General features: G+C 41.3%; 4 protein-coding genes across 6 annotated transcripts; 2 read left to right on the forward strand and 2 right to left on the reverse strand.

The window, feature by feature from the left end:
• Window positions 1–6,090: 6,090 nt before the first annotated feature.
• Efcab5 (EF-hand calcium binding domain 5) lies at window positions 6,091–99,476 on the forward strand. Its single transcript, XM_070027390.1, has 23 exons — window positions 6,091–6,287; window positions 6,708–6,767; window positions 8,416–8,500; window positions 12,006–12,555; window positions 26,134–26,290; window positions 26,953–27,001; window positions 31,436–31,506; window positions 45,264–45,419; window positions 51,826–51,925; window positions 56,100–57,095; window positions 58,293–58,370; window positions 58,484–58,576; window positions 59,364–59,578; window positions 60,486–60,642; window positions 64,082–64,371; window positions 65,961–66,130; window positions 67,089–67,317; window positions 69,219–69,371; window positions 80,643–80,746; window positions 82,793–83,046; window positions 85,485–85,768; window positions 86,699–86,795; window positions 98,892–99,476. Exons 1-23 carry the CDS (start codon window positions 6,246–6,248, stop codon window positions 99,065–99,067), a joined length of 4,566 nt encoding a protein of 1,521 aa, XP_069883491.1. The 5' UTR covers window positions 6,091–6,245; the 3' UTR covers window positions 99,068–99,476.
• A 7,457-nt stretch (window positions 99,477–106,933) lies between these two features.
• Nsrp1 (nuclear speckle splicing regulatory protein 1) lies at window positions 106,934–149,286 on the forward strand. The gene is made up of 7 exons (XM_070027395.1): window positions 106,934–107,024; window positions 108,213–108,306; window positions 138,159–138,215; window positions 140,723–140,851; window positions 142,731–142,938; window positions 145,343–145,451; window positions 147,956–149,286. Exons 1-7 carry the CDS (start codon window positions 107,005–107,007, stop codon window positions 148,992–148,994), a joined length of 1,656 nt encoding a protein of 551 aa, XP_069883496.1. The 5' UTR covers window positions 106,934–107,004; the 3' UTR covers window positions 148,995–149,286.
• Window positions 149,287–154,889: 5,603 nt separating this feature from the next.
• Slc6a4 (solute carrier family 6 member 4) lies at window positions 154,890–200,517 on the reverse strand. Of its 3 annotated transcripts, XM_070027399.1 has the most exons (16): window positions 200,398–200,517; window positions 193,570–193,649; window positions 184,342–184,520; window positions 184,087–184,263; window positions 181,016–181,150; window positions 178,935–179,154; window positions 176,057–176,195; window positions 175,289–175,423; window positions 174,120–174,223; window positions 170,959–171,086; window positions 169,020–169,132; window positions 168,315–168,446; window positions 166,789–166,888; window positions 165,210–165,310; window positions 160,038–160,205; window positions 154,890–155,479 (listed from the first exon to the last, which is right to left on the reverse strand). In XM_070027399.1, exons 3-16 carry the CDS (start codon window positions 184,427–184,429, stop codon window positions 155,405–155,407), a joined length of 1,815 nt encoding a protein of 604 aa, XP_069883500.1. In that variant the 5' UTR covers window positions 184,430–184,520; window positions 193,570–193,649; window positions 200,398–200,517; the 3' UTR covers window positions 154,890–155,404. The 3 variants fall into 3 exon arrangements, with proteins under 3 accessions (XP_069883500.1, XP_069883497.1, XP_069883499.1); XM_070027396.1 differs by having other exon boundaries at window positions 184,087–184,520; XM_070027398.1 differs by lacking the exon at window positions 200,398–200,517 and adding an exon at window positions 199,489–199,507 and having other exon boundaries at window positions 184,087–184,520.
• A 10,045-nt stretch (window positions 200,518–210,562) lies between these two features.
• On the reverse strand, window positions 210,563–259,573 carry Blmh (bleomycin hydrolase). Its single transcript, XM_070027400.1, has 12 exons — window positions 259,356–259,573; window positions 258,864–259,061; window positions 256,204–256,313; window positions 254,687–254,828; window positions 253,944–254,032; window positions 252,353–252,445; window positions 238,011–238,166; window positions 236,516–236,674; window positions 236,311–236,378; window positions 234,192–234,309; window positions 232,049–232,118; window positions 210,563–210,926 (listed from the first exon to the last, which is right to left on the reverse strand). Exons 1-12 carry the CDS (start codon window positions 259,366–259,368, stop codon window positions 210,775–210,777), a joined length of 1,368 nt encoding a protein of 455 aa, XP_069883501.1. The 5' UTR covers window positions 259,369–259,573; the 3' UTR covers window positions 210,563–210,774.
• Window positions 259,574–282,905: the final 23,332 nt, after the last annotated feature.

Raw genomic sequence — 282,905 nt, forward strand, 5'->3', positions numbered from 1 at the left:
ATTAAATGACTGAATGTGATTCAAATTAGAGTAAAGGTTCTATCTTTTACCTGGCAGCAACAAGCAATTGATGGATATGGACATTGAGAAAGAAAAAAATTAGCAGATTTGGTGGTATTCTCACAAATTTAGAACTAGTTTTTAATGGCAAAAGTAGTGGCATAGTATCAGTGAGTGAGTTCCTTAAAGGGATCCATCCTTCCCTGCAGTTGAAAAGTAACAGGTTGAAATAATGTAGAAACTTGTCTTTTGGCATATATTTGTATATGTACACAGACATACACAGACATATACATGATATAGGTGCTCCTATTCATTAATGTAGTTTTTGTCAAGTCCTTAGTAAAGAGGTGTCACCTGAGTCCTCTTGGAAGACATACAGAATTGGGGAAAGTAGATGGCCTGGTCATATGTGATAAATCTATTCCAACATGCCTATCTCCCTCAGCCTTTGGACTTCCTTCATATTTATTCCAGGCAAGTTCTGGTATCTCACCTTAATTTAGCATTGGCCACTGTGGAGTCCAAGTTTCAGTGAACTTACTGAGTAAATGGTTTGTATCAACTCTAGCTTTATATGAACACATTAAATCTGTTATCTATTATAACTGATAAATGTACCCATATCAATGAATTCTGCTCAATCCAGTATTATACTCTATCCTTGCTTCGTTATATTTCCACACATATTCCCTGGGTTTCTGCCAACACATAAGCAAATAGTGAAATTCTTTTGCTATAAAGGTTTTTTCTTCCTGGTCAGACTTTGCATTTGTCTGCTGGAGGAGCATAAAATCCAATATTAGTTATGAATCTTCTAGTAGTAATAGATGCTGGAGGTAGGTCTTGAGGAAAATAAGTTTCCCCTTGCAAGGTACCTTCCCCAGATGGCATTGTTACAATGTCTTTAATTACAGGATGCCTAGTTTCCTCAAAACCAGGGCAAACTATAATCACTGGCAGAAAGAAAGAAAGAGAAAGAAAGAAAGAAAGAAAGAGAGAGAGAGAGAGAGAGAGAGAGAGAAAGAAAGAAAGAAAGAAAGAAAGAAAGAAAGAAAGAAAGAAAGAAAGAAAGAAAGAAAGGAAGGAAGGAAGGAAGGAAGGAAAAGAAAGGAAGGAAGAAAGGGAGGAAGGAAGAAAGAAAGGAAGAAAAGAAGAAAGGAAGGAAGGAAGGAAGGAGAGAAAGGAGAGAAAGAAAGAGAAAGAAAAATAAAAAAGAAAGGAGAGAAAGTGAGAAGAGAGAGAAAATAAGAAAGAGAGAAAAAGAAAAGAAGAAAGACAGAAATGGAGAAAGGGAATCTCAAAGCGATTCAGGATTTGGAGATTATCAGTCTTCTATTCAGCTGCATGCCCCCCCCCACCTTTGAAATGTAGGGTGTCTCCTTAGTCCTTGCCTTTATTTTCATGAGTTAATTTCTGTCAGTTCATCGAGCACTACAATTCTGCAACCCACATCAATCTGTTGTTAAAGTTTATCACTACTACTATTGTTATGACTAGAAGAAAGAATATTTTTTTGATTGCCACAAAACCCTCTGGTAATATTCCGTATTCCCTTTCTAGGCATGCCACCCTCCAGTATGTCTATGAATTCAGCAACCCAGAGGCTCTCCAAAAACCTGTCCTTTTGATTTTCATAGAAGCCCCATTATGAAAGTTATGATGGAGTCCATCATTGGCTATTGGTAATCAACTTGATATTTAGCTCTGTTCCTCTCCCTGACATTGGGAGAAATATACCTAAAAGGTCCAACTCTGTAAAAAAAAAAAAAAAGTCCAATTTTCTAATGACATGGCTGGTTCTCTTAGCAACCATCATCTCCCATCCTGAGCCAATCCAAGATCCCACCAAGAGTCATCTCATTAGAGTAAAAGGTGCTCCCATCACCCAAGAAATTATAAGGGATTAGGATTTCTGTGTCAAATGTTCCCATCAGTCAGAAAATTATGAAACCATTGTTAAAGACTGGATATTAGAACAAAAGATTTTCCTAAAGCTTATATGGGTAAGAGTTTTAAGTGGTCTAAATCGGGAATACATATACATAAATAGAATACATACCAAAATTGCATCACAGGCTTCAAGCCAGCTTAGAATTTTGCATACATGTGATTTTCTTCATACTCAATACTCTTAACTAGATCCAAAGAAGCTCTGTCTTGTATGTAAAAACCTAGGTGAAATGATTCAAGGATATCATAGCTTACTAAGAATGAAATGTGCAAAATGCTATGTACTTTAAAAAATTAAAATGCAAGATATTTTAATGCTGTTCTGAGTGGACAGTGTCTCCATCATTTTCCAATAGACTTTAGTCTGCATAATTCTCTGCCAATCATAATGTATAAATGGCCTTCACACTCCTATGGAAACTTAATATTGGGAAATTCAGCAGATATAACACCTTCAAACAAGAACTCATTGCATCATCCTCTAAACCTGTTCTCTCTTTTCCTTATTTCATTTAATGTCATGACTATCTATCTATTCTATAACTGAACAAGAAAAGAAGAGCATTCAATAGGCCCTTAATTATTCATTTTTCATTTATTAGGTTCAACTATTCCCTCAATCTTAATGTTTTTTTCACTTGGAATTTTACTCCCAGAAAAAGACTTTGAGCCAAGAATTTGAGTGCTAATTCATCTAAGAAGTGGTTCTGAACAGGAAGCAATGGTAAGGAATTAGGAAGTAATAGAAGGAAGTGAAGGAAGCTAAACAAATGTTTTGTTGGGCTGGTAGGCTGTGGGGAAGACATCTCAGACTCAGTAAGTACCTCTGGAGAACATCAGGAAACAATATAGAGCATAAATAAAAAATTCTTACTATCAATTAAACTATTCACAACCTTCTACTCATCAATGGCTGAGGATATTTCCCATGGATGTTACTTCTCATGAACTTCTTCTCATCTGTATTTAACTTGCAGAAAGCCCTTAGGAAGAATTGCAGGTGCTGCAATCAGAAGCCATCTCCACATACTAAAAGGTGAGCATAAGGGGATATGTTTTGGACACTGGCAAAGCTAAGTGGACAAGAGCAAGGAATAGTGAGGATTGATTCACTTTGGATGAAATAATGTTTGATATGCAAAATTTTACCTTCATTCTGTCTTTTCCAAGTCTTTCACACTTTCAGTCCATCCTTGATGTAGCTAGGGAAAGTTAATTTTATTGACTGATTGATTGATTATCCTGGGGCTTGAACTCAGGGCCTGGGCACTGTCCCTGAGCTTTTGTGCTAATGCCTAATGTTCTATCACTTTGAGCCACAGCGCTATTTCTGGATTTGTTTGCTAGTTAATTGGAGATAAGAGTCTCATGGACTTTTCTGCTCAGGCTATCTTTGAACTTCCGTCCTCAGATCTCAGGCATCTTCATAGCTAACATTATAAGCATAAGCCACCAACACCCAGCAAAAGTTAACTTTTTAAAAACATCAATTTGATCCTATCTGCCCTTTCCTTAGAAAGCACAGAATAAAGTCCAAACTGTTTGATTTAGCATGATTTTTAAAAATATTAATGTTAGTTTTGAATTAACATGTATTTGTAGTATGAAGGGGTTTTATTGTGATTGCCTAGAATTAGCTTTTTAGTCTCATCTTCTGCCAGTATCTTTTACATAATTAGGCTCTGTTTCCCAAACACTTCACTTTTTAAACTTTGTTCCATTGAGTGTATTGTTCCTTGTGTTTCAAATGCCCTTCCCCCATCCATTACACAGAATTTCTTTTACTAGTCCCTACAAACCAGCTTGAAAATCTATTTCTGTGAAAACCTTCTGCCTTCCCTGAGAAAATAGCTTATTCCTTTCTTCTCCTTAAGTTTTATGTACCTCTACTCTCAGACTTTGCAGGTTGAACTGGGAATTGGGAACTCTTCAAAGACAGGCTTTAATTATCTTTTTTTAACTCTGGCATCTGCCTACATATAGAAGGCACTCGATGTCAGTTACTGAATTGTATTTATCTGGATACATTCAAGCAAAATTTGGATTTTTAAAAAAAATTTTAAGTTTTTAAAAATGGAAAAAGACATTAGCAATTTCAGGAGATAGCTAAATTCTAAGCAATTATAGTTGGAGACTATAGTATTTGTTTACTTAAGAGCTGCTTTAAAAGGCTATGAGCTACGCACTAGTGGCTTGCACCTGTAACCCTAGCTACTCAGGAGGCTGGGAACTAGGATTGAGGTTCAAAGCTAATCCAGGCAGAAAAGTCTGTGAAACTCTTATTTCCAATTAACCACCAGAAAGCTGGAAGTGAAGATATGGCTCAAACTGGTAGAACCCTAGCCTTGAGCAAAAAATCTCAGGGACAGCACCCAGGCCCTGAGTTCAAGTCCCACCACCAAAAAAAAAGACTTTGAGACATCCATTTTGTGGATCTTTTGCCTCTAAAGTAATTTTAGTTTATTTCACTATTCCATAAGAATATATGGAATAAATAGAATTGATAAAGAAAAACATTTCAGAGTGACATATGTGTGTATTCTTTCAAACTAAAAAGTGCTTATAAAAATGTGCTTAGAAATTGTGATGGTAACTGTCTGTATAATGCCTTAATAATAACAAAAAATGCTTAGATTGTAACTGTCATGAAGGCAGAGACCACATGGTATATGTATATAATTTACTCTGACCTTCCACCTTTTTCTTTTGGAGACAAGACCTCAAGATGTAGCCTAGAATAGCCTCAAACCAGTGATCCTCTTGCCTCTACCTCCTGAGTGTTGGGATGTATCATAGTTCAGGGTTATAATTTACTTCTGTGAGTGTGTTCGAGCATGTGCATGTGCACAAACTGGTACTAAGGCTCTAACTCAGGGTCAGGGCACTTTTCCTTAGCTTTTACAATTAAAGCTGGCAGTCTTCCACTTGAGCCACACCCCCACTTCTGGCTTTTTGCTGGTTAGTTGGAGAAAAGAGCTTCACAGATTTGTTTGCCCGCACCCACTTTGAACTGAGATTAAGTAATGTTTAACCTCCTAAGTAGCTAGGATAACAGGTGTGAGCCACTGGTGCCCAGCTACATATACTCTTTTTATTTTTAATATGTTTTTATTGTAAAAATACTGTACAGAGTGGTACTCTTTACATGACATATAGCCCATGTATACTCAGACTATTAAATAATTTTTGCACAGCAATGATTTCATAAATTGTGATTGGAACTACAGTCATTTGCAGTAAAATGAGGATCGGATATTCATTTTAATTCCTTAATATAAACAAACCAGATAAATAATATTTCTGCCTCCAGAACTCTCTGGAGAAAAAAATTTGCTTTATCATCTATCTGCCTTATTCACATTAATTATGTAGCTACCAAAATTTCACTTTGCAACACATGATTAGTGTTTCAAAAATTAATGAGAGTAGGGGCTGGGAAGGTGGCTCAGTGGTAGAGTGCTTGCCTTGCATGCATGAGGCCCTGGGTTCGATTCCTCAGCACCACATAAGCAAAAAGAAAAAAAAGCCAAAAGTGGCGCTGTGGCTCAAGTGGTAGAGTGCTAGCCTTGAGCTTAAGAGCTGAGGGACAGTGCCCAGGCCCAGAGTTCAGGCCCCACGACCGGACCCCCCCCCCAAAAAAAAAATTAATGAGAGTACTCTAGTTGCAGTGGCCCACACTTACAATCCCAGTTTCTTAGAGAAAACAAGCCAAAATGTTATCAAGATCCTATCTTAAACAATTAAGTGGGGTGTGGTGGTATGTGCCTGTAATCCTGACTATGAAGGGGTCATGGATAGATTTAAGTATGGTCTGAAGCTGACCAGTACAAAAACAGGAGACCCTACCTGAAAAATAACTAAAGCAAAAAGGACTGGGCATGTGGTTCAAGTGATAAAGTGCTGGCAAAACAAGCATGAGGCCTTGAATTCAAACTCCATTACCATAAAAAATCTAATAAAGATAATGATAAAATGTTCAAAATGCAGTTGCTAGCTTTAAAAATGATAATGGTGGTGATTGCAATGGCTTTCCTCATTTCCCTGAGCAGTAGTCTAGTACTGACCTAGCTCTGGTCAGTAACAGTCATAACAGTTGTACAGTTTCAAAAGTTCAGCAGTTGAGAATTTATAGCCATTCCATAGACTGATGAAATGGATAGGGCAAGGGAGATTTTTATCTTTCAGAGTACTTTTTCTTGTTTAGCAATATTTCTTCCTTTTTTGGGGGGTTATTAACATTGGCTTCGTATTACTTTTCATTATCATTTGGTAATATTTATTTAGTGATCAAGATGAGTGAGTCGACACATCAACAGAGACATACATCTACTCAGGTTCTTAGCCTACTTTGGTTTTTAATCTTTTATGAAAGGATTTTTAATTTAACATTCTATCACTTCTCACTTTTGGCTAAGATCAAGTGAAATTTAACAATTGAGATCTAATATCATATTCTATCACTTATTTTTCTTTTTAGTTGAAATATTCTGAATCAGGTGTTGATAGAAATGTTTCAGAGGGGGGTCTAAAGTTGGATTCTGTTATTTTGTTGCCATCCTTTAATTCTAAACAAAAGGTTTTTAACTGTTTGAATTTGTTGATACAACTACTTTGTGTAATTTTATTTGAAATGAGATATATTCATTATGTGCAAACTTTTAATAGAAAACTTACTGTAGTAGAGTATGAAATGTTCCCTTAATCTCTAGCTCCTTTTGGATGCATACCCTTTACTAATACTGTTCCTGTTTCAGGAAAATGAAAAATATCAAGAACATAATCAAAACTCCCTGGAAGTGGAAAAGCATTCTAAGGTAGAATTGAAATAAGTAAATTGATATTAATGTTGATAATTTCTTTATGAAAAAAGGGAAAGAAAAATGTAACAAAGTAAATTCATGTTGATAATTAAATCAATGTAATTCAATCAGTATTACAGGAAACTCCCAGAGACAGGTAAGTTATTTGTGAAGAGCCATTACAAATCACAGATAAAAATTGCTTTATGAAAACAGAACCTCTGTATGGTAACCATCACCTTTTATGGTAACTTTACTGCCATATTAAAAATGTAATTTCCATCTTAGTTACTCAAGTGACCATGTTTAAATAAGCTATTATCTTGAAGAATATTTTATAGAAAAGAGGTAATTAAAAATAGTTGTATGGATTCATACTAAGTTGACTTAAGCTGACGATATGAGTTTTAAAATATTCTAATTACTTGGGCAATAATGGGGTTTGAACTGAGGGTCTCAAACTTGCTAAACAGGCATTTCTACTACCTCAACAATTCTACCAGTCTCTTTTCATGTTGGTTATTTTTGAGACAGGGTTTCCCTTTATAGTTTGCCAGCCTGAACTCCAGTCCTCCTATTTGTGCTTCCCTTGGTCATTGGAATAACAGATATATGCCATTTTCTCCAGCCATTGTACTTGTTCTGTAGGTTGAGATGACAGGCACAGACCATCATGCCCAGTCATTGCTAGAGATTGATTATTTGAGCCAAAGTCTCGAACTTTGTCCCCAGGCTGGCCTCAAACCATTATAATTCTGATCTTTACTTTCAGAGTTATTAGGATGATAGGCATGAGCCACCAATGCTCAACTTTAATAGATTTGTGTGTGTGTGTGTGTGTGTGTGTGTGTGTGTGTGTGTGTGTGTGTGTGCCAGTGTTGGGGCTTGAACTCAGGACCTGTGTGTTGTCCCTGATCTTTTTTTTTTTTTTTTTTTGTCGGTCTTGGGGCCTGAACTTTGGGCCTGAGCACTGTCCCTCAGCTCTTCAGCTCAAGGCTAGCACTCTACCACTTGAGCCAAAGCGCCACTTCCAGCTTTTTCTGCTTATGTGGTGCTGAGGAATCGAACCCAGGGCTTCATGCATGCAAGGCAAGCACTCTACCACTGAGCCACCTTCCCAGCCCCTGATCTTTTTACTCAAGGCTAGTGCTCTTGAGCCACAGCTCCACTTTTGGTTTTTTTTGCTGGTTAATTGGAGATAATCTTATGGACTTTTCTGCCCTGGCTGGCTTTGAACCACAATCTTCAAATCTCAGCCTCCTGAGTAATTAGGATTACATACATGCACCACCTGGCTAATTATTTTTTAAGTTTTTTTTTTAAGTAACATTTTCAGAAGTCTGATTTCATTATGACATGGTTTCAAATGTTTGTGGATTATACTATAAAATTAAATGACTAATGGAAAACTGGAATAGTGTTTCTAGCATATTACTTTGTAAGAAGTCACAGAATAAGATTACATATTGAGCCAATATGTTTTGCCAGTGCAGTAGACTGATAACTACTTTGATTCTAATATACAATATTAGATGCTAGAAAAAAGAAGGAAGAATTTAGTATTTCCCCAAAGCAATGAACCCTCCTTTGGTGGGGAAAGTTGATGCAAGTTTGAGGAAAAGCAATTAGTTTTGAAATTGGTATTTCTTTTCTCCTTTCAAAGAGTTCCCTGAAGGAAGCACGTATTTCTACATCAGAAACCAGCCACCAGTCGGACAAAGAAACAGTAACTGAAATAAAATCCCAAGGTAAGGAATGAGATTTTCCTGATGTCCAATAGAAACTAAAAACAATATTAAATTTTTATCACATATGCATTTTCCAAACTTTGCAATTTAAAAATATACTTACAGGAAGTATTTTAACTGTGATTACAGAGATAATTTAAAGTGAATTCCCTTCATCCTCTATTAACACTTCTGAAACAACTTTATGATTACTCATTCCATTCTGTAGTATTTAATTAAAGGGAAATTTTAGCTAAGAGAGTTAATACCTAGCAGCAAACCTTCTAATATGAAAATAAAGTGAACATTTCTAGTGAGTTGGGATGTTCATCCCATTTATTCTTTTTACTACTATTTTTTGGGGGATGGGACAGCACTGATACTTGAACTTGGGGTCTTGCAGTCTGGCTTAGTTTTTCTACTTAAGGGTAGTGGTCTACCATTTAAAACACATCTCTACTTCCAGCTTTTTGCTGGTTAATTGAAGGTAACACTCAGATTTGTCTGACTGAGCTAGCTAAAAAACCTCTATCCTCAGCTCTCAGCCTTCTGAGTAGTTAGGATTACAGGCAGGCATGAACCTTTTTACTAATAGTCCTGACCACACATTTATTCTGTTCGATTCAAAACTTGACCCCTTGTTCTATCTTCTAACCAGGATCAAAAAGCAACAAGTGGAAATGATATTCATTTCCTTCACAATGACCACTTTAATTTCAAGTATTTAGTGAAATCTATCAAAAAAGATTCTTTGAATATTAAAGCTTTAACAAGCCAGGTGCTGGTGGCTCATGCCTGTAATCCTTAGCTACTCAGGAGACTGAGGTATGAGGATTGAGGTTCAAAGCCAGCCTAGGCAGGGAAGTCCATTAGACTTTTATCACCAGTTAACCACCAGAAAGTTGGAAGTGGCACTGTGGCTCTTAAGTGGTAGAATGCTAGCTTTGAACAAAACTGCTCAGGGACAGCAACCAGGTTCCAAGTTGAAGCCCCATGACTGACCAAAAACACCAGCATCACCACTCCCCCCAAAAAAAGAACCTTTGACAATTTCCCATACTTTGTTTCAATTTAATTTATAAATATTGGATGTGTAGTATGTATGTAGTAGGTTGGACTTGACTAAGTTAAAGTATTTTCTAGATTATAAAATTTTTCTCGAGGCTGGGGATGTAAGTCAACAGTAGAGCACTTGCTTAGCATATGCAAGGTCCTGGGTTCAATTCTCAATGTAACACACACACACACACACACACACACACACACACACACACACACACACACACACACACACACACACACACACACACACACACACACACACACACACACATTCTTCCTGGGAAGCCCTTGCCTATGATCTTCCACATGATCCCATTCCTGAATTTGCTGATTTTTACTGCCTCCTCACCCCTCTTTACTACTACCAGTACCCCATGCATATATTTGGCCTTTTTCTTAATGACGTGTGCATCATTCTTAAATTAAGTTTCATTTAATATCTATCAAACAAACCAGGCACCAGTGGCTCACACCTGTAATCCTAGCTACTCAGGAGGCTGAGATCTAAGGATAGAGGTTCAAAGTCAGCTTGGGCAGGAGGTCCTGAGAGTCTTATCTCCAACAAACAACCAGAAAACCAGAAGTGACACTGTGGCTCAAGTGGTAGAGCACTAGCCTTGAGCTGAAGAGCTCAGGGACAGCGCCATAACAAAAACAAAAACAAAATAAAACAATATCAAATGTGATGTTGTGTTCTTATTGATCATTCACAATTACATTTTATATTCTGAATTCCTCCATTCTCATTATATATACACATGAACATACATATATATGCAAGTATATTCATATAATGTATACTTTTAAGTCTTTTTTTTTTGTGGGTCATGGGGCTTGAACTCTGGGCCTGAGTGCTGTCCCTCAGCTCTTCAGCTCAAGGCTAGTGCTCTGCCACTTGAGCTACAGCACCACTTCCATAACATATATTTTTTTTAATGAGAAGAGGAACTGTTATTGAAATTTCAGCATGTCAAAGGAAATGTCAAAACCCTTACCGTATACTTGTCAAAATTATAATGTAGTTACCTTGCAAAACAGCTCCCAAATTGCACTCAAACACTTGTGTTGGCCTAGAAAATATTGTTGCTTAAGTAACATGCCAATGATATATACTGTTCTGATTTTCATATATGAGCTTAACTTGTATTTTGAGAATTTTTTTTTAAACTATGAGTTTACCCGACTCATTACAGAAGCCCTAAGACAGTTTTGTAGGAAACTGTCTATACTAAATGGAGTTTCGGTTCCAATAATATTTAGTAATGTTTCTTTTCCTTCTTCTTTTGTAGTGGTCATTTACATTATGTACAAATGTTGAGAAATCCTGATAAGGACAAGGCAGCTAAGCTGGAGTCAGAGCCTATGTTTAATGAATATCATACAATTTGTTGAATAACTCTGCTGGCTCAATTTTCCTCAGTTCAATCAGCAGCTGGTCCCACTAACCTTATATAACATTAGAATGAGACTGCTATGGCTTATTATAATGTGGATTATATTATCCCTATTTATATCCTTAAACAGATTTTGTACTGAAGCTATGTCAGCAGTGGGGCATGCACTAAAAGCAAAAAATGATTTTTAAATCACTGGTAAAGCTAGACCTTTCAAATTATAAACAAGGAATTCTTTGTGTACCTTCTTATTTAGTTGAAAGCATTCATGCCTGTAATGCCTGAATAGGTTTTTTTTATATTAAAAGATTGACTAATACAGTGGTGAAGATATGTTAGAGGAGAACTTAAAAGGCTCTTCTTTTTTTGGGGGGGTCCGGTTGTGGGGCCTGAACTCTGGGCCTGGGCGCTGTCCCTCAGCTCTTCAGCTCAAGGCTAGCACTCTACCACTTGAGCCACAGCGCCACTTTCAGCTTTTTTCTTTTTGCTTATGTGGTGCTGAGAAATCGAACCCAGGGCTTCATGCATGCAAGGCAAGTGCTCTACCAAATAAAGTCACACTTATCTCACTTTGAAAGAGAAATTCTTCCCCACAAAAAAGAAAGAGGGAAGGAGTGGGGGTAGGCAGGGAAAGGAATGAAAAAAAGAAGGGAGGGAAGAAGGAAGGGACAAAGAAAGGAAAAGAAGGAGAAATAAAAACAAAGAGAAGCAGAGCTGCTGAATGTCGTAATAGCAAATGCCTTTATGATATCTATATAGAGAATGGATATCATAGATATAGATATAGACATAGATATAGATGGGTTTTTTTGCTAGTTTATTGGACATATATGTCTCTCAGATTTATCTTCCTAGGCTGGTTTGGAGTTTTGATCCTCAGATTTCAGCTTCTTATATAGCTAGGATTATAGGCATAGCAACCAGTGCCCAGCTGTTGTCAGACTTTGTCACTTTCAGCCAGTAGATATGTAAATAACGTAAGAAACTTTTTATGATAATATTCTATAGTTACAAGAATTAAAATCTGTTTCTAATATTTCTTACATTTTATTTTCCCCCCTTTTTCTCAGAATCAATCTTGGAAGAAGAGCCAAGTTCAGCAGGGGGCCCAGGGAATGTTGCAATTCGAAAACTTGCAAAAGTAATTTTTGATGGAGATGAAACTAAACTAGAATCAAAGCTACAGCAGCCATGGAGGGACAATCTTTTCGAAAGGGTGGAAGCAAGAGCCCGTGAAATGCAGCAGAAAATAATAGATAAGGATAATCTGAAGAAGGAATTACAAAAAAAGACTGAAAAAAAACTACCTAAGGATAATTTGGCTAAAGAGTGGCTTAATACTGATAACATGACACTGGCTACCCGTGCATATTTGCTTGACAAACTCCTACCTACCTTGGTTCCTGGAATGGAAAAAATGTTAATGCAATTAGAAAAGAAGAATATTTTGTCAGCAGCTGATATTCCATCCAAGTTTGATCCAATTAATTATTTGGGAGAATATTTAATGAGAAACAATCCTTCTTATATTAAAGAATCAGGAATGTCTGGTTACCAGAGAGTAATGAAAGATGTCACAGAAGACCTGAAGATACATGTTCCTGATACTGTGTATAACAGGTACAATTTGTTGTGCTTTCAATTGATGATCTATCTCCTTATGTTGAAAAGATAGAACAAGAATGTGAACACAAACAGGAATGAAAAGAAGTGATGTTAAACCATGTGCCAGTGGCTCATGCCTGTAATCCTACTTATGCAGGAGACTGAGATTTTAGGATCACGGTTCAAAGCCAGATTGTGCGGACAAATCTGAGCGACTCTTACTCTAATTATCCACCAAAAAGCTGGAACTAGAGGTGTGGCTGAAGTGGTAGAGGACCAGCCTTGAGCAAAATAGGTTAAGAGTGCCCTGGCCCTGAGCCCAAGTCCCAGTACTAGCAACACACCCATATACCCACACACACCCCCATCTCCACACACAATGCACACATTTACAGAGTAATTTTATAGTTATTAAAATAAGCATATAATAACCATATAGCTATGTAAATAACTATAACCATAAATAACTATATAACTATCCTTGAGCTTTATTTTTTTGAGCTTTAGTTTTTTTTGAGGGATTGTGAAAACTAAAGAAGTCTTACAAGGACTCCAAAATGTATTTATGTCTATATGAATTGCTGGAGTGAAACTTTGAGCGGTGTGTTGGTGGCTCATACCTGTAATTGTAGCTATTCAGGAGGCTAAGAATCTGTTCAAAGAAAGACTTTTATCTCCAATTCATCACCAAAAAGCTGGAAGTAGTGTGGTGGTTCAAGAGTTAGAGCACTAGCCTTGAGCAAAAAGAGCTCAGAAATAGTGCCCAGGCCCTGAGTTCCAGGACCAGGAAAAAACCAAAAATAGGGTGGGGGGACTTTCTAGAAGTTCAGCTTTCCAAATAGGCAGTATATTCACAGATTTTCCTGCCTGGTCTGGCTGTCATTAGATGGCAATCCTCAGATCTCAGCCTTCTGAGTAGCTAGATTACAAGCATGAGGCACAATAAAGTATTATAATTTTAATTTTAAATATTGATCCACTACAATCTGTAAGGCAGGGATCCTACACTTTCAAGTGATTACTTGGTGGTCTTTATAAAAATTGTTGACATTGAGTATGGTAACTCACTCCTATAATAATGAGGGGAAAGTTTTTGAGACCTCTCTCAACTAGTAAAAACCAGGGCATGGTGGTATGTACCTGCATCCAGCTATATAGGAAGCATAAATGTAAGGATCATAGTCCAAGCCTGCCCACACATAAATGAGACTATATTTGGAAAGTAATTAAAGCAAAAAGGGCTGAGATACATTGCTCAAGTGGTAGAATGCTTGCCTAGCAAATTCAAGGCTCTGAGTTCAAACTCTAGTACTGCTAGAGAGAAAGAGAGAGAGACAGAGAGACAGACAGAGACAGAGACAGAGAAAGAATTGTTGAATAGTTTAATTTTGCCTCATTAGTTTTGGTTTTCTTTCTAAGATCTATATATTTTGGAGTATCTTTCTGAATTAACAAAAATATTCCATTGCCTATTTGCCCATTGTCTATGTCATGTACTAGTGTCACATTGCATTAGTTATTGAGGTCTTTAAATATATTTTAATTAATCTGATCGTAATGGTGGCCACTATTTACTCTTCATTTTTTCTTCTGTCTTATAGGAATTTAATATTTATTTATTTATTTATTTATTTTGGTCCAGTCGTGGGGCTCCTGAGTAGCTAGGATTACAGGCATGAGCCACCAACACCAGGCTGTGGAGTGATTTTTAAACATTAGAATTATTAATTTTGCCAAATACTTTCCATGCCTATAAAGGTGATCATTTGATTTTTCACTTTAGATTCACTAATGAGGAATGTTATTAATAGAGTTCCTAATGTCCAACTATCTTAGAATTCCTGAAACCAATGTCACTTGGCTGCTCTGTGTTTGGTTATGCTTCCTCCTAGCAAGACAGAGTAAATATTCCTGTTTTCTAGCTAAAGATATGTCTATATCTATATAACTATTTATCACTAGCCAATGCTGATGACAGCAAAAAAAACAATTAATTTTTTTCTCCTTTTGAAAAAAGGTTCATTTTGAATATCATTATGAATGCAAGAATCTTCATATATATAGTCATGTATTTCAGTCATAGTCATTTATTCTTTTGTGATGCTTACTTTGCACCACTACTACAGAACATACCTGTAAAGGAAAAGAATTCACATCTAGTTTACTTTTTATTTATTTTTTGCTGTGCAGAGGATCTAACCCAGAAGCCTTTAACATGTTAAGTAAATGCTCTTCCATTGAGCCACACCTGGAGCCCTCACAACTAGTTTGGACATAGACATTCTAGAAGATACAGATTAGATAATGTAAGAATTAAAAAATTCAGTTTCAGTACATCAGCAGGCCAAAGAATTCTCTTTAACATCTACAAGAGTATCCAAAATGGGGACCTAACACTTTAAACATCTCTACATTGACAGCTCAGGAAATCAATGAAAAATGTCTGCTTTCTTCATTGAAATATTAGATTATGTGAAATATATTAAAATATTGTGTTTATATTAATATGTTTCTGGGTTTTAACATTACTTTATTGATTTTTATATTTGTGTTTCTCTTTTCCTCACACTAATTTTTTTTTTGTCAGTCATGGGGCTTGAACTCAGGGCTGGGCTCAGTCCCTGAGATCTTTTGCTCATGGCTAGGATGCTACCACTTTGAGCCATAGTACCACTTCCAGTTTTCTGGTGGGTAATTGGAGATGAGTCTCAAGGACTTTCTTGTTCAGGCTGGCTTTGAGCTTCTATCCTCAAATCTCAGCCTCTTGAGTAGCTAGGATTACAGGAGTGATCCATTGGTGCTGATGTAATGATTTACTTTGTTGTGTCCTTTATATTAAATAGCTTCTGCTGGTGCCAGTGGCTCACACCTGTAATCCTAGCTACTTAGGAGGCTGAGATCTGAGAATCAGTTCAAAGCCAGCCTGGGCAGGAAAGTCCATGAGACTCTTATCTCCAATTAACCATAAGAAAACCAGAAGTGGTGCCGTGGTTTAAGAGGTAGAGCACTAGCCTTGAGCTGAAGAGCTGAGGGACAGTGCCCAGGCCCAGAGTTCAAGCCCCACCACTGACCAAAAAAAAAAAAAGCTTCAAAATAATAATGCTGATAAGTCTATTTATAGTAAAAACATAAATGAAATTTTCATGTTTATCTAAAGCTTTCTGGCCCATAAAATATATCCTACTAAGTATATACATGTGAAAAAATGAAGCCTTACCAAAACTGAAGATACTAGGGATTAAATTCTTTTATACCAGATAAAATGTTTTTAAACTGTGATTCAAAATCATGAAAATATTGATAAGTTTGATTACATAAAAGCTAAAAAGCCTTTTTGCCTGGCAAATTGACTAACTACTAATCAATTCTACTGCAAAAAGAGCACATAGTCAAAATGTAAATGAATAAGCTGGCCGTTAGCCAATGAAAGTTTACGTATGGATATTGAAATTTGATTGCATATAATCTTTACATGTTACAAAATATTGTCATTATTCTTCTGATTTAGAAAATTGATTTATAATGTAATAGCCACTTTTAGGTTTCAAGCTGCACAAAATAAGGCAGTAGGTCAGATGTGGTTTGCTGACCCCTGGTCTAAATGATACCTATTAGATTTTTTTCAGAGCTAAAAACAACAGCAAACAAAATATGATTTACTGCCTGAATTTCTCCCCAAATCTCTATATCTTCCTTTGAATATTTTCTGGCATGGAAATCTATAATGAAATTGAGAAAGATGTTGAGCACTGTGGTGGTTATGCTAGCTACTCATGAGGTTGAGATTTTAGGATTGAGGTTCAAAGCTAGTCCAGGAAAACAAATCTGAGAGACTCTTATCTCCAATTAACCAGCAAAAGGTTGGAACTGAAGGTATGGCTCAAGTGATAGAATACCAGATATAAATCAGAAAAGCCTCTAGAGATAGTGAGGCTCAGAATTCAAGCCCCAGTACTGCCTAAATAAATAAATAACAATAATAAAATAAATCCTAAATCCTTTGACTTGTTTTAGTTTTTCCTATAAAGTAAAACTATCAATTACAAGCTTTTAGAACAATGTTTGTTTGTTTGTTCATTGTTCTGGGGATGGAACACAGCACCTTGTACAAACTAGGCAAGGCCTCTATCACTGAGATACACATCCAAACTCCTAAGGGTTCTTCTGGAATAAAGTTCATAGACAGCTCTGGAATAAAGTAAAACTAAAAAAAAGATATATGTACAAAGCTCTTAGATGTTATATAGCAACATGAAATTCTCATTTTCAATTGAAACAGCATTTTTAGAAGTGTGGTTATCTACCAATGAATAAGAATTAGCTGAGGTATTTGATTAAATGTGCAAATTCCATGTAACAGGCCTTGGGGTCCACCCCCTTACTATATCTTCCCTCTACTCTCAAAGTTCAGTTTCCTGGATTATTTCTCTGGTTCTCTGAATCAAAACTCTAGGAATACATTTAAAACAAGTTCTATGGACGCTTACTAGGTGCACTAAAGTTTCACCACAAAATTCAAGAGAACCATCAAACTAAGTACAAGTGAAAAGATCCATCAGTATGTAAGGAGAAGTGTCATTGATCTTAGAAAACAGATTAAACGATAATTCTGCTTACCATCTGTTTTTACAGAGAAGTATATTAGGTTGAATTTTTATCTATTTCCATAAAAATTACTTACAATTTTGAAACTGATGTCAAGGCTATAAATCAGTATCTCAATAAACTTTTCTTCCTGTAGAGACATCAGGAAAACTCAAGAAGTACATAAAAGTCAAGGGGTTTATCACCATCTATAGTGAGAATAACAATGGACATAGTATGACTCTGGTTTAGGTTCCATTGCCAACCAATGGCATAACACTTGAGCATTACGTTCTTTCACTGTTTCTGGTACCAGGAGTTAAAATCTTTAGGGTCATTTGAGGCTTGACAAGAGCTGTAGTTTCCACAGGTGCAACACTTTTGTAGACATTTTATGAAACTGTTAAAATAATCAAAGACTGTTCTTCTAAGATTGTTAGGATTAGAGCTTCATTTCCTCATGGCAAAAATCCAAGATCTGTAAGTCAACAGATGACAATGTCAAGCATTTGTAGAATACTCAGAGACCTTAAGGATTTTTTTATGATATAGTAGGTTCTACGCCCAATATCTATAGACTTAAAGCTTGTATGCCCAGCAATCTTAGTAAAAATGGTCTTGCTTTAAAATTCTTTGAGCTATGTCAGTTTGTTCCATCTCAGTTCATAACAGACATTTGGAGAAGTCTATTTGCTTTAGGAATGAGTATTTCCCTTATTTATCAATGAAAGAAGACATAATTGTGTGTATTTGTGTTGGTACTGGAGCTTGAACCCAAGCCTCTGTGCTGTCACGTAGCTGGCACTCTACTACTTGAGCCGGACGTTCCCTTCTGGCTTTTTGCAGGTTAATTGGAGATAAGCATCTTGAGGATTTGTCTGCCCAGGCTAGGTCTGAATCAAGATTCTCAAATCTCAACCTCCTGAATAGTTAGGCTTATAGTGTTTCAACTTGATCCAAAAAAGTTTATCTCTGTACTTCCTGGGGTTAAAAGGGATTCATGTATCCCTGTGTAGTGACTTACAAAAATAGGTGGAGCAGATTCTCTTTACTTATTTGGAACAATGTTTGTAGTTGTAGCCATTTACTTGAAAAATACATGATCATTGCTGTCTATAAGTTTTACATATACAATATACTTTACTGCTTTTCATCAGGGTTTCTGGTAGACAGGTTTAGAAATGAAGTGGAATTGAATCTTTTCATGCAACTTTTCAAAACTAGAAAGTAGATTAGGTTCATATCACTTGTATCTGACTGATTCTTCCAGTACTTTGGAATACATACATGAAAGGTTTTTACTATCTTATTATTGTACACTGATAATGAAAAATATTTGCACTTAAAGATTACAGACTTTCAGTAGTTAGAATTTATAAAACTGGGCTAGCCTAGAGTTTTACTGTGCAGTATTTTTAAGAGATTTTTTAAATATTAAAAGGGGAACAAAAAACAAAAAAAATAAAAGGGGAAGATTATTAATATTACAATTTTAGACAATTCTAGGGAAACAGTGGTTATTGTGCTATATAACATTATTTTCTTATGTCAGGACTCTTACACATAAGATGTTAGAATGAGAGTTCAAATGAGCCAGGAAGCAGATCTAAGATACCTAAAATAAAATCTTGGATCTTTTCTTGTGTGATACATACCAAATTTTGGTTTGGTAATTATCTCTAATCTCATATGTTACTTATTTCATAGTCACATAAGGAATCTGTGTCGTACTTTGAGATATCTTTGGGGCATTTTTCCAGTGACTTGCTTCTATCCACCTTATATATTAATAATGAAACATTTAATCCATGAAAGAAAGCATCATAGAGATATTTCAAATAATTACTTTCTCTACCACAGCTATGTAAGAGAAAAGAACAAGTCAGTGTACTCAAGCAATAAAGATAAGCAAAGCAAGTAAAATTTAAAAGGGGGACAGATACAGACCATTATTTTACTTGTTATAACTTCATGTGAATTAACTTGTATACAATGTTCAAGGAATTTATGTAGATTATGTGTCAAAATCTATTGTGTATGTTTCTGTTGCAGTATGGTATCTGCAAAGATTTATTTCAAAGTACTTACATTTTGAAAAAAAAAGCCTTAAAATATCTAACTCATCCTTACAAGTTGGCAGCACTAGGACTTGGCAAAACAGAGAGTATACTTCATCTCTGATATGGGCTTTTCTCAGTTGCCAGGAGATAGTGGCTTCCTAGACAGCTGTCTTCTCATATTCTATACCAGCTGCCACCATTTTACTGAGCCAAACCCTTGTACTTACATTATGCTGGGAAATCCTGCTTCCCCACAGGTAATATTAGTAACAATAGTCACCTTGTCAATTTGCATTGCATATCAGATTTTTTTGAAGCCAACAAAGCAGATTATCACAATAGTGAGTGGGTTAGGGGAATACTTTATCTTGAATTTGAATGACTATTATAACTTAGAGGTATGTGGTAGGACTTTATCCAAACCAGTTCTAATTTTGTTCAATTCAAAACATAATAATCTACATATCCTAGTATAGTTTATATCTAGTTTAGTATTCATCTTGAAGTGACACGTGTGTGTGTGTGTGTGTGTGTGTGTGTGTGTGTGTGTGTGTGTGTGTGTGTGTGTGTGTATTGTTACTTGGAAAGTCAACTACTGAGAAATCATAGTCTCCTTGGATGGCATCTTAATAGTATACACCTTACTCTGCAACTTGATGTTGAATGAGTCTCTGGTCTGCTTCAGTGGCATAGAGAATTCCTAATGTTAAAGCGACTGAAGCCTAGTTTAGAGTCAAGTTCTCTCCAGCTAAAGATGGATATCTGAAATAATGTCTGATTCTAAGGGTGGTGATCCTGGAGTAGAAACACCTGACTATCCAATATTTCCAGAATTCCCAGGATTTTCTATATGAGTCCATGGGTTCATTTTTAAACTAACCAGTAATTGTTATCCTCAAATGAAGATAGAATGAATATACTGGGGATTTTTTTTTTTGGGTCCGGTTGTGGGGCCTGAACTCTGGGCCTGGGTGCTGTCCCTCAGCTCTTCAGCTCAAGGCTAGTGCTCTACCACTTGAGCCACAGCGCCACTTCCGGCTTTTTTTCTTTTTGCTTATGTGGTGCTGAGGAATCGAACCCAGGGCCTCAGGCATGCAAGACAAACACTCTACCACTGAGCCACCTTCCCAGCCCCGGGATTTTGTTTTTGTTGTTGCTGCTGTTGCTGCTATTGCAGTAATAGGGATCAAACCCAGGGCTTTGCACTCTACCACTTGGGCCACACACACAGCCCTTTTGTTTCTGAGATAGAATTTCCCTAACTCTGCCTATGCTGGGCTGAAACTTGCAATTCTCTCTCTGTCTCTGTCTTTGCCTGTCTGTCCGTCTGTCTGTCTATCTGTCTGTCTGTCTGTCTGTCTGTCTGTCTGTCTGTCTGTCTGTATGTCTCTCTCTCTCTCTCTCTCTCTCTCTCTCTCTCTCACACACACACACACACACACACACACACACACACACACACACACACACACACACAACTGGAATTGCAAGCATGTGCTACCACACCCAGCTAGAATTTGCTTGTTTATAGAAGAGACTCTGATCTTTGAATGTAACTTACCTTACATGTAACTGCTCTGATTTTTACATCTTCTGTCTGTGTACAGTACTATACAATCCAACTGGGTGCTTCCTTTTCTCCACCCTGCCTCCACCAGAATATCTTCATTCTGGTGAATATCTTCATTCTGGTTGCTTCTGCTCCACTCTTACTTCTTCAGGAAGGTGGATTAAATAGAACAATAACCACCTTGTTTTGATATAGGAAATAACCATCAAAGCAAGCTTCAAAGCTTGAAGACATTATATCTAAGGTGCCCAGCATGTAGCAATAGAGAATTCTCACCCTCAAACCCTGACTTATTCAACCTCAGCTAGAGAGGCAACATTCTTTATGCATATATTTACTTTTTCACGTGTATCAGCTAATCAAAACCACCAGCCAGGTGTTCTTTTCTGGAATCCAGAGTGCTAGCTTTCTTTGTCTAAAACATCTTTTTTCTTTAAGAATCAGCTTGTATACTATTTCCTCTAGGATACCTTCTGTCCTATCTGCTCTGGGTCAGGTACTAGCTCTATTTATTTTAGAAGTACCATTGAAGAAAAGGGGTATTTTCTGTCCTACCAAGATTTGAAATTGAGCATGTGTTTGATTAATTGGGGCTCAATTTTTTGATGAATTAGTAAGTTGAACTTTCTGAGGAGTATTCAATTTATTGCTTAACTATTGAGTGTTCAATGCTAAGCCATACCTTATGACAAAAAATATGAATTTGGTTCTTATCATAAATAACATATACAGTGTAGTAGAAGAAATACAACTGATAAGCCAAAATAATTAAAACATTCATCCACATAAATTCTACCTACTACCTACATATTTCTCAACCTTTTCTTGCTGGCTTTGTGCCAGGCTATCTCGAATAAATGACACAAGTTTTGCTCATGTTGCTGTGTTTCTTTCTACCTCAGTACCTTCATATATGTTGTTCTTTCTACACATATCACTCTTATCATACCAGTCCTTTAGAATTCAGCTTCAGTATCACTCTATTGTGAAACCAGGTCAGTAGTTATTGTTAGCAAGGGAGTTTCATGGTAGTTATATTGATGAGTAGAAAACTCTTGCAGTGTAGGAGAATGCGTCCATAGGTCTGTACAGGACAGATTAAAACAAATTCACCTGTTTAATGGTCAAGGAAGACTTCAGTTAGAAACAGTAATAGTCTGTCATACTGGGGTCACTCAAAGTTCATGGCAAGTTACCCACTTAAGCTGGTTAGAACTAGTTTTGATACAATCTAAGAAATGTTGCTATAAGTGGAAGATTTTCCTTGTGCAGCTTGAATGGATGACTGGAATTTGTCACAAGTAGGGTAGGCAAGCATATGTTCTTCTACTCAAATCAGATTAATACTGTGATTTTCTTTTTAAAAAATCTCAAAACACATATTAATTGAAGGAAACTTTAATTAGTTGACTTTTGCTACATAACAACATATCCCCAAATGTAGTGGCTGAAACCAGTAACATTTATTTGCTCATAATTTTGTAACTTTGGACTGAGTTCATGTTTCTTTTCTGCTTCATATGGTATCACTTTAGACTCACTTGTAGTAATGATAGTTAAGGATCTTAATTGCTTTTCTAGTGGCTAGCTGATTCTTTGCAAGAGCACTGGATGTAACTGTATCATCCAACAGTCTAGCCTAGGCTCATTTCCAAGTATAGGAGAAGTCCCAAGTTCAATGAAAGAAGGCAAGCCCCAATGGTCACTTACCACTTTTCAGCTTTCTTTGCATCCTGCTATCTTTCTTTTCTTTCCTTTTCCTTTCTTTTCTTTTCTTTCTTTCCTTTTTTTGTGACAATCCTAGGGATTGAACTCAGAGCCTGGGTGCTTGCATCCTACCACTTGACCCACAGCTCTACTTCCAGCTTTTTGGTGGTTAATTGGAGGTCAGAGTCTCAGGGACTTACCTTCCAGGACTGGCTTCAAACTATGATTCTTAGATTTCAGCCTCCTGAGTAGATTATTAGGGTTATAGGTGTGAACCACCGGTGTCTGGCTAACATTCTGTTTTCTAATAGCTCCTTTGAAGTCACATGACCACTGACATATATTAGGGATATGCAAAAATCAACTACCTCTTTATGGGAAGAGCTGAAAAGTTACATTGCTTATAAAATTCATGCTTATGCATGTATGCAGACAGGAATATGAAGAATCTGTGACCATTTCTGTTACTGTCCATGCTGTTAATTTTCCTCTCTTCCATTCCCTTTAAATGGACTTTACATTTAGAGTCTGCCTGTAGGGTTTTTTTGTTTGTTTGTTTGTTTGTTTTTGTCAGTCATGGGGCCTCTGGGCCTGGGTGTTGCTGTCCTTCAGCTCTTCAGCTCAAGGTGAGCGCTCTACCACTTGAGCCACAGCACCCCTTCCAGATTTTTCTGCTTATGTAGTGCTGAGAAATTGAACCCAGGGCCTCATGCATGCAAGGCAAACACTCTACCACTGAGCCACCTTCCCAGCCTCTGCCTGAAGGTTATATCTACTTTATACTGCCCAAAAGTCAGAGTACTGGATGCTATAGAATTCTGTTGGTTGATATAAAGATCATCATGAAATAATACAGTCTACTGAAGTGAAATGTTATTAATTCCCTGAATGAGTGACATGATCAATTTAAAATCCATTTGGATTATATTTGCATGTATTATGGTTCTAGCTAGATTTTGTTTCTAAATATGGGCATCAGGAAGAAATGATGCCTAAGCTGAGGTCTAAGGCACTTGGAAGATCTAGTTAGGCAAAGAGAGAGAGGAGAAGAAAACATTTTAAGCAGATGAAAGTGTGACAGAAAAACCATTTTGTGAATCTATTTTTATAGATGAGAATGATTTTCTATAAGAATCTGAAGGCAATCACCCTCCAGATTATCCGTACCATACCATTTACTTATCTGTTCTGCCATTGGACTCTAAGCTTTATTATGGCAGGACACATAGTAAATGCCCAATAATTGTGTGAGTGGATGACTGACTTAGTGAATGTATAATAAGGAAAGCATGGTATAGAATAGGACACTATATAAGAATGAAGATGGAAATTGGAGAGAATGCTGTGTAGATAGAGGAAAAGAACAAGAGCTACAGAGGAGAAGCAATGGTGGGGGAAGAGCAGAATGAGAGACAGGCAGAAGGGACTGGGAGGTCTGGCTGCTTAGCAGGTGCATTGGAAGAACTTAGCACTTCCTTTAAAGTACTAATTAATCTTTCAGCAGTTCAGGCACAGGCTCTTCTACACTGTTAAACTGCCTGCCTGCTTTTATTTTCAAATATCAAGGCTTATTTTTGAAAGTTTATTTTTGTAGAGAATTCTGAAGGCCTTATATGGGCATAAAAATAATGACTTAAGTTTAGTCATTTCCTCTGGATTATTAGAGGTACCTGACTTATTAGTTCTTACTGAAGAGTCCATTTGCATTTCAAAATCTATCAAATTGTCTCAGTCTTTCTTCTTTGAAAGATGAAGATATTGTTGGACAAAAAATAATTGTACATGAAACTAACAGGTGTTATGGTTGTGATTTTTCTGAGTCATGCAACTTTTATTTCAATCAAAGCCAGTTTGACTTTTTTTTTTTGTCAGTCGTGAGGCTTGAACTCTGGGCCTGGGCGCTGTCCCTCAGCTCTTCAGCTCAAGACCATTGCTCTACCACTTAAGCCACAGTGCCACTTGTGGTTTTCTAGTGGTTGATTGGAGATAAGAGTCTCACGGATTTTCCTGCCCAGGCTGGCTTTGAATCATGATCCTTAGACCCCAGCTTCTTGAGTAGCTAGGATTACAGGTATGAATAGAAGAAGAACAATTACAATCACAGTTTTTTACTACTTTACAACCTGGGTTCATGCATCTCTGGCTGAATACAAGGGCAAATATTATGCTTAGGACTTCAGCAAGACCAGCCAAAGCTTTTGACTCTGGTTAACTAGTAACAATAGGCCAAGATATATTTCTAGGCAAATTTCTCTACAGTTTAGCCCAAGGCATTAGAATTTCCTGAGATGCTTGTTATAAACGCATCTTCTAGGCTTTTACCCTAGTCCTGGGACCAGTATTCCTCCAGATGATTTTCATGATCTTAAGGTGTGTGACCAGCTTTACCTTTTAGAGTAAGTAGGGCAGCTTCTTAGGCTATTCTTATTACTTTTTAAAATTATAAAATGTCAAGTTATAATTGTACATATTTATAGGGTATGATGTAATGTTATGATTTATAATTAAATGAAGCTAGTATATCCATTATTTCAAATAGTTATAGTTTTATGGTAGAAATATTAGAAATGTATACTTGTTAGCAATTTTGAAATATGCAATTATTAGCTACATTTTTATGTAATAGAGGTTTTTTTGGGGGGGGGAGAGCAGTATGAAGACCTTGAGCTTGCTTGGCTTGCTTACTCGTGGCTGGCACTCTACACCTTGAGCCATACCTCTAGTCTGACGCTTTTGCTGGTTAATCGGAAATAGTCTCATGGACTGTTCTGCCCCGGCTGGCTTCAAACCACAATCCTCCAGATCTCAGTCTCTTGAGTAGCTAGTATTAAGCCTAAGTAGCTAGGCATGAGCTACCAGCACCCTGACAAACTTGACTTATCCTTTGACCATCATCTCCTTATTCTTCCAACCCCGAGCTTCTGTAACCACTATTCTACTCTGCTTCTATGAGTTTGATTGTTTTATATTTCACATAAGGTGAGAATATGTGCTGGATGTGGTTGCTCATGCCTGTAATCCTAGCTACTAAGGAGGCCGAGTTCTGAGGAACATGGTTTGAAACATGTCAAGGCAAGAGTGTCCCTAAAATTCTTATCTCCAATTAACCACCAAAAAGAGACAGAAATAGAGCTGTGACTCAAGTGGTAGAGCACTACTAGCTTTGAACACAAAAGTTCAGGGGCAGCTCCTAGGTCCTGTGTTCAAACCCCAGGACTGGCACCAAACAAAAAAAGAAAAAGAAATCTTTGATAGAGACAACCAAGAGTTGTTAGCCCACGATCCTAGCTGATTGAGAAGCTGAGAACAGGGGGATCAGACCAGACCAGACCAGACTTGGTAGAGAAGTCCTCAAGACTCCATGGAAGGAAGCTGTCATCCCAGCATTTATGGGAATCCTAAAATTAGGTGCATTCAGCTCAAGTGTATGCCTGAGTAGGAGTGACCTTATCCTAAAAATATCCAGAGAAAAACAAGTCTAGAGTTTTGGCTCAGTCATTTCATGCTAGCCTAGCAAGCTGGAGGCCTTGAGTTCAAACCCCAGAGGCTCAGTCAATCAATCAATAAGATCATTGGGACCAGGTACAAAGTTTAATGAAACTCTAAACATTTATATTTTGCCAGAATCAAACCCAAGAATCTTAATATGTTCTCTATCCCTATATCCTTCAGAGTATCCAGAATGAGGGAGAATGCTAAAAAGAATAGAGAACAAAGAGAACAAGTACATGCAGTGAAAGCCAAGGTGGTCAACATGCGGAAACAGGCTTTGGAGGAACAGTTCAAAGAATGGATTCTAGACCCCAAAGGAAATATTCCTATGACAGTGGTAAGGAAGTGGGACACTGGAGAGTAGTGGGGTGGATGATAAGAGGGCATTTGCTAAAATATGAAGTGCCTCCCTTGGAAGATCCAGCTCTGTTAAGGTAAGTCAGCTCATGTCCTGTGTGGCCCAAAAGAGTTGACTACTTCAATTTTCTCTTGAACACAACAAAAAATACTTAATTTTTAGATTTTAAAACCCATTTCTGACCAAACTAATCATTACAAATAGAGACAGATTTCATTTATTTGTTTGGGGTGATGTGTGTGTGTGTGTGTGTGTGTGTGTGTGTGTGTGTGTGTGTGTGTGTGTGTGTGTGTTTCTGAAAGACCTTATACAAAAAGACTGGGGAATTAGTGAGGACATATATGTAAAATCAATTTATACCTTGAAGTATTCTCTACACTGAACAGAAACTCTATGTTTGCCCTCCAGTTAGAAAGACTACCAATACTTTAATAGAAATACTGTAGATGCCTCTTATCTAAAATACTAAATATATAGTAATTGAAGAATGATACATGGCTTCTTTTTCTTTCCTCCCCCTTCTTTCCTTTCTCTTCCACTCTCTCTCCTTCCCCATCCCTCTCTTCCTCTCCTTTCCTGCCTTCCTTCCTCCTACTTTTTTCCTTTTTTGTCCATTCCTTCTTTCCTCTTTTGATTTGCAGATACAGAATGCTCTTAATGATTTTTTTCAGAAGGGAGAGTCTGACCTTGGTAAGTATGCCTATTACCACAGTATTTTTCTTTTTTGTGGTTCAGGCACTGAATTCATATGAGGAATCAATATTGAGGTCTATATTATGGAACGCTCTTACAAGTGAAACTAGGTTCTTGTGTTCTTTTCATACAGAGAATGTAGAAAAGTAGAGAAGTGATCAGTCATTCTCAATGCTTTTAGTCCAGGGCTCCCATTGTATTATATATTCTATAATACCTTTTTATTATCCTGTGACACCCCTAGAAGATACTAGAATTTTAAAAGCAAGCTATAATGTCTTAACTGTGATATGAAGGAGAAACACAAAGGCATTGAAATTATATATACTATACATCAATATAGGAGGAGGTAATAAGATGTAATAGAAGAGGTGAATTTAATCAAAGTACATCAGATATATGTATGGAAATACTATAATATATGCTATTAAAAAGAAACTAAATATTTGGTTACATCTCTACTAGAAGATATGAGAAATTAGACATTTCTACATAATTATCATAAACATTTAGTTATAAGAAAAGCAAAACATGTCTAGTCAATCCTTTTATTGTATTTGCCATTTTGAAATAAGTGAATTAATATGTATGTATGTTGATATATATTATGTATTATATACGTATGTATATGTATACCTACGTAATCCCCAGGACTTGGAAAGCTACAAATAGACAATTATATGGGTGCATTGCATTAGAGTTTGAATGTTACCTCTTATAACACAATTATCTGTTTTTGTGAAAGCCTCCTGCTTAAGTTCCAGGGTGAATTTTTGTATTCACTTTTCCCTCAAATTGTCATAGTAGTTACATTTTGGAAAATTCAACAGCAAAATTTAGGGATGGGTAAGTAACTCAGTGATAGTATATCTGCAAGGACCTGGGTTCAATCTCCAGTACAAAGAAAAGAAAAGAAAAGAGAAAAGAACAGCAAAAGCATAATCTGTATTTATATATAAAATAGAGTTCTTTTTTTTTTCTCGGTTGTTGGGCCTGAACTCTGGGCCTGGGTGCTGTCCCTCAGCTCTTTAGCTCAAGGCTAGCGCTCTACCACTGGAGCCACAGCACTACTTCTGGCTTTTTTTCTTTTTGCTTATATGGTGGTGAGGAATCGAACCCAGGGCCTCAGGCATTCAAAGCAAGTGCTCTACCACCTTCCCAGCCCTCTAGAGTTAAGTTCTAAATGCAGAATTATTATTTTCTTTTATCTGTGTGTATGCTGGATCTGGGACTTAAACTCAGGGCCTGAGTGCTGTCCCTGAGGTTTTGTATTCAAAACAAGTACTCTATCACTTGAGCTACAGTTCCACTTATGGCTTTTGGATGGTTAGTTAACCTTCAAAAGAGTCTCTCAGACTTGTCTGCCAGGCTGGATTTGAACTGTGATCCTCAGATCTCAGCCTTCTGAGTAGCTAGTATTACAAATGTGAGCCAGCATAAGTACAAAATTATTATAATCAGATTTTTTACCTACTCAAGTGTCAAGAATAGTCTTCATTGTGCAAAAATTGCAGGAGTGTTGCTGCCATGCCTACTCATCACTGTAGTAACAAAAACCCTCCTACAGATTTCCATCACGCTCACTGGGGTAGGGGTGGAAAAGAGGTCAGTAACATCCATATGGAGGACCGTAGATTGTCATGCACTTTTTTTCAGAAAGGTTTCCCTAGATAAGATTTGTGTTGGGGGGGGGGGGGATCTTGAGATTTCCATAATTTATAACCAATTAATTTTTTCAATTGATTTCTTGACCGTATGTGTTACATTGATAACAAAAGATTGTGAGAATATTTGAAGTCTGATTCTTTAAAGTAAAACATGCAAGCTGGGCACAAATGACACATAACTGGAGCCCTAACTACTCAGGAGTTTGAGATCTGGGGACCAAGCTTCAAAGCCAATTCTGACAGACAAATCTGTGAATCTCTTATTTTCAATTACCTAGCAAAAAAACCAGAAGTAGAGGTGTGGTAGAGCACCAGCTTTGACTGAAAAAGCCAAGCATTCCTGGTACATGCACACACACACACACACATACACACACGCACACACACGCGCGCACACACACACACACAGAGTAAAATATACTTCTCATTCTCAACCATTGGTTCCCAAACATGATTTGGGGCCTTGCTAGAAAACTTTTCTACTCCCTATTCTCAGTCTATCCAAAAACTGTCCGGGCTGAAAATGTGACTTAGTGGTAGAGTGCTTGCCTAGCATGCATAAAACCCTGGATTTGAATCCTCAGCACCACATTATCAGAAAAAGCCAGAAATGGCACTATGGTTCAAGTGGTAGAGTGCTAGCCTTGAGCTGAAGGGTCAGAGACAGCACCCAGGCCCAGAGTTCAAGCCCCATGACCTACACTCAGAAAGAAGAGGAGGAGGGGGGGGGGAGGAGGAAGAGAATGAGGAGGAGGAGGAGGTGGAGATGGAGGTGGTAGTAGCAGCTCAGGGACAGTGCCTAGGCACTAAGTTCAAGCCCCAGGACTGGCAAAAACAAAACAAAAACTGTCCAGGCATCTTAATCTTTACTTTTATTTCAGAAAATAACTTCACTTATTCATTTATTTTTGATTGGGGACACTCTGTTGGGTTTCTGATGAAAATTAGAGAAATTCCAGATCATTCCAAATGGTCTGGTATTGTTTCTTCTTTCTCTTCTTATACTATAGTAATTACATTCTGTACCACTCATTTGTGTTTGTGTTTTGCTAAGATCAGTAAAAATTACATGATTTTCATATTAAATGGAAGCTTAAAGATCTCTATTTGAACTTGGATGTCACCATTATTAATCACTTTTATTCATAAAAATCTTTTGCTTGGCTTTTGTGATACCATTTTCTCTCTTTTATTTTTATTTTTTTATTGTGAAAATACTGTACAGAGGTGTTACAATTACATGAGCAAGGTAATGAGTACATTTCTTATCAAGCATTTGTTGCCTCCTCCTTTGTTTCCCCTTACTATCCCTTCCCATCTCCCCTACCTCTTATTTTTATTTTTTATCTTTGCTCATCTCTTAGCATTTTTATTTCTTAGTTTTTCTTTTGCTTACATCTTAAATATTGTTTTCCTGGGTTTTGGCTCTCATATCATTTGACACTGAATTCACACTTCCTAACTTTTCTTCTTCAAATCCATACTGTAGGTGGTCTTGTCATTCCCAAACTTCCCTCTGAGTTCCAGATTCTATTTGTAAAGGGAAAAAAATGAGGGAAGAAAACAAGCTGCAGATCAAAATGATGATCATCTTTGTATCTGGAGAAACTAAAGATCTGGGGGGTCTGTAGACAAACACCTGGAAATGCATAGAAAGATTCATTTTTTTTTTTTTTTTTTTGTCGGTCGTGGGGCTTGAACTCTGGGCCTGGGCGCTGTCCTTCAGCTCTTCAGCTCAAGGCCAGCGCTCTACCACTTGAGCTACAGCGCCACTTCCGGTTTTCTGGTGGTTTATTGGAGATAGGAGTCTCACGGTCTCTCCTGCCCGGGCTGGCTTTGAACCGCGATCCTCAGATCTCAGCCTCCTGAGTAGCTAGGATTACAGGCGTGAGCCACCAGCGCCCGGCTAGAAAGATTCATTTTTAAAATAAAAGGCATAAGCTGGGTGCTGGTGACTCACAGCTGTCATCCTTGCTAGTTAGGAGGCTGAGATCTGGGGATAACAGCTTGCAAGCAGCCCGGGGAAGGAAAGTCTGTGAGACTTATCTCCAATTAAGCACCAATAACCAGAAGTGGATTTTTGGCTCAGGCAGTAGAACACTAACCTTGAGCAAATGAAGCTCAAAGATAGCACCTAGATGCTAAGTTGAAGCTCCAGCCGCAGCACAAAAGAAGATATTGACATATGATTAGTTAATTTTTTGGCAGTCCAGCTCATTTGGCTGGTTCTACCACTTGAGCTATGTCTTTTTGCTACTTATTTGGAGATGGAATCTCAAGGAGTTTTTTTTTCCCCCCAGGTTGGTTTTCAATTGTGATCCTTAGCAGAAGGTTCCTTTTAGATAGGATTTTAAGTGCCTGGCTTATATCATTAATTTTTAAAATTACTGAAGACCAAAGAAAGTTTTTAAAATGTAAGTTTGAGAGGGGTTTTGATTTAGGATCTGCTTGCATAAATACTACAATAAAACCTATGCAGATGTTTATCTTAATATTTCATATTATTGTGTTTGTTCCTTCTTTATCCCAACGTAGATATTAAAATTTTAGGTTCATTTTTTAGTATTTTGAATTTCTTGGTTAAATAAAAGCTAGAAAAAATCCTTTCCAGTTATTGGAATATTACCCAACTATATTTCATTTACTATAAGATGATAGACATTAGTTAAGGAGTAATTTTGTGTTTAAGTACTATAATATAAATATGAAATATGAATGTATTAGAACCAAACTAACTAGCAAATAACTTTTGTTCCAAAATTAGAATCACAATGCAAAGAACTGACTATTAGCAACTCAATGGAACAAGGATTGAGCAAGTTGGAATTTATAGAAGTAAGAAATTACATTATTTAATATTTTAATCAAATTATTTTGCTAATTTCATCTCTCTTCTGGTGGATGTCCCACATATATCAACTTAGAATTAAAGTAAATGAAAGCATAAAATGTATTTTATCAGTTCTAAGATAAACACTTAAAATTTAACCCTTCTGAAATTAGGTTACATGTTATAACCAAAGGTGTAAGTTTTTTCTTAGTAACACTCACAATATGAAAATGTGAAAATCTTCCACTGACACCTTCTGGTAAGATGAAGAAAAAGCAGCATTTTATAGTCAATGAAATCTGTTTGTACAAATAATAGTGAGATGTAAAATTACTAAGTATTTCCTATGGGTGAGGCACTGTTCTAAGCTATCCCTATATGAACTTTAGCAGCCCTCTCAGCAATCTTTATCCTTTACTTTTCTTTCTTAAACTTCCTCTGTGTGTGTGTGTGTGTGTGTGTGTGTGTGTGTGTGTGTGTGTGTGTAGTAATGGGGTTTGAATTCAGGGCCTATGCATGAGTCCTCTACCTCCAGCCCTTTTTACTTTTAAGTTATTTTTCAGTTAGAGACTCACATTTTTTCCCCCCTGAAACTACCCTTGAACAGAAATCTCCCAATCTCTGACTCCTAAGAAACTGGAATTATTGGTGTGAGCTATTACACTTGGCTAATGCTTTTCTTTAAACTTTGGGGCGTTCTGCTTGCTATGCAAGCTCTGCCACTTGAGCTATGTCTCCAGCCCTTTTTACTTTAGGTCTCCACAATTCTGCTCAGGGAAGACCTAGGTAGGGGGTCCTTCTACCTATAGCCTTCCTGAATAGCTGGGATGATAGGAACTTACCACCAGCCTTTTGGTTGAACTGAGTTCTTGACCAGGCTAGCCTTGAACTATAATCCCAATCTCAGCCTTACAAGTAGTACAATCCTCCTCTGAGGTTCAGAAAGGCTGAACATCCTGCTCAGGGTCTCATAATTAGGAGAACTAGAGAATTTATATCAGGTAGCTTTGTTCTAAACTTTATATAACATTACATCTCAGACAGCATGAATCTACTATAATGGAATATGTAAGTGAAAGCAGCAATTTATTATTTATTCTTTTATTTTTTTATTTTGCCAATCCTAGGGCTTGAACTCAGGGCCTGGGCTCTGTCTTTGAGCCTCTCTATGCTCAAGGCTAGAGCTCTAGCACTTGAGTCATGGTGCTACTTCCAGCTTTTTCTACTTATGTGGTACTGAGGAATTGAATCCAGGGCTTCATGCATGCTAGGCAAGTACTCTGCCACTAAGTCACATTCCCAGACCCAAAGCAGCAACTTAATGATACCAGAATTCTAATTCTTCTGTTTCCTGGTTTTGTATTTTTTATGTTTCTTCCTATTTCCTCAGGTTTTTCTCTAATGAGTCATAGAGTCAAGACAACCTTCTCTTTCTCCTCTCACATTTTTGCTCTGCTGAAGGTGAAGACTGTGTGCTATATACACGACTTTCCAAGTTCTATGTGAAGAATTTCTGGAACCCTTTATTGGAATGATTTTGGTATAGATAAGAATTTGGCAAAGTCTACCTCAGTTATGTTCTAACATGTTTTCTTAGATTCTGCCTTTGTCTGTTTCACATCCATTAGTCACAGGGCCAAACTTGTTTATTCCTTCCCTGTGTCCTAGAACCATTTCATGATCCACCTCCTTGCTGATTCTCACACAGCTAGCCAAAGTTTCTTCTGACTTACATAAACCCAGGGCCTCGGACTAAACATCCAGGGATAGCTGCTGGGCCTCTAAAGTCTGCCAGAATGATTCAAGCTAGCCATTCCTAAGTTCCATTTACCCTACCTTGCTTTGACTTTCCCTTCATTCCTTCCTCCTAACCCAAACCTGATGCTTTCTTCCCCTTTGGCTCTGAATGACATGGTATGCTCCTTTCTCTTAGAAATGATGAGTAATTCTATCTTTGATAGAATTAGCCTCTCCATGTCATCATTCAGTCACCTCCATCACTTAAAATCCCACAAATAAAACAAGATAAACTACACAAAGAAAAACATGCAGAGGAACAAATATTGCAGTTCAGCAAAAGTCAAGGCTTTGTCACTTTAATATGGTTGTAGACATAACTTACATTTCTTTGTCAAACACTGATTCTTGCATCTTGGGGCTATATGTCTTATACTAATTTTCAACAGAGGGCAATGTAGAAATTTTTCCTTTTTCTTTTTTCTTTTTGTGGTACCAGGTTTTGAACTCAGAGACTCTGTCTTGCCTAGCAGGCAATCTTACTGCTGAGCTATGCTTCCATCTGTGAATTTTGCTCATTACTTTTTTTTTTTTTTTGTCAGTCATGGGGCTTGAACTCCGGGCCTGGGCACTGTCCCTCAGCTCTTCAGCTCAAAGCTAGTGCCCTATCACTTGAGCCACAGTGTCACTTCTGGTTTCCTGGTGGTTTATTGGAGATAAAGAGTCTCACAGGCTTTCCTGCCCAGGCTGGCTATGAACCATGATCCTCAGATCTGAGTAGCTAGGATTACAGGCATGAGCAACCGGTGCCCGGCTTTTTGCTCATTACTTTTGAGATAAGGTTGCCTTTCCTGCCCTTGCCTATGTCTGGGTTTGATCTACCTATGTTAGGCTTCCTGGTAACTAGGATATACAGATACATGCTAGGGGGTCCAGCTCTTTGTTGAACAAAGTCTCATTTTTTTTTTCTGCCTAGGCTGGCCTTAAACCTCAGTCCCAACATTCTTCGCCTCCCATGTAGCTAGAATGAGCCACTAACACCCAGCTCTTTGTTTACTTATAAAAGAAATACATGAATTTTCCAATAGTGGATTATATCTCAATAAGAAAATAACATAGGCTCTCTACAGAAAATTAAAGATACAAAGTATAAAGAAGAAAAAATTTTAGTCCATAATTCTACCACCAATTTATAATATTGTTCAAATTGTTATACTTTTCTTCTATAATGAGGATAACTCACATTTTAAACGACTTTTTCATGTTCCATAAGCTGTATTGAGAATGTTGCATGTGTTTTCTTGTTTACTCCTCACTACAATTCAGTTATTATTATCCTCATCTTGCAAATGAGACCGAGGAAGATGGAAGAATTTCCTCAAGGTCATGAAACTATAAAGTTACAGATCTACCTGGGAACCCAGATTAGCCGAGTGGCAGTTTTCCTTTCATTCTGTGGCATAAATAGCTTTGAGTTCTAATGTTATAGTGAATGTGTGTTTCTACTAAATTGTCTTATAGCTTAAAATAACTACAAGAAACTTTGTTTTCTTTGAATTGTCTTCTAGATTGACTTGCTTTTATTTTATTCTTATTTTTTGCAGGTACTAGGCCTTGAACATGCTAGACTGGTACTCTACCATTTGAGCCCATCTTCAGAGCTAAAATGCAGGTCTGAGCCACCAGTGCTGGACTTTTATCATTTGCTCTTTATTTTTCTTCTTGCATATGTTATGGACAGTGATCATAATCCTATGTTATTTCTTTTCTCTTCTTTTCTTTTCTTTTGTCGGTTGTGGGACTTGAACTCTGGGCCAGAGTGCTGTCCCTCATCAATTCAGCTCAAGGCTAGCATTCTACCATTTGAGCCACAGAACCACTTCTGGTTTTCTGGTGGTTAATTGCAGATAAGAGTCTCACAGTCTTTCATGCATGGGCTGGCTTTGAACCGCACTCTTCAGATCTCAGCCGCCTGAGTAGCTAGGATTACAGGCATAAGCCACCAGAGCCTGGCTAATCCTATATTATTTCTTTTCTTATTCTTTGTGTTTGGATAGTTCTGCCCTAATTTCTATTTATTCAAATGTAGTTTGGATGTTCTCTTGACTTTGTTCCTAAGCCATCTGAGACCATCCTGTTTTCACTTTGAACATGCAGTTTAAAGGCTTTACATTGCCTTTTCTAATCACTCTTCTGACTCCTGATACTAGAATAAGAGCAGAGGAATTGGAAAGTGTCTCTGGAACAAATAGTCTGAAGTCTGTACTTTCTTCTATTCCATACATTTATTTGGTCATTTATACAATAAGTATTTGATTAGCTGTTGTTTTATGATGAAGATTAAGTTTCCCTCTGTTTCCATTTTTAAGCCAAAAATTGATTTCTAATATTTTCAAATGCCGTGTTTTATCTCTAAGATAACAATGATTATATAACAGGTTATATAAAAAATTCCTAATATTAAGCCATCCCTATTTTTCTAGAATAATCCTGACTCATGGCAAGAAATTCTAAATAGAGAAATTCTAAAATCAGTCTTTTTTATTTTCAGTAGTAGGTCTGAACTTAGACAGTCAAGTATCACTTGAGCCATATCCACAGCAACTTTTTTTTGGTGGTAGTAGGGCTTGAACTCGGGGTTTGGGCAGTGTCATTGAGCTCTTTTGCTCAGGGCTAGCATTCTACCACTTTGAGCCATAGTTCCACTTCTGGTTTTCTGGTGGTTAGTTGAAGAAAAGAGTCTCACAGACTTTCCTGCCTAGGCTGGTTTTGAACCTTGATCCTCAGATCTCAGCCTCCTAAATAGCTAGGATTAAAGGCATGAGCCACCAGCACCCAGATGTTTTTGCTATTGTTTTTTGTCGGTCATGGGCCTTGAATTCTGTGCCTGGGCACCATCCCTCGGCTCTTTAGAACAAGGCTAATGCTCTACCACTTGAGCCATAGCACCACTTCCGTCTTTTTCTGTTTATGTGGTGCTGAGGAATTGAACCTAGAGCCTCATGCATGCAAGGCAAGCACTCCACCACTGAGCCACCTTCCCAGCCTGTTTTTGCTATTTTTTGAAGTGTCTCCCTTTTTCCTAAGCTGACCTCAAGACACAATTCTTATCTCTGCCTCCCAAGTAGCTAGAGATTATAAGTGTGAGCCATTGTGTCTGTTTTAAAATCAGTCTTTAATTCCTTGTTTTCACTTTTGCTCTTCTATGGTTTAGCTACTTTATTTAGCTTATCTACTACTCCTGTCATATTATTATTATTATTACAATTCTTCTTCTTCTTCTTCTTATTATTATTATTCGCAGTATTCAGGTTTGAACTCAAGGCCTTGAACTTGCTAGCAAAGCATTCTAACTCTTGAGCCACTTTTTTGCTTATAGCCCTTTTTGCTTATAGTTATATTTCAAATAGTGTCTCTTGCTTTTTGTCCAGGGATGACCTCAAAGCATAATTGTCCTACCTATGCCTCCTATAACTAGGATGACAGGTGTGAACCACTATACTCAGCCTACTGATTAAGAGAAGATCTCAATAACTGGCTTGGTATCAAGGTCTTCCTGATCTCTGCTTCTCAAATAGCTAGGATTACTGGTGTGTGCAAAATATTATTTTTAATTGATGAATCATATTTGCATTATTTATGGAGTCCAATGTGATATTTTGATATGAATAAATGTAGAAATATTAAATCAAACCAATTAGCAGATCTGTCACCTCACTTATTTTTTGTGGCGAGACATTTGCAATATATTTTTAGCAAGTTTGAAATATATAATGCATTATTAATTATAGTCACTCTAATGTGCAATAGATCTCAAAACTTATTTCCCCTGTCCTCTGAGACTTTGTTGCCTTTGTCCAACATCTCCTAATGCTATTCATACTCATAACCCCACCCCAGCCCTTGGTAACCACCATTTTACTCTCTATTTCCATGAGTTCTACTTTTTTAAGATTCCACAGATGAGCAAGATTGTGTGGTATTTGTCTTTCTGTGCCTGGCTCATTTTACTTAGCCTAACACTTCACAAGATCATCTGTGTTGTTGCAAATGACAGAATTTCCTTCCTAAGATTAATTAGCAGTATTCCACGGTGTATATACATCCCATTTCCTTTCTCTGTTCATCAGTAGATGGATACCTAGGTTGATTCCACATCACTATTATGACTAGTGCTGTTACAATAAATGTGCGAGCACAAATTTCTCTTTGTTTATTTTCCTTTGCACAGAAAAACTCCATAAGACTCTTATTTCCTATTACCATACATGCAAAAAAGCCCAAAGTGCCAAAGTGGGGCTGTAGCTCAAGTGGTAGAGTGCTATCCTTGAGCAAAAGAGCTGAGGGACAATGCCTAGGCCCAAGTACAAGCCCCAGTACCAGTCCACACACACACAAAAAGTAAAATCTGGTGTATTATAATTATTTTGTTTTGTTGGTCATGGAGCTTGAACTCAGGGCCTGGGGCACTGTCTCTGAGCTCTTTTGCTCAAAGTGCTCTACCACTTTGAGCCACAGCACCACTTCTGGTTTTTGAGTCGTTTATTGGAGATAAGAGTCTCATAAGGCTGGGAATGTTGCTTAGTGGTAGAGTGCTTGCCTAGCATGCATGAAACCCTGGGTTGGATTCCTCAGTTATCACATAAACAGAAAAAGCTAGAAGTACCTCTATAGCTCAAGTGGTAGTGCACTAGCCTTGAGCACAAAGAGGTTCAGGGACAGTGCCTAGGCCCTGAGTTCAAGCCCCACAACCGACAAAAAAAAAAAAAAGAGTCATAGACTTTCCTGCCTGGGCTGGCTTTAACCCATGATACTCAGATCTCAGCCTTCTGAGTAGCTAGGATTACAGGCATGAGCCACCAATGTCTGGCTCTAATTGTTAATCTTAAAATGTTTTTGTTCTTTCATCTTAAAGTTGTGTGTTACGTATGTACTATTCTTAGGTATCTGAAGTAGATTAGGCTTCTACTTGCTTCAACATAAATATGTAGTGTGGTCCTATGAGGAGACATCTCCAGATAATGGAAGTTCATGGCTAGGGATGTAGCTCATGGCAGATCACTTGCCTAGAACTTGACCTGGGTTCAGTTCTTAGTACCAGAAAAAAAAAAAAAAGATAATGTTACTTCATCTTTCATGTGATAGATATTGTACTGACTCTCATCCTCCAGAGCAGGCCTAAGGCTGACTTTGTAACCATAGGACTTGGAATGAATGCAAATTGAACTTTGTTGGACTCCAAGTTGGCTGGATATAACATTTTTTTAAAGGCATGTGACAAGCATTGGGTGTACAGGGGTGAGGTGACAAACAAGCATATAACCACATGTGTTTGTAGAGAAGGTTAAACTAGAAGATACCAGCTTGTCCAAAGAATATCAATAGAGTAAGTGAGCCCATGATGTGTCAAATACCATAGCGTTGAATCTCAAGCAGCTGGACAGATGTAGACAAGGGAGATGGACCTTCCAGAAATCCAGAGGAACAGCATATTAAAATGCATGTAATTTTGAAAGACTAAAAGAATATGTCTGCATGATAGGGGATATCAGAGTTTAAACTCAAGGCCTCAGGTTTGCTTGGCTTGCTTACTCAACTGGCACTATAACATTTGAGCCATACCTTTATTTGCCTTCATTCTCTTCTTTGTGACCCATTTTATTCTTGCTCACTGGTGGGCCATTTTGAGGTGATCAGTTCCTTATGGGACTTTTTTTTATTAATTAATTTATTTTTGTATCAGTATTTGGGCTTGAACTTTCTCTACCACTTGACCACACCTCTACTTCTAGCTTTTTGATGATTAATTGGAGACAAGGGTCTCTCAGATTTTTCTGCTTTAGCCTGGCTTTGAACCACAACCCTCAAATCTCAACTTCTGAGTAGCTAGGCTTCTAGATGTAAAACACCAGCACCTGGTTTATGAGATTTATATCAGTCATTCAATATAAGGCCTTCAAATTGACATGGCTCCAAGTTTAAGTTTTAAAGAAAAATGCTTTACAAACTGTACTTAAACATTAGTATCTTTAATATGTTCTACTAAATCCAGGCTGAATAGCGTTGTTGGTTTTTTTTTGTTTGTTTGTTATATGTTTGTTTTTTGTTTTTGTCGGTTGTAGGGCCTGAATCTGGGCCTGGGTGCTGTCCCTCAGCTCTTCAGGTCAAGGCCAGCTCTCTACCACTTGAGCCACAGCACCACTTCCAGCTTTTTCTGCTTTGTGGTACTAAGGAGTCGAACCCAGAGCCTCATACATGCAAAGCAAGCACTCTACCACTGAGCCACCTTCCCAGCCCCTTGAATAGCTTTTTACTCGGTGTCTAGTTCCTCTGTGTCTTGTATTTTTTTAATTTGTTTGGTTGAGTTCATTTTTTTCCCTGTGCTTGAAACTGTGGCAGGAAAAAACAGAAAAGAGGAGACTTTATAGCTTTGGGGTTGGTCAGAGGTAACAATATTATGAAAATATATGGAGACTTTGGGGAGAAGAGAGAGAATTCTGTATTAGAGACATGGTAAGGAAAGGGTGCACTATTCTCCAAACTGATAAACCTCTTCCTAGGTGGTCTTCAACTGTAAGAAACATATATATCAAGGCATTGACTTACTAGTAACTCCTCATTCCTGTATTACTTTGCTAGGATTGACATAACAAAATAGCACCGATTGGGTGTCTTAAATAACAGAAATATATTTTCCATGGTTCTGTGGTTAGAAGTCTTAGGCAAGGTGTCACATACTAAGGATCTTTCCTCTTAGTTTGTAGATGTCTGTCTTCTCCCTGTGTCTCCACATAGTCTTCCTGTATATGTGTTCACATTTCATCTTCATATAAGCACATTGACCATGTTGGATTAAGACTTACCCTTAGAGACCTTATTCTAATTTAATGGCCTCTTTAAAGACCCTATCTCCAAATATAGTCACATTGTAATGTTAGGCCTCCAATATATACCTTTTGGGGAAGTACAATTTAGCCCCTAACACCACCAAAATTATGCTTCACTAATAGATGCAAAATTATGGTTTAGTCTGCCAGTTTTATTGGTACTAGGTGTTAAAGGAGGTTTTGATTTGATTCATTTCTAAAGGATATAACTGCTTGGTTAAGTACATTATTACTGTTGTTGTATTGTTTATGTTAGTGTTAGGGATCAAATTCAGACATTCAGGATAAGTATTCTACAACCAAAATTCACCCAAGCTTCCCTCTCTGAAACTGGAAAATTAATTTTCTGCCCAAAGGTGATACGAAAACTCCATTCCTCAATGCTAAATAATAAACACAATCTGGTACTTCAATTATTCTGTTTTCCTTGCTTGCCAACTCCTTGTAACCTACTAACACTAACAAATACAGTTTGGAAGTTAATGTAATACACAAGATAGTTTCTAATCATAGTTTTCTATCTATATCACCCACTTCCTCCTCTGCAGTGTATCTACAATTAAATAAGTGTAAATCTCAATGGCTCAGAGCTGTGGAGACATAGCAGCAGCTACTAATCAATGTGACATTTACCACATTCTCAACATTAAATCAGAAAAGAAAAACCTAGAATTCACTTCACTGTGACTTAGCACATAGACATAACTTGACCAAGTACAATTTGGATGCTCAACAGCTCTCAGAACTATTAAGTTAAAAGATATTAGCATCAGTAGTTATATCTTTAAATTAATCTCATGTTATCTTGATTCATTCCTTGGAAGGGTATGAAAACACATGTGTTTTTTACTTTTCTTCTATTTTTTTCTGAGACTGGTAAACTTCAGCAATGGTTTTATTTGGAATTTAATTTATAATTGTTGTTGGTAGCCTTTATGCCACAATAATCCACACCTAGAGAGCAATTACAACATATTCATTCAGAAAACCCATTAAGTTATAAATCCATAAAGAAGACCCTCAGGAAATGGTTTTAACCAAATTTGATTCATTTTCACACCAGAAAATTCCTATAGTTTTGGTATTGGTATGAATCATTTTCTCTTTAAGCATTGAGCCAAAGATTTCCAGAAAATGCTAATTAATAATTCTCCTATGTGAGTAAATTAGAAAAAAAAAAAACCACTACTCAAGCAAACCATCTTTAAGATCAAAAGGAATCTTGAGATACTAGACTAGGACCAGGAACCTCATATCATCATTCAATGGTTCTAGAACTTCAGCAAATACTTAAAAGGCTAATTGAAAAACAAATTCTTGGCACCTAACCCCATAGTTTTGGATTCCTTAAGTTGGAAAAGGGCTCAAAAATTTGCATTTCTAACAAGTTCTCAAATGATGCTTATACTGCTAGTCCAAGGAATCACTGACGGTCACTGATCTCATTTTTTTTTTTTTTGTCTAAAGATATATGTCAGCTTAGGACTATTTTTTTGTTGTTTTCAGTACTGAAGATTGAATCCAGGGCCTTGTGTGCACATGCTCTATCATTTGAGCCTGTCCTGCCAAGTTGTGTTACTTTTTGAAATCTGGGCTTGCTAAATTTACCTGTTCTGGCCTTGAACCCATAATCCTCCCACTTCTGCCTCTGAAGTAGATGGGATTATAGGTGTGAACCACCAAGCTAGGACTGTATTCTGCAATGAAAACTTTTCTGGCCAATTTGTTAACTACTTCAATAGTAGACAAGAACTTATCATATGAAATATCCAGGCTCTGTACATACACAGAATCATAATTGTAACACTTCTTAACCACTTCCACCACACTGGTTCTGCAATTAATAGATAAGAATGTATTTGTGCTCATTGATCCATCAAGAACAAGGACAAGGCTGAGGCATGTGGCTCACATGATAGAACACCTGCCTAGCAATCATGGGGCCCTGAGTTCAAACCCCAGTGAAATAAATAAATAGCAACTCGGTGATTTAGGTGGCCAAGGGAATCAAATATATAGAAAAACTCTTTTGCTATGCAGTAAATTTTGTTCTTTTGATCTGGAAACCAATTCAATAATGGTGAATGACTCATTTACATGGCTGTAAGCCTAACCTATCTGTTTAAATAATCCATTCTCAATGTGCCTAGATGACATTAATGAGGACATGAACTATCAATCTCAAGAATCATATGTCAATAAAATATACCCCAAATATGCTTCATTTAAAATAAATTATTAGTCAGGTATGGTAGTACACATTTATAATCTTAGCACCTGGGAGGCTGAAGTAGATGGGGTACAAATTCAAAGATCAGCCTGGGCAACATAGCAAGATCCCACCTTAAAAAAACAGAAAGATAAAAGAAAGAGAGAAAAGGAAAGGAGGGAGGAGAGAAGGAAGAGCATAGAACAGGAATTTGGAAAACATCAACTCTGTCTCTCTCTCTCTCTCTTTTCTCTCTCTCCCTTTCTCTCTTCCTTTCTCTCTCTCTCTTTCTCTTCTTTCTCCTCTCCCTTCTCCCCTGACAGATTCCTCTGCATTCTGGAGGAACCTGACCACCCAACAACTGTTAAATTTGTATTTGAAGGGTGACAGAATATGCCATCCCAAACTACACTATTCTTGGCATTAGGATTACTTGAAAAACAGAAGATACAAGAGGTATATCCTAATTCTTCTTCAAAATAGAAAACAGAAACTCCCATCTGAGAGATGCTTGCCCTACATAGGAAAAGGGAAAAGCATTCATCAATGAGGAATTCTGAGCTGAGAGAATTCTGTGCAAAGACACGTTGTTAAAATCATTTCTAGCTGGGCACCTGTGGCTCACGCCTGTAATCCTAGTTACTCAGGAGGCTGAGATCTGAAGATCACGGTTCAAAGCCTGGGCAGGAAAGTCCTTGAGACTCTTATCTCCAGTTAGTCACTAGAAAACCCAAGGTAGCGCTGTGGCTCAAGTGGTAGACTGCTCACCTTGAGCTGAAGAGCTGAGTGAGGGACAGCACCCAGGCTCAGAGTTAAAGCCCCATGACCAACAAAAGAAAAAAAATCTGTCTTCCTTTTAGCCTCCCCACATAGTAACTTTTCCATAATAGCCTCATCTTGTTCAACTGAATATAAAAGCATATACAATTTTCTACTTCTTAAGGTCTTCATTACCTTCATTACCATGTTACATAAAAGATACATTAGAGTTTTATGCTTTTCTCCTGTTAGTCTATCTTATACCAATTTAATTTGCAGGCCAAATTGAAGATACAGTTGTACTTCTTACCCTTGACATTCACAAGCCCAGCTCCATTCAGAGCTCAACTTGCCATTGCTGAATCCTACTTCTGGATTTCTTTTTTTTTTGTTGTTGTTGTTTTTTCTTTTTTTAAATTTTATTTTATGTTATTTGTGAACATACTGTACAGAGGGGTTACAATTACATGGGCAGGATAATGCATACATTTCTTACCAAGCATTGCAGCCTCCTCCTTTGTTTACCCTTCACCTCCCTTCCTAGCCTCCCCCCTCCCCCCCACCCAATCCTTCCCCCCATCTACTCCCACTGACATTGTTACTTCTGGATTTCTGATGAAGAAAATTTGAATGTTCTTGCTTGAGTTAGGTATAATCATATACGGCTATGGAAATGAGGGCATGCCGTATCCATCGGCCAGCTCTGTGCTAGCATTATGTATTCCATCTCCCAAAATGAGTAGCAGATCAAGAATGCAATGTGCCCAACTTTTCAAACTGGTAAAATTGGCACCAGTGGCTAATGCCTGTATAGCTAATGCTTGTGGCTAATGCCACTTACGAGACTAAGATTTGAGGATTCTGATTTGAAGCCAGCTCATGTTTTCCACGAGACTCTTACCTCCAACTAACCATGAAAAAGTTAGAAGTGGAGCTGTGGCTCAAGTGGTAGAATACTAGCCTTGAGTGAAAAATTTAAGGGACAACACCACAGCCCTGAGTTCAAGCCCCAGTTCTCATTCTCTCTGTCTCTTTCTCTCTCTCTTGTCTCTCTCTCTGTCTCTCTTGTCTCTCTGTCTCTGTCTCTGTCTCTGTCTCTGTCTCTCTCTCTCTCTCTCTCTCTCTCACACACACACACACACACACACACACAAACACACATACACACATACATATACATACCATTCAGAAATATACATGGATGATGAGGCAGAGGGAAAATAGCTACTACACATTAGTGGTGAGAGTGAAAAAGAGCATAAGCCCCACATCAACACTACCAAACCAATGGATATATTTGCTTTCTAGTCTGAGGATCCCCCTGCAAGGAGACTGAAAGCCAAAAGAGATGGAGAGTAATGGCTTGAAAGCACAGGCATCTTCAGTCTTTATACTTTAACACACACATACACACACACACACACACACACACACACACACACACACACACACACACACAGGATATTTTAAATATCAAAAGACCAACAAACACCCAGGATCTTCATTCTTCATACTTCAATAATTAAACATGGTCGATCTTGGAACATACCTACTTTTTACATGTTATATACTATAGGAAAACTTGATTCAATTTTTAGAATTACTGATTTACAGGCAACAATTCACTTTAGGACCACTGCTAATTCATATTGTGAAAGAAAGTCTGCCCTATCTAGTGCTGATGTTAACCCAGCAGGAGATTGCTTCAAAAATATCTAGTCCCACTGGTGTCACATCTTTCTCTCTCTCTGTACCATAGCCTTTAAGTAGTAACCAAATGGCATTGAAACATTTTGCTGCCAGTATCATTCATGTACATGGACTGAATCCCTGGGAGGAAAAAAAACAAATGAATAACATGGTTTAAAATCATCATTTGAGCTGGGTACTGATGGCTCATGCCTATAGTCCTAACTACTCAGGAGGCTGAGATCAGAGGATTATGATCTGAAGCCAGTCTGGGCAGAAATGTCCATGAGACTCTTATCTACAATAAACTACTCAGAAAAAGCCAGAAGTGGCACTGTGGCTCACATGGTAGAGCACTAGCCTTGAGCACTGAGCCTTGAGGCTCAGTGACAGTGCCCAGGCCATAAGTTCAAGCCCCAGGACTGACAGAAATAAATAATCATTTGTTCTTTTTTTGTTGTTTTTGCTATTATTTCTGCAGTTCATTTCTCCACACACTGCAGACTTGAAAAGTGAAGCATTTGAGGAACTCCTTAAGCACCTTTGCCACTATGCAGATGAATTTCGAGAGGTCATAAAAACTGACATGAGGAGACAGATGTTTGTTGAACTCTTCTTGTTTTGTGACCATGGGAAGGTGGGTTTAAATCCTTAAAGTACTGCTTCTAACAGTTTGTGGCCAAGAACCAGTTTTTAGATGATTGTTGTTCATGATAGTATTTTAAATTTCCAGTATATCATAGATTGATAGTAAGTGAAAATGGATTAGTAGTGGTGGGAAGATATACAAATTATATTTTAAAATTATCAGATGCAAATTTGGTTTCTTATCAGTTAATTTCTCCAATTTCTATAAAATTTTCTAGATGCTATCCTCAGCATTTGGATCTCTCTCCTTACATACTGGCAGATTCTACCTTGATTGATTGTTTCTCAACATATGTCTTCCCAATTGTTAAGACTGTCTTTGTCTTTTTCTCTTTTGCTAGTGGCTGCCTGCAGAAAAAAGCATCTAGGAATTAAAGGTCTATCATTTTTATTATGTTGAAAACTTATGTAAAAAAGTCTTTCTAAGAATGAGGTTGAGGAGGACACATGGACCAGGACATCAAACAGACTTGCAAAAATAGATACAGATTTTACTGAAATATATTTGTTATATTTATTTGTACCCTCATGTTCTGGGAAAGATTTCAGAATAGGTAAAGTGCAGGAGAAAATACAAGATACTAAATGGAGCTGGAGTTTAGTCATAATGATTGAAATATTTGTTGTGGGTCATCTACAAGTTTGAAACTGAGCTTCTTGACACTGAATGTGAAAAAAGAAACATAAACGCATAGTCAACATCATATGTATGTATATGTATATACATGGTTATATATATGTGTGAATACGAGTGTATATACTTTTTGCAGTTGATTTTCAACAAAAAATACTTCAATGAGGAAAGGAAAGCTTATTCAACAAATGGTACTAGATAAACTCGCTATCCAAATGTGATGGGGGAACATTAAACATTAGGCCTTACCTCAACCATACTCAAAAAAAAAAAAATTGAAAGAGATCACAAACTTCTAGAAAACATAAACCTTGAAAGAAAATCTGATAAAATAGATATCACCAAATTAAGGGATTGTGCTCTTTGAAACATATGATTAAGTAAAATGAAAAGACAGCTGGACACTAGTGGCTCACTTGTGATCCTAACAATTTGGGAAGTTGAGATAGGGAGATAGGAGAACTGGGTTTTGGGCTAGCCTGAGCAGAAATATAAAAGACTGTTTCAACAGAAAGAAGCTGGATTTGGTGGCATGCACCTGTCATTCTGACTATGGGAAACACAAAGCAGGACTGAAGTTCAGGTGTGCCCATGAAAGAAGTGAGATCTTATCTCAAAAAAAATAAAGTAAAATAAGACTGGAGCTCAGAACTAGAGTTCTGGCTAGCAAGAACAATCTCTTGAGTTCAAATCAAACCAAAACAACAAACCAAACAAACAAAAAACACCCAAAGCAAAAAATCAAACCAGAAAAACCCCAAAGCAAACACACAAACACACAAATACACTAAAGATCTGTTCATTTTATTTCTTTATTACCTATTTTAACTTATAGTACAAAAACATCAGATTTCATTATGACATTTCATAGTTGCATAACATGTAGTCTAATCATATTCAGCCCCATACCACTCCTGAACCTAGGAGCTTTACCATCTTTAAAAACATCTAGATTAGCTGGGCGCCAGTGGTGCATGCCTGTAATTCTAGCAACTCAGGAGGCTGAGATTTGAGGATCACAGTTCAAAGCTAACCTGGGCAGGAAAGTCTGTGAGACTCTTATCTCCAATTAACCACCAGAAAATCGGAAGTGGTGCTGTGGCTCAAGTGGTACAGTGCTTGCCTTGAGCTGAAGAGCTGAGGGACAGCACCGAGGCCCAGAATTCAGGCCCTTTGACCAAAACAAGCAAACAACAACTAAAACAGCACAACTGCCTATCAACAATCAAATGAATAAAGTAAAATTAATTGTTATGTGTACTAGTGCTACATAGCAATGAAAATGAATTACAGTCTAGTGAAATATGAATGGTATACATGATGTTCAACAAAATGGACACAAAAGACACATATACTTCATGATTCCATTTACACGATATTTAAGACATAATTAATATGCAGTGATAAATATCAGAATAATTATCATTGTGAGAATCATTGACTAAGAGGAGCCCGTGAAGATAACTTCTGGCAGTGATAAAGTATGTTCTGTACCTTTAAGTGAGTGCTGTCTACACAAACCAACATTTTCATTAAGACAAAATTACTTAGTATTTACATACCCTATTGTATATTTGATACTTCTCAATGAAAAGATTTTTCTAAATTATCACTGATGGTTGCTTGGGATGAAGTGCTTATTGAAGGAAAAGCTTTAAAAGACGAATGGAGGCTGCATTCAACTATAGTTATAACAGGGATGGCCCCTAGACCTATGGATTTCTGGACTTCCTCTAGCTGCATTAGAAGGATTATAGAAAGTAAAAAAATAAGCTCACACCTAAGGGTATAGCTCAGCATGCATAAGACTCCTGTGTAAAGGTTCTAGAGTTCTAGGTTCTAGGACCTTAAACTCTTAGTTCAAATTGAAGTCAGAACACCAGAAAGTTTCCATTATTCTTATAAAGCAATCTTTATTTCTTACAGCTTCAGGGCAGATTTGGATGAAAGCGCAGCCACAAAAATGTAAAATGACTGAATTAAAATGTAAATTGAATTTATAGACTTGCCAAGTTTCTTGTATGAAAATCAGAACACTGCTTAGAAAATAGAGGGATCCTCAGATTTGGAATGGCTACATTTGGGTGGACCCAGAGGAAGCTGAAGTCTCAGCTTCCTAAGATTTCTTAGGCAACAGAAACAAAATCCCTACTCTCCTATTTGAGAATATTATCTCTTCTTTCCCAGCAATTCTATAAGAGGCAAGTGGCTTCCAAGGAGACGCCTATTTTGCTCAGGACCCACTTATAGGTTTATTGCCTTGAGAACTCAGACTGGAGTTTGATCTCAGTACATACTAAAAATACTAGTTCCAAGTCCATCTTGAGAGATGATTCCTGTCCTCAGAAAATGGCAAATTTTTGCTAATTCATAGCAACAGAATCCTGAGGGAATGTATATAGGAATTGCTTGTAGTAAGAAACTAAGATACATGGATATAACATTGAATTTCCCCAAATTTTTAATATAGTTATGCTCAGTAGATTTATTTGGCAGTAATATTTTGAATATCTTAAAATATTTTAACACTTTGGTAGATTAAATGAAACTTTGACTCAAAGATACCCTATGTTCAATTAGGTTAAGGTGCCAGAAAGTTCTTGGAATACCATAAAAATGAAATCATAGATTGCTAATGCTGATTGCTCATATGCACCTCTTCCATGTTTCCCAAGAGAGCCCAAATGATACTCCCTTGAGAAATACTCAATAAGTTAATAAAGGAACATCAACATTGCTGAAAAATAAATAGTAATTGATGGTGGAAGATATTGACATTGAAGTGAACTCTGATTTCAAGGCAAACAATTACATTCCAGAGTGACAGAAGATACATGACAGTAACTTGCCAAAGACAAGGTCTGCTAGTCAGATTTAGTGCTCATAAATACTATGTATAAATAGCTTTTGGACCCAATCCCCAAGACCCATGATTATGTTTTAATAGGATCCACTTTGTGTAGTGCTCATACTATGGTGGTTTCCCTAATTCCCTGAGTATATAATTAGGATAACCATAATGAACAGTGGGGATTAAACTGACCAACTGAGTGTGTTGACATACATGGATTTTCTTGGAGGTCATGGTGTCCTTAGGTATTAGAATGCCTACTAAATTACCACTGGGTCTGTTTACAGAAAAGCAATAATTATGGAGCCAAAAACATGAGTTGAGGGAGAACCACCCAATTCTCATTCAGAGCTTTTTGTTTGAAGGATGGGATGCAGACATTTTCTACACTAAGTATCAAGGAAAGGAACATTTACCAAACTTGCAAGTACTACAAAGGCACTGGCTCAAGTTAATATGAACCTCTGGAATCCCAAAACACACCACGGGACTACTGGTTAATGTTAGGACATGTGGCTCTCAGGTGATAAATGCTATTTTTGGTCGAAGGTTAATCTCTTGGATTTAGCTATGACTATTTTGGTTCCTGAATATTTCATTAGAATAGACACACTTAACAATTAGCAGAATCTTTACATTTATTCTCCATACTGGGGCACTAAAGACTATTAAGGTAGAAAAGGCCAGTAGAAATTTCTAAATTTGGGGCTAGGAAAGTGGCTCAGTGGTAGAGTGCTTGGCTTGCATGCTTGAGGCTTTGGGTTCAGTTCCTCAGCACAACATAAGCAGAAAAAAAAAAGCCGGAAGTAGCACTGTGGCTCAAGTGGTAGAGCACTAGCCTTGAGCTGAAGAGCTGAGGGACAGTGCCCAGGCCCAGAGTTCAGGCCCCATGACCAGACCCAAAAAAAAAGAAATTTCTAAATTTTCCATATTTGCCAGAATGGATACAATAAATAAATAAGCAGGTTAAGAAACAATCCCATAGACACTAGATATGAAAATATATAAAAGATATAGAGGAAGCTATCCCCATTGTGTTCCTTTCTAATTGTCCTGTTTTGTTTATATGAAAGCAGATAGTTCTTTTTGTTGTTGTTGCTGTTCTTGAAGAATATTTATAGATTACTGTGACTGTTCACATCTGCTATTCCAGGTGTGGAATCCTTATTTAGACCAGCTTGGCATAGCCTTTCATTCACAATTATTGGTCTAGCAGGTACTATTTTCTCTGGAACAGTTTACAAGGACCAACAGAAGTTTGATTTTATCTGTCAGAAACAGCAGTTTACTTTCACTGCCTTGCTTTTGGGCTAAGGCAGTTTTCTTCTTCTCTAATATAATCTAGGATCCCAAGACCTTGATTGTGTTAATATATTACAGAATATCATATAGGTTCACTGTCTTGTGATGTCCATCATGGTGATTGCACTTAATGAGCCGGAAGTAACACTGGATGACTTGGTAAAATGCTTATGTGACAGGGAGTAGGGAATAAGATCTGGGATGTAAATACTCCCTTCATAAAATAGTTTAGCAGTCCAGTGGTTTCAAGGATATCACTATGTCTTATCACTATACAAAAGGACCGAAAGCTAATTTGGTGCCTTTGACATTTAGAAACAGCCCTGTCACATTTGTATGTGCTGTTCTTTGCATTTAACAGCACATCTGGGAGTTGCTCTGCTGCATTAACTGAGCCATCAGCTGCCAGAGTGAGTTTCAACAGCAAGGGAAGCTTTTCTAGGCTTTTCTAGGCTGCAGTGCAACATCTCTTCTTTGCCTTGTACCTTGTTTCCCAGAAAATCGTAGGAAATTTGGGGTAAATTGGAATGCTGCAGGAAGGTGCAGTGGAATCATAGTACACAGTTGAGTTCTGGAGCAAAACCCTGCACTCCAAAGTTTCACTTCTCCTTTGAGAAACAGCTCTATGTGTGTTTACATTCTTTTAATTCATACACAGGATTAGTGTACTTTTCTATCTACATGTCATTGTTATTTTTAAAAAAGAAAAATAAAATTCAGATGGAAGCTGCGTGCTGGTGGCTTATGCCTGGAATCTTAGCTACTCAGAAGGCTGAGATCTGAGAAGCATGGTTCAAAGCCAGCCTGTCACAGCCAGTCTGTGAGACGCTAATCTCTAATTAACCACCAAAACTCCAGAAGTGGAGCTGTGGCTCAAATGGTAGAGTACCAGCTTTGAGTGAAAAAGCTCAAGGACAGCAACCAGGCCCTGAGTTTAAAAGCCCCAGTACCAGCCCTAAGTAATTAATTAGTTAATATGAATTTTTAATCAGATAAATGAATAACTATTCTGATTTACAAGCATAAAGGCAAGATCCAGCTTTCCTGAATTTGTTGCTGGAGCTTTTATTTACAGGATGATGACTGTGGCGCTGGTGGAAGTAGTAATGGATGCTTCACTTTACTTTTTTTTTTTTTTTTCAGTACTCTGATTTGAATTCAGGGCTTCAAACTTGCTAAGCAAGTGCTCTACCACTTGAACCACATACTCTTTCTGTTTTTAGCTAGGGTTTCACACTTCTGCCTTGGGCCAGCCTCAGTCTGCTATCCTACCAGTGTCTCCCTAAGAGCTGGAATTATGGTAACATACCTAACATGTCATTTGAAATAAAGTCTTGCTAACATTTATTGTCCAGGCTAGCCTCAAACTGTGATCCTCCTATCCCAAGTAGCTAGGACTACCAGTGTAAGCCACCACACCTGGCTACATACAAATTTTTTAAATTTTTTTCCCTTTTAATTTAATTTCTTTATTTTTTATGTGGTACTAAGGAATTGAACCCAGGGCTTCATGCATGCTAGGCCAGCACTCTACCACTAAGCCACATTCCCAGCCCTACATAGAAATCTTAAATCTCCATAACCACTCATTGCAACCTTTTCTCTTAGACAGGGAGTTTGGATCGACAGAGGACTTTGGCTTTGCTGGAATTATTTTATGATCAAAGTCCACAATCATTTAGAAGCTTACTCCGAAACCCCAGACAATGTAAGTACCACTCATGGAGATGAGCATACTCAAGCCGAAGTGTCACCAATACATTAAAGTAACATGAAGTCTTTCTACCCCCATGGGATTCCTTCACATAATATCTCTCTTAAGTTATAGTAGCTATAGCTGTATCTATTTTGTTCTTCTACAAAATGTATTTTATATCATGATATAACCACATACATATATGTATGTTTATATATACATTTATGTATGTCTATATATGTATGTATACACACATATATTAATTTATACATTTATATATGTCTCTTTATGTGTATATATACACATATGCAGATATAGATATAAATATATAGGTATGTAGATATAGTTACTGGGGCTTGAACTCAGAGCTTTATACTTGCTAGGCAGGTGCTTTTCCACCTGGACTACTAACCCTTTCTGTATTGCTTTTTTTAAAGATAGGGTCAGCCTGAAGTCTATTCTTCCTATTTGTGCTTCCTTGTATAACTAGGATGGCAGGTACATGCCACTATATCCAGCCATTAGAGCTGAGATGACAGGCATGTGCTGCTACTATGTTCAGACATCAGTTGAGATAGACTTTTTTTTGCTTGGGTTGGCCTTGAACCATGATCTCCCAATATCTGTCTCCCAAATAGCTAGGATAACAGACTTGAAACCTTGAACTCAGCTGATAGATAGATAGATAGATAGATAGATAGATAGATAGATAGATAGATAGATAGATAGATAGATATTGCCAGTCCTAGGGATAGAACTCAGGGCCTGGGCACTGTCCCTGAGCTTCTTTTACTCAAGGCTAGCACTCTATCATTTGAGCCACAGCGCCACTTCCGGCTTTTTTTCTTTTTACTTATGTGGTGCTGGGGAATCGAACCCAGGACCTCATGCATGCAAGGCAAGCACTCTACCACTGAGCCACCTTCCCAGCCCCCTGAGATATATTTTCATCATAGTGTAATACTCAAAATCATCATATCAGAACTCAGCTGGACCCAATTTTATATTCACATAAATGAAGACAAGCTTTAATGATAATTTGTATGTTTTGGAAACTAAGTTGATAAGTTTTAATGAAGACAGGCTTTAGTGATAATTTGAATGTTTTGGAAATTAAGTTGATAATGGTTATTACATTTTCAATGCTGAAGTTATAATTCTAAGATTTCTAAGAAAAATATTTCCTTAATATTTCCAATCATTTTTACTTGTTTATCTTTATTATATGAGAAAATATTCTTTTTATATTCCTACCAAAATAAATGGTATTACAGGTTTTGTTTATATTTTAAGTGGGTAGGTTTTACAAATCATGATACTTCTATGTGTGGTATAGATGGAATAATCATTAAAATTGTGGATTTCACAATCTTATAGCTTAATCACTGCTTGTTTTGAAAAGGAGGGAGACAGTTTCATGGCATGAATCCCATTCTCTGTAGCCCTAGACATTGTAAGGTGTGTGTTTGCTTGCTTGTTTGGGGCTTTTTCAGACAGGATCTCTCTAGGTAGCTTGGCTGGCATCAGATTATTCTCCTGCCTCAGCTTGAATGTAGGAAACATAGGCAAGTACCACCACAACACCATGTTTTAACAGTAGGATTCAGGTGAGTACTATCCAATTCATCTTCCTTCCTCCTTCCCTTCTTCCTTCATTCCCTTCCTCTCTCCCTCCCTCCTTCTCTCTCTCCTTCCCTCCTGCCCTCCCTCTTTTTATTCCTTTTTCTTTCCTCTTCTTTCCATCACTTTTTCCTTCTTTGCTTCCCCTGATTTTTCCTTCTTGTACTGGAAGTTGAACTTAAGGCCTTGAATGTACTAAGAACATGATTTACCACTGAGCCTTTCCCTAGAATTCTGATCCTTGTCTCCCACCTAAAGTGTGGAAGAGAAGAATTGAAAACTAAAAAGGAACAGAGGGGAAAAGAAGACAAGGAAAGCAAATACTGGAAACAATATAGTCCCACTGAAATATTGACATTGATAAAGAGTTGTTTTTATTCTATTTATTTTATCTTTAATTTTATCTTTAAGTAGTTGTACAAAGGAGTTGCCATTCAACAAAGCAGTTTATGAATATAGTGTGTCTTGATCAATGTGGCTCCTCTCAACATTTTTACCCAACCCATCCTTTCCCTCACTCTTCTTAATTTTGTAGGCTGTATATTGAACTTTTTTGTCATTTAACAAAGTTGTTTATGTATTTAATGCATCTTGACCTGTGCCATCCTTTCAACATTTTCACTCCCCTTTGGCCCACCCCTTCCATTATTTTTCTTAATTTTGTGGTATATACAATGAATTCTTGACTGTATTCTCCCTTCCTTCCCCACTTTATTTATCTACCCCTCTCCTCTTCACCCCACCTCTTTTTTTTAATTTAATTTTATTTTATTTGTGAACATACTGTACAGAGGGGTTACAATTACATGGGCAGGATAATGCGTACATTTCTTACCAAGCATTGCAGCCTCCTCCTTTGGTTTACCCTTCACATCCCTTCCTAGCCTCCCCCCTCCCCCCCAATCCCAGTCCTTCTCCTTCCTCCCCTTTCCCCCCCTCACACCGACGTTGTAAAGCTCGTTTTGGACATGAAAACTTGTACTTCTCATTGTTGCAACAGGTCCACCTGTATCCTTAAACAACTGGTTTTTCCCCATCTCCTCCACAAGTTATACTGACATCAAATATAGTGAAAGCAGGGGTTATACTGTGGGGGAGGGACATACAAAGCAACAAAGAGATAATCTTATAAATGCGTTAGAAACACATGCATGAAAGAAAAAAACATTAAAATACATATCTAAGGGTTCATTTTCCTGGCATCACATTATCTGACCTTTTCCGCTTGACTTATACATATACTAGATATTCACCCCACCTCTTTTTGCAAGGACCCATTTCCTGGTACTTATTTTGTTGGGCTTTTACTTAATCTTTCTAAATAATTATACTATTTGAGCCCTTTAAAGAGTCTCTTATACTTGAGTTGATTCATTTGTAGCCACTTGCAAACCACCCAATGTGTTTACTTATAGATTAATAGGCACATTCTAGCTCCCACAAGTGAAGGAAACCATACAACCTTTATTTTTCCGGGTCTGGCTTACTTCACTTAATATAATTTTTTCCGAATCTCTCCATTTCCTTACAAATGGTACAATAGCATTCTTTCTAATGGATGAGTAAAATTCCATTATATGAATATTATATATATGTGTATATGTATACATATGTGTATATGTGTGTGTGTGTATATATATATATATATATATATATATATATATATATATATCACATTTTCTTGATCCATTCATCCATTGAGAAGCCTCTGGGCTGATATGGAAAATTATTTGAGGGGCTGGGAAGATGGCTCAGTGGAAGAGCGCTTGCCTTGCATGCCTGAGGCCCTGGGTTCGATTCCTCAGCACCACATAAGCAAAAAAGAAAAAAGCTGGAAGTGGCGCTGTGGCTCAAGTGGTAGAGCACTAGCCTTGAGCTGAAGAGCTGAGGGACAGTGCCCTGGCCCAGAGTTCAGGCCCCACGACTGGACCCAAAAAAAAAAAAAGAAAATTATTTGAGATGATTAAATGGATCCCTTTCTCTACCTCTATGCCATGTCTATTGTGAGTGGACCACAAAGATAGAGGACAAATTATTTGCATTGGCAGTCTAAACAGCACACCAACTAGCAAAAGAAGAATTATATTATTTCCAAAACTGTTAATTTATAATAGCAAACATTTAAAAAATATTTGTGAGAGTACTTTATTTTTGCTTTTTATGGTGTCACAGAAAAAAGTAATTGATGTTTATTCAAAGTAATAGATTTAATATTATAATAAGTGTCTTCAATGCTTTTCTTTACATTAATTTGATAGCTTTGATTCTATACTATAAGATCCATTGTTAGCCAGGCACTGGTGGCTAATGGCTGTAAATCCTAGCTACTCAGGAGGCTGGGATCTGAGGATAGCAGTTCAAAGCCAGTCTATGAGACTCTTATTTCCAATTAGTCATCAAGAAGTTGGAAGTGGTACTATAGCTCAAGTGGTAGAGTTTAGCCTTGAGCACAAAAGCTCAGGGACAGTGCCCAGGCCCTGAGTTCAAGCCCAAAGATTAGAATGCCCCTCCCCCCCACGCACACACAGATTCATTGTTTAGGCAAATGTTTTGTTTTCTACATTAGGGCCAATCCTTGAATTTGAAGAAATAGACCTTATTGAATTCTGGGGAGACATGGATAATCAGAAACATATTTATGAAGATTTTGATAAGGTATTCTTACAAATGAATGCATTACTTGCTGAAAAAGAAGCTGCAAAAGCTCGAAGTAAATTATTAGAAAATCCAGAAGATCAGCAAAAAGATGACAAACCCAGAATATCATCACCGCCAGGAGAGAAGAGTGAGCTGGGTACAGAACCTGGGTCACTAGGAATTTCAGTGGAAGAACAAGGAAAAGAGCCAATTGCAAAGGAAGAATTTTTCACAGAGTCAACTCCAGAACAAGGAACCTCTACAGAACAAGAAATCCACACAGAGTCAACTCCAGAAGAAGAAATTCCTTCAGAACAAAAACTAAATAAAGAGTTAGAAGAGCAAAGACACCACAGAGGGTCAATTGTAGGGAAAGGACAACGCAAAGGGTCAAAAGCAGGATTACGCAGAATTTCAGGTTCAGGGCAAAGACAGAGCAGAGGATCAGTTTTCCAGCAAGGTTCAATAGACCAAGAACTACATCCAGACTCAATTGCAGAACAAGACTCAGAAAGAGAATCAATACCGGAACAAGAATCACATAGAGGGTCTAATACAGAGCAAGAGTCACCCCGAGAGTCAATTTCAGAGCAAAGGTCACCCCGAGAATCATTTTCAGAAGGACAGCGTAAACGGTCAATATCACGACAAAGATCACGCAAATCAATTTCAGAACAAGGACCACGAAAAGGATCAATTCTAGAACAAGGGCAACGCAAAGGTTCATTAGCCCAAGATCAGCGCAAAGGGCAAAAATCACACAGAATGTCACTTACAGAATATGAACCAGAGTCAATAATAGAAGAGTCAGAACAAGAACCAGCGAGAGAAACAATTCCTGAGACCACATTACTGGGGGACAGAGATGAAGAAGCAGTTGACAGTTCTGCAGTGGCCACATCAAGTAAAAAAGATCTTGTTACAGGTAGTACTTCAGTTGTCCTACAATATCAGTTTCCTGAAGTTTTCTGAGAGAGAGAGAGAGATATCTGGGGCTTGAAGTTGGCCTGGGTGTTGTCACTGAGTGTTTTGGCTCGCAACTAGTATTTAGCCATTAGCCATAGCTCCACTTCTGGCTTTTTTGGTGGTTAATTGGAAATAAGGGTCTCACAGACTTTCCTGACCTGGTTGGCTTGGAACCCAAATCCTCAGATCTCTGCCTCCTATTTAGCCAATATTACAGGCATGAGCCATAGGTGCCCGCTCGGCTTCCTGTTTTATAGAATAGTTTATAATGTCTGTTCAGAAAACACTCATTGAAATTAATAACTTTTCTGTTACCTAAAATTCAGATACCTTTTGGCATTTTACATTTAGTCTAGACCTTAAACAATCAGCAAACCTGACTATATCTATTGTCAATTTACTTAGAATTTTATTTTTAGTTCATTAGTGAGGAAGAGATTTAGCAGCACTATAAATAGAAGCATCTTCATTGGGCCTTTGGAAAGGGAAAAGCATTTTGTTTTAAATTTGTAGTTTCTAAGGTCAGAAACTACATTTAAACTTTATTTTACTTCAGGGCTGGGAAGGTGGCTCAGTGGTAGAGCGCTTGCCTTGCATGCATGAGGCCCTGGGTTCAATTCCTCAGCACCACATAAGCAAAAAGAAAAAAGCCAGAAGTGGCTCTGTGGCTCAAGTGGTAGAGCACTAGCCTTGAGCTGAAGAGCTGAGGGACAGCACCCAGGCCCAGAGTTCAGGCCCCACGACCGGACCCCCCCCCAAAAAAAAAAAAAAACAAACTTTATTTTACTTCAACTGCAAGATGGGTCCTGCCTTCTTTCTGTGTTGTATGATTTTCTCCTAGAAGTGTTTTTGAAAGTTGTATTTCAGACAGAAAACACTTTACATTTCAAATGTTTATTTCAAATGAACAGAATTTAGGAATATAGTAATACTTGCATTACATGGTCAAATTCAGGTTAAAAAATAGCTTTTAACACAAAGTTACTTTCAGCAATTAAAAGGAAGTACCTAGGGTTTTTGAGGTTCCATATGAAAGTGTTTTCTTACATTCATTAACTTCTGAATACAAAATATGATATGTTAATGATATTATAATAGTAATAGTAATAAATATGCATTATGGATGATCCATAGCATTTTCTCTTGTACAACTTAGAACCTTCAAAAACCAGCGTTCAGAAAGACAAAGCCTGTGAACCAAAGTCCCAGAAAATAGAAGGAAAGACATGGAAAGGTAATTGGTCATTTAAAAAACAACCAAAAATCTTCCTTTTGTTTATATCTTGGAGCAAAAGCATTGCAAAGGTGAAGTTAACTTGACTTTGTTGTAAAATGTGTTTTTCACAGGTGAATTTCTTACCTGTAACTGGAAAACACAGTATATCAAATTTGAAGATGAGGAACAGGCAAACTTAATCTATGCTAACTCCAGGTTCACAGGTACATGTTAACAAAAAAATCGGAAGCATAAAGGCAATCCAATAGATGGCTTTAATATGCTAGATTTATGCCTGAAGTACTTGGAAATCCATGAGGACTTTCTCATAGGTTTCTGTGACCCAGACACGGACTTAAGGTGATAATAGTATTTGCTAATCTGTTTATCTTGGAAATCCAGTGTGTAGCTGGCTTCAGGTTCAACTGGGTCCCACTATAGCAGGATACTGTCTTGGCTTCTCAGCCCTGTGTTTCCTGGTATCACTTACCATTTTAGGCATTTTTCCCCCATGTGGTTTCAAAAATGTCCACAAGAGCATTTTTAACGTTATATTCTACCATTTCAACAGAGTGAAAAAAGAAAAAAGATTTTTCCTGATTGTTGCCCCAAAAGTTCTGGGATAACAATCATCTGGGTTACACTGCTGTCATATATGAATCTTTAGCCAGAACTTATATCACACATCCATGGAAGAATGGTGGAGAAGATTCAGTACCACCTGCTTTCCTAAACTGACAGTGGGGAAAAAATGTTCTCCCAAAGAGAAGAGATGGATGTTGTTCTCAAAAAGGGAACATATGTTTATGACAGGTAAAAATATGAGATGTTGGGGCTGGGAATTTTGCTCAGTGTTAGAGCAATGCCTACTATATACAAAGGCCTGTATCCAAATCGACCACCAAATTAAAAAATGTTAAAACAGCAAAAGCAGATGCATATTACATGGGTACTATTTTGCTTTCTCTAAGATTTGAAAGAATTCCTTGATGTATGTTTCCTGCTTCACAGACTTACATTCAATTATCAGAAATATTCTGTCCTACAAGGAACTAAAAGGCAGGAGTGCCTTCAATGGAGTTTCCTTAAATCTGATCCAGTTTGTCCAATTCCTGGAGACATTTGTTGGAGAAGATACTCAGCTGAGTGTCAGTGAGAGCCTCGTCTCTTTTTTTAAGAAAAACTATGTAGAAACAGAAGAAGAGAAAATTAATGCCTTAGAACAGGTGGGTAATATATTTATCAATGAAACAAGTGAAGTCATTTTTATAAGTAAATCTCTGAACTTTAGTTGCTCTTCCATCCTGCTCAGGCACACATTTGAACTATGATTTTCTATTTCAAGCTATCCATCATAGTTAGTATAGGCCAGAAGCCCTCTACTGCACACAGCTGACTGTTGAGAAGAGGGGTCTCATGAACTTTTCTTCTTGAGCTTGTCTTAAACAGAGGTCCTTCTGATCTAAGCCTCTGGCACCTGGCAAAATGAAGACAGAGAGACAGAGAGAGAGAGACAGGGACAGAGAGACAGAGAGAGAGAGATTTTTTAACACAGACACTTTTCATTGTTTGAACATTACTATTAAATTTCTATGTTTTGCACATTTTTCTCGAATAATCAGGATGAAATAGGAAAAAAATTAATCAGAGATTGTCAAGGAGTATAGTACCCTTCCAAAGCTAATGTATTTTAATCCACTGCAAAGACCTACTGGGCATGTTTGGCTGAGAGATGAAACAGAAATGCATTCTCCACTAATATCATCCTTAGCCCCAAAGCAAAGCTGTGTCTACTTAAAAAATGCTTCAAGCCAGGTGCTAATGGCCCATGCCTGTAATCCTAGCTACTCAGGAGGCTGAGATCTGAGGATCACAGTTCAAAACCAGCCTGGGCAGGAAAGTCCATGAGACTCTTATCTCCATTAAACCACTCAGAAAACCGAAGTGTAGCTGTGGCTTAAGTGGTAGAGTGCTAGCCTTGAGCTGAAGAACTGAGGGATAGCACCCAGGCCCAGAGTTCAAGACCCATGACTGACCAAAAAAAAAAATAGCTTCACTGTTTAAAAAAAATAAACACAGATGCCAGCTAGCACAATGAACATGGTGTCTTCTATTGTCTTGTTTTTATCCTAGATTAGGCACAATGCTTTTCAAATCCGACAAGGACTTCTTCTAGAAGCACTCTTTCAGAAGTGGGACAGTAATTGCTCAGGCTTTTTGGATCTGAAGGAAGTTGATGAAATCTTGTACACATACAAGGAGGGAATGGAAAAAGAATCTATGAAGAAAGGTAAACTGCATGAATGTTCCTATTCAAGTTGTGATAACAAGTTGCCTTTTAAGTTTCCCAATACTATGACACAAATGCAGTTAAAAATTCATGAGTTCTAAAACCATCAAGTACTACTTAACACCTACTAATATGGTTGTAATTTTAAAATGGAAAACAAGTGTCAGCAAAGATATGGTAAAATGGAAATCATGTATTAGCCAATGGGAATTGATAAATGAGTGGAATACTTTGCAGTTTTGTCCAAGAGCCTAACTTTACATAGATTCTTTCTGTACACATGGCTGCCCTCCTTTTTTAGGTTAAAAGAACTTAAACATGTAACATTTCTTCCTGGTTGTTTATATTTCTTCTTTTCCTTCACAAGGTCTGAATAACCCCTTGTGTCAACTGGCTCATTTTCCACTCTATTCTCCTCAATGACTTTTTCCCCTCCTAAGACATAATTTTTCCTTTGTAACTAGTATAAAATTATTTCTATTATATCCCAGCACCAGTGGCTCATGCTTTTATCCTAGCTACTCAAGAGATTGAGATGTGAGAATCACAGTTAAAAGCCAGACTGGGCAGGAAAGTCTGTGAGACTATTTCCAATTAACCAGCAAAATTTGGAAGTGGAGATGTGGCTTGAGTGGTAGAGTGCTAGTCTTGAGCACAAAAGATCAGGGACAGTGCTTAGGCCCTGATTTCAAATCCCAGTACAAGGGAAGAAAAAGGAAGGAAGAAGGAAGAAAGGAAGGAAGGAAGGAAGGAAGGAAGGAAGGAAGGAAGGAAGGGAGGAAGGAGGAAGGAAAGAAGGAAGGGAAGGAAGAGAGAGGAAGAAAGGGAGAAAGGAATAAAGAGAAAATGAAAGGAAGGAAGAAAAAGAGAGGAAGAAAGAAGGAAAAAAGAAAGAAGGAAAGAGAGAGACTAAAATCTATGATTTGATAACATTTCCTTTTTTTATTTATTTTTTTTATTGTGAACATACTGTACCAGAGGGGTTACAATTACATGGGCAAGATAATGAGTACATTTCCTATCAAGCATTGTAGCCTCCTCCTTTGTTTACCCTTCACATCCCTTCCCAGCCTCCTCCTGCCCCGCCACCCAATCCTCCCCACCACCACCAAAGTTGTAAAGTTCGTTTTCGACATGACAACTTGTACTTCTCATTGCTGCAACAGGTCCACCTGTATCCTTATTTAAATGACTTGTTTTTCCCTTCCCCTCCACAAATTATACCTACATCAAATACAGTGAAAGCAGGGGTTATACTGTGGGGGAGGGACATACAAAGCAACAAAGAAATAATCTTATAAATGCGTTAGAAACAAATGCATGAAAGAAAAAAACATTTGAATACATATCTTAGGGTTCATTTTCCTAACATCACCTTATCTGACCTTTTCTGCTTGACTCATACATATACTAGATATTGCAAATAAGGGAAACCATGGGACCTATGTTTCTTTGGGCTTGGCTTACTTCACTTAATATACTTTTTTCCAAGTAAGTTTGCAAACAGGAAAAAACTAAGCTATATATTATTTAGAAGAATGTATGTGCAATACATGTATTTTTATATAATGATAACACTGTTGGAGAGAAAGCCAAATTTCAGGGTATTTGTAGGTTGTGTGAGGAGGCGGGTAAGGCATGGAAGATATAACTTACTGGTAATGTTCATGTTTGATAATAGATTTAATATTTCACAATTTAAAAAAAGAAACATCTCCAACATGTGTATGAGAGAGAGAGGGGAGATAGAGTGGGAGAGAGAAAGGGGGGGTAACCATGCAAGGCCTGATCAGGGATCATGAGTAGAATGAGGATACTAGAGCAAATAATTTTTATATGGTATAAGGAACAGATATGATTGAAAACAGACTAGATAAAAATATGGTAAGATCTGAACCAGGGAATTGTGTAATGCAAATTGTTTGTGGGTTTTTGTTGTTAGCCTCTACCAAGGGGTTATATTTTGGGGCTTGAAATCAAAGTCTCTTTTCATTTGGCTTTTTCACTAAGAGCTGACACTCTACTACTTGAGTCACAAATCCACTTCTGGCTTTTTGATGGTTAATTAGAGATAAGAATTTCAGAGGGGCAGGGAAGGTGGCTCAGCGGTAGAGTGCTTGCCTCACATGCATGAGGCCATGGGTTTGATTCCTCAGCACCACATAAATAGAAAAGGCTAGAAGTGGCACTATGGCTCAAGTGGTAAAGTGCTAGCCTTAAAGTGAAGAGCTCAGGGACAGGGCCCAGGCCTAGAGTTCAAGCCCCATGACCGACCAAAAAAAAAAAAAAGAAAAAGAATTTCACAGACTTTCTTCCAGAGCTGACTTCTAACCACTATGGTCTTCAGATCTCAGCCTCTTGAGCAGATAGAATTACAGGCATGAGGTATGATGCAATGACACCAGTGCCAATGCTTGAACCCAGGGATTTACATTAGCTTAGCTGGCCCCTTACTATTTGAGCCATGTATCCAGTCTAACTTTTTCCAGTTATTTTGGAGATATGGAGTCTTTTGTATATGTGTGCCAGTATTGGAGCCTTACACTCTCAGTCAGCACTTTCATTCATGGCTGGCACTCTACCTCTTGAGCCATACTTCTAGTCTGGCATTTTGCTGATTAATTGGAGATAGCTTTTGCAGACTTCTGTCCAAGCTGGCTTCAAACTGAGATCCTCAGATATCAGGACCCAGCTAAATTGTGGGATTATTATTATTATTGTAAACAATGTACGAAGTGATTTCACTGTGATAGTTCTATATATGCATATAGGGTATTATATATGCATATAGGGTATTATTCTATTACTTTTTCTTACCCCCTTCCATGTTGTTCTTTAATTTTATAAACATGTGCTTCACATTAGTCTACTAATTCAATTACAGTGTTAAAAGCTAGCTTGGGATCATAAAGATAAAAATTGAAAGGAAAGGCCACAAAATACAGTGCCAAAAAAAAAACCAACCCAGGACAGGGCTGGGAATGTGGCTTAGTGGTAGAGTGCTTGCCTAACATGCATGTAGCCCTGCATTTGAGTCCTCAGTGTGATATAAACAGAAAAGGCTGGAAGTGGCACTATGACTCAAGGGCTAGAGCTCTAGCCTTGAGCACAGAGAGGCTCAGAGACAAAGCCCAGGCCTTGAGTTCAAGCCTCAGGACTGGCAAAACAAAAACAAAAATAACAGGACAGATTAGGTGGTTTGTTGACTATGGACAGGCTGGAGTTTCACCAGGTAGAGTGGTAGAACTAGAACAAAATACACGGAAGATGACATTGAACAGGAGTCACATTGAGTTTAGTGTAGGAAGTCAATACAAAATACTTTGGGCTCAGAGATGCCTTTGGTATACTTGTTTTTCACAGAGAGCACTTAAGGGAATCTCTCCCATGAATGAATGAACTTTCTTGTGTGTTCTTGATTTTCCATTTATGTCTTTAGCAAAACTACACATCCAGTTTCCAGAATCACGCCCTGATCAAGAGGTGAAGTTGTCCTCAGAACAATTTCAGAAATACATAGAATTAGTTGTCTCTGAGCTCACGGGCAATGAAGATGAAGTTCTAGAAAATGTTGTAGAATTCCTGATGGATAATTTAGAGAGGAACCATATTGAAGGTCTGAGAAATTTTGCAAGACGAAAATGGCTACATCAAATCCAATTTGCTGCAGAGACAAGTGGGGTATCCTTGGAGCCTGTGTACACTGAGACCTTTAAAGTCCTCACCCAGGTATTTCTTCTAAAGTGATAAATAGGAGAAAGATTTCCTCAAAGTAGGAGGGGCATATGCAATTCGATCAAAAAAAATGACTAAGTATTGCTATAAACGTTGTATTCACTGTCAATGCATTACAGCTGACAAAACCCTAAGTGAAATGCACAACTGGAACATTTGCTGGTTGGCAAGTAAGAAGCAGGAGAGTAAAGGTAAAAAGAAAAATGTGAAGATGCTTGGGAATTTCTGTCTTGCTTATTGGAATCATCTCTTAAATGTCTGAATTTCCCAAGGTTAGAAATGTTGGAAATGGTTCCATCAGGACCAGGAGACTACTCAAGAAAAAGAGCTTTGATTCTAAGTTTCTTCAGAGACCTATGGTACTCTAGGAGCTACCATATTATATATTTGTTAATTATTCTATAAATCTCTGAAGAATAAAGGCAAAAAGCAAAGAAATCCATGGGGGAAAAAAACCAGGCATTGGTAGTGCATGCCAGTAATCTTAGCTACTCAGGAGGCTCAGGAAGGGAAAGAAGGAAGGAAGGAAGGAAGGGAGGGAGGAAGGAGGAGAGGGAGGGAGAGAGGGAGGGAGGAAGGGAGGAGGAAAGAAATGGGAAGGGAAGGAAGGAAAGAAGGAATGAAGGAACCAAGGGAGGGAGGGAGAGACAAAAAGAAAGAAAGGAGGGAGGGAAGGAGATGGAGAAAGGAAGAGAAAGAAAACTCAAACATATAGAAATAGACAAGTATCAAGGAAAGTGTCTTTTATTCTTAATTTATGGATATAGTCAACATGTATTAATACATATTATTGCTAATAACTTAATATTTAAGTATGGGGATCTTCAGTATCTTAATAAGAGAAAGTCATTTCAGAAAGTTTGCAAAATGACAAGTCAGAAAGGCTACAAGAAATCCTTTTCTGAATCGACATAGATTGAATATCCAAACTATCTTCATAGCTCTTTGGGAGTATGTTTTTTTCACATTCACAGACTGAGATGATCAAGAGACGAGTAAAGAAGGCATCTTCCTTCTTCAGCTCTCTCAGAGCAATACTTCTCACTGAAACCCGGAACATAGGATGGTGGTTCAAAGGAATCTAAAAGTTTAACTTCTAGATTTAATTATACTTGAGAGGTTTGTTTTAGTTGAGTTTGATGTTTGTTAAAGCAGTCTAGATGAATAGAGGAAACACATTCCACTCAGGCTTGGAGAATAATTATGGGATACTATCTACATCAGTTATTCAATAAAAAAAATTATGGGTGCCGGGCGCTGGTGGCTCACGCCTGTAATCCTAGCTACTCAGGAGGCTGAGATCTGAGGATCGCGGTTCAAAGTCAGCCCGGGCAGGAGAGACCGTGAGACTCCTATCTCCAATAAACCACCAGAAAACCGGAAGTGGCGCTGTAGCTCAAGTGGTAGAGTGCTCGCCTTGAGCTGAAGAGCTGAGGGACAGCGCTCAGGCCCAGAGTTCAAGCCCCATGACCGACAAAAAAAAAAAAAAAAAAAAAATTATGGGTGATAAGTTCCCAAGTGAAGGGGGGTTAGGAGAATGCTTAGCTATTGGCAAATATATGGTCAGAAACATTTTGCCACAGGACGCTGAAGCCCACGGAAATAAGAAGATCAGTGCTCACATTTCCCTCTTAGAAGAAAATGTGCTACTGCCATCTAGAGGAAAGGTTCTCTTGAGGAATGTGGCTTGTACTCTAGATGATGCTCCCTTTGTACTGAACAAAGTACTCTACCGGGACATGAAGGGAATCAGGTAAGAACACATTGCCCAAGTTGGCTTCATGCTTCCAAAAAACTATTTTTGGAATATTAATTTTGAAATAATAATTCCCCTCTTGAAGCAAACTAGCATCCAAATCCCAGTAAGCTGCTTCAATAAAGAAATGCCGGGGCTGGGAAGGTGGCTTGGTAGTAGAGTGCTTGCCTTGCATGCATGAGGCACTGGGTTTTATTTTTCAGCACCACATAAGCAGAAAAAGCTGGAAGTGGCACTGTGGCTCAATTGGTAGAGCACTAGACTTGAGCTGAATAGCTGAGGGACAGCGCCCAGTCCCAGAGTTCAGGCCCCATGACTGGCAAAAAAGAAAAAAGAAAAAAGAAATGCCTGAGCTTGGCACTGGTAGCTCACGCCTGTAATCCTAGCTACTCAGGAGGCTGAAATCTGAGGATCGTGGTTCAAAGCCAGCCTGGGCACGAAAGTCCGTGAGATTCTGATCTCCAATTAACCACCAGAAAACCAGAAGTAGCTGTGGCTCAAGTGGTAGAGCACTAGCCTTGAGTGAAAAAGCTCAGGTACAGCACCAACTCCCAGAGTTCAAGCCCATAACTGACAAAAAAATGAGAACAAAAAAAGAAAAGAAATGTCTCAAGTTACCAGTGTTTCTACAGTGCTTCTACAATATCAGCTCAGTACATTAGATCTCATATATCTGGATTATATAGGTCTCTTCTGTTAAAAGCTAAAATGTGTTTGGTGAAGAAAATAGGATTGATCCTAGGGCCTCACACATTCCAGGTCAGTGCTCTGCCATTGAGCTACACAGCTTTAGGATTGTTTTGTAAAATCTTTCCCTTAAGTCAGGCCCTCCAAACTGGTAATCTTATCTGAATTTGGCTTCTCTTACATATACACCCAAGATTGTGAATCAAGAATTGGTCTAATTTAAAGCCTTCCTCTGTGCCTTTCCCCATCTTTCTATCCTTCTCCTCAGTTTTACAGTCGTGGATGAAGGCATACCAATCCATGTGCCCCAAGTTCAGTATCATGGGAACATCTTCTTCTGGAACAATACCCGCAAAAAGGATGAATATAATGGGTCCTTCCTGGCTCTGCCTCTTCAGGATGTCTATATGAGAATCTTTGGCGTCTTGGCTATTGATACTCTTAGAGATCCTAATGAAATAAACATCTTCCTTCCTCATGAGATCAAGTTCTATCAAGTAAGTAAATCATAGAATTCTTCAATAACAATAATAGTACAGTCTCTTCTTCTATAATGCAGAAAGGAATGCCAATGCCAGATATTAAGGTTGTATATATAGACAATATCTTCATGCACTCTCCCGTTCCCTGTCAGTCTTTAGAAAGATTTCCCCATTTCTTATGGAAGGACTCAGCCTTAATTGAACATCCAAGCTCCAGAGTCTTTTGGAATATTGTTAATATGTGTCTCACAACATTAATTATAGGAATCAAATTTGATGCTATGAAATAGATCCAATAATTAAACAACTAAGACCCACAAAGTAAATTAACCCTTAGAAAGGATATACTGAGTTGCATGGTTCAAAGCCAGCCTGGGTAGGAAAGTCGGTGAGACGCTTGTCTCCACCAGAAAACTAGAAGTGGTGCTGTGGCTCAAGTGGTAGAGCACTCACCTTGAGCTGAAGAGCTCAGGGACAGCGCTCAGGCACAGAGTTCAAGCCCCACGACCGACCAAAAAAAATTATTCTCATGTCAAATGAATATGAGAGTAAGATATTGCAGAGAAGATTGAAGGAGTATGGAGTTGTTAGTGGGTAAACTATGTATGGTCTCATCAGTGAGCATATCCAGATAAATTATAAATCAGCTCCCTTGCATTGGAAGATCAAGGCTCTTGAGTTATCCTTAGATGGCTTGAGTCACAAATACATATGTATGCATGCATATATGTATATACACTCATACACATGTGTGTGAATGTGTGAATAAAATTTTGAAGAATTTATGGTTCCTAGAGTTTCTTAACAAGATTACAGATGGACTTTATGGACTGCCCATCCATTCTCTGAAACAACATCTCTGTTGTGTTTTGTGAAACAAGGTTTTATTATGCAACTTTGGCTGCCTGGAACTTGCTATGTAGCCCAAGCTGACTTTGATTTTTGTTATCCTACTCTCTCAGTCTCTTGGGTACTGGTCTTATAGGCATTTGCCAGCATCCCTAGACCTGAAACAAGGTGTCTTTTTGCATATAGGAACAACAGTAACTAGCCTGTTGCAGTCCTTCATAGCAAGCATATCCTGTACTGTTGATCTTATAACAATAGCTATAGATGCAAAAATTAATAAGGGCAACAGATCAGGGTAATTTCTACCCACCTACCCAGGCCTGAAATCTTGACTTCCAAGAACTTTTTCCCCCCTCGCACCTCTAATGTTAGCTACTCAGGAGACTGAGATCTGAGGATTGTGGTTTGAAGCCAGCCCAAGCAGGAAAGTCCATGAGACTCTTATCTCCAATTAACCACCAAGAAACCAGAAGTGAAGCTCTGGCTCAAGTGGAAGAGTAGCATTCTTGAGCAAAAAAGCTGAGGGACAGTGCCTAGACCCAGTTCAAGCCCCAGTTCTGTCATAGACACACAATTTTTTTTCTTCAGATTCTATGCTCTGATAGTACATGACACAAACTTCACTGAATGACTATCATGAAGCATAAAATGTTATGTGGACTTGTATACCTTTTATTTCTTGATGACCCTTTTTTGTGTTTGCACTGTAGAGTCTGGAACATTACCTTTTTTTGCCAGTCCTGGGGCTTGAACTCAGGGCCTGGGCACTGTACTTGAGCTTCTTTTTGCTCAAGATTGCTACTCTTCCACTTGAGCCACAGTGCCACTTCAGACTTTTTCTGTTTATGTGGTACTGACTAATTGAACCCGGGGCTTCATGCATGCTAGGCAAGCACTCTACCACTAAGCCACATTCCCAGTCCTGGAATATTACCTTTTAAGAACTGATTCAAACTAAATTGTAGGTAGTAGATTATAATGAATTTAAAGGATAATTTGACTATTGCATTACTAATTACCTTTCTGTCTTAAGAAGAAAATGCAATATGAATCTTTTGTCTTCACAGGGTGTTGCCAAAGCCTTTAGCTCTGCCTATCACTATGTTCACAACCGGGAGCACATCTTACACACTGTCATCACTGGCATCCACTGGCTCTATAACCAAACAGTTGGTATCATCTCCATCACTACGTACTTTGTTGAACCTAGTCCAGAACAGGTAGGCAAAGCTAGGTATTATTACACCTCTTTGATGGAACAGAGTTCCTAGCGCAAATGTCTTCTTAACTTAGGCTGGGCACCTGTGGCTCACATCTACAATCCTAGCTATTTAGGAGGTTGACATCTGAGGATCAAGCTTTGAAGCCAACCCCTTCAGAAAAATCTTAGAGACTCTATCTCTAATTAGCAAAAAAGCTGGACTGAGACAGGGCTCAAATGGTAAAGTGCTGACTGTGAACAAAAAAAGTTAAGCCCTGAGTTCAAGTCCCAGTTCCAGCATGAATATGTATTAGGGAATGTGACTCAGTGATTAAAGTACTTACCTATACCGTGCTAAAGGGCCTAGGTTTGAGTTCTAGTAGTGCAACAAACAAGCAAACAAAACTGCCAACCAAGGGCATATTTCCAATAAGCACAACCTCAAACCCTTGTCTATAATAGGAATCTATCTCAAATTGCCTGAGGCAGAAGGGAGAGGTGACTGTCTGGTCACCAAAAGGAAGAAAGAGCAACAGTCAAATTGGCATCTAGGATGATCAGATCTGGGGATTCAATACCATTAGGGCTCTTGGTGGGGTTTTTGTTTTGTTTTGTTTGGAGCAGTACTAGGAATTGAATTCTGGGCCTTATGTTTGCTAGTCATAACTCCAGTCCCTTTTTCCATTGGTTATTTCAAGGTAGTGTCTTGCTCTGTGCTTCCCCAGTTTTGTTGATGATGGCAAGTGCACACCACAGCACCCAACCATCATACTTGCCCCCATAGCTGGAATAATAGGCATATGCTACTGTGCCCAACCTTTGGTGGAATGGATCCACTTATGTCTGTTTTCTAGTCTGCTCTTTGCCTCAAAATGCAGACAGCATGATTTGATCAGTGAAAGCCACAAACAGGAAATTGGAGGGAAGTATTGAGTCTGCAGGGTTTATGCTTCAGGCTGCCTCTCTATCAGGTTGCAGTAGGCTGCCTGTATTTCTCTTGTAAAGGCTACTTCACCTTGAATCAGATGCCATGACTCCTGATAACTCACCGTATAGCTATCCTCTCTAGGTTCTGGACATTGCTCCCTCCCCTTGTCTCAAGAGGCTCATGGTGGTACAGCTTTCCATTAAGACTAGGCTTGGATTCTAAAAACTGCTCAAGCCTTCATAAATAGTACCTGTATAAAGTCACTGAGTTCTGGCATACCATCTTTTTTTTCCCCTGTCATCCTAACAAAAATGATCAAATGGGTTGGGAATGTGGCTTAGTGGTAAAGTGTTGCCCAGCATGCATGAAACCTTGGGTTCGATTCCTCAGTACCACATAAACAGAATAAGCCAAAGTGGCACTGTGGCTCAAGTGGTAGAGTGCTAGCCTTGAGCAAAAGAAGCTCAGGGATAGTGCCCAGGCTCTGAGTTCAAGCCTCAGGACTGGCAAAAAAAAAAAAAGAGATAAGTATATTAAGAGATATTCCACTTCACCTTATGCCCACATTCCCATAAATTATGAAGGAGAAGAAATTTTCACTCTATTGACAACAATTAGAAATAAGACAAATAGAAAAATCAAATTCTCTTAAATATGAAACTCAGGCTATTTTAGTTTAGCACTCCAAACAAAGTTCCTGTGTCTATGATTTTGGAATTATGAGCTTATTGAGTAACTATGGTAAGCAGAATAATGGCCCCTCTACCCTCAAAGATGTTATAATTCCTTTTTTTAAAAAAATAGGGGGGGAAACACATCATAAAACAAGCTGGTTATAAATAATAGGATAACTTTGCATTTTTTTATTTTATTATTTTTTTGGGGGTCCTGTCATGGGGCCTGAACTCTAGGCCTGGGCACTGTCCCTCAGCTCTTCAGCTCAAGGCTAGCACTCTACCACTTGAGCCACAGCGCCACTTCCGGCTTTTTTCTTTTTGCTTATGTGGTGCTGAGGAATCTAACCCAGAGCCTCATGCATGCAAGGCAAGCGCTCTACCACTGAGCCACCTTCCCAGTCCGCATTTTTATTATTTATTGTGCTGATACTGGCATTTGAACATAGGGTGTGGGTGCTGTCCCTTAGGGGTTTTTGTGTTTTGCTTTTTGCTTAAGGATGGTGCTCTCTACCACTTCAGCCATATCTCTACTATCAGCTTTTTGATGGTAAATCAGAGATAAGAGCTTCACAACTTTATTGCCTAGGCTGGCTTCAAACCATAATCCTCAAATCTCAGCCTCCTGAATAGCTAGGATAAATATGAGCCACTAGTGGCTGGCTGCCTTCATGCTTGATAAATATATATATATATATACACACACATATATATGTATATGTATACATACACAAATATGAAACCTGGAATGTTCTATTGTAAGAGATCAACATTGTTGCTTCTGTCCACTGATTATACATTATATTCTTCCCTTTCCTTCTGTGTGCTTTTTGAAACACAAGTTATTTCTCAACCAAACAAGTTGTACTGAACTAAAAGTTAGTAAATTCCAGAGGTTAGGAATCCAATGAGCCAAGCCAGGTGCCCAACACATGTCTTGATTCCTGAAATCCCATGAATATTGTCTTCCATGGCAAAATGACTTTGCAAATATGATTAAGGGATCTGAGATCAAGAAATAGCCTGGATTTTCAAGGTGAGCCCAATGTAATCATATGGACTCATAGAAGCAGAGACCCTTCTTTATGGAAAACAGAAAGAGAAGAGTCACAGAGATTGTGAAATTAGAAAGAATTGACATCTCATGGCCTTCTCTGAGATGCATGAGGCTATGTATAAAGACTCGAGGTTTCTCGGAGTGAAGAGCAGTCCAGCTAATAGTTAGAAAGGAAATCAAGACTTTAGTCTTTCTTGGGCATTAGTGGCTCACACCTATCTACTCAGTAGGCTGAGATCTGAGAATTACAGTTCAAAGCAAGCCTGAGGGCTGGGAAGGTGGCTCAGTGGTAGAGCGCTTGCCTTGCATGCTCAAGGCCCTGGGTTCGATTCCTCAGCACCACATAAGAAAAAAGCCGGAAGTGGCGCTGTGGCTCAAGTGGTAGAGCGCTAGCCTTGAGCTGAAGAGCTGAGGGACAGCACCCAGGCCCAGAGGTCAGGCCCCACGACCGGACCCAAAAAAAAAAAACAAAAAACAAAAACAAAGCAATCCTGAGCAGGAAGTCTTTGAGATTCTTATCTCCAATTAACCACCAAAATGCTGGAGGTGGAGCTGTGGCTCAAATGATAGCATGCCAATCTTGAGTGAAAAAGCTAAGGGATAGCACCCTTGTCCTGAGTTCAAGCCCTAGCAGTGGCATGTGTGTGTACATCTGTGCACACACGCACACACAAAAGCATAGTTGAAAGCCAGCTTAGATAGAAAGTCTGCAAGACTGCATCTCCAATTAACCAGTAAATGCCATACTAGAGATGTGGCTCAAGTGGTAGAGCACTGGCTGGGGGCAAGAAAGCTGATGAGAGCACAAGTCCCATCTCTCCACAAAAGAGACTTTAGGTTTTTTATTTCCCTGAGGTATAAAGAGGGACAGTGGTTTGGTATTTTAAGTCATATATGATTTTATTTTCATATGTGACTTTTGAAAACACAAAAATCAAAGGCTAAAAGGCTTTTGATAAGATACAACATTCATTCATGTTAAAAGCCCTGGAGAAAATAGGAATAGAAGGAACATTCCTTAAAACAAGAAAAGCCATATATGACAGACCAATAGCCAATATTATACTTAATGGGGAACAACTACAACCAATTCTCCTAAAATCAGGAACAAGGCAAGGATGCCCATTCTCTCCACTCCTCTTCAATATAGTTCTAGAATCCTTAGCCAGAGCAATAAGGCAAGAAAAATACATTAAAGGGATCTGCATAGTGAAAGAAGAAGTTAAAACTATCCCTTTTTGCAGATGACATGATACTAAACCTCCATGATCCCAAAAACTCTACTCCCAAACGCTTAGAATTTATAAACCGGGGGTGAAGGGAGGATGGGATGGGAAAGGGAAACAAAGGAGGAGGCTACAATGCTTGATAAGAAATGTACTCATTATCTTGCTCATGTAATTGTAACCCCTCTGTACAGTATTTTCACAATAAAAAAAATTTAAAAAAGAACTTATAAACCACTTCAGCAAAGTAGCAGGATACAAAATTAACCCACAAAAAACAGTCATCATGGGGCTGGGAAGGTGGCTCAGTGGTAGAGCGCTTACCTTGCATGCATGAGGCCCTGGGTTTGATTCCTCAGCACCATATAAGCAAAAAGAAAAAAAGCCGGAAGTGGTGCTGTGGCTCAAGTGGTAGAGTGCTAGCCTTGAGCTGAAGAGCTGAGGGACAGGGCCCAGGCCCAGAGTTCAGGCCCCACGACTCAAAATAAAAAAAATCAGTCACCATTTTGTACACCCAACAATGCACAAGTAGAAAGGGAAATCAAGTAAACAATCCCATTCACAATAACCTCAAAAAATGAAATATTTAGGAATTAACCTAACCAAAGATGTAAAAGTACAATTAATGAAAACTATAAAAACTTAAAGAAATTATAGAGGACACCAGGAAATGGAAAGACCTTCCATGTTCTTGGATAGGCAGACTTAATATAGTGAAAATGGCCATGCTGCCAAAATTGATATAAAAATTCAATGCAATTCCTATTAAAATCCCAATGACGTTCATCACTGAAATACAGAAAACAGTCCAAAAAATCCTATAGAACAACAAAAGACCTAGAATAGCCAAGACAATTCTAGGCAAAATAGACAACATGGGAGGGATCTCGATGCCGGACTTCAAACTCTACTATAGAGCTATAATAACAAAGACAACTTGGTACTGGCATAAGCAGACCCAAAGACCAATGGAATAGAATAGAAGATCCAGAAATAAAACCACACGCTTATAGTCAGCTAATACTTGACAAAGGAGCCAAAGACATACAATGGAAGAAACACAGCCTCTTCAACTACTAGTGCTGGGAAAACTAGGCGGCCATAATCAGAAAACTAAAAGTGGACCCCAGCCTATCACTACGCACCAGCATCAACTCAAAATGGATTAAAGACCTTAACATCAAACCTGATACTATGAAACTACTACAGGACAGAGTAGGAGAGACACTTGAACTTATAGCATAGGTAGGAACTTCCTGAACAGAGTTCCAGGGTCACAACAAATTGGAGAGACTCGACAAATGGGACTACCTTAAAATAAAAAGTTTCTGTACAGCTAAAGACATAGCAACCAAACTAGAAAGACAGCCAACTAACTGGGAAAAAATATTTACCAACAATATCAGATAAGGGGCTAATACCCAGTATATACAAGGAACTCAAGAAATGAATCCCTCCCAAACCTAACAAACCAATTACTAAATGGGCAAGGGAACTAAAGAGACTTCTCAGAAGAAACAAAAATGGCAATGAAACACATGAGGAAATGTTCACCATCCCTGGTTGTAAAGGAAATGCTAATAAAGACAACCCTGAGATACCACCTTACCCCAGTCAGAATGGCCCACATCCTAAATTCAGCCAACAACAAATGCTGAAGGGGATGTGGAGAAAGAGGAACCCTATTACACTGCTGGTGGGAATGTACACTTATACAACCACCGTGGAAAGTGGTCCTCAGAAAGTGGAGGGTCCTCAGAAAGCTAAATACAGACCTCCCCATGACCCAGTCATACCACTCCTAGGCATCTATACTGAACAGGAACCAGGATATAAGGACACATGCATCTCCATGTTCATTGCAGCACTGTTTACAATAGCCAAGATATAGAAACAACCCAGATGCCCCACCACAGATGAATGGATCCAAAAATTGTGGTACCTATGTACAATGGAATATTATGCAGCCATTAGAAAGGACAAAATAATGGCATTCACAGGGAAATGGATGGAACTAGAAAAAATCATGTTGAGTGAGGTAAGCCAGGAGCAAAGAGACAAACGGCACATGGTCTCCCTGATAAGTGGATGTTAAATCCAAAACGTAAGGAGATACAACAAAGTAAACAGCAATGGGAGGTAGGGAATGACAAGGAAAGAGGGAACAGCTGACACTAAGCAAAAGGAAAGAAATGTACATATCACCCGATGTGGAAGAAATAACTGTATTGTCAAAGCTCATAGAACCCATGAACTTTATAGAGCACAATAAAGACAATTTGTCCCATGAAGTTTAGAATGTGTTTGTGGGGCTGGGAAGGTGGCTCAGTGGTAGAGCACTTGCCTTGCATGCTTGAGGCCCTGGGTTCGATTCCTCAGCACCACATAAGAAAAAAGCTGGAAGTGGCGCTGTGGCTCAAGTGGTAGAGCACTAGCCTTGAGCTGAAGAGCTGAGGGACAGCACCCAGTCCCAGAGTTCAGGCCCCACGACTGGACCCCCCCCCAAAAAAAAGAAAGTAATACCATTTATGGGCTGGGAAGGTGGCTCAGTGGTAGAGTGCTTGCCTTGCATGCATGAGGCCCTGGTTTCAATTCCTCAGCACCACATAAGCAGAAAAAGCCAGAAGTGGCGCTGTGGCTCACGTGGAAGAGTGCTAGCCTTGAGCTGAAGAGCTGAGGGACAGCGCCTAGGCCCAGAGTTCAGGCCCACAACTGACCATAAAAAAAAAATAAAATAAAATAAAAATAGAATGTGTTTGTGACTTTAACTAAGAATCACTATCCCACAATACTGTGAAAGTTGTGAAATTTATGTAATCACTTAATCACAATAAAAATTGCTATAAAAAGAAAATTAAATGACAATAATAAATATTGTTTTTTTCTGGAGTATCTTTTGTAAATGCGTGGAACTGTTATTTACCTAAGTAGAAATACAAGTAAAATTGAATAATTGTTTTGACCTTTATGGATTAATGGCATGCCAAACTCATTCTTATAGTTGAACTTCGGTGTATGCATTAGTATGTTAAAATAAGTGAGAAAAAGACAAAAAATTATGGTAGTACTTGCAAAAAAATCAAAGGCTAGGCAATGATATCTGTTTTACCTTATTGCATTGTTTTCTACAGATTTTCTGCTTGAAATGGAGAAACTATTGAGAAAAAAAAAAAAGTCAATACTATCGTTAATGTTTCACCTCCAACCATCCATAATACAAAGCTAACTTGGGCACTTCAAAAATGCCATTACTCTGTCCAGAACATTCTTTCCACATTATTCTATCACTTTAGACCCTCTAGGAAGCAAATTATAAAATTTTATTAAGGAACATATATTAACTTTGCTCATTTTCTTGTGGAGGTAGAGCTTGAACTCAGGGCTTACACGTGCTAGGCAAGTGCTGTATGTACCATTGAACTACAACCTTAGCCTGAAGATGATTTTTTATATAAAAAAATCTTATGACATGTTTTACAAGAAGGCTGCTTTTGAAAAATATGTTTTCCAAAAATTATCTATAAATTTAAAAAAACTAAGAAACTTCCCAACATAGTAAATGAGGGTGGAAATATAATGACAGCTTTTTCTCAGAAAGATTCAACTAGGAGTGTTTGTCTCATTATTGAATAATCAATGAAGGCTTGATGAATTTATAGATGTTTGGTCTAACTAAAGTACAATGAAAAACAAGCTTATTTTAGGTATATTATGAGCCCCTTATTTCTTTTTTTTTGGGGGGGGGTCCCGTCATGGGACCTGAACTCTGGGCCTGGGCGCTGTCCCTCAGTTCTTCAGCTCAAGGCTAGCACTTTACCACTTGAGCCACAGCACCACTTCTGGCTTTTTTCTTTTTGCTTATGTGGTGTTGAGGAATCGAACCCAGGGCCTCATGCATGCAAGGCAAGCGCTCTACCACTGAGCCACTTTCCTAGCCCGAGCCCCTTATTTCTATATTCTGTTTCTGGTTTGAAATTCAGAGTGGTAGATGTATAAAATTTTAGAGGGGATAAACAGGAAGGAATTATTTGGAGTTGGCTAATGGTTTAGACTGAGATACACAACTAGCACAAGACTTTACTTTCTAAATATATTTTCAAAAACAATTTTTCAGGCTAGTGTATGTATACCAAATAACAAAGAAAAAATAAAGAAAATCAGAAAGAAACTAGAAGCCCAAATGCCATTTATTCCAGGGCTGTGGTTAGAATATATTCCCTAAAAAAAAGAAAAAGGTATATTCGAAATTTAATCCTTAATGTAGCAATGCAGATAGGTGGGTCCTAGTAGGAGATTGTGAGGCTTTACTCTCATAAATGGATTAATGCAGAGTATGAAAGGGCTGAGGTCAAAAGTTTGACCCCAATTCCTTTCCTCCTTTTTATCTTCCATTATGAGGTGATGTAGCTAGAGGGTCTATGTCAGGGGCTAGCCCCTTGATGTTACAATTCTCAGTTCCCAGAACTTCTTGAAAGAGCAATTTCTTTTTATTAATTACCCAGTATAGGAGCTGGGAAGGTGGCTCAGTGGTAGAGTGCTTGCCTTGCATGCATGAGGCCCTCAGTTCGATTCCTCAACACCACATAAGCAGAAAAAGCTGGAAGTGGGCCTGAGGCTCAAGTGGTAGAACACTGGTCTACAGCTGAATAGCTGTAGGCCCAGAGTTCAGCGCCCAGGCCCAGAGTTCAGGCCCCACAACCAACAAAAACAAACAAACAAATAAATTACCCAGTATATGGTATTCTGTTTTGGTATAACACACATCAGACTAAGACATCTTCATTTAGCACATTTAAGATCATGGAGACAAGAGAAAGTTTCACTTTACACAGCTATTGTTCATTTTCCAGGCAGCATTCAGCAAAAGACAGCATATGGAGCCTATTGTCATAGTTTCTCTTTGATTTCAGTAGTTACTCTTTTTTTAAAGAACTTAATAAAAATCCCCTTTACTTTTCCTAATTAAATTTGTTTTTGCTATAGTTAGATGTAATATTTTTATAGACTGTACTCTTTGTCATTGTTGTTGGTTGTAGAACTTGAATTCAGGGACTGGGCACTTTTCCTTGAGCTCTTTCATTCAAGGCTAGCCCTTTACCACTTTGAAGCACAGCTCTGCTTCTTGTTTTCTGGTGGTTAATTGCAGATGAGAATCTCACAGACTTTCCTCTCTGGGTTGGCTTTGAACCCATACCCTCAGATCTCAGCCTCTTGTGTAGCTAGGATTAACAGGTATGAGCCACCAATACCAGTTTATTAAATGTATTAATACTGGTTATTTTTTATGCCTACCTGAGGCTTGAACTCAGGGCCTGGGCACTGTCCCTGGGCTTCTTTTGGTCAAAGATTGCACTCTACCACTTGAGCCACAACTCTACTTCTGGCTTTTTTTTTTTTTTTGTACTTTAGTGGAGATAAGAGTTTCAGGGCTGGGAAGGTGGCTCAGTGGTAGAGCGCTTGCCTTGCATGCATGAGGCACTGGGTTCAATTCCTCAGCACCACATAAGCAAGAAGAAAAAAGCCAGAAGTGGTGCTGTGGCTCAAGTGCTAGAGCGCTAGCCTTGAGCTGAAGAGCTGAGGGACAACACCCAGGCCTAGAATTCAGGCCCCACAACCAGACCCGCCCCCCCCCCCCCAAAAAAAAAAGTTTCAGACTTTCCTTCTTCTGGCTGGCTTTAAATCTCAATCCTCAGATCTCAGCCTCCTGAGTAGCCATGATTACAAGCATGAGCCATCAAAGCCCACCTTAATATTGTTTTCTTTTGTTTTTTTTTTTGGGGGGGGTCTGGTCATGTGGCCTGAACTCTGGGCCTGGGCGCTGTCCCTCAGCTCTTCAGCTCAAGGCTAACACTCTACCAATTGAGCCACAGCGCCACTTCTGGCTTTTTTCTTTTTGCTTATGTGGTGCTGAGGAATTGAACCCAGGGCCTCTGGCATGCAAGGCATGCACTATACCACTGAGCCACCTTCCCAGCCCCAATATTGTTTTCTTATAAATAAACTAATCTCTACTAAAACCATATTGATCTGGTAACTCATGCTTATAATCCTAGTTAAGTCAGGAGACTGAGATCTGAGGATCATGATTCAAAGACAGCCACGCAGGAAAACTCTGTGAATCTTAACTCTAATTAGCTACCAAAAAGCTGGACATGGAGGTGTGGCTAAAGTTGTAGAGCACCAGCCTTAAGCAGGAAAAAAAAAACAAGTAAGAGTGTGAGGCCTTTTGTTCAAGCCCCAGAACTGGTATACACACACAGAGAGAAGAGACAAGGAGAATGAGAAATGTTTAGTGGGGTAGGAGGAAAGTTACAAGAGAGTGTTGTCCAATATTCAAGTCAAGGAAAATAATTGTTCCCTGAATCGTTGCCAAGAAGCAGATGATGAAGACTGGGTATTAACTAATGAATTTGAAAATGAAAGAACATAGCCAGGTGCCAGTGGCTCACACCTGTAATCCTAGCTACTCAGGAGGCTGAGATCTGAGGATCATGGTTCAAAGCCAGCAGAAAAGTCTATGAGACTCCAATTATCTCCAATTCCACCAGAAAACCAGAAGTGGTGCTGTGGCTCAAGTGGTAGAGCACACACTCGCCTTGAGCTGAAGAGCGCAGGGATAGCGCCCAAGCCCAGAGTTCAAGCCCCATGACTGACCAAAAAAAGAAAAGAAAAAGAAAATGAAAGAACATAAGCTTGACTAAAAAAGTTTTGGTATGATCAAAGCACAATTATATACAACACATTATTTTGTATAGTAAATAAAGAACAGTTTGGGTGCAGTGGTGAGGACAGAGTCATCACTGGAAACTATATTAATTTTTATGGACTTTTCTATATTTTCTGAATGTTCTACAATGTACTTTTCTTTTCCCCCCAAGTACAGAGGTTTGAACTCAGGGCTTTTTGCTTGCTGGGCAAGTGCTTTACCCCTGAGCTATACCTCTAGCTCACTTTTTGCTGCTCCTGGATATGCACCAAGGTACATCTATTTTAGGCATTACCATAACTGAGCATGCCACCATGCCTAGATTCTTCCATGAGCTGGAGTCTTGTGGATTTTTTGGTTGGAGTGGCCTTGAACCATGATCTTCCCAAGCCCCATCTCACACATAGACAGGATTACATGGATGATCCATGCATGCACTTTTAACATCAGAAATGCAATCAACACCCACAGTTTTCACAATTATTTTAAAAAATGTTTGTACATTAAAATCAAATTTTCTTAAAAATGTTTTCCTATGGAACATCTTGTTCCTGAATGGTAGTGAATGTGTACAATGTCACTGTTCTTAAAGCTGAAGGACATCTAAACTTTCTTAGTTTTATTCTCTGTCCTAAAAAGCTTCAGTGAGAATATGATGTCTGACTACCCTTCTCAAATGAAATCTCTTCTTCTTTTCAGGAGGCAGGCTATGTTTTACGCAACATGATGGTTGTACCATACAAGGGCCTAACAGAAATCCACACGAGGCCCCCTACCATCTCCAGGAAATCCTGCATCTTCAGGTATGAGATATGTCTTTTTTGTCTGACTTCCAGAACACATCCCCCAGGATGAGATAGATCTGAAAGACATAACTTTTATTAGTATACTACCTCTTAGTAGTATACTAATTCTTTGCTAATTATACACTAAGTATTCATTCTAAAATCTTATTTATTATTTTTTAGTTAACACGCAGAAAAAATTTAGTCACTTTGCTTGCATCCTAGAAGGATTTGTTTTCATTTGTGCCAGTCCTGGGGCTTGAACTCAGGGCTAGGGTACTGTCCCTTAACTTTTTTGCTCAAGGTTAGCACTCTACCACTTGAGCCACAGCTCTACTTCCAGTTTTCATGGTAGCTTAGTGGAGGCAAGATTCTCATTGACTTTCCTGCCTAGGCTGACTTTGAATCTTGATCTCAGATCTCAGCCTCCTGAGTAGTTAGGATTATAGGAATGAGCCATCAGCATCTGGCTAATCCTATGAGGTTTAGTAACTCATATATTATAATCACTAGCATAAAGGTGCTACAGAACAACTCTAACTAGAGAATCAATTCCATGAAAACCTGTCTCTCACTGAAGCAGATGCTGATGATGCTCTGCCCAGATCCCCAGCATGCCTTTTTTTTCTTGCTGGCTGTTGTAGGTACTGTTGCAGGTAACAACTCCTCACAGTGTAACTTTCTCTAGAGTACCCTTGAGTGATGGATCCCCTTCCCAGTAGGTACCTAAGAGTTATCTCAACACTCTCCCACTACCCCAAATCACTACCCACATCCAAAACAGTGTAGAGCAAAACACTGACTAATACCAGCATATAAGAGACTCTTCCTTGCCTCCAGGTAGGACAGATGTTTTTTGTCTGTCCTGGGGACTTGAACTCTGGGCCTGGGCGCTGTCCCTGTGCTCTTCAGTTCAAGGCCAGCGCTCTACCGCTTGAGCCACAGCTCCACTTGTGGCTTATTGGAGATAAGAGTCTCACCGAGCCGGGCGCTGGTGGCTCACGCCTGTAATCCTAGCTACTCAGGAGGCTGCGATCTGAGGATCGCGGTTCAAAGCCAGCCCGGGCAGGAGAGACTCTGAGACTCCTATCTCCAATAAACCACCAGAAAACCGGAAGTGGCGCTGTAGCTCAAGTGGTAGAGCGCTTGCCTTGAGCTGAAGAGCTGAAGGACAGCGCCCAGGCCCAGAGTTCAAGCCCCAGGACCGACAAAAAAAAAAAGAGTCTCACCGACTTTCCTGCTCGGGCTGGCTTTGAGCCGCGATCCTCAGATCTCAGCTTCCTGAGTAGCTAGGATTACAGGCGTGAGCCACCGTGAGCCACGGTGCACGGCTCAGATTTTTTTTTTTTTGTACAATTGACTTCTGTGATCTCCCTCTTGGGATGAAGCTGGAACTAGACTGAAATACATTTGTGCATGTCTTCTCTTGTTCCCTACACTGCTTGCATCTGTTCCTCACAGGTATCTCCAGAGAGCACTCCCTCCATCAATTATTTGCATCTTTGCCTCAGGGTTTGCTTCTAGGAAACCTAACCAATTGCATGCATCAGTCATTCGTTCTAGCATTCCACCAACATGGGCAAACAGAACACCAATACTATACTTATTTGACCTCCATGTAGGTATAGTATAAGTACATGATAGAGACAGTGAAGCAGAGCCTTATAATGCAGAGTGACTTGCATTCTACTACTTTAGAGTGGGTAGTCAGGAAAGGGCAGACAAAGTGGCTGATGCTGGTTGTTCACACCTGTAATCCTAGCTATTCAGGAGGCCGAGATCTAAGGTTCCAGATTCAAAGCCAGCCCAGGCAGGAAAGTCTATGAGACTCCACTAAACTAAAAAAAAAAAAAAAAAGCCAGAAGTAGAGCTGTGGCTCCAGTGGTAGAACTCTGGCCTTCAGCAAAAGACAAGGGGTACAGTGTTCCATACAAATGAAACAGCAATATATGGCCTGGTGGGCTGAGATGGACACAAGCTAGGGAATAATTCAACATGTTTGGGTGGGATGTTGTGATGAGCCTGATGTTTAATACCCTGATGTTTGTTTGGGATTGGTTTCAGAGATTTCCTCTTTAAGTGTACAGACAGTTCAGAAGTTATATTGGCCTCTGCCTGTGGAGAAACACACATAGTAATTCCACTTCGTGAAAAAACAGGAGAGGCTCTTGGAACCCTTGATGTTAATATCGGCAAGATAAGAATGTTATTTTTTCAAGAATATAAAGATCTACAGAAAATGACGAAGATGATCCAAGCTGCCTGCTATGAACTACTGGAGGAATTAACTGGAGACACACAGAAAAACTTCGTCTTAGGTATTGTGAATGTGGTGACAGTCTGGATTCATGGGTTTAATAGGTTTCTGGAGAAATCACAGAGACTGACTGGGATGAGGGATGTATTTTCTTTTTCATTTGCTTACTTTTTTGGAAGCAGTGGGGTTTGAAACTTGGGGTCTTGTGATTGCTTAGCAAGCACTCTACTGCTGTAGCTTCTTGTATCTAAAAGATGCATTTTGTGAAATGCATTCTTTCCGTATATAGATCTTTCCATATGAAAGGAATTCTATTATCCAGGTCTAACCTGACAAGTATGGGCTGTAAACTACAGCAAAGGGCAGGGAATTACTTTATCCTGGTTAGAGCCATATTGTTTTAGAACTGGAAAAACTCATACAGGCAAGATAGAATTAGCATTAGGTTGGATAGCACTAACTCATGTCTACATTATTAGCTACTCAGAATGCTGTAGTCTCAGAATTGCAGGTCAAAGTCAGCCTGGGCAGGAAAGTCCATAAGATTCTTCTCTCCAATTAACCAGCAAAATAAAGCCAGAGAGGAGCTGTGGCTCAAATGGTAGAGCACTAGTCTTGAGTGAAAAAGCTAAGAGACAGTGTTCTGGCCATGAGTTTAAGTCCCAGTACCAGAGTTCATGTGTGCATGTGTGTGTACACACATGCGTGTGCATATACACACAGAGAAAGAACTAGCACTAATAAATTCTTAGCATGTGTAAGCACTTTTTCCCCCAAGACTGGAACTTGAACTCTGTGTCTGACACTTTCTTTTCTTTCTTTTTGAGACCAAGACTAAAACTCAGTATCTGGCAATTTTCTCATTAGCAGGTGCCCTACCACCTGACCCACACTTCCAACCCCAAGCACTTTCAATACATCTTTTCAAATGACCTTACCATAACCTCCTTAGGTGAATTGTTGCTTGCCCATTCAACAGGAGAGGAAAGAAAGTTCAAAGAAAGGAAGGAACAAGGGGTGAAAGCTGAATTTGAAACCCAAGTTTGGATGCTTTTGCTACAATATTACACAGGACATCACATTTTACAGAAAAAGCTTTAGCTAAGCCCCTGAGCCTTAGCCAAGACTCAATAGCAAGCAAGCAGCAGAGCCAAGACCAAATAAGTCCCAGTTCCTGAAGCTCCATATCCCCGAGGCTACTCTTAGCACAATACCAACTTAGAGCAGGGGGTTGGAAGAATACATGGAAACCCTTAACTAGACTGAAGTGAATTACAGGAACATGCAAGTAACATTATTAAGTAGCAAAATTTCTAGCCATTATATAGAATGGGATAAAGGAGAAAACAACATGATGGTGCCAGCCTGTAGTCACAGCTATTTGGGAAACTAAAGCAGGAAGAATACTTGGCCTGGGATTTCAAGACCAGCCTGGTCAACATAGAAAGATTCCATCTCAGCAAAAAGAAAGCAAGCAAGCCAGGCACTGATGGCCATACCTGTAATACTAGCACAGGCAAGAAACTATCTGATATGATTATCTCCAATTAATCACCAAAAAGCCAGAAGTGGACTTGTGGTTCAAATAGTAAAGCACCAGCCTTGAGGAAAAAAAGCCAAGGGATAGCACCCAGGCCCTGAGTTCAAACCCCAATATGAGAGAGACACAGACAGACAGAAAGCAAAGAGACAGAGAGAAAGAGAAAGAGAAAGGACAAAGAAGAAGAAAGGATAAAGAGACAAGAAATGAAATGAAAAAAATGAACATTTGTTAATGTTCTGAGTCTAAGCACTATTGCATACAACACCCAACTGAATTGTCACAACCCACCAAGGAAGTAGGGATTACTCACTAGAGAGACAGGATATTCAAAGAGACAATAAAACTCATACAGATGAGAGGATGGATTCAAACTAAGGCCTAACTCTGAAACCCAACTTTTTAGAAATAGAGGTAAACTCAAATGATAATATACCAGCCTTAAGTTAAAAAAGGCCAGATGAGAGACTCTGCCCTGAATAATTCAAGCACCAGGACCAGCACACAAAATAAATATATAAGATTCAAGTTTTTGTCTTTTCTCAAAGCCTCCTTCCTAAGAGCAGCATTGGTTATAATTCTATTTCTATTTTGTTTTCATGTCAAGAGAAGTTAAGATTGTTCAAAATCGGGGCTGGGAAGGTGGCTCAGTGGTAGAGTGCTTGCCTTGCATGCATGAGGCCCTGGGTTCGATTCCCCAGCACCACATAAGCAAAAAGAAAAAAAGCCGGAAGTGGCACTGTGGCTCAAGTGGTAGAGCGCTAGCCTTGAGCTGAAGAGCTGAGGGACAGTGCCCAGGCCCAGAGTTCAGGCCCCATGACCGGACCCAAAAAAAAAGATTGTTCAAAATCTTTTTTTGCCCAAAAAAATAATAATGTATATTATACTAGGCTCAGAATCCTCTGGAAAGTAATGTATGTGATTGACCAGCAATGTGAGATGTCATTCTGTTATTCCAGAGATGGAAAGATTAGGGGAAGTGCAGCGGGCAGGAATTCTGTTCTTCCGGATCATGCTGCAGGAACTGACGCAATGCCTCCAACAGCTTGGTTCCATGGACTTTGTGTCGCTGATACTCTATGATCATGACTCTCACTTAGTGTTCACCCTTCCTCAAGACAAGGCACAGAGGTGGGAAATCTGGGTAAACATCGTACAAGACATCCTGAGAGGAGTGATCTTATTCTTTCATCCCGAGTTGGAACTTTCACAGGACCTCGCAGATTGGGATGCCTGTAAATTTGTATGTGGTTTTTATTTTCTAAATTACTCTTTTTATTGAATAATAACTTATATAAATTCAGGTACGCAAATCATAAATAGTACAACCTACAGGTGTACAAATACAAATGTACAAATACATTATGTTTTCATATCTAGATCAAGATACAATATTATCTGGGTACTGGTACCTCACACCTGTAATCCTAGCTCCTCAAGAGGCTGAGATCTGAGAATTCAAAGCCAGCCTGCTCAGAAAACCCATGAGGCTCTGATGTCCAATTAACCATGAAAAAGCCAGAAGTGGAGCTGTGGCTCTGCCCTGAGTTCAAACCCTAGTATCATCACAAAAGAAAATACTTACATCCCCAAAGCCCTCCTTTGTACCCTTTTCCCAGAAATCTCCATACACCAGCCCACAAACTCCAAAGGTAACCATCATCTTTTTATTTTTTAAAACCATAGATTATTTCCCCTAACATTTTTATTAGTGCATACTAATTGTACAATGTGGGAGTTTTGTTGTGATATGCCATATAAATTATACTTTAATAATATTCATTCCCTCTTTTGCTCCTTTGTATCCTTATAGAGTGGGTTTACCTTTTTAAAAATGTATATAAGCCAGGAACTTGAGGTTCATGCCTATAATCCTAGTTATTTAGGAGGCTGAGATCTGAGGATTGTGGTTCAAAGCCAGCCCAGGCAGATAAGAGTCTGAGAGATATTTATGTCCAATTAACCATCAGAAAACTGGAAGTGGCACTGTGGCTCAAAGTGGTAGAGTGCCAGCCTTGAGCAAAAGAGTTCAGGGACATCACTCATGCTCTGAATTTAAGCCCCACGACTGACAAAAAATATATATAAATGAAATTATGTACACTGGTGAACTGGGAATTATATTTTGACTTGCTAATGATCCCATAAATTTTCTTTTGTTCTTTGCTCACAGTATATTAACCAATATTTAGTTGAGAAAATTTGTACCTTGGACCCAACTTCTAACGATGAAGAAATCATTTCAGAGACCATTGCTAATTACATTAAAGGTAAATTTCCACTTAAGTCACAGTAACTTTCCACTTACATCTATACCAACAGCAATAAAACACAACTGTAATTATGAGTTGTTTATTAGAGCAAAGAAAATGGTTCATTTCAGTTTTAGGAGGAAATAGAAATATGCCAAGTACCAGTGGCTCACAACTGTAATCCTAGCTACCCAGGAGGCTGAGATGTAAGGATCATAGTTCAAAGCTAACACAGGCAGGAAAGTTCATGATACTCTTATTTACAATTAGCCACCAAAAAGCCTAAAGTAGAGCTGTGGCTCAAATGGTAGAATGCTAGCCTTGAGTTAAAGCCCCAATACTGGCGGGGGGAGAGAGAGAGAGAGAGAGAGAGAGAGAGAGAGAGAGAGAGAGAGAGAGAGAGAGAGAGAGAGAGAGAGAGAGAGAGAGAGAGAGAGAGAGAGAGAGAGAGAGAGAGAGAGAGAGAGAGAGAGAGAGAGAGAGAGAGAGAGAGAGAGAGAGAGAGAGAGAGAGAGAGAGAGAGAGAGAGAGAGAGAGAGAGAGAGAGAGAGAGAGAGAGAGAGAGAGAGAGAGACAGGTGGGCAGGCAGGCAGACAGACAGATAAACAGAGACAGAGACAGATACAGAGAGACAGAAACAGAGACAGAAAGGAAAAAAGAAATGGTTCTAAATTCTCTAAAAGGAGAGACACAATCTATAATCCCCCCAAAAGACACTATTTTATACATGAAAATCCAAAAGTATATCCAATCTCCATTTGTTGATGACATGTGCATTATTAATTTAAAAACGTCAAGTATCTGAGCACCACTGATTCATGCCTGTAATCCTAGCTACTCAGAAGGGTGATACTGCGAGGATGGTGATTAGGAGCCAGCCTAGGCAAAAAAGCACAATAGCTCACACTCTGTCATCCCAGCTATGTGGGAGGCTGAAATGAAGATCATGGTCTAGGTCAGACCAAATTAAAAAGTTAGCAAGACTTGATGTGGTGTCATGTGCCCTGTCCCCAAATAACCAGTAGAAAGAAAGAAAGGAGGGAATAGAAGTGTGACTCTGCTGTATAGTGCCTGCCTAGCAGATAGGAGGTGCTGAGTTCAAAACCCAGTACTGGAAGGAAAAAAAAAAGTAAAAGTATGTGGGCACATACCCATAATCCCAACACTTCAGAAGACTGATGAAAAACGATTACTTGAGTTCAAGACTTTGAGACCAGACTGGGTAACCCAGAGAGAACCCACCTCAAAACAAAACAAAACAAAATAACCTAACAGACAGGGATTGCAATGAGGCTTTGAACATTAAGCAAAATGGCTATTTTTTATCTTTAGCTTCTTTAACCAACGAAAATAAAAAACCATTAGCCTATATAAACTTGTAACATAGATATTTGGGTACAGAAGAATCAGTAGGGCTTCAGAGCAACAATGCTATCTGCTAGAAAAGATGATAATCAATTTGTCCACAGAGAATAGGCCACATTATAAACATACAGCCAAGTGCTGGTGGTTCATACCTATAATCCTAATTACTCAGGAGACTGAGATCTGAGAATCATGGTTCAAAGCCAGCCTAGGCAGGAAAGTCCGTGAGACTCTTATCTCCAATTAACCACCAGAAAATCAGAAGTGGTACTGTAGCTTAAAGTGGTAGAGCACTAACCTTGAACAAAAAGCTCAGGAACTCCCAGGCCCTGAGTTCAAGTCCTATGACCAACAAAAAAAGAGAGGTGGGGGGAGGAGAAAAGAAAAAGAAAATGAAATTATCATTGAGGACTTGAAATCTAGAGGAAATCTTTTATCAGTGTCCCTGGCCTGCTGGTGATGCTCAGCATTACCTAATTGCTTTTCCTCCTCATTTTGGGAGTGCATTAAGTCCCCTGCTATGACTTCAAGGTACCTCTGCCATCACATGTGACCAGTTTGTCTGATTAATACCCTCTCTGAATCCCTGCTCCACTTTGGTCCTCACCAACCTGCTACTCTCTCAACCTAGAGCCAGACTTTGTTGTCAGAGTTCCTTGTATGTGTCCTCTTGCAGTAAGTTATCCTTTTTCTTTTCTTTCCCCCATATTGGAGTTTGAACTTAAAGCCTCATATTCTTGGTCAGCTTTTCTTTGCTCATGGCTGGCACTCTACCACATAAGCCACACTTCCAGTTGCAGTTTTTTTCTGATTATTCAGAGAAAAGAATCTCAAGATTTGTCTGTTTAGGTTGGCTTCCAAAGGAAGATCCTCAGATCTCAGCCTCCTGAACAGTTGAGATTACAGGCATGAGCCATCAGTGCCTGCTAATGTCCATGTCCCTCTGTCAATAGGAGCAGAGGTTGAGAGCAGGTCTCTTTATTCTTCATTTTGCAGTCTTTATAGGCATTGGCTCTCTGCCCTTAGCAGGCTCAGGAGAGATTTGGCACTTTCTGTGACATTGTACCAGAGTTTCGAGGGAATTTCTTCAGGCTTTGCCTCCAATTTTCTCAAAACACTACCTCCTTCTGTCATATACTGCCCCTCTGCCTCAGAAAACCTGTAAAATTCTATTTCTCTGTTTGTCTATACCTTAAACAAGCCTGGATGATTCCTGAGCAGGAGCAGCTTGCTTCCTAAGTGTCCATGTTCCCCACCCTTTCTGCTTTCCAACAGTGCCCTCAGATGGCATGAAATATAACTGCAATTAACAGAGCATGAGCTAGAAGCCACAGTAATCACCCAACAGGCACCCCTATCACCACCTGCAAGCAATCCCTAAGGGCAATCAAGAAAGTTCATAGGATACCCACATGCCACTTCTTTCTTCCTTCAGATGCAATTAACATTAGAAATTGTAAGCTCTGGGGTTGGGGATTTAGCTCAGTAGAAGAACACTTGCCTGGCAGTACAAGGTTCTAAGTTAGGTCCTCATCTCTGGGGGAAAAAAATTGTAAGCTCTAGCATGAGGGAAGGGAAAAGGGCTCTTTGGGATATCTTTCTGTTTGTGCCAGAAAAAAAGTCTTCTAGCAGGACAACCTATTGTTACTCAAAGTTTGACTCTTTAATAAATTAAAGTTTATTTTAATTAATTAAGGTTTCTGTTCAATGCCTTAGCCACCATGAAAAAACAACACCAGTACTGTCTGTGGAGTTGAGCTGGGATGGGGAGGCAATGCTGTTCTACATAGCAGAGTCCAGCCCACCAAGTCAGCCACACAAATAATGTTAGTAAGAGGACGGAATTAAGGCTGGCAACACGTCCATATTATCTTAGATTTTCTGCTGCTGCCTCTCACATTCACTCTAGATTGAGAAAGGAGCATTTTTTGTTTGTTTTGGCAGAACTCCAAGCAGCTGTGCCTTGCCTATTGATCTGTGAAGGCAGCTTTGCTCTCAGCAGGCCTGGCTTCCTCTGGCTGTATTACTGAGTTTGAATCCTGACATGCTTCCCTGTGGGAGTATTCTGTGACTCCAGGGACCATTCCCAGCCACCTGTGTACTCAGTCCCATATCAAAACTCTGCTATCCTGTTAACTCTGCCTTAGAGACTTCTAATAGTCTCTTCTATCCAGAGACCTTATGGTCTGATCCCCCTTGCTGGGATCTGTTTTCCCCCATCTGCATTGGACCTCTGCATTCAGCCTCACCCTGTATTTTTGTTCTATGTCCCCCCGCCTCCCAGGAGGTTTGGATGACTGTTGCTTCTCATAGGTAAGAAGAGCTAGCTGCCATTGAATCACTCTGAGGTCTAGAGCCTTTTTTTACCTTCTCAGGCCTAAATTCAAGCATGTAAAAAAAATCCCAGACAATGGTCATGGCAGGAGTGGCCCAGATCCTCCACTCCTATAGAAAACTCAGGGTTCTCCCTATGTCAAAACAGCCAGCCCTTGGTGCTAGCACTGTCTATCACAAAACTCCTCCATCTTCCTTAACCAAATACCACCATGGTCCTGCTAGAGTGACAGACGCCTTGCCTTCAGGGGGCAGAACTGTTGTACTCACAGTCCTGATGAACTCCTGTCTAAGGTTCACCTTCTACAGGAGAGGTTTCCCTAATTGCAACTGTCACCATCATGGAGTTCTAGGGTGCTACCCTCCACCACCACTCCATTACGCAAATAAGACATGCAGACAAATTTAAAAGACTTTTATCTCCAACTAACCATCAAAAGGTTGGAAGTAGAGCTATGGCTCAAGTGGTAGAGCCCCAGTCTTAAGCAAAAAAGCCAAGTAAGAGTATGAGGCGCCGGTGGCTCACACCTGTAATCCTAGCTACTCAGGAGGCTGAGATCTGAGGATCGCTGTTCAAAGCCAGCCCAGGAAGGAAAGTCCGTGAGACTCTTTTCTCCAATAAACCACCAGAAAACCGGAAGTGGCGCTGTGGCTCAAGTGGTAGAGCACTAGCCTTGAGCTGAAGAGCTGAGGGACAGCGCCTAAGCCCAGAGTTCAAGACCATGACCGACAAAAAAAAAAAAAAAAAAAGTATGAGGCCCTGAGTTCTCAAGTCCCAGTAACAGCAAAGAACTTACTTTGTATCTACTATGTGGATTTACATCATTATATTTAGGCACTTATCCCTTGATGGATCTGAGAGTTTTTTCCTTTTATGGCTATGAACATTTATTTGTAAGTGTTGGTGTGGTCACATGTCCTCCATTTTCTTGATTATATACCTTAGGACTCAAATTGCTACCCTATGTTTAATTTTGTATGCTTAACGTCTGGTGGCTGTTGAGAAGGCTAGAGCCTTTCTGACTTCCAATTCCATGCATGATGGCTTTTTGTTGGTGTTAGTTCTTTTCAGAAGCTGTAAAATCATCCCTTTATCCTCAGGGTTGTCAGCTGCCTTGAGATGGTCTACTTTCCCCTATTGATCTGGATTCTTACTGAGGTTTTTCAATTGTAAAGCTCAAGCATCAACATTGCTACTTAAGGCTGTGCAATTTTTGTTGTTGTTGTTGTTGGTCATGGGGCCTGAACTCTGGGCCTGGGCGTTGTCCCTCAGCTCTTCAGCTCAAGGCTAGCACTCTACCACTTGAGCCACAGCACCACTTCTGGCTTTTTCTGCTTATGTGGTGCTGAAGAATAGAACCCAGGGCCTCATGCATGCAAGGCAAGCACTCTACTACTGAGCCACCTTCCCAGCCCTAAGGCTGTGCAATTTAAGTTTTACACACACACACACACACACACACACACACACACACACACACACACACACACACACACACACACACACACACACACACACACACACACACACACTGTTCTCCTAAGGAGATGAATGGGGTCAAAAGCTAACCAGGATTCCATTCCCCATACTACATACGTTAGCTTGAACTGGTCTGCTTGCTCTTTGCATCTTTTCCTGCTTCACAAGCTATGTGTCCAGCATGCATTCACTCTGGGGGTCTCATTTACACAAAGGTATCCTAGAGGCTGGTGGTAGCTCATGTCACATCTTTGTAACTCAATGGCTCTCTTAAATTTAATCTTTAAAATCTTTGTTTTTCCTGTCTAGTAGAACTCTTGCTTAGCACACCTAATGCTCTATGTTTGACTGAAAAAATTCTTCCCGTTTTTCATCTTTTTTGCCCTTTGTGAAATTCTTTCAGCCATCCCTCTTTGCTTTGTCGTTCTTCACATTTTAGTTTCTTTTTTGGGGGGAGGGGGGTCCAGTCGTGGGGCCTGAACTCTGGGCCTGGGCGCTGTCCCTCAGCTCTTCAGCTCAAGGCTAGCGCTATACCACTTGAGCCACAGCACCACTTCCGGCTTTTTTTTTTCTGCTTATGTGGTGCTGAGGAATCGAACCCAGGGCTTCATGCATGCAAGGCAAGAGCTCTACCACTGAACCACCTTCCCAGCCCCGAAACATTTTAGTTTCTAAGATGGTAATTATTTCTTGGTCTTTTCTCTCTCTTTTGTTTCTCTTCCTCCTTTATGTTTTAGTATGTGGGTCTCTATGTCTCAGATGGTTTTTTCCTTCTTAGATGTCTTGTCACCTGTGGGGGTTTATATTTAAGAATGACAGCCTGAGACTTTAACCATGGTTCAAGTGGTAGAGCATTGCCTAGCAAGCAAGAGGTCCTGAGATCAAATCTCAGTATTACCAGGAAAAAAAAAGTGACTCAAGAGACAGAGGAAGGATGATATAGTCTGAGGCTGGCCCAGTCAAAAGCACAAGATCCTATCTAAAAAGCAAACTAAGAACAAAAAAGCTTGGGCCAGCTCATGTCCCTGAAGGCCTTTCAATCCCCTGAACCACCTCCAGAAAGAGGGGGAGGGGAAGAGCAGGAAAATGGACTTCCAACATCTAAACCTCTGGGTTTTCCATCATGGCCTGTCAGCTTTGTCTAAAGAGATTCTTCCAGTACCCTGGTCTGGAGAGGAGCCAATCTATTTTCCAATGTTTCAGAGGCCCAATGAGGGAAGCCCAGGGGATCTCAGTATTCAGTATACATGCCCGCATTCCTGGTTTTAGAGTAGTATTCTCCCACTGTGTCTGGTTTACTATAGTCCAAAGACTTTCTGTGTCACCCTCTTTGAGATATTACTTGAGTTGAGGAGGGCCTCAAAGACTATTGTGGAATCCTACCTTCTATTCTAAAGGAGAGCTTTAAGAAAGGTTTTCAGAATTGATATACAATAAAAAGAAAAGGAAATTTGTTAAATTTATATAATCAATATCAATACAAAATTATTTTAAAAAAGGAAAAATACTGTTGGAGGGCACTAATTGAGAGTGTGAACAGCGATAAATGTGGTCACAGTGTTTTATACGCATGTGTGAAAAAGATGCTGGAATTGTTTTCAGAAGAAGGGAGACTGGATAAGGGAGAGTGATGGAGGGAGGTGAGGCTGAGAGTACACTGTATGCATGTATGGAAGCGTCACAGTGAAACCCCTTCTTGTACAATTAATATATGCTAATAAAGAATCTTTAAAAAAAAAAAAAAAAGAGGAAGCGGTAGCAAAAGAATGTCATGACCTGAGATGCTTTAAGGAGCACTTTGCCGCTGTGATGAAGCCAATCAGAGGAGCTGTTACAGGGATTCAGATTCCATATTCACCCATGAATATGGAAGGGGGTGGTTATGGTATACATAGTATATTTGAAAACATAAAACAGAATATATCTTGACAGCGTGGGTATGGCATGCAGAAGAAAACAGAGGAGCCAAGGTTGACTCATGGCTGGGAAAAATGGAGTTGTCATGGACTGAGCTGGAGAACAGTGTAGGCTAAAAAGAGGGATAGGGTGGGAATGAGGCCTTCTGATTCTGACAACCCAAGTTTGAGAGATCTATTAGATCTCCAACTGGGAAACTGAATAGGTAACAAGATGAGTAACTCTGGATTTGGAGCAAGCTCTAGGCTGGAGATGTCAAACTGATGATATCCCAAAGGAGGGAGAAGAGATCAAGTAGAGACAATTCTTTGAATGCTTTGACACAAAAGGAAGGTAATGTTGAGTGGTGTGGCTCATGTGGCTCATCTGAGGATTGGGATTTGATGCCAGCCCTGGCAGGAAAGTCTGTGAGGCTCTTTCATCCACTTAACCAGGAAAAAACCAGGAATGGAGCTGTGGCTCCATTGACCAAAAACGCTTAAGGGACAATGCCCAGGCCCTGAGTTTAAGCTCCACTACACACACACACACACACACACACACACACACACACACACACACACACACACACACACACACACACACACACACACACACACACACACACACACACACACACACACACACACACACACACACACACACACACACACACACACACACACACACACAGAGCAGGCTTGGGGAAGCAGGAGAGTTTGAGACCAACCCAAGTCCTGCCAAGAAAAGAAAAGAAAAGAAAGACAAAAATGTTGTATTTAAGATAGGAGAGGGAATAGCACATTTGATTCTGATGGGGGATACTCCTATAGAAAGCCTGATGACATGTTGGAGATAATGAATCCCTGAAGCCATGCTTTCAAGCTGATTAGATGGGATCTTGTTGAATATCATCTGTTTGCCTTGGAGCAGTTCCAGCTTCTGCTAGTTCTGGTGACCTCAGTTAGTGTTCTCTTTTACTCTCTTGTATGCAAGTTTTGGACAATAAATTTATGACTACCCTGGATCTAGCTCACCAGTGGAGGAACTGGCTTAAGATGATATGATAGATTGAGTGGGTTCAGATGCATAAGTAGATGTGCTTCTGAGACTAGAGTCATCGTTATTCCTCTTCTCCTCCTCCTCCTTTTCCTCCTCCTCCTCCTTTTCCTTCTTCTCCTCCTCCTCTTCTTGCTCCTCATCTCATCCTCTTCCTCCTCTTCCTCCTTTTTTTCTTCTTTTATGCTGGCACCAGGGCTTGAATTCAGGACCTTGATTTCTTGCTTGTTTCTGCTCAAGGCTGGTGCTCTACCACTTGAGCAAGCCACACCTTCACTTCTGGCTTTTTGCTGGCTAATTGAAAGTAGGAGTCTCACAGAGTTTTCTGCCCAGGCTGGCTCTGAACTACACTTCTTAGATCTCAGCCTCCTGAGTAACTAGGATTATAGATGTGAGCCACCAAAACCTGCCTGGCAGTTGTCTTTTAATGCTTCTGTTTGTTACAGTGATGTTGGAAGCAGGGTCACCAGTTAAAGTGAGGAGGGGATAGAGGTTGTTGGAGCCCTGGGGATATAGGAGCAGGAGCAAAATAATGGTGCTCCTCTTTTCTTTTTCTGATCTCCCCACCCTTGTGGGTTGTATACTCTTATTGAACAGACTGTTAGCTCCTTGTACATGGCAGTAACATTAGGTGATTTAATCTTGGAGTGATTTAGGAAATTTGACACAAGAGAAACAAGAACTAAAATTGAAAGAGCTAATGAAGGAGATGAGTATTTAGGAAGTGCTGATGATCTCTAGTTAGTAGGCAATTGGAAGGAGCAGTTGCACATTAGCTTTGAACTTGAATCTTAAGTACCTCATTCTTTTTGCTTTGCCCATCTTTACTAATTGTCTACAATTCCCTAAGGATTTGGTTTAATTAATTCAGTGTTAAAGCAGAGATCCACAGTGGAGTTTTAATTTTAAAACATCCTTTTTATAGTCTCATGTTCCAGCACAATAAATTCCCTGTTTAATTAAAAGTGTGATTAAACTAGAACCCACAAAATACCATTAATAAAGGGTTGTTTTTTTTTTAAATAAATTCCTGAGCAGATTCAAAGGTTGACCCAGAAATTTTTATAGCTTAGATGTATTTGAATAATTTAACATAGGCTTTAATAGGCCAAAGCCAAAAAGGCATAATTTCTTGTGATTATTAAAGAAATAAAAGTAGAATATGTATTTGAAATAATTGCTAAGTTGGTGTGAATAGACTTTTTGGTGTTACTCTGCAAATATCTGGCATCAGTCCACCACAAGATGGCAGTAACAGCCAACCATTAAAGCGTAACCCAAAAGCTCAGGAGGCTACTTTGGAGAAATCAGTCATTAGCGTGTTTATTGACACAAACATCTCTGTAAAGGACAGGGGAACAGGAACCACTTCCCAGACTGTTGGAGCTCTTTTCCCTGGCAACAATAAGGCAGGAAATAAGCAACAAGAGCTTATGAAAGAAAGCAACCTCACTCATCTTCAGGTCCTTGAGTCACCATGGAGATGGTGACTAGCTTAGTAATGGCTGCAGATTAATAATGGCTACAGATAGAACTCTGCTGGCTGAAGCTCAGCTAAGAAGAACGTGGCAATGCTATTATTGGAACAGAGTTCCTAATAGGCTCTGGAAAGGCAGAATAAAGCTGGGGAAGCCACAGAACTGTTTTATCTTTAAAAATTAGGACTGGCTTTTCCTAGGGTGAACTTATATTTTATGTGATTTAGATTCATAACCCTGGAACACTAAGATAATCAAAATGATCTTTGGAAATCTATAACATTACCTTGTAAGGTTTCCAGAAAGCTAATTAGTAAAAAGAGGGATAATGACAAAGATACCCTTAATCTTTTAAGTATGTATTTTGATTGCTCTAGTATTGCCCATAAAATGAGATAAATGATGTATTCTTAATGTATTCTTATGACTGGCATCTGTTTTTGTTTTTCATTCATTATCATCACTAATGTTATTGAGCTATAGTCTGGAAAAATGTTTATTATTTGAAAAAACAAATTAAATTACATTTTAATGTTATTTTAGTTCAACATTAGTTGAACACTTACCATTGAATGGAGAAAGACAATGACTTTGTGTTAGAGAGAATCTTGGAAAATTAATTACATCCACATGTTTTAAGTTGGCTTCAAATAAAAATGGAGACTTACTTATGAATATTTCCCATGTTTTATGTGCCTTTCCTATGACATATTGTAGCTTTTGTCATAGAAATACTTCTGGCAGACTAAATCTAACTCAAGCAAAAGAACCTTGTTCTTTGTGTTGATAGAAGACAGAGAAAGAAAACACATTGTTTTTAAAGTCTAGTAGATAATTGTGGTTGTTAATAAGCTATTGCATAGACTTTATAGTTAAAACTTACACACTATGTCTGACTAGTCTCAGACATTTTTAAAGATATAGAGTTATTATAGTCTCTACAACTGGGGCCCCTAGATCTGTTAATCTAGAAACTCTATTATTTTCTACAAAAGTCACCCTAGTTGGAAAACAGATTCTGGCACACTTGAGATTCATCAGATTGCTCAAGTCCAAATTGAACTCTCTATTAGTATGTTGGTGCCCAGACTAGAAGGAAAATGTACCAACTACCTGGAGAAGGAGAGATCACATGGTGGGTGTCCTCCCAGAGATGTTTTAGAGACAAACCCTTATTACATTCCAGCAAGTGATAGTTTCTGCGAAACTGAGTAGAGAAAATAGATCAGGATGTTGAATGTGTGTTATGGTTTTTAACAAATAGTGGTGAAATATGTATTTAAAAAGCATAATAAGAACATTTATAAGTCAGGCACTGATGGCTCAACCCTTTATTCCTAGCTACTCAGGAGACAGAGATCTGAGAACCCAGGTTCCAAGCCAGCCTAGGCAAGAAACCGTAAGACTCTTATCTCCAGTTAACCACCAAAAAGCCAGAAGTGGAGCTGAGGTTCAAGTGGTAGAGTACTAGCCTTGAGCAAAGAAGCTCAGCCACTAAGTTCAAGCCCCATGACTGACAAAATACAACATACACATACAAACAACAACAACAAAAAAAAACAACTGGTAGCTGACACCTTAATCCTTGTAAGCTATTCAGGAGGCTGATATCTGAAGATCATGATTCAAAGCTAGCCCAGGCAGGAAAGTCTGTAAGACCTTTGTCTCCAATTAACTACCAATATGCAGAAATGGAGAGCTGAGTCTCAAGTGGTAGAATGTTAGCCTTGAGTACAAACACTCAGGGATAGTGCTTAGGGCCTGTGTTCAAGCCCAGGATTGGCACCCCTCCCAAAAAAATTTTTTATGTCTTCCTGTTCCCATTATATATTCCCACAACATAATAGTATTATCAATTTGGCATTAGTTTCATGCATGATTTATTCCTTTTCTGTGTTTTTAGAATTCATAACAGTATAATACTATTTTCCAGGTTTTAAAACTTTTGAAAATTGTATCCAGATGTACATAACAATCTATACCATACTTTTTGGGTCCAATATATGAGATTTAGCTATAATTTTCTTGATAAGTCACTAACTGCTATGTAGTATTCCATTAATATGAACATTCAAGATGTATCTACCTACTTTCTTATAAGTACATATTTAGATGAAATTCTGCTGTGGTTTTCATCCAAAATATATCTAATGAAGTTAAACTGTAATATTAGAGCTTATATTTTGTGTGAATGTGTGGTCCTGGGGGCTTTATCTCAGGGATTGGGTGCTGTCTCTGAGCTTTTTTTCCTTTCTCAAGGCCAGTGCTGTACTACTTGAGCCACAGCTCCATTTTTGGCTTTTTGGTGGTTAGTTGGAGATAAAAGAGTCTCATAGACTTTCCTGGTTAGGCTGGCTTTGAACCACAATTCTCAGATATCAGCCTTCTGAGTAGCTAGAATCACAAGTGTGAGCCTCAAGCACTGGGCTAGAACTTACTACTTTAATAATGAAAGCACCAAATTATCCACACTAATTTCTGTTTGTTTGTTTCTTGCTGCAGGTTATTCTCGTATCCAAATATGGGAATTAGGTAATATTGTCATTGAGCTCTTATACCACTGGATTCACATCTGTTTGGTTCTCATAGACCTAAAGAAAAAAGCAAATGATGGCTTTACACCTCCCTTGCCTTGCAGGAGTGAAAAATCAAACATAGTCAGAAATGGCAGTGACTAGTTAATGGACTTGGTACAGCATTTAGGATGCTTTGATCATGTTCAGTGTTGTTGGTTAATTATAAAATATTTTCAACAGAAAGGAAGGCTGCACAGACATCTTCTCATAGACATTTATGTCAGCACTTTCTAAAAGCACAAGTGCTATCTAAGGAGAAATTTTATGTAAAGTAACCACTTAAGGTCACCATAACCAGTAACATATTTAAGTATGTTCTAGAATATATTTTGAAAGTTCCTTTTTAGTTTAAGCTTTGTATCTGCCATGAGGTGATTTGGTGGATAGAGTGGTTTTATCATTTTTTCTTTTTTGAAGGTCCAAAGTAAAGGAAGATGGGAGTATTTAGTGGTGGGAAAATTGCAATTTTACATTAAAAGAGTACCAAATAATAAAGATTTTAAGAAACATACTTAGAATTGTTTTTCTAATTTTTCAGACTTAACTGAATACCAACACCATGTTCCCCCTTGCTCCCATCCCTCCATTCTCTTTCCCTTTCCTTAAAAGTCCTTCAAATGAGGGGCTAGGAAGGTGGCTCAGTGGTAGAGAACTTGCCTTGCATGCCTGAGGCCCTGGGTTCAATTCCTTAGCACCACATAAGCAAAAAGAAAAAAGCCGGAAGTGGCGCTGTGGCTCATGTGGTAGAGTGCTAGCCTTGAGCTGAAAAGCTGAGGGACAGCGCCCAGGCCCAGAGTTCAGGCCCCATGACCGAATCCCCCCCCCCAAAAAAACAGTCCTTCAAATGAAAACTAATTTGTCTGGAAAGATGTTTGTAGTGGCATTTTGGCTCAAGTGGTAGAGCACTCAGCTTGAGCTGAAGAGCTGAGGGACAGCACCCAGGCTGAGTTCAAGCCCCATGACCGACCAAAAAAAAAAAGTTTGTGATTCACAGAAAAAAGAAAACAGCATTTTTTACATGACCAAAAACCCCCTCAAATTTGAAAAGTACAAAAGAAATTATGATTGCTTAAAGCTTGTTATTGTGACAAACTTACTACTACTCTGTTGTGAGATTTCATCTTCACAATATCTGAGTCCATTTTTTAATAAAAATTTGGGAAATTAATTTTTTTATTAGGTTGACAAAATGTGATGTGTTGCAGACATCTTATAATTGGAGATTGGCAGTCTCTTTTAACCTTTTCTGATAAGGTGGTGGTGTTATTACCAGGCCTCATATCTCCAAGGATCTGAGGCCCAATTCTACTTATCAGCCCATTTCATATTTAGAGAAGGGCATTTTCGGGCATTTGCAGCATATCTAGAAAACAATGTTTTTGAAGATATTAAACTGATAACCATATATCCTGATGGCTTCAGAACAAGCTTATAAAGAGTTCACTATGAATAAAAATGGTATTTTAAGCAGTAAGGAAGAATTTTGTAGAATGCTAAGTTTTGTTTTGTTGCTGGTACCAGGGCTTGAGCTCAGGGCCTCACATCTCCACTTGGCTTTTTCACTCAAAGCTCATGCTCTATCACTTGAGCCATGCCTCCACAGCTCAGGCTTTTTACAAGTTAATTGGAAGTAAGTGAATCACAAATTAGTCTGCTAGGGCTGGCTTTGAACCTTAAGCCTCTTGAGCAGCTAGAATTAATTACAGGTGTGAACCCCCAATGCTCAGCTTAACTGTTTAAACAGATTAACTGTTTTTAACAGTTAATCATGGGAATGAAGTTAACAAAATGACCTATAACTTAATGATAGAATACGTTTTCATAGCAGTTTAACTTGTTTGAAGTATTTTATATACTAGCTCACTTGATCCTCTCATTAATCTGTCAAGCAGGTAGTCCTGAAGCGATCTCCATTTATATATATATGGGGGAACAGGTCCAAGGAATGAGCAAACTCCCCAGCTTCAACAACTAGTAAGAAGCAGGGTGCATCTAGCTTGTTCTAATTTCTGCCTTATTAACCTTGCCACTAGCCCAGACATCTCTCTAAGAACCACTACCGTTCCAACTACTTTCAAGTGAAATGACCAACCCCAAAGGCTGAATTGATTTAACCATCATTCAAATAAAATGCTGTCCCTTAACAAACACCCAGAGTTTACTTTTCCAGTGAAGGGATGTTATTTATTCTTGATGAAAAATGCAATAGAGAAGCTGGGCAGTGGTGGCTCACACCTGTAATCCTAGCTACTTAGGAGGCTGAGATTTGAGGATCAAGATTCAAAGCAGCCTGGGCAGGAAAGCCTGTGAGATTCTTAGTGGCGCTGTGGGTCGCTTAAGCTTGTGCCTTAAACTGAAGAGCTCAAGACAGTGCCCATGCCCAGAGTTCAAGCCCCATAACTGACTAAAAATAATAAGTGCAATAGAGATAGTATCTAAATTATTTTACAAACCTCTAAATCCATTTAACAGATTTGTTGACTAACATATATGTTTTAGAAGCTTAGAGAATTGGATTTTTACTGGATCTTTTCCCAAAGCATATTAGGGTAGCAATATAGACTATCCAAATTACTTTCTTTTATAATTATGCCTCTCCATGTGTCAGGGACAGCATGATATTTCAAAACAATGACAATGGAATCTCAAAAAATACCCCAGGATCTGGGGCTATAGCTTATTTAAGGTACTTGTCATGTGCAAGGCCCTGCATTTGATCCCCAGTACCATAAGAAAAAATAAAAATAAAGAAGCAATTTCTACTGGCTCTTTTAACAGCTTTATTGAAATATTTTATATACCTTGCAACTGACTCATCTGACATGTGTCATTCAATGGTATTTGTGTTCACAGAGCTTAACAAACATTGCAGTAGTCCATTTTAGAATGTTTTCACCAATCCCATAAGAACTTTACATCCATCAGCAGTGATATCTCAATTTCCCCTACCTCCTGCTCTAGGAAGCCATGAATATTCTGTTTGCTCTATGGGTTTTCCTATGTGGACATTTCACATAAATGGATCCACGTAGTATGTGGTCTTCTATGACTGGCTTCTTATTCCCTTTAAATATGATCCATCAATCAGTTTTCCCAAACTTCCCCAAACCCGCTAATTCAGAGAATTTCCTTTTCATACATGAGGTTTATGAAATCCAACTCCCTTAAAATCCCACCTCTGAAATGGAAATAAGAGGGTTTTTTTCTTTGTTGTTTTCTTTTTGTCTTATTCATTTATCTGTCTTTGGGAGGTTAAAGGGAGAAGGGAGACACATAAATGGAGGGACAAAGGGTGAACAAATGCAGTTGTTGAAAATGAACTACAACTCTGGGTTCTTACTCTCCCCTACATAATCCTTATCATAAGACCTCTCAATTGACACAGTAGTTGCCTTAAGCAGGAGTAATTACACATGGTAGTCATTTGATCTCGTGGTTAGCCATATTTTAGCTCTTCTCCATCTATTGTCTAAGCTTACAGTTTCCAACTGATAAGGCACCCCTCGACAGTCACATTTTGTTCCACTAAACTCTGACTCTCCAGCTTGTAGCTCTCTGAATTAAACTTGACTGCTTGCCAAATCAAGGCTAAGATGAAGTAGAAAAGAAGCAAGACAGGAGAAACAGGAGCCAGGAATTCAAAGATGAACATATTGTTTCATTGAATAACTTGATTGAAAGCACACAGGGACTTCTTTACTCCTTGATTGTTCATATTCTCACAATGAGCTGCAACATATAATTTTTTTTTAGTCGGTAGTGGGGCTTGAACTCTGGGTCTGGGTGCTGTCCCTGAGCTCTTCAGCTCAAGGCTAGTGCTCTACCACTTGAGCCACAGTACCACTTCTGTTTTTTTCTGCTCATATGGTGCTGAGGAATAGAACCCAGGGCCTCATGCATACAAGGCAAGCATTCTACCACTGAGGTACTTTCCCAGCCCCATGCAACATATTTTTGTTTTTGTTTTTTGGTTGGTCGTGGGGCTTGAACTCTGGGTCTGGGCACTGTCCTTGAGCATTTCAGCTCAAGACTAGTGCTCTACCACTTGAGCCACAGTGCCACTTCCGGTCTTCTGGTGGTTAAATGGAGATCAGAGTCTCACAGACTTTCATGCTCGGGCTGGCTTTGAACGGTGATCCTCAGATCTCAGCCTCCTAAATTGCTAGGATTATAGGTGTGAGCCACCAGCAGCCAGCTGCAACATATAATTTTTAAAAGGCAATTTAAGAATACAGAATTCAAATGAAAAAAATCATTATCCAGGATATTGAGCTGTCCCTAAGGTAATTCTGTGTTAACAATTCTGCATGCACCTTTAGAAAAAAATCCTGATAAGATCTGAAGAGCTAAGGGATGGTGCCCAAACCCAGAGTTCAAGTCCCACAACTGATACAAATACACACAAAGAAATCCTGGTGAGGCTGAGAAGGTGGTTCAGTGGTAGAGTGCTTGCCTTGCATGCCAGAGGCCCTGGGTTCAATTCCTCAGCACCACATAAGGAAAAAGCCGGAAGTGGCTCTGTGGCTCAAGTGGTAGCGCGCTAGCCTTGAGCTGAAGAGCTGAGGGACAGCGCCCAGGCCCAGAGTTCAGGCCCCACGACGGGACCCCCCCCCCCAAAAAAAAAAAGAAAAAAAAAAAGAAATTCTGGTGATACTAGGGTTTGAACTCACGGCCTCACACTTGCTAAGCTGGTGTGATGCCACTTGAGCCAAGCCTCAAGTGGCTTGCTGCTTAGTTTGAGATAGAGTCTCACAAACTTTTCTGGCAAGACTGGCCTCAAACTGAGATCTTTTTGCTCTCAATCTCCTGAGTGGCTAGGAATGAGCCACCAGTGCTAGACTTCCCCATTCACTTTTTCTTTTTTGTCAGTCATGGGGCCTGAACTCTGGGACTAGGCGCTGTCCCTCAGCTCTTCAGCTCAAGACTCGCGCTCTACCACTTGAGCCACAGCTCCATTTCCCGCTTTTTCTGCATATGTGGTACTGAGGAATTGAACCCAGGGCCTCATTCATGCAAGGCAAGCACTCTACCACTAAGCCACCTTCCCAGTCCCCCATTCACTCTTTTTAATTAAGCAAGATAGACAGCCCTGAGCAGGGGCATTATTTTTATAACTTATTCTTATTTTAAGCAAAGTAACATAAGCTATAGTACACGTTTAGTGAGACCACAGCATTTCCCAATCCCACTGTTACCAGGACTGGTAAGGCTCCAGGGAAGTCTCCAAAAGGGGGACTCTATGTGGTCTTTGAGTACTGAATATGTGAAGCTGTTGCAACAAAGAATCTTAGGCTGTATGTGGTAGGGGAATGCTTGAAATTACAAGTACCAGAGAGGGGTAGGTAGGAGCATCACTGTTTGCAGCCAGCCCAGGCAAAAGCTCAAGATCCTATCTGAAAAATACCTAAAAAGCAAAAAGGGCTGGAGGTGTGCTTGAGTACTTGCTCAGCAAGCATAAGACTCAGAGTTGAATTTTCAGTACCTCCAACCAACCAACATAAAAAGTCACAAAAAAACTAGGACATACTAAGCTGGATGCTGGTGGCTCATGCCTATAATCCTAGCTACTCAAGAAGTTGAGATCTGAGGATCACGGTTCAAAGCCACCCTGGGCAGGAAAGTCCATGAGTTTCTTATCTCCAATTAACCATCAGAAAACCTGAATTGGCACTGTGGCTCAAATGGTAGAGCACTAGCCTTCAGCTGGAGCTCAGGGACAGTGCCTAGGCCCAGAGTTCAAGCCTCAGGACCAATGAAACATCAAAACAAACTAGTACATACTGAGGCCCAGATAAGAAAGTTTATGAATGAAACCAAAGACAGAGTACACACCCTCAACTGTATTTACCATAATTCTCTCTTTGAAATCTACGTGTGTGGTATCAACAGTTATCGGGGGTGGAGGTGGCGAGGAGGAGGTTTTAAATCAGAGCTTCCAACTTGTTAAGACATTCCATTGCTGGAGCCATGCTTCCAGTCCTCCAATTTCTTTTCCACTCCAGAAAAAGTGAAAAAACATACAGGAATAACTATAAACTGGGTGCAGTGGTTCATGCCTACAATCCTAGCTACTCAAGGAGGCTGATTCAAAGGATAGAGGTTTGAAGTCAGACCAAAGAAAAGTGTGAGATTCCATCTCCGAAATAACCATGCAGGAAGTGGCCTGTGGCTCAAGTGGTAGAGCGCTAGCCTTGAGCACAAAGAGGCTCAGCAACGGCAGCCAGGCCCTGAGGTCAAGCCCCAGGACTGGCAAAACAAAAAACCAAAACCAAACTAATCCAAAATAACCATGCAAAAAAGGCTGGGCACTGGTGACTCAAGCCTGAATGCTACTACTAAAGCAGCTCGTGATTCAAAGCTAGCCCAGGTAGGAAACTATAAGATTCTCTTCAGCAAGGCCAAGAAAGAAAAACACATAAAACAAACTGGTAGAAATGAAATGAGGTTATGAAGATTTTTAACATTCTCTATTTTGTAATTGAACCCATCCCTTAGGGTGGTCCAAAGAATAACTTGAAATGTGTAGTCAGTGTGTGGGTGCACAGATGGCTAGGTGTGCAGATGACTCCACTTAAAAATATAAACTAGGTTGGGCATTGCATACTAGCTGAAACAGGAGGATCATTTGCTCAGGACTAGCCTGAACATCACATCTGAACTTGATGACTATACCCAGTGATACGGTGAGCAGTATTATTTCTAGGAATTTATCTTCTCCTAATGAGTTACTTATATTAGCTCATTGATTTTTGTTTCTGCTTAATCACCCTCAGCCAGTTACACTGAATGTTTCAGAAGGAAAACAAAATTGATAAGGCTAAATTAAAAACCATATTGGAGCGGGGCGCCGGTAGCTCACGCCTGTAATCCTAGCTACTCAGGAAGCTGAGATCTGAGGATCATGGTTCAAAGCCAGCCCGGGCAGTTAAATCCGTGAGACTTTTTATTTTTTTGGTCGGTCATGGGGCTTGAACTCTGGGCCTGGACACTGTCCCTCAGTTCTTCAACTCAGGGCGAGCACTCTACCACTTGAGCCACAGCGGCACTTCCAGTTTTCTAGTGGTTTTTTTAGATTGGAGATAAGAGTCTCACGTACTTATGCCCGGGCTGGCTTTGAACCGCGATCGATCCTCAGATCTCTGCCTCCTGAGAAGCTAGGATCACAGGCGTGAGCCACCGGTGTCCTGCTGTCCGTGAGACTCTAATCTCCAATAAACCACCAGAAAACCGGAAGTGACGCTGTAGCTCAAGTGGTAGAGCGCTCGCCTTGAGTTGAAGAGCTGAGGGACAGCGCCCAGGCCCAGAGTTCAGGCCCACAACCGACAAAAACAAAACATATTGGAGGCCGGGCGCTGGTGATTCCCTCCTGCAATCCTAGCTACTCAGGAGGCTGGGGTCTGAGGATTTCATTCAGTTTGAAGCCAGCCAGGGCAGTTAAATCTCTTATCTCCAATTAAACATTAAAAAGCAGGATCTGTGAGTAAACAAACAAACAAGAACCCGCAGGGACAAGCGCCCAGGCCCTAAATTCAAGTCCCAGGACCAACATCAGAAAGAGAGAGGGAGAAGGGGAGGGAGGAGGAGAAAAGGAAGAGTGGAGGGGGAGGGAAAGGATGGGGGGAAGAGGAAAGGAAAAGAAAGGTCATTGCAAGGCTCTGCCCCCCCCAAGGACATTGCAAGGCTCTGCCACTCCCCCCCCCCCCGCCCCAAGTTTCCAGTTCTGCGAGGGTGTACTTAAGAATTTTCCATTATAACCCTATCTCCGGTGACCCCGCCGCTGGAAATCCCCGGAACACACTCCGCGAACCACCAGGCTAGCCTTCGCTCACGCCTTTCTTCCCACTCGCGGCTAGGCAGCCCGGTCCGGAGCAAAACCCAAACAAGCCCCAGCCGCCGGGAGTGTGACGGTATCAGCTCCACGTCAACGCTCACAGCTGAGCCGCTTCCGCGCCGCTCAAAGTCGCGCGAGACTTTACGTGACGACATCGACGTCGACATCACGTCAAGCGCCAGCCACGTTCAGCGGAGACGGGAACAAGATGGCGATTCCGGGCAGGCAGTGAGTGATGCGGGGAGTTAGGGTTAGGCTGGGGAATGAGAGGCCACGGCCACTGTGGTCTTTGACTGTGGAGTTAAAAGTGCGCTGCCAGTGAAGGGGCTCTGTCGTCAGGGAGAGAGACGGGACCAGGCGAGGATCCCGAACCACCTAGGCTCCCCTCCCCCAGACGCCTTCCAGGATGGAAGTCTGAAGTTTGAGGGAGAAACTTGTGAGGAAAGAAAGGAAGTTAGGCTGAGGGGCAGAGAGCGAGACTTTTCTATTTTCCAAAAGCTCGGTCTGAGGCCCCTCAGTCTTGCTTCCTACCCCGCGCTTGAGTTTCTCCCCGGTTGGCTGCTCTCAGGGGCCCTGAGAAGAGAGACATGGCTGTTTGTTACCTTAGAGGCCTTCCTCGTTCTCCCAGGCAGAGGCTCCAGGCCTCACTTCTGTCCTCCTCCCTCCCTTCATCTCTTAGGAAATGTGATGAGACGCCTCTGAACGGGGTAGGCTTAGAGGCCGTTTTGGGGGTGTGTACGCTGTCGTCAAAAGAGACAAATCCTCTACGTTCTTGATCCGCTCCCTAACTTTTGATGAGGCTTCCCCGTGATGTCTTAAAGGCCAAAACGTGAGACCCTCAACGAGTTGAATCTGATGTGGTGGTTCTTAGATATTCTAAGACCAAAAAAAAAAAAAAAAAGTGAACTTAATAAAAACTCTTCACTAGGAACTATTTGGCTATTTGGATTTCTCAGTTAATCTTTTAAAATTTGTTTTGGGTTACATTATCTCATAATTTCTTACCAGATGTAAGTATACAGGGCGGGAGCCGAGCTGTTGTTTTGACTGATTGAACCAAGTGGATAATTTGCACTTCAGTTTTTTAAGGGAGAGGAACTAAGCTTTGCACCAGTGGGTGTTTTAAAAAAAGAACAACGTTTCGGTCACTTTACCATCTGAGACATTTCTGAACGCTTCATGGACTGTTCTTGGTGAAAAATGGTATTTGAGTTTTGATCTATATCCACAAAATAAATCAGTAATAATTATAAAACTATTTGAATTTTGAGGTGACTGAAAATTCAGGAAGTCTGTTATGAATTCATAGGCTACTTGACTTGTTTTGACTTGGTAGCTTTATCTGGAAGAAGTAGTGGATGTCTTTTTAACATTTAAAGATAATGTGTGATTTCTATTTCAAAAACAAATATGCAGGTATGGGCTTATTTTGCCAAAGAAAACACAACAGTTACACCGTGTTTTGCAAAAACCATCAGTGTTTGGGAATGATTCTGATGATGATGATGAGGTAAGGGAACCTGTGTTCTATTGTTGTATTATTGGAAATATAAAACTTTTAGAATTGACCTTGTGTTTTTGTGTTATTGCCTTTGTTAATACAGTGTTTTTCCAATAAAATTTACAGAATTTTCTGCATCAAGAAGAATGTTCATAGAAAAATTCCTCTGTTCTTTAATGTTTTATACTTTTTTTGTTTTTGTTTTTGTTTTGTTTTTTTTTTTGGTCCGGTCATGGGGTCTGAACTCTGGGCCTGGGCACTGTCCCTCAGCTCTTCAGCTCAAGGCTAGCACTCTACCACTTGAGCCACAGCGCCACTTCCGGCTTTTTTGTTTTTGCTTATGTGGTGCTGAGAAATCGAACCCAGGGCCTCATGCATGCAAGGCAAGCGTTCTTCCACAGAGCCACCTTCCCAGCCCCTATACGGGTTTTTTTTTAAGTTACATTTCATTATTTACACAGTCTTTTCAGACAACTAATACTGGTGTAACAAATTTGTTAATGTAAAGATCCCTAGGATTAAATTATTAAGGTATTACCATTTTCTTAGCAAAGTAGTTTCTAGTTAATTAACTATGTTCTAGAACAGGTTTCCAACCCTGTCAGTTCATATGGAGCATGCAAAACCAGTTGAGACATATACATAATGCTTCTTTTTGACTGCCTTTGTTCCCTGTGGCTGTATTGATAATTTTTGTTCGGCCTGAAAATGATCATATAAACATCCTAAGGGCCTTATCAGGGAAAAGTTTTGCCACTTCTGCTAGTATGACCCTGTAACAGGGTTTGATTGTCTTTTTTAAGCTGGTCCTGTCCTTTGAATCCTGGGCCTGGCTGGTCCTTGAGCACTAAGTGATAGAGGCTAATCCTCTATCACTTTGAGCTACAGCACTACTTCAATTTTCTGATTATTAATTGGAGATCAGAGTCTTGAGCTTGGCGCTGCTGGCTCATGCTTGTAATTCTAGCAGCTCTGGAGGCTGAGATCTGAGGATCTCGGTTCAAAGCCAGCCAGCCTGAGCAGGAAAAGTCCATGAGACTCTTATCTCTAATAAACCACTTAGAAAACCAGAAGTGGCTCTGTGGCTCAAGTGGTAGAGTGATAGCCTTGAGCTGAAGAGCTGAAGGACAGAAAAAAAAAGTCTGTGGACTTTCCTGCCAAGGCTGGCTTTAACCTGCAATCTTGGCTAGCACCCAGGCCTTGAGTTTAAGCACCAGGACTGGCACCAAAAAAGAAAAAAGAAATTGAATAGAAGAAATTAGTAGGGGCTGGGAAGGTAGCTCAATGGTAGGGTGCTTGCCTTGCATGATGAGGCCCTGGGTTTGATTCCTCAGTACCACATAAGCAGAAAAAGTTGGAAGTGGCACTGTGGCTCAAGTGGTAGAGCACTAGCCTTGAGCTGAAGAGCTAAGGGACAGCGCCCAGGCCCAGAGTTCAGGCCCCACGACCAGCAAAAAGAAAAGAAATTAGTATAGTTTGATTATAAGAAATGAACAAAGGGGGCTGGGAAGGTGGCTCAGTGGTAGAGCGCTCGCTTACCTTGCATGCTTGAGGCCCTGGGTTCGATTCCTCAGCACCACATAAGCAAAAAGAAAAAAGCCAGAAGTGGCGCTGTGGCTCAAGTGGTAGAGTGCTAGCCTTGAGCTGAAGAGCTGAGGGACAGCGCCCAAGCCCAGAGTTCAGGCCTCAGGCCTCACGACCAGATCCGAAAAAAAAATGAACAAAGGTACTAGTTAGTTAAATCTCTAGTACTGTATAGGCATATATTTTCAGATAGAATATTGAACATTTTTTAACAGAAATTTCAAATATTTTCACATAGAATATTGAGAAATATTCCTAGTTCTTGTTGAGTGTTTACTTTTTCCTTGATATGTTGTTGTTTCGGCAGTAAATATTTAATACCTACTTTAAGTTAATAATTGTTTAGTTTTGGCAGAGTACTAGTGGCTTATGCTTGTAGTAGATACTCAGAAGTCTGAGATGTAAAGATCAAAGTTTGAAGCTAGCTGGAGCAGACAAATCCTCAAGACATATCTCCAAGCTGGAAGTAGAGCACCAGTTTTGAGCATAGACAAGCAAGAGCTTGAGGCCTTGAGTTCAAGCTCCATATATTGGTGCGTGCGTATGCACACACACACACATATACACACACACACAGACACGATTACTTTTGTCACTGTAGCCAATTGTTTTATTCTGTGTGGTCCCTTTACGACAGGTTTGTGAGAACTATGTACACATGTCAGCAGCTTAATAGTACTTAAACTTAATGATGCAGCAGCAGTGTACATTTAATAGAATTACAATGCCTGATTCCAAAACTGATATTCCTATTCTGTCTTGCCTTATTTCAGTACAGTTGCAAAATGTTAATGGGATACAGAGAATAAATGGATTCACTTAAATACAGGAAAGCAAAAGTGGGAATAGGCATTTAAACAGCTTTTCAGGTTGGTTTAGATTTAAATGAGTGAAAAGGATAAGAGTGAAGATAACTTCAACTGCAAGAGAACAGCAAGAAATAGAGTAGTATATGAGCATAATTTAGGGAGTAAGGTGGTTAGAGAGGAATGTGTTAAGAAAAACATGGTTGCAAAAAAGAGTTTGTTTTTTTTTTTTTAAATGGATTGGTGTGATTGTGGACTACCTTGTACGAAATTTCAACTAGATATTTAAAGTAGTTCAGTGGTGCAAAATCTCATTTGTATCTTTAGAGATAACTCTTGAATTGTGAAGCACAGAAGAAATGAGGCTGAGGCAAAAGACTCCCACCTGCCATTTAGTGGTACCAGGGTTTGAATTTAGGGCTTCTCACTTGTTATACTGCTTAGCTTCACCTCCAAACTTATTTTTCCACTGGTAATTTTGCTCAGGTGTGTACCTGAGCCATACTCTACCTATTTTAGGTTTCTTGGGATCACTGATGCTCCCCTACCATTTCCAGTTTCCCTCTGTGAGGATTGAATCTCATGTACTTTTCTGCCTGGGCTGGTCTGGAATCTTAATTCTCCTGTTCTTAGCCTCCCAAGTAGCTAGGATTATGAGCATCAGTCACTGGCACCTTATTATCATTTGATTACTTTTTTGGCAGTGCTAGAGTTGGAACTCAGGACCTGGTGCTTGCTAGGCAGGTGCTCTCCCATTAAGTTACTCCTCTGGTCTTGTTTTTTTTTTGGCTGGTTATTTTTGGAGTAGCATTTTAGTGCCTGCCTGAATCTTGATCTATCCTTGTTTCCCATAGTTGATAGGCATACACCATCACATCCAACTTCCCCCCTCTTTTCCCTCCTCCTGCAGACACGGCGTCTTACATGGTTTTCTGCCAAAGCTGACCTAAAGCTCCAGTCCTCCCAATCTCATTCTCTCACATAGTTTAAGATGACAGGCAAGCACCACTGTGCCCACTTCTGGATTTTAGGGGATCTTTCAAACTTTTCTACCCAGACTGGCCTTGAACCACAGTCCTCTCATTCTGAGCCTTCCAAGAGTATCAGTAACCCCTGAATTGTAAAGCACAAAGGAGAGAAACAAGGCTGAGGCTGGAGAATTGAGATTTTGAGGCCAGCCTGGGCTACATAGTGAGACCCTGTCTCAAAATACAAAATGGAAGGGTAGTCGGAGTGAAGAAGGGCTTAAAATTGAGATGCTTATTAAAAGTCTTCTATAATTCTGATGTTGTTGGTTCACACCTGTAATCTTAGCTACTCAGGAGGCTAAGATCTGGAGGATCAAGGTTTGAGACCAGTTTCAGCACAAAATAACCATCAAAAAGCAGAGCTGGAGGTGTGGTTTAAGTGGTGGAGCATCAACCTAGCAAGTTCAAGGCCATGAATTGAAACCCTAGGATTGCCAACAAAAAGTTTTAAAGTACAGATAAGAGATGAGAGTTTTAACTACAGTGATACTGGTGGGAATCAGGACAAATAGAAAAGATAAAGAAATAACTCAGAAGTTAGCTGGATATACAGGAAAGATGGGTTGAATATTCAAGGATTTCTAGTCTAAGTTACTAAGAAAGTTAGTATATGATAAAGAGGAAGCAAATTGATACATAGTCTACTTCTTTCAGAATAGTGGAGAAGTAGATACTTTTTTTTTCTTTTTTAATGGTTGTGGGGCTTGAATTTGGGGCCTGGGCGCTGTCCCTGTGCTCTTCAGCTCAAGATGAGCACTCTACCACCTAAGCCACAGTGCCAGTTTTCTAGTGGTTCATTGGAGATAAGAGTCTCAGGGACTTTTCCTGGCTAGGTTGGCTTTGAACCTCAATCCTCAAACGCTCAGCCTCCTGAGTATCTACGATTACAGGCCTGAGCCACTAGCAACCAGCTAGACACTTTTTAAAAAAAATTATCATTCCTGGGGCTTGAACTCAGAGCCTGGGCACTGTCCCTGAGTTGGGTTTTTTTTTTGGGGGGGGGGGTGTTTGCCGGTCATGGGACCTGAACTCTGGGCCTGGGCACTTTCCCTCAGCTCTTCAGCTCAAGGCTAGTGCTCTACCACTGGAGGCACAGCACCTTTTCCGTTTTTTTCTGCTTATGTGGTGCTGAGGAATCGAACCCAGGGCCTCATGCATGTGAGGCAAGCACTCTACCACTGAGCCACCTTCCCAGCCCCCCTGAGCTGGTTTTGCTCAAAGCTAGCACTCTACCACCTGAGCCACAGTGCCACTTCCAGCTTTTTCTGTTTATGTGCTACTGAGGAATTGAACCCAGGACTTTATGCACGATAGGCAAGCCCTCTACCACTAAGCCACATTCTCAGCTCCAACAGGGTTTTTTGTTGTGTTTTTTTAAAAACATTCTTAGGGGGCTAGGAAGGTGGCTCAGTGGTAGAGCGCTTGCCTTGCATGCATGAGGCCCTGGGTTTGATTCCTCAGCACCACATAAGCAAAAAGAAAAAAGCCAGAAGTGGAGCTGTGGCTCAAGTGGTAGAATGCTAGCCTTGAGCTGAAGAGCTCAGGGACAGTGCCCAGGCCCAGAGTTCAGGCCCCACGACCGGACCCCAAAATAAAATAAATAAAAATAAAACATTCTTAGATTTCATCCTGCTCCCCAGTGCTGGAGATCTCAAGAATTCTGGGAAAATGTTCTGCTACTTTACCATACCTCTATCCCAGAATGTTTCATCCTTAATCGTAATGCAAGGTTATTATTTTGAGATGCATAGCTGGGTGCTGTTGTAATCATAGCTTCTCAGGAGGATGAGATCTGAGGGTCATGATTTAAAGCCAACCTGGGCAGGAAAAATCTGTGAGACTCTTATTTCCAGTTAATCAGTAAAACCAAATATGTAGTTACAGCTCAAGTGGTAGAGTGCCAGTTTTGAGTGAGGCCCTGAGTGCACGCCCCAATATCAGTACACAAGAAAGGCAAAATCCAGAACAACAAACCTTGTTTAGCATAATTTACTTAGCTATAAAAAAAAAAATCTGATGAGTCCTAGCTTTCCTAGTAACTGAGAAATCTTTTATTCAAATACATTGTTTAAATATTTGTGAGGTGTAAATGTTAATTTAAAGACTAGTAAGAATTTATTTTAGTATAATAGGGTTAAAGTATGGAGAAAGAAACATTTCCTATCCACTAATGCAAGAAGTGGTGCTTAAAGACTCTTAATGTTAAAAAAAAAAACAGTGTATCTTTTTATAACCAATTTAAGCAACAATAAATTATGAGTGCTTTGGAAAATACAGGGAAAGGTACTTCATAATTCCTTTATTTCAATTGTAAAAGTGATGTATAGAGGGGTTACAGTTACACAAGTCAGGTAACAAGTACATTTCTTGTTGAACAGTGTAACCTCTTCCCTCTATGTAAATTCTTTTGATACACATTTGCTATACCTGTAGAGAACTGTTGTGAAGCAAAGCTTAAAATAGAAACAACAAAAAAGCAGTTCAGCAGAAGCAATTGAGAACCTGTATTTTTAGATCCTTCTTTTATTTCCAATAGTCCAGCAGAGGGGGCCCTACTATACAAGTTTTATTTTCTATGTGCTTATATTTAGTTTAATAGAAAAATAGGCCCAGTGCCAGTGACTCACACCTGTAATCTTAGCTACTCAAGAGGCTGAGGTCTGAGGATCATGATTCAAAGACAGCCTGAGCAGGAAAAAGCTGTGGCTGTGGCTCAAGTGGTAGAGTGCTAACAGAACTTTTGATTAGTTTTTTTTAAAGATTATCAGAATTAATTTAGCTATTTAAGAAATGTAAAATAGGACAAAGTGAGCTGTCAAATTGGGACACTCAGATGACAAGGGCTTTGAAATGGATTGAACTCAGGGCCTTTGTGTATGTATCAAAAAACACATGATCTTATAAATGTGGATATTCTGATTTCCAGAGTCCTCTTTTACATTCATGCCTTCCTCTTTTCCTTTTTAAAGTGTAGATTCCAAAAGTGAAGGTGGAAAATGCAATATTTGTCTTATTTTGCTTACCACTTCCAGTTCCATCCATTTTCTTTGTGATTGAATAAATAGTTCTTTTTTGGGGGGGTGGAGGGGGAGGTCCCGTCATGGGGCCTGAACTCTGGGCCTGGGAGCTGTCCCTCAACTCTTCAGCTCAAGGCTAGTGCTCTACCACTTGAGCCACAGCGCCACTTCCGGCTTTTTGCTTTTTCTTATGTGGTGCTGAGGAATTGAACCCAGGGCCTCATGCATGCAAGGCAAGCGCTCTACCACTGAGCCACCTTCCCAGCCCCTCATTGTAGTTTTAATATGCATTTCTCTAATGACTAATGATACTGAACTTTTTCATGTGTTTATTGGCCATTAGTGTGTCATCTTTGGAGAAATATTTTCAAGTTTTTTGCCTTTTTCTTCCCCTTTAGTTGTAGCTCTTTATTCTGGAGTCCAGTCTCAGGAATAAAATTTACGCATATTTTCTTTCATTCTGTGGATTGCTTTTTCACTCTAATGATAATATCCTTTTGACGTATTAAATAGTATCTTAAGTTAGCCAGGCACTTGTGGCTCATACCTGTGACCCTAGCTATTCATGGAGGCTGAGATCTGAGGATAACAGTCCAAAACCAATCATAGGCAGAAAAATCTGTGAGAGGGGCTGGGAAGGTGGCTCAGCGGTAGAGCGCTTGCCTTGCATGCCTGAGTCCCTGGGTTTGATTCCTCAGCAAAAAGAAAAAAGATGGAAGTGGCGCTGTGGCTCAAGTGGTAGAGCGCTAGCTTTGAGCTGAAGAGCTGAGGAACAGCACCCAGGCCCAGAGTTCAGGCCCCACGACCGGAACCCCCCTCCCCCCCCAAAAAAATCTGTGAGACTCTTATCTCCAATTACTACCAAAATGCCAAAAAATAGAGCTGTAGCTCAAGTAGTAAAGCACTAGCCTTGACTAAAAAAAGTCTGGTGAAAGTAGAAGGACCTGACTTCAAGCCCCAGTATTAGCAACAAAAAATAATCTAATTTTAGTCAAGTACTAGTTACCTATTTTTTCTTTGCTTGTGGTGTCATAGCCAAAAAAACATTGACAAATCCTGTGTCATTAAGGTTTTTCTCCTGTGTTTTTCAAGGACTTTGGTAGTTTTAGCCTTTAATACAGTTTGAGTTGATTTTCATATATGGTATAAGTATTTGCTGTTAAGTCCTACTGACCTGTAGTTTTCTTTGTCTAAAAATTTTTGTGCAAGTGCTGAGACTTGAACTTAGGGCCTGGGCACTGTCCCTTAGCTTTTTTTGTGTGCAGGGCTCAGGCATAGCCACAGCTCTACTTCTGGCTTTTTGATGGTTAGTTAGAGATAAGTCTCATGGACTTTCCTGCCTAGACTGGCTTAGAACCACAGTCTTCAGATCTCAATCTACTAAGTAGTAGAATTCCAGGAGTGAGCCACCAGTACCCAGTTTGTACTTGTCATATGTTATTATTTGATGCTGATTTAGCTCTCCCTCTTTTTCTCACCTCTACAATGACTCTCTAGTATCATGGAGAGCTCTGAGAGTTGTTGCCAAGATCTTTTTGATGTCTGCAAAGTAAAAAAATATTTCATTATGGCCAGGCACCAGTGGCTCATGCCTGTAATCCCAGCTACTCGGGAGACTGAGATCTGAGGATCGTGGTTCAAAGCCAGCCCAGGCAGGAAATTCCCCATGAGACTCTTATCTCCAGTTAACTACCAAAAAACTAGAAGTGGTGCTGTGGCTCAAGTGGTAGAGTGCTAGCCTTGAGCTGAAGAGCACACAGACAGCGTCTAAGCCCAGAGTTCAAGCCCCACAACCAAAAAAAGAAAAAAAATTCATTATATAGGTTGAATATTTTTTATCCAAAGTGCCAAGTACTGTATTTTTCCAAAATACTTGGGACCAGAGGTGATTTAGATCTTACTTTTTAGAACATTTGTATGGATATTCAGATGTTTATGGGATGGGACCCAAATGTAAGCATAAAACATCTATATTTCTTGTACCTTTAATACATAGTTAAAGTTACTTTATACAGTATTTTTAAATAACCTGCATTTTTATTGCAATCCTTTAAGATCAGGTGAAGAATTTTCCACTGTGCAACATACCAGCACTTAAAATGTTTCAGATTTTGGAGCATTTTAGACTAATACCAAGCCATTTTGTGGGTTGTTTTGCCTTTTTTTACTCATATTCTCAAATATAAACATTCATTCTTGCTAATTTTTCTGTAAGTACACTTGGTTTTTTGTTTTGTTTTTTATAAGAATGTGGTAAGGCTGGGTGCCAGTGACTCTCACAGACTTTCCTGCCCCGGCTGGCTTTGAACTGTGATCCTCAGATTTCAGCCTCCTGAGTAGCTAGGATTATAGGGGTGAGCCACCGGCGCCCGGCCTATGAGACTCTTATCTCCAATTAACCACTAGAAAACTGGAAGTGGCGCTGTGGCTCAAGTGGTAGAGCACTAGCCTTGAGCTGAAAAGCTGAGGTATAGTGCCCAGGCCCAGAGTTCAAGCCCCATAACCAACCAAAAAAGAAAAAAAAAAAAAAGGAATGTGACTCACTTTGGTAGCATGTATACCCTGGATTATGTTCCGATTCATGAAAGGCTCTATGTTTTTTAGCTTTAAAACATAGTTAAGTGTAACATAACCCTCCTTTTCCTATTTTCCCTTTTCCCCTTTCCCTTTCTTCCCCTTCTTTCTTGTACTGGAAACTGAACTCGAGGTCTCTAGGATCCATTTGAGGCTTGACTCAAATAATTTTGCTTTTAGTTTGTTTTTCATATAGTGCTTCATACTAACTGCTTGGGCTGGGATTGAACTGTGATGTTCCTACCTCCATCTCTTGAGGAATTGAGAATAGAGGCATGCACCATCACACTTGGCTTTTTATACTCTTTTGACCTTCAGGTCTCTTAAATTTTTCATTTAGGTTTTTTTCTAAATTTAATGGTAAAATTTTTCTGCATGCCATAGGGCTTATTTAGTGACTTCATTGTATAGTTTTAAAGAGCAGTTCTAATTGTTTTGATCATTGTATTTTAGTATAAAAGTAATTTAGAATTTTTTTTCCAATGTGTAGATAAATCTATCTCTAACTTGGTAACGATCCTAATGCATTTTATAAACATGGCTTTTATGGCTTCTCTTTTTTGTAATCTCTTGACATTTCCATAATCATATTTTGTGACTGATTCATGTATGTTTGAAATTAGTGTCTTTTTTCTTCAAGTACTATACAAAGATTCACTGTGATAAGCATTTATATACATACGAATGGGTATATATGTTTGTGCATATGTATGTCTGGTCATTTATTCATTTGTCATGATTGTCTTATTGTGTGTGCATGTGTGCGTGTGCGTGTGCATGTGTGTGTGCGTGTGTGTGTGCGCGCACACGCACACGTACCAGTCCTGGGGCTTGAACTCAAAGCTTAGTCACTGTCCCAGAGGTTTTTTGCTCAAGATTAGCACTCTACCACTTGAGCCACAACTCCACTTTTGGCTTTTTTGGTGATTAATTGGAGATAACAGTCTCTGGAGCTTAGTGTCGGAGGCTTACACCTGTAATCCTAGCTATTCTACAAGCTGAGATCTGAAGATCACACTTCCAAGCCAGCCCAGACAGGAAAATTGTGAGACACTTATCTTTCCTGAGATTTTTCCTTTATTTTTTAATTTTTATTTATTTTTTGGTGCCAGTACTGGGGCTTGAACTCAGCTTTGTGCTCTTGCTTAGAGCACCTGTCTGTCTTTTTTGCTTTGATTTATATTCTGTTTAAGTTAGTATGACTCTACTTCCTATCCTTTTAGCCTATTATTATTGGGGTTGCTTCATCTCAGTTTCAGCTATTCTGAATCCATCCATTCTGTAATTAGTGTTCTGGGTTTCTTGGATATAGCTCTATTTCTTGCCTTTTAAGTTAGTAATTATGCTATATTTGGACTTTTTCTTGTCTTATAAAACCTGTTTACCTTGCTGACTTTGATTATCTGTGTGTGTACTTGTATGTGTATGTGTGCACGTATGTGTGCATGCAGGCATGCCCGGGTACTAGGTCTTTAACTCTGAGACTTGAGTTTGAGTTTTTTTGTCAGGGTTGGCGCTTTACTGCTTGAGACATATCTCCACTTCAGGTGTTTTACTGGTTAATGGGAAATAAGAATCTTTTAGATTTATCTGCTGGGGCTGGTTTCCAGCTTTGATTATCAGATCTTCAAGATTATAGCCTGGTGTGTGGCTTCATATTTACCTTTATTTCCTATTTTCCCTTTTGTTCTATTTGTTGTATTAGTCTTTGTTATGATGATGGTAGTGGTTCCATTTACCCCTCTCTGGAAGTTTTATTTATTTATTTATTTATGTTTTTTTTGGGGGGGGGTCCAGTTGTGGGGCCTGAACTCTGGGCCTGGGCGCTGTCCCTCAGCTCTTCAGCTCAAGGCTAGCGCTCTACCACTTGAGCCACAGCGCCACTTCCAGCTTTTTTCTTTTTGCTTATGTTGTACTGAGGAATCGAACCCAGGGCCTCAGGCATGCAAGGCAAGTTCTCTACCACTGAGCCACCTTCCCAGCCCCATGGAAGTTTTATTTAAATACATAATGTAAATTATATAACAATGTTGTAATACAATGTTTGCTCTTAAAATGTCAGCACAATAATAAATTATTCTAACAGTATTTAGAATATTTGTATACTCCCTTACAAGCCAAGAACTTTATAATCTGTTTCTACTTACCACTACCTTATCTCTTCTCCTCCCCTGCTGTTTCTGAGATTTGAAATTTTAGTTGTGGCTATTATTTTTAAATAGTTTGATATTCACATTTATCCTTTTAGTTTTATTGATTTGCAAATATTGCTTCCTGCCTCCTCCTCCATTGTCTTACATAATTGAATTTCTGTATTCTCAAGTCTTCCTCGTTTATGCTTTATTTATTTATTTATTTATTTATTTATTTATTTATTTATTTATTTATTTATCTGTCCTGGGGCTTGAACATTGGGCCTGGGCACTGTTCCTGAGCTCTTACCTCAAGGCTAGTGCTCTACCACTTGGGCCATAGTGCCACTTCTGGTTTTCTGGTGGTTTATTGGAGATAATAGTCTCATGGACTTTCCTCCTGGGCTGGCTTTGAACAATGATCCTCAGATCTCAGCTTCCTGACTAGCTAGGATTACAGGTGTGAGCCACCAGTGCTTGGCTGTGTTTTACTTTATTACGTTTTGTATGCATGTGTGTGTGCGTGCATGCACATGTACTCCCATGTGCATGCCAATACTAAGGCTTGAACTCAGGGCCTGAGCATTGTCCCTTAGCTTTTTCGCTCAAGGCTGGTGCTCTACCACATGAGCCACATAGCTCTACTTGCAGCTTTTTTTTTTCTTTGGTTGGTAATTGAAGATGATTCTCAAGTACTTTCCTGTTCCAACTGGCCAAATGCCAGCCTCAGATTTCAGCCTTCTTAGTAGCTAGGATTACATGTATGAGCCAGTAGCGTTCAGCATAGTCTTCCTTTTAGAGATTTTTTCTGAGTGGTTATCTTAGACTTCTTGCCCATCATCTGCATGTCTTTACTTTGCCTTCACAGTTGAAATGTAGTTTGGCTACATACAGAATTGCATGTTTAAAATTATTTTCCTCCCAATACTTTTTTGTGTGTGTGCTGGTCCTAAGGCTTAAATTTGTGGCCTAGACTCTGTTTTGCTTTTTTTTTCCTTTGCTCAAAGCTGGTACTTTACCACTTGAGCCATAACTCCACTTCTAGCCTTTTTGGTAATGGTTATGAGTTTCATGGACTTTCCTACCCAGACTGGCTTCAAACATATACTCAGAACTCAGTCTCATGAATAGGATTACAGTCATAAGCCATATGTGCCTGGTTCCTCCAGCACTTTAAAACAATACTTTGTTTTTTCCTTTTATATCTGCTACTGTCAAAAAAAGGGATGTATTATCAGTTTGATTCATATTTGTAAATATGTACTCCCGATACATTTCACCAGGTGCAAGATTTTTCTTTGTCTTTAAAATTTTGAAATTTCACCACTATGTGAATGAAATGCTTTAGCATTTAGTAGGACTCAAAGCTTCTTCTACCTCATGGCTATTTTCTTTTGCTACTCTGAGAGTTTCTTCCTTCTATTCTACTCTGCCCTTTGTAGTTCCTGTTAGGTAGCTTTTGTATCGGTGTGAATATTTCCCTATGTCTCTTAATTTTCTATATTTTTCTCGTGCATTCTGAGAGAATTCTTGATTTCCATCTTTCGATTCACTAATAATTTAAATTCAGTTTATTTCATTGATAATATTGTAAGCTTTAATGTGTGTTTTTTTTGGGGGGGGTAGGGTCCGGTCATGGGGCCTGAATTCTGGGCCTGGGAGCTGTCCCTCAGCTCTTCAGCTCAAGGCTAGCACTTGAGCCACAGCGCCACTTCCCGCTTTTTTCTTTTTGCTTATGTGGTGCTGAGGAATTGAACCCAGGGCCTCATGCATGCAAGGCAAGCGGTTTACCACTGAGCCACCTTCCCAGCCTCTTTAATGTGTTTTTAATGTGTTTTTTAATGGATACAAAACTGTTATCACCAAGAGATTAATTTAGTTGAGTTTTATAGCTCCTTTGTTTTCTAGATGTTCAACAAATAATCAACCATTTTTGTTTTGTTCATTTCTGTATTTAAGACCTGGGCAATCTGTATGTGGTGGCATATGAATCTGATCCCAGCACTTGGGAAACCAAGATCTGAGGCCTGCTTGGGCCACATAGCAATACTATCACAAACAAAAATGTGCCTCAGCTGTGTTTGTTACTGTTTCCTACTTATAGAGAAGGCTTGGAACTTGTTATTGAGCTTGGTTACTGCAGCCCACCTAAGCAGAATTCCAGCTCTTCCTGTCCACAAGCCAATCATCTGACATTACTGTGTTCACTATTTCCAGCTAAGACAGAGATGAGATTTCTATTTTCCTCCCCCAAAGAAAGCAGTATGTGTCGATCCACATCTACATTGCTACTTTTTTTTTTTTTTTTTTTTTGTGAAATCCCCAACTAATCTGTCTTATATCCTTATGTACCCTTGGTACCTTTCCTGCTATTTTGATGCGTGATTGAGGGTGAAGAGGTTTGCTGGATTTTGAACTCAGGACCTTGTACTTGCCAGATAGCTGCTATATCATTTGATTCCTGCCCCTAGCCCCCCTTCCTTTTGTTATTTTTTTAACAGGGTCTATTTTGCGTAGGCCAGTTTGGACCACAATCTTCCTATTTATGCTTCTTGCATAGCTCAGATGACAGGTGTATACTAACATTCCCAGCTTTTATTTGTTGAGTTGGATCTTGCTGACTTTCTGTCTGGCTGACCTAGAACCTGGATCCTCCTAATCCCTAATTCCTAAGTAGATAGGATTATAGACTTGAGCTATCTGCCAGGCCCATTCCTGTCTTTTCTATCATTTAGCCTCAGTGAGTGGATTGATTTGCCTTCTGTCTTCTTCAAGATTCCAGTTCACTGAGAATATCCCTTATTTTCTGTTATGATTATAGAATTCTTATCTGTCATTTCAAGAGTTTAGAAGAAGGGGGCTGCAGTATGTGCTAATTTGTCATCTTGTACCAGAGCTTTCAGTTTGGGTTTCCTAACTTTAATATATTAGGCAAATTGTTTACTCTCTCTTAGTCTTTCACATTGAGAAAAAAATAAAGCTTACTTTAAAAATTAAAATAGTATATACTATTGGGTTGGTAATGTAGCTTGCTGGTAGAGTACTTGCCTAGCATGCATGAAGCCCTGGGTTCAATTCTTCAGTACCACATAAACAGAAAAGGCCGGAAGTTAGTGCTGTGGCTCAAGTGGTAGAGTACTAGCCTTGAGCAAAAGAAGCCCAGGTACAGTGCCCAGGCCCAGAGTTCAAGCCCTAAGACTGTAAAAAAAAAAAAAAAAAAAGTATATACTATTAAGTGTCTAATATATGCACAATCCATAGAAGTACAATAAATCATATATTACTTCAATAATATTTTCTCTGTGTACTATAACTATTGTCATTAATCATTAGTTATCTGAAAGTTTCCTGTGCTGTCTCCATCCCACTGTGTTTATTAGTAATGTTTAATAGCCTAGGTTTTGTGACTTTTTTTGTAGAATTCTGATTTCTAGGTTGGGTTGTAGCATTGGCTAGGAATCATATTAGAAATATTCCATAAACAATATTCAAAAGTTAAATTTTTGAGTTATTGATTTATTGGTTTGCATATAGTCATATCTTTTACTCATCTTACTTAACTGACAGTTTCTAATTAGAAGATAGTAAAAGCTTTACCTATGAATTGGTTAGGTTAAATGACAAAATCAGTTTTCTACTTTTCCAAACCCACACACAACTTAATATACTGACAGGTTTTGATATTGCTTAGTCCAGCTTTACCATAAAAATCATTTTTAAAAGTCTTATTTTTATGTTCCAGTATGTATAGTCAGACAAAAAGTAATAATCCTCCATCTCACTCTTGGATTTATCAAAAGCTCAAAATAAAATAGATCAGATCACTTTCAGAAACAAAATTACTTTATTAGTTTAGTAATAATTTGAGGTTACTTTAAAGATAAGAAGCAGCATTTGGGAGGAGATTCATTTCCTGCCTCTGGGCTTTATCTGCAAGAACTACATCTTAGTGTCAAGAGATTGTGTATTTGTAACAAAACTCTAATAAAGTCTGTACTGGGGACACTACACACCTGACTTGGTCATTGTGATTAAATATTAGGTGCCAAACTATTGCTTGTCTTTTGAGGGAAAAAAATTTACCAAATGTATTTCATTAAAATTTGGCCTGAGAAGGAAGGATTATAAGACCTTTGATTCTTTATTCTACGGATGTTGGTTGTTGGCCAACATGGGTAATTATGTTTCTTTTGAACATAAATTTTTAACAAAATAAACTTACAGGATTTTTCTTCTTGATGGTGAATTAAAGAATAATTAGAAGATCTGTTGTTTGTTTTTTTTTACCACTAGTTTTGGCTGATAAAACACCATATGAAACCATATGGCAAAGATTTTTTTTTAATCATTTATGACTGTTAAGAAAATGACTTTTTCCCCTATAAGCAATTCCAAACTGCCCTTTTTATACATACCTATTATGCACCTTCCGTTTTTGCCATATCCTTCCATCTTACAACAGGCAGGTGAGATTCTTACTTTGGAATTATTTCTTTGAATACACATCCTTGTATGTCCATATAGAGACATCTGTTTGCTCTCTGGAACTAATATTGCTTCAGCAAAGGAGAAAACTAATACACGTGAAGCATACTTCCTTTTTGACACACATACAGAGTTGTTAAACTTTTCAAAGATCATTAGCCTTCAAAGACTTTCCTTGTTTTACTAATTTTTCTCTTCAACCTTGATGTTCTCTTTTATCCCTTTTCCCTTTTCTGATGTTACTAGAGCCTTATGCTATGCCACTGGAGTCATGCTTCTTGCCTGTTTTGTTTTACTTGTTAATGGTATGGGGTTCACATTTATGTTAAAGCTGTATTAGACTATGATCCTCCTATTTATCTTGTGTAGTTAGGATGGCAGGCATGTACCACTATGCCCAACTATTAGTTGAGATGGAGGTTATTGAAATTTTTTGCCCGGACTAGCTTCCAACTCTAATCCTCCTAGTCTTCATCTCTTGAGTAGCTAAGATTACAGGCATGAACCACCACACTTGGCTTCTCATTCCCCTTGAAACATACTGTGATGATATATACATACATATATATATATTTGTGTATATATATATGGGGGGCATATATATTTCTAAAATTATACTAAATGGTTTTGAGCATGGGTATGTCAATATTACTGCATTATAGATTTCATTTTTTCTAGTTAACTGCATGGTACTCCATGTATTTATTTGGTTCTGCAGCTGCTACCTAGTTGATGAGCTATAGCATGTACACCCAGTATTTTGTTTATCCTTTGAGATAAAGACTAATATCCTTAAATTTCCTGCTACCACAGAAATGCTATGAAAAAATATGTCCCTATAGGAGAGTTTCTTTTGACCAGACCTTGGTGGCTCATGCTGTAATCCTAGCTACTCAAAAGGCTGAGATCTAGAGGATCAGTGTTAGAGGTCAGCCTAGACAGAAAAGTCTTGTGAGACTTTCATCTTCAAAATAAGCAGCAAAAGGCTAGGCTGAATATATGGCTCAAGTGTTAGAATGCCGGCCCAGTAAGAGTCCCTGAGGTTAAAAATGGGGAGGAGGTGTTTATTGAGAATATATATTCCAGAAGTAAACTTTCCAGATTATGGTGCCGGATATCTATATGTATACCTAGATATTACTCCACAATTAAAAGTAACTTTTATAGCCAGGTGCCAGTGGCTCATACCTGTAATCCTAACTACGCAAGAGTCTGAGATCTGAGGATGGAAGTTCAAAGCCAGCACTGTCAGGAAAGTCTGTCAGATTCTTCTCTCCAATAAATTAATAAAATACCAGAAGTGGAGCTGTGGTACAAGTGGTAGAGTGCTAGTCTTGAGCCAAAGTGAAGCTCAGGGATGATACAAAAGTAATGATGATGACGATGACTTTTATAAGCCAGGAGCTAGTGGCTCATGCCTGTAATCCTAGCTACTGAGGAGGCTGAGATTTGAGTATCTAGCTTTGAAACCAGCTTGGACAATAATGTCCATGAGACTTTAAAAATTTTTTTTGGTTTGAGGCTGGGACTTGAACTTAGAACCTGATACCTTTGCTTATTGGCTAGTGCTCCACCAACTGAGCCATTCTTTCAATTCCTGTCCAAGAGACTCTTATCTGTAACTAACCAGCAAAATGCTGGAAGTGGAAGTGATCCACCACTTGCTGAATATGGCTCAACTTGGTAAGAGTACAAGCTTTGAGTAAAAGAGGGATAGTGCCTAGACCCTGAGTTGAAGCCCCAGTGTGTTGAGGGAGGATACAGCAACACAAATTTTACATATATGTCTTTTTTTTCTTTTCTTTTTTTTTGGGTCCAGTCGTGGGGCCTGAACTCTGGGCCTGGGCGCTGTCCCTCAGCTCTTCAGCTCAAGGCTAGCACTCTACCACTTGAGCCACAGCGCCACTTCCGGTTTTTTTCTTATGTGGTGCTGAGGAATCGAACGCAGGGCCTCGAGCATGCAAGGCAAGTGCTCTACCATTGAGCCACCTTCCCAGCCCCACATATATGTCTTTAAGCCATGTGAGGTACACTTTTATATATGTCATGAAATAGAACTCCAACTTTTTTTTTAGAATAACCAGTTTTTTATATTTCTAAATAATACATGCTTTTCCTACTAATTCATGGGCTGCCTTTACCATAACATGTTTCTATATCTCCATCAATCAGCTGGTAAGCTATTTTTATTTTTTTTATATGTTGCAGGAGTTTTATTAATAAAACTGGCATTATTCTAGCTTTATGTAATTAATCTAATTTAGTAGTGTCTCTTACTATACATTTCTTTTTCAAATTTGAACAGTTAGTGGGCTTTTATTCTTCTAAAAGTATCTCTTGGGGCTTGATCTCAGGGCCTCATGTTCTCATGTTCTCATTCATTACTTGCTCATGCCTGGTACTCTTACCACTTGACCCATACCTCCAACCCAGCTTTTTCTTGGTTAGGTGGATACAGAGTCTCATGGAATTTTCTGTTGAGCTGGTTTTGAACACAGTTCTGTACGACTTAGCCTCCTGAATAGCTAGGATTGCAGGGGTAAGCCACTAGTGTCTGGCGTACATAGGTATCTCAAAGTAAGTTTGTGAAATTGCTTAAAAATTAAAGTTCTCGGGCTGGGACGGTAGCTCGATGGTAGAGTGCTTGCCTTGCATACATGAGGCCCTGGGTTCGATTCCTCAGCACCACATTAGCAGAAAAAGCTGAAAGTGGTGCTGTGGCTCAAGTGGTAGAGCACTAGCCTTGAGCTGAACAGCTGAGGGACAGGACCCAGGCCAGAGTTCAGGCCCCACGACCAGCAAAAAAAAAAAACAAAAAATTAAACCTCTGGAATAGCCTTGTATGTATATATTAGATTACAATTCCTTAAGAAACCTTAACTCCCCCTCTGTACAGTATTTTCACAATAAAAAATAAATTTAAAAAAAGAAACCTTAACTCATATAATTTGTTATTCATTTAGACTTCTATGAGGCAATATTTTGCATCATTTTAAAGATTTTATGCTTACCTGTATATTAGTTCCTAGTTATTTCGTACTTTTTTTTTTTTTTTACTTTACAGCTGTTGTGGGCAGTACCTTATTTCCAAACATGTTTTTCAGTTGCCTGTTTGTTTTTTTTTCAATTGTGAAAATACTGTACAGAGGGGTTACAATTACATGGGCAAGGTGATGAGTACATTTCTTATCAAGCATTGTTGCCTCCTCCTTTGTTTCCCCTTCCCATCTCCAGCCTTCTCCCTTCCCCCTTCCTGGCCAAAGTTGTAAAATTCGTTTTTCAACATAACGACTTGTACATCTCATTGTTGCAATGGGTCCACCTGTATCCCGATTTAAACAGTTTGTTTTTGCCCTTCCCCTCCACAAATTATACCAACATCAAATACAGTGAAGGCAGAGGTTATGCTGTGGGGGAGGGACATACAAAGCAACAAAAAAATCATAAATACGTTAGAAACAATCGCAAGAAAGAAAAAATGTTTGAATATTTACCTTGGGTTGCCTGTGGTTGAGTAGAGCAATGCTATTGATTTTTTTTAAGTTGATTCTGTATCTGGCAGTCTTTCTAATCTCATTTACTGTAATACTTTATTTGCTCCATCTATTCTAATGCTTATGCCTCTTCTTTTTCCTGTTTATCATATTAGCAAAGTTATATCCAACAAAGCCTCAGTGGGTGTCCAGACTTACCTCTATCTAAAATGGGATACAAACCAGGCACCAAGGTACATGCCTGTAATCCCACAACTGGGAGGAGATCTCAAGTTCAGGGCCAACTTGGAATACATGTCTGTCTCCATAAAAGAGGGGAGGTGTGAGATGAGTTGTAGAGGCATGGTTCAAGTGGAAGGAAAGCTGCCTAGCAAATGGTAGGCCCTGAGTTCAAACTTGAGTCCACTAGATAGAAAGACAGATAAAAATAGAGGGAGGGAGGTAGGCAGGCAGGCAGGTAGGCAGGCAGGTAGGTAGGCAGGTAGGTAGGTGGGCGGGCGGGCGGACGGACAGATTGATGGATTGATGGATTTAATTAATTAATTGATTAATTAATGAAATGGTTCTGATGTTTATATTGCAAACTTTCTGAAACTTCATGTTCCAAAGATATCTTTACTTTTTTCGGGGTGGGGGTGTGGGGGGAGATAGAGACTCCTTATGTACCCTGGGCCGGCCTGTCACTTTTGATCTTTATCTTTCAGCCTTCTAAATGCTGGTATTACAAAAGTGGTCCACTATGCTTAGCAGTGTCCTTACTTTTGATGATAGTTTATCTATATATGAACAGTTTCAAAGTTCTTTCCATCAACATTTGAAAATCATCCTATCCAGTAGTTTTAAGAATTAGTTATTCTTAAAACCAAGGTTGTTGATAAGTTATTTGTTCTATATCTACTCCTTTATAGGTGATCTACTTTGTCCCTGTTGGAAAATTTAAGATTTTCTTTTTTGAGTTTTTTTTCTTTTGTTTTCCTATTGTTTTGCTTAAGACAGGTGTTCTCCCACTTGAGCCACTGTTCTACTCTGGATTTTTGGTGGTTAATTGAAGATTAGAATCTCACTGACTTTTCTGCCAGAGCTGGCTTTGAACCATGAGTCTCAGATCTCAGCATTCTGAGTGACTAGCATTATAGTTCAGTGTCTGGCTTGGTTTTTAAAAATCTCAGTAGAGTTAGTATATGTGGTTTATCTCTTTCATCCTCTGCCATTCCTAACCTGTTCCATGTGATTTTTGAGTGGTTTTTATCATTTAACATTTCTAATGTTCATTTAAGCATCTTAATGTGTACAAGACTCTAATGGATATTTCTGGTAGTAAATAAAAGGCAAAAAAAAAGATCTCTGGGGGCTGGGAAGGTAGCTCAGTGGTAGAGTGCATGCCTTGCAAGCATGAGGCCCTGGGTTCGATTCCTCAGCACCACATAAACAGAAAAAGCTGGAAGTGGCGCTGTGGCTCCAGTGGTAGAGCGCTCTCCTTGAGCTGAAGAGCTGAGGGACAGTGCCCAGGCCCAGAGTTCAAGCCCCATGACTGGCAAAAAAAAAAAAAAAAAAGATCTCTGCTCCCAACAATTTTTTAATGTATTATGAAAATGAATGTGTAGGTAATGCAAGTTAAAACTAAATATTGTCAGAGTACGTAGGTACACATTGTAGACACATTGGAAAATTATACAACTTGAAGGCAGGGATAGGAGGGACACACTGGGGAAAGTAAAGGAAAGGGTGACATTGTCCAAAAAGAAATGTGCTCATAGCTGGGAGCTGGTGGCTCACACCTGTAATCCTAGCTACTCAGGAAACTGAAATCTGAGGATCATGGTTCAAAGCTTGCCTGAGCAGTAAAGAGTCCTATTTCCAGTTAACCACCAGAAAACCACAAGTGGCACTGTGTTTCAAAGTGATAGAGCACTAGCTTTGAGCAAAAAGAGCTCAGGGACTGTGCCCAGGCCCAGACCTACAACCGACAAGAAAAAGAAATGTACTCATTACCTGACTTATAAAACAGTAAACCCTCTGGACAGCACCTTAATAACAATAAAATTATTAAAAAATAAAACAACATATTGTCACTCCTGAGAGATGTTAGAATTTTAGAAAGTACTAAGGATCCTTTGTTAGAATTAAGGCCACTACTTATTGAGTAACCAGAAATAAAAGAAAAATGGATCACACAGATTTACTTTGAAAAGAATTTATATGGAATCCTATTCTTGTGCACACCTTTGCTGCTTTTGGTCATTCTTTAGTCTGAACTGAACTATTTTTGGCTACACATACTAGATTCACCTATTTTTTGTTGCCCTTTTCTGTTCTTTAGCCTTACACTGAAGTATCTGTTCATCTGTTGTACTAGAATTTGCTTTTGCTTCTAGATTCTTACCTCTGAATTTGTTCTGCACCTGTTCTTCATTTTTGGCTTCTGTTCCTCTATCTCTGTTCTTAAAGTAATTTATTGGGCTTCCTTGAAACTGATTTTCCTCAGCATAGGTTAAGTCTGTCACTGGTTCAGACCCTCTCCTCTCCTTCCAAGTATATAAGTTATGATAACTAAACTTTTTAAAATTAAATAGTTTTTTTTCTACTTTTTTTTTTCTTTGCTGGTCAGGGGGCCTGAACTCTGGGCCTGGGCACTGTCCCCCAGCTGTTCAGCTCAAGGCTAACAGCACAACTTCCGGCTTTTTCTGCTTATGTGGTGCTGAGGAATCGAACCCAGGGCTTAATGAATGCAGGACAAGCACTCTACCACTGAGCCACCTTCCCAGCCCTTTTCTACTTTTTTTCCTCACAAAACTGGGGTTTCACCTCAGGACCTTGAGCTTTCAAGGGTCTGCCACTTGGGCCACACCCTTTTGCTTTTTCTTTGCTTTATTTTTCAAATAGGTTCTCTTTTTGCCTGGGGCCAGCATGAACTCCCATCCTCTTAGTATGTCTTCTATGTAGCTGAGATTCAAGGCTTGAATTATCACACGTGTATTATTTGTTGTGCTAGCATCTTGCTACTCCACTACTACCATCTAGTAGGTAGCTGGGATTACAGGTGTGCACAAACCATGCCTGCCTTTACCTCCTTTAAATTGCCTACCAGAGATAAATATTTCGGTATTCTTTGTTTGATTGTATCCATGTAACTAACCCAACCTGATTTTGAACTTGTGTCTATGTAGCCTAGGCTGGGATCTTCCTGCTGCAGCTTCCTGGGTGAAAAGATTACAGATGTGCTTCACCACACCCTGCCATATTTTAACTTTTTTTTTGTTGTTGGTCATGGGGCTTGAACGCGGCCTGGGCACTGTCCCTCAGCTGTTTAGCTCTACCACTTGAGCCACAGCACCGCTTCTGGTTTTCTGGTGGTTTGTTGGAGAGAAGAGTGTCACAGACTTTCCTGCCCAGGCTGGCTTTGAACTGTGATCCTCAGACCTCAGCCTCCTGAGTAGCTAGGATGACAGGCATGAGCCACCAGCACCTGGCTATATTTAACTTTATTTTTATTTTTGGCAGTTTGGGGGTAGAGTTTGAACACATGTCCTCAAGCCTGCTAAGTTGGCATGATATTGCTAGCCACACCTTTATCCCCTTTATTTTACTTAACATTCATTTCTTTTCCAAATTGGGTTAACATTGAAACGTCTGGTAACACCTAGAATGTATTTCAGTGCTTGTTAAAAGGAATGAGGTAAAGGAAGAAATCAGGTTTGATTTCTTTTTTCTTTCTCCTCCAAAAGACTAGTTTAAAAGGAAGAAGGGAGGGTAGTTGAACAGGAGGCTGAAGTACAGCTTATTAACAAAGTACTTGCTTATACATGTGTGAGGCCCAGGGCCTGGTTCCGGCACCACAAAAATAAAAACAATAAAAGGCTACACAGTTGTCTCCAAACTTTTATTAAATATTCTACCATTTTTCTAACTATTGATAATGTCACTTTTTTATTATACTAGTTTTCTCTTTCATGAATGTACTTTGCACTGTAATCACACTATATTGGTTTCACGTACTGTTATGATTCTTCTGATACTAGGAGAAAAATCAGCCTTTATCCTTTTTTTCCTTTCAATAGTACTCAGGGTTGAATTTGGCCTTATGCAAGCCATGCCTTATACTTTGCCATTTGGGCCATGCCCCTAATCCTTTGCTTTAGTTTTGGAGCTTTATGCCCAAGCTAGCCTGGACTATGATCCTCTTATTTATACTTCTTGTGTAGTTAGACTGACAGGTGCACATCCTTGTGCCAGCTATTGTTAACTTTTCTCTGAGATGACCTTGAACCATCATCTCCCAAATAGCTGAGGTTATAGACATGAACTATTGTGCCTCTCTGTTCTAGATAATTTGTTTCAAGTGAACATGTTTTAGGTTATTTGTGAAATTTTCAAAATCTAAATATTTAAGGCCAGGGGTATAGCTCAGTGATAGATCACTTGCCTTGCATGTGCAAGGCCCTAGATTGAGTCTCTTGTAAAACAAAACATATAAAAACAGTTGTAGATAAGAGTGTATTTAAGCATACCTGTTATCCTAGCACTCAAGAGACAGGCAGGACTAGACTACTTAGTGAGACTTTGTCTTACCCCTTTCCCCACCCAAAAGAAGTATCTACTTGGATAATGTATATAAATGTATAAGTGTATCAATATTGGGTAAATACTTTTAAAATCTTTACCAGGTTAATAAGTGATAAAAGTTTCCTTTTTTTCCTTAGCTATTGGTAAAATAAAAAAATTCTTATAGTTCTGTTTTTCCTTTTCTTTTTTTTCATAATATCTTTTTTTTGTCATAGTGTTTATCTTAGATCGAGATGATGCAATACAGTTTTCACTTACTCTTTGAAACTCATACAGGCTTTTACTTGCAAAGAACAAACTCTTGTAGAAAAGTTGTGCCAGTGTGAATAAATAAAGCCCATAATAGAGATTGCTGAGTTATAGGACCTTTAATAAATGATCTGTTGCTAAGTTTAAAAAAATAACAAAGAACAGGAAGTTCTCATCCCTTGAGTTCTCAGCACAACAGAAAATTGTAGCAGTAACCCATTTGAAGAAGGATTTTGTTGTTAGATAAGAGCTTGCTTGGACAAGTGGAAGGTAAACCTTTCTCAAAAAAGAAAAGCTCCATATAATTTTTATTCATTGTGTTTTTGAAGTATGGAAAAGAATTTAGTAACAGTGGCTAGTAGCTGTAACTTTCCAGTCTGTTAGACTGAGTGTTGGTAAAGGAATTTCTGTAGTATTTACAGAGCTAATTTTATAGTACTCATCCCAATTGAGGAATCAACCCATCTAAATACATAGTATCAAAAGAAAGATGCACACTATGAGCTTTCTTCTCCATTTATCTGATCTAAATAAAAAAAAAATTAAGTTTCCCTTTAAGATAGGCCAAGTTTTAATGTTATTTGATACAGCAAACATTGGATTCTTTTTATTTTTAAATATAATTTTATTATTATTATTAAGGTGTTGTACAGAGGGGTTACCATTTCACAATTCAGGTAATAATGTATAAATAATTTTTATTCTTGACACAGAGTAATGGGCACAGAAAAGACTAAAAACATTTTGAGTTCTAGTGTTTTTCTTAATTCTACATGATACCTACACTTCACTTTTTTTTTCTTTTTTTTTTTTGCCAATCCTGAGGCTTGAACTCACGGCCTGGGCACTGCCCCTGAGTATCTCTTGCTCAAGGCTAGAACTCTACCACTTCAGCAACAGCACAACTTCTGGCTTTTTTTGTTTATGTGGTAATGAGGAATCGAGCCCAGGGTTTCATGCATGTTAGGCAAGCGATGTATCACTAAGCCACATTCCGAGCCCCTCTCCCCCGCTTTTTTTTGACAGTCCTGGAGCTTGCACCCAGGGCCTGGCACTGTCCCTGGCTGCTTTTGCTGAAGGCTAGTACTCTACCACTTGTCACAGCACCACTTCTGGCTTTTTCTGTTTATGTGGTACTGAGGAATCAAACCCTGGGCTTCTTGCATGCTAGGCAAGCACTCTACCACTAGGCCACATTCCCAACCCCATATGACAGGACTTTATGCTAAGCAAATGCTTTACTACTTGAGTAATTTAAATTTCCATATTTAATGTTAAGATTTTGCTAGAAGATACCATTCATGAATGGTCTATTAAGTTTTACTGTGAACTTGTCTTTAGACAGAATAATTATGTGCTAAATTGCAATTAATCAACTAATGACCTTGTTACATTGTTTAGTGACATTCAGCCTTAGGTTTTAGTCAGTTATGTGTCTTTTTTTTCAAAATATGTCACCTTTGTCTTTTTTAAAAATATTTTTTCTTTAGGTTCTTAGACCAAGGGTACTTTGTGGCAATAAACAAAATATATTCCTTGAAAATAATTTTGAGTGAATGAAAAATCTAATCTCAAAAGGTTATGTACAGGCTAGGAAGGTGGCTCAGTGGTAGAGCGCTTACCTTGCATGCATGAGGCCCTGGGTTTGATTCCTCAGCACCACATAAGCAAAAAGAAAAAAGCTGGAAGTGGTGCTGCAGCTCATGTGGTAGAGCGCTAGCCTTGAGCTGAAGAGCATAAGGACAGGGCCCAGGCCCAGAGTTCAAGCCCCACGACCGGACCCTCCCCCCCCCAAAAAAGGGGGGGTAGCACAGAAGAATCATATGATAGTGATAGAATTAAATATATTGAGTGCCATGGTTCCACAATTCAATGCCAGCATGGTCTACATAGCAAAAATAAATAACTATTTTCTCTCTCAGTCTGTCTCTAACACACAGGTGCACACATACACACATGGATTCACATGTGAGAGTGTATAGCTGGTAACAATCCAAGTAACCTTTGAACCAGTATCAGTTTCCTTATGTTGATATTTTCTTTTTATGCACATTGTTATCATTGGGGAAGATTGGGCAAAGTGCATACAATACCTCCTTATGCATCCTTTCTTGGCATTTGTAATTATTTCAAATAAAGTTTTAAAAAATGCTATTAACAAAGCATGGTAGTGGATACTTGTAATCCTAGCACTTGTGAGACTTGAGGCAGGAAGATCTTGGGCTTAAGACCAGCTTAGGACAGCTACATGGTGTGACTTGTTCTCAAAAACCAAAACCATCCAACTAACCAACCAAACAGAAAAATGCCACAACTTTAATGAACATTCCCCAGTAATTAAAAAAAGATTACTGTAAAGTTTATGTACAGAATGGTTATAGTTACACAAGTCAGGAGAGTGCATTTCTTTTTTTTTTGTCTGCATGGAACTCTGAGCTTGAGCACTGTCCTTGTGCTCTTCAGCTCAAGGTGAGCCTCTACCGCTTGAGCCACAGCACCACTTCCGGTTTTCTAGTGCTTTATTGGAGATAAGAGTCTCATGGACCTTCCTGCCTGGGCTGGCTTTGAACCATGATCCTCAGATCTCAACCTCCTGAGTAGCTCGGATTACAGGCGTGAGCCACCGGTGCCCAGCTGAGAGTACATTTCTTTTTGATCAGTGTCACCCTCTTATTATCTCCCAGTTTTTTCTCTCCCTACTTCCCTTCCTCCTATAGTTCATTTCCATCATAGTGTTTAGTGAGTATCACTGCTGAAACCCATGGTAATTATAAAAAGTAGTATCTGTTGAGTTGTCCTGTTATGAGTTCTACCATCCAGTTATTATAGTAATTTAGACAGGTCCCTCAGAGAAGAGTTCTAAGTACTCATTCATCAGAGGCAACATATTTTCATTTATGACTAGCTACTAATAAAGCCCCTGTTATTTTTAGGAAACCCATGTTTAGTTACATTGAAGCTTCCATGACTAGTGGAATTTTGATGTATATAACCTCCATTTTCTTTTCTTTGATGTATTGAATATAAAATTATACCATTTTTTGTTGTTGTTTTGTCTTTTTGGAAACAGGATCTCATGTTTCATCCCCAGCTAGCCTGAAACTTAAGCCCCTTCTGCCTCCCATCCCAATGTTAGTATTAGAGGCATATACCATCACATCCAGCTAAGAATCTAACATGAAAGAAGACATGATACACTTTTAAATATTAAACACACATTTCTATTTTAATAGATGCAATTAGAATCATACCTTTTATTGAGCACACTGATAAATATTCTATAAGTTAGAACATGATTTATGTGTTTTTCTGGTAAACAGTTTGGTTTAACAATAATGCTCCAAGAAAGAAAAGCTAATAGCTTCTGTTTTTCCATACCTCTTTAGGGTTTTTGAAACAGTCTCATTTTGAAACCTAGGCAGACCTCTGAACTAAACTATTCTATTTTAGCCTCCTCGTTGATTGTTTAAATATATGCTTTTTTTTTTTTTTTTTTTTTTTTTTGTCAGTCACGGGGCTTAAACTCAGCCTGGGCGCTGTCCCTGAGCTCTTCAGCTCAAGGCTAGTGCTCTACCACTTGAACCACACCACTACTTCTGGTTTTCTGTGGTTTATTGGAGATAAGAAGCTTACCAACTCTCCTGCCCGGGATGGCTTTGAACAACGATCCTCAGATCTTACTTAGCCTCCTAAGTAGCTAGGATTACAGGCATGAACCACCAGTGTCCGACTAAATAAGCATATAAGTATTTTTAAACTGCGTGATTTTAAACATGAACAGCCAAATATTAACTAAGCCTAATTGATCACTTCTTTGACATGTTGAGTGCTTTTTGCATGCTATCTCATTTAGTCCTCAAAACAGCCCAGTACTATTAAATAGGTAAGGATACCTGGAATAATACAACTAGTAAGATAAAACAGTTTGAGCTGGGTGCTAGTAGCTACTCAGGAGACTGAGATCTGAGCATCACAGTTCCAAGCCAGCCCTGGCAGGAAAGTCCTTGAGACTTACCTCCAATTAATCACCAAAAAGCTGGAAGTGAAGCTGGGGCTCAAATGATAGAGGGCTTGCCTTGAGCATGAAAGCATAGGAATAGTGCCCAGGCCCTGAGTTCAAGCCCCAGTACTGGCACCAAAAAAAAAGTTTGAAACTCAGACTTCGTAACATACATTGTACCATTGTACTATACTTCTTTACATAATACAGTGTAGAAACTCTTTAAAGTTAAGAGCTAAGAATATATTGGTAGTTGGGATTGGAGGCATGGCTTGGGTGGTAGACTGCTAGCTAGTGAAAGTTAGGTACTGAGTTGGAGTGACAATCTTGGACCTAATATATATATAGGTAGTTATTATTATGTATCTTAGTTTCATTTTATGCATAAGGTATATATACCTGAAGCCCTTTCATCTCTAATTCAGTGCTTTCTTGCCTTATCTGATTTATGGCAAGCGAACCAAGATATATTTTATTTTCACTAATTAAAAAGGCAGGCATAAAAATATATCAGAAGTAGTTATTACTACTAGTTTTCATGTTTAAAATTGGTATTCTAATGAAAGTGTCATATCACTATGGAGATTTGGGTGAAATAGGTATAATGTATTTGACAATATTCTGATAGTATTGTAACATACTGATTTCTTTTATCTAATGTATATACTAGCTGTACTATTGTATCTGCTGTACACTAGCTTATATTGTAGTTGTAAGTTTAATTATTTGGAACCTCCATAACTGCTTTCTGTGTTAGCTATTCTATACTGTTCATGCTGTATGTGAACTGTCTTTATAGCCCTAGCTGATTATAAAGTCATTGCTCTTCAAATCCCAATTCTTTTGCCTTCTAAATGTGTTACAGTTTGGAAGAGTTGATTTCTCATACGTTTAGTAGTTTTCTCTGCTCAGGATCCTAGAACCCTTTATCCCTTTTCTTATGCTTACCAATTATGATATTGTTTCTTCTGATATCTGTGTTTTTGTCAGTCCTGGGGCTTGAACTCAGGGCCTGCATGCTGTCCCTGAGCCTCTTTGTACTTAAGACTAGTACTCTACCACTTCAGCTACAGCACCATTTCTGGCTTTTTCTGAGTAGTTTATTGGAGATAAGAGTCTCACAGGGACTTTCCTGCCCAGGCTGGCTTTGAACTGCAGTCCTCAAATCTGAGCCTCCTGATTAGCTAGGATTAGGATTACAGGCGTGAGCCACCAACACCTGGCAATTGTCTTCCATATCATTTCTCTCTCAAGGACATTGACTGTTGATGCTTTCTACTATACTGAGGATCTAGAATAATGCCTGTCTGGTTTAGAAGGCTTTTTTAGTGCATAGTTTTATGAATGATCATAGCTACAGATAATTCTTTTTTTACTATATATTTTTATTGTAAAGATACTATACAAAGGTGTACAGTTACATGAGTAAGGTAATGTATCAAGTGTTGTTACCCCCTCCTTTGATTTTCCCTTAACATCCTTTCCCTCCCCAACTTCTTCCTCCCCCCAGCTACAGATAATTCTCACTGCTTTTTGCATAACTCTGCATAAACCAAAATGTCTTTTTGTTGCTGAGATTCAGAACACTTAATATTGAAAAGTGCTGAGATAATGTGCAGTTTTCTCCAGTGTAATACATGCTCACATTCAATGAATACACAAAGTAATTGAAATTCATAGAGGTAGAATGACATGGACTAAAATCTACCATGTTTCCTCAATTTTTTTGTTGTACTACCATTTTATTTTCTCTTGTCTATTGTGATGGAAACACTTTAGGTAACATTTTATTGTTAGTAATATCTCTCAACTTACTGTTAATAATATTCTCTCTGTACTTTTAACTGTAAGTAAGGGATCACTTGCCAACTAGAAAACTGAAAAGCAATTTGTATATTGTTTAAACAGTGACATTTTTCTGTTCTGTAGACCTCTGTGAGTGAAAGCCTTCAGAGGGAAGCTGCTAAGAAGCAGGCCATGAAACAGGTAAGAGGGACAAGTGAGATAAGTGCATTTAGTTAAGTAAGTACTTGGGCTCATATTTTTAGGTATAAGTGGGTTTTTTTTTGTTTTTTGTTTGTTTGTTTGTTTTCTGTCAGTCGTGGGGCCTGAACTCTGGGCCTTGGTGCTGTCCCTCAGCTCTTCAGCTCAAGGCTAGTGCTCTACCACTTGAGCCACAGCACCACTTCCAGCTTTTTCTGCTTATGTGGAGCTGAGGAATCGAACCCAGGCCCTCATGCATGTGAGGCAAGCACTCTACCACTGAGCCACCTTCCCAGCCCAGGTATAAGTTTTTGTATCTAGGTGCTGAGACTTAAAACAGAGGACATATATAACGAATTATATTTTCTGGAAAGGTTTTGTTAGTACTGGAGTTTGAACTCAGCTCTTCACACGTGCTATCCAGACACTGTACTTCTTGAACCTTATCTTCATTCCTAAACATTTTTTCTTGATTTGTGTAGATTATAAATTTCTTCTATAAATTTTAAAGGAAAAAACAAGCTAAAATATGTAGACTTGATCTCAGAAAGTTATACACTGGAAGAAGAGACTAAGATTTGTGAAGAAATAAAAAAGTGATAACATCAAAGAGATAAAAAATTAGACATTACAATATAGAATGTTTCAAACAAAAGACATTACTGGAGGATAAAATCCTCAGAAATGGCCTTATTTAATATGTTAAAGCTAAAGCTACACACCTGTGGCTCACACTTACTGTAGCTACTCAGGAGCCTGAGATCTGAGGATCACAGTTTAATGGCAGCTCCCCAATCCAGGGGAAAAATCCAGGTAAGAAAGTCCATTAGACTTTCACCTCCAGTTAACCACCAAAAAGCCAGAAATGGAGCTGTGTTCAAATGATAGAGCACTAGCCTTGAGCACAAAAACTCAAGGACATTACCTGGGCCCTGGGTTAAAAGCGTAGGGCGCACGTGCACGCACACTCACGCGCTCACACACACACACACACACACACATGCACACACGCACGCGCGAGCGCACACACACAGGTAAGGTACGTTGGGGCTGAGCTGGCTCTGATACTCTGAGATATTGATGCTCTGAAATGGAAAAAAAATTAAAAATGTCATGATAAAAGCAGAAGATTTTTCATGACTAACACCACAAAACAACACAATAACAAAACAAAACACTAAAAAGTGTCCCCATTTTGTTTTATTTCATTTTATTTTTACCTGTCCTGGGACTTGAACTCTTGGTATCTTTGAGCTTCTTTTGTACTCTTATCGCTTGAGCCACAGTGCTACTTCCTGCTTTTTCTGTGATTAATCAGAGGTAGAGACTCTTGGACTTTCCTGCTATGGCAGGCTTTGAACTGCAGTCCTCAGATCTCAGTCTCCTGAGTAGCTAGGATTACAGTCATAAGCCACTTACATCAGGCAAAAGTCCCCATGTTAATAGTATGTTGGGAACCATTTTTAATATTTGGAACATTTTAATTTTTTTATTTTTAGTGGTACTAGGGTTTGAACTCAGGGCCTCACATTTACAAAGCATGTACTTTTTTTTTTTTTAACCACTGAGCATGTCTGTGGCCTTTATTTTTGCTCATTACTTTTGAACACTTCCTGCTAGGGCAAGCCCATCTGTTAAAAGCTTCTTGGTAACCAGAGTAAACACTGTGTCCAGCCCTTTTTTTTTTTTTTTTTTTTTTTGCCAGTCTTAGGGCTTGAACTCAGGGCCTGAGCACTGTCCCTAATGCTTCTTTTTGTTCAAGGCTTAGCACTCTACCACTTGAGCCACAGTGTCACTTCCAGCTTTTTCTGTTTATGTGGTGCTGAGGAATCAAACCCAGGGCTTTGTGCATGCTAGGCAAGCATTCTACTGCTAAGCCACATTCCTAGTCTCAGCTCTTCATTCTTGAAAAGGAGGTCTCTTGAATTTTTCTGCTCCAGCTGGCCTTGAACTTTGATCCCAACAATCTTAGTTAATCTCTTAGTAGCAAGGTACAGGCATTAGCCATCAGCATATAACTATTTCCTGTTGTTAAAAACTAAATTTTTTTTGGAAATCCAAGTTATTAAAGGTGACATGAAGATTAATATATTAAATACAGGCATTTCAAAATGGGACTAAGTGTTTCTGAGTCATACCTTTTGATATGGATAATTATATACAAATGAAGATATAGTGTTCATAGTTAATATTGATTGAATACTTACTCCCTGCTTATTTTAGGTATCTTAAGTTCCTTGAATTACCATAACTTGGAAGGTAGATTAAAAAATATTGTCCTCTTTTAATTTAGAAAAATAAGATACAAAAAGAGTAAAGGAACTTACCCAAAGTTGAGTGGTAAGCGTGTTGCCAGAATTCAAACTTCCCTTGGTTGCAAAATTTACATGAATATTTTTTCTAAAATGGGATTTTTTCTTATATATATTTCTAATTTATGAACGTTTCTCTTTAAAAAATAGATTTTTGCTGATGGCTTATTTTTAACACCCTTTTTTGTTGTTTTGAAGACTAAACTAGAAATACAGAAGGCTCTTGAAGAGGATTCCACGGTGTATGAATATGATAGTATATATGATGAAATGCAGAAAAAAAAGGAGGAAAATAATCCCAAATTGCTTTTGGGAAAAGATCGAAAGGTTTGTACCAGATATGTGAAGTTTTTTTTAATCTCTACTTGCATTTTGTGTCTTTATTTTATTTTGAGATATAATGATCTTTAGGTAAAGTATGAAAAGTTCCTAGTTCAAGATTATAGATTTGATTTCTAGACCCCAGGAAACCTTGCAATATGTTATCCTAACTGGAATTGGTAAATTATCCAGCAATTTCATAATTTTTGTTACTTTAAAATCTTTAAGAATAATTTTTAAAAATTCCTTGGAAATTCTGTGTATCTGCCAAGTTTGTACTGCTCCTGCCCTGATGTTTATTATCCTTTCTCCCCATCACCCTCTCCTTCTTCTCCCCCTCATCCCTTTCCCTTCTCCCTTCTCCCTCCTTCTCTCTCCTTGTCAGTTGTAAGGCTTGAATTTGGGGCTTGGGCACTGTATCTGAGCTCTTTTTACTCAAGGCTAGTGTTCTACCACTTTTGAGCCACTGTTCTACTTCCAGTTTTCTGGAAGTCTCATGTACTTTCCTACCCAGGCTGCCTTTGAACTGTAGTCCTCAGATCTCAGCCTCCTGAGTAGCTAGGATTACAGGCATGAGCCATAAGTGCCTGGCCTTTCTTTTTCTTTCTAGCTGCTAACTTATACATCTGCCTGTGCCTATCATAGTCATACTTAAAATTTGTTTTTAAAAAATCTATTAAATGTAAAAAGCTAAGAGGAACTTTTCTCATTCGTTTGTTGAATTAATAGTACTGAGTAGAACAGGAAAATATTCAGCTTATGATTTTTTAAAAAAAGTTGCCAGGTGCAGGTGGCTCATACCTGTAAACCTAGCTACTCAGGAGGCTGAGATCTGAGGATCATGGTTCAAAGCCAGCCCGTGCAGGAAAGTCCATGAGACTCTTATGTCCAGAAAACAGGAAGTGGTGCTTGGGCCCAAGTGGTAGAGCTGCTAGCCTTGAGCTGAAGAGCAGAGGGATAGCACCAAGGCCCAGAGTTCAAGCCCCAGGACTGGCAAAAAAAAAAAAAAGTAAAAGAATCCGATAAGTTCCTATTGCTGATTTCCTTAAATTTTTATTGAAAACAATTTATTTTCTCTATTTCCTGAGTTTTTATGTGTGTTGCTGTAGATTAAGCCCAAGGCTTTATGCATGATAGGCAAATGCTGTACCATTAAGATAACTGTCCCATAGAGCTAGGAAAGTGGCTCAGTGGTAGAGTACTTGCCTTGGATGCATGAGACCCTGGGTTCAATTCCTCAGCATCACATAAGAAAAAGCCGGAAGTGGCCCTGTGGCTCAAGTGGTAGAGTGCCAGCCTTGAGCTAAAGAGCTGAGGGACAGTGCCCAGGCCCAGAGTTCAGGCCCCCTGACCGACCAAAAAAAAAAAAAAAAAAAAAATCCCATCCCTTTTTTTTTTGAGACAGGATCTTACTGTGTAGCCCAGGCTGGCATTGAATTCTTGATCCTCCTGTCACTGCCAAGTGCTAAGATAGCAGTTGTAGGCCACTATACCTGACAATTTCAATATTAATCTTGCTGCAAATACATATTAAGTTTTGAAGAGGATAATCCTAATTGAACTAGCCATTTTGATTTTAATCCATGATAAAAAATTATAATAATGGTTATTTTCTTACAGTTTTCTTTCTTTCTTTCTTTTTCTTTTTCTTTTTTTTTTTTTTGGCCAGTCATGGGGCCTGAACTCTGGGCCTGGGCACTGTCCCTCACCTCTTCAGCTCAAGGCTAGTGCTCTACCACTCGAGCCATAGTGCCACTTCTGGATTTTTCTGCTAATGTGGTGCTGAAGAATCAAACCCAGAGCCTCATGCGTGCAAGGCAAGCAGTCTACCACTGAGCCACCTTCCCAGCCCTTCTTATGGTTTTCTAAATTATTTTTTTCTTAGCCCAAGTATATTCACAACTTACTAAAAGCAGTTGAGATCAGAAAAAAGGAACAGGAAAAAAGAATGGAAAAGAAAATACAGAGAGAACGAGAAATGGAAAAAGGAGAATTTGATGATAAAGAGTCATTTGTAACATCTGCATATAAAAAAAAACTGCAAGAGAGAGCTGAAGAAGAAGAAAGAGAAAAGAGGGCTGCTGCACTTGAAGGTAAAAATAAAACAGGGAAAAGCAGAGGAAGTTAGCAGAATATGCCCTATGGATACCTGCTTTATCAGTGAACTTTTGGATTATAATGTCATCATAATTATATATATGAAAGCAAAATAGATATTATATACTAATATAAAGAGGTTATTTATAGATTAACTAAAAATGCAGTTGAGTTCTTCAGTAGCTGTTACTTATAGCGGATTTTTTTTTCTTTTCTTTTTTTTTGGTCGGTTGTAGGGCTTGAACTCTGGGCTTGGGCACTGTCCCTGCACTCTTCAGCTCAAGGCAAGAGCTCTACCGCTTGAGCCACAGTGCCACTTCCGGTTTTCTAGTGGTTTATTGGAGATAAGAGTCTCATGGACTTTCCTGTCCAGGCTGACTTTGAACCGCTATCCTCAGGTCTCAGCCTCCTGAGTAGCTAGGATTACAGGCATGAGCCACCAGCACCTGGCTCTTTATTTCTTTTCTTTTGTTGGTCGTGGGGCTTAAACTTTGGGCCTGGGCACTGTCCCTGCACTCTTTGGCTCAAGGCTAGTGCTCTACCACTTGAGCCACAGCACCACTTCCAGTTTTCTGCTGGTTTATTGAAGATAAGAGTCTCACAGACTTTCCTGCTCTGGCTGGCTTTGAACCTGGATCCTCAGATCTCAGTTTCCTGAGGAGCTAGGATTACAGGCATGAGCCACCTATGCCCAGCTGTAGTTGATTTTTTTTTTTTTTTTTTTGTCGGTCATGGGGCTTGAACTCTGGGCCTGGGTGCTGTCCCTCAGCTCTTCAGCTCAAGGCGAGCACTCTACCACTTGAGCTACAGCGCCACTTCCGGTTTTCTAGTGGTTTTTATTGGAGATAGGAGTCTCACGGTCTTTCCTGCCCGGGCTGGCTTTGAACCGTGATTCTCAGATCTCAGCCTCCTGAGTAGCTAGGATTACAGGCATGAGCCACTGGTGCCCAGCATGTAGTTGATTTTTTTTAACTTATTCTCATTACTATAAGTCACTTTCTTAGATCATGATTCCAAATGTAAAATGATTTTTCTTGTGTGTTTGCTGGTCCTGGGGCTTGAACTTGGGGCTGTCCCTGAGCTTCTTTTGTTTCCTATGTAGCTAGGATTAAAGGTTTGAGCCACTTGTGCCCATCATAAAACCATTTTTTACAAAGTATAACAGTTAAATTTGTTAGAAACCATATAAAAGTAACTTTAAACCTTTGTTTTATAAGTTGAGAAAATCTAGAGTTATACCATTCAGGGAGAATTATTGAAAAAGAACATAGTATGCAAGGATTAAAAGAATATCTTAGGTCTTTCTACTCATGGCCATTTCTGTTTAATTTCAAATGAAAGAAAAAAACAAGCCGAGTGCCAGTGGCTTACACTTTAATCCTAGCTACCCAGGAGGCTGAGATCTGAGGATCACGGTTCAAAGCCAGCCTGGGCAGGAAATCTCTTTTTTTTTTTTTTTTTTTTTGGGTCCGGTCGTGGGGCCTGAACTCTGGGCCTGGGCGCTGTCCCTCAGCTCTTCAGCTCAAGGCTAGCACTCTACCACTTGAGCCACAGCGCCACTTCCGGCTTTTTTCTTATGTGGTGCTGAGGAATCGAACCCAGGGCCTTGAGCATGCAAAGGCAAGTGCTCTACCACTGAGCCACCTTCCCAGCCCCTGGGCAGGAAATCTCTTATCTTCAATAAACCACCAGCAAACTGGAAGTGGCATTGTGACTCAGGTTGTAGAGCGCTAGCCTTGAACTGAAGAGCTGAGGGACAGCGCCCAGGCCCAGAGTTCAAGCCCCTCTACCGACAAAAAAAAATCTGATTCTATCTAGCTTGAGGTCTGCCAAACAAGTGTGGAGTCCTGAGTTCAAACTACTATACCACATAAAGGAAAGAGAAAGATTCTTTCTAAGCATCTACTATGTTCATCTAAAGTATCAGGTAGCAAATATTAACCAGATATAATATTTTTGGCTTTTTGTATTCTGATCTCTGTGCAACTAATCAACTGTCTTGTTTGAACAAAAGTTGATGAACAGTACAGAAACAAATAAGCAGGTAAGCCGAGCGCTGGTGGCTCATGCCTGTAATCCTGGCTACTCAGGGGGCTGAGATCTGAGGATCGCTGTTCAAAGCCAGCCCGGGCAGGAAAGTCCGTGAGATTCTTATCTCCAATAAACTACTAGAAAACTGGAAGTGGCGCTGTGGCTCAAGCAGTAGAGCACTCGCCTTGAGCTGAAAGAGCACAAGGACAGCACCCAAGCCCAGAGTTCAAGCCCCACGACCGACCTAAAAAAAAGAAAAAGAAAAAGAAACAAATAAGCAGGTAGCAGGCCCGATTTGGCTTGTAGCCAAAAACTATATTCTGCCTTGTTGAATACTATATCTCTCTCACTTGGCTTTCCCCTCTCTAGCACGTCTGGATGTAACGAAGCAGAAAGATCTCAGTGGATTTTACAGGCATCTGTTAAATCAAGCAGTTGGTGAAGAGGAAGTACCTAAATGCAGCTTTCGTGAAGCCAGGTGAGAAACAGAAGATGGAGAAGAAATGTACTCTATCTTTGTGAATTTATGGGTTCATGTTAGCCCTCTGAAAGATAAAAGGGTACGGCACTATATGTGGTATTGTTAGCTAGTATAACCTGATTGAATAAATGACTACAAATTTGTATTTTGTGCATGTGTGCATGCTTATGTGTACAGTATTGAGGCTTGAACTCAGGGCTTGAACTCCTTAGCTTTTGCTCAAGGCTGGTACCCCACCACTTGAACCACCTTCACTTTTGGCTTTTTTGTGTGGTAAATTAGAGAATGTCTCACTGGCTTTGCTGCCCAGGCCAGCTTTGAATCCCAATCCTCAGATCTCAGACTCCTGAGATGGAAGATAGTTACATGTGTGACCCACCAGCACCCAGCTCATTTGTACTTGCTAAATTTAAAAATCTGAAAATTTTGCTCATTATTTTTATTCTGGAGTTCACAAGAATTAGTTTAGTTCTAAACACGTCATATGATTAAGTTTAGACTTTTAATGTATAAAAATTTGTGAATACTTAGTTTATAAGTGTTATAAATGACCTGAAAGAAGCTGAGTGCTGATAGCTTATATCTATATTCCTAGCTATTCAGGAAGCTGAGATCTGGACGATTAACATTTTAAGCTAACCTAGGGCAGAAAAGTTTTCTAGTCTGGAAGCATGGCTCAAGTGGTAGAGCACCAGCCTATCAAACTCAAGGTCTTGAGTGCAAACCCCAGTACTGCCAAAACAAAACAAATAAATGACCTGAGAGGAGAAGCAAACCAAATTGTTGTTACTTGGCTTTTTCACTCAAGGCTGGTGCTCCATTACTTGAGCTGCACTTCCACTTCAGCTTCTTACTAGAGGTAAGTCTTTCAGCTTTGTCTGCCAAGGCTGATTTTGAACCATGATCCTCAGATCTCAGTCTCCTGAGTAGCAAACCATTATAGGCATGAGCCACGAGTGCCCAACAATGTTCTGATTTTTTTTTTTTTTTTGTGTGTTGTGGGGCTTGAACTCTGGACTTGGGCACTGTCCCTGAACTCTTCAGCTCAAGGCAAGCACTCTAGCACTTAAGCCACAGCGCCACTTCCAGTTTTCTAGTAGTTTATTGGAGATAAGAGTCTCACGGACTTTCCTACCTGGCTAGCTTTAAACCGTAATCTTTAGATATCAGTCTCCTGAGTAGCTAGGATTACAGGCATGTGCCACCAGTGCCCGGCTCCTGATTATTTTTTAGATAGGGTCTTGATTTTTGTCCAGGCCGGCCTGAGATCTATGTATGCTTCCCACCATAGCTGAGATGACAGGCATGTACCATCATGCCCAGCTTCTTCTGTTGAGATGTATGTAGCGCATAGTCAGGACTTGAATATGCTAATTGAGTTCTCTCTCACTCAGCTACATTCCTAGCTCCTAAATTTTCCCTATTACCTTCAAGTATAACTTAAATATTATCACCTTACAAATACTATAATATCCCATAATTTTATTTTAAAATCTTCCAATTCTTACTCTTATTAGTTATCTTTAAGCCATTGTATAAAAGAATTGCAACTCAATTCTTTGGGGGTTTTTTTGTTGTTGTTTGTTTTTTTGTCCATTATTGGGCCTGAACTCTGGGCCTGAGCACTTCAGCTCTTCAGTTCAAAGCTAGCACTCTACCACTTGAGCCACAGCACCACTTCTGGCCTTTTCTGCTTATGTGGTGCTGAGGAATCGAACCCGGGCCTCATGCATGCTAGGCAAGCACTCTACCACTGAGCTACCTTCCTAGCCTCCAATTCTTTGTTTTCCAGAGCAGCAATGTTTAATAGAAATGGTTATATCTGTATCTTGGTCTCCCATATGGCAATCATTAGCCAGATATGTGGCTACTGTGATTATATACTCTGATTAGCCTCTGATATTTGATCTGATATTTTATGGAGGCTGGGTTTCATTTGTGAAAATAAGCTGCTTTCCATTTATGGACTATCTGGTCACATATGTTGGACTATATGACAATGAAGATTTTTTTTTTTTTTTTGGTCGGTCATAGGGCTTAAACTCTGGGCCTGGGCCCTGTCCCTCAGCTCTTCATCTCAAGGCTGCCACTTGAGCCACAGGGGGACTTTCAGTTTTTTGATGGTTTGGAGATAAGAGTTTCATGGACTTTCCTGCCTGGGCTGGCTTAGAACTGCGATCCTCAGATCTCAGCCTCCTTAGTAGTTAGGGTAACAGGTGTGCACCACTGGTGCCCGGTGACAATGAACGTGTTATATGGACCCTTAAGACTAGCAGTCTAATAGAAGCTGTTTTATGTTTTCCACCTGTACAAATATTTAAAATATTCTGAATTTTTTGAGAATAGTGATTTACAAAGTGAATAGAAATAAGCACTTTTCTTAAATTTGAGTGATCAGATAATATATGAGTAAGTTAATTGAATAAATTATTGAAAATTGCATAATTTATTTCTATGATTAATAACAATAATAATTTCTACAATACATAATTCTTTTCAAGGTCTGAAATAAAAGAAGAGAAAGCCAGGGGTTACTCTGATGAAGTAAATTCAGAGAACAGAATACCACAACAAAACTGCATTCTCCAAACTGGTGTGAAGGATGAGGAAAACCCAGATGCTGACAGTGATTTTGATAGTAAAAGCAGTGAGGAGGATGAAATGGAGGAAAATAAAGTGAACTACAGAAAGGAAAAGGTCACAGAGACCTCCAAGAATTACTCCAAGCATCATAGGAATCAAACCCATTCCCACTCATCTAGTGAAGAAAGAGGGCATGGTGCCAAACACCACACCACAAGTTCCAAATCAAGAGGGCATGAGAAAAGGGGAGATCAGCACCCAATCAGGCAATGCAGAGACCAGGAGAACCATTGCAGTGACCAAGACCACCGAAAAGAAAAGGATTCTTATAGGCACCGAGATACCAACCATAGAGATTCCCACTGGAAGAGGCAGGAGCATGAAGATAAACTGAGGAGAAGAGACCATAGAGAGAAAAGTGACAGAGAATGGCAAAGGGAGAAATGCTCAAGAGAACAAGAAAGAGATAGACAACGAAATGATCATGAGAGACACAGTGAGAAGGGAGAGAAGGAAGAGAAAGCTAAAAAAAAGGAAGATGGCATAAAAGGAAAGAAAGAAAGATATGAACAAATTGACAAATACAGAGATAGGGAAAAACGAGAAGTAAATGAATCTTCAGAAAGAAATCGAGATAGAAAGGAAAGTAGCCCAAATGTTAGGGCAAAAGATGAATTTCTTGACCAGCAAAAATCAAGCAAAATGAAAGACAGGGAAAAGGATGAAGAAAGAAACCAAGAGAAACCTATCTCTAGTTCAGAGATGTCACTGGGAACTAAACACAGATTAACAGAGGAAAGGCAAGAAAAGGATAAGGAACAAGAAACACAAAAGGCTGTGAGCAAGTTTGCCAAGCGGAATAATGAGGAAACTCTTATGTCAGCTAGAGACAGGTACTTGGCCAGGCAGATGGCACGGATTAATGCAAAGACTTACATTGAGAAAGAAGAGGATTAATAGCTACCACAGTTGAAAGATTTGTGGAAGCACAGAACATTGTTACTCCTGGAATTGACTTTGTAAAAACTATGAAGGAGTATATGAATAGCACTTGGGAAGAAATTCATGTTTTTATTCAGTCCTAAATCAAAAGTCGGTCCTTTTATCTTGAGTATTTCTGTATATATTTCTATGTCAATAATACATTGTTAGTTGTATCCAAAAATCATAAGTGTGTGCTAAATCTGCAGGTACATGGGAAAATTGGCTCTACTACAACTAACAAAAATAAACTACTTTTCTAATGATACAGCTTTTGAGTTTTTTGTTTTGGAGTTTGGGTTTTTTTGTAATTATAGAGGTGATGTACAGAGGGGTTACAATTGTATAAGTCAGGTAATGAGTACATTTTGCAGGAGGACAATGTCACCCCTTCCCTCCCAGTTTTTCCCATCTGTTTCTATCTACAAGTTGTATAGCTCACTTTCAACATGTCTAGTGAGTACCACTGTTGAGGTGGTTGTTTTTGAGATGGAGTCTCTCTCCAGACAGGTCTGGCTACAAGTGATCTTTCCTCTAAGCCTCAGTACTAGAAAGAACTACACTGAGTGCCACCATGCCTGGTTTGTAATTTTACTCTTATAACAGTTGTTTTGGGTTTTTTTAATAAATATTTCAAATAAAAATAAGTGATTTAAAAAGTCTTACCTTATGTTCTGAAGTTTGTATTAGTATGTAAAATGTGGATTGTGTAAAATTTGGATCTGTTTAAAGAACATTTTAGGCCACACAATACTGAACTTATATGAAAATAAAAATATTGATATGTTTGTCCATTTAACTCATGTTTTTATTTTAAAAGTAATTTGGGGGCTGAGGTGGGTCATGGTTCAGTACCAGAATACTATCAGTACTAAAGTAATTGCACTCATTTATGACACAATTCCTCTCTGTTTAGTTTGTGATTCTTGGCAAGTTAGTAACTGGCTATCTTAAATCTATTAACTAAGAACAAAAAGATAAGTATTAATTTCAATGAAACTAGATTAAAATATAGGTTGCTATTTCTGAATTTGTCATGTGTTATATGTGCGTTTGTGCTAATACTGAGGCATATGCCCAGAGATTTGCGTTCTTTGGCTTTTTCACTCAGGGCTAGTACTTTACAACTTGAGCCATAACACCACTTTGGGCATTTTGCTGATAATTGGAGATAAGAATCTCTCAGACTTGGGCTGGGAAGGTGGCTCAGTGGTAGAGCGCTTGCCTTGCATGCATGAGGCCCTGGGTTCGATTCCTCAGCACCACATAAGCAAAAAGAAAAAAGCCGGAAGTGGCGCTGTGGCTCAAGTGGTAGAGCGCTAGCCTTGAGCTGAAGTGCTGAGGGACAGTGCCCAGGCCCAGAGTTCAGGCCCCACGACTGGACCCAAAAAAAAAAAAAAAAAACTCTCAGACTTGACTGCCTAGACTGGCTTCAAACTGATTCTCAGATGTCAGCCTCCAGAGTTGTGAATATGTCATATTTTATTTTATGTACTCTAGAAAAGACAATGCAGCTTATTACAAATTTCATTAGTATATGTGAATAAAAGAATTTTTGCACCCATTGGGAATTATACTCTTTAAACTTATTCCACAGTAAAGGATGAATATTAAGAGAAAGTTCTCTAAAGTTCTATCCATTAAGAAAACACTTTTTTTTTTTTTGGTCGGTCGTGGGACTTGAACTCTGGGCCTGAGCGCTGTCCCTCAGCTCTTCAGCTCAAGGCTAGCGTTCTACCACTTGAGCTACAGCACTACTTCCAGTTTTCTGGTGGTTTATTGGAGATAAGAGTCTCGAGATCCTCAGACCTCAGCCTCCTGAGTAGCTAGGATTACAGGCTTGAGCCACTGGTGTCCGGCAAGAAAACACTTATGCTGGGTGTCAGTGGCCCATGCCTATAATCTTAGCTCCTCAGGGGCTGAGATCTGAGGATCACAGGTTGAAGCCAGCCTGAAGTAGTGCTGTGGCTCAAAGTAGTAAAGCATTAGCCTTGTGCAGAAGCTCAGGGACAGCACCAGGCTCTGAGTTCAAGCCAACAGGGAAAGCTTCCAAGCAAGCCCCGTGACAAAAGAAAAAACAAACATATCTCTAATGACCCTTTGTCATGAAGAGTTACCACTCTTCTTGTTTGTTTTTTGGGGCATCCTGGGGCTTAAGCTCTGGGCCTAGGCACTAGTCCCTTTCTTTTGCTCAAGGCTAGTGCTCTACCATTAGAGGCACAGTACCACTTCTGACGCTTGCTTGCTTGCTTGCTTGCTTTTTGAGATAAGAATCTCATGGGCAAGTGGCACTGTGGCTCAAGTGGTAGAGCACTCGCCTTGAGCTGAAGAGCACAGGGACAGTGCCCAAGCACAGAGTTCAAGTCCCATGACTGACAAAAAAAAAAAAAAAGAGTCTTACAGTTTTGGGGCTGAGAAGGTGGCTCAGTGGTAGAGCACTTGCCTTGCATGCCTGAGGCCCTGGGTTTGATTCCTCAGCACCACATAAGCAAAAAGAAAAAAGCCGGAAGTGGTACTGTGGCTCAAGTGGTAGAGCGCTAGCCTTGATCTGAAGAGCTGAGGGACAGTGCCCAGGCCTAGAGTTCAGGCCCCACGACCAGACCAAAAAAAAAAAAAAATCTCATGGGCTTTTCTTCACCAGGCTAGCTTTGAACCAGGATCCTCAGCTCTCAGCTTCCTGAATAGGATTACAGGCATGAGTCACTAAGGTCCAGCTTACCTCTTTAATTTAGAAGAATAAACTTAGTAAGAATGTTGACTTTTAGCTAGAAAAATGTATTTTAAGTCAGACTTAACATTCATAAATCATGTTGTATCTTTATAATCAGAAAGAAAAATAACTAGAAAACCAATGATAATCTCTGTCTAGCATATAAGATGTGTTATATCCTAATGCTATTAAGTAGATCAGTGACAAATCTTGAAATGTATTGACTTATGGGGGGTGGGGCACAGAAAGGTCGGCAGCAAAAGTATGGAAAGAAAGATAAGTTAGGGGTGAGACATGATCTAAATATTTCCAACTTAGGTAGGGAATATGGTTCCTTTGTTAAGATTGCTTTATAACTAAAGCCATGCATTCAGAAAATTAATTTGGTTGTTGTATATAGTCAAAGGATTGTATCAGAGATATAAGAAATTCAATTTCCCTCTCTCAGAAGTTTAGTTCAAAGGAGCATGGATACACTGAATAGGAAAAGCTATAGATGCTTTTATTAATCTACTTGATGATGTAGATCAGTGTGAAATTGTCAATTAAGGATTTTCTTCTATCCCCTCAAATATACAGATGTTTTTGTTCCTCTCCCATTCATCCTTCCTTTTCCAATAATAGCATCTTGATTTTTCCTTAGGAAAACACTCTTTGATGCCTCTTAATCTGGAGGTGCAAATCGTGCCAAATAGCCCCCAGGAAGAGATGTGTTTCAAGCCAGACTAATATTGTAACTATTGTTGGAACTTACTGAAATGTTTTCCCCTAGCATCACTGAGTTTGAAGATGAGGTAAGTCTAGAATTGGCATGGGAGTATGCCTGGTTGCCAGATGGACGAAAGCCTACACCAGACAAAGCAGAGGCAGACAAAGTGAGAGGCAGAGAGAAGGCCCAAGTGCTTGCTTTTGAATCCCTCAATCTAGCTTTTCTATTCTATTTTAAGATATTTACACCAATATTTTTCAGGCTGGCTTAAATTAGATTTCTGCCACTACAACCAGAGCCAATGGTTCACATCTGTAATCCAACCTACCCAGGAGGCTAAGATCTGAAGGATCAAGGTTCAAAGCCAGTCTGCAGATTTCCAGCTCCATCCAAACAAGTACAAGGCCCTGAATTCAAGTTTCAGGGTCAGCCAAAATATTTTTCTTTTTGAAAACAAGAGTCTTGCTATATAGCCTAGGTTAGCTTCAAACTTATGGTCCTTGTGACTTGATTACAGGTATGTACTATAATAAATGATTTTAAAACCCTATTTGGTAAAGGATCCTACTTTTATTTTGTGGTAGTACTAATGTTTGACCTACCTTGCACTCACTGGGCAGGCACCCTGCCATTTTTGCCATGCCTCTAGCTTGGCTTCTCACTGGTTATTTTGGAGATGGAGTCTTGTGGACTGTTTGCCTCGAGTAGCTCCAAATCATATTCTCTGATCTTAGCCTCCTCAGTAACAAGGATTATAAGCATTGAGTCACTTGTACCCATATATATATAGAGAGATGTATATATATATATATATATATATATATATATATATTCATGCAATGTACTTTCACCATATTCCTCATCACCACCCTCTTTTTCTCTTCCCTCTTTCTCATGGATTCATACCTCAATAAGCCATTTTTTATGTTCAGATAAAAATATTACAGAATGGGGGCTGGGAAGGTGGCTCAGTGGTAGAGCGCTTGCCTTGCATGCATGAGGCCCTGGGTTCGATTCCCCAGCACCACATAAGCAAAAAGAAAAAAAGCCAGAAGTGGCGCTGTGGCTCAAGTGGTAGAGCGGTAGCCTTGAGCTGAAAAGCTGAGGGACAGTGCCCATGCCCAGAGTTCAGGCCCCACAACCGGACCCCAAAAAAATAACAAAAAAAAACAAAAATATTACAGAATGCTTTGCAGATTTACTTTTTATCCTTCCTCAAGGGCTTTGCTAATCTCTGTCATTCCAGTTTAGTATTCAAAATTTGAATGGAGTGAAAGTCTTTCTGTAAGGGAAGTAGCAATAGTAATGGAATATTGCTTACATATATAGGGGTACTAATCAAATATATGAGGGATAATGGGAGCCAGACTTCTTACTATCCTAGGAGGGGTTTTAATATAGAAAGGAAGAAAACCAAGCTGTAAAACTTTGCTGTGTTGGATTGTAAGTGGAGATGTTGATGTGAACTCATGATTTTCAAAACAGATGAAGGAAATATAGATTGTAAATGTGTATGCAGACACTTGTCCACATTCCCTAGTTTCATCTATAGAGAGCTTGAGGATCAGTAACACTTCAATGAAATGAACACAACTAGCACCAAGGTCTCAGTTTCTAATACCCCCTTTACTAAAAAGAACCAGGCTTTCTTTGAGAAATAGATGAGTCCAGAGTTATAGTAGAGGAAAAACATGATCCAAACATCTTACTCCAGAAAGTTATAAGAATGATGAGGGTATGTTAAAAGGACACAGAAGGGGCTGGGAAGGTGGCTCAGTGGTAGAGCGCTTGCCTTGCATGCCTGAGGCCCTGGGTTCAATTCCTCAGCACCACATAAGCAAAAAGAAAAAAGCCAGAATGGTCACTCATTTAATGGACCATTCTCAATAGCCTTACTTATATTCAGTCTTGAAAAGCATCTGAACTCACAATCATGATCACCAGGAAAAGGCAAAATGGAGGGAAGGTCATTTAAAGCTAACTCAAGGCATTCTGATTGAGACTCTTGGCTTTGGCCATATACCGGATCTGTACACTTCAGTGCTAAGTGAAAACTGGATTTACCCTCTGCACAAGATAAATTAACCTAAACAGTTAAACTCAGTCATTTGAGGTAGAGCTTAAACCAGACAGCCAGCAAAACACTGAAGTTTCAGGTGTTCACAATCCATCTTGAAAGGAGTTCACAGCCAAGCCAGATTTGACTGTGGAATTTTATCCTGATGTTTAGGGGAAGGGAGAGGGAAAAAGGAGGCTGTGTGGGTTGAAGTAGTACCACTGGCAAAGGAAAAGGTAGCATATAGTATGCTGTGGTTAATTGTCCTCTCCAGATAACACACATGCACATTTGAGTAGATAGAACTCATTAATGTAAGAAAAAATAGAGGAAATTCATAGTTTGTAATAGGTCCAAAGTAGTGGGATTGAAATAAGAACACACATACACAAAAGCTCACACATACACATTATTTTTTCAGTTTAGGTTTTTACATCTTTCCTGATTCCACAGCAGCACATGGGTTAGAAGGTTCTAATAGATTCCAGCTATAGTATTCTATGCTACTTGGAAAATATATGGCTAGCAAGACAACATCCCTGTTTTGTTTTGTTTTCATTTTTCTGTAGATAGTGAAGCAAATGGGTGGTAGGTAACAATGATCATACCAAAAAATGATACAGGAGACTTTCACTAACTATTCTAAACTAATCTTAACTGGTGAGTAGGTAGTTTTCATCACCTCCTTTCCCACCTCCTCACATATCCAGGCCAGTTCAGCTGGGTCACAGTCTAATATAGGAGTATGTCCAGCAGATTTCATGGAAGAAGTGGCTGAAAGCCACAAAAATCTGGGCACCATAGTCTTCTAGGACTATGTCTCTGTGAAGAAGGTCCTTTTATCATCAGGCTTTGCTGGAAACTTGTTCATTTAGGGAGGAGAAGACTCTTCAGAGCTGGACTGGTGTGTATTACACAGCATTCAATCGGATGTCCCCACAGGGAATTTCTGTTGGTGTTTCTGGAGTAATACTTTTAATGATGCGCTGTTGGGAAAAAAATGCAATGTTACCAATATTAACTGCAAAAATATTTCCACATTATGTTAAAGCTTAAATAGTATTTTAATGACTTTTTGTGGTTCTGGGGATTTAACTTAGGATCTCAAATTTGCTAGGAATGTGATGTACCACTTGAACCATGCTTCTAGTGTTTTTGCTTATAGTTTTTATTTTAGATAGGGTCTTACACTTTAGCTCGGACCAACCTCAGATCATGATCTTCCTACCTCTGCCTCCTGAGTAGCTGGGTTTCAGGTTTGTTCCCAATGGCATTTAATTATAAGTTGAGTAAAAATACCATATTATACTAATGGAAGGAAATTAGCCTTCAGTAGAACCTCTGCTGCCCTATAGCATGTCTTTGCTGTTTGAGAAAGAGCATTTTTTTTCTAGATAAAGTAAGTAGGTTCCTCATGGCCACACAGGGCTTAGAAAACAGAGTAGATACTGGATTTTGCGACCCACCTCTCTCGGTCTGATTCCTAGTGCCCTGATGCAAACTACAGCTACAGGACCCAGTGCCATTACAATGACCAGGATATTACTAATGCAATGAATCCTCCTGTGAAGACTGCAGGAAATTTGAAGAAAGATGCAACCATTTAAATCACCATTTCTGAAGCAGTCTCACACTGATGTAATACTATCACAGAGAAGCAGTTGAGATTTTTTTTTTTTTTTTTTTGTCAGTTATGGGCCTGAACTCGGGGCCTGGGTGCTGTCCCTCAGCTCTTCAGCTCAAGGCTAGTGCTCTACCACTGAACCACAGCACCACTTCGGCTTTTTCTGCCTATGTGGTACTGAGGAATTGAACCCAGCGCCTCATGCATGGGAGGCAAGCACTCTACAACTGAGCTACTTTCTCAGCCTGCAGTTGAGAATTTTTATTGGCAGAGTAGTATGAAGCAGCTCATGGATTTGGAGGAGGAAAAATAGCAGTTCTGCAGAGGCTTAGAAAAACCTTTACTAAGCCGGGCACCAGTGGCTCACTCCTGTAATCCTAGCTACTCAGGAGGCTGAGATCTGAGGATCATGGTTCAAAACCCAGGCAGGAAAGTCTGTGACACTCTTATCTCCAATAAACCACTAGAAAACCCGGAAGTGGTGCTGTGGCTCAAGCGGTAGAGCGCTCACCTTGAGCTGAAGAGCACAGGGACAACGCCCAAGCCCAGAGTTCAAGCCCCATGACCGACCAAAAAAAACCAGAAAAACCCTTACTAGGGCTGGGAAGGTGGCTCAGTGGTAGAGTGCTTGCCTTGCATGCATGAGGCCCTGGGTTTGATTCCTCAGCACCACATAAGCAGAAAAAAATGGAAATGGAGCTGTGGCTCAAGTGGTAGAGTGCTAGCCTTGAGCTGAAGAGCTGAGGGACAGTGCCCAGGCCCAGAGTTCAAGCCCCATGACTGACAGAAAAAAAAAAGAAAAGAAAAACCCTTACTAAAATCCTTTTTCTTTTTTTTTGCTAGTACTGGGGTTTGAACTCGGGGCCTGGATGCCATCCCTGAGCCTCTTTGTGCTCAAGGCTAGCACTCTACCACTTAAGCCACAGTGCCACTTCCAGCCTTTTTTTTTTTAATAGTTTATTGGAGATCTCATGGGGACTTTTCTTCCTAAGCTGGCTTTGAACCGAGATCCTCAGATCTCAGCCTCTTGATTGTTATAGGCGTGAGCCACTAGCATCTGGAGCTACTGTACTTTATATTCTGGATTGAAAACATTACATAGTACACTTCAAGTCTTTATTTCTATTTTCTTTTTCTGGGAATTATTCCTTAAAGAAAAGGGTCTGCCAGCCGGGCTCTGGTGGCTCACGCCTGTAATCCTAGCTACTCAGGAGGCTGAGATCTGAGGATCGCGGTTCAAAGCCAGCCCGGGCAGGAGAGACTGTGAGACTCCTATCTCCAATAAACCACCAGAAAACCGGAAGTGGCGCTGTAGCTCAAGTGGTAGAGCGCTTGCCTTGAGCTGAAGAGCTAAGGGACAGCGCCCAGGCCCAGAGTTCAAGCCCCACGGCCAACCAAAAAAAAAAAAAAAAAAAGAATAGGGTCTGCCGGGCACCAGTGGCACATGTCTGTAATCCTTGCTACTCAGGAGGCTGAGATCTGAGGATCTCGATTCAAAGCCAGCCTGGGCAGGAAAGTCCATAAGACTCTTATCACCAATAAACCACTAGAGGGGCTGAGAAGGTGGCTCAGTGGTAGAGCGCTTGCCTTGCATGCTCAAGGCCCTGGGTTCGATTCCTCAGCACCACATAAGCAAAAAGAAAAAAAGCCGGAAGTGGCGCTGTGGCTCAAGTGGTAAAGCGCTAGCCTTGAGCTGAAGAGCTGAGGGACAGTGCCCAGGCCCAGAGTTCAGGCCCCACGACTGGACCAAAAAAAAATAAAAATAAAAATAAACCACTAGAAAACCAGAAGTGGCATTGTGGCTCAAGCAGTAGAGCACTTGCCTTGAGCTGAAGAGCACAGGGACAGCGCCCAAGCCCAGAGTTCAAGCCCCACGACTGACAAAAAATTGAATTCTATGGAATTCAATAGGTTCCATTTCCAAAGTTAATGAAATTCACAAAATTCTGCAATCTCATTTTGTGTTCCTGATAAGGAGGATACCTGAGTACTAAATTTACATTAGACTGTAATGTTCATCTACTACCAGCGCATGCCAAATCATTAGAAGCATTTTCCAACCTTTTCCCCCCTGCAGTATCAGCTGTTGATATTCTATAGGACTACCACTTTTACAACAATCTTTAAGAGATCTGGCAGTCCAGTGAACACATTTTAAATATGAGGAGACCAAGTGGAGAGTGACTCGTCAAGGCTGACTGTGGCCTACCTTTAGTCCTCGTTGACAGGCAAAATCATTTCTGGTAACCCACTGCTCCCCATCTGGTGGCCAATGGTGAGCATGGTCCCACCCTCTTATCTCTACTGCCAAAATCTTGCAGCTCTGTTACTTAAAATACCTTTGGATAACAGTCCCTTGTTACCAACTGGAGGAATTTGCAAAAGCTGACTAAAGAATAGTGTCATAATTAACCTAATTAGAGTCCCACCTCAAACCCTGGACCCTGGATCATCTCAGCTGCCATAAAGTAGAACTTGAAAGAAGGAATTTAGTAACTCTGGGTTTGAGAGTGAATTACAAGCAACACCAAGGCCCAGTGCTCTTTGTAAAGAACAAGGTCATGTTAGAAATTAGTAAGAGCTAATTCTTTCACTATTAACTCTTTTCAACTATTTGGAAAAAGAAATGAATACCATTGTTCTCATATTTCACAAAATGAGTAATATTAATGTAATTATCTCATGTCTGAGTTTTGCTTATTATACCCCACAGACTAGATCACCAGGATTTTCAGGCATTATAGAGTACCTTCTGACTTTTTTTTTTTTGGGGGGTCCAGTCGTGGGGCCTGAACTCTGGGCCTGGGTGCTGTCCCTCAGCTCTTCAGCTCAAGGCTAGCTAGCACTCTACCACTTGAGCCACAGCGCCACTTCCGGCTTTTTTCTTTTTGCTTATGTGGTGCTGAGGAATCGAACCCAGGGCCTCAGGCATGCAAGGCAAGTGCTCTACCACTGAGCCACCTTCCCAGCCCTACCTTCTGACTTTCTGCCCTTTGTTTTTGAGCTCCTCTCCTACAAAAATACCCACTACAGATTTCACAACTAGACAAGCCACATGAACCTTTTTTACTCTGTTAATGTGAAGGATAATACTCCTGTAAATCTAGTGGCTGAGCCACTAACTCTGGCAGCATGGAATGGAAAATGACTACTATTCTATCCCTGACCTTTTGCACCAATTTCTGTATGGCAAACTTTAGATATGAAGATTAGAAGGAAACTACTCTTGTGAAAAGAACACTGGGACAGCAAGTTCTGTAATATGTTTTCTCAGACAAGTCACTGAATAAGGGCATTTTGAACAGGATTATTCCCAGCCTCAGGTCCCCATTTGCCTCACAAGGTATTTTAATAACAAATAAGATAATCTACAGGAAGATTCTTTGGAAAGGATGCACTTTTATACAAATTTTAAGGTCCTATTATTAAATTATTTATAAAAAACATTCATTACAGAAATGATCTTTTTATCCTGGCAAAAAATTTATTCCAATGTCTTGAACTAAAACTAAGTTATATGTAACATCTTTATTTTGTGATGGTTTTCAAAATAATATTTGTTGCAGTCAGCAAAGTGGCTGTCTGCTAAGTTTGCAAAGCTAAACACAGCCCAAACTGAATGCCTCAGCAAACCCAACAGATCAGCTCATTCTTTTGTCGCTGAATTTGGGAGATGCTTTAAATGATGGCTGGGGAAATGCTTTAAATGATGGCTGTACTAGTTGTATAAGTGAACAAAAATGTGTAAGTTTGAGAGTCTTCTGGTGAGTTTCATGTATGTTAATCTTTTGAATAGGACATAAAAGAATTGTCTGTGCTCAAAATACTTACCAGCATGAACACACACACACACACACACACACACACACACACACATACCCATACACACTCTTACACTATATCGACTAACTAGCACCTACCTCCTTAACTGTCCCTGGAGTGGTGATTAGCCGGTATGTTATGTATATGGGGACACAGATGACAGATGAGGTTCCTATGCAGTAACCCAGGATGACACTCCAGTGAGGATAATTATATTGGAAAAGTCGTAGCTGAGGTGGGCTCATCAAAAAACTGCAAATGATGAACTAAGACAGAAATTCCAAGAAACATTAAAAATCTTCACTATATCCATGCAGATACATACCATAAATAACATCTGCGAAAGCTGAGATACTATTGGCATACCTCCTAGATGATTCAGAATTATCAACATCTATACCAAGGTGCTTTTCTTGGTTTTCCTGTTGATCTCATACCTCAGGGCTTATAGCAGGGAGGTTAGAGCTAAAATCAGGGAAATGGCAGCACCCTCTTTAGCATTACCTCTGACAAGGAGAGACTGGTATCCATGGGGGATGGTCAGCAAAGGAATGAACTCTGTTGTATTCTTTTTTTTTTGTCAGTCGTGGGGCCTGAACTCTGGGCCTGGGTGCTGTCCCTGAGTTCTTCAGCTCAAGGCTAGCACTCTACCATGAGCCACAGTGCTATTTCCAGCTTTTTCTGCTTATGTGGTACTGAGAATTGAACCCAGGGCCTCATGCATGCAAGGCAAGCACTCTACCACTGAGCCACCTTCCCAGCCCCAACTCTGTTGTTTTCATATCTCTGTTGTTTTCATATTTCTGAATTTCTCAGTTGTGACTGGCTTTGGTCAGATGGAAGGTGCTTTATATCCAAGAGTGATAATAAGGTTTTTTAAATCCCAGGAGGACTCAAGCTCCTGAGAATATCTCTTCCCCTCTTCGCTTTCTACACTCAGCACCTTAGCCTGGGATTTCAACAAGGATGGCCTACAAAGAGGCATCTGAGCAAGGACCTTCTGTCTGTCCACATGAAAGGAATTATGGAAGGAAAAAAAAAGCAGCTTGATAGACTTTTCATGTGAAATTTTTGATGAAGAAAAATTTTACAATGTGTTCTCAACACCCAATTTATGAGTTTCAGTTTGGTTTCCAGAGATTGTAAATATCAGTTTTTTGCCTAGTTACCACTGTGCTAAAGTCATTATTGATTTAATTTTATTATTTCATGGGCATAAAAAAAGACAGTAATGTAAATTAACTGTGTGGTTAAACATCTATTTATATCTTTTTTTTCCTTTGTCTGCAGGTAATAAAATGGGAAATGGTTCAACACACATTCATATTCTGAGCAGAGTTATCCTAAGTCTGGAAGGAGGCCTTGGAAACAGGAGTTGGGTCAATAGCCAGCCGTTCTCCTGCCCAGTCTCATCTACTAAGGAAGGTAGTGTGGGAACAAAGAACAATAGGGTGTGGTTAGGAGCCAGCCTCCCCAGAACTTAGTTCCTCTTGATGTCAAGTGTGCAAAATCCAATTTCCTCAAGGAGGGATCAAACTTCAGAAACCCCCTTCATCCCACTCACATAGCCCAGCCTCTCCTTGCTCATACACCATATTTTTTGTTTTTGTAACTTGGCTTCAGTGAAAAAGAATATTTTTAGTAAGTTACACATTGTTTACCTAAAGCAGCCTTAAAAAGCCCAGAGCAAGGGATCTGTTATATAAGTGTGAAGGGGAGTAAAGCAAACATCATGGGAATTATGAGCAATGTCCCGGTAACGAAATCCATATATGGGTCCTGCCGGGTAAAGGGACTCTTGGACAATGCACTATCAGAAATGAAAATGCCCAAAGCCACAGGACTAGAATGTAGGAGAGGCAGGTAAATGAAACCTCAGAAACAATATGTAAGAGAAGTCAAAATTTCAGAAACTAAGGTAATAACTTAGTACAATCTATAAGAGATGGAGCTGACAGGGCTAGATTATTGGGAGAAAAGAGACAACTGACCTTGTACAGGGTCAGTTCCTGTATTTGGTAAAATACTGTTCATCAAGAATCTTTTACTTTTTTAAGAAGTGGAGATTTGGGGATCATAGTTTCAAACTCGTGCAGACATGTAAGTTCTTAAGACTCCATCTCACTAATGGCTGAGCCCAGGAGCATAAAGCCTGTTATTCCAGCAACAGAGAAAACACTATGGCTATATGGCTATATATACTATCACTGAGATAACGGGCACACACAGGGAAGCACAAATAGGAGAATGGCAGCTCAGGCTGGCCTGGCACAAAGACTCTGCTTTGAAGATAGCCAAGACAAAAAAATGGTGTGGATCCAATGGAATTCTATGCCTCCATCAGAAAGAATGACATTGCCCCATTTGTTAGGAAATGGAAAGACTTGGAAAAAATTATATTAAGTGAAGTAAGCCAAGCCCAAAGAAGCATAGGTCCCATGATTTCCCTTATTTGCAATATCTAGTATATGTATGAGTCAAGCAGAAAAGGCCAGATAAGGTGATGTTAGGAAAATGAACCCTAAGATATGTATTTTATTTTATTTTATTTTTGTTTTGTTTTGTTTTGGGTCCGGTTGTGGGGCCTGAACTCTGGGCATGGGCACTGTCCCTCAGCTCAAGGCTACCACTCTACCACTTGAGCCACAGCACCACTTCTGGCTTTTTTTCTTTTTGCTTATGTGGTGCTGGGGAATCGAACCCAGGGCCTCATGCATGCAAGGCAAGCGCTCTACCACTGAGCCACCTTCCCAGCCCTAAGATATGTATTTTAAATGTTTTTTTTTTCTTTCATGCATTTGTTTCTAATGCAATTATAAGATTATTTCTTTGTTGCTTTGTATGTCCCTCCCCCACAGTATAACCCATGCTTTCACTGTATTTGATGTCGGTATAATTTGTGGAGGGGAAGGGGAAAAACAAGTCATTTAAATAAGGATACAGATGGACCTGTTGCAACAATGAGAAGTACAAGTAGTCATGTCAAAAATGAACTTTACAACTTGGGGCGGGGGTGGGGGGGAGGATGGGAATGGATGGGAAGGGTAAACAAAGGAGGAGGCTACAATGCTTGATAAGAAATGTACTCACTATCTTGCCCATGTAATTGTAACCCCTCTGTACAGTATTTTCACAATAAAAAAAAAAAAGGTGTGGATCAAGTGGTTATGGGGTCTATTGTGCAAACTCAAGGCTCTGAGTTTAACTCTCAGTACCACACATACACACAGTTTTTTGGCACTTTTTTTGTGCCAGTCCTGGGGTTTGAACTCAGGGCCTGGGCGCTGTCCCTAAGCTTTTTTTTTTTTTTTTTTTTTGCCCCGGGTGAGTGCCTTAACTTGTCTCATCCCACTCTGTGCCCTGGACACCATTCTCTCAGTGTGAGGACTGCAAAAGTAAACAAACATGCTTCTGCCCTCAAGGAATTAATCCAGCTCCCTTCTTCCTTTGAAAAACAAATGAAAAGTTTAAGTAGATTATCAAGAAGCACTGCTTTTAATATGAAATAATAACCTGTTTATGTCAGGACTTTGGCTTCTGGCAATGGTAGCCAGGCAATTCAGTTCAAAGCTCTTGCTGAAACTTGTAGATCAGATAGATAGATAGATAGATAGATAGATAGATAGATAGATAGATAGATAGATAGATAGATAGATAGAGCCAGGCAAGGGAAACTGAGGTAGAAGGATTGCCTGGGCTCAAGTTCAAGACCAGCACAGGCAACACAGACCCCACCCAAAAAAAGTTGATTTTACTTAAGAGTATCTGCAAGCTGCTAAAGTACCAGACCAAGATTTAAGGAAATTCCGGAGCCTAGTGTTTACACCTGTGCCCTGGGAATGCGTCTTGCTTGGTGCATATATTGGTTTGGTTTTGTTTTTTTGGTTTTTTTTGGGGTCCGGTGTGGGGCCTGAACTCTGGGCCTGGGCACTGTCCCTCAGCTCTTCAGCTCAAGGCTAGAGCTCTACCACTTGAGCCACAGCGCCACTCCAGCTTTTTTCTTTTTGCTTATGTGGTGCTGAGGAATTGAACTCAGAGCCTCAGGCATGCAAGGCAAGCGCTCTACCACTGAACCATCTTCCCAGCCCTATTGGTTTGGTTTTGAAAGCCTCTTAAGTCTAGGAAAATGGAAGTCAGGAGGAGTTTCTGGGGTAGAGAGAGACATGAATTGTCACAAACATGAGAAGAAATGTGAGTACAAAAAGATACGAAAAACATAAAGGGCTGTCTCAAAATCAAAATACAATGCAAATGGCTCTTTTGAAAGGAAGAAGGGGTAGCCGTATGGTAAAAAGAGGTCCTGACACAAAGTGGGATGTTCTCACAAGCTTTCTGGTTCTAAAAGATCAACATCCCCCCCAAAAAAGGATTACGGATAAATGAAACAACTGAAGAGTTTTCCCTGTTGCTGCATACAATGTGGGTTTTCCAGGATACCTTAGTGCACACTGTCAGTCAGCAAGCATTATTCATCTTTGGACAAAGGCCTCTCCATGTGGATACCAGGTAAGATAAAGTGAATATTAAATACACCTTGACAAATGGACTAACCCAGGTCCAGGTCCTTTGGCAACAGGTGGATTCTCCTTTTGATTTGGACCTATGCTTGAGGGGCCTCTTCAAGAAGATGCATACAGTATGCATGGAAATGTCCCAGTGAAACCCCCTTGTATAACTAATGGATGCTAATAAAAGCATGTATGTGAAAATAAAACATGAAATTGCTAAGACTCTTCTCGGGAGCAGCATAATCTCTCCTTTATCTTAGTTCTTTCTTGCTATGTGACTTTAATGTCACTAAGCCTCAATTTCCTTAAATGTAAAATCAGAGTATTAGCACTGTAACTACTTCATAGAATTATCATAAGGATTAAAAGAGCAGTACATTTAAAGCAAAGTCCACCCTCGTAGTTAGTGTTCAATAAATTGTATTTATCATTATTATGCAATAAGTGATGATGTACTAATGTGACTGAAGCCAAGACTGTTCTGAGGTATTATATGTCAGAAGAGGAGTTTCTGAAGTGCTGACCTGTTTCTGTTTCTTGACATGGTTTGGACTACATAGTAGTACTTATTTTATAAAATATCTTTGAGGTCTATACTTATGAAAGGGAGGTGCTCTGTAGTTGTTCGCCCAAGAGTTCCTGCAGTTCTTAGGGCAGGTCTGTATATATGTTCTGTATATATGTTATACATGATACATTTTTAAAAATGTGTCTGGAAGCAATTATTTCCCTAGACCACAAAGGAGATAAGAAATAACTCACCAGTAGAAACAGAGGACTGATGGCTACCCAACAGATCCTCCAGAACCATCCAGGGCTGAAACCAAGCATTTCTTTCACGTCACTGCAGAACTGAGTGATGCCTAAAATCATCCCAAAGAGACACTGATTAAGTGATATTCTCCCTCACTTCTCAGAGCTAGTCAGAATCACTGGGATCAGCACTGGGAATGACTAGGAGGAAGGCAGTTGAAATTCCTGACCTGAACATGTATAATAGCTCTAAAATGTCTTCACCTGAGTGTTTCAAGGACACACAGCTGAGTACTTTATAGCAAGCAAAGCTCATGGTGGACATTTGGAAAGAGACTTGAAGTTCCCCCCACCTCCCATTGTGTCTACACTGTCTTAAGATCTCAGCATAGACTTGATTTTACTGCTATTACAGGAAAGAGTTGAATTTTATTTAGGAATGATGAGCCAGCCCAGCAGATATCAACTTTGACCCTACTCTGTAAACTTTCAAGGGAAATTTTTAACCACAATATTGTCTGTTCATATACCAGATCAAGGTTCTATAAAAAGTTACTGTCCCAGAAGTGAGAACTTCCACCAACAGACACGAAACTGCAAAAGAGAAAGTGCTCTGTGGTTGTTTCCCTGACAGTCCCCGGGGCTTCTAGGGGCAAATCTGCTGTGCATTTTGTACTTTGAACTTTGTTCTCTGAACTGCTTGACCAGGTGAGGATTTCTTTTTTAAAAAAACTAGGCCCATGTGCAATTCACACGGGCCCTTTCCTCTTGTTCATGTGTAATAACTACTACATTAAAGCTGTTTTATTATCCTAGAAAATGGGAAAACAAATTCATTTTTAGAATGAGCTAATTGATTTTTCTTTTCCTAGCACTGGGGAATGAGCACAAGCCCTTGAGCTTGCTAGACTAGTGCTCTGCCACTTGGCCTCACCCATTGGAGAGATACATCTCTGAACTGGTGGTCTTTGTTTTAATGACCTCTTTCCTCCCCTATCCACACCAACAGGGTCTTGGCACCCCATTCAGTGGGCCACCTCTGCTTACTTCCTGTACACCTGGTGGTTTCATCCTCATCAAAGCTCATTCCAGGACTAGAGGCATGAATTGGGGAATTTACTGACAGATGACAGATAATAGAACATTTTTGCCTCTTGGTTAGAAGATAAGTGATCTAAGATTTGTCTCAAGGGCTCTGGAGGGAGCTCTTACTTGACATATTTAACAATAGGATATTGTACCTCAAGATGCATTCACTGTTCACTAATTCCGTGTTGTCTCTGATTCTTAGAGCCCATCTGGATCTTAAAACACTACTGTAGATAATCTAAACAAACTACATTAGCTGCCCCTACTGGGTAAGCATTCATCTTCAGACCTGAAAGAAGTGTCTTCCCCCCAGAGCACAGGCAACCTACTCTATGGAGCACAGAGAAAAAGAAGAAAGTACTCAGCTGGCATTTTACATGGCCATCAGGAGGTTCAGGAGGTCCACTGCCCTTTCCTTCTGTCTGAGAAATTAGTCCTTCTCTCTGTAAAAGCTGCAGGTAGGATAGAAAGATCTCCACTGGCAGGAGACAGAACTTACCATAGAACCAGGACACAGCGACTGCTTCTATAAGCGCGACAGTGAGTACTGCAGGCCCTGTGGCATACTCCTCCAGCAGCTTTACCACGTAGGCCCCTCCCTGGGAACCACATCACAGATTTAGTTATGGACCCTCTGAGGCACTGCCTCTACTTGCCAAAGAGGCTGCAAAAGCTTCTGACCGAGAGTAATGCTAGGAAATTATCAGCTTGGACCCAGTCTTATGTTCTCTACTGCCTGCCTCTTGGAGTGCTTTGAAAGTGGGCTAGGTTTTGCCTCACCAGACTCCTTCGCTTGTCCTGTGGAGCACTTTTTAATTTTTTTAGTGGTGCTAAGGATGGGACCCAGGGCCTGGTACACATGAAGCAAGTGCTCTGCCACTGAGCAACTCAGCCCCAGAGCACATCTTTCTTGTTTCCTCTTCCCAAGTTTTAAGAGGCATATTCCAAACGGCCTCTGGATCTATTTTCAACTTTGTAAAATTCGTGACCACCATCACTGTGGAGAACTCCCCACCTATAAACACTAAATCTGGGAGAGCCCATGATGCCAGACACATTTGACTGCTTTGATCATAGTTTTGCTTTCTATCCCAACTCCTGTTGGGTTCTACACAGCCCCTAGTCAACTCAGCTGACACTCCATAGCCATGGGATCATGGTTTAAAGAGGTATATCTGCAAAATCTGCCTGAGTTAGGACATAAGCCTAGGAGCTCAGTGGATACTATCTGATACATACTTTCCCATATTTGCCTCAGCTATCAAAAAAGAAAAAAAATGGCTGGAGAAGGTCTGACTTCTTTATCATTGAAAGTTCTAGAGGAGACTCGGTAGATGCCAGCCTCAGCACCTGCCAATGGATCATCCTGTAATCCTAGCTACTCAGGAGGCTGAGATCTAAGGATCTTGGTTTGAAGTCAGCCAGGGCAGGAAAGTCCATGAGATTCTTAGCTCCAATAAACTACTGAGGAAAAGCTCAATGTAGCACTGTGGGTCAAATAGAAAAGCACTAGCCTTGAGAAAAACAATCTCAGGGACAATGTCCAGGACCTTAGTTCAAGTTCCAGGAGCAGCACACGCACACAAAAAAATATGTCAGCCTTCAAATGTTCTGCAGATCAAAACATCAGGGCAACATTCTGAAAGCAGTCCTAAAGAATGGAAATAGACTGGAAGTGTAAATCCTAGTTTTTCTCCAAGCATTTTGCCAAGCCTGAAATATAATTGGATCTATATTAAAATGTTAAGAGTCCAGATACCATACAGAGATTCTACAAATGGATGCTATCGGACACAACTTGTCTTCTCCTTGGTGATGAACTTTCTTTATCCCCAGTGCTGGGGATTCAACTCTACCACTTAGAGTCATCCCCTAGCCCATGACAAATGTCATAATGCCAACAGCAATCTCCCTACACACTTCTTTAGGCCCAAACAAGGGCACTCTGTGATGACAGAAGGAAAACATTTTTTAGCATGGTCTTGCCTTTGAGGCCAAGTCAAAGCCAAGGGCGCTGGTACTTACAAAAGTTAAGGTCATCAAAGATCCAAAGAAACACGTTATGACCACAATGAGCACAAACCACTCCCGGCGCTTGGCCCAGATGTGTGGAAACTCATCCAGCACAGCTGTGATCACCCCCTCCAAGCCTGCAAACTGAGAATACATGCCAACAGTTACAGTGGAAGCTTTAGGACAAGTCTCTACCTCAGACAGTAAACAGAAGGAAAAGAAAGATTGCTGAGTGACCAGTCAAGCTGATCATCCCTAGTTCTGCTATTCATGAACACATCTGAAAGCACTAAGGATATCTAGGGAAGAAAACATAGCACAGGGACAGAACTTTAGTGTATAAGGTCTCTTGGGGAGACTGGTTCTGCTAGAAAGGTCAACACCTAGTTTCTCCACACAAATAAGTACAAGGCATTGAGCTGAGTGCTGGCCAGAGCATAAAGTGCCATCACCTGGTCAAGGGTTAACACAATGAGGAATTCACAACACTGAACCCTTCACCTGTGCCAGGAATTTTCCCTGCATTTTCCTAATAGTGACACTGCTGTCCTAGGAGAAATAGGTGCCATTGCCCAGGAGTGTACCAGAGTGTGGGAAGCAGCAAAAAGGAGCAGCCAATACTGCCTGAGAGGGCCAGAGTAGGAGAGATCAATCCATCTTCCTCCTTCTCTTTTCCTCCTCCTCCTTCCAGAAGCCAGTTTCCCTCCATTCACTCACCGTGCTGTCCAAGCCCAGTGTGATTAACATGAGGAAGAAGATGATGGCAAAGAATGTAGCTGCTGGCATGTTGGCTATGGCCTCTGCATATGTGATGAAGAGGAGGCTGGGACCTGAGACAAAGAAGAGGGTGAGGCAGTTGCTAAGATCTTTCCTATAAAGATGTTAAAGAATAAAACAACTACACCAAAAACTGCAGTCCTCTTCACATGACCTTCGCCATGAATTGAAATTTGATGGCTACTAAGCACTTCCTCACCTCATCATCCTGGAAGGGAAGAATGAAAATGGTGTGCCCCTAGCCAGGTGCCGGTGGCTCACACCTGTAATCCTAGCTACTCAGGAGGCTGAGATTTGAGGATCATGGTTCAAAGCCAGCCCGGGCAGGAAAAGCCCGTGAAACTCTTATCTCCAATAAACCACCAGAAAACCAGAAGTGGTGCTATAGCTCAAGTGGTAGAGCACTAGCCTTGAGCTGAAGAGCTGAGGGACAGCACTCAGGCCCAGAGTTCAAGCCCCATGACCGACCAAAAAAAAAAAAAAAAAGAAAGAAAGAAAATGGTGTGCCTTTGGTTAACATGAGGATGGGAACAAAATCCTGAGACTAGCAAAGCAGTACAAAGTTTCTACTATGTGACAATTTGGTAACTTAGTTTCAGGGCCAGGATTGTAATGTCCCACAGCTTTTTTTTTTTTTTTCCAGTCAGTCGTGGGGCCTGAACCCTGGGGCTGGGTGCTATCAGTCAGCTATTCAACTCAAGGCTAGCACTCTACCATTTGAGCCATGGTGCCACTTCCAGCTTTTTCTGCTTATGTGGTGCTGAAGAATCGAACCCAGGGCCTCATGCATGCAAGGCAAGCACTCTACCAATGAGCCACCTTCCCAGCCCTGTCCTATAGCTTTTTAAGTCCCTGCTAATGTTGTCCCTGCTCTAAAACAGTATGAAAGGTAACAAATGTCCTTTATTTTCAAGTTCCTTTGTGAATGACAAGTTTTCATGGGCTAGGTAGTGATCCCTTGAAGTATGGTGTTGATCAAAACAGGCCAAACCAGGCATCTGCGCCACATGCCTGTAATCCTAGCTACTCAGGGGGCTGAGTAGCCTGGGAAGGAAAGTCCATGAGACTCTTACAGACAATTAATCACCAAAAAGCCAGAAGGGAGTTGTAGCTCAAGTGGTAGAGCACTAGTCTTGAGCACAAAATCTCAGGGACAGCATGCAGGCCCTGATTTCAAATCCTAGGATCAGGACCCGATTTTTTTTAAAAATCAAGCTAAATCCACAAATATATTCATGAGAAAGTGCTGGAACGCCACTAGATCTTTTCAATGTGTATCATGCTTTTTATTTATATATGAAAACCTACAATAAATAGGTGGCCACATCAGCAATGGGCAGTATTCAGGATTAGTGATTACTTGTCTAAAAGACTGGACCATCACAAGATTATCACAGCACCCACTCTCTGTTTTTGTTTGTTGTGCTGGTTCTGGGGCTAGAATTTGGGGCCCTGAGGTTTTGTGCTCAAGCCTAGTGCTCTACCACTTGAGCCACAACCCTATTTCTGGCTCTTTAATGGTTAAATGGAGATAAGAGTCTCACAAACTTTTCTGCCAGGGCTGGCTTCAAACTGTGATGCTCAGATCTCAGCCTCCTGAGTAGCTAGGATTATAGGCATGAGCCACCTGCACCTGGTTACATTCTCACTGGTTTTAAAGCCATCATCAAAGTCATATTTTCAAGTCCATCATGTGTTGAAGGCCCCAGCACTAGGCTCAAGGGAACTACCCTATTCAACACACGGAGACGGTTGAGATCTCTAAACCAAGTTTCTCCCAAATATGAAAATTTAAAGGGTCAATTAGAAATGATTCAGAAGCTAGATATTTCTAGAGACACCAAACATAGCAACTCAGTAAGCAGAGCCTGAGCCCTACCTGCATCTTTGGCCACCTCAGATACATCTTCATTCCTCATCTCAGCCATATATCCGAGCACCGTGAAGATGACAAATCCCGAAACGAAACTGGTCATGCAGTTTACCATACTGGTCACCAGGGCATCTCTAAAGCAGAAAACCCAAGAAGTCTGAAACAGTTTTGGGATGGAGATTCTAAGTAGTACCTGTCTGCCTGCCCTGTTTTTTTTTTTTTTTTTTTGCCAGTCATGGTACCTGAACTCTGGGCCTGGGCACTGTCCCTCAGCTCTTCAGCTCAAAGCTAGCGCTCTACCACTTGAGCCACAGCACCACTTCCAGCTTTTTCTGCTTATGTGGTGCTGAGGAATCGAACCTAGGGCCTCATGCATGCAAGGGCAAGCACTCTACCACTGAGCTACCTTCCTAGCCCCTCTGCCTGCCCTGTTGAAGACAGACTTCCATGGCTCAAAGGAACCTCTAGTCTGCTCTGATACTCTTCTTTCTCAAAAAAAAAAAAAAAAAATTCCCCAAGGCTTGAAGCACAAATGCTATGACCACCATCCATTGTGTGAGGAAAGTGTCAGATACAAGGATTTTAGGAGGCAAGAAACAACATAGAACAGATTGTTCAATGGCAGACAGGTGAGGCACTGCTCCAGAGTAGTGTCCAGGCTGGAACGGGGGCCAGAACCAGGCCTTGGCATCACATTTGTGAAGTCTTCGGTTTTAGATTTGGACATCTACTGATCAAGTTACAGGATGTCCATGCAGATACTCTGATACTGTGTGTGTGTGTGTGTGTGTGTGTGTGTGTGTGTGTGTGTGTGTGTGTGTGTGTGTGTGTGTGTGTGTGTGTGTGTGTGTGTGTGTGTGTGTGTGTGTGTGTGTGTGTGTGTGTGTGTGTGTGTGTGTGTGTGTGTGTTGAGGCTTGGTTTCAGGGCTTTCTCATTCAAAGCTGAAACTCTAGCACTTGAGCCACAGTCCACTTCCAGCTTTTGCTGGTTAATTGGAGATCAAGAGTTTCACAGACTTCTCAGTCTGGATTTGAAACTTGATCCTCAGATAGCCTCTTAAATAGCTAGGATTATAGGCAGGAGCCAGTGGTGCCTGCCCTGCCTCCATTTTTAAAAAATAATTCTCAGACTGGAGATGGGTCTCAAGTGGTAGAACACCCATCTAGCAAGTACAAGGCTCTGAGTCCAATCAGAACTGCAAAAAAATAGCACAAATGAATAGCACAAAGTGAGTATTGGACATCACCATCTATGATAGGACACTAAAGTCTAAAGGTGATGAGTAACAAGTCATTATTGGAGCAGCGTTCGTTAAAATATCTTAAGAACCAGGTGCTGGTGGCTCACACCTGTAATCCTAGCTACTCAAGAGGCTGAGATCTGAGGATTGGGGTTCAAAGTAAGCCTGAACAGAAAAGTCTGTGAGATTCATGTCCAATTAACAACAGAAGTGGCAATGTGGCTCAAAGCTGTGGTAGAGCACTAGCCTTGAGCTGAAAAAGCTCAAAGATAGCACCCAGGCCCTGAGTTCAAGCCCTATGACCACCACCACCAAAACTACCAATAATAATAATCTTAAGTGGAGCGGTGGCTCACACCTGTCACCCTAGCTACTCAGGAGGCTGAGATCTGAGGATTACAGTTTGAAGCCAGCCTAGGGAAGGAAAGTCTGCATTACTCTTATTTCCAGTAAACCACAAAAAGCTGAGAATGGTGCTATGGCTCAAGTGATAGAGTGCTAGCCTTGAGCAAAAAAGCTCAGTGAAAGTTAGGCGCCAGTGGCTCATGCCTGTAATCCTAGCTACTCAGGAGGCTGAGATCTGAGGATCACGGTTCAAAGCCAGCCTGGGCAGAAAAGTCCGTGAGACTCTGATCTCCAATAAATCACTAGAAAACCGGAAATGGTGCTGTGGCTCAAGAGGTAGAGTGCTCGCCTTGAGCTGAAGAGCTGAGGGACAGCGCCCAGGCCCAGAGTTCAAGCCCCATGACCGACAAAAAAACAAAAGCTCAGTGACAGAGCTCAGGCCCAGATTTCAAGCCTTAGGACTAGCACCAATCAGAAGCATGATTTTTCTAATTATGACATGTTAGCTGAAATAATTCAATCATACTTTTTTTTTTTTTGTCGGTTGTGGTGCTTGAACTCTGGGCTTGGGTGCTGTCCCTGTGCTCTTCAGCTCAAGGCGAGCACTCTACCGCTTGAGCCACAGTGCCACTTCCAGTTTTCTAGTGGTTTATTGGACATAAGAGTCTCACGGACTTTCTTGCCCAGGCTGGCTTTGAACCACAGTCCTCAGATCTCAGCCTCCTGAGTAGCTAGGATTACAGGCGTGAGCCACTGGCACCCGGCTCAATCACACTTTTGTATAAACAAATCAACACATAATTTTGTAAACATATTAACTCGTTAAGCTTAAATATTTAGTTCTATGTTGTAATATTTATAAACCTACTGTAGAATTTTTAATTAGAGGGGCTGGAAGGTGGCTCAGTGGTAGATTGCTTGCCTCACATGCATGAGGCCCTGGGTTTGATTCCTCAGTATCACATAAACACAAAAGGCTAGAAGTGGCACTGTGGCTCAAGTGGTAGAGCGTTAGCCTTAAGCTGAAGAGCTCAGGGACAGTGCCTAGGACCAACCAAAAAAGAAAAAAAAAAAAGAATTTTTAATTAGCATCAATGAGTTGTATGAGAGTATGCCATTTAACATGTCCATTTATGCATATAATATATCTTGATCAGTCATTCTCACTATCATTCTCTCTTCTTTCCTCTTGCTCTTTCCAAATCAGTCTCATTGAGTTTATTTACCTAGGTGTCTACTACATAAGGCTGTTATGAGTATATTCATCCTCCTTCTCCCACTTTTACCTGCCACCTCCCACTAGGACCCAGAATTCCTTAATTACTAGTTTTACAGACTGGGACTCTTACAAAACAGAAGTGGCCTGGGACCTCTGTTAACCTATTAGTGGCCTGCGTTATGGCTTGAGTGAGCTCTATGGCCATGGGTGAATAGCCAGGGGCTGGTAGCACCCCCGGGGGTGAACCTGGTTGGCCAGAGCCCAGCCAGGTTTAAGGCTGTCGGTTTAATCACTTTCTTCCAAACTAGCTGGCTTTTGCTTGCTCCACTTCCAAACTTCGGTTGGGGGCCTCAGATACTCACTGGTAACAGTTGTTGTTGAACTTGTTGTAACTGGCAAAAGCTAGGAGGACCCCAAAGCCTGGCCCAAGAGAGAAGAAGATCTGAGCAGCAGCATCCACCCATACCTGGAACACAGCAGAGCAAAGGACATGAGGGCAAGGGGCGAGAGCCAGACCAGCACTGGGCACCAGCGGGCCAGTACCTCTCATGCTTCCATGTGACAAAATATAGGACAAACCCCATCTTTTCAAGACTCATTCTAGAGATAGACAACATAGCCAGTGAAATATATGTAATTTCTCTATCTTTTAAACATAAGTCCATCCAGTAGCCTCCAGTGTATTTTTGTTGTTGGTTGTGGATCTTGAACTCAGAGCATGGGCACTGTCCCCGAGCAGCTTTTGCTCAAGGCTAGCACTCTACCACTTGAGCACCATTTCTGGCTTTTTCTGTTTATGTAGAACTGAGGAATTGAACCCAAGGCTTTATGAATACTGGGCAAACATTCTACCACTATGCCACATTCCCAACCCCATGTGTGTGTGTGTGTGTGTGCATGCGTGCGTGCATGCGTGTGTGTGTGTGTGTGTGTGTGTGTGTCCGGTCATGAGGCCTGAACTCTGAGCCTGGGCGCTGTCCCTCAGCTCTTCAGCTCAAGGCTAGCACTCTACCACTTGAGCCACAGCGCCACTTCCGGCTTTTTTCTTTTCGCTTTTGTGGTGCTGAGGAATCGAACCCAGGGCCTCATGTATGCAAGGCAAGCGCTCTACCACTGAGCCACCTTCCCAGTGCTCAATTATACTTTTTGTGTGTGTGTTCTGGTTCTAGAGTTTGAATTCAGGGCCTGTCATGATTAATTGGTTTGTTTGCTCATAGCTAGAGCTTCCCAACTTGAGCCATGCCTTTAGTCAGGCATTTTGCGAGTTAACTGGAGATGGAATTTTGACTTTTCTGGCCAGTCCTAGCTTCAAACCATGATCTTCCAGGTCTCAGCCTGTTGACTTACTGGCATTACAAGCATAAGGCACTTGCACCCTGCTCAACTATACTCTTCATGCTTAGATTTGTAGTTAAAGTATCATTACAGACTTCACAGTGAATTTCAGTTGTTCCTGCTGTCCTCTTTGAAGGAGAAAGAGCTAGCTCATCTAGTAAATGCCAGGTGCATGCAGTTTCCTTCAATATCTTACCCCTGTCTCTAGGAGTTTCTGCCAATTGGGTTTCAAGTAGAAGACAACACCCCTCCAGGCTCCAGGAAGGGTGGCACCCCTCACCAGAAGGACAGAAAGAATGATGTAAGGGAAGGTGGCTGTCACCCACACCACCTGTAAGGAGGTAGAAGGGAAACGCAGGTTATCACCACACTATTCCAGGGACAGCAAGGAAGGGAAATGGGTATATGTAGAGGCTTCTACTCCTGAAGACCTCTGGGAAAGAACTACACTTTATTTTTCTTCCCCCAGTCATTTTAGGAGGAAATATGCGGCAGTAAGTTAACTGGCTTCAGAATCACATGGATAGGAACCTGATTTAACCAGTACTACCTTCCTCTAAGCCAAGACAGTCTGGCTTACATGTATAAGGTAGGGACAGTTAAGTAGCAGGAAGTACGTTAGCCAATATAGATCAAGCATGGGCATGGTCCACAATGGTTTCTCAGAAAATTACTGCCACTGTTAGTAACTGTGACTCTACCAGTAGGTTAAAGAGATTTTTAACAACAACAAAAGTTACATAAGTTTTTAAATGTAAAGTTGTTGTGTCATACTCCTTACATGCCCATACAAGTAAATGGGATTGGCCCATTTCTAAGATCTTCAAACAGATGTAGAGGAAGAGTATGTTTAGTGTTGATGAAAACAATCCCCTGACTAATATCTGTATAGATACTGGCTTCTGAGTTAGAGCTCTCCCATGGGGCCCTTGGGCAGGCCTGGATCAGCAGCCAGAGTCCTCACCTTGCCAGATGTTTTGACACCTTTCCAGATGCTGAAGTAGATAATAGTGAAGATGAGCATGATGCAGAGGGCCAGCTGCCAGCTGATGCCCCCTAGGTCCTGGAGTCCCTTAGAGCGGTGGATCTGCAGGACATGGCGTCTAGAGTGACAAAAGAAAGCCCATGAGAGAATCTGGACAGGGACCTGAGCACATCTGATATGTGACACCTCCAGCAGGTTACAACCAAGCGGTCACTAATCTCAACAAGGGCTACAGTGGGCCCCGCTGACCCTGAAGGGGAAAGCAGTGTATTCAGCCAGCAACCTCAGAAGCGCACCCAGCCCAAAGGCTGACTTCCTGCTTCCACCTGTGTCGCTTAGCACCTGAATGTGATGACCAACATGACTGCCTTTCAGGTACATGAGGACATTGTGTGTATGTGGGGGTGGGGGGAGGAGGTGGGGAGGAGTACTGGGGCTTGAACTCAGGGCCTCATGTTCTCCTTGAGCTTTTTCAATCAAGGCTGACACTCTACCACTTGAGCCACAGCTCCACTTCCGGCTTTTTGCTGGTTAATTGGAGATAAGAGTCTCTTGGCCTTTTCAGCTCAGGCTTTCAAACCATGGTTGTCAGAGCTTAGCCTCTGAGTAGCTAGAATTACAGATGTGAACCATCAGCACCTGGCATATATGATGACTTATTTGGGCCTCTTCCCTCACATCAAAGTAGCTCTGTCTTTAGGCTACCATTGCCTAAAATTCCTGCATTAAAAAGATTACTAGTGGGGCTGGGAAGGTGGTTCAGTGGTAGATTGCTTGCCTTGCATGCATGAGGCCCTGGGTTTGATTCCTCAGTAGCACATAAACAGAAAAAGCCAGAAGTGGTACTGTGGCTCAAGTGGTAGAGTGCTAGCCTTGAACTGAAGAGCTGAGAGTCAGAGTTCAGGCCCCAGAACTGACCAAAAAAAAAAAAAACTACTGGTGCCAGGCACCTGTGGCTCATGCCTGCAATCCTAGCTACTCAGGAGGCTGAGATCTGAGTATCATAGTTCAAAGCCAGCCCAGGCAGGAAAGTCTGACTCCAATTAACCACCAGAAAACCGCAAATGGCACTTAGCTCAAGTGGTAAAGCGTGTACCTTTAGCTGAAGAGCTTAAGAGTTTAGGGACAGCGCCCAGGCCCAGAGTTCAAGCCCCACAACTGACCAAAAAAAAAAAAAAAATACTATTGGCAAGCTGGGTGCTGGTGGCTCGTGGCTATAATCCTACCTACTTAGGAGGTTGAGATCTGAGGATCATGGTTTGAAGCTAGTCCAGTCAGGAAAGTCTGTGAGTCTCTTATTTCCAATTAACCAAGAGAAAATCAGAAGTGGAGCTGTGACTCAAAGTGCTAGAGCACTAGCTTTGAGCAAAAAAACTCAGGCATTGGGGCTGGGAAGGTGGCTCAGTGGTAGAGGGCTTGCCTTGTATACATGAGGCCCTGGGTTCAATTCCTTAGCACCACATAAGCAGGGAAAAAAAAGCCGGAAGTGGTGCTGTGGCTCAAGTGATAGAGTGCTAGCCTTGAGCTGAATTGCTGAGGAACAGCGCCCAGGCCCAAAAAGAAAAAACCAAAAAACAACAACAAAAAACTCAGGCACAGTTTCCAGGCCAAGTTCAAGCCCCATGACTGACCAAACAAAAAATAAAACAGCCCATCAATCTAATGGCCCCTAGGGAGGAATATTGATCCACTTACTCAAAGGGATGATAATATAAAACTATCAAAAGCCATACTTTTTTTTTTTTTTTTTTTTTTTTTTTTTTGTCGGTCGTGGGGCTTGAACTCTGGGCCTGGGCCCTGTCCCTCAGCTCTTCAGCTCAAGGCGAGCGCTCTACCACTTGAGCTACAGCGCCACTTCCGGTTTTCTGGTGGTTTATTGGAGATAGGAGTCTCACGGTCTCTCCTGCCCGGGCTGGCTTTGAACCGCGATCCTCAGATCTCAGCCTCCTGAGTAGCTAGGATTACAGGCGTGAGCCACCAGCGCCTGGCTTTCAAAAGCCATACTTTTGAAAAGCATTTGTGTCCATCTAAAACAGTTGGCATTTCAGAAAAGAACCTACTGGCCAGGGGGTTGTAGCTCAGTGGTAGAGTGCCACCCTAGCATGTGCAAGACGCTGGGACAGATCTGCAGCATGGCAACCTGTATGCACACGTGTACTGTGTACATGTATGCACAAGGGCCTTTATTGTATACATACAATTGCATGTGTGTACACGTTTTGGATTATTGTACAAGCAGTTGGCTCGGAGGAGAAGCAGGATGAAGGGTAGACTTGATAGAGGAGAGGTATTTTGGAAAGTGAAGGTAAGGGTTTGGTAGGACAGGGTGCAGCAGCCTGGCCTGGCACACGCGAGAGGAGGCTAGTGGTATACAAGGGCTAGATCAGAGACTATTCAAGGTAGTTTCCCAACTCCAGAACCTGCAGGGGCCAGTTCTGCCACCTCCTCATTCATATTTGCTCCCCCATCCCTAACAACCTCATTATTATTATTATTATTATTATTATTATTATTATTATTATTATTATTATTATTTTGTCGATTGTGGGACCTGAACTCTGGTCCTGGGTGCTGTCCTTCAGCTCTTCAGCTCAAGGCTAGTGCTCTACCACTTGAGCCACAGTGCCACTTCCGGTTTTTTCTGCTTATGGGGTGCTGAGGAATCGAACCCAGGGCCTCATGCATGCAAGGCAAGCACTCTACCACTGAGCCACCTTCCCAGCCCACAGCTTCATTATTTTAGAAACCCACCAGCAGAGCTGTGAAGACCTTAACCCCTGCCTCCTTCCTAAGACAGCAATCCCCAAAGGTATGGCTGTCCCTTAACAGACCACCCCCTTTCCTCACGTGCACTTACGTATAAAATTCTTCGGCGGGGGATGTGGAATGGAGTGTCCAGGTGATGTTGTCCTCCGAGAAGTAGTTGGTGCAGTTGCCAGTGTTCCAGGAGTTCTTGCAGCTGGTCCAGGGTAGCTGGTCCGTGAAGGAGGAGATGAGGTAGTAGAGTGCCCAGGCCATGATGGTATTGTAGTAGGAGGCAATGTAGAAGGCAATGATGCAGATGGCATAGCCAATTCCTAGGCAGGGAGTGGGAGGGGCCAAGTTCAAAGGGCAGCCCAATAGTGAAAGGCCACCAGAAAATTCATAGCCCAGGTAAGGGACAAAACTGGTTACTGTTGCTGGGTATAGTTGCTCAAGCCAAAAATCCTTAGCAGGCAGAGATGTGAGGATGTTTTGCAGTTCAAGGCCAGTCCAAGTCAGCAATTGGGGGAAGAATGTCCTCAAGACTCTGGGTGAGGTGGTGTGTGCCTGTCATCACAGCAACACAGGGAAGCACCAATAGAAGATCCTGCTATGGATTGACTCAGGCATAAAGCACGACCTTATCTCAAAGATAACTATCACTGCCTGGCGCTAGTGGCTCAAGCTACTCAAGAGGCTAAGATCTGAGGATCACAGTTCAAAGCTAGCCTGGGCAGGAAAGTGCATGGAACTCTTATCTACAGTAAACTACCAGAAAACTGGAAGTGGCACTGTGGCTCAAGAGGTAGAGCACTAGCCTTGAGCTGAAGAGCTGAGGGACAGTGCCCAGGCCCAGAGTTCAAGCCCCATGACAGACAATAAATAAATAAATAAATAACCATCACTGAGCTGAGCACACTTCCATCCATGAGATTCTTATCTCTGATTAACTAGCAAGAAGCCAGAAGTGGAGATGTGGCTCAAGCAGTAGATTACTAATCTTGAGCAAAAAGGTCAAAGATAGCTGGGCACTGTTGGCTCATACCTGTAATCCTAGCTACTCAGGAGGCTGAGATCTGAGAATCACAGTTCAAAGCCAGTCCAGGCAGGAAAATCTGTGAGACTCTTATCTCCAATTAACCACCAGAAAACCAGAAGTGGTGCTGTGGCTCATGCGGTAGAGTGCTCACCTTGAGCTGAAGAGCTGAGGGATAGTGCCCAAGACCAGAGTTCAAGCCCCATGACCAAAAAAAGAAAAGAAAAAAGAAAAAAGGCTCAAAGACAGCACCTACGTCCTGAGATCCAGTCCCAGCATGGCACACACAAAAAGGGGATGGTAGAGTGACTCAAGTAGTAGAGTGTCTGTGTAGAAAGCATAAGCCTCTGAGCTCAAACATCAGTACATAAAAAAAAAGATGGTTATTGCTATGCATTTAATTCCCCAAGGGCTTTAATAGGGACATGGAGAGTGCCAATGCAGGTTACTCATAGGTATATTTATAAATATTTAAGTTGCATGAGTGTTTTGATGCTTTACACTTTTAAATTGCTATTTGTTCACTTATTCTATGTCTTAACAATTTCATACCATGTGAGTAGTCAAAAACTCAAGTTATCCAGGTGTCAGTGGCTCACACCTGTAATCCGAGCTATTCAGGAGGCTGAGATCTGAGGATCCTGGTTTGAAGCCAGCCTGGGCAGACAAGTCTGAGAAAGATTTATCTCCAATTAACCAGGAAGTGGAGGTGTGGCTCAAGTGACAGAGCACCAGCCTTAAGCAAAAAAGCTAAGGGAGAGCATAAGGTCTAGTACTGGCCCCAGTACTGGCACAAAAGAAAGAAGAAGAAAAAAAGACTCAAAACCGGGAGCTGGTGGCTCATGCCTGTAATCCTAGCTACTCAGGAGGCTGAGATCTGAAGATTGAGATTCAAAGCCAGCCTGGGCAGGAAAGACTGAGAGACTTCTATCTCCAATAAACCATGAGAAAACCGGAAGTGGCACGATAGCTCAAGTGGTAGAGCACTAGCCTTGAGCTGAAGAGCTGAGGGACAGCGCCCAGGCCCAGAGTTCAAGCCCCATGACTGACAAAAAAAAAAAAAAAAAAAGACTCAAGTTATTGCCCAGCGATACCAAAGAGATCCCAGCTCCCACTATAGATGAGCATCCCCTCCTCACCCACCCAAACCCTTCAGTTACCTTTGAAAATTGGGCAGATTTTCCTCCATATAGAAATGCATCCATTTCGGTGGTACTGGCCCAGTGCAAGCTCCATGTAAAACAGTGGGATCCCCCCGAAAATCGCCATAATGGTATAGGGGAGGAGGAATGCCCCTGAGGTAGATGAAAAACAATTTTACTTCCTGCCCATGTTGTTCTGCAGGTCACCCCAACTGATCCTGGGCATGAGGAATTACACAGAGAACCACAGAGCCACCTGACATGCAAGCATCACATGGCCACCCTGTGCTATGTGACGACACTCTGTCCCTGGTCTTAGTGCTTTGCTCAGAAGTCACAGTAGATAGAGCTCCACAGGGAAATCAAGGTTTCACAGGGACTGCAAGCAAATGGAAAGAGCTGGACTGGAAGAAAACAGCACAAGCACTGGCATCATCACCCTTTCTGGCCACTTGGAAAAGCCTGGGCTACTTCCCCTTGAACCTTGACTTCCTTTCCTATCAGATAATCGCTGAGGAAAGCTGAGATTCCTAAACCTAGCCACATGTTACAACCACTGGTGAGCCTAGAAACTCATCCCAGGTTCCAGGTTCTACTGCAGATCATCCAGGAACAAATGCAATGCGAGCTAATTTTTAGGCTCCTGAGTGATCCTGATAGAATTGGTACAGAACGTTGAGCACAGATCACCTGCAATGATCTACACAGCTGAGGCCTGCTATGAGTCATGGAGCTGGATCTCCACATATTAGTACTGACCCCCAGACACTTGATCACCGATACTTGCCTATGTGTCCATAATGCCACTGAGCCAGAAATGACCCCTCACATGCTACCTTTGGGAACATGGCTGAAACAAGAAAGCACAAAGCAGCTGGGCACTGGTGGCTTACACCTGTAATCCTAGCTATTCAGGAGTTTGAGAGCTGAGGATCGCGTTTCAATGTCAGCCCAGGCAAGAAAGTCCGTGACACTCTCCAAATAACCATCAGAAACCTGGGCATTGTGGCTCAAGTGGTAGAGCACTGGCCTTGAGCTGAAGAGCTGAGGGACAACACCCAGGCCCTGAGTTCAGCCCCATGACTGGAAGAAAAAAAAAAAGCACAAAGCTATTAAATAGCTGAAAATGCTGAAGTCTCCTGGCCCTTAGCTGAGGTGAATCTGAAAATGTTAGGCTGAGGACTAATTACCTACAGCTGAGTTTTAGCACCAAGAGCGTTTCCCTCCTATACAATGCTTTTGGTCTTAAAAAAATTAAAAGTCAGTATGACTGGGAAAGGTCCACACAAAATTTAATTGCCTTGAGCCCACATGGCTTGAGAATTAGACCTTATGTTTCTGTGGTAGCCTTTATGAAAACCAACTAGCGCTATCAGCTTTATAGTAGGGAATAGCACCGCAGACTTAATGCTTAGGGCTAAAGGTGAGTCCTGTAGAGCTAAGGGGAAATGACTTCTGCATTTCTTGGGCAGGAAGTCCTTTGCAAACACAAAAACAGATGTACTTAAGATATAGCAAACCAGCTAGGTGCTGGCAGCTTATGCCTGTACTCCTCATTACTCAGGAGGCTGAGATCTAAGGATCATGGTTCAAAGCTAGCCCAGGCACAAGAAAGTCAGTGAGACTCTTCAATTACCTACTAGAAAACCAGAAGTGGAGATGTAGCTCAAAGTGGTAGAGCAATAGCCTTGAGATAAAGAGCTCAAGGACAGCACCCAGGCCCTGAGTTCAAACCCTATAACAACAACAATAACAACACAAAAAAAAGGATACTGCAAACCTGGACAACTGTCAGTCCATGGAAGAAAGAATGACACAAGTGATTTGAAAATCATTTCTTCATGACCTTTTCTTGTTCTAATAACTAACCCAATATCAACGCAGAGAGACAAGAGAGAGGGTCCATATATTCTCCTTCCTCTCCCTGCTTCCCATGCCCATACCTACAGTCTGCTATGGTTTTTTAACATCTATAAGGTCTTTAGGGTTACAAGAAAGATCTAAGTACAGTCTCTGACCTCAAAAGTCTAATTCTCAACTGGGTACTGGTGGCTGTAACCTTAGCTACTCAGGAGGCTGAGATCTGAGGAGCGAGGTTCAAAGCCAGCCCAGGCAGAAAAGTACGTGAGACTCCTATCTCTAATAAACCACTAGAAAACTGGAAGTGGTGCTATGGCTCAAGTGGTAGAGTGCTCACCTTGAGCTAAAGAGCACAGGGATAGTGCCCAAGCCCAGAGTTCAAGCCCCACGACCGACAAAAAATAAAAATAAAATCTAATCCTCATAGGAGATAAGGAGTATATCCAAGTATGTTTGGGGGTTAGCATTAATTGTGCCAGCCTATTAACTTAAAAGATTCCGGACCTAAGTTGACATCATTCTTTGATCTCACATAATCCAAATGCTCAAGAAGATCTAGAGCCCTAGAGCCACCTCCTAATTGTTCCTTATGCAAACCTGACCTTCCAGACTTTTTTTTTTTTTTTTTTTGGTCAGTAGTGGTGCCTGAACTCAGGGTCTGGGTGCTGTCCCTCAACTCTTCAGCTCAAGGCTAGCGCTCTACTACTTGAGCCACAGCACCACTTCTGGCTTTTTCTGCTTATGTGGTGCTGAGGAATTGAACCCAGGGCCTCATGCATGCAAGGCAAGAACTCTACCACTGAGCCACCTTCCCAGCCCGACCTTCCAGACTCTTGTGGGCAGAAGCTGCCATTAGGAATGAAGGCACTCTCAGCCCAGTGCAGTGGCTGGCCATTCCCTGGCTTCTGGCTCAGTGGCAGATGGAGTGTGGAAGGAGAAGGATGAGAAGGAGGCCCTCCAGCAAATCAAACACAAATGGTGCTGGTAACCTGAATGAGCCTGGGAGGGCTCCCATCCAGTTCAAACCAGAAAGCCTCAGACATGTTGACCTAAGCTTTGGACTTACTGGAGATCTGCCTCTTAGCTGAATGTAGAAAGTCTAAGCAGTCACATTCCTACACTTATCTAGGATAACAAAGATTTTAATTGTCTTTTGGCCTCCCACAAGGATCTATATAGCCCAGCCCCAGGTCAGAGCCCCCACGCCACACATGGCCCGTGATACTGACCCCCTCCATTCTGGTAACATATGTAAGGAAAGCGCCAGATGTTGCCTAGGTCCACAGCATAGCCGATGACAGAGAGGAGGAAATCCATCTTCTTGCCCCAGGTCTCCCTTTCTCCTTGATGAACCTCGGCCACTAGGGTGGTGGTGGCAGCTGGGATCGAGTGCCGAGTGTCGTCGCCTGCACTAGGATTGGGAACTGCTGAATACCCATTAGATATTTGGCTGGACTCTGCTTGGTCCCCTGGGGTAGGGATACCTTTCTGTAGAACACCGTTTTCCTGACAATCCTCTCCATCCTTGCAAGCTGACAGCACCTTCTGAGAATTCAAGGGTGTGGTCTCCATCCTGCTGGCTAAGATGCCAAGGATCTGGACTAGTCCTTGGTGCTTGGCTTTGAGGATCTCCTTGGAGATTTAGGGTACTGGATCAAGAACTCTGTTAGAAAGGGACCAAGAAATACATCAACTCATCACACATCTTTGCTGACATTAACTATAAATGTACCTGTTATATTTGAGCCAGCCTATTTGCTGGAGTAAAAAAAAAAAAAAATCAATTGAATCTTTCACATAAACCATATGTAAAAACACACTCAAGGAGGGGCTGGGAAAGTGGCTCAGTGGTAATAGCACTTGCCTTGCATGCCTGAGGCCCTGAGTTCAATTCCTCAGTACCATATAAGCAAAAAAAAGAAAAAAAGCCGGAAGTGGTGCTGTGGCTCAAGTGGTAGAGTGCTAGCCTTGAGCTGAAGAGCTGAGGGACAGCGCCCAGGCCCAGAGTTCAGGCCCCACAACTGGACCCCCCCAAAAAAAACCACTCAAGGGGACTGAGAAGGTGGTTCAGTGGTAGAGTGCTTGCCTAGCATGCATAAAGCCCTGGGCTTGATTCCTCAGCACCACATAAACAGAAAAAGCTGAAAGTGGTGCTGTGGCTCAAGTGGTAGAGTGCTAGCCTTGAGCAAAAGAAGCTCAGGAATAGTTCCCAGGCCTTGAGTTCAAAAACAAAAACAATAACAATAACACACTAAAGTAATTTGGAAAGAAAACAATAAAACAAAAATAGACTGCAGCTCACCAAGTTGTACAAACTACTGAAGAACAACTACTTGCTTAAGAGTACATTGAGAAGCTCCCTTCAGAGACTCTCAGGGCAGTGTCACCACACAAGAGCCCCAGAGCTTCCTGCCCTCAACACTGAACTGGGAAAACAAGTTTCTTCTGGCTACAGTCCTCTCTCTGTCATTTAACCTGAACCCCAAAGCTAGAGTTTACATAATTGACAGTTATGGTCTAAAAAGGATAGGAACAGAGGTTAGAAGTGAAAGTCCCTCTCACTGTCCCAGGACACCCTCCTAGCTGCCCCCAGATGTGTCCAGTCTGCATGTACCCTCCTCTGCAGACCTCGCCCTACTGTAACCATCACCACCCCCCACCAGCTGCCTCTGTGGGAAGCCACTGGTTACCGTGCTGGAGATGGGTCCAGGGACACTCATCTGGAGAGCTGTGAGAAGAGCGTGGGCCACCGCCTGGTGACCCTGTGCTACATGTCCCCACAGCAAGGGCTGGGCCCCAGTTGCAGGGCTCTCATTTCATGGTCCCAGACTCCAGTACAGAGAAGCCTGCTCTGCTCTCTGGATGCAGCGCTGAGATTTCTACACGTGGAGAAGAAATCTGAGCCCTTTCGGACTTTAAACCTATGACCTGATGTCATAAACTTGCAAGCAAAGACTTTCCAGCTCAGTTCTTATGGGCCTAAAGTTTTCAAACTTCTGAAAATAGTGAAAGAGTTGTTTCTCCTTAGTTAAGATCACGGTAAATACTACTTACAATGGCAAAGACCTCACCGCAGACAGCTCTTCAGCCCCAACAGCAGGCAGGCTCATGTCCCCTCCCTACTTGGGGTTTTCATGGACTTGAACTTAACTCTTTACATATGGCAATGTGAAAACAAACACAAGTTTAGGGATTGAGGATGTGGCTCAGCATTTGCTGAGCTTCTGTGAAACCCTGGGTTAGATCCTTCCCAGCACCTCACAAACAAAAACAAAAGCAAGACTGAGTGGTAAAACCAGAATACAAAAATGGAAGCTTCACACTAATGACCATGAATGTAAATATTGGCCAGGATTGGACAGGAACACCAGGAGACGACAGGAATGAGGGTTTGGTGTTCATTAGGTTCTTTTCTCCTGTAAAGTGGAAATAAAAACTTTAAAAGGATTGATGCCAAAAAATATCTGCAACCACAAGACATCAATCAGCTCTATGTCACACACACACACCCCTTCCCTGACAGCCTGACATGCGTACTTGTGTGTGTGTGTGTGTGTGTGTGTGTGTGTGTGTGTGTGTGTGTGTGTGAGTGATAGGTTCTGGGTTCTACCCTGCCCAGTACAAACACAAGTGAGGAGATGAGTTTGTGACTCAGCAATCTAGTTCTCACCTGGGAGCGGTCCTCTAGCTTCTCCCTGCTCCCTACTTCCTTGGTACCTCAGCTTCTTCCTTACTCCCTTCCCTTCAGTGCTGTTGACTGAACCAAGAGCTTGCCCGTGCAGCCAAGTGCTCTCCCACTGAGCTGAACCCTGCGCAGTAGGCTTTTAAAACCACCCATATTCTCGCCCCAGCAAGTTACAATTTATCAGGCCAAGGGATTTTTTTTGTACTAAGAGAGGAAGACAAAGGATGAGAAAGGGAGAGAGCACGAGACAGCAACAAGAAGAGTTGGGGAGAGGGAGAATGAGCGAGCAAGAGAGAGACGGGGAGAAGTCAGGATGTCAATATATTTAAATACAAAAACTCAGTTAAACCTGAATGTGGCAGTCTGTTTTTGTGCTGTGAGATGCAGTACTCCCTCTGGCTGACATACTAAACACTGAAGAACAGAAGACCACAATTTATAGGGACAGTGACCTTCCCTGACAGCCTGCCTAGGACCTGGCCCCTTCATTTGCTCTTTCTCCCTCTCCCGGAAGGTCCTGCGAGACTTCTCACATTCCCCCCTGCCACGTTCCTCTCACTTACACTGGGAGGGAAAAGGTGAACCATCCCCTAAGCTCCAGCCCCAGGGAGAGGAGGAAAGTCAGCCACAGCCTGACTCATTCCCCTCCCCTCAGTAGCTGAACCATTGTTCTAGATTTCATTTATTTTCTCTCCTGGGGCATCCAGCAGAGAGGAAGAAAACAAGTATGAGTTGGTGGATTAGGGGGTGGGAGAGCAATGTGTATTTCCCACAGTTCTCTGAGTTTCAGGACCCCCCGTCTTCCCCCTACCTGATCTCCATTTCCTGGCAACTGAGTGGCTCCTGAATAGTAGCTCCTACTATTCTCTATTTTTGTTCTGAGCCATTACTAAAGTCTGGTTTCTTAAAATATCCCCTAGCACTTTTCACCTTGATTTAAATTTAATTAATTAATTAATTAATTAATTAATTAATTAATTTTTGCCAGTTGTGGGGCCTGAACTCTGGGCCTGGGTGCTGTCCCTCAGCTCTTCAGCTCAAGGCTAGCGCTCTACCACTTGAGCCACAGCACCACTTGCGGCTTTTTCTGCATATGTGGTGCTGAGGAATTGAACCCAGGGCCTCATACATGCAAGGCAAGCGCTCTACCACTGAGCCACCTTCCCAGCCCAATTTAAATTTATTTATTTTAATTTTAATTTTGTTTTTGCCGGGTGCTGGGTGGCTCACGCTTGTAATCCTAGCTAGTCAGGAGGCTGAGGTCTGAGAATTGAAAGTTCAAAGCCAGCCTAAGGCAGGAAGTCTATGATACTCACATCACCAATTAATTAGGGAAAAGCTAAAGGTGGAGCTGTGTCACAAGTGATGAAGTAATAGCCTTGAGTGAAAAAGCATAGGGACAGTGCCCAGGCGTTGAGTTCAAGCCCCAGGACCAGCACAAAACATTAACTCAATTAAACTATACTAGCATCTCTCAGGTAACCCATATTAGGTTGCTTCTCCCCAAGATTTGATCTCTTTCGGCGCCTTGTCCTTGGTTACAGCCTCTCAAAACCACTGAACAGGTTGTCTTTCTCCAATTCACTCTTCTGCCCCTCCCAGTGAAAGGAAATCTCCTCCCAGTTATGAATCTCCAGGGCAGGTGTGGCTAGGCTCCTTTCTGCCTTCAGGGTCCTACCTGGCACCCTGACTCCTTTCCCACTTTCCTGATTCTACAGAGTTCTCCCTGGGATTTTCCATGTTGCTCAGCAAGCTGGAGAGCAAGCTGGCCCAAGCACACACAAGTACACATTGTTAAGGTGGATTTCTGAGCATTCTCTCTTGAAACCTTTCTTCTTGCAGTTATTTTTATCCCGCTGGGTAGAAAGATGACAACGAGGTCAATTTTACAACTGTCACCTTCCCTAGACAGTCTTTGAGTTTGTCTAGGGGGAAAAAAAAACACAAAAGAATCTGGAAGCCTTTCTTTGCACCTTGTGTGTTGTTGCAGGCTGAGCAGCTGATAGGTGTGTGTCATGTCATGTACCTACCCCAGCTCTGCCGGGGGGGGGGGGGGGGGTAACAGCTGGAAATCTCCCAATATCCCACACCTGAGGGGCTGCATGGAGGTAGAGTTGTCATCTCACTCCTATCTCTGGTCTAATTCTTTCCACTGCCACTCCCCTAGTAAAAAACAGAATTGTTTGGGGGCAGGGATCTAGGATCTAGCTCAGGGTAGGGAAATGGTCTCATGTGTGATCCATCCTCATGCTGTTAAAAAAAGAAAGAAAGAAAGAAAGAAAGAAAAAGGAAAGGAAAAAGAAGAAAAATGTTTCTATTTAAACTTCTGGTCAAATCTCCATTCCTCTTTCCACAAACTGTCTCTGTAGCCAGGGGAACCAGAATCTGAAGCAAGAAATAATTACGACAATTAGTCACAAAACCACATGGCTGTTTGAAAATGCCCCTGACTCTACTTGTCTGTGTGATGCCGATTAGCACATTTCTAAGTAAAAACACTACTGAACCATGGGTACTTTGACACCAGGTGTCAAGATCAAAGTGACTTCACTTTTCAAGTCACCCCATTTCCACTTTCCAAAACAAAACAAAACCTCAGCATGGATTAATGCTTGAGCACCGAGATAAGATTAATTACAGGTCATCAAGCCTGTAATTTGCATTCTCTGTGCAGAAGCAAGAGTCTAAATTCCCCCCAACACGAACCAAGGATGATAAGAATGCTGGAACTCCAGTACAATAATCTTGGTGCCGTCATCGTCATCAAAGCTGATAGCCCACCCAGGCACAAACTCCAGGCACAAAGCTATGTCATGTCCTCTTGCCTTAAAGACAGGCTCCATTCTGCTGCCTCTGTGGAGTTCACAGCTCAAGGCCAAAACCTGAGGCATACTCAAGCAAGGAGGCCATGCTTGGGCACTACCACACAGGACCTGGTTGTGTGTGGGGTTCTCACTAACCCATCACATATTCCCACCCACCCATCCCTTAATGATTCGATGGCACAGAATAGGTCACAGGTTCAAGAGTTGACTTGATCATCCCTCCTAGGCACCACTGTGAAACATGCTGGCTGGCATCAGCTGAGCTGCCTGCCATGGGGACCTTCGTTTGCCTCTCAGAGCCATAAGGGACTTGGGATACAAACAAGAGGGATAGAGTCTCACTTCTGTTTTAGACACGGATGGTGTGCATCAACCCCACTCTGACAGCCATCCCCTTCTGCAAAGGATTCCTTGGGTGAGAGAAACTGATTTAAGGAGAAGAAAATTGTATAGGATAAAAAGTGCTGGGTAGTTTGGGCCAGTAACTGAGAGAAAGAAAAATAAAAATCTCAGTTCACAACTTTCCCAGCCAGCTTCTCTTGTGCAGAGTGCAAGCTGGAGGAGTAGCAGCCCAGATGGGTCCAGATCACGCCCAAAGCTGGCAAAAGTACAATGGATTATTTAAACCTTCATAAAAAGAAATGGATTTGGCATAAACAGGCATGAGTAGTCCTCATCCAGGGAGAATGAACAGCCAAGCCTATACTACAAGAGTTCTGGGCTATTTGGGGCAGGTTGTTTAACATCTCTTGAGCCTCCATTTCTACCTGTTGAAGAGCAAATCATGGGGCTGGGAATGTGGCTCAGTGGTAGAGTGTTTGCCTAGCATGCATGAAGCCCTGGGTTTGATTCCTCAGTACCACGTACACAGAAAAAACTGGAAGTGGCACTGTGACACAAGTGGTAGAGTGCTAACCTTGAGCAAAAGAAGCTCAGGAACAGTGACCAGGTTCTGAATTCAAACCCCAGGACTGGCAGAAAGAAAAAAAAAAAAATGAGCCTCTTGTGGGAGTTAAATAAGAGCCTGCCAAACGCTTAACTCAAAATGTTGAGCACATGGAAAACCAATAAAATAGCATGAGTTGCTTCAATTCCACCACACATGCTGCCAATCCTGAGCACATGGAAAACACCAATAAAATAGCATGAGTCGCTTCAATCCCAACATACATGCTGCCAATCCTGCCTCCTACATCACCCTACAGGCAGGAAACTGAGGCCCACAGGACTTGCAACTTAAGTGACTCAGCTGGGGCCTCACTGGCTTTATGCCTTTCAAACAGGGGATTGAGTTTACCAGGAAACCATAGACCCCTGGGCTTATTCTCCCAGGGATTCAAATTCAAGATTCATGAGTCCAGACATCAGCTTCTTCTTGGTGGGGAGAGGGGGTGTGCTAGAGTTAGAACTCATGGCCTCAGCCTGCTACCTAGGCATTCTTACCACTGAACCATGCCTCCATTCCTATTTTGGCTGGTTATCTTTGAGACAAGTTTTCACTTCCTGCCTGGGATAAGAAGCTTGTGCTGCTAGGCACCGATGGCTCACGCTTATAATCCTAGCTACTCAGGAGGCTGAGATCTGAGGATTGTGGTTCAAAGCCAGCCCGGGTAGGAAAGTCCATAAGACTCTTATCTCCAATAAACCACCAGAAAACTTGAAGTGGCGCTATGGCTCAAGTGATAGAGCACTCACCTTGAGCTGAAGAGCTTAGGGACAGCATCCAGGCCCAGAGTTCAAGCCCCATGACAGAAGAAGAAGAAAGAGAAGAAGGAGGAAGAGGAGGAGGAAAAGGAGGAGAAGGAGGAGGAGGAGGAGAAGAAAGAAGAAAGAAGGAGAAGAAAGAAGAAAGAAGGAGAAGAAAGAAGAAAGAAGAAGAAAGAAGAAAGAAGGAGAAGAAAGGAGAAGAAAGAAGAAAGAAAGAAGAAGGAGAAGGAGAAGGAAGAAGGAGAAGAAAGAAGAAGCAGCAGCAGCAGCAGCAGCAGCAACAGCATGTGCCCCTTGTCCAGCTCTCCCTTGAGAAGAGGGGCATGCAAACTTTTCTGCCCAGGCTGGCCTTCAACTGCAACACTCTCAATATCAGCCTGCCAAGGGCTAGGATTACAGGTATGAACTTTGGGTACCTAATTGGGCCTCCACTTTTCAACAAGCACTCCAGGGCAAGTGGAGAATGTGCTACAACATGCTAGAACATTCCCACTTTACATCCTCTGAGGCCTGTCTTAAGTTCCTCTTACCAGCACAGCCCTGGAGGAATCTTCCTATGCAAGATAGAATTACATGTCTCACATCACTGATTTTCACATGTCCCTAGTTATCCTCCTATGAATATCTGCTTCATGTCATCCTGGATACAGGGGCCATGGCTTATACATCTCTGTGTAGCATTTGTTTTGTTTTTGTGTTTTGTCCGTCATGGGGCTTGAACTCAGGGCCTGGGATCTGCCTCTGAGCTCTTTTGCTCAAGGCTAGCACTCAATCACTTTGAGCCACAGTGCCACTTCTTGTTTTCTGGTGGTTTATTGGAGATAAGAGTGTCATGAACTTTCCTGCTTGAGCTGGCTTTGAATTGCGATCCTCAGATCTCAGCCTCCTGAGTAGTTAGGATTACAAGAGTGAGCCACCAGCACCGCTGTGTATCAGTTCTTGCAGCTTGGCATATGTGCTTCACTGCCTGTCCCAGGTTGAGCCTAGGATCAGTCTTTTCCTGTCAATCAACTCTAGCCCAGGTGAGAGCTTCTTCCTCCCTCAGGTATGTCAGCGAGGCCAGGGGCCATCCTCAGGATGCACCACCCCCATCAGGAAGATGGGGAGGGGTGGAGGGCTGTGCCTGCAGTGATTTCAACAGATTATGGGCTGGAAAAACCTGACAGGTTGAGGATTAAAAAACAAACCCAGGTGAGGTGCTGGTGGTTCACGCCTGTAATCCTAGCTACTCAAGAGGATCGGGGTTTGAAGCCAGTCCAGGTAGGAACAGAAAAGTCCATGAGATTCATCTCTAATTAACCACCAAAAAAGCTAGAGATAGAGCTGTGGCTCAAGTGCTAGAGCACCAGTCTTGGGCATAGAAAAGCTTAGGTTCTGGGTTCAAGTCCCAGAACATGCCTAGAAAAAAAGAGAGAAAGAGAAAAGAAAGGGAGAGGAGAGAAAGGAAGGAGAGGGAGAGGAGAGAGAAAGAAGGAAGGGAGGAATGGAGGAAGGGAGGATGGAGGAAGGGAGGGAGGAAGGAAGGAAGGAAGGAAGGAAGGAAGGAAAGAGAGAGGGAGGGAGAGAGGGAGACAAAATTACCCCTCTGGGAGAAGGAACCTTCCAGCATTCTGTCGGATGCAGGGCAGTGGGGCTGTTCCTGGAACATGGGTTGGGGTAGACTAGGTGGGGGTTATGAATTGGTAGCAGGAAGTCCACAGGCATTTTTGAAATTGCACACCTGGCCTGGAGTTGATGTCACCCCCACCTGACCTCTGCCTTCCTGGTGTGTGTGTGTGTGTGTGTGTGTGTGTGTGTGTGTTTAACCAGTTGTGTGTGTGTGTGTATTTAACCAGTTGTGTGTGTGTGTGTATTTAACCAGTTGTGTGTGTGTGTGTGTGTGTGTGTGTATTTAACCAGTTTGTATTAAACCCAGAGTTGCCTTCCTCGGATCCGAACTTCTTTCTGGAACTAGCCTGGTTCAGGTCACCAGCAGTAAACTAATTTATTCTCTCTGTAAAAGTCGTCTAGGTCTTTGCTGGTCTGCACTGCTGTAACAGGAAGGGAAGGAAAGGAAAGACAGGAAGGGGAGGAAGCTCAGGCTGTCTTTAAACTTAGAGACAAGTACAGGCTTGCCCTTCCATAGTCTGTGTTCCCAATGTCCACGCAAGTCAGCTGTGTGTGAGTGGGAATATATTTGCTACCCCTACAAGTAAATAAATGAAAGCATATCTTTTACTTTTTTTTTTTTTTTGCCAGTCCCTGAGCTTCATTTGCTCAAGGCTAGCACTCTACCACTTGAGCCACAGCACCACTTCCAGCTTTTTCTGTGTATGTGACACTAAGGAATTGAACTCAGGGCCTTGCACAAGCTAGATGAACACTGTCACTGAGCCCCATACCCCAGCCATGGCTGTTGTCTTGTGAACACTCCTTTATTGTTGTGATAATCCATGTGATGCTTTAAACAGGTAAATACAAAACACAAGGGGGCATTCTGAAACATAGCTGCTTACCCAGTGCAGTGAGTTATGCCTGTAATCCCAGCACTCAGGAGTCAGGAGTTCAAGGCCAGCCTGGGCAAATGAGTCCCTACCTTAAAACAAAAAAGAAACAGTGTTTTCTTAACTATGAGTACATTATGAGAGTAATTCTTTGTGAACCAGTCATGATTAGATACACAGATGGACCCAACAAAGGAAGAAAAGGAATGGAAAAGAAAACCTGTTCCTAGGGCCAGGCATTGGTGGCTCATGCCTGTAATCGTAGCCCGAGGATTACAGTTCGAAGCCAGCCAAAGCAGGAAAGTCTAGGAGACTCATCTCCAGAAAACTAGAAGTAGTAGTACTGTGGTTCAAGTAGTAGAGCATTTATCTAGGCCCTGAGTTCAAGCCCTAGGACTGACAAGAAAGAAAGAAAGAAAAAAGCAAGCCAGCAAGCAAGCAAAGAGAAAGAAAGAATACCCAGGACAGGGGTAGAATTGCCCCTGGACAAGGAGGACCAGAGACACAGGAGGAAGGGATATGAAGTGAGTCTGGGGGCATTAGACCCAATCTAGGTGTGGCAGGAAGTAGAGAAAAAAAAAAAAAGAGAGAGAAAACCACCTACTAGAAGAGAAGGTCACTTCAGAGTGAAGGGCCATGGAGACCACCTGGGGCCACCTCTTTAGCCACTCAAAGCATGATGATTGCAACATTGTTGCTTAGCCAGTGGAGGTTGATAGCAGGAGGATCAGAGTTTGAGGCCAGCTAGGGGAAAAACTTCCTGAGATTCCATTTCAACAAGAAGCTGGGCATGGCGGTGTGTACCTGCCGTCCAAGCTATGAGGGAGGTGTCCATAGGTGAGCTCATACTCCAAGCCAGCCACATAAAAAGTGAGACCCTTTTTGAAAAATAATGAAAGCAGAAAGGGCTGGAGGGGGAGTGCCTAGCAAGCACGAGGACCTGAGTTCAAATCCCAGTGCTGCCACTAAAGTGAAAAAGAAATTCTGAAATGCATCTTAGCAAGCCATACCGTTAGGGGAACATTGGCAAAAACTCAGCTCGCCCTCACCTGGCACACACCAAGTTGTCAGTTCTGTCCTCTTGCACAAGAGGCATGGCTGACCCCTAAGACTCGACAGTTTCAGAAAGTAACCCCAATAGAGCTTGCCTAGTATGGCTGAGATATTGAGTTCCATCCCCATCACTACAAAAACAGTAACTCCATCAGTGGAAGAAGACATGGCCCCAGAGAGCAAGTTTGACATGAGCTACATATTGGATCATGGAGGTCACATCCCCAGAGTACTAATAGGCAGTGGTGATAGGAGGACACCCCTATTCTTAGGAGGCACAAGGGGAATGTCCACGCTTCTACCAAAAAAAAAAACACATACACTGACACACATTGTATAATCACATTCATGACTTCATCTGTAACAACTGATCGGTCACCTTTTATTTGTTCCATCTGCAAACCTTAGATGTGTGTATAATTCATTTATCAAAAAATCCTGGCATTGATGGCTCACACCTGTAATCCTCACTACTCAGGAAGAGGAGCTCTAAGGATCGTGGCTCAAAACCAGTCGAGGGCAGGAAAAGTCTGTGAGATTCTGATTGCCAATTAACCAGCAAAAAAACCTGGAAGTGGAGCTGTGGCTCAAGCGTTAGAGCATCAGCTTTGAGTAAAAAAGCAAAGGGGCCCAAACCCTGACTTCAATCCCCTGTACAACACGTGTGTGGGAGCGCACACACACGCACACACACACACACACACACACACCATAGAGAAGAAACATAATTCAGACAAATACTGGAAAACCTCTGATCGGTCTGATTCCTGGTGACTCCCCAGAACAGCTTAGCTTGTGGTCTCCCTGTTCCTCTCCCACCAACCCATCTCCTTTCCTCTGAACAAGGGGACACTTTAAAAGCTGTCAGGACCACCACTAGCCAGGGGAGAAAAAAGTTCTCAAGGGCAGGAGCACCAAATTATAGACACTACTGTGGCCTGAGACTCATGGGAAAACTAGAGCAAACCACCATGCTCCAGCTCCAGACCTCCATGATCCTTCCAGTCTCCCAGTCCCTGATTCTAGGGCATTTCATTGAAGGGGGGAAAATTCCCTTAAAGAAATACATTTAGGAGCCGGGAAGGTGGTTCAGTGGTAGAGCGCTTGCCTTGCATGCCTGAGGCCCTGGGTTCGATTCCTCAGCACCACATAAGCAAAAAGAAAAAAGCCGGAAGTGGTGCTGTGGCTCAAGTAGTAGAGCACTAGCCTTGAGCTGAAGAGCTGAGGGACAGCGCCCAGGCCCAGAGTTCAGGCCCCATGACTGACAAAAATTAATTAATTAATTAATTAATTAATTTAAAAAATACATCTATGTGGGTACTGGTGGCTCATGTAATCCTAATCAGAAGGCTAGGATCTAAAGGATCATAGTTCAAAGCCAGCCTGTGCAGGAAAGCCTGTGAGACTCTTCATCTCCAATAAACCACCAGAAAACCAGAAGTGAAGCTGTGGTTCAAAGTGGTAGAGTACTAGCATTGAGCAAAAAAGCTCAGGAATAGTGCCCAGGCCTGCAGTCCAAGCAAGCCCTAAGACTGACAAAACAAAACCAAAGATATTTAGTTAGCATGGACACATGACAATATAAAATTCTCCCTCTTTCTCCAAAAAATGCCCCAAAAGGTCACACAAAAACCTAAGGGAGCCAGGCATTGGTGGCTCACGCCTGTAATCCTAGCTACTCAGGAGGCTGAGATCTGAAGACTGCAGTTCAAAACCAGCCCAGGTAGGAAAGCCTATGAGACTTTTTTTTTGGGGGGGTGGGGGGGAGTCCGGTTGTGGGGCCCAAACTGTGGGCCTGGGCGCTGTCCCTCAGCTCTTCAGCTCAAGGCTAGCACTCTACCACTTGAGCCACAGCGTCACTTCTGGCTCTTTTCTTTTTGCTTATGTGGTGCTGAGGAATCGAACCCAGGGCCTCATGCATGCAAGGCATGCTCTGGCCTGGGCGCTGTCCCTCAGCTCTTCAGCTCAAGGCTAGCGCTCTACCACTGAGCCACCTTTCCAGCCCCTCCATGAGACTCTTATCTCCAATAAGCCACCAGAAAACCAGAAGTGGCGCTGTGGCTCAAATGGTAGAGTGCTAGCCTTGAGCTGAAGAGCTGAAGGACAGCGCCTAGCCCTGAGTTCAAGCCTATCATGACCACAAAAAATAAAATAAAATAAAACAAAATAAACCTCAGGGACAAAGGCTCCCTGACTTGGCCCTCCTGCTGGCTGCCCACCCAGCAGAACATCCAGCTGGCTCTTTACCGAGCAGGCTGTGAAATGCTTCAGGCAAATAATGTCATGAAGAACTGGACCTCAGGACCCCATGTGTCCTGTGTCAGTGCCTGGAGCCCTGGGGCCTCACCTCCCTGCTGACCAGGGTGCAGTCCAGGGGCATCTGGGATTGATGGAGGTCCATTCAGTCATGAAGTCAAATAGTCTATGGCTTTTATATTACTGAGACAACCCTTTGGTGCCCTTGGATGAAAACAAGGGAGCCACCACCCTGAACAGGTCCCAGGGGAGCCGAGGGATTCATGAAAGCAATAAAGGCCGTGGAAAGGGCCCTTTCCCTCCCCCCACTGTCCTTATCTCTAGTCATTCAGTCACCTTGTTAAGACACAGGGCTGCAAAAACACTTGCTCAGTGTAAGAGTGTGTTTGTAACATTCAACAAATGTTCATTCATCTTCCCAGTCACCAGAGCTAAAAAAAAAAAAAAAAGAAAGAAAGAAAGAAAGAAAAGAAAAGAGAAAAGAAAAAGGCTAACTGAAGAGAATGTCTCCTGCAGGGACATACTCACAGACTGATATTTTGGAACACAAAGCCACAAGTTGCTCTGCCTAGAAATACAGGGGCCCCGCTAGCCCTTGTGGGCCTGTGCCCACCCTAGTGATGATTCTCACTGCTCTGATAGAAGCAGTGATTCCAGGTCTCTTTCAAAGCTTAGTTTCATTCACTTTCTTAGAAAGATGTTCCTTTCTTTCCTTAGGATACAACTGATGGCAATGCAGATGGAGCTGAGAAGGGAACTGAGCTGCATCTGAGCTCCTACAGAGCACCAAGAGACTGGGGACAAGCTGGGTTGCTGTTGGCTGGGTGTGGATGAAGCACAGGGTTTAACTCACACGTGTCTGAGTGTGCAGCAGAAGACCCTGCGGAGTCCAAGCCCTCAGGCATGTCTGCACCATCATTACAGCTTAGATAAAAGTTGCATGAACTTTTCTGCTGGGGCTAGCTTTCAACTACAGTCCTGAAATCTCAGCCTCCTGAGTAGCTAGGATTACAGGCGAGAGCCACTACTCCCCTCTCCTCCCCCCTGCCCCCATCAGCTTGGATTTTCTTAAATCGGAGAGGTCAGGAACACCACCATCACAAGGTGAGTTGGAGAGAGCTTGGACATGTTATGTAGGCTGCCCCTCCTCCCCCTCTTTGCAACTGAGGATGATGATACCCAGAGGAGTTGGTAGGTTACTTTGAGTAGTTAAGGTCCCTGTTACCCTCTCAAAATAAAATAATTGGCCATGGGGTATCTTGAAGAAAGGAGTCGAGTCATGACCACATCCTGTTGATTCAGGGGGCCAAAGGAAAGCTCAACTTCTGCAGGAATGCCTGTCCCCTGCGGCTCTCCAACTGTATAACTCCAGATAGAGAAGGGATGGCCGCGAATTGGCCTCACTTGTGGAATTAGTCTATGTTCCTCTTGGGAGAGGGCATCCACAGGAGCTTCCAAGCCTGATTTAGAGAGAGCCCAACCCATGCTCCTCCCTCCCTCCCTCCAACCAGCCACCGGTCCATCGGTCCATCGGGGAAATTTGCCCATGCCCCACCAAGTTTTGTCAAAATGCTGGGATGAATCTTTAAAAAATCCCCCAAAGTGGCATTATTTCTGAGGACTTGCAGATGCCACTAAAACATCAACATTATTCTAGCCCTTGCCCGCCCTTCCTCCCTTCTTTCCTTCCTTCCTTCCTTTGTCGTGGGGCCTGAACTCTGGGCCTGGGCGCTGTCTCTCAGCTCTTCAGCTCAAAGCGAGCGCTCTACCACTTGAGCCACAGCACCACTTCCGGTTTTCTGGTGGTTTATTGGAGATAAGAGTCTCACGGTCTTTCTTACCTGGGTTGGCTTTGAACCATGATCCTCAGATCTCAGCCTCCTGAGTAGCTAGGATCACAGGCGTGAGCCACCAGCGCTCGGCTGCCCTTTCTTTCTTAAACCAAGTGCCCGAGATGGAAAGAAAAGGGTTTACATCTGGGCTGGGCACTTTCAGGGAAAGGGGGAGGGAGAGAGAAAGAGAGGGAGGGAGAGAGAGAAAGGGAGGGAAAGAGGGAGGGGAGGGAAAGAGAAGGGAAGAGAGAGGGAGGGAGGGAGAGGGGGAGAAGGGGAGAGGGGGAGAGTCTGGAGCTTAAACTCAGGGCCTGGTGGTTTCTTTGCTTTTTTTGGTCCCCTCCCTTCCGAGGAAGGCATTCTACCATTTGAGCCACACCTCTACTTCCAGCTTTCTGTTGGAAGACTCTCAGATTTTCCTTGGGGCTGGCTCCAAACTGTACCCTTAGCTCTTCAGTAGTTAGGATTACAGGCAGGAGCCACCAGCACCTGGCTGCTTGTGGGCCTTTTGACTCACTGAGAAGGGTTGCGATAGGCTCTTCTCACGTTTCAAGGAAAGGAAGGGAAAAACTACGCTCCAGTCAGTGGTGGGTGTGTTCTTGGTATTCACAAGGCCTTACGTTAAATCCCACAATTTCCAAAACAAAAACCAGTAAAGGTACTCGAACTGCAGGAGACCCCGCCTGTCCTCCTCGTTGGAAAAGCTGGACCTCTGGCCAGCAGGAACTCACAACAGCAAGTGGGAGAAGGAGACAGAGTGGGAGCCGCGGGGATTCCTCACAGCACTCACCCAGACTGGCAAGGCCTCTGAGCTCCTCCTGCTTCATTAAACACAAATCCCAATGTTGCCTTCCTGAGACATTTTTCCTATGTAACTGAAGGCAAAATACATTAAATATTTGATCCCGTCTTACTCTGATGAGTTAGCAGGCTCATAAATAATCTATTGACCTGGTTCACTTTTTTCCTGGACAAAATTGATCATAAAAATACATACACAGCAGCGTCTGTGAGTGTCTGCCTTTTACAAATTCCTTAGACCACCACCCCCCGCCGCCCCAAACAGGAAAAGACAAGGTTCACTGTGCAAACGCCACGGCGCACAACGCGATGGCTTTTCAGGCTGGCCCGCTCCGGAGGGCGGCTGCCCGACCCGCACGCGGGAGCCGCCGCGCATCCACTCGGAATGGGCTGCGGGTATTCGCGACACTCCCAGCGCACGGAGTCTCGGCCCACTTACGATCTCTCTAGATAATCTGGGTATTTGTGTCAACCCGAATTCTCCCTGCTTGCACGAAGTCACCGGGCGCGCGAAGCCAGCACCACACACACCCCCCGCGCCGGCCCCAAAGCAACTTTTGCCCAAGTGCAACACAACACTCGGAACCGAGTCCTCCTCCCTCTAGTCCTGGCGGGATGGGGAGGGGGTGCGGGTGGACTCTGGCAAAGCTCCCCCATCCTTACCTCCAGGCAACTAAAAGGAACCCTCCAAAGCACGCCAGCACCGCAGCGCCCCCCCCCCAACCTCCCGACCCTTGTACGCTCCCCAGCCGCCGCGGGGCTGCCGTGGCACCGGCTCTTTACGGCGGGCGGCGCAGCCCCGGCTGCCCGGTGAGAGAGGAGAGAAAGAGGGGAAGGCCAGGAGGGCTGGGACCTGCAAGGACGCGGGGGGTTAGACGCGCGCAGGACGCGGACCCACCTGCGGGGGGAGGGGGGCTGGGCAGGCGCCCGCACCCTCGCGCCCTCGAGGCACCCGGGCGGCCGCTGCGTGCGCGGAGCCGGCGCCCGCCCGCCCGCGCCGCACTATTTGTACTCTCGGCCCCTCACATGGTCTGATCTCTAGATAGCCGCCGCCGCCAAAGAGCTCTTCAAGAATTTTTTGCGTCACTCGGGTCCAATAAACTTTAGTTTCCGTGCGCCGGCAGCGCGGGGCGTTCCGTGGGGCGCGGGAGGGGGCGGTGGAGCAGGGGCGTGGGGGAGGGACACGCGCACCCGGTGTGGTGGAAGCCCCCCGCCCGCCCGCGCGCGCGCGCGCGCGCACACGCACACGCACGACACGGTGCAGCTGCAAACCGGCCGGACAGGGCACGGGCAGGGCGCAGGATCCAACTTCTCTGCTCTTGACCCGGGGTTGGGGCGGGGAGAGGCTCCCCCACACTGACCGGTGACTCTCCACCCGGGACACCCCACCACCACCGCGTGCACCCCGCCTTGTGTTCAGATCCTGCTCAATCACCTCCCCCAGGCGATCGCTACGGATCACTTTAGACCACAGACCACCACCCTCCACCTCCCACCCCCGCCTTCACCCTGGTCCCGACCCACCCCGCCTTCTTTCCTCCCCGGCCCGGGTCTCCACCGAGCCCGGCCTGCCACCGGGTTGTGTGACTTCGCCGCGGGGAGCCACAGGGCCGGGTCCCATCCCTCCACTTCCGCGTCTTCGTCCTCCGAGCCTCCCGCAGCTGCACACCGTAATCGGGGAAGAATGAATGAATGGAGGACGCTCTCATTTTGTGCCCCGGCCCCGGTGCACGCCAAGTTTACGCGGAGAGCCCCGTGCCGATCTGCGGAAACGCTCAAGCCCTGGCGGCGCCCGGAAACCAAGCTCCAGCCCCAGGGCCCAAACATCTCCAGGGCTTCCTTCGGACCCCATTGTTTTGAACCTAGTGCGTCGTGTAGTCTGGCTCATTTCTTTAGGAGCTAACAACGGAATGTAACGTTAGGAAGTTCGGTGTTCTCTGAAAGGCCAGGATTACAAAGAAAAGTGAAAGAGAATATTGATGGAGTCTTTGCATTTTGCTGTCGCTGAGGTCAGGGCCTGGGCTGACCCAGTCTGCTTCTCTTCACAGGTGTCCGGGGAAGAGGGTGATAGCCCAGTTGAGGCTTAGAGAGGAAGGAGCGAGGACCCAGTTGGCAGCTCCTTTTGTATGTACCTGGGACATTGGAAACCGGACGGCAGAGCTGAGCCGAGCCGGCGCCCGCGCGGGGACTGAGCTGAGGAACTGGCCGCAGGTGTGGGCGGTGCCCCGCGGGAGGGATCGGTGCGGGGTTTGGGCGCCACCTAGTCGCCAGGGCGGGAACTGCAAGAAGAGCCGGGAAGCATCCCGGGAGCGCGCAGGTGGCCGGGAAAGCCGGGCCGAGATCCTAGGCAGGCTTGGGTACTGCATGCCTGGCCCAAAGCCTGGGGCGGGGGTGTGTGTATGGGGAACAGAGCCCTGGCCGGAGGTGGGGTGGGGACGGCAGAGCCCTCGCTGGAAGCCTCCTTCTCAGATCAGATCAACACATCTTTCAGTGGTTGTGTAGACCGGGAACTGCACACATCCAAGGCAGTTTGGAAGAGGGGCAGGGCCGAGGGGAGAGCGAGACATCGGGGATGAGTGACTTTGGCACCAGCCTGGGCCTTTCTATGCTCTTTGTCCTCCTGTGCTGCTGCCCAGGTCCTCCTGACACCGCCCTCCTGGGTGGGCACTGTGCGACTGGATGGGACAATCTCTCCTTGGGTTTGCGTGCTCATAACCCCAGCCTCCAGCCTTCCCTTTGGGGACCTTTCTGCCAGATAGCTGCTAACAATGTTTCCCTCTGCTGATTGTGGGAAAGGGTCCCTCCCATGCTCCCTTCAGCTGGGACACCCAGGTCACCTCCTTCCTCTCCTTTTGCTTACTGAGGGGCTCAGAAATACATCTCACAGATGCACCCTTCTTTTCTTCCCTGCTGCCACCCTGACCAGTGAGCACAAAATTGATCCAGGTGGCCATCCTTTCCAAGTGTCATCCCTTCCTCCTGCCCCTAACACTAGCTCCTTCCGCCAGCACCGTGCTCCCGTGATGGTCCAGATTCCCGTGGCCACAGTGCCCTGCCCAACCGCAGCATCCTCTCCCCATCATGAGATCCCCTCTTTCCAGGTCTGTCCTGGCGCCTGATCCTGCTGCCCAGAAAGCTTCACTGGATGGCTTTGGAAGTCTGCCCTGTGTCCATGCAGCCCCTTCCTGGCCTGAGCACAACTGCAGCTAAGCCCCAAGGAGACAAGCAGGCAGCCAGAGGGAGAGGCAGGAGAAAAGGTGTTTCCAGGACAGGATGTGCAGCTGCGACAAGCACTGACAAGCACGGGCTGTGCGTACCAAGGGAGCCGAGATGCATGCCAGAAACCCGGTGAGGAAGGGCATGGCCTGACACAGAGTGTGGGTGTGTGGGGAAGGTGATGGAGAGGTCTAAGGTGCTGATGGGCCCAGGATGGTGGGAGGAGGCATTCAGGGGACCTTGGTGAGGAGTGCTTCTGCTCCCCAGCTCCAGTGCAGAGACAGTGGAGCTGAGGGCCTTGTGGTGTGATTACAGAATTCGGAGCTTGTGGAAATGTGTTTATGCTCTGCCTCCACTGTTTGTATTATCCCCTCCTTTGGTCCTCAGCTCCACTCAGACTTGAGCTCCTCCCAGCCCAGGAGTTCCTGCCATACAGCTGGCCACTCCCTCTCTCCACCCAGACCCACCTGAGCGCCCATCTACCTCACTTCCTGCCCCCAGACTCTCCTGCTACCTGGATCGTGAAGGGTGCTTTGTGCTCCCTCTTGGAAGAAAGATGGCTCTTCTAATAAGCCTTATAATAATCTTTCTCCCACGCCTGCCTGCCTCTGCGTGGTCCCCTGGGATGGATGTGAGGGATCCTTCATCCACCACCACCCAAACCTAGCTAACTTAAAACTCTCTGCATTCAGTGATGATGACCACAGAAACTCAACCAGGCTGAAGCCACTTGAATGTGAGCCTCCCCCTCTGGAAGTCCGCCATGCCATCTGTCTGCCCAGTCTCTGCTGTTTGCATAGTGACAGAAGGCCAAAGCCTCCACGTTCTTGTGGTCTTCTTGGGCCCAGCAAGGAGCAGTGGCATCTCATCTTTACAAGGATCTCCTTGAGCCATCCCCACTCCCACTTTCCCCTAGACAAGGGTGGCTGTGGTCCCTGCGTGCAACCATGTTCACAGGCCCTTTGAGTCCTGATTTACTGCCCTGGGAACTGTGGGCTCATCCCTGCTGGGCTCCCTGTAGCAGTGGCCTCTGGCAGGCCCCCTGGTCCAGATGAAGACTTGTAAAGGGATTCTGGGGAAGGGTCCCTTGGGAGTGCTGGCAGGATGGGTGGCCATGCTGGGGTGTGGGAAAGGAACACAAAGATCAGGGTCAGCCCCCAAGGAAGGCAGGAAACACTTGGTAGAGAAATTCTGTCTTGGTCAGCTTTGCTGAAGGGAAGGAAGGAGGAAGGAAGAGAGGGAAGGAGGAAGAAAAGATTTTTTAAAAAAGGAATGAGAGATCCCATGCCTCCCACAAACCAGGGAATATCTCCAGAGGAGTCCTGGGCCCAGCTTTACTTACACTGCAGACAAGTTTCCTTCCCGAATGAGGCCAAATAACTTATCACCCATGTCATTTTTATCTTCACTGCTCACATAAAAAATATTTAGAGGCCAGGCATTCTCCATGCCTGTAATTCTAGCTACTCAGGAAGCTGAGATCTGAGGGTCACACTTCAAAGCCAGCTGGGAAAGGAAGTCCTTGAACCTCTTCTCTACAATTAACCAACTAAAAACCGGAAGTGGAGTTGTGGTTCAAAGTGGTAGAGCACTATCCTTGAGCAGAAGAGCTCAGGAGCACCCAGGCTTGACTTCAAGCCCTATGACTGAATATATATATATTTCATATCTAGTAAGGATGCTGTGAGACGAGGTTAAATCCAGTGCTCTGCCGGGCACTGGTGGCTCACACCTGTCTGTAATCCTAGCTACTCAGGATGCTGAGATCTTTGCAGTTCAAAGCCAGCCAGGAAAGCCTATGAGCCTGTTATCTCCTATTAACCACCAGAAAACCGGAAGTGGTGCTGTGGCTCAAGTGGTAGAGTGCTAGCCTTGAGCTGAAGAGCTGAGGGACAGTGCCCAGACCCAGAGTTCAGGCCCCACGGCCGACCAAAAGTAAAAAAAAAAAAAAAATCCAGTAATCTGCTCAGATTCCTTATGTTGAAAGCTGTAGGCCTTTGCTCCAGCTTTGAAGATCATTTTCTCCTCTATCCAAGTTCCATTTTCTTTTCTTTTCCTTTTTATTTTGTCGGTTGTGGGGCCTGAACTCTGGGCCTGGGCACTGTCCCTCAACTCTTCAGCTCAAGGCTCGTGCTCTACCACTTGAGCCAAGCACCACTTCCGGCTTTTTCTGCTTACATGGTGCTGAGGAATTGAACCCAGGGCCTCAGGCATGCAAGGCAAGCGCTCTACCACTGAGCCACCTTCCCAGCCCCTACCAATTTGCATTTTCGATCTCATGCTTGAGATGATAGAACAACCTCCTCCTTGGCACACAAGGACTCTTATTCTCCAGCCTGGAGTTTAAGGTCCTGGGTGTCTCTGTGTCTGGGGACTTGCCTCTGGTTTCCTAGGTAGAGTGGCTACTCTGGTCAGAGCCCAGTTTCCAACCAGTCAACATTTCTTTATCCCTCTTCCATTTCAAGCCCTTTCACAACTTAACTTCATGCTATAAAGTGGTATAAGGTCATCTTTTTTAATAGCTTCTTCTTCAAACTATATGACATATTTAGTTAGAAAGCAAGGGATTGTTTTAACCCTCAGAAGTCCTAAAACAATTTGGTACAAGTTGAAGCAGCTCAGAACTGGTTTTTATAGTAAGAGCTACCATTTATTGAGCACCTACTACACATGCTATATGCATTATCACTATCTTTTGTCTTTTAGCTTTATCTTTTGTATATATGTATGTTTGTATGTATGGATGTACGGATATGTCACAATGAAATCCTCCTCACTGTACCACTATTAAATGCTAAAAAGAAAACAGATTTGGGGGCTGGGGATGTGCCTGCCTCCTAGCAAGTGCAGGTCCTAAGTTCAAACTCCAACACAAAAGGAAGGAAGGAAAAAAAAAAAAGGAAGGACAGAGGAAGTTGGGAAGGATAAGGCTTAGCAAAGTGTGGTAGTGTATGCCTGTAATCTCAGGTACTCGGTGCTCCAGCAGGGGGCTGGGAAGGTGGCTTAGTGGTAGAGTGCTTGCCTAACATGTATGAAGCCCTGGGTTGGATTCCTCAGTACCACATAAACAGAAAAAGCTGGAAGTGGAAAAGAAGCTCAGAGACAGTGCCAATGCCCTGAGTTCAAGTCCCAGGACTGGCAAAACAAAACAAAACAAAACAAAAGCCGGGTGTCTGTGGCTCATGCCTGTAATCTTAGCTACTTAGGAGGCTGAGATCTGAGGATCACAGTTCAAAGCCAGCCTGGGCATGAAAGTCCGTGAGACTCTTATCTCCAACAAATCACCAGAAAACCAGAAATGGTGCTGTGGCCCAAGTGGTAGAGCACTCACCTTGAGCTGAAAAGCGCAGGGACAGCGCCCAACCCAGAGCCCAAGCCTCACAACTGACCAAAAAGAAAAGAAAAAAAAAAGAGAGAGAACAAAACCAGCAGGCCCGGAGATGTGACTAAGTAGTAGACTAAACTGCCTAGAGTTCAGTCCCTAGCACTACACAGACACAAAAAAAAAACCAAACAAACAAAAACTAAGAAAAGGGATTCAAGTAGTGAGAAAGCAAAGTAGACCCTGGGTACTTTTCTCCCCGCCTCCTCTTCTCTGCTTTATAGAACCGGAAGATCCACAGGGATGTTATTTTTATTCCACTTGGCTCTACCAAGCCACTGTCATGGAAGCAGACTTTGGAACTATGTATAAACTTTCAATTGATTACAGCTGTCAGCAGGTTGGACACATTCAATCAGTCAGCCTCCCAATATTTACTGCAAGCCAGGCACAGGGGATCCCCAGGGTGGGGTGGGGTGGGGAGCCAGAGTTCCTGCCTGTGGGGAGCTGGCATGGAGTGCTCACTTGGGAGATAGGAGGTAAGAAACATATCCATGCCTCATTCCAGAATGCCAGAGGGCTGTGAAGAAAATGGACTCCAGTAAGGAGGGGAAGGAAGAGGGAATTAGGGAGGGAACTGGCTATTTAGATCAGGTGATCAGCACGTGAAGGAGGCCTTCCCCCCTAACTCTTATTCCACATAACTGCAGCCTTAGGGGCTGTGTTGTGAATGAAAACCAAGAAACTCTCTGATCAGTTTATGCCTCCTTTCTCTCTCTCTGTACCACAGGCCCCAAGGAGCAAGAGACATCTTGCAATTAAAGTTCTGAACAAGTTGTCCTAAATGAGAGGGCTTGTCTGGAGTTACTTTCAAAACACCCAATTTAAATGACTAACGGCTGCAGTTGGCAGCCGTGGTCACCCCACCAAAGAACAGGAATTATGTGGCCTGTTGCTGCCATGATGACCTGAACGTGGGTTCTACTACCTAGCTTTGGCTTTGGGACATACAGTCAGCATGACTGTACGTGTCTTAAGAGAAGGCCCAGGGCTTGGGACCTTCCAGACTGAGTCACCAACTTTGCCTTCAGGTTACACTGTAAGGAGAGACAATCCCGTGTCTGTCACTTCCCAGCTCACCTGACTTCCAGGAGTCGCAGCACCATTCAGTGTCTCCTCCTTGGATGCAGATTCTGGAGTTTTGTCTTTTTCATTCTTTTGAGAAGGACTCTCACCACATAGCAAAGGCTAGTCTTCCACTGCCTTGGAATACCGGGTTCATGTACTACCACGTCTGGCTGGATCCTGATTTTGTTTGAAAAATGCCTTTTCTCTTGTGTGCGCATGCACACTGATCTCCACAAAAAACCCGGTGCTGAACTCAGGGTGGCTCACACTTGCTGAGCTTTTTTTGTTCAAGGCTGGTTCTCATAACATTTGGGTCACACCTCCACTTCCAACTTTTTGCTGATTAGTTTCTCAGATTTGTCTGCCAGGGTTGGCTCTGAACTATAATCCTCAGATCTCAATCTCCTGAGTAGCTAGAATAATGAGTACGAGCCACCAGAACTTGAAAAATGACTTCTATTGAGTATTTTTATTTACCAAGATTATCTATCTATATCTATCACTGGATTTGGTTTAAGACTTTTCTATCCCTGCTCATGGGTGAGATCTGTTTTTTTCCCCCCACTAGCCTTATGAAAGTTGTTTGAGATTTATATAAGAATTCTTTTTTTTTTTTTTGGGGGGGGGTCCGGTCATGGGGCCTGAACTCTGGGCCTGGGCGCTGTCCCTCAGTTCTTCAGCTCAAGGCTAGCGCTCTACCACTTGAGCCACAGCGCCACTTCCGGCTTTTTTCTTTTTGCGTATGTGGTGCTGAGGAATCGAACCCAGGGCCTCATGCATGCAAGGCAAGTGCTCTACCACTGAGCCGCCTTCCCAGGCCTCAAGTTTCTTTCATGAAAGAAACTGCATCTCCTCTCAGGGTCTAGGGGTCCCGCATGGCTGACGCATTCAGGATGTGCATGCGCAGTTCCCTGAGGCTCTCAGGTGCGGCCTCTCTTCCCAACCTCTACCTCATAACCGGAAGCTTGCTCGGACTCCCAAGACATGTCTCACGTAGGTTGATGTGTGTGTGAGAGGTGCCACCCCTCGGCCCAGGGGAGAAAAGGTCCTAACAGATGTTCACGTTTTCAGGGACTTTTTTTTTTTTCTTTTGTAGGTCATATGGCTTGAACTTAGAGCCTGGGTGCTGTCCCTGAGCTTTCTTGCTCAAAACTAGTGCTCTATACTTTGAGCAGGAAAGTCTGTGAAACTTTTTTGTTGTTTTTGGTCATGGGGCTTGGGCGCTGTCCCTCAGCTCTTGAGCTCGAGGCAACCACTCTACCGCTTGGGCTACAGCACCACTCTGGTTTTCTAGTGGTTTTAAAGAGTCTCATGGACTTTCCTGCCCAGGCTGGCTTTGAACCTCGATCCTCAGATCTCAGCCTCCCTGAGTAGCTAGGATAATAGGCGTGAGCCACTGGGGCCCAGCTTTGTGAGACTCTTATCCAGAAAACAGGAAGTGGTGCTCTGGCTCAAGTGGTAGAGCGCTAGCCTTCAGATGAAGAGCACTGGGACAGTGCCCAGGCCCAGAGTTCAAGCCCCATAATTGACTCCCCCACACCCCAAACCCCCTAAATATATTGATGTGATAATATAAATGTGTTTATCTTCTTCCTGAATGACACAGGGAACTAAGGATGGTAAGTCAAATCACCGAATTATTAGCTACTCTCATGTATTTATTTTAGTAATCTTTTGAGCTCAGCAAGGCTTATTGAGTCACTTTTTTATACATCCTACTCACCCCACTCTTTGCTGTGTCGATACATTTCAAACCCCTCCATATTGGATCATTTCCCTTTTTGGGGGGCAAACCAATTGTTTTCTGAAAGTATCTTTTGTTTCATTCTTGTTCTGGAAAGGTGGTTTTGTTAGTATACAATTTTGTTGAGTATACAATTTTAGTTTTTTTTTTTTTCCTCCTTGACTGGTACCAGAATTTGAACTCAGGGCCTCATGCTCACTCTGTTTGCTTTCTAGGTTGGTTTGTTACCATTTGTGCCTCAGCCTTTTTGCTGGTTGTTTTGGAGACGGGAGTCTTGTGGACTTCTCTGCCCAGGCTGGCTTCCAGCTGTGATCCTCTGGATATCAGCCTTCTGAGTAGCTAGAATTACAGGAATGAGCTCCAAGAGCCAGCTTCTTTCTCATAGCACTTTAAAGATATATTTCATTGTCTTCTGGTATGTATAGTTACTGGTGGAAAGTTAGCTGTCAATCTACTTGTCTTCACTTTGGGGATAATTAGTCTTTTCTGGATGTATTTATGGTCTGTGATCTTCACCATGATGTGTCCAGAAATGGAGAAATGGATTTATCTTGCTTAGAACAAGATTACTTGAATATAAACACTTTGCTGAAAGACTGAACCTTCATCTTGGAAAGTGCCATGAGAAAATATGCCTTGCAGGACTGGAGAGATACCTCGGAAGTCAGAGTAGCAGGGGGCAAGGGCACCAATGGAAATGCTCCTTAGGAACTCTGCTTATTTGTGTTCAATGGGTTGGAGACCAGTCTCAGTAGAATCCATGCTCTCCAAGCCCATCCTAAGGGGAGGCCCAACTGAGCCTCACCTACCACACCTGTGAGGACCTGGGGTCTGGGAAGAAGAATCCAGTGGAATGGCAGGCCCCAGGCCCTCTGAGATTTGGTGCCTGAAAGTCCTTGGCAGAAGCCAGTGAGGACCAGTGTAGGCTGGGAAGGATGAGATGCCCTACAGAGGAGCTAAAACAGGTAAGCCCTGAACCCCCCCCCCCCCCCCCCCCCCCGCTGAACTCCAGCTACTGGGTTGTTCTCATCTATTGCTAAACACTTCTCAGATAGATCAAATAAGCCAATGTATTCTCATTTAGCAAAGTGTTTTATTCAAAAGCTTCTCAGCACCATCTAGTTGTCAGAAAGAATGAGTATCACCTTCTCCTGCACACCCAACCCCAATGCAGAGGCAGAGGTTAAGCCACTTGGCGAGAGCCCCATGATTATAACTGAGACCGTGATAAGGTTTTGGTTTTCTCTCACCACTTTCTCTAAGCCTCTATTTAACCTGCAAGCAAAGCTGCGCCCCACAGTTCAGAGCAACAGGAAGGAATCATGTCAGACCTGATCAACCTCCCATTCTTGGGTTACCAGAGGCACATGAAATTACCTTGAAAAAACTGAATTTAGTGACTGCCATCTAGGAAGGACAGCGATCTGTGAGGAAGCATGCAGTTTTCGAGAGCTAAATCTTAGCCAACCCTCTCCCACACTACTCTAGGAACAGAGCACGAAGTCCATTTTCTCTCCATACTCCTCAACTGCTCATCTTTTTCTGTCTTATTACAATAGACACCGATGACCCTTTTGACAGTTAGAACAAACAATTACATCTGATTAAACGCTAAGAGATCCTGAGCTGTTGGAGATGAGTAGATAATATTGACCTGATCTTTCCCTTTTTTTCCTTTATGAATATTTTGTTTCACCGTAAAGCACTCTTCCCCGAAGAGGTTCCTGGAGGAGACTGGAAATCCAAGAGTCTGACGGTGTTTTTGGGCACACACTGCCACTCATGACACTTTGGCTTCAGTCCCTGGATCTGTCCTCGGCAGCGATGTCAGGCCCCAGGGGAGGAGGGAAGAGCCGGAGGCAGTATCACTCCGCCAAAGCCCCCATCGGGTCCCACGCTGGCAAGACAATGGGCTCCTGTTCCAACACAGCTAGCACCTCTTCAGGGACGTGCTTCTTGTCCACCACCACCTCGTAGACAAACTCCGAGAACCACTCATCAGTCATGCACAGGTAACCTGAAGAAGAGAACAGAGGCCTTGTGAGTCCAGAGAACGTGGCGTCCTTTGTGAGAGTGCATCTGCACAGCTTCCCACCTGTTAATATCATTTAATCCAAGGCTTCTGGGCAATTCTGTGACGCACACAGGACAGACATGGCTCTATTTTTGGCAAGTAGGCTCACAATACTAAGTGAACTCAGGTCACCCAGAGCAAGTCACAGCAGACGTGTGGCTTGTTCACACAGCCACCCCTGAGAGATAACAGGCATGCTTGCTGGTCCCTGTTACCCTGCCCACCCTTGGTATAACTGCTGCTCTCTTCCTCTGTTGTACTCCCACAGCAACCAGCTAAGCTGGGACCATGCCACTTTCCCAGGTAGCCACGCATTTGCAGCTGCTACTGTGTGAGTCAGAGGTCACCCTGTCCTCACTGCGTCTCGCAGACAGCTTTTCTTCCATCCTTCTCAGGAAGGCTCTAGGATGTAGGGATTCCTCCAGAGGGAGAAACTGTGCCGTATGTTATACACTTGGCCACTCTTCTCTGAAAGGGTTTGTGTAAACCAGAGTCTGAGCTATGCATTTCCTACTGCCCCAGAGGGCTGCCCTGGAGCACCACAGCCCACACATTCACACTCTTAAAATTATTAAAGATCCCAAAGGCTGCTTATGTGTGTTATAACTATTGATATTTATCATATTAGGAATTAAGGGTGGCCGGGTGCTAGTGGAAAGCCAGCCTGGGCAGTAAAGTTCATGAGACTCTTAGCTCCAATTAACTAGTAATAAAAGCTGGAATTAGAGCTGTTACTAAAGTGTTAGAGTACTGGCCTTGAGCAAAAAAGAGCTCAAAGACAGCACCTGGGCCCCAAGTTTAAGCCCCAAAACCAGCATTAAAAAGACCAACATTAAAAAAAGAAAGAAAGGGGCTGGGAAGGTGGCTCAGTGGTTGAGCGCTTGCCTTGCATGCCTGAGGCCCTGGGTTCGATTCCTCAGCACCACATAAGCAAAAAGAAAAAAGCTGGAAGTGGCGCTGTGGCTCAAGTGGTAGAGTGCTAGCCTTGAGCTGAAGAGCTGAGGAACAGTGCCCAGGCCCAGAGTTCAGGCCCCACTACTGGACCAAAAAAATAAATAAAATAAAAAGAAAAGAAAAAAAGGAAGAAAAATTAAAAGAAATTAAGGGTTAAAAATAAAAGGGTTGGGAACATGGCTAAAGTGGTTAAAGAGCTTGCCCATTAAAGCACCAAGTCCTAAGTTCAACCCTAGTACTGTACCCCCTCCCCAAATTAAAAATCAACTTGCTTTAGAATAAGATTAATACAAATAGTATGTATATGTATGTGTATGTGGGTGTGTTGTGTGTGCACACTGGTCCTGAGATTTGAACTCAATGCTCTAGGTGAGGTCTCTGAGCTTTTTATTTATGCTCAAGGCTAGTGCTCTAACACTTAGAAACAGCTCCGCTTACAGCTTTTTTTAGTAGTTAACTGGAGTTAAGAGTCTCGTGGACTTTCCTTTGGGCTGGCACTTGAGCCACAGCTCCACTTCTGGCTTTTGGGGGGGTAGTTAATTGGATAAGTCACTTGACTTTCCTGCCCAGGCTGGCCTCGAACCATGATCCTCCAATCTTAGCCTCCTGAGTAGCAAGGATTATAGGCATGAGCCCCTGGCATCCAACCCACAAATAGTATGTTTTTTTTATTTTTTTGGGGGGGGAGGGGAAATGGGATATTACAGTCTCTAAAAAAAAAAATCTGTGTTTCAGTGAAGTAGACAAAGAACATCTGTTTACATAGGTATGTTGTTAGTGAAAGGAAAACCCTGCATAACCTGTAAAAAGGTACTGGGGATCCACAGGGGTCCTCAGTCTACACTTTGGAAACTGCTACTCTTAAGAATGATTTAAATAATTAAAAGGCAACATGGTGGTAAGCCTACTTTTGTAAGACACATGGCATGACTGGACATAATTTAACATGAAGATACAACTGCTTCACAGGGGCCATGTATGCTCAACCTGCCTTTTGCCTCTGACAGCTCATCTTAACGACAATACATGTGTCTTCAAGACAAAATGCCATGACAAGCATTCAAGTGCAACCAGGCACACAGCTCAGCGGTGGGACACCTGCATGGCATGCAGCAGGAGACCCTAGGAACCATCTCAGTACCACAAGGGTGAGCAGTGCCACAGGGCTCTGACCACATCTTGTTGCCTCCTGTGCCAGTGCTCCTTTCAGAGGTGGACTCAGGAAGGAAAGAACGGGGCAGTGTTGGCCTATGCTACTTTAGGGCTGTCTCTGGCTTTGCTTGGGTCAGTCACTTAATAACCTGAACGTCACCTATACCAGTGCCACAGTTCTGCAATTCTAGCCACCAAAGCTTTGTCATCTGAAGGGCTAACTAGTATAACCAATATCATTTCTTGCTGCACTTTTTCAAAAGGAGGCGTGAGCGAGCAGGAGCCCAAACTGTTCCTCCTCATGCTTTCTGAGTTTCAGTCCTCACCACAACGTAATGGCGAATGCCTTCATCCCAGAGCAACTCTGGGCAGTAAGGCAGGGAGTGGACAGAGGCAGACTCATGTAATAAAGTTCTGTGTCCTTATAACAATACTATCACCATGCAATCAAATGAGTCTTCAGAGAAGGCTCAGAGAAAATGGACAATAACTATATCTATACTATCTTGTTCTAAAAGCAGATCAGATTAAGTCCTCACAAATTAAATCTCCTATCAATTGTAATCCACCCTTTCCATGTCCCTGCCAAGAGGACCTGCCTTGATTAGTGTCTCTCTTCAGGATATGAGTTCTTTGGGGCCCACAAAAACCTCACAATCTAGTTGGCTGGCAAGTAATTGTACTCTGAGCACATAATGGGCTGTGGCTCTGTAAGTGTTGACATGATGTCTGGGAGTTTGACTGGGAAGATTGGGATCAGTGTGTCTGAAAGTCAGGAGGGCAGTGGAGGAGGGCCAGGGCGCCCTCACAGCCAGCACACTGGCAGCCATTGTGATTAAAGGAAGGCTGCAACTCTAGGGCCCTAAGCTCTCTCGCCACTAGAGACAAGCCAGTAGGAAAAGAAAATAAATGTAAAAACAGATAATTAGAAAGTCAACGTTAGAAAACAAAGTGAAGTCTGGTACCGGTAGCTCATGCCTGTAGTCCTAACTATTCAGGAGGCTGAGATCTGTAAGTCAAGGTTCAAAGCTAGCAGTGACAGGAAAGCCTATGAAACTTATCTTCAATAAACTACCAGAAAGACCTGGAAGTGGAGCTGTGGCTCAAGTGATAGAGCACTAGCTTTGAGTAAAAAAAAGTTCAGAGAGAGCGCCCAGGCTCTCAGTTCAAGCCCAGGACTGGCACCAAAAAGAAGTGAAAGAGCAGAAATTGCCTGACTGAGAGAACAGTGTCTGTGGACACAGCTGTGGACGGCAAGGCGGGGCCCTCAGACACAAGAGCTGCCAGTGGCGACTGCAAGGGAAGGAAGAGCTTCCCCGAGTTTTCTGAAAATTTGCCAGAGATCTGAGATTTAAACCTCTCAGACTATGGTGACAAATATTATCATTTATTACTTGGAAGTATTTTATATTTTTGTTGTCTTTGTTTTATGAGGTATTTCATCTCACTTCTGATTTGTGGGTAATTATTTTATTTTCAAATCTGTATGACAAAAATATTGTCAAGTTGTCCATGATGGTATCCCAGCACTCAGGAAGCTAAGGATGGAGGATTGTGAGTTGGAGGACAGCTTGGGCTATATGTAGTAAGACCTTGCCTCAGAAAGGCCTTAAAAGATCTTAAAAGAAAAGACCAAGTTATCTGTCCTGTCTGGGAAATCTGTTTAGCAGCTCAGACCTAAAGAAGCTAGACTGACAGACTTCATTAAGACACCCCCAATCTTTCACGAATGCCCTAACTCAGGGTTCAGAAAGGCTCCCAGAAAGAAAAAACCTCGGTTGTCTCATGTTCCAAACTTTCTTTTTTTTTGGGGGGGGGGTCAGGTTGTGGGGCCTGAACTCTGGGCCTGGGCGCTGTCCCTCAGCTCTTCAGCTCAAGGCTTGCGCTCTACCACTTGAGCCACAGCGCCACTTCCGGCTTTTTTCTTTTTGCTTATGTGGTACTGAGGAATCGAACCCAGGGCCTCATGCATGCAAGGCAAGCACTCTACCACTGAGCCACCTTCCCAGCCCTCATGTTCTAAACTTTCTATTACACACAGAAAACATCTCAAAGAGCATGAGTCAGTGACATAAGACAAAGCTGCAAAAATATGTAGCAATGTGCAAAAGTGTAGCTGATGGCTCATGCCTGTAATCCTATCTCCCCAGGAGGCTGAGATCTGAGGATCAAGGTTCAAAGCCAGCCTGGGCAGGAAAGTCCATGAGACTCTTATTTCCAATAAACCACCAGAAAACCAGAAGTGGTGCCATGGCTCAAGTAGTAGAGCTGAAGAGCTGAGGGACAGCACTCAAGCCCAGAGTTCAAGCCCCACGACTGACATAAAAAAAAAAAAAACAACAAAATAAAAACAAAAACAAAAACTGAGACTCAAGGTAGCTCAAGTGGTAGAACACTAGTCATGAGCAAAAAGGTTCTGAGTTCAAGCACCAGTACCAGTGTGCAAGTGCATATGCATACACACACACAACCACACACTAACAAATACTCTATAATTGCAACTGATACAAATGCAGATGCACATGAAGAAGTACTAAAAGCAATCACAAAATGGTAATTTTATGCTAGGGGGTATATAGTTTTCTCCCCCAAATTTCTGAAATTTTACATTGCTTTTTGATTACTTATTACCCTAATTAAAAAATTACCCAAATAAATCATGCTTATTATAAAATATTTTAGAAACATAGTAGGAGGAAGAAAAGACAAATATAAACTTGAAAATTATCTACAATCCACCATTGGGATAAACCTTGTTCCAACTTTACATATATGCTTTGCAAAGTTTTACATGTATGTTTAAAAAAAACACAAGGCCAGGCGCTGGTGGCTCATGCCTGTAATCCTAGCTACTCAGGAGGCTCAGATCTGAGGATCTCGGTTCAAAGCCAGCCCGGGCAGGAAAGTCTGTGAGACTCTTATCTCCAATAAACCACTCGAAAACTGGAAGTAGTGCTGTGGCTCAAGCAGTAGAGCGCTCGTCTTGAGCTGAAGAGTGCAAGGACAGCGCCCAAGCCCAGAGTTCAGACCCCACAGCTGACCAAAAAAACCCCCACAAGGCTGTGAAGGTGGCTCAGTGATAAAGTGCTTGCCTTGCATGCATGAAGCCCTGGGTTTGATTCCTCAGCACCACATAAGCAGAAAAAGCCGGAAGTGGCGCCATGGCTCAAGTGGTAGAGCGCTAGTCTATAGCTGAAGAGATGAGGAACAGCGCCCAGGCCCAGAGTTCAGGACCCATAACTGACAAAAACACACAAAAAAAGAAAACACAACAAGCTGGGTACCAGTTGCTCATGCCTGTAATCCTAAATACTCAGGAGGCTGAGATATGAGGATCATAGCTCAATGCCAGCCTGGGAGGCCATTCCATGAGACTTTTTTTTTTTTGGTTGGTTATGGGGCTTGAACTTTGGGCTTGGGTGCTGTCCTTGCACTCTTCAGCTCAAGGTAAGCACTCTACTGCTTGAGCCACAGTGCCACTTCCGGTTTTCTGGTGGTTTATGGAGATAGGAGTCTCACAGTCTCTCCTGCCCGGGCTGGCTTTGAACCGCGATCCTCAGATCTCAGCCTCCTGAGTAGCTAGGATTACAGGCGTGAGCCACCAGCGCCCGGCTCCATTTTGATTTTTAAAAAAATCATAGATGGAAGGCACAGGTCAAGTGGGAAGGCATAAGCCATGAGCAAGAAAGTGTGACAGTGTGAGAGTTTAACCCAGTATTAGTATGCACACATACACATGCGTACACACACACGCTATATGCATCTACACACACATATACATGTGTGTGTATACATATGCTCAGAGTGGCTCAGTGGTATATCACCTGTCACCATCAAACATGAAGCCATGAGTTCAAACCCCAGAACCTCCAAGGGAAAAAAAAAAGCAACACAGCTCATCAGAGGGTAAGAAGGGTATATGACTGTCCCATCCATGGGCACTCTGTGTTAGGTAAACACAGTCACCTTTCCAGCTGAACTGATCCTATCTTATGATACACACCTCTTAAATTTTCATATTTAGCAGACAGTGTGTATGAAGAACACTTCATGTGACAGACAAAAAGCACTCTGAAGCCTGGGCTCATCCACATCTGTTCTAGTGTATTTATTATAAGCATTATTGTAAGACAACTCATTCATGCAGTATATTAGAAGGTGATAAGTGATATTGGAAGGAATGACGTAGCAGTGTTACCAGTGAGTGCTATGGGTGATATTCAGTGTTAAATACAGTAGCCACGAGATCTTCACTGAGAAGATGACACCGGAACAAAAACAACACTGCTGAGAAGGTGAGCCACGGGGAAGCTGGTGAGAAAGCATTCTAAACAGAAAGAACAGTAGGCCTTGCAGTTTATGAACTGCAAGCAGGCTTATAACTTTATATAATTAAAATTTTAAACAAAACAGACCAATTAAAATAATCAAGTTCATGCCATAAGTACAGAATCAAGGATCAGGAGAGCAGCAGCATGATATAAATAGAAGTAGTTAATACATACAGTAGTGTTAATAATAGTCTACACACACACACACACACACACACACACACACACACACACACACACTCACTCACACACTCACAACTGTACTCTGGTCACTGAGACCCAAACTCAGGATCACAAGCTTGCTATACCATTCAAGCCATACCTTCAACCCGTTATGTTCTTTATTAATTTTTGATAGGGTCTTACTTTTTTTGCCCATGCACCTGAACTGAGATCCTTCTATTTTATACTATGTCATAGCTGGGATGACAGGCATGTACCATCACACCCAGCTTTTTTTTTGGTCAGTCATGGGGCTTGAACTCTGGGCCTGGGCGCTGTCCCTCAGCTCTTCAGCTCAAGGCTAGCACTCTACCACTTGAGCCACTTCCTGTTTTCTGAGTGGTTTACTGGAGATAAGAGTTTCACGGACTTTCCTGCCCGGGCTGGCTTTGAACCTTGATCCTCAGATCTCAGCCTCCTGAGTAGCTGTGTGAGTCACCAGCACCTGGCCCAACATCATTTTATAATGTGTACATGTGTTGACTTACTGCAATACCGTAATAACAAAGAACTGGAAATAATCCAAGTTCTGTTGGTAAGGGGACTGTTTAAATAAACTGGTACATCCAAACAATGGAAGATAAGTCAGTGTAGTAATATGGACATGCACTCATTAGGAAATCCTCCAAGTCAGACTGTTAAATGAGGTGAGAGAGATGCAGTGCAGGGTATCAAGTATGCCACAGCTGGCAGGGGAAAAGAAGGAAATGTGAATTTGTATGCATAATTCTACTTTTTTTTCAGAATGATACAGCAGAAATCAATAGCAATAGTAACTCAAAGAAGAAAGGAGGGAAGCTTGACACAGAAACCACATCCATTCTCTCCACACCTTTTAGTATTTTTTTTTTTTTTTTGTTAGTTGTAGGTATTGAACTCTGGGCCTGAGCTCTTCAGCTTAAGGCAATTACTCTACCACTTGAGCCACAGCACCACTTCTAGTTTTCTGGTGGTTAATTGGAGATAAGAGTCTCATAGACATTTCTCCTAGGGCTGGCTTTAAACCATGATCCTCAGGTCTCAGCCTCCTAAGTAGCTAGGACTATAGGTGTGAGCCACTGGCACCTGGCTTCTTTTGGTATTTTGATTTTAACATGATATAATGGTGTTTTTTTTTAAAAAAATGTTTTTATCTATGAAGAGAACTATACTTTAAGCAGTGTGCCTGTGGCTCATGCCTCAAAGCCAGCCTGGACAGGAAAGTCCCTAAGACTCTTTTTTTTTTGGGTCCGGTCGTAGGGCCTGAACTCTGGGCCTGGGCGCTGTCCCTCAGCTCTTCAGCTCAAGGCTAGTGCTCTACCACTTGAGCCACAGCACCACTTCTGGGTTTTTTCTTTTTGCTTATGTGGTGCTGAGGAATTGAACCCAGGGTCTCAGGCATGCAAGGCAAGCGCTCTACCACTGAGCCATCTTCCCAGCCCTCCCTAAGACTCTTATCTCCAATTAGTCACATAAAAAGCTGCAAGTGGCACTGTGGCTCAAGTGTACAGCACTGGCCTTGAACAAAAGGAGCTCAGGCATAGCATCTAAGCCCCAGAGTTCTGGGGTGGGGGAGAAGAAAAAGAATTATACTTTAGAAAACATATGTACCAAAGAGGAATAAAGCACAGAACAAAACCCTTCACAAGGCATTATCACGTATCTTCCCTCACTCTGATTTTAAACCTCGTAACACTTTGGGCATGCAGAGTAGGCTTTAGTTGTCTAAGTCCTACGGCCAGTAAGCTAAGCATACAAGAATCTAGGTCTTAACCAACAAATTGGATCTTTTACAGGGCTCAGCTTCCTCCAACATAGGTCTCAGCACCAAGCCTTGGCTGCCAGGCAGGCAGAGTCTGGCAGGTAGTTATGGCCTCAGCAATAGGTAGCAGCAAGGAATCCAGTTCTGGCACCTGACTAGAACCGTTCTTGCCGCTCACAAATCCCACAACGGCAGTCAGGAACCCAGTTTCTGTGGTGTCTCTTTATGAGCTATTTTGTCTCTTTAAGTCAGAGATGCTATTTGTTCTTGGTGCCTGTATTTAAAGACTGGAAAATAGGATGGGCTGGATATTTTAAAAAAGCAAGTCAGAGGAAGGGAACTAAAACAAACACTTGGAATTGTGTGCCATTTGGACAGTGATCTGAGATGAGGCTGCTCCCCACTCCAGAGTAAATAGAAATGTCTGGCTGCAGAGTGAGGGCACATTTATGTTCCTGAACTTTTGCTGATAAAAGAAGAGATACTCAGAGAGCCGGATATTACTGGTGGCCTCTCAGAAACAAAGGCTACAGAAGGTACTATTTCCCTGGTGAAGACACCAGGGTAAATGAGACGTGGTGAGATGGAAAATTTGGTACAGAAGAGGGGTTGTTTGGGTTTCTGTTTTGTATTTTTTTAAGCCACCAAACTCCAATCAAGTTCAGTGAGCAGAAGTGTATCCACCCTGAGAAAATGCCTGCAACTAAGGAACCCAGAAGTTACCTGCTCACCTCGGGGCTGGTCTCCTTCCCCTAATGGGGAGTGCAAGTCAGGCAAGTCTAGAGCATGAGTGCACAACCAGACCAGGAGAGGAAAAGTACACATGCACGAGCTGTCTAAGGGTCTATTTTCCCAAGCAACTCAACGATTTCCCTCTGACCCCAACCATCACAACTCCTATTTTCTTTAGGCCTCAGAAGCACCATGACTGGCAGACCACATTATTTCTTGGCCTCACTGCTCTGCCTTGTTCAAAGCACCCTCCCATGCCAAGAGTTGCCCTTCTCAGTTATCATTTTCCTGGCTGGCCACAGCTGACAGGAAGCACCAAAGCTAACTCACCCCATAGAAGGGTGAGGTGACCTCGCAGTCACTTGCCATCGGCCTGCTCGTCATCCCATGGGTATTCTGCACTCACTCCTACGTTATGTTTCACGCATTCGATGGAGACTTGCAGCCTCAACATCCCAGCTTCAACTTCCTGCCCCCACTCTACCAAGCACTTAAAGGAACTAAGTACTAAATGCTGTTGAAATAATACAACAGGACTGTTGGGGTCCCTTCACCCCTCCCAAAGTTTTCCCAAACCAGAAATCCAAGCTGATGCCTTCTCCCTTGACACCACTTCTGCCTACTCTGCCACTATACCCCTCATGTCCCACATTCTCCCTGACACCACAGAGACCTCTGGCTTCGGAGGAGCTTCCTCTATTCCTCACCCTTCTCAATAATTTTGTCTTCAGGGCTGGGAAGGTGGCTCAGTGGTACAGCGCTTGCCTTGCATGCCTGAGGCCCTGGGTTTGATTCCTCAGCACCACATAAAGCAAAATGAAAAAAGCCGGAAGTGGCGCTGTGGCTCAAGTGGTAGAGCGCTAGCCTTGAGCTGAAGAGCTGAGGGACAGCGCCCAGGCCCAGAGTTCAGGCCCCACGACCGGACCAAAAAAAAAAAATAATAATTTTGTCTTCAATGTCTCCTTGTCTTCAATGTCTCCCCACTGAAGGGCCCTCTTTGGTTCTTTCTAGCTACATGCCTTCCTTCTTGGAAAAATCATCCCTTCCTTGCATTTCTCGGTCTATTTATCCTTTATCTTACAGTCTGAGGAGCACACCATGAATGCCACGTCTGCCACATAACAGCCCTCTTCAAATCCCTTCCTGTGTCCCAGAAGATTAAGTGTAAATTCCTCTGAGGGTCAAGACACTCCTTCCACCATGGCCTGTGCATGGTTCCCTGCATCCCATCAATAAATGTGAGCTGATGGTACTGCTAATGGTTTCTGCTCAGCATCAGGTTTATTCACCTCCACTGCTTTCTCTCACGAAACTGAGCCCACACTACGGGGTGGGCATCCATCAGTAGCTGTGGAGCAGCACAATGGTCATGGCCAGGTCTGTATGAATTCTTAGAGAGCCTGAGTTAGAACAATGGGGCAGCCCTCCTCTGTATGTGGCGGGGAGGGGAGGGGAGGGAAATCCAGGTTTGTATCACCTTGCCCTCATTAGCCTAAAACATCAGCAACAGAAGCAAGAACAGCTAGTATTTTGAGAACTTCTTATGTGTCCAGCAGATACAATCATTATGTATGGTACAAATAAAAAAGCTAGACTCAGATCAATAAAATAGCACAGCCAAGGTGAGAAAGCAGGAGAAATTCCCAGGCAGTCTGGCTCCAGATTCTATGTGTAACCCTATCTTTCTTAAACCAATGCAAACATTCCTTGGAGGCAATCTGGTAAAAAACAAAAACAAAACACAGATTCACAGATTCTCCTATAGGTGAAATGTACACAAAACAATCAGACACAAAGGAAGGCCTAAGGAATTGGTCACCAATATAGCACTTATTCTAGCAAGCACAAGGCTTGGAGTTCCAGTACCACAAGCAAACAAACAGTACCATTTGAGAATTCTCCCTGAAGCTGATGCCTGACTATAGGTAATCTCAATAGTGAGTTCCCATCCTCACAATGGTGGCATGGTGGCCTTCTCCAGTTACACTTGAAGGAAGTCCTACTGAAGTAGAAACCATATGCCTCCTCTGTTGTACTCTCATGTTCTATTTTTGCATGTCATATGGGCTATTTGGTTAATAAAGATGGACAATGAAAAGTCCTTCTATAGAAGAACTCAGATATCCAGAGTGACATTGTACCCAAGCTTGGAGAGACATGAAAACCCTTTAGGGATAAGGTAACAAGTTTGTATCTTGCTCTCTTCCCAGAAATCAGACACCTCAGCCTTCAGGCTCAATTACATTGCCTGCAATTTACATTATTTGAGCTAGAAATCCAGAAATAAACCTCAAACAGATCCACAGGTAATCGTCCTTTTTAAGTCATTTATGCTTTTAAGAAAACTATGAGATCTTAATTCCTCCCCTATCCCTGATCCTGCCTAAGCCAAGGAAATGAAAACCTCTAAGTAAGTTTCCATTTCTTCACACCAGCACAGGTATAGCATTGTTCATAGACTATGTTCTATATTTTGAAGTTGAGGGGAGAAATAAATGCACACACGGACATACCTTAGCATTCTTTTGATGCAAGATGCTACGTAACACAAGATCTTGAGCATCTCTGACAGAAAAGGACATATGCACTGAACTCCTTAAACTTCTAAAACAGCATACAGTCTGAACAATGCTTTCACATAGCATTTGACAGCCTTGGAGAGACTAACTATGAGCTCTCAGAAAGATGGAGAAACATGAAAGTATGGTGTTAAACTACTTGTCTCTCTATAGGTGCTTCTACAATATAAAGCCACAGAAAGAATATGGTGAGTTTTGTGCTGAGACACATTGGCACTTGAGTGTTGGCTTTTCTGATTTGGCTTTGAGTTTCTTTCCCGATTAATAGCTAATGTGCCCAAGTTTTTCTAACTTCACCAGAAGGTTTCTGTCATAGGAGGAAGTTTACAAATCTTACTAAGATCAAATCAGGAACAAGCAGACTCATTGGTGAGAAAAGATAGAAAATATGACAAAAATAATTTCAAGCCAGGCACTGGTGGCTCACACCTGTAATCCTAGCTATTCGGGAGGCTGAGATCTGAGGATTGTGGTTCAAAGCCAGCCCAGGCAGAAAAGTCCATGAGACTCATCTCCAATTAACCACTAGAAAACTGGAAGTAGCGCTGTGTCTCAAGTGGTAGAGCATTCCCTTGAGCTGAAGAGTTCAAGAACAGCACCCAGGGCCAGAGTTCAAGCCCCACTACTGACAAAAAAAATAATAATTTCAAGCCAGCTGCTGGTGGCTCATGCTTATGATCATAGCTTCTCAGGAGGCTGAGATCTGAGTATCATGGTTTAAGCCAGCCTGGTCAGGAAAGCCAATGAGACTTTTATCTCCAACTAATCACTAAAAAATTAGAAGTAGTGCTGTGGCTCAAAGTGGTAGGGCACTAACATTGAACGAAAAAGCTCAGGGATAGTGCATAGGCCCTGAGTTCAAGCCTCATGACCTAAATAAACAAACAAATAAATAAATAATTTCAAAAGTTCAGATATCTGAAAGATGTAAAAGAAATTTGCAAAATAAAAAATTCAAAATGAAAAAATGCAAGTTTTTAATAGAAAATATGGTCTCACCCTTATGTAAAAGATTTGTGTTACTTAGCACACTGAGAATGTAGCCTGAACGGCACTGAAAATGACATTATGACAATTCTACACCCAGAGCTATGCTGTACCCAGCTTACAGCAGGAATACAATCTCAGGACTAGTAAACTAATAACAAAGAAAAGAAAAAGTTCCATATTCAGATTTGTTATTAGAGAGACCAACCTGGAATTTAATTTACTGACCATCAACACTACTGACATATTTTCTAAAGTATATTAGCAAGTTCTATGTGAGGGAACTTCCTTAAAACCTTGTTTACGGGGCTGGGAAGATGGCTCAGTGGTAGAGCGCTTGCCTTGCATGCTTGAGGCCCTGGGTTCGATTCCTCAGCATCATATAACCAGAAAAAAAAAAGCCGGAAGTGGCACTGTGGCTCAAGTGGTAGAGTGCTAGCCTTGAGCTGAAGAGCTGAGGGACAGCGCCCAGGCCCAGAGTTCAGGCCCCACAACTGGACCCCTCCCCCCCAAAAAAAGAACCTTGTTTACTTAGGATGCATTTTAAATTGTTTGTGAAAAGGTTAAGAAAAACCAAAAACCTTGTTAGGAAGAAACACAGCAAAAAATATTTCAGGGGGCTGGGAAGGTGGCTCAGTGGTAGAGTGCTTGCCTTGCATACCTGAGGCCCTGAGTTCAATTCCTCAGCACCACATAAGCAAAAAGAAAAAAAGCCGGAAGTAGTGCTGTGGCTCAAGTGGTAGAGCACTAGCCTTGAGCTGAGGGACAGTGCCCAGGCCCAGAGTTCAGGCCCCACGACCAGACCCCCCCCCCCAAAAAAAATTTCAGGAAATCTGGGGGCGACTGCACACAGTTTGTTACCTGCCAACCTTATAATGTGCTAATGTTTGGTGCAAACCTTCACAAGGCTTGCCCTATATCCAGATTCCTAGACACAATCGATGCCCTAGGAGCCTGACATTAGACCTTTTATAAAATTTTATGTCCCGTCAGCCACTGTTTCTGATTAACAAGGATCATGAATTGACTTATTATTTCCATGAACGGGCCAGGTGCTTCCAGAAGAGAAAAGCTGAGAGAAAACAGTTTATCAGTAAGGAAACTTGCTCTGGTTATAATTCTGGCTCACTATGATTAGCCAAAAGGGCAAATTACTCTGGCTTAAAGATTATGCTTTTCTTAAATGAATTCCTGACTCAGAGGAACCAAAGGTAATTTCCTCTCATTTAAACTGGGTCTTGAACTCAGGGCCTGGGCAGTGATTCTGAGCTTCTTTTGCTCAAGGCTACCACTTGATCCACAGCATCACTTCTGGCTTTTTCTGTTGCTATGGTACTGAGGAAATGAACCCAGAGCTTCATGAATGCTATGCAAGCAGTCTACCACTGAGCCAAATTCTCAGACCTCATTTAAATTCTTAAATACCAATGGGTGCTAGTGTCTCATGCCTATAATCCTAATTACTCAGGAGGCTGAGATCTGAGAATCAGAAACTTGAAGCCAGTAGGGCAGCAAAGTCTAAGAGGCTCTTATGTCCAATTAACCACTAAAAAGTCTGAAGTGGAGCTGTGGCTCAAGTGGTAGAACACTAGCCTTGAATGGAAATATTTAGGGATTGCATTCAGGCTCTAAGTTCAAACACTAGGTCTATACAAACAGGCTTTTTGTTCTCTCTCTCTCTCTCTCTCTCTCTCTCTCTCTCTCTCTCTCTCTCTCTCTCTCTCTCTCTCTCTCTCTCTCTCTCTATCCTTTGCCAGTCCTAGGGCTTAAACTCTGGGCCTGGGCTCTGTCCCTGAGCTTCATTTACTCAAGACTAACATTCTACCACTTGACCTAGACAGTGCCACTTCTGGCTTTTCTGAGTAGTTTATTGGAGACAGGAATCCCAACGGACTTTCCTGCCCAGGCTGGCTTCAAACTGCAATCCTCAGATCTCAGCCTCCCGAGTAGCTAGGATTATAGGCATGATCTACTGGTGCCCAGCTCAAACACACATTTTAAATATCCTACAAAATAGTACCAACTTGGTAAAGGGAAAGATAATTTAACAGATCTCAAGGTTCATTTCCTCATGGATTTCCTGATATAATCCATAAACAAGGTATATTTCAAAAAGCAGAGTTGGAAAACACAACACACTGGGGTATAAGCTCAGTGTGCATTCAATTTCCAGTCTGGATGATTATGAATTCTTGAGTTTACCAACAGAAGCAATCCAACTGGCTTAACAAGACAAGTACTAATTTCTCTCTCTGTCTCTTCTGGTCAGAAGGAATCTCTATCTTGTGAAATAGTCTGTTTGTCTGACTTACCTAACAGTATCTGGATAAGAAAGGCCATGAATGTGACCAAGAAGGAATACCAAAGGCAGTACTCAGCAGAAGGCAAGGGCAGATTGGCCAGGTAGCTTTGTTGTTTACCTCCAGCTTGTATTATCAATTGTTTTTTAGCAACATCAATCTTAACAGCAGAAATCCCAAAGAGAATAGTAACAAACTGTTAACAATGTTATCTAAAGAAACAAAATCCCAGCAAGCTGCTAAAGTGTCATGTCTCCTGAGAGAGCACAGTGATCCTGCCGCAGCCATGCCAACCAATGCCCATCAGGAAGACAGACAGGTGGGTCTTGCTGCAGTAAACACATGTAAGCAAAGTATCACAGTAGGCACTCTCTGAAGGTCAGACCAAGTGTGCTAATAAAATTAGGTCATGTTTTCTTTCCTTCCTTCCTGTTAAGTCAGAAAGAACATTACCAAGAAATACATGAGAATAATTCACTTTGGCTTTAAATGAACTATACTCACTAACAGTTCATTTTTTTAAAATGTCTTGGCTATTGAAATGTTTTACTCTGTATAATCTCAGGCATTTAAATTATTTGAGAACAACAACAACAACAAAATAGTTTAAGCTTTACTAAATAACTGCAGATTTTATAAGGAACAATTATAGGCAAACTATGGGAATGTAAGTGCTCAGTTCTCTCAACCAAATACTGGAATGACTATGAGAAGCAACCCGTGCCTTGCACAGTAAAGAGGTACAGAAGAGAGGGGAAGAATTAGCAAATGGCCTATAATGCTGAGAGCAGTGTAATAAAAACAGTAACACACTATATAAAACACAGATATTGGGGTGGGAAGATGGCTCAGTGGTAGAGTGTTTGCCTTTTATGCAAGAGGCACTGGGTTCAATTCCTCAGCACCATATAAGCAGAAAAAGCCAGAAGTTGCACTGTGGCTCAAGTGGTAGAGCACTAGCCTTGAGCAGAAGAGCTCAGGGACAGTTCCCAGGCTCAGAGCTCAGGCCCCACAACTGACAAAACAACAACAACAAACAACAACAACCCCCCCCCAAAAAAAACAAACCACAGATATTTTCCTTGCTTTACAATATTTAACCTCCCTCCTTCTCCCTCTTCCTACCCCTCTCTCCAGAGTTTCACTTAGGATCTAGCATTTGGTTGGGCTTGCTTGTTCAGCTGGCGCTCTACTACTACTTGAGCCACAAAGTTACCCTAGCTTTTTGCTGGTTATTTTGGAGATGGACTCGAAGACTTTTCTGCTGTCCAGGATAACTTTAAAAAGTGATCCTCTCTATCTCAGTCATCTAAGTAGCTAGGATTATAGGGATGAGCCATTGGAACTTAGCTGTTTATATTCCTGTAAATTGGTATCACTACTAAAACCTAGTGATTACTAGAAATGGAAAGTATATAGATGAAGGCAAGGCAGGCCAGGCACCGGTGGCTCACACCTGTAATCCTAGCTACTCAGAAGGCTAAGATCTGAGGATCGCAGTTCAAAGCCAGACAGGGCAGGAAAGTCCCCTTGAGACTCTTATCTCCAATTAACCACCAGAAAACCAGAAGTGGCGCTGTGGCTCAAGTGGTAGAGGGCTAACTTTGAGCTGAAAAGCACACTGACAGCACCCAAGCCCAGAGTTCAAGCCCCATGACCGACCAAAAATAGCCAATAGTCCAGCCAGGTCTAGACAAGCCATAACTTTAGTCCTAACCTATATGATAACTAACATATAACAATCCCAATTACAAGAACCAAATCAACCCAGAGAAGAAACAGGAGAAACAGGCATTTATCTGAATCAAGAGAAAAAACAACTTTAACCATATATCTAAGGTTTGCTACATGTAATCAAATCTTTCTAATTTCAGACAGGCATCCATTTCTTTTTTTTTAAATTGAATTTGACTTTACTATCATTTTTAAAATCTCTCCTCTCAAGAAGAGTGATAGAAGAAATAGCCATTTGTTAAAATTGCAGATTAATAAAATCTTTTTTTTTGGGGGGGGGGTTCGGTCGTGGGGCCCGAACTCTGGGCCTAGGCACTGTCCCTCAGCTCTTCAGCTCAAGCTAGCGCGCTACAACTTGAGCCACAGCACCACTTCCGGCTTTTTTCTTTTTGCTTATGTGGTGCTGAGGAATCAAACCAAGGGCCTCATGCATGCAAGGCAAGCGCTCTACCACTGAGCCACCTTCCCAGCCCCTGATAAAATCTTTTAAAATCATCTGGCTTCAATAAAACATTTTTACCTGCAGAAGGTTGTTACAATGTAGGCATATTTCCATTTCCCATTGAAGAGAAAATGGGACATGGGATAAACAGTGATCTATAGGCACTTCCTGAAGGCTGTTGGATGACAGCGTATTCTCAAGACCAACTCAATGGTAACTATGGCAATGTATTAAGTACTCAATTTTTGAGTTCTGGTAAAATGCATGCTGGGTCAACCAGTACTTAGGACTTTTTGTTTTAAAAATCTTGCTGTCTTCTATCCCAGAACACTGAATAATAATATTAAGAAACTGATATTCCAAGTGCCTTGATGTTTTACCAGTCTTGATGGATAGAGGAGGAACTATTGTAGCCTCTGTATGTGAAGGAAGACATGCCAAACAGTGTTGTAGAACTCTTATGTTTATAGGTGAAGCCATGTGGTAAAGCCAACTTAAGTCTTTAATGAAAGGTACAATCTGTAAGGAAGAGTGGGGTTTCTCAACAGCACATGTGATTGGTATGAATCCTTTCCTTGGTGGTATTTTTGAGATAAATGTTACTACAGTACTAAAAATAATCTTCCCGTTTACAACCAGCAAGTTAACAATGACATCAGCCCAGCGGAAGTACACTGGACCACAACCGCTGCTGATTCGCCATTTCCAAACAAAGTCACAGGGCAAAGAGAAGGCAGAAAACTAATTGCAGGGCAGACTTCATGATGACAGACCAAAAGCAACCACTTCAGGATGCAGAAGATAGGCATCCTTTTTTTTTTTTTTTTTTTTTTGGTCGGTCATGGGGCTTGAACTCTGGGCCTGGGTACTGTCCCTCAGCTTTTTAGCTTAAGGCTAGTGCTCTACCACTTGAGCCACAGTGCCACTTCTGGCTTTTTCTATTTAGGTGGTGCTGAGAAAACGAACCCAGGGCCTCATGCATGGGAAGCAAGCACTCTACCACTGAGCCTCCTAGATGCCCCTAGGCATCTTTTTGTGTTGTTGTTGTTGGTCATGGGGCTTGAACTCTGGGCCTGAGTGCTGTCTCTCAGCTCTTCAACTCAAGGCTAGCGCTCTACCACTTGAGCTATAGTGCCACTTCCCATTTTCTGGTGGTTTATCGGAGATAAGAATTTCACAGGCTTCCCTGCCTGGGCTGGCTTTGAACCATGATCTTCAGATCTCAGCCTCCTGAGTAGGATTACAAGCAAAAGCCACCGTGCCCAGTTCTAGGGCATCCATTTTTTAAGCACTATCAATTTATAGATTTAACTAAGCTGTAAGTTACTTTTAATCTTTAACAACCACAAAACAATTACAGATATCACAGAAAGGGGACATGCAATAACCTAATATTGCAGAGAATGCAGTAAGAGCATTCCTATTTGTTTAAATAAACACTGAGCTGCTGAGTTTCATAGCAGCTCCTGGGGACAGTTAGCCAAAATCTACCAATAATCGTTTTCAAGTGGAGATGAAAAGATTTGGAATGATGTATTCAACAACCTTCAGATTTGAGGCATCACACGCAACTGCTCAATCAGCATAACAAAATCCTGTCAAATCCCAAGCTTGGGTTAATAGGCTCTTCTTAGTACATTTCAAATATGAATGACAAGAAGCCCTATCTGATTATTTCCAAGCTCCCATACCACATAACCCATTTCACTTTTTTGCTCTTCGTATGCCTATGGTTCACTGAGGAATGTGGTTAGAAAAATCACTATTCTAAACATAAAGGCATGACTATAGTGATAGAGAGCTTATCTAGCAAACAAGAAGCCCTGGGTTCAATCCTCAGAACCAAAATGACAGACAGACAGATGGGATGGATGGTGGATGGATGAATGAACAAATGGATAGAGCTGCTAAAATCTCCTTTTCTTCTCTCTCTCTTGAAAATATCTGCTAATTCCTATTGGGTGAGATAAATGCTGAAGATTAGTTTTCCAAGTATCTGTGTATCTTTCTTTTTTTTTTTTTTTGGTAGGTTGTAGGGCTTGAATTCTGGACCTGGGCGCAGTCCCTCAGCTCTTCAGCTCAAGGCTAGAGCTCTACCACTTGAGCCACAGTGCCACTTCCGGCTTTTCTGTTTAGTGGTGCTGAGGAATCAAACCCAGGATCTCATAAATGCAAGGCAAGCACTCTACCACTGAGACACCTTCCCAGCCCTGTCTGTTCATCTTATTTTTCTAGTTTTCCTACTTAGACTTTCAGTCTTGTACTCAGTTTAGTAAAATTTAGGGTTTACCAGACTCTTCAGAAAGAGCTTGCTATAAAATGTCACCGACACATAGGTGTTAATAGCACATATGTGTTGGCAGCTGCCACTTTTGCTTTGAAACACTAAAAATTAAAGCATAAAAACTTTCCTTAGTAGCTTATACTTATAACCCTAGCGACTCAGGAGGCTGAGATCAGAGAAATACAGTTTGAAGCCAGCATATGCAGGAAAGCCCATGAGACTAGAAAAAATGGTGGAAGTGGAGCTTACTTCAGGACATGCCTCAGGACAGTCACCAAACAAAACAAATCAAAAACTTCCTTTTAGAAAGGCCTTCTCTACTATTAAAAACAATGTTCAAAAGTATTATCTCAAAGTTTTTTAACAACATATCCTAAGCTTTTAATCAGTAACAATTTTTTTTTTAAGCCAGTAACGGGATTTGAATTTAGGGCCCTGCACTTACTTCTTGGCTTGCTTGCTGGCATTCCATCACATTTAAGCCATTAATCTAATATAAGCATTGTGTTGGTTAGCTGGAGATAGAGCCTTCTGCTTTTTTTTTCTGCCTAGGCTGTCTTAAAACCAGGATTTCCCACTTTCTGAGCAGCTAGGATTACAAGCATGAGTCACTGATCTCACTGGTGTCTGGCTCAATAGTGATCTTTAGGTTGGTTGGATTATTAAAAAAATTTTTCGTTTTCTTCTTGTTGTTAACCGTATTTAAAATTTTCCCTACAACTCACATATTTAATGTTATTTTGTTTAGCCAACTAATTATTTTTGTGTGTGTATATGCACTGCTCTTTGGGCTTGAACCAATTTATAACTTATTCATTATAACTTACTCATGACTTCTGACAGGGTTTTAACTGGCTAATACTAAAAAAATTCTAAAATGGCAACTGAAGTTCTGGTTCTTCTTTAGGTTTCCCAACTTCCAAGGAATCTTAAATTCCTGAAGAGATGAGCATACTGGCTCGAGCTTCTAATCCTATTTGGTAAGCAGAGAATGGAGATTGTGGTTCAAGGCCAGGCTGGGCATAAAAGTTTCCAACACTCCATCTCTACCATACAATGGTACCCACTTGTTATCCCAGCCCAGGCCAGCTGGAGCATAACCAACACATCTATCTAAAAAATAACCTGCATGAGAAGAAGCTAGAAGTGTGGCACAAGTGATAAATTGCCTGCTTGTAGGTATAAGGGCCTCAGTCCAATCCCCCAGGACCGAAAAAAAGAGCCCAAAGACAATCTATTTTTGCCAGTGCACTTTCCCACTGGGAAGGCTTCTTTCTAAAGCACTTATACAACACGTGAAAATATACCAAATGGTAAATCGCAAGTGTCTTGGCAAAAGATGTTCAACCTTCTCATTAACTAAGATGGTCTGTTAAAAGTCTAGTAGAGTCAATGTTAATCAGTCTCAGAGTCAACCTAGGGGTTCAAGCATGACATGTGGCCATAGTAACCTGAGGCCAACCACATGCTTCTATCTTTCTGTAGAATAGTTTAGTCAATAGGACAAATACTGAAGAATCTTCTGTACTGGAGCAGCCTCTCCTCCAGGGAAGTAGAGCTGTGCAGACCTCAATTACCTAAAGATAGTAATTCAACATGAAGCTCACCTTTGTGGCCATGGTCTTCACCCCATGAATTCTCCACTCTCCATTTCACAAAAGCACCATCCTGATCATCCTATAAGAAAGTAGATGAGAGGGTCCAGTCTAAAACTAGAATCCTCCTGCCTTGGTGTCACATAATTTTAGCTCTTCTGCAGTCACCCAACAGCTTGCTCTATAACCAGGATATAAATGATCAAGGCTATATCCTTCCTACTGTGGTAAAAGTACAACAAAACTAACAAGCCTTTCTTCTTTATATTCTGCTTTATACAGAAAATAGACAAGTAAAAATGCTAATTGAATAATGCTAAGGGAAGCAAAAATCTATTAAATTACTAAAAGCAGTGTGTACCATCTGAAGTCAAGGATTCCCATTTTTAGTCAATCAGATTCTTCAAAAGGCATCTCACTGCATTATTTTAGAGATGATTCAAAGACCTGAGCAGAGTTTTTTTTGTTTTTGTTTTACAAACGAAATAAAAATATTCTTATCATATGTTTGATTTTCTACTCATGGAAACCAAGTAATAGTACTCTGCAAATATGTTTTTACTGATTCAGAAACACAAATATTGAACTTAATACAAAAGAGACTGAACAGCAAAGCAAAATAAATTTTCATAAACCTCAGGCAACAAACAAACCCCTCTTTTTATCTTCATTATTAAAATAAACTCAATTTTTACATTTTTAAAGACACTGATATGTGTACAGTGATACCATGACAAACTTCATTTAGAGTCTGTTATGATAAGAGAGAACAAAAGGAAGGCTTCATTTGAGCAAAGGTTTTTCTCTCTTGTATTTATTCAGGGCATTTGTTGATGTCAAAACAGCTTAAATCTTTGTAGCAAGAAGAAAGCACTGACCCTTGTATCATTTCACCTGTCAGCTCCCACTGTGTCTCCCTGCATGAAGTCTTCATCCATGTGAGACCTGATTCCCCCCTTTACTGCTTTGCTGACATGAACACTCTACTCTAGTCTTTGATCTTAGTAATGTCAGTTTCTGTAACTCAGCCAACAAGCCGACCCACAAGTTTCAAACACTAACCTGTACTAAAGTAAGAAACCGTACATTCTCACGTTTGAATTATAAACAAAACACAAAATTAATAGTTTTAAAATTTCATTTAGCTATTTTTGTACTGGTACTGGGCACTGTCCCTTAGCTTCTGTGCTCAAGGCTAGCACTCTACTACTTGAGCCATAGCTCCACTTCTGACTTTTGGGTGGTTAAGGTTAAGAGTCTCATGGACTTTCCTGCCAGAGCTGGCTTCGGACCATAATCCTCAGATCTCAGCCTCCTAAGTAGTTAGGAATGCAGGTGTGAGCTAGTAGTGCCCACCTTATGTTTCTATGATTATAAATCTACTGGGCAGGGTAGCAAAAAAAATTCCTTATTAAGTTAGTTTCTAAAAAACTTATAGTCTGTGACATTCTTTCCAGTATGCTAGAAGGAGAACATAATTACTTGTAAGGGTAAAGAGTTAAAAGTTCCAAGTCTCCTTTTCTTTATGGTCCTGAGAATAGGGACTAAACTAATCATTCTACAGCTTATAAGTGAGGAAGCTAATTTGTGAAAGATGAATTTTCAGCTATTGTTTACAACACTAAGTCCTAGAAATAGTGATATTTACTAGGCATAGTTCTTCACAGTAAGTGCGAAATACTTCACATCCAACTTCCTACAGCTAAGTATTAGGCTTGGTGGTCACAAATTACTGTTATTTACATCTTGCTACAGAAGCATCTTAATCACAAATGAAAGGTAGGTAAGTCTGAACATAGTTCAATCAAGACATGAACACTTTAGGGGCACATTTTGAATTCTTTGTGAAATTGAAATTATTTTCTAAGTTCCTTTGCAGACCTCTCTTTACACTAAGACCTTCCAAAGTTACAGAGAAGTAGTTACTTCCTTACTCTTTGCTGATCCAAATTCTGCTATTCATGGAAATTTCCTATTTTTATTACCCTCTGAGCATGTAGCCAAACCTAAGTGACATAGGTACAATGTCTTACATGGAAGCTAACTTTCAACAGAAATCATGTAATATACCATGAATGTAGCTCTGCTAAACACTCAGCAGAAAACTGTGGATCCATCTGTGCAAACATGGCAACAGGTATGCTGTGGGTCCTACCTTCTCTGAGAAAGCAGTGAAGGTCATGGCGTGGGTCATAAGTGACTCACCAAAAGCCAACCTCTCAGCCTTATTCATGTTCTTCAAGGAGACACCAAACACTAACTCATGGTCATAGCTGGAAAAAGAATGACAGCACAAGATAAAGGGAAGACAACCATTGCTTGACTATAAAAGGAGCCAAGAAGACAGTGTGAGTTCTAGCTGTAGCTCTTTAAGAGAATATGGCACACACAGAACTTAGTCTGTCATGTGTCACAAAATTAGTCAAGAAAAAGTGTAATGACTAACCAGTAATTTCTCCATCAAATGTTGACAAGATCAGTTTACTGTATTATTTTGGCAATAAAACTTTTATTTCTATTATTTTTTGTTTGTTTAGGCTTGAACTCAGAGCCTCATGTTCTCCCTTAACTTTTTCACTTAAGATTGGCACCCTACCACTTGAGCCATATCTCTGCTTCCAGCTTTTTGCTGTTTAGTTGGGAGTTCAGAGTCTCATGGACTTTTCTTGCCCTGGCTGTCTATGATCTTGATCCCAGATCTCAGCATCCTGAATAGCTAGGATTATAAACATGAGCCACCAGTGCCCAGCTACTAGGAAAACTTTTAAAAAGTTGAAAAAAGCCTTTGAAGTAACATTTTACAAAATGGGCCCTTTCAGGATGGTAGAACCTCTTGGTTTCTGAATTCATTTAAACTGCTGATAGTGAAATTTAAATACACAATGCGCAAAATATTGGATATTGTTTAAAAAATAAGCCACTAATCCTTTCTTTAGGAGACTTTTCTTTTTTCTTGTTAACTATCAAGATATTTACTCAAACCTGAGCATGGTCGTGCATCTCCGTAATTCTAGCACCTGAAGGCAAGAGCAGGAGGATTCAGAGCTCAAGGTAGCCTGAGCTACTTGGCTAGTTCCAGGCCAGCCTGTACCACATCATAGTGAGACCCTGTCTCAAAAAAGGAAAAAAAAATCAAGAAAGATGGAATACAATGCAACTATGTATTTAAAAAAATCAAATCAAACTACTATAAAAAAATATGCCAGGTGTCAGTGGCTCATGCCTGTAATCCTAGCTACTCAGGAGGTTGATATCTGAGGATCTCAGTTTGAAGCTGGCTGGGGCAGAAAAGTCCCTGTGAGACTCTTATCTCCAATTAACTACTCAAAAACTGGAAGTGGCACTGTGGCTCAAAGTGGTAGAGTGCTAGTGTTGAGCACAAAGAGGCTCAGGAACAGTGCCCAAGTCCTGAGTTCAAGCCCCACAACCAACCAAAAAAACAAAAAAAAAAAACAAAAACAAAGGCAATTCAAACTGCTCAGAAGGTAGAGACTGGGAGGATCCGGTTTGAGGTCAGGGCAAGCAAAAGTTAGCAGACCCCACCTCATGCAGTAAGTTAGGCCTGATAGTGTACACCTGTCATCAGAGCTATGCAGGAGGCATAAGACGTTTGAGGACAAGGCTAGTCCAAGCAAAAACTCCAAACTGTATTTGAAAAATAACTAAAATAAAAGGGCTGGGGTGTGGCTCAAGTGGTAAGAGTACCTGAGTTTAAATCCTAGTACCATTTAAAAAAATGCACTTACTCAATTTCTTACTACTAACAATAAGTAACTCTAAAATGGTATATTTTAACAGTCAAAGAATATTGTATGATTTTAGTCTGTAAATGGGTCTTCAATATCATGAAAGACAAGAAAGTTTTAAGGTATGCCAACAAATTACAAAATACTTAAGATATCAAGGTGAGCAGTTTAAGATGGCTCAAATAGCAAACACGAGGTCCAGAAAGCCTTTCATCACATTCCCAAAAGTGCGCTGAGCAGATTTATATAGGAATCAGTTGTGTTTTTAGGGTTTTCTAATACAGGATGGTTTTTTAGGAACACCCATGATTTATGCTCAAGTATGATCTTGAGTTACTGACTAATACAGTCAGATATGTGAAGTTTTTGCTATAAGACCTAATATGCTACAGGATATAAAGAAAGAGACCCACTCTTAGGCCAATTTTAATCTTGGGATGAACCTCAGCAGAGTCATTAAGGATCAAGAGTACTCTCAACACCAACAACTCACAAATGACTTTTCTATTTTCAGTTTCTTGTACTCACACATTCATGTCACTGAGTCCCAGCTTGCCATTGAAGTGTTTTCCAACATCACAGCCAAACCACACAGCCTACAGATAAAGCAAAGAGGAAGTCAGCATAAACTCTATCTTAGTATTATACTTAGTATACTTAGTATTATTTTTTTTTCAAGCAGGATACTTAGTATTATTTTAACCCCAGTTTGAGAAAGAAAAACAATACTAACCTCTCCATCTTTGATGGAAGCAGCAACCATTTTTTTCAAGAAGTCAATGGGCTGGTTATTATATAGAGTTTTTCTTCCTCCAACCATATTGCTCAAGTAGTCTACGGTGTAAAGTTTGTTGTACTTGTGCTGGGGCCTTGGGTCATTCACAAAACAAATCTTTTGAGATCAAGAACATGCCGATTAGAGCACAAAACCAGGAATGTCAAGCAAGACACATACTTCTCCTCAAGGTTCCTATGTTTGCATCAAGCTCATCATCTCTACCTACAAAAATAAATATGACAGCCTCAATGTAAAATAACTACGAAAGAAAAAGTAGTAAAACACATGTGAGAAAGATCCTTGCAAATTCTAATTAGTGCAAGGGACACATATGGAAGCTGCATCTGACTTTTCTATTGGTAAGGACTGCCCCAAAACTAATTGTGAAAAATTGCACGTGTGGAGTAAGACAAATTAGGACAGCCTATCACTGTAAAGCTCCCTGATATCAAGTTATAAGACAGGATTCACCCAGAAATCTACTTTGCTTGCAAGAGTATCAAGGAAAGAAGCTCTGGTAATCTTGCTACGCAGATGAGGAAGACCTGAGGGACAGGAAGGACTAGGAAAAGCAATGCTTCCTCTAAAAAGGAAGTTCCCAGAGGAGGCAGGAGATGGTGGTTCCCACCTATAATCTTAGCTACTCAGGAAGTGACGACCAGGAGGAATTTTGCTTAAGATTAGCCTGGAAAAATGTTTGTGAGATCCCATCTCAACCAATAAAGAGCTCAACACAGCGGAATACACTTGTCATTCCAGCTATGTGAAAAGCATAAATAGGAGAATCACCAAATAAGTTGACCAAGGTATAAATGTAAGACCCTACTCAAAAAATAACTCAAGGTCAGGCTGGGAAGGTAGCTCAGTGGTAGAGTGCTTGCCTTGCATGCATGAGGCCCTGGGTTCGATTCCTCAGCACCACAGCCAGAAGTGGCACTGTGGCTCAAGTGGTAGAGCGCTAGCCTTGAGCTGAAGAGCTGAGGGACAGTACCGAGGCCCAGAGGTCAGGCCCCACGACTGGCAAAAAAAAAAAAAAAAAAAGAAAAAGAAAAAATAACTCAAGGTAAACATAAGGTTCTCAATTTAAACCCAAGTACCACCCAAAGAAAAATAAGGTTCCTAGAGGGGCCCATAGTATGGAGGTGCACTAAGTCCATGGTAAGAAATATCTCATTTACATAGTCTTTGCAGAATAACTGTGGGCCCAAACCAGGGGCCTGAGTGTTGTCACAGTCAGAAAAGTCTTAAGGGAACACTGGGAAAGGTAATATATCCTGGCTTGGCTTGACTAACTAGGCATAAGAATTTCTTCAGAGAAAGAAAAATAAAAAATTTGTTTAGCATCAAATTTGATGATCATGCACATTAACTCAACATTCTTCTACTCTTTCTCATAGTCAACAGGTATTTCAAAATAAACAGCCAGCGGCTGCCAGTGCCAGTCTCCAACCTTATCTTCCATATTGAAGAGTGGCTTGACATGTTCTCTGTAAAACTCCAAGGGTGAAATGGGGCCAATCTTATGATAATTCTTATCTTTATCTCGATACTCCCAGGTGAATGTCTCTGGAGGATTACCCAAACAGATGCACACCACTCTGAAAATCTGCAAAAGAGAACAGATAAGCAATAGCTAAGGATAAAGTGTTATTTTCAACTTCTCCATTTTCCTTAAGCTTGGGCAAAGTAAGAAATTAGTGGCTAAATTCAAGTCAGGGCTGGGAAGGTGGCTCAGTGGTAGAGTGCTTGCCTTGCATGCATGAGGCCCTGGGTTCAATTCCTCAGCACCACATAAGCAGAAAAAGCCAGGAGTGGCACTGTGGCTCAAGTGGTAGAGTACTAGCCTTAAGCTGAAGAGCTGAAGGACAGCACCCAGGCCCAGAGTTCAGGCCCACAACTGACAAAAAAAAAAAAAAAAAATTCAAGCCAGAAGTTTCAACCAGAAATCTAATACTGCTCCAAAAATTTGTAAGATTGATGCTTGTGGCTTGATTATCAGTCAACTCCAAGTTCTCAAATAAACACTCTACACAATGAAACTTCGAAATGTTAATGTCTCGTGCTTAGTACTCATCCTGCAAATTAAACTTCCTTAGCAAAGAAACTTGCCCAACATTGATAACCAGCAATGTTGCTGCTCTCCTGATATGTCAAGTGACAATGACATAATTTATAAACAAATTTCCTTTCCTTTATGCATTGAGGTTTTCCTTTGATTGTGATGGTGGTCTCTATTCATAGAACAGTCACTAACTGAATTTTCGGCTGGAGCTTGGATGGTGATGCTTGTTAAAAGTATTATTTGAAAAACAAGCAACTTTTAGTAATATGATACCCTTTTTTTTAAGATTGCAAGACAGTAATGTATTATTTGAGGGGGGAGGCAGGAGCAGAACTGGGGATTGAACCCAGGGCCTCAAAAGTGATACAAGTATTCTACCACTAAGTGACATCACAATCCTTAAATAACAAATTTCCTAATGATGTCTTTACATCTTCAAGTTAGCCTCAATATAATCTGAAGATACAATTACACTGTTTTCATTTTATAGAATAGCAAAAATAGAAAAATAAAGAAAAACCTTATAAAAGTCAGAATATATAAAGTACTTCCTTTTCTATCTTAATTCTCGTATTTTTTTAAAAAACATAATGCTGTAATTTACCTCTTCTTTTCTGCCCAGTCACCAGATTGACCAAACTCCATCTCTCATATGCCTACACTGTTTGTACCAAATAAATCCAAATTCCCACGAACTCATTTACTTATATACATTCAGTAAGAATATAACATGCATTGCTCCTAAGTGTACACAACTCAATTTATTATTTCTTATGTCCTAGGGCTTGAAATCAGACCATAGACGCCATCCCTGAGCATTTTTGCTCAAGGCTAGTGCTCGGTATACCATTTGAGCCACAGCTCCAAGCTCTTTTTTTGTTGGCTGTGGGGCTTGAACTCTGGGCCTAGGCACTGTCCCGGAGCTCTTCAGCTCCAGGTGAACACTCTACCTCTTGACTCACAGCACCACTTCTGGTTTTCTGGTGTTTAATTGGCTATAAGAGTCTCACGGACTTTCCTGCCAGGCTGGCTTTGAACTGTAATCCTCAGGTATCAGTCTCCAGAGTAGCTAGGATTATAGGTATGAGCCACCGGCACCTGGCCACACTGACTTTTTTGGTGCATAATTGAAGATAAGAGTCTCTCAGAGGGCTGGGAAGGTGGCTCAGTGGTAGAGTGCTTACCTTGCATGCATGAGGCCCTGGGTTTGATTTCTCAGCACCACATAAGCAAAAAGAAAAAAGCCAGAAGTGGCGCTGTGGGTCCAGTGGTAGAGTGCTAGCCTTGAGCTGCAGAGCTGAGGGACAGTGCCCAGGCCCAGAGTTCAGGCCCCACGACTGGACCCCCCCCCAAAAAAAAAAAAGAGTCTCTCAGACTTTCCTGCCTGGGCTGGCTTCACACTACAATCCTCAGATCCGTCTCCCCTGAGTAGCTAGGATAACAGGAGTGAGCCACCAATATCCAGCCAATTCATTTGATTTTAGCACATATAAATACTGATGTGTCAATTATAGAACACCTAAAAAAGCTTTATCTGACTTCTTTACAGTATATAATCCACAACTTCTACAGCTAAGGATCAGTTTTGCCTATTCATTAATTTCATATAAATAGAATCACAGGGCATATTCATGTTGCTGTACGAATAAGCATTTTATTCTTTTTGTGTGCGTGCTGGTCCCAGGGCTTCAACTCAGAGTCTGAATGATGTTTTTGAGCTTTTATGCTCAAGGCTAGCAATCCACCTCTTGGACCACAGCTCCACTTCTGGCTTTTTGGGTAGTTAACTGGAGGCAAAAGTCTCATGGACTTTTTTTCCTGGGCTGGCTTTGAACTGTGATCATCTTCCTGAGCAGCTAGGATTACAGGTGTGAGCTACTGGCAGCTGGCTACAATTGTTCTTTATTGCTATAGTTCTACTAATTTTACAGAAGTATATTAACTTACAAAAGAGGTCATGCTTGTCTTTATGTCATTTTGTTGTGCTTTCCACTAGAGAGCCTTCCTATATTAGGATTTACTGTGCATTTTATGAACCTGAACTGTTGGTCTTGAACCACTTCTCTTTAATGTTAAATAATGTTCAGGTTGGTAGTTCTAGCACAGAAAAGATGGGGAGAGCAGGACAACACATAAGCAAAAGGAATTGAGTTACTCTAGCTATGGATTCACACAGACTAGAGTCATTATGTACTTGCTTAGCACCAAGGCCACAATGGCAACTTCAGGAAACTGTTACCACAAGAACATTACCACTACTAACTATGGTCAGAACAAAGATAGGGAAGATGTACGGCTAGATACAATTTATATTAAGAAGGTTTTTTTTTTTTTTTGGGGTCCGGTCATGGGGCCTGAACTCAAGGCCTGGGCGCTGTCCCTGAGCTCTTCAGCTCAAGGCTAGCGCTCTACCACTTGAGCCACAGCGCCACTTCCGGCTTTTTTCTTTTTGCTTATGTGGTGCTGAGGAATCGAACCCAGGGCTTTGAGCATGCAAGTCGAGCGCTCTACCACTGAGCCACTTTCCCAGCCCCATTAAGAAGGTTTTATAGACAGAAACTAGAGTATATTCAATGATTAAATGCCTTAAGTATATGCAAGAGTGAAACCATTATGATTAATTCTGTTATCCATATGCAGTGAATCCAGTTCAGTTAAGCTCTGGACAACAAAAAGGGAACATAGGACTGGGCCTGATGAAGGTTAGGGTGACTAAGTAAATTTGTTTACTTTTTTTGGGGGGGGGGGGAGGGGGTCCGTTGTGGGGCCTGAACTCTGGGCCTGGGCGCTGTCCCTCAGCTCTTCAGCTCAAGGTTCTACCACTTGGGCCACAGCGCCACTTCCAGCTTTTTTTCTTTTTGCTTATGTGGTGCTGGGGAATCGAACCCAGGGCCTCAGGCATGCAAGGCAAGCACTCTACCACTGAGCCAGCTTCCCAGCCTTTCTGTTTACTTTTATACATACTTTAAAGGTAGGTATGAATGTTGGGCAATATAATTTGCAAAGTATTTTATTGTGCTTGACTCCCTACCTAAAGTAAAAAATATTAAGTTATCCCCTCCTTTTCCCCAAAAATGCATCACTGAAGCTCAGGATGTTAGTAGACTGCTTGCCTATCATATGCAAGGCATATTATATATTAGAAGTAATCTGCATTTCAACTATCTAAATGAAGTCTATGGTGAACTTTTTGCAAGACAGTATTCATGGCCCATTACATATATTTTATAAATAAGAATTTTTATCAAAAATACATTTAATCTGATGTGGAAGAAATAGTTGTATTGTTAAAGCTCACAGAATTCACAAACTATAGACCATGATAATGACAATTTGCCTTGTGAAGGTTAAAATGTGTTTGTGACTTCAAGTATCATTATCTCACAATACTGTGCGTGAAATATGTGAAATTTATGTAATCACTTAATCTAAAAAAATCATTAAAAATAATATATAAATATTTAAGATATAAATGTGGATAAGGATGACAACTCTTCTTCCTTGATTCCAGTGAAGCTCTGTAAATTGAGCCCTATGGCTTTTATACTATTTGTTTACCAGGACTATAAATTACCTAAAGTCATTCACATTTAAGTTAGCTTGTAATGCTTTAATAAATAGTTGAGTGAACTCTAAGTTAAAAAGCAAATTTTGCAATATTTGCAAGGTCCATGACACTGTATTTTTTTTTGTGTGGGGGGGAGTCTGGTCCTGGGGCCTGAACTCTGGGCCTGGGCACTGTCCCTCAGTTCTTCAGCTCAAGGCTAGCGTTCTACCACTTGAGCCACAGTGCCACTTCAGGCTTTTTTCTTTCTGCTTATATGGTGCTGAGGAATCGAGCCCAGGGCCTCATGCATGCAAGGCAAGTGCTCTACCACTGAGCCACCTTCCCAGACCCAAAACTGTATTTTCTTGATAAGAGACTGCTCTTGTGAAGTAAGGTCCCCTGTTCTCAAATGTACAAAATTGGAGGTGAGCTTTGGACCAAGTGTGCCCTCTAGTGGGCAAAGCAGGAGTGTCATCTGCTTCTCACAAAATTTATCCGGCATTCAGGACAAAGAAAAAATACTACTGAACACAAATCACTATAGCAAACTAAATAAATGATGTGCACTCATATTCCTCAGAATAGAGTTACAAATTTATTCTTCATACTACTTACTTTCTGGTATATATATATATATATATATGTATATATGCACATGAGTGTACATTATACATATATGTGTATATATATATATATATATATATATATGTATAAAGTTTGCCTTTCCCAATAGAATGTAAATTATGAAAAGGTAGGGATTCTTACCCATTGGCTCACTGCTGAATACCCAATGCCTTATAACAGTGTCAGGTATGTCTATTAAAAATTTAATGTCTTTCACAGTATGTCTGGTGATATTAGCTAGCAGTTACTCTCCTGTTTCTAATGGGAAAGCAGCGGAAAGTAGGTGTCTCTTTCCAATAAATTCATGTTCAGTTTTCTCTCACACACAAAACACAGGACTATGAAACTTTAGTAACATAGCTGAAACAATCTACTGTAGCAGTGACAGAGACTGAATCTACTTGATTTTCTGTGATTGCGACCTGTTTACTAGTTTTATGGTGAAGATCTTTTCAAAGGGGAAAGAAGCTGCTGGTGGTTTTGGTTCTCCTGACAGCAACTCAACACCATCCAAGGATCTAGGGATCTTCACATTACCCCAAGAATTGGGTGAAAAGTACGTCTGAAGGATGAGCACGTTCAGTAGTAACTGTGACAAAATCTGACAAGGAGGAAGTGTATGCACTAACCAGAGCAGCCTGCCTGTCTCCAACAGTCATTTCATTTTGAAGACATGTGGCACACCATGCTCTTACTGAAAGCACTGTTTCCTCTGGTGAAGCTTGCTGGGGATTACAGTGAGTTTGACTGAATTCACAGCTTCTTTTATTCTCATAAGAATTTCATTAAGCCTTCTCGGCATGCGTACCCACTCTGGAGGTTCTTAATGCAATTCTGCCAACTAGAGCAGTGGATCACAGGGATATATGAGTTCTGACTGTCAGTACTTGTATACTCTGGAGTTCCCAGACAGTCAGGCAGCCAGATCAAACTCTGGAAATTCTGATGAGTGAATGAACTTGGCTCAGTAATTATGGACCAATTCTTTGTATAAGAAGGTGTTATTGCAAAGGATGTCACCTGTGAGAATGGAAATCATGATATGATACCAAGTTCTGTCATTGTTACTACATTGTTCAATCTCTGTACCAATTACAATGATTACAATTTTATCTTTATCAGCACAGATGATTGAGAAAAAAAATTTTTTAAGCACAAAGAAAAAACACATATAGGAGCTGGTTTCTAGAAGGAGATAGAAGGCCTTCCATAGCCACTACCTGTAGTCGCAGAAAGCCCAGATGTAATGATAGTGCAATCATTTTGAAGTGTATGCATTATTATAACAAAGGATGAGTTATCTTTCATGAAGTCTCTTCTCTGTGCTTAGGTATTATATGCCATTCTTGTTATGAAATTGAAGTTCATGTAGGAAAACAAACTTTTTTATTACATAAAACTTTACAACACTTATGAAATCAATTTGGCTTGTACACATATACTATTTCTGCAGGAATTGTCCAAAATTCTCCACAGACATAGCCTTCATTCTCATTAGGTGCTGGCTTCAGCCTAACCATCTGGGACTGTTCTATTAAATTACTGCCAGATTTATGCATCCTCCTCTTTCTAGTAAATATCTCTGCTAACGTACTGACTACATTCTACTTCAGTTTTTTTGCAATAGCAATCTGAGTTTTTATTCCACAAAAAAAGAAGTATTCACTGAACATATGACTTATAATTGTGATTTTGGCAAACATAAATGTTAGGACCAACCTGATAAAAATTTATTGAAATAGAATCAAGTGGCTAGACTAAGGGAGTATACACCTTCCAAAATGCTAGAAAGCTAAAGGCAGAGAGATGTTTGGCATAGTGGCACCTGGAACTGATTCTGCAATTCTCCAACTCTGTAGCCCAATAATTATTACTTTTGATTTTTTTTAAATACACACACAAGTTAGTGTTTGCAATTATTCCTTCCAACATAAATTACTGGAGAAAGTTCTAAGTTTTTTGATCCACTAAGATATCCTTTCAGTCCTTGGAAGGGAAGAGCTAGGGGAAGCCATGCTGGGATACACTGAATTTACATTCACCTCTTGGGGCCATCTGGCTTCTGATTAAGGCTGTATATCCTTGCTAATTAAATTGGGAATTTAAACTAATCTTCCTATGTGGATATGTATAATTCCCGTCTAACAATCTATGGCCCATCAGAAAAGCTACATTTGGTGTCAGGAAGGTCCAGTTAAATGTATCTCATACTAAGGCAGGTCTCATGAGAAGGTCTAGTTAAATATGTCTCAGAAGGCAAAGTATAAATTGGAAAGCACTTGCAAATCTGAATTTATAAAGGAGTGCAACTGTACTTGGTCTCTTAAAAGTACTTTTTTCTAGAGAAGAATTCTATTTTAAATGACTTGCTGAAATCAATGGTGAATAACAGAATCAGCATAAGGAAAGGAAAAAGAAAAAAACAACACAGAAAGCCTGAGACATAGAACATGGGGGAAAATGTACAGATGCCAACTTTAAAACAAATGAATAGGATTGAGTCAATTCCTACATGGATTAATCTGGAAGAAAAGTCAGTTATGTGAGAGGGGGAAGGATCTAGCAGGTGAGAACCAGTCATGAATATTCAGAAGGATGAGAACCTTCTGTCTAAATCCAGCTACAAGCAGGCACAAATGGCAGGAAGGTGAAGAGAAGGTAGTTCAACCAAGTTGTTTGTACAGAGGCAAAACTGGTAAGCCTAAGACAGTGCAAACATGGCAGGATCATAGAATCTTCATTTCTACTGCCAGTATTGAGTTGAGAGTATGCACAACAAAATCTAAAGGACTGTATAAATATTAAATAAACTGTAGTAAAATGCAAAGCTACAATGTTTTTGTTTGAGACACAGTCTCACTATGTAGTCCAGGCCGACCTTGAAGTCCCTATGCAGTCCAAGCTGGCCCAAACTTGGGATCCTCCTTCCATAATCTTCTGAGTGCAGTGTCCACCACCACACCCAGCTTGCTATAATGCTCTTAAATCATTTACCTTAATTAGTCTTACTCATAGAAAAACTAGGTTCACAGGCAAAATGATCTTTTGTTCATGCATACTGGCTATAAGTGTCCTCATAAAGAGCTGAACTTTGAAGGCAATTCAAACTGCCTTCAATGAGGGCAATGAGCTAATTGTAAGAGAGGAATAAGGGAATGTGCTACAAAGAGAAATGGAAAAGAAAGGGAAGATAGCTCTCTACTGCTTCCTAGTGGAGAATGGAAGAAGGGCAAGGATCTGTTTAAAAACAACAAAACAGAAGCTACTTGGTCAGGCACACAAGTAAAATAACTTCTAGAGGCATTAAATGTATATTCAGACCGAGAAAGACATATAAAAGTATATCTAGAAGTTACATGATTTAGATACAGATAACTAGTAGTCAAATAATGATCTTGAGATTGCTTCTAGAGTGATGTTTGAACCAAAGAAAGGAAATATAAATGCAGATTCTCTTACCCCACTTCAGACCTATTCAATTTGCATTTAATAAAATCCCCGGTTGAGTCACATGTACTTTAGAGTTTAAAGCTTTAGACCAGATCGATCTGTCCCTCCTACAAAACCTTGCTTCTTCATTTCTGACTTTTCTCCTTCACACATCATCCCTTTCTGCACACTCTCTACCCTACTGCCCTAACTTCCAAACACCCTTCTCTCATATAGGCGAGATCTCATCAGAAGATACCAAGACATCACCTGGACACTATACTTTCCTTGTCCTTCACAAATGACTCATCAGCAAGCCCTAACAGGATCACTCCCAATATCTACCCTGAAATTGATGTATTCCTCTTCACTCTTACCAACCTTGCCCAAGCCATTATAATCTCTAATCTATGTGACCACAATTAGCTTCCTATTGTGTCTCCCCTCTTTTCCTGCTGATTTATAGCTGGTATAAAACACCCAGAGGGAGGGTTTTTATTTGGTTTGGGTTTGTTGAGTTTTTGTTTTTGTTTTTGTTTTAGATAAAGTCTCACTATGTAGCCAGGCTAGCCTGGAAGTTTTGATCCCCCTGCCTAAGTTGCCCAGTTTTACTAGGGTTGCAGGCATGCACCACCATGTCCAACTTCGTAGTAAACATTTTGTCTCCTTCCCCCTACCCTGGAAGCTTGAATTCAAGGCTTGGGTTCTATCCCTGGGCTTTTGTGCTCAAGGCTAGCACTCTGCCACTTTAAGCCACAGCTCCATTTCTGGCTTTTTGGTAGTTAACTGGAGGTAAGACTTTTATGGACTTTCTTGCCCGGGCTGTCTTTGAACCATGATCCTCAGATCTCAGCCTCCCAAGTAGCTAAGATTATAGGCATGAGCCACCTGTATCTGGGCAGAGTAAAGGTTTTTTTGTTTTGTTTTTTTTAGGGGGGTCCAGTCATGAGGCCCGAACTCTGGGCCTGGGTGCTGTCCCTCAGCTCTTCAGCTCAAGGCTAGTGCTCCACCACTTGAGCCACAGCACCACTTCCGGCTTTTTTCTTTTTGCTTATGTGGTGCTGAGGAATCAAACCCAGGGCTTTAGGCATGCAAGGCAAGTGCTCTACCACTAAGCCACCTTCCTAGCCCCAGAGTAAAGGTTTTTAAAACAAAAGTATGTCATTTAAATAAAATGCAAGCTGTACCATGGTCTGTAGGTCCTATATAAGCCAGTTCCCATTTCCTCTGTAAGATCTGTTTCAATTACTCTCATCTTTGCTTTCCAAGTTCAAAACACAATACCTTCTTCTTTTTTTTGGCCAGTCCTGGGGCTTGAACTCAGTGCCTGGGCACTGTCTCTGAGCTTCTTTTGCTCAAAGCTAGTACTCTAAACTGAGTGCTGGTGGGGGCTCAGGCCTATAATCCTACCTACTCAGGAGGTTGAGATCTGAGGACTGCAACTCAAAGCTAGCTCAGGCAGGAAAGTCAGTGGGACTCTTGTCTCCAATTAACCACCAGAAAACTGGAAGTGGTGCTGTGGCTCAAGTGGTACAGTGCTTACCTTGAGCTGAAGAGCTCAGGGACAGTGCCCCTACGAACCCCCCCCCCACACACACACATACACACACACACACATAAAGCTAGCACTCTACCACTTGAGCCATAGTACCACTTCTGGCTTTTTCTGTTTATGTGGTACTGAGGAATTAAACCCAGGGCTTCATGCATACTATGCAAGCACTCTACTACTAAGCCACATTCCCAGCCCCATATCTTCTTTTTAGCTCTCAAAAATACCATCTTTTTTTTCTATCTCAGAGCATTTGTACCTGCTGTATTGTGTGGGATGTTCTTCTTTACCCACATTTCAGATCAGATCTGACCTCAGAAAGACTTGTCCCCTCTACTAATTATCATATTTTATGGTCCTCATAGCATGTATCACTCTTAGATTACTTATTATTCATTTACTTCTGGAGGCTGGAATGTAACTTAGAGTGTCTGCCTGACTCCTATGCAGGAGGTACTGGGTTCATTGTCCAGAATGACCTAGAGGAAAGTGGGGACCACGACACCACAAAAAGAAATTAGTAAAAGGTTAACAAGAAAAATAGATAAAGGATACAAATAGAGAGTTCACGAAATGGTGTTCATTCTCCAGATTAAAAAAAATACAAAATAAAATTACAGTATTATTTACCTATCAGATTGGCAAAACTTGAATTGTTTATTTTATAAAGTAAAGGGAAACAAGTTCTATCAGACACTGATGCAAAAACTCCAGGATGATTTGGCATGACATATCAAAAATACACATTTTCCTTCATTTCCCTCCTCCTTCTCCCCTCCTTCCTTCCATTTTTTAGCACTAGGATTAAACTCAGGGCCTGAAGTTTTTTGTTTTTTGTTTTTTTTGAGTCCGGTCGTGGGGCCTGAACTCTGGGCCTGGGTGCTATCCCTCAGCTCTTCAGCTCAAGGCTAGCGCTCTACCACTTGAGCCACAGCACCACTTCTGGCTTTTTTCTTTTTGCTTATGTGGTGCTGAGGAATTGAACCCAGGGCATCATACATGCAAGGCAAGCGCTCTACCACTGAGCCACCTTCCCAACCCGGGCCTGAAGTTTTATAAGGCAAGCACTCTACTACTGGGCTACATCACTAGTCCTGTGTTGTTCTTAAGAACTGAGGACTATGCTATATACTTTCCTAAATCAATGAAAATACCTTTCTGTCCCTTTTCTTGGCATTTACTTATGAATTTGTTGATAAAAGACAGATTTTGGTAGGAATTCAACAATCCTAAAAGGATCCCCCTAGAAGAGTGGATACAATGAGAAAACATTGTTACAGAAGTGGCTATACATCTCCAAACAGATCTGCCTTTATAAGCAACATGTACTTCTCTCAGAAAAACTGTCTTTAGCCTAAACACATGCCATTCAAAGCTTTCTGAGCTACACGGTGGTTCATTTAAGTCATCATTTTGACTTGCCCATAATCCCAGGCAAATCTTAAGTACTAATTTGTGGCTTTATATGAAGTTAGAACCTTTATTACCAAAGAGTCAGTTTCAATAAAGAGTAGTCATTTAGAGAATTGTAAAAATTTAAAAACCTACCACATAGAAGTCTTTGATGAACAGTTCAGGTAGGATCATTATGTAAATACCTATACTTGGGACTTAAAGTGGTGCCTTACTATTTCTTCAAGTAAAGGTAGGAAAGGTAAACAAAACATTTGAAAAATGTATCTGTCCTATATATTTCCCCCTGTACTGCAAAGCATTTTTTAGTGCTAGGGATTGAACTGGGGGCCTTGGCTTTGCAAGGTGGATGCTCCACCACTTGAGCCACACCTTCAACCCTCTGCTCTAATTCTTATCAGCCAATTACTTTCCTCCAGCAATCTTATGATTAGGACATGGATCTTACAACATAGTAATCCAATGATCATTAAAGTAAACATCACAAGCCAAGATGATACTTAGGTCTCTAAGAAGCAGTATTCGGACCTTTTCCATAAAGGCAGAATCTCCATCCTGCCACACCTCCACTATCTTAACCTAATCATAAATGAAGGCAAATTATGCAGAAGGGATGGCCTCTGTCACTTTATTTCAAGCAATGAGGAAGAAAAATAACATTTACTGGACTGTGCTCCATGCAAGATACTTACTATTTCACATTCTTGTATTTAATTCCTTACTTTTTTCCTCAAAAAAAAAAAAAAAAGTTCATGGGCTGGGAAGGTGGCTCAGTGGTAGAGTGCTTGCCTTGCATGCATGAGGCCCTGGGTTCCATTCCTCAGCACCACATAAGCAAAAAGAAAAAAGCTGGAAGTGGCGCTGTGGCTCAAGTGGTAGAGTACTAGCCTTGAGCTGAAGAGCTGAAGGACAGAACCCAAGCCCAGAGTTCAGGTCCATGACTGGACCCCCCCCCCCCCACAAAAAAAAAAGTTCAATGAGGAAATTACCTTAAATCCCAAACTGAATCTCAAGTGATCTACCCAAGATTACAGGATATTAATAGAGCCAGAATCTAAATCTGTGGTTTTTTTCCTTCTACAGTAAAACATCTCACTTTAATAGAAACATTTAAGAAGTACAGAAAGATAAATATGAGATAATTCAAATGTGTTTTAAATGAAACTTCTGAATTCATCTACAACAAATATGTGAGAAACAGGTACTGTGTTAAACATAAGACTTTATGCTAGGTACCAGTGGCTCATGCTGTAATCCTAGCTACTCGTGAGGCCAAGATCTGAATATTATGATTCAAAGCCAACTTCAGCAGAAAGTCCAATTAATTACCAAGAAGCCAAAATGAAGCTGTGGCTCAAGTGGTAGAGGGCCAGCCTTGAGTGAGAAAGCAAAGGGAGATCATAAGGTCCTGAGTTCAAGCACCAGTAGGGGTCAAAAGAAACAAACAAACATACAAACTGAGACTTAAGACAGGCTGGGCACTGTGGTTCATGTCTGAAAACTAGCTACTCAAGAGATTAAGATCTGAGGATCATGGTTCAAAGCCAGCCCAGGCAGGAAAGTTCATGAGACTCTTATCTCTCTTAAGCACTGAAAGAGCCAGTAGAGGAGCTGTGGCTGAAGTGGTAGAGTACTAACCTTGAGTGAAAAAGCTCAAGGGCAGAGCTTAGGCCCCAAACTCAAACCCCAAGTCTAACACACATACACACAAAAGAAACTAAGACACTGTTCTATGTTACATGTCAGTTAAGTAAAGAGAAGGCTAGACCTCACACAGGCCGAATCCACAGACCACTCTATATTGCCATTCTTTTTGTTGTTGTTGTTGGTCGTGGGCTTGAACTCTGTGCATGGGTGCTGTTCCTCAGCTCTTCAGCTCAAGGCTAGAGCTCTACCACTTGAGCCACAACACCACTTCTGGTTTTCTGAGTGGTTTATTGGAGGTAAGAGTCTCACAGACTTTCCTGCTTGGGCTGGCTTTGAACCCTGATCCTCAGATCTCAGCTTCCTGAGTAGCTAGGGTTACAAGCATGAGCCACCGGTGCCTGCCTATATTGCCATTCTTAAAATATGAAGACAAACACAAGTTAAGCATTAGAAACACTAAAATGAAACACATTGAAAAACTCAGCCATTTTAACTTCACAATCTTGAAATGAGAACTACTAATGAGCTCAATGTCAGAAAAGATAATACTTGTTCTTTTCTCAAAGTAAGTTCACAGTTTTATGAATATTTACTCTGGATTATAAACTGTATTAAGTAATAAAGATTCTTATCTGCTTCAATAATAAATACTCTTACAACTTGGTATGTGTTTGGTGCTTTTTAAGTTTTCTAAAATATTTCCACATATACTATTTTAACAATATAACACCAGCAGCTCATCATCTTTACTCTTACTGAATAAAACTAAAAGTCCTGACATCTGTCTAGGATCTCTTACATCTAATGCTAGTATACACACACACTCCCTTTACCAGAGAAACCTTCCATATTAGACACCTGGTAAATTCCTACTGCTCTTTGAGGAGCTAGCTCAGATATCTTCCCTATTACTGAATCAGTCATTCCCCACCATGACCACAAAATCCTGTAAAGATTTATTATCATTATTCATGTGTTTTGCCAGCAGAGACTAGTTTTCTTTTTCTTTTTTTTTTTGGGTCCGGTTGTGGGGCCTGAACTCTGGGCCTAGGCGCTGTCCCTCAGCTCTTCAGCTCAAGGCTAGCGCTCTACCACTTGAGCCACAGCCCCACTTCCGGCTTTTTTCTTTTTGCTTATGTGGTGCTGAGGAATCGAACCCAGGGTCTCATGCATGCAAGGCAAGTGCTCTACCACTGAGCCACCTTCCCAGCCCCAAGACTAGTTTTCTTATCTTTGTTTCTCATTAGTGTCAAACTTGCAGAAAGTATTCAATGTTTACAAAATGCATAAATGAACAAATTATACATAGGCTACTAAACCTAAAATATGAGTATGAATCCTGTATTAAAATGCAAAGGAAAGTTAAGCCTCAGATTTTTATTTGTTCAGCTACAATAAGTCATTTTCATTTAATTAAAATATTAATTGCAATGGCTACACTTCCAAACCAGGTTAACAGACGGAATATTCTAAGAATTCTTTAGAAGAGTTACAAAAAATCCAAACGATTCTTATTACCTCTTCCATCATGGTGTCCTGTGTAGCTGAGATTTCTCCTTTGGTTGCTCCACTGTGTACCAGGTTCCGCAGTCGTATACAGAATTCTCTCATCTATGAGAGAAACTTAGTTAGTACTCCAATAGTTATACAAACTGCAAATAAAACTAACAGATTAATGCCAGTTATACTCTGAAGACCCAAGGAGAAGTTTATAGACACAAATGTTTTTCTCCAGCTAGTATACATATACACACAGCAAAAATATATTGTCCATAAGGAGATAAGACATGGATTATCCCCAAAGAATACTAAACAGAACTGTTCCTGCTCTACAACTAATTATCTGTATTTTTTGCGTGGAAAAAATATCTGATTCAATAATGCCAATCACCCTTAAAAAGCAAGCAAACAAACAGGAAATAAGCTGATTAGAGCGCTAAGCTACTCTAAAGGATTTTTATTTGGAATGTGATTATTCAATTTTCCTTCTCTACCAACTCACTACAACAATGGGGCTATCAACTCTCAATATAGTTCTCATTTTTTGTTGCTTTCAATACTAAGAAATGCTCAAAATAAAGTCAAATCTGAAAATAAACTCCAATGCTGAAGAGAATCTTGTTCCCTCTCAAAACTAAATCCAAAGCTGTACTATTAATGAAACTTTAGTTTTTGAATAAGAATTCCCAGTTTCCTGGGTGAAAAAATAGCCTACTTCTAATATTGAGGAAAATACATTTGTATTTACTTTAAACTGTAATCTTTGTTCCCAGGGCTGACAGATCCAATTTTAGCCTTGTAGATAAGGATAGCAGATTTCTGCAACTCCCAGTTCTCAAAAAAGATGTTTAGCTAGCAGAGCAGCATCCTTATAGGATTTAAAGTCCTCCTTGGGAAAATGGGTTATGCAGAGAAGAGAAAATGATTCACTAAGATAACTTAAGCAACAAACAGTTCAGTGACTACATCAATCCTTCTGTGGGTGGATAAACCACACTGATGTGGTCTGGAGAAGTTTATGAACTCAGAATACTCTTTAATACTTTACAGGCTCATGCCTGTAATCCTAGCTATTCAGGAGGCTGAGATCTGAGGACTGCGGTTTAAGGCAAGCCTGGGCAGAAAAGTCCCTGTGAGACTCTTCAATTAATCAAAAACTGCTTGAGCTACATTATCTCAAGCAGTAGAGCACTAGCCTTGAGGACAAAGAGGCTCAGGGACAGTACCCAGCCCTAAGTTCAAGCCCCACACCTACAAAAAAAAAAAAAAAAAAAGGAAATAAGAAAGCTTTATAGTTATTTTGTAGGTATGTAAAACAGCCTCAGCCCAACTCCATTAGAACCAAGTGAACAGCACCATGTGGCCTATAGTAACTAAACACTGTGTTTTTTCCCTTGAGTACTCAAAAGGCAACATTTAGGGGGAAAAAATATCAACAGAAATAAAATGAGAAACATTTTAAGAGGAAAAAAATTAAATTATTTTAAAAGTTAATACATTACTTTTGATAGACCGTGACATCAGTGGCTATGGTGTCCCTTTAAAAAAGCCAAACAAGTTTTAAGATGAGTATGCTAAAGTCAATGCCACCCTGTTCCATACACTGTACCTTGTGATTCAGAATATCATTCATTCTTCTGCTTGCTTCTGTTGTATGAGATTCAGGGAAGCATTTCTTAGGGACAACGCCGTATTTTTCTAAAAGAAAGCAAATTATAGTGTATGATAAAGCAAAAATATACCCTAGTATTAGAAACCCTGTAAAAAGATATACTGCTTCAAAAAATAGGCTGTATTTTGCTCATTTAATTCAGAAAAATCTTATGTTTTGTATTATTAAATGGGTTTTTAAGAACATATTTATCTACTATTTTAAAACACATTTTATCCTTTTTGCCTATCATACTGTGAAAAGTGCTCAGCACATGGTCTCCTCATGAAAATGTTAAAAAATTAAGAAAATGTTATGAATGTAGACATTTTCAAACAGTTACAAATTTTTAGGCTTTTGCTTTTTGTATGTGGTGTGTCTGCTTTTTTTGTTTGTGGTGCTAGGGATCAAACCCAAGGCCTTCACATAGTAGGAAAGTACTCTACAACTGACCTATATCTCCAGCCCAAATACTTGCAGTTTTAATGTTCTTGACTAACTCAAGAGACAGATTTTACACACACACACACACACACACACACACACACACACACACACACACACACACAAATGATGCCTCATAGTTAACTATGTAGCCTTCTGGAGATCAAATTTCTTTGTACAAAGAAATGGCCTATTCCTAACTATGGTACTCTGTTCAATTATATGGAATTTCAATTCTATTAGAGAAAGTCTCTTACCAATGATATTGACAAGCATATCCCATTGCCCGCCATCATTTGTAGGGTTTGTAAGCAGATACTGAACCAGCCTCCCATCCTCAGGCTCCTTTTTCTGAGCTGTGTCCACAAAAGCGTTCAAGAAGAAATAACAGCGCTCAACCTAGAATAGAGGAAGTTGAGGGTCAGTAACATACAAGTCTTAGACCTCTCATGAACTCAACATTTTAAAACCAAAGTTAAAACTAGGTGCCAATGGCACACACCTGTAATCCTAGCTACTCAGGAGGCTGAGATCTGAAGAACATGGTTTGAAGCCAGCCCAGACAGGAAAGTCCATGAGACTCATATAGTTCAAGTGGTAGAGCACTAACTTTGAGCAAAAGAAGCTCAGAGACAACACCCAGACCTTAAGTTCAAGCCCCAGGATCAGCAAATAAGTAAATAAATTAAACAAAACCAAACTTGCTAATTAAATATTAGTATCTAGTTTCATAAGAATATTTGAAGTTTCTACTATGTACATGTATTTCATTATACTGCATAAATGTGTACTGTATACATATTCTAATATTTAAATAAATCCTGATTATTTAGTCTTCAATCAATAAACATCTACTAGACACTTATACATGTGTTAAAGATATTTAAGTGAAACATATAGTTTCTACTTTTTCAGACAACTACCAGTAAAGGAGGAACTAGGTCCTTAAAACAGGAGATAACCTAAGATGCTAAAAATGTAATTATTGAAAATGAAGTTAAGAGGGGTAAGGGAGTCAGGGGAGAGGAAAGTGGGAGAAATCGAGGGAAGGCGTAATGCTGTTTGAAAAGAAATGTACTCATTACCTTACTTATGTAACTGTGACCCCTCTGTACATCCCCTTCACAATAAATTTTTTTTAAAAAGTTAAAAATTTTACATAAAAAAAATAATAAGTAGAGGGCTGGGAATGTGGCTTAGTGATAGAGTGCTTGCCTAGCATGCATAAAGCCCTGGGTTCAATACCTCAGTACCATATAAACAGAAAAAGCCAGAAGTGGCAGTGTGACTCAAGTGGCAGAGTGCTAGCCTTGAGCAAAAGAGACAGTGCCAGACCCTGAGTTCAAGCCCCAGGATTGGCAAAAAATAAAATAAAATAATAAGCAGGCTGGGAGTGTGGCTTAGTGCTTGTCTTAGCATGCATGAGGCCCTGGGTTTAAATTCCTTAGTACCACATAAACAAATAATAATAAAAAAATTAAATAAATAATAAGCAGTAAGTTAGTAAACTTGTTATTTCATTGCAACTTACCAACCAAAAAGTTACAGCTCCGCTCACTAGTACCATGCAAAAGGCACTGAGTTTGATTCCCCAGCATATAAAAAAGAAAGCCTTTGAAAAAAGTCAATTTTTGATACTCTGGAATTCAAAATAAATTGATATTACATCTATAGTAGAAGGGTAAGCTGTAACTGGAAAAGCAAGAAATGAACAGGCAGTCTTTACTTGGGTTGTTATTCAAACAAAAAGAATTATGCAAGACCAGTCCCATACCTTGTCCCAGAAAAACACGTAAGACTGACTAAACTCAAATTCTTCAATATTAAATTTTTTCATGAATGGAAGTCTCATAACATTCAGACAAGAAAAGATCCAGCATCGTCCTAAAACAAGCAAAACAAGAAATTATGATGAGTATTCATAAAGACTTCAATACTACAACTCTTTTAACAATGAACCCATGATAAGATTCGAACCATTAGCACTAAATCAGAAAGAACAAAAACATTACAACAAAGGCAAAACGAAAGGCAGGTAGGAATAACTATATGAGACCTCTATGTAAAGGTTTGGTGTATTTAACACTTCAATTTTTACTTATATACATAAAATCCATTACAGAATTGAAGATGTAGCTCAGTGTAGAGCATCTGCCTAACATGTGCAAGATGCTAGGTTTGATCCCCAGTACTGAAAAAAAAAAAATCCCATTATCATTTAAGTAAACCACATCAGAAGAAGAAACACAATCAACAAAATGAATAGACATTGGGTGTAATTCTAGTTACTCAAGAGCTTGAGATCTGATTATTCTAGTTCAGAGCCAGCCTGGACAGACAAACCTGAGACTCTTATCTCCAACTAACCAGCAAAAAGCTGGAAGGAAAGGTGTGGTTCAAGAGGTAGAGTACCGGGGCTGGGAAGTTGGCTCAGTGGTAGAGCGCTTGCCTTGCATGCCTGAGGCCCTGGGTTCGATTCCTCAGCACCACATAAGCAAAAGGAAAAAAGCCAGAAGTGGTGCTGTGGCTCAAGTGGTGGAGCGCTAGCCTTGAGCTGAAGACCTTGAGGGACAGCGCCCAGGCCCAGAGTTCAGGCCCCATGACTGGACCCCCCCCCCCAAAAAAAAAAAACCAAGAGGTAGAGTACCTTTTTCATTCCCTTGAATGAAAAAGCTAACCAGAGCTTGAGGTCCTAAGCCCACAAAAAAAAAAAAAAAAAAAAAGTTTTAAAAATAAATCAACAATGAACCAAAGTGGAATGATAACTGGCCAACTGGATTATATACACAAATGATAGTTGGGAGGGCTGAGGCAGGAGGATCACTTGAGCCAAGAGTCTAAGGCCAATCTGGGAAAACAAGAAGACTGTGACTCAATAATAATAATAATAAACTTTAAAAAATTGAGACATAGATGAAACAGTAAATTACCTGTTAAAAGTTATGTTAACATGTTTATTTAGAAAGTTTCCTGTTTTTCCACTTCATTTTCACAGATTCAGATTTTTTACCTGCACCTTGGCATCAGTGCCATTGCCATCACTAGACCCACTCTTTCCATCAAAATACCTCATCTTTTTGTCAAGTTAGTATGTTTTAGATTAATCTATTCATGATGCTGTCCCTGAAAGTTTTATACTAAGTCTCAGCCTCTTCATTACTCAGAACCTCCACAATGTCACTCCTTCCTGTGTTGACTTAAGGTCTTTATGGATAATATACAAAAAGTGGATAAATAATGTGTAAAGTATGAGATCATATTATGTACACACAGACTAAAGACTTGATGGACATGCACAAAAAATTATTCTTCTATTGGTCCTTTATTTTCTATACTGACCAAGAATAATTCCATAACAAGAAAAAAATTGAATATTTTATAAATAAAAGTGGCAGAACATGTAAGACCTGACTTGCTCTGATAAGTATTTCCAAACTTTTTCTGAACGATGACTGGAACCTAAACTAGGTAACACTGATCACCACAACATTACTAACTGGATCATTTGTAGCTTGACAGTTCACTTTCTACTACACTTTCTGCTACAGCAAAACATTAGTACAAAGCTAAGATTTTTTTCCTTTAAAACTAAAAAAGTCCATTTTATTGAAATAGAATGTACATACAATACCCATGTCAAGTGGCACACTATATGAGTTTTGATGCTTTCTGTCAGTATGGATAGACCAAGAGTCATTTCTAAATGGAGAGAGACTTCTAAAAAATCCTTTTGGCACAATTTTGATTCTGAGAATGTTTCTCTTACTTAGATTTCTGGATGACCAATCTTTCACTCTAGATGTTATTTTTGGTTTGGGGTTTTTTTTGTTGTTATTATTGTTGTTTCACTGACAGAGGTGCTAGCTTGTAAATAGTAAAACAAGAGCTCTCAATCAGCCAGACGCAAGAACTTAATTTTAGGATTACAAACTTGTCCACTGGTGGAAACTGAGCCTATGAGCACAAGAACAGCTGCAACCAAGAAGCATACTTAAAAAAAAAAAAAAAAAGGACTTCTTTTGATGTAATTACATAGGGTTTTTTCTCTTTCATGTATTTATATATTATGGTTCTCAGGGCAATTCTGCACAGTCCTCGAGGACATGAACGTTTTTGCATGGGTGTGTGTGTGTGTGTGTGTGTGTGTGTGTGATCAAGAGCACAGTGTGTGTGTGTGTGTGTGTGTGTGTGTGATCAAGAGCACAGACTAGACCTACCAAACATGGGGTTGCAAACACTTAACATCAAGACACAATACAGTAAATTGCACAAGCTGGACTCGACCCTTTATAGTCCTCAAATGAAATATGCCAACAGGCCTGCTTATTCTCTAGTGATGTACTACTGTTAAGTTCTGGCAGTGCAAACCCTCCAAAATGGGTTGCTGTCGGAAGAAGTCCAGTAAAAACGTTTTAAGAAGTGGAAGCCCCTCACCTGAGCTCTTCTGGTTGGTGACGGGCTTGCCCTCCTGAGGTACCACGTGCTGGAAGACGTGCTGGGCGCCCTGTACCGTGGCCCTCTTCAGACAGATGTCCAGTAGGTCGTGGGTGGTCCCGACATTCTGGGCCAGTACGAACTGGGGGTCGGAATTCAACCTCTGAATCAGAGCTGCTACCTTCTCGGAATCCAGTCCTGCCGGAAGAGCAGATGCGATTACAAGGCCCCTCAGAAGCCGGGGGTCGGGGGTGAGACCCCTGATTCGGGGCTCCCAGCATCCCAGCTGGAACTTCGGGGCCGCCCTTGGCGGGCGTCCTCCCCCTTAGGCCGCTCGGGCCTCCCGGCTACCTCACCGCCGCCGCCACCTCCGCGCCGGGGCGCAGCCCCCCCGGCCCTCCGCGCCGCCGGGCCTCCCCGAGCCCCTCACACGAGGACCCATGACCGGGGAGGTAGGAGGGCGAGCCCTCGGCGGGAAGAGCGGCGCCTCACCCGCGTTGCTCATGGCGCCCACGCTGCCTCTCACGGGGTAATATCAATTCTGGGGGTCCTAGGTCGCGTGCCGGGGTTACCCCGAAGTCCACCGCCTGAAGTAGCCGCGACTTGGCTCTCGCACCCGGAGCGCCGGAAAAAGGAAACCGGCTGGCTGGTGGAGAGACTGAGGTCCGGAGAAACGGGGTCCGCGGAGGGACAAAACTCCCCCCTCGCGTTGCTGAGTCAGCGCCGTCGGAGCTGGCCCCGCCCGGGGGGGAGGAGGGCCGGCGGGGGCGGTCGCGGTGACGCGCCACACGGGCTCCGGGGCCCCGGCCCTCCATGCTCCCCTGCTCCCCAGCTCCCAGGCCCCGCCCCCCGCCCCCACTCCCCACGTCCCTCCGCCCCCCGCCCTCGCCAGCCCCAGGCCAGCCGCCAAGCTGGGGCGGCGCCCGCGGCCATTTGTGATCCCGCCTCCTGACCGCCAGGGGCGCCACTCCAGGATCTGTGGGTTCCAACCCGCGCCCGGGTCCCCAGGAATGGACCCCCCCATCCCCCAAAGTGTCCTGAAAAAAACGGAAGGAGGCTCGGGGCGGTGGGGGAAAAAATGAGGAGCGTCAACTTAGAGCCCTCATCAGGGCTTAGGATGGGTTGACAACCCCACCCACGGGCTTTTCCTATAGCACTCGGCTTGATCGATCTGTGTCTTTGCAATGGCATCGTGTTGCTCGGATTCCAGATCGAACCACCACGTCCTCGTATTTGAGAGGAAATGGGAAGCGAGCTCTTTCCCACACAACCCAGAAACTACTACCACGGTTCTACAAATATAAACCTGCTCATTTAAAGGAAACTACAAAGCTGAGGGCGTTGCTTAGTGATGGAGTGGATTGCCTAGCCTGTGCAAGGGCTCTGGGTCTCATTCCTAGCCTCGGAAGAGGAAGGGGGAACAAAAGCGTTTGAGACTAAACGAAGCCCATGGTTGGCTTTTGGTCTCAGCATGGGGTGCAAAGACAGAGGTCAGTCTTACACGTCAGTACTGTCTTGTCAATCCCTCTACAAAACCTCGCAGTGATACACCCTTCCCCTCAAGATAATTTAGCAGTTTTTCATGGTTTTGGGGGGAGACGTTCCCACAGGAGCTAAAACAACTAAATATATACTTAACATTGAACTCTGCTATTCAAAACAAAGAGAGTTTTTGGTAGAGCTTGGCATCTAAGTCTTAGGATGAAAACCATCCCTAAGGAATAATGCTACCTGGAAAAATCCATATACAGACTGTCATTTGAGAACTCACAATCTCTGTGTCCCTGGAGAGACTTGGGAATATGACATAGCAACTATCTCCAAGGACTCCATCCTTTTCTGAGATTCCTTCCAGTATCTGAAGAAAAGGAACAAACTAAAATTATGCCGAAAGAAACAAACCCTTTTACAAAATGGTTGAACTTCCTGGATGACTCAAATCATAATTGTTATTCCATATCTACCAAATGCTTGACACTGGGCAAGCTGCTGATGGTAGGAAGATGAAAAATTTTAATCCTTCCTTTAAGAAACATGATATACAGAAAAGAGATGCAAAGCAACTTCTTGATAATCTATATTGGCCTGCTAATAAGTTAGAAGCAATTGACAGCTGTTAAATACAACCAAGGGTAACTGAATCAAGATGTGACCAGAAAGCTGAGTGCATGCACACACACATGTGCACACACACACACACATACAAAGAGGTGACCAGACTAGGAGTGTAATTCAGAGATAGAGCATTCATGGTAAGACCCTGGTTTTGATTCCTAGCACTATATACATACATGCACACAGAGACAAGGTAACAAATGAACATAATCTTAAGGAGTGGATGGGACTTTACAAGGCCAAGAATAAAGGAAAGGCATTGGGGCACCAACAAGGACATAGATTTATTAAAGCACATGGTAAAGTCATGTTCAAGCCACAGTGCATCATAACCTGATGTGGTAAGGAGCAAACTACATGTGGAGAGCAGGGGCAAGGTGCAGGACTGGAAGAGTAGGTTTGGGCCAGGATATAAAGGGTTTTATATGCCGCACTGAGCATCTGGACTTTATCTCATGCTTAATTAGAAGCCAAAGTGGGTTTTTAAACAAAGGAGTAATACACTCAGATCAGTATAAAGAAGAGTCTGTAGGCAGTGGGAGAGGAGAGATTCTGGAGACAAAGAAGTTACTATTGGAGTACTATACCTGGGAGACAATAATAGCCTTAAACCGTGGAAAGGGAAGAGACATAGACACCTTGAAGTTTTCAGTTGAATGGTGGAACGTAAGTTGGTGTCATTAACCAAGAGAAGGAAAAGAGAAAAATAGCATAACGAGGAGCTGTAGATCTGAATTTTGCATGAACTTGGCAGGTAAGAGGTGACTACAGGTATCCCAAGAACGGAAGTCCAGGAAGCACATGGAAAGGTCTAGAAATGAAGTATAGGTTAGAACTGAAACAAGAAGCAGCAGGAAAGAGGATAGAGGGAGAGCTAGAGAGAGAGAGAGAGAGAGAGAGAGAGAGAGAGAGAGAGAGAGAGAGAGAGAGAGAGAGAGAGCCAAGGATAGCACCAGGTTGAGTGTGGTAAGCAGGGGCTGAAATCCTTCCTATCCAAGTTTTACTGGCCAAATCTCATACCCTGGCCCAGAGCTGTATCCAGTCCAGGTATGTGTGCCTTGTACTTCTCCTAAGATGCCACTGGGGAAAGCCACATTGACTCTAGAAATATTAACATTTAAGGCATAGGTAACAGAGAAGCCAGTAAGAAAAAAAAGACTTTAAGAATAGTCACAACATTTGAAGATCTGGAAACCTATGTCCTGGAATCCTAGAAAGGCAAGGAGAAGATAGTGATAATCCACAAGCTTTGGAAATGTCTAGCAAGAATTGATTTGGCCACTGGGTCAGAGAAAACCTTAGAGAAGGCAGCAGTAGCAGAAAGAGCAGGACAAGCAGAAGATATAATGTAGTAAATTGAGAGGGAGATAAATATTAGAGAAACTCTTTTGGAAGAAAGGAAAACTTCATGTCTACTGGAGAATGTGAGGAAAGAGGTGATCTAGGCAATGGTGGCTCACGCCTCTGTAGTCCTAGCTGCTTAGGAGGCTGAGCTCTAAGGATCATAGAAGCTAGCCCTGGCTGAAAAGTCTGTGAGACTCTTCTCTCCAATTCACCACCACAAAGCTGGAAGTAGAGCTGCAGCTAAAGTAGTAAAGACCAGCCTTGACCAAAAAAGCTAAGAGAAAGAGCCCAAGCCACAAGTTCAAGCCCCAGAATATCAGCATACCCACACATGAGATGAGGTCAAATGTGTGGCCGCTGCTGCTAGAATAGCTCAGGTATAGAGGAGATAGAATCACTGGGGAAGGTGGAGGGGACTTGTTTTACAGCTACTGCCACCCTTTTCAGGCCAGTGATTATATTTTCCCCACCCTGTACCCAGAGATACCTATTGTCATCTCTGTCTGATCTGCTCTGCCCTCATTGCTAGGGTGTTACCCTAAGTACCAACTTTCCACCCAACAATTCACACCCATACACTCAGCCCTCATGTGTGCATGAAGAGGAGATACAGGATAAAACTGGTTTGCCAGTGGGTCCACCCCAAAGACCCACCTCAGAAAAATATTTCCAGGAGAATAGAAGGCTTAGGAACTACTCCTCTAACTCCAGCTAGAGAGAGGAACTGTGGGACAATAACACTTCATGAAGCAAAGCAGTGAGGAACAAAATTCTAGTATGATATTTATAATACTAGAAAAAGAAAAGCTTTATAATAAATCATATGCAGTGGTACCCTCTGCCATTGAAGATAGGACTTCTGCCCACGATGGGGCTCCAAGCAGTAAAAGCACACAGGATCCATCTCAAGGCAAGCATTTTCCATCTTGTGGTCTCTTCTTTGCTGTCAGTCTTTGACTTGAGTTGACCAACAGCTTCTACTTTGGTGGAAATGATTAAACTTTTATGCTGGATGGGATGTTGGACTAGATTCTAACACACACATTTTGCGATTCTGTGAAACTCATTTATAATTAAGTATTGAACCAGTAATTCTGATGTTCTACCAGACATTATAGTAAATATCAGTGTCCACTCATTGGTAGCCTACTGAACTAAATTCAGCTCTTAGATGTTTTGTATGATCTACACAGCATTTATTTATTTTTAGTTGTTTGAGGTAGTGTCTCATTAGGTAGCCTTGGATGGCCTGAAACATACTATGTATGTAGCTCAGACTGTGATCTCATGATCCTCCTGCCTTTACTACCTGAGCACTAGGATTATAGGCATATGACCTCATACCTCATGGGATTTAAATTTTTTGGGTCAACTGGGCACCTGGGGCCCATATCTTTAATACTAGCTACTCAGGAGGCTGAGATATGGAGGATTGCAGTTTTTGTCTTTTTTTTTTTATGCTAGTACTGGTGCTTAAATTCAGGGTCTGACCACCGTCCTTGGGCTATTTTTGCTCAAAGCTGAAGCTCTACTACTTGAGCTGCAGAGCCACTTCTGGTTTTGTTTTGTTTTTAAAAGATAAGAGTCTCTCAGATTTGTCTCAACCTGGGCTGGCTTCAAACCCTCAGATCTCAGCCTCCTGAGTAGCTAAGAATACAGGTGTGAGCCACTCATACCTGGCAAGTTCTACCTTTGGCTATGACATTTCTGTTAGTCATTGTTATAGGTGCTTGCATTTCAGAGTACTCCAGAGAGAGGAAATGACCAGTGCAGAGACAGAGGTATGAATGGAGTTGGGTATGGTTCAGAAAAATGAGAAAATCTGGTCTAGGTTTTTCTTTTCTTTTCTTTTTCTTTTTTTTTTCTTTTTTTTTTTTTTTTTTTTTTTTGCCAGTTGTGGAGCTTGAACTTTGGGTCTGGGCATTGTCAGCTCAAGCCTAGTGCTCTACCACTTGAACCGCAGCACTTTTTCTGTTTATGTGGGGCTGAGGAATCAAACCCAGGGTCATATGCATGTGAGGCAAGCACTCTACCACTAAGCCACCTTCCCAGCCCTCTGGTCTAGTTTTATGAATACGGTTATCCTCTGTATATACCAGGGATTAATTTTAGAACCCTCTGAAGACTCTCAATTCCCTAATATAAAATTGCACAGCATTTGCATGTAACCTATTTAATCCTGCTGTCGACTTTAAGTCATCTCTAGATCACTTACAATGCCTAATGCAAAGCAGATACTGTGTAAATGGTTGTTACATTGTATTGTTTAGAGACTATTAACAAGAAAAAAACCCTCTGTAAGTATATAGATGCATTTTCCCCAAATACTTTCAACTGGAAGCTGGTTTTGCATAATCTATGGATATGAGACCCATGATATGGCAAGCCAACAGTATCTGAATTAGGAAAAATTGAAATCATTTATGATAAACCATCAGTAATTCATCACTACATGCACAAGACTCAAAGCAATGCAAAGCTCTCACAATAGTCAACACTTATCAGCAATTGTATTCTTTCACTATTGGTAGTGATCAAAAGTATATTTATGCTATTACCACATGGTGGAGACATTTTAAGTGTAAAAATAAGCATCTTCTCTTTTATAAATGTATATGCTTGTTATGAAATCGTCTTGGGGGGGGGGGACAGTCCTGTTGCTTGAACTCTGGGCTTGGGTTCTATCTCTTAGCTTTTTTACTCAATACTATTATTCTACCACTTAAGCCACATTTCTACTTCCAGCTTTTTTGAGGGGCTTGAACTCAGGGCCTGGGCACTGTCCCTGAGCTTTTTTTTTTTTTTGCTCAGGATTAGTACTCTACCACTTCAGCCACTTCCAGCTTTTTTGGTAGTTAATTGGAGATAAGAATTTCACTGACATTCCTGCCTGGGCTGGCTTTGAACTGAGATTTCCCATCTCAGCCTCCAAAGGAGCTAAGATAACAGGCATGAGCCATCAGCTAGTAAGGAGGCAGAGTTCTGAAAAATTATGGTTTAAGGCAAGCCTGGACAAAACAAAATATTAGCAAGATGCCATCTCAACAAATAAGCAGTAACACAGGCCAGCTACAAGTGAGGCATAGGTGTAAGGATCATGGTCCACGGCCAGCAATAGGCAAAAATATGAGAGCTTATCAAAAAAATAAAAATAAAGCAAAAGAGAACTGGGGGAGTGGCTGGAGTAGTACAGTACCTATCCAGCAAGCACAATGCCCTGAAATGAAATGCCATTTCATATCTACATCAGCAAAAAATTGAAGACAGAAATTAAAAATATTCTTTTTTTTTTTTTAGCAGTACTGGGGCTTAAACTCAAGGGTCCTTGCTCACTAGGCAGTTGCTCTACTTCTTGAGCAATTTCCTATCCCTGTTTGCTTTAGTTTTTTGCTGTTATTTTGAACTCAAGGCCTCCGCATTGTCCTTGCGCTTTTCTGCTTAAGGCTAGCGCTCTACCACTTGAGCCAGAGCTACACTTCCAGTTTTCTGGTGGTTAATTGGAAATAAGAGTCTCACTGACTTTCCTACCTGGGCTGGCTTTGAACAGTGATCCTCAGATCTCAGCCTCCCGAGTAGCTAGGATTACAGGCATGAACCATCAACAACGGGCTCCTGCTTTGGTTATTTTTTATTTTTGCATTTTTTTGCTGGAGAGTCCTTGATCCTCCAACCTCCACCTCCTGAGCAATTGGAATTACATACTGATGACAGTATAAATTCATATTACCAGGTTAAAAAACATTTGTGCATACAGTCATGTACTGCTTAATGCTAGGAGGACAATCTGAGAAATGTGTTATTAGTTAATGTCATTGTTATGCAGAGTGACTTAGATAAGATGGCATTAGCCAATCATTTGATGTTCTATCTTGAAACAATCAAGAGATATGGTTAAGTTGAGACATTGAGATTGGTGCTGGCATAACAACCTATTATTCTAGAGTAGTCTTTTTAAATACATATATATGTATATATATATATACACACACACACATATACATATAAATAGAATGAATATACTCTAAGTGAACAATAAAAAATCTAATACAATAAAGATATAAACCAGGAGCTGAGAAGGTGGCTCAGTGGTAGAGTGCTTGCCTTGCATGCATGAGGCCCTGGATTCGATTTCTTAGCACCACATAAGCAGAAAAGGCTGGAAGTGGTGCTATGGCTCAAGCAGTAGAGCACTAGCCTTGAGCTGAAGAGCTGAGGGACAGCACCAGAGTTCAGGCCCACGACTGACAAAAAAAAATATATATATATAACACCAAAACTAGGTCCCAGTGGCTCATATCAGTAATCATTGCAATTTATGAAGCTGAAATCTGAGTATCATAGTTGAAGTCAGCCCAGGCAGAAAAGCCCATGAGAGTTTTTATCACCAATTAACTAACAAAAAGCCAGAAGGGAGGAGTGGCTCAAGTCATACAGCACGAGCTGAGTGAAAAAGCCAAGAAAGAGCACAAGGCCCCAAGTTCAAGCCCCAGTACACACATGATAAAAAAGATATAGGGGGCTGGGAAGGTGGCTCAGTGGTAGAGCGTTTGCCTTGCATGCCTGAGGCCCTGGGTTCGATTCCTCAGCACCACATAAGAAAAAAAAAGCCGGAAGTGGTGCTGTGGCTCAAGTGGTAGAAGGCTAGCCTTGAGCTGAAGAGCTGAGGGACAGTGCCCAGGCCCCACAACCGGACCCCAAAAAAAAAAAAGATATAAACCAGTAATTATCATTTATACTACATACTGTATACTGTACATAATAGTGCTGCCACATAGTAATACTGCAGTAGGCTTATACCAATATCAGCACATACAGTCATGTGTTGTGCTATGACATCAGGATACAAGGTCACTAGGCCACAGTAATTTTCCAGGTACATTATAATCCTGTAGAACCACAGTCTTACATCAGTCCATACTGGCTGAAACATCTTATGTAGCACGTAACTGTATTTTGTCAAGTTGAAGTTGCACACATTCCATAACCCAACAACTCTACTCCAGAGCTACTGGACCAATATGGTAGCCACTAGCTGCATCTGGCTATACATATTTAAGTTAATTAAAATATAAAATGTAGAATGGGAAGGTATATTGGTAGTAGTATGCCTCATATGTGTAAGGCTCTGAACAAAAAAATTAGTTTTTCAATCACAGTTTAAAGAGTTGGAAGCTACTAAATTGGACAGCAGAGATTGAGTATTTTTGTCATTTAGTACATGTTATTGAACAGTATGTCCCTAGAAAAATTTCTTTCATGTGTGTACTAGGTATCATGGCCAAGAATGTTTATTTTAGTTGGACACCAATGGATCACACCTGTAATCTTAATTACTCAGGAGTCTGAGATCTGAGAATCTTGGTTCAAAGCCAGCCCAGAAAGAAAAGTCTGTGATACTCTTCTCGTTAATTAACCAGCAAAGGGCCAGAAGTGGAAGGGTGGCTCAAGTAGTAAGTCACTAGCCTTGAGCAAAAAAAGCTAAGCAAGTGTTTGAGGCTCTGATTTGGCCCTGATTTCAAGTCCTAAGATCACACACACACACAAAAGTTCTTTTTTTCTTGCCAGTTCTCGGGCTTAAACTCAGGGCTAGACACTGTCTCTAGGCTTCTTTTACTCAAGGCTAGCACTCTACCACTTGATGTACAGTGCCACTTCCAGCCTTTTCTGTTTATGTGGTGTTGAGGAATCGAACCCAGGGCTTCATGCATGCTAGGCAAACATTCTACCACTAAGCCACATTATCAGCCCAGAAATGTTTATTTTTACTGGTGATTGTGTAGAACCTCAAAGAAATCCAGTAGTTCATCCATAGGTATTTGCATGAAATAGGTACTGTGATATATTCATGAGTGAATACTGCATAGAAATGAAAATGTACTTGGATAAATTTTGAAATCATGTTTAATACAAAAGGCAAACAGCATGTAGTCAAAAGTTCAAAAGTTCAAAAGCAAGCAAAGTTAAACCATGTAGTATTTAGTCATAGGTAGAGACATAATGGTTATATGTGTGTGTGTGTGTGTGTGTGTGTGTGTGTGTGTATATATATATATAATTTTGTTTTGGTTTTTTTTGGTCATGGGGCTTAAATTCTGGGTCTGGGCCCTGTTCCTGAACTCTTCAGCTCAAAGCAAATGCTCTACAGCATTTTGAGTCACAGCATCTTGAAAACTTCCAGTTTTCTGGTGGTTAATTGGAGCTAAGAGTCTCACCAACTTTCCTGCCCCGGCTGGCTTAGAACTGCAACCTTCAGATCTCAGCCTCCTGAATAGCTAGAATTACAGGTGTGAGCCACCAACACCCGGCTAAAATATACTTTTAAATAAATAGAATAAAAGATCTCTTGGAACTTACAGGGTTATAACACATGGTAGAACTTGATTACACCCACTGTGGAATGAATCATTATTCTGAAAGATGTCCTGGAACCACCTTCATTTTAGTATCCATCTGCTAAGGAGAGATCCTCATGGAAAACAACTAAATAATGCACCAATTCTCAGTGCTGGGGGACAAATGCTCTTCATTGTGTTAATTCGCCTCACAAAATACTGACCTACAGTCACGAACAACTAAATTTTGTTAAAAGTTCAATAAAGTTGAGATGAAGATAAAAGGAAAAGAAGGGCAAATAGAAACTGTGAAACAAGAGAAATTGGACCGGAGGGAAAAGAGTTAAATAGCACTGGAGACCACAGGCCCTGGTTTCCTTTTTGGAATGCTGTTAGACTGGCTTTGCAAAATCAGAACTTTCCTTCATTCTCCTTCCTGCTATCCAAAGTGGATAGTTCAGTATAAAAATTGTAGTGTTACTATCCTCTTCCTTATCTTGAGATAGAAGTGGTTATATTCATTCTTCGTATGATTTTCTCCAGTTTCCATTCTTGACTCTCACCTTATTCTTCTTTTGCTTAATCTTCTTTCTTCCTTGTTCCAGGAGGAATGTTTCATCAGATAGAAAGAAAACTGAACACATTCACAGCTCATTTTTTTTTTAGGGCTGTATGTGTGGCTAAAGTGGTTAGACCACCTACCTAGCAAGCACAGGGGCTCTGAATTCAACCTAGAGAATGGCAAAAGAGATAGCATGCATTTCACTCCAAAAGTAGATGAAAAAAAGTTTCTTTTGAAAACTAAAAAAAAAAAAAATATTCCTTAAAAGCCCTCCATTAGAAAACTTGATTTGAGCTAGGGATGTAGCTCAGTGGTACAGCACTTATTTAACATACCCAAATCCTTGTCCCTTGATTTTTTTGCTCCAGGCTGGCACTCTACAACTTGAGCCATACCTCCACTTCTGTCTTTCTGCTGTTTAATTGGTGATACGAATCTCATGGGCTTTTCTGTTCAGGCTGGCTTAGAATTGTGATTCTTAGATCTCAGTCTCCTGAGTAACTAGGATTACAGGAATGAGTCATTGGTGTCTAGCTATTATTTTTTGTTTTTGTTTTTTGTTCTGCCAGTCCTGGGGCTTAGACTCAGGGCCTGGGCACTGTCCCTGTACTTCTTTTACTCAAGGTTAGCGTTATACCACTTGAGACACAGTACCACTTCCGGCTTTTTCTGTTTATGTGGTACTGAGGAATCAAACCCAGGAATTCATGCATGATAGGCAAGCACTCCACCACTAAGCCACATCCCTAGCCTGGCTATTATCTTTTTTAAGGCAGAAGAAAGTCTGATTTCTTATATTAAATAAAAAATTCTGGGGCTGGGAAGGTGGCTCAGTGGTAGAGCACTTGCCTTGCATGCATGAGGCCCTGGGTTTGATTCCTCAGCACCACATAAGCAAAAAGAAAAAAGCGGGAAGTGGCACTGTGGCTCAAGTGGTAGAGTGCTAGCCTTGAGCTGAAGAGCTGAGGGACAGCGTCCAGGCCCAGAGTTCAGGCCCCACGACCGGACCCCCGCCCCCCCAAAAAAGAAGAAATTCCTCTGCACATCACCTTTACATGAAAAAGAAAAAGAAGAAATCCAGCATGAATATCTGGGCATGATGTGCATCTGTAATCTCTGCACTCCAGAGGCTGAAGCAGGAGAAGGTCAAGGCCAGCCTGGATTATATATGAGACCCTATATTGAAAAGGAAAAGGAAAAAAATACAATATATATTTAGGAAAAGAAGCCAAAGTTTGAAGACCATCAGACATGGCTTTAAGTCCTAGTTCTACTATTTGTAGATGTGTATATCCATTTAAACTGTGAAACTGTTTCCTCTCTCAAAATGTACCAATTGTAATTTCAGCTATAATTACTAGGATGTACTGTTTACTACGGTACAGGCATTGTTCAGCAAGTCTTAGCTCGTTTAATCCTCATAAGAACCTTAAGTCAGAAAGTATCCACATTTTACAGATGAGGAAATAAATATAAGCACAGAAAAGTTAGGTAACTTGCACATCATTACACAGCTAATAAAGGGTAGGAGTAATATGATTCCAGTCTAAGAACTTAAGCTCTCTAAGCCTAAAGATCAAAAGATAAAATGTAAAAAAAAAGCACCCTGAAATTCAACCACTTTAGATCTGCTGGCTTTAATAGTAAGCCTACAGGTTTATGAATTGCTGAGTATGTTGTATGTCCTTTTTCAATTTTTTTTGGGGGGGTCCGGTCATGGGGCCTGAACTCTGGGCCTGGGCGCTGTCCCTCAGCTCTTCAACTCAAGGCTAGCGTTCTACCACTTGAGCCACAGCGCCACTTCTGGCTTTTTTCTTTTTGCTTATGTGGTGCTGAGGAATCGAACCCAGGGCCTCATGCATGCAAGGCAAGCCCTCTACCACTGAGCCACCTTCCCAGCCCTCCTTTTTCAATTTTCTACAAAAGTAACATTTCTAGATGACTTAGGTTTATTGTGCTTCTACTCCAGGCTTTAACAAATGAGGAATTTCATCACAAAGATTTTCTTAGACACATATATCTGCATCTGTTAAGTTTTCCCATTGATGCATTTTAATTTGTCTGAAATAGTACAAAAAAAAAAAAAAAAGATGGCCAGATGCCAGTGGCTCACACCTGTAATCCTAGAAACTCAGGAGGCTGAGAATAGTCTTAGCAAGAAAGGCCCTAAGACTCTTCTCTCCAATTAACCAGTAAAAATTGTAGAACAAGCCAGGCACCGGTGGCTCATGCCTGTAATCCTAGCTACTCAGGAGACTGAGATCTGAGGATCACCGTTCAAAGCCAGCCTGGGCAGGAAACTCCATGAAACTCTTATCTCCAATAAACTACCAGAAAACCAGAAGTGGCACTGTAGCTCAAGTGAGAGCACTAGCCTTGATCTGAAGAGCTGAGGGACAGCGCTCAGGCCCAGAGTTCAAGGCCCACAACCCACAAAAAAAAAAAAAAAAAGGTAGAACACCAGCCTTGAGAAAAAAAAAAAGCCTACACCCTGAACTCAACTCCCAGCATTGGCACAAAAATAAATTATTAAATGATGTCTTCCCAATATGTCAAATAGAAATCAACTATAGAAACATTAATTCAAAAATTCTTATCATGGGCTGGGAAGGTGGCTCAGTGGTAGAGTGCTTGCCTTGCATGCCTGAGGCCCTGGGTTTGATTCCTCAGCACCACATAAACAAAAAGAAAAAAACCGGAAGTGGTGCTGTGGCTCAAATGGTAGAGCACTAGCCTTGAGCTGAAGAGCTGAGGGACAGTGCCCAGGCCCAGAGTTCAGGCCCCACGACCAGAACCTCCCCCCCAAAAAAAGAATTCTTATCATTGTCTTTACATTTAGATTATTCAAAAGAAATTATAAATCTTTCACAGAAATGTAAACAGGGAGCCAGCACTGTAGTGGCTCATACCTGTAATACTACTCAGGAGGCTGAGATTTAAGGCTCATGGTTCAAAGTCATCTGGGGCAGGAAAGACTGTGAGACTTTTATCTCTAATAAAGTACTCAGAAAAAGCTGAATTGGCATGGTGGCTAAAGTTATAGAGCACTAGCCTTGAGCAAAAGAAGCTCAGGCACAGTGCCCAGGCCCTGAGTTCAGGCCCCAGGACCTGGAAAAAAAAAGTAATCATGGTAATAGATCATTAAATGTTTTCTTAAAAACGAATATGACCCAGATCTCACTGGAGCAAAGTCCTTAAGACTAGTGATTTCCAAGTGAGCCATGTTATTACATACTTTTATGAAGTGCCATAACTATAAAATTGTTTCAAGAATTCAAGGCTAGGATTCCTTGCAGAACAAAGTTTATATCTTCTTTGGTGAGGCTATTTAATGATACCCTTGAGCTGCCTGTCAGATATAAAGAACAACTGTAGTGAACATGACCTGTTTTAAGCTGCAACTTTAAAAGAAAGAAACATACAGCTTGATATAGTGGCTCATGTCTATAACCCTTAGCTACTTAGGAGGCTGAGATTGGGAGGATCATGGTTTGAGGCCAGCTGGGGCAAAAGGCATACTCGTCATCCCAGGTACTCAGGAGATGTAAGTGGGAAAATGGGAATATCAAAGTCAAATGCCAGCCTAGGTAGACACACACATGTATATATACACACACATTTACATACATACATGTATATGCATACACATGCACATATGTGTATGTGTGTATGTATGTATGTGTGTGTGTGTGTGTGTGTGTGTGTGTGTGTGTATGTATGTATGTATTTTGGTGCCCCTCTTGGGGCTTGAACTCAGGGCTTAGGTGCTGTCCCTGAATTTTTTTTTTTTCCTCAAGGATAGAACTCTATTACTTGTACCATGCCTCTACTCCTCAATTTTTGGTAGGTAATTGGAGGTAATAGTCTCATAGACTTTCCTGTCTGGGCTAGATGTGAAATGTGATCTCAGATCTCAGCCTCCAGAGTAGCTAAGATTATAAGTATGAACCATGATCTGGCTATTAAATATATTTTAAAATGTCAAATCATATATGAGGGCTCACAGGATCTGATATTTTCTGGTCTGGTCCCTCAGTCTTAAATCTATCAAAGATCTGTGGCTTTCAGCCAAGTGTTTGGAAGCAACTGTTCATGTATCAGACAGTTTCCTGTATGTCTGGCAGACACACCTTTTCTATGAGCAATGTTGAATGTACACAGCAATGGAGCAGCAGGAACTTGGCCACTCACTTCAGCTCTGAGTGCTTACAAATACAAGTGGAGCTATGGCTTAATCAAGGACAAGGTTCCAAAGTTAAACAACCATTGATGACTGTGACAGTTTCCTTGCAAATCTGGGGAAGAGTGTTAGACACTGTTACAGAATATCTGAGATAATCAACTTAATAAGGGAAAAAGATTGATTTTTGGCTCATAGTGTTTAGAAGTTTCAGCACAGGGCTGCTTGGCCCTGTTGTTTGAGGCCTGTAGATGTGCAGGACACCATGACAAGAGTGTGTGGCAGAGTAGCTGCTCAGCTCCAGTCAGCCAAGAAGCAAAAGAGAAGAAACTGGTGTCCCACAATCCCCTTTGAGGACACACCCCCATTGACCTAAGACTTCCTTTAGGCTCTACTTCCCAGCAGCACCCCAGGCTGACCACCCAGCCTTTTAATGCAAGGGTTTGGTAGACACATATGAAATCCAAATTATAGCATAACATAGTAGAAGAAATGGTTGTTTCGTTGGTTGAAAACCAAATGAAGGCAGTCATCAGGCAGTCACATCTATGATCCTTGATACTCAGGAGGTTGAGATAAAAGGATTTAGGCTTGAAGCCAGCTCAGGAAGACAAATTTGAGAGATTCTTGCCACCAATTACCAGCAAAAAGCCAGAAGTGGAAGCTTGGCTCAAGTTGTAGAACACCAGCCTTGAGTAAAAAAGATAAGCAAGAGTACAAGGCCTTTTAGTTCAAGCTCCAGCAAAGTGTGTGTGTGGGGGGGGGGGGTGGAGTGAAGGAAGGAAGGAAAGAAAGAAAAAAGAAAAGGATAAAAGAAAGAGAGAAAGAGAGGGAAGAAGAGGGATGGAAGGAGAGGAAGAAAGAAAGAAGGAAAGGAGGGAGGGAAGGAAGAAGGAAGGAAGGCAGGCAAGCAAGTGGGGTGCTGGTGGCTCACACCTGGAATCCTACCTACTCAAGAGGCTGAGATCTGAGGATTATGGTTTGAAGTCAGCTGGGGTAGGAAAGTCTGTGAGACTCTTATCTGCAATTAACCATCAGCAAACTAGAAGTGGAGCTGTGGCTCAAAGTGGTAGAATGCTAGCCTTAGGAAGGAAGGAAGGAAGGAAAGAGAGAAAGAAAGAGAATGGAAACCAAGTAAGGTAGTTGATAGTGGCCATGTGATAAGAAAATGCAACTAAAGGAATGGGGTTGGAGTTCCAGCATAGAGCTTCGTGCATACTGAGAAGTACTCCACAACTGAGCTACACTTTAGTTCCCCACATCCCAAATGTGAATACTTGAACACTAGACTCATACTTACTTCATGAGGTGCTTATACTGGGAGAGCCATGAGGAAACTAAGACTCACATTTCTCTCTCTGCCCCTTCCTTTGCATTCAAGTTAGGGCTGTGTTCTATGAGAGAAATGGCAGGCCTCGTCACTGGCACTTGTCTCTCTCTCTCTCTCTTTCTCTCTCTGTCCCTTCCCTACTTTCATCCTTCCCCTTTCCCATTCTTTATATACACCTGTTTTCTATTGAATGTTAAAGTGTCAGTGATGGAGGTGTGTTCTACGTATGTGTGTTCTGGCTAAAATATTCATTCTTAATTAAGGAGGCATTTGCAACACTTCTCTAAAGAAGTATCATCTATATTAAAGCTTGCCTTGGCTGAGCAGAACACCATGACTGCAGAGATAGAATGCTGTAGGTCAGGATCCAAGATAGTCTTGAGTTATTAGTCCTTTTTTTCCCCTCAGTTGTGGGGCTTGAACTCTGGGCCTGGGCGCTGTCCCTCAGCTCTTCAGCTCAAGGCAAGTGCTCTACCACTTGAGCCACAGCTCCACTTCCAGTTTTCTGGTGGTTTATTGGAGATAAGAGTCTCACGGACTTTGCTGTCCAGGCTGGCTTTGAACCTCAATCCTCAGATCTCAGCCTCCTGAGTAGCTAGGATTACAGGTGTGAGCCACCAGTGCCTGGCTCTTAGCCCTTTAATAAGCCATTTATGTAAACTTTTGTAAGTCTTAACATCCTCCTGATGAGAAGGGAGAGGGGGGGACTGTTAAGTAGATAGGGATGAAAAAATAGTGGACCAGAGCTAGGCACTGGTGGATCATACCTGTAATCCTAGCTACTCAGGAGGCTGAATTATGAGGATTGAGGTTCAAAGCCAGCCCAGGCAGAAAAGTCTGTGAAACTCTAATCTCCAGCTACTCAGCAGAAAGCCAGAAGTGGAGCAGTAGCTCAAGTGGTAGAGTGCTGTTAGGAAAAAAAAAGCGGGCAGGGGTGGTGGGGTGAGGTGGGGAACAGCACCTGAGTTCAGGCCCCATGACCACCACCACCAACCAAAAAACCCACCCAACAAACAAAAAACAAAAATCCTCAGGAGCAGTGTTCAGGGTTCAAGCTGGTGTATGGACAGACACACAGACACACAGACACACAGACACACAGACACACAGACACACACACACACACACACACACACACACACACACACACACACACTTTTTGTTACCATAGTTCTTCTAGCTCAAAGATTTCGGCTCCTCCATTATGTAGAGTTTCTGCCCAAATGCTTCATCCCATAATGCCCTGGATGACCATTCAACCAATGAAAAAGAGCCAGGGCTAGTGCCCACACAAATCATCATCAATCAGCACAAAACCCAGGGGAGGAGATATGGGAGGAGGCCTGTACTGTAATAACCACCCTCTGAGAGGATTCCTTTGGACTCCCCTTTGGGTCCAGTCTCTGAGTGGTGAGTTTAATTTTCTTTCACAGATTTCCTTCCACTTTCACATAAACTTACTCTGTTTACCTGAAACATTTTGCTGGTTTTTAGTGTTTTGTTTTCTTTTAACTATTTAATCGGTAGGGAAAACAAATGCATTCCCCTAAATTGTATCACTGATATATTGTAAACTTCTCAGAATTTATCACTAAGCTAAACAGACCTCTAGTCACCACCAACTAGAAAGCTAAGAAAGCTATAAACTCTGATGTAGTTGGTGAACATATTGATTTGTGACTTTCTGTGTCTGTGACTATAAAAGTTTACACACCCTCTTCCATGGTGGAGCATGTCATTCAGGTAACTCAAATCCTTGTTTCTAGGCCATCATCATTACTGTTTGGCTTAGGAAAAACTATTATTTTCTTTAGTCATTTTATTTATTTATTTATTTATTTATTTTCGGGGAGGGATCTGGTCATGGGGCCTGAATTCTGGGCCTGGACGCTGTCCCTCAGCTCTTCAGCTCAAGGCTAGCGCTCTACCACTTGAGCCACAGTGCCACTTCCAGCTTTTTTCTTTTTGTTTATGTGATGCTGAGGAATCAAACCCAGGGCCTCATGCATGCAAGGCAAGCGCTCTACCACTGAGCCACCTTCCCAGCCCCTCTTTAGTCATTTTAGTTATGACACAATTTAGCCTAATGGTTAAGGACCAAGGAGTCATACTATCACAAATAAGTTATGTGAACCAGCACACCCGACTTCTGTCCTCTGTTTCCTTCACTATAAATGTGGAATTTTTTTAAAAATTAGGACCCATGTTCTGGGAGGTTTAAGTGAGCTCCATTTAAAATGCTTAACCAAGGAATATAAGTATTCTTATGTGACAACACTGTATTGTAGATAACTCAGAGAATTCAATTTTGACAATTCTTCCTGATAACTCAAAGGAAACAGCTGCTGTTTATATGTGATAGTTTAATTTTTCATCTTCTGTCTCCATTCTTCCTGTTATACAGCCCTAAGGCAAATGGGTCCTGTGAAACTGAGAGCAACTGTCATATAACTATTTAGGGCCAAAAGGCAGAGTGATGAGAGGAGTGACTCCTCTCACTTGCTATGTGGCCTTGGACAGACAGATCACTTAACTTTCCTGAACTTTAGCATCTCCAATAGCAAATCATAAATATCAGCTTTTCCTGTCTCACTAAGTGGCTGTGTGATCAAGAAGACCTGGATAGATATTTTTTGTGGCTGGGCACTGGTGGTTCATGCCTGTAATCCTCACTTCTCAGGAGGCTGAGATCTGAGGATCAAGGTTCAAAGCCAGCCCTGGAAGAAAAGTCTGTGAGAGTCTATCTCTACCCACCAGAAAGCTGGAAGTGATGGTGTGGCTCAAAGTGGTAGAGTGCTAGCATTGAGAAAAAGAGCCTACGCACTGAGTTCAAACCCCACAACTGACAAAAATGTTTTATGAAGTCTGTATCCAGGGAAAACATCACACTTATGCAATTACATACAATTGTATATATGCATAACTGTAAAATGAATGTATACTAACAACACATAATAAAGTCTGGATGCTCATGGCTCATGCCTGTAATGCAGAAGGCTGAAATCTGAGGATCATGATTCAAATCCCAGGTAGGAAGGTCTGTGAGATTCTTATCTCTAACTACCAAAAAAACTGGAAGTAGCACTGTGGCCCAAGTGGTAGAGCACTAGCCATGAGCAAAAGTGCTCAGGGATAGTGCCCAGGCCCTGTGGTCAAGCCCCAGGACTGGCACGCACACACACACACACATACACACACACACACACACACACACACTAAAAATGTTTACAGTTTGTGTTCCAAAACATGATAATGTAAGATACTGTTATTTCTAATGTATTTAAAGAGGGGCTCTTGCTATTATTATTAAAAGTATCAGAAGGAACTGGGCACCAGTGGCTCATGCCTATAGTGCTAGTTTCTTACAAGGCTGAAATGTGAAGATCAAGGTTCAAAGCCAGCTGGGCAAATAAATCTGAAGCTGTCATATTCTAATGAAACAACAAAATGCTGGAAGTAGAGATGAGACTCAACTGTTAGAGTGCCAGCCTTGAGTTGCAAAAAAAAAATCTAAGCAATACCATAAGGTCCTAAATTTAAATCCTCACAACCAACTCACAAAAACAGTGTCAGAAGAAATAACAATGAAATAAAGTCATAAGTGTGCACAGGAATATTCAGGAAAATGTTGGCAGAAGCTCCAGATTTCCATATCCATATATATATCCACATAACATTCTCTGATAACTCTGTGTGTGTGTGTGTGTGTGTGTGTGTGTGTGTGTGAATTCTCAATCTAGTCCTCTACATTTTGGGATTATGTAAGAGAAATAAATCCCTGATGAAAGTTGTTTGCTGTATTAATTACCCTGATGCTGCACAGAGAGTGCCTAACACATTTGGGATTGATCGATAGCTTTTGCTTATAGTCACCCACCTGAGTATAATTTACAATTTGGGATTGATGGATAGCTTTTGCTTATAGTCACCCACCTGAATATAATTTACATTTTTATCCTCATGGAATGAGACAAATTCCTTAATTTGATTCTTGTTTTCATTCTTAAAGTCTTACTTCCTCAAACATATGCTATTAATAGATGCGAATCTATTCAAAGAGCAAAACATAATTTTGCTTCCCCCTAGTCAATGAGAAGTGGTGCTGTGGCTCAAAGTGGTAGAGTGCGAGCCTTGAACAAAAAGATCTCAGGGACAGCACCCAGACCCCGAGTTCAAGCTCCATCACCACTGCCACAAACGACGAAAAAAGGAAGTTCACATTGGCAAGTAGATATCAATGATAAGTCTTTCTTTTCTTTTCTTTTCTTTTCTTTTTTTCTTTTGTCAGTTGTGGGGCTTGAACTCTGGGCCTGGGTGCTGTCCCTCAGTTCTTCAGCAGTGCTCTACCACTTGAGCCACAGTACCACTTCGGGCTTTTTCTGCTTATGTGGTGCTGAGGAATCGAACCCAGGGCCTCATGAATGTGAAGCAAGCACTCTACCAATGATAAGTGTTTCTAAAATTACACAGATTATTATGAGTTAATAAATTAAAATTGCTTAATATACCAACTCTATAAAAAACAAAGAGAACTAGAGGTCTAGATCAGTGGTAGACCATTTGCCTGTTAGGTATGAGAACCTAGATTTGCTCCTCAACGTTGCAAAAAGAAGAAGAAGAAGAAAAAGGAGGAGGAGGAGGAGGAGGAGGAGGAGGAGGAGGAGGAGGAGGAGGAGGAGGAGGAGGAGGAGGAGAAGGAGGAGGAGAAGGAGAAGGAGAAGGAGAAGGAGAAGAAGAAGAAGAAGAAGAAGAAGAAGAAGAAGAAGAAGAAGAAGAAGAAGAAGAAGAAGAAGAAGAAGAAGAAAAGAAGAAGAAGAAAAGGAAAGAGAAAAAAATGAGGCCTCTAAAGAAGAACATCATCATCATCATCATAATCGTCATCATAATTTGTTGTTGTTGTTAGTGTGAAGACTGAAAAGGGAGCTGAATGCTGGTGGCTCACACCGGTAATCCTAGCTACTCAGGAGGCTGAGAACTGAAGGTTGCAGTTCTGAGCCAGCCCAGGCAGGAAAGTCCATGAGGCTCTTATCTCCAACTAACCACCAGAAAACCAGAAGGAGTGCTGTGGCTCAAGTGATAGAGCATTTGCCTTGAGCTGAAGAGCTGAGGGACAGCACTGAGGCACAGAGTTCAAGCCCCATGAATGACAAATATATATATATGGTGACCATTGGCTCTGTCACTTTTCCACTAAGATTTTTTTTTGGGGGGGGGGTCGGTCGTGGGGCCTGAACTCTGGGCCTGGGTGCTGTCCCTCAGCTCTTCAGCTCAAGGCGAGCGCTCTACCACTTGAGCTACAGTGCTGCTTCTGGTTTTCTGAGTGTTTATTGGAGATAAGATTTTCACAGACTTTCCTGCCCGGGCTTTGAACTGTGATCCTCAGATCTCAGCCTCCTGAGTAGCTAGGATTACAGGCATGAGCCACCGGCACCTGGCTCCACTAAGATTTTTTTCTAAGGTCAAAACCAGAAGGCTGAAGCCGAGTGCTGGTTGCTCATGCCTGTAATACTAGACTGAGATATGAGGATCACAGTTCAAAGCCAGACAGGGCAAGAAAAATAAGTCCATGAGACTCATATCTCCAATTAACCACCAGAAAACTGGAAGTGGTGCTGTGGCTCAAGTGGTAGAGTACTAGCCTTGAGCAAGAGAGCTCAGAGACAGCACCCAGACCCAGAGTTCAAGCCTAATAACTGACAAAAAAAACAACAAAACAACAAAACAAAAACAAACTCCAGAAGGATGTCTGTTGGAGTGCAGGTATCTCACAATTTGGGGGCAGGGGGACCAATAGGGTCATCCTTTTGAGTCCTGGAATTTCACCTCTTTCTAAAGCAAGCTCATTTAAAAAAATTTAACAAGAGACAAAGGGTTTTTTTAAACATAATTTATAATAAGGCTGTTTTTATTTTCTAAACTAAAAAGCTATTTGAGGGCTGGGAATGTGGCTTAGTAGTAGAGTACTTGCCTAGCATACATGAAGCCCTGGGTTTGATTCTTCAGTACCACACAAACAGAAAAAGCCAGAAGTGGCACTGTTGCTCAAGTGGTAGAGTGCTAGCCTTGAGCAAAAGAAGTTCAGGGACGGTGCCCAGGCCCTGAGTTCAAGTCCCAGGACTGGAAAAAAAAGAAAAAAAGCTATTTGAGATGCAGTGACTATTTACAATATTGTGCTGTGTTAAAATGACTTGATGTTCCTTGTCCATGTCAGTGTGCAAGGCCACTATTTTATGCAGGTGAAGAAACTCTTTGCTGATGACCTGTAATGCTCAAGGGTTGTTATATGTGCTAGAACAAAGCTGATTCATAATTCTGCTAGGTAGGGCAAAGGTATTATACATTCAGCTTCCTTGTCAGATCCTTCCCACATTTAACTAAACTAGGTGGGAACCTTTTTTTGAAACGCAGAATAGTTAGGTTAACACAGGCTTTAAGGCTCTCTTAACCCAATCCCCTCATTTCCTAAAAAGGACTGCCCTAGGTCACACAGCCAAATCTAGAACTCAGGTTTCCTGATTCAAGTCCATTGTCCTATATAAATTTTTGTTTCTTTTTTTAAAATTCTTTTTAACTGTCCCAACATGTCATTGCCTGAGATATTTTCCTTTATAGTCTATAGGCTTCTACTTAATCATCAAAGTTTTTAGATTTTTTTCCCCCCACAGTCCTGCTTATCCAGGTGTGGTAGTATCCATCTGTAATCCCAGTACTCAGGAGGCTGCGGCTGAGGAACTTCCAGTCTGAGGCCAGTCTAGGCTACTTACTTATCTCAAAAACCCAAACAAGGGCTGGGAAGGTGGCTCAGTGGTAGAGTGCTTGCCTTGCATGCCTGAGGCCCTGGGTTCGATTCCTCAGCACCACATAAGCAAAAAGAAAAAAGCCGGAAGTGGTGCTGTGGCTCAAGTGGTAGAACGTTAGCCTTGAGCTGAAGAGCTGAGGGACAGTGCCCAGGCCCAGAGTTCAGGCCCTACGACCGGACCCCCCAAAAAAACAAAAACAAAAACAAACAAAAAAACAAACAAAACAAAATTCTAGAGCTAAGTATGTAACTTAGTGGTAGAGCTCTTGCTTACCATGCATAAGGCCCTGGGTTTGGCCCACTAACCCAGGGAATAAAACAAGCCTCCTTACAGCACTGGGGATGGTAGCTTTCAGCAAAGGAAGTACTCATGACTTACCTTATGAAACAGTAACACCTCTGTTCAATACCTTAATAATAACAGTAACATTATATTTTTAAAAGAAGATTGTAGCTTTCAGTTCAAGTACAACTTGTATAAATACAAACATCCAGATTGTATTTTGAGGATATCCTGAATGAATGAGAGATCGAATCTTGAGGTTTCCCCATAAAACCTTGCTAGGGCCAAAAGAAGATAGACCATTTGGCAAACTCCAGTCTCAGAGGTCTGTCTCTTTGCCCATTCCAGGCTGAAGTTTCCAAGGAAGCAAGCAGAAACTAAAAGGAGGATTTGTCTGTTCTTTTTTAGAAACAAGTCTGTTGAGATTTCATACATTCTGCTCATTTTTTTTCCTTTTTTTGCTTCTATGTCAGCAAGGGATTTTTTTCCCATTTGACTGAGAACAGCTCTATTTCTCTGTGAACAGCTCTCTCTCTCTCTCTCACTCTGTGTGTGTCTTTGTTATCTTTTCCACCCACAGGTAATACATTTAGCTGCTGTCATGCTGCTGGATGAACCAAATTTGGGGTGGGGAAGCTGGGGCTGTAGCTCAGTGGTAAGGTGCTTGACTAGTTTATATGCAAGGCCCTGAGCTTAATAACTAGACTTGAAAAAGAAAGAAGAAAAGTGAGAGAAAGAGAGAGAGAGAGAGAGAGGTAGAAAGAAGAATAGGAAGGGAAGGAGGGAGTGACGAGCAGGAAAGGGACAAGTAGGGGAGGCGAGGATAGAGGAGCAGGAAAAAGGAGGGAAAGGTGTGTGTGTGTGTGTGTGTGTGTGTGTGTGTGTGTGTGTGTGTGTGTATGTGTGTGTTTCAGAATAGAAGTGGAACATATCAGAGGCAGAAAAGGAGGCTCCAATCATCTCTGCCTCTCTTTGCTTCACCCCACTTACATGGAAAAGAAAAACACAGATTCTTTTGTTTTTGTTTTTGCCAGTCCTGAGGCTTGAAATAGGGGTCTGGGCACTGTCCTTGAGCTCTTTTGCTCAAGGCACTCTAC

Source organism: Dipodomys merriami, unplaced genomic scaffold (assembly GCF_024711535.1).
Source record: "Dipodomys merriami isolate MVZ:Mamm:240054 unplaced genomic scaffold, mDipMer1.0.p SCAF_19, whole genome shotgun sequence".
NCBI classification, from domain to species: domain Eukaryota; kingdom Metazoa; phylum Chordata; class Mammalia; order Rodentia; family Heteromyidae; genus Dipodomys; species Dipodomys merriami.

Excerpts from the sequence above, each read along its gene's own strand:
- Nsrp1 (XM_070027395.1), top strand. The coding sequence starts at position 107,005 with ATGGCGATTCCGGGCAGGCA. Across the intron at positions 108,307-138,158 it reads ATTCTGATGATGATGATGAG|ACCTCTGTGAGTGAAAGCCT; the intron begins GTAAGGGAACCT and ends TCTGTTCTGTAG. Across the intron at positions 140,852-142,730 it reads TTTTGGGAAAAGATCGAAAG|CCCAAGTATATTCACAACTT; the intron begins GTTTGTACCAGA and ends TTTTTTTCTTAG.
- Slc6a4 (XM_070027396.1), bottom strand. The coding sequence starts at position 184,429 with ATGGAGACCACACCCTTGAATTCTCAGAAGGTGCTGTCAGCTTGCAAG. Across the intron at positions 171,087-174,119 it reads TTCAACAACAACTGTTACCA|AGATGCCCTGGTGACCAGTA; the intron begins GTGAGTATCTGA and ends TTTCTGCTTTAG. Across the intron at positions 168,447-169,019 it reads CACTGGGCTTGGACAGCACG|TTTGCAGGCTTGGAGGGGGT; the intron begins GTGAGTGAATGG and ends ATGTATTCTCAG.
- Efcab5 (XM_070027390.1), top strand. The coding sequence starts at position 6,246 with ATGAGTGAGTCGACACATCAACAGAGACATACATCTACTCAG. Across the intron at positions 57,096-58,292 it reads TAAAAAAGATCTTGTTACAG|AACCTTCAAAAACCAGCGTT; the intron begins GTAGTACTTCAG and ends TGTACAACTTAG. Across the intron at positions 85,769-86,698 it reads ATTGGGATGCCTGTAAATTT|TATATTAACCAATATTTAGT; the intron begins GTATGTGGTTTT and ends CTTTGCTCACAG.
- Blmh (XM_070027400.1), bottom strand. Across the intron at positions 254,829-256,203 it reads ACGTGTTTTTCTGGGACAAG|GTTGAGCGCTGTTATTTCTT; the intron begins GTATGGGACTGG and ends CCTCTATTCTAG. Across the intron at positions 238,167-252,352 it reads AGGACACCATGATGGAAGAG|ATTTTCAGAGTGGTGTGCAT; the intron begins GTAATAAGAATC and ends TCTCTTTTGCAG.